This window comes from Desmodus rotundus, chromosome 11 (assembly GCF_022682495.2).
Source record: "Desmodus rotundus isolate HL8 chromosome 11, HLdesRot8A.1, whole genome shotgun sequence".
Taxonomy (NCBI): domain Eukaryota; kingdom Metazoa; phylum Chordata; class Mammalia; order Chiroptera; family Phyllostomidae; genus Desmodus; species Desmodus rotundus.
Window position 1 is genome coordinate 18,182,789 of NC_071397.1, and position 288,358 is coordinate 18,471,146.

Below are 288,358 nucleotides of genomic sequence, written 5' to 3' on the forward strand. Positions count from 1 at the left end.
GGAAAACAGTATGGAATTTCCTCAGAAAACTAAAAATGGAACTGCCCTTTGACCCAGCAATTCTGCTGCTGGGATTATACCCTAAGAGCCTTGAAACACCAATCCAAAAGAACCTATGCACCCCAATGTTCATAGCAGCACAATTTACAATAAACAAGTGCTGGAAGCAACCTAATTGCCCATCAGTAAATGAGTGGATCCAAAAACTATGGTACATTTACACAATGGAATTCTATGCAGCAGAGAGAAAGAAGGAGCTCCTACCCTTTGCAACAGCATGGATGGAACTGGAGAGCATTATGCTAAGTGAAGTAAGCCAGGCGGTGAGGGACAAATACCGTATGATCTCACCTTTAACTGGAACATAATCAACAAAAGAAAAAAGCAAACAAAATATAACCAGAGACATTGAAATTAAAACAATCTAACAATAGCCAGAGGGGAGCGGGGAGGGGACAGTGCAGGGAAGGGCTTTCAGGAACTACTATAAAGGACACATGGACAAAACCAAGGGGGAGGGTGGAAGCAAGGGAGGGAGGTGGGTTTGCCTAGGGTGGGGGAAAAATGCAGACAACTGTAATTGAACAACAATAAAATAAATAAATAAATAAATAAATAAATAAATAAATAAATGTGGGCAGATGTCTAAACTCTCTGAGCCTCGGTATCTTTAAACATGAATGGGGGCAAACTACCTTAAAGGATTCTTTTAGAGCTTAATTGGCGTTGAGTAGGTGGTAGAGTTTTCATGAGATTGATTACATTGCTTCTTATTTATCATTATATTAAACTTCATACATTGCCTTTTCTTTCTGCAGTGAAACCTCCAGGACTAGCCAGTGTCACCAAGGAAGAAGAAGACGGTGGCTGCTGCTGACCTCGGGTGGCCAGCGGGGGCTGCCCTGCAGCTCAGCACTGTGGAGGCTCTGTGGAACCTGGCTTTGCTGTGTGCGGGCTCTTTAAAGGTGGAAAGTCAAGTGGCACACCTTTGTGATCTCTATTTTTTTTTTTTTGTAAAAGCCTGTATATAAATTTTATAAGGCATGTAGACAGCCTTTCCTTTCTCTGATTATTTTCCTGGTCAGTTTGAATTCATAGCTAAAATATGCCTGGAGTAAGTTTTTTAGCCCCATGGTGCAACAAAGCAGAGTTATTCTGTGAGTAGTAGAAAACTGGTATATGTCAGCATTCAGTCCTAAGACTGTAAAACTTGGTAGATTTGAGGAAAGTTGATGCCATCCCAGAGCCATTAAGAGCAGAAAAAGGTAGAAGGGAACTGCTGAAATCACATTTGTACATAGGACTTATAGGAGAGACAGAAAGATTTAAGACCTTCTTAGTGGCTGAATTACAGGAACTCTAGTATGGGGTTGCGATTTGATTTGGAATGCAGTATCCATGGTCCCAATTTACATAGTCAATGCGCTTTAGTGGTGCGAGTGAGTAGTTGTGACAGAGTCTGCACAGAAAACTCTTCACCCTCTGATCCTTCACTGAAATCAGCTGCTGGCCCCTGGTCTAGAGTCTCATGCAGAAGCTCTGAGAAAAAAGGCTAAGATTATTGAGGGCCTAAAATGTCTCAGCACTGCCGTAGACCCTTGCTGATTCATCGTTTCATTCAGTTCCAGTAAGCACGCAGGAAAAAAATTGTTTTTCAAGACTAGGTCACACTTACATGGCTAGTCAATATGGGGCTTGAATTACAGTTCAAGTCAGTCTCACGCCAAAGTTCTTCTTTTATTTCTTTCAGCTACATTTCTTCCTTGTGGGTGTGCTATGTCAAAAAAAAAAAAAAAGAGTCAAATTTCTGTGTTTATGTACAATGAGATGTGTAGCCCAAGCTTAAGAACGTGAAGAGTGAGCATTCAAGCAAAGAGAGCCATGAAGAATTGAAGGCAAGGTCCTGGACTGATGTCAGAAATAGGATTCTAGAATCTTGGAAAGCAGAAGGCAATCAATAGGATGTGAGTCCAGGGGCCCAAGGGTGCATGGGAGGCAGAGGGGGATATAATGGAAGCTCTCCTGGGATACGAACCAGACCAGTCATCAGTATGACCTCTGCAGGCCCAAAGGATCCTTCCGTTAGTCTACTAATCGGGAACTGACATGTCAGGAATTTGATTCTAAACACTGCGTAAGAACATTTTTTGACCATGGCTACCTATTTTTGAATCACTTTTCTTGCTTCCACTCAGATAACAAAAACCAACCAGCTAGACAATATGGGAAGTGGTATCATTGCCACTAACACTGCCGCTGAGACAGGGCAACTGCTCTGTCTTGGCCGCAGTGTGGACCTTTTTTTAACAAACCACTATGAGCCCTGGCTGGTGTGGCTCAGTAGATAGAGTGAGCACGGTTCTGAGAATCAAAGGGTCACTTGTTAGATCCCCAGTCAGGGCACATGTCTGGGTTGCAGGCCAGGTCCCCAGTGGGGGATGCGTGAGAGGCAACCACACGTTGATGTTTCTCTCTCCCTCCTTCTCCCTCCCTTCCCCTCTCTAAAATAAATAAATAAAACCATGACTTTAACAGTTATGTTATACTTTTACATTTTCCTCTCTCAAAATTTGAATACATGAAGTATTGTGAGTATGTCTAATGCTTTTATAAGATAAATTCTCATATAAAAATTATAGCAAAAACTACATATTTTAAAGCTCTCAATAAAACAAACACCCCAAATTATCTTACTGAAGGGATTGCCCTTTTATGCTTTCATTGATAGCAGATAAGTAATGCTCAGACATTATCATGTGATATTAAGTAAAAAGATGTGATCTAAAACTCTGTATAGATTATGACATACATTTCAGATAATATATTTTAATGAGTTCACATGTGTACACAATGGTGAAATTGGTTTTCTTTTGGTGGTAGGAAACTGACTGAATTTTTCTTTTCAGGTTGTGTGTGTGTGTGTGTGTTTATAGGTCAAGCCAGAAAAAATATTTATAATGAAATTTTGTAATATAAAATTGTGAATAGAAAAAAATGTATATTGACCCTATAAATATAATAATAAAATGACTCTACCCCAAAAAATAAAAGATAAAAAAATAAAGTCACTATGAGTGCAAGGTCTGAAACTGAACTTCGGAGTCCGAGGAATGGGATTTTCATGAGTTTACCTAGTGGTGATCACTAGGATTTAATGGGCAGATTCATATTAATGAAAGCCAGCTGACTGATTAATCCTGCTGCAAGTTTATAGCAAAGAGAACAGAACATTCATGCTTATTGATCACAGTCCATATCCTCCTGATGCTCTGGGCATTATTCCTATTTTGCGTCCTTCTAGAATGGGTGTAACTCCCACACTTCTGCAACACATTCACGCTGGGTGTTGTTCTAAATGCCCAATGAATGAGGACTCTGGAGTCAGATCCAGGGTTTGTATTTTGGATTCCTTACTTTCTAGCCCTGTGACCTAGACAAATCACTGCCTGACTTCTTTAAACCTGTCTCCTCTTCTGTAAAACGGGGATAATAATAGTAACTGCTGCACATCGTTGTTACTGTAAGGCTTTTAAATGAGAAGATACCTGAAAACAATGCTTCGTGCAAAGCCTGGCACATACATACTTAAAATGATAGCTGAACATACAGCAGCATGTCAGTATTACCAGCAGCATTAGGTGTTATTTCTTAGGATGGGATCTCTGACGGTGATTGTTTTTGTGCAATATTAATTCCCATAAAACTTTGAAAGTGGAGTTACATTTTTGAATACGTCTTAAAATTAGAAAGTATTTCCTATGTGTCTGAAGGTAAATGCACGGTTGTCTTCCATCTAGATAAGTAATAGCACCTAGGGGCAGTCGTTTCTGTGCAGTATCTCTAATCTCCACGGTAATTCTACAAAATGACTGCTACACACACTATTTCTCATGCCTGGAAACTAAGGTCAGAGGTTAGGAGGCATATACTAAAAACGTTAACAACTTTTGAGGTTTGAGATTTTTTTTCACCATTGTCCATACTTTTCTATATTACCTGAATATTTCATAATGAACATGTATCTTTTTGTGTGATCAACCAAATACACTTTCCCATTCACAAATAAGTATTTTTTCAGATCACACCCAGTAAGAGGAGAAAGTTGGTTTTGAACCTATCTCTGGTAATGAAGCCCATGTTCATTCTTTCTCTCTTGAATTCCACAACTCTATTGGCTGTCTGCACTGCTGCATGCCAGGCACTATCTTAGGAGCAAGGGAAGCAATGAGCAGGACAGGCAATAGTGTCTGCTCTCCTGGAGACCACGTGGGGACAGAAACACAATACGCAGTAAACAAACACATACAATCATATACCAGATGGTGCGCAACACTGTGTAAAAAGAGAAAACAGAGCAAAGGGGCTAAGGAAGCACAAGGCGGGATAGGATTTAATCAGGCCAGTGACTGAGAGAGAATGCTTCACGGAATCAAGCCTGTGGGATGTCGGACAGATTAGTTGTTCGCAAATGCTTGTACAGCTGTCATGCAACTAACAGGAAGTGCGATACTTAGCCCTTTCCCCACTCACCTGCAATGAGCTTAAGCATGCTTTTAAAGAATGTAGTAGATTCTAAATATATATTAAATAAATTGGTTATGCGTGTACTGTCCAAATCTTTTAACCTCCCTTGAATTACAAATAAAATCTAAGTTCCAGCATCAAAATAATAGCCCACCCAACAAATTGACTGTCACACTCACAATAAAAACTACATTCTGAATTAACGTGGATTAAGATGGGCCAAACCAAGAAACCAGTCTTTGAAAGACTTAAGTAGGCACACTCAATAGTCTCAACTCTAGTTATTTTTGCTAAGTATCTCATGCAACTAACTAACTTTTTTACAAGCATTGGTGACTACCTTTTAGTCCACACAAAAGAATATATGTAAGGTAAACAACATATTGGACCTTATGAAAAAGTCCATTTGAAAGGTTCACATTTGAACATGTTGATATACATTATTTTCAAACTTATATTTGCACATACATAATCTGTTAATGTAAAAAACTTTTACACACACATACACAATTTTTATTTATTGAGCATGGTTTGCTTTCCTGCCTTCAACTCAAAACAATTTAAGTGATATCCAAAGCATTTTAGTCCACAGAAATCATGTCGTGAATGTGACTAGCATTTAAGGAATGCAATAAGAATGTGATGGCAGTGACAGGATATTAAAAAATACCAACAGGTAGCCCTGACTGGTGTGGCTCAGTGGGTTGGGTGTCATGCCATAAACTGAAAGGTCACCAGTTCGATTCTTGGTCAGGGCATGTGCCTGGTTGTGGGTTAGGTCCCCGGTTGGGAGCGTGTGAGAGGCAACCGATGTTATCCTCACACATCAATGTTTCTCTCTCTCCCTTCCTTTCTCTCTAAAAATAAATAAATACAATCTTCTTAAAAATACCAACATGTACAAAAAGTTGTATGTATACGGTTGAGTGGTGAAAAAGTTTATGGAAAAGATCTTTTCCAGTAGGACTTGTCTGATTTATAAATGAATGCCAGACATTAAAATTACAGTAGCACAAGGCTGTTGGCCCCTGGATGTTGGATCTGAAAAGCCTACCTTTAAAGTGCAAATTTTAACCCTGGAGCATTTGTAAAGAGTCAGATGAAAAATACTAGATGCTTCACTTCTTTAAACAAAGTATCAAGCTTCAAGAAGTATTTTGTCATGGTAAAATTGATTCCAGTTTCTTGGTAATAAGAAAAAATTGTTACCATCTAGTAATACCTGCCTGTTCCCACATACCAAACCACTGGCAGGGGGAATGGAGATGTTCTTACCTGTGAATTGTCTAAAAATCCTCTCCACTTTCTTTAGTATTTAAATATTTGAACCATGCAATTGAAATATCATTGAGTACTTCCTTTATCCTAGTCACTCTCTACCCTCCTACCTCCCAGACTTCCTAGAGGAAGCCTCATATTCTAATTGTGTTTTCTAGGTCTCAAAACTGAGGCTATTGAGGACGACCCCTGTGGTGATAAAAGGATACCTAGGTGCACTTTCTGATCCTCCACTCCCCGCCCCCTGCCCCAACTGAATGAATATTCTTGTTCTGGATCATGAGAGCCGGAGGACACAGATCTCTCTGAGGAGATGACATTTGAACTGATTAATGAATGACAAGAAGGAGCCTAGTGGAAAGGGGTAGTCCAGGCAGAGGGAGCAGCAATCCCTCGTCCAGCAGGTAGCTCTCTCCTGGGAGGTCTACCAGAAAGACAGTCAGTCCCACCCGTGACCTTCCATGTTGCCTCCCTTTAGGGGATGCTAATGCCAAGTAGTGGGCATCTAGGGTGTTCCTCTATTGACCCCTCTCGGCCTGCCATCTCGCTCAGTTTTCCTTTCCCTGGGTCAGCCTGGGGCAGATCTATTTAAATAGACTAAAAGAGAGACTCCCTTCCTGTCCAGCATTTGAGGAGAAGAGACCACCTTCCCCTCTCCCACCTGGTCATCATCTTAAAATGCCTGGGAGTGGAGTGGGCAGTAGGGAGGCAGCATTGCTGGTTCTTGGATTGGTGCTCCTCCATCGACCCTGTGGGGAGTGGCTGGCTCCAGCTGCTGACTCTGGCAGTGCCTTTCCCCCTCTTCTTTAGGCCTCAGCAGAATCTCCTACAACAGGAAAAAGCATTACCTGATACCTCATCACTCTGGTATAATAGCTATCATCCTGGGAGTATTGCAGGGTGAGATTTAGGGTGTGAGGAAGTGTTGGTGAGTCACTGGAGCTGTAAAAAGTAGATGACTTTCTAGTGTGCCTGCAGTCACTCAAGTGACCGGTGCTGGGAGTGAACCTGGGACACGAGCTTGGGCTTCCCCTCTTGCTTGCTCAAATGGAAATGAGCAGCGATATCTGTAAATGGCAGTTGAAAGTGTTCAAAGTCTAGAGGAGGCTTTTGCCATTTGGTAGTGAGCCAAGCAAGTTCAATGAATGACTTTGTACTTGTTTATCTGAAGAATCTTAAAGTGATAACCCCCAGGGAGCAGAAATATTTATACGCTTGAGTAAGTCAGTATACATGGGTGGAATAAAATAACCAAATGTGTGAGTTTTAGAGCCAATAACGGTCAGGTGTTGGTCAAGGTTTCATTTTGTTTTTCCTTCAAGCCAGTTAAACAGGCTTCATACTTCTTTTGCCTTAGTTATGAAGGGACTCACTTAATTCATTAGCAAAACTCCCTATGACTAGATATTTATTAAGTGGGGATCTCAGTGTCAAGCTTGGACATTTAAAAACACTGTGCGGAGCATACTCAGACCTGTACCCACAAAAACGGCAATGAGGGCAATTATTTCTAAGGTGCTGACCAGACTGAATAAATCTCCAACTTACAGATGCTAGGACAGACACCAGAAGGGTCCTTTGAATGGGGGTGTTTCCTCAAATGAAATTTTCAACTGAGAGAAGCTGAGCAGCGCAGCTGTACAGAGAGACAAGGGCAAGACATTCCCAAGCCTTACCCTGGCAATCTCCTATGAATTTCTAGGATGTTACAAATTGAGAACCCAAACTATTTGCTCACAGTTGTCATGAAGCTACGTTATCTTCATCTGTTGCTAATAGCCTGCCAATGCTAAAAAAATAATTTATTTCATCAGTAGCTTAGATTACCGATTAAGTAGGCTCCAATTTAAGCTGTTTAAAACAACCATACTAAAATTAACCAAATGGTCATGTTACTTTAAAAGTAACATGTAGTAGGCCACCCGTAAGTCTGTGCTGAATGAAAGAACAAAGCTGCACTAACCATGTTTGTAAGGTGAACAGGGACATGTAAGGACAAGATCGGAAGCATTGGATTTAATGCTTATGATTTGAGGGTCTGTTAACAACAGCGCTTGCAATACGGCATCCATTCAGTTTCTCAACCCAAAAACCCAAAGGCGATATGGTATCAGGTGAGTGCTCTTTCTTTCCTGTTGTGGGTGTTTCTGCTTCCCAGCCCATCCACCCTCCTTTCAATCTATCAGCAAGTCTTGCCGGGTCAGCCTCCAAAATATAACCACATTCGTTGCTTTCCCCATTTCCACTGCCCTGGACTGCCCCAGTAGCTCTTAACTGGTCCCCCACGGGCTGCTTCCACTCACACCTCACTTAGCAGCCTCATTAACACTATGTCACTTCTCTGCTTACAACGCTTCAGCAGAGCCCCTCATCAGAGTCCACAAAGCCTTTTACGATCTGACCTCTGAGCCTTTCTCTCGCCTCTTCTTGCGCCCTCTACCGCCTTGCTCAGCACACTTCAGAATAACATCAGCCTGCCTTTTGTTCATCAGACTTGCTTCGTGGCCTGTGTACTTGCTGGTCCCTCTGCCTTGAAGGTTCCTCGCACAGCTCGCTGCTGCTTCTCACTCAGGTCACAGCTCAAACGTCAGCTCCTTCGAGATGCCCTCCCTGGCCTCGTTTGTCACTATTCACTCTGGGTCAAGTTTCCCGTTATAAGAATTATCATAATCTGACATTCTTTGTTTATTTGCTTACTGTCTCCCTCTAACAGAGGCAGTGACCTGACCTGAAGTGTCTTATTGGCCACTGTATCCCTAGCCCCTACACATGTCTCCACTAATTATTATTGAGTGAATGAAATGGATGCCACTTTTGCTGTGCCTTTTTTTTCTATTTGGATTGTGACCAAAAAAAATCACAAAAGTGTAACATGTGGCAGTTGAAAGAAATCTGAGATCATCTACTTCTATTCCTTCACTTTGGGATGAGAAAGTGGCAGCCGGAGTTCCAAGGTGATACGCCCAACAGCACACAGCTTCTCAGGGACAGGGTCCAGAATAAGGCCAGGGCCCTTGATTCAGTCTGGTGCTTTCTGTACAAAAACTGTGCACAGGGCCAGGCTCCAAAACAATTGGATTTTGTGGTTCAGTGAATAGTAAAAAGAATGTATTATCAAAGGTAGAAGGAGAGCTTGGGAAGAAAATATGATAAGACCTTTTAAAATAACAGGGATAGGTAACAAGATCCCATAATAACAAGTAAGGGAAAATATGCGTGGGGGAAGGACAGTCATTAATTTCTGCGGTGGACGTAATGAGTACAGTCTGCTGGGTTCTACACCAGGGGCCCCACGATAGGCAAGGTGTGTGCGGCGGCTGCTCCGAGACAGTGTCGACAGACCAGAGGGCGTTCACACGCAGGCATTCATATGCACTTTTTACACACTGCTCTGGATGAATGGAAACTGGTTATGGGTTTGGATTCAGCCGAGGGGCAGTCAGTTTGAGTTCCCTGACATAAATTCTCACAGTCTGGTTGGTCCTTGGGTTATACCGAATACATAATGAACTTCAATTGTGGTCCAGTGCTAAGCAGAAGATCTACTCTGATGGGAGAAATGATAGAAAAGGCCACTGGGTTGCTTCTACACCTGAGTCATCTCCTTCTCTCTCCTAAACCCACATCCAGGGTTTGACAGATAAGTGACTGTTCAGGCAGAAAATGAGTCAGGAAATAGCGAAGAGAAGAGGGAGTCGGCTTGTTGGCTGGTACTATGCACTCCGCACTCCACACATGCACACACCACTCTTTCTCTACGTGAACTCCGGGCTCTGACAGATTACATATGAGCCATAAGGCTGCCAAGTACTCTGGAAAGAGGTTATTCCTGGTCCCTGGGGTGGGATCCCAGAATTTGTCATTGTGTTAGGGAGGAAGTCCAAGATTGGGCTGGTGGGCGAGGGCAATAAAAGCAATCAGGGGAGGGGTGTGGCATTAATACCAAGAATGGGTGTGGTGAGAGGGCTCAGCAGTAATTAAAGGGAGAGCCCAGATCTAAATGAAAGAATCTTTGGAAGGTGAGACGTCTACTCAGGGATTCACTGATCAGTCAACTTTAATGAAATATAGCTATTCTCCCTCAATAACAGACTATAGACAGTCTTCTGGATAAAAAATAAATCAAAACCAACCAACAAAACACCTTTTCTAGGGACCCACTGAGGGAGTACTTGCTTTCTTGGCAGGTCAGCTTGACCCCAGAGGAATGTTCTGAATAGCAGTACAAGACCCTCAGACCTGGCTTATTTTGAGTGGGAACATGTTTGGAGTACAATAGAACTTCCTCTGACTCATTGCCCCAGTTGACGATGGCCACTGCTGTTAGCGAAATTTCAGTTCAGTTCATGGAAGAAGAATGTCTTTAATAAACTGGGAAGGAAACTGGGAGTTGGACTTATGCTGCTTTATGGCAGGAGGAGCTGCTCGTGCCAACCTTTTGTCTCCCGCTCCACTCGTTTAAAGGATACATAGGCTAGCTTGGTGGTCTTTGTTCCTCCTTTGATTGCCCATTTGACAATGCAGGTAAGAGTGGAGGCTCTCAAGCCCAGCGAGGAGGTTGTCCATGTGAAGGGGTAGCCTGTTGTGGAGTTCATAACCCTGGGACAGCATAAGCTGGGGACTCAGAGCTCAAGTGGAGGGAGGAGAGCATCACGTGGAAGAGCAGGGGGCTCAGGGTATTAGCACCCGAGCTGCATTAGGAGGGCATCCATGCAGTGGGTGGCTCAGGGTAGGCTGTCAAAGCCCAGGTGGAGCAAGGAGAGCTCCCACCCTGCAGTGGGACCTGGCATGAGAGTGGAAGCAAGGGTGGGGTGAAGGGAGCACATGTGGGGGTGATGGCAGCAATCTGAACGTGGTTATAGAGAAGGAGAGTGGGGGGCAGTCACATGCGCCCTGTGGCACCTGGGATTGGGAGATGTGGTGCGGGGTGGGCGTGTTGGCTGTTTTCCTGTCTCCGGCTGGAGGCCATGGTGTGGGGGGGGGGAGTGGGGGGGAGTTGAATAGCTGTGGGTGGCCTGTTGGTGAGATCAGCTTCCTGCCTGTGCCATCCAGTAGGAGCACCTCCTGTTGCTGAAGTGTAAGATCCCTGGGAGTTACCTGTTTGGCAGAGGTTGGGACTACAGGCCAGGACTAAGCACTTGCTTTGATGTCCCCAGATCCCACCCTGGCAGGGCTGTGGGAGGGGGAACCCAGCAGCCACCAAATCCAAGCAAACACTCGCCCCAACTCTAGGATGAAGCCCTTGGGCACCTGGGGGCTTCTGCACTCTGCAAAGTATCTGGGCTCCCGAGAATAGCTCGTGCCTCCAGGAGCCTCTTCTGCTTCTCCCATCCTTCCTGAGTCTGACTTGTATTTGTCTTCTGGCCAGGTTGAGGCACTCTCTGAATAAACCATGAAATTCCAACTGTGTCATTTCGGTGATTCTGCATATGAATTAAATGCTGACATTTGCATTTAAAACTGGCACTGCACAATCTGAAGATGAGGGATAAAATTTATTCTAACATGTAGAATTTAGTTTTTCTTAGCTGAGAAAGCTTTAAATAGCAAATAAAAAAAATACTACCACACATTGAGAGGTGGGGAGCAGTGGGACTGTGGAAGAAAGGAAAGAGCTTTATATGTATCTTTCATGCCACTTTCCCTTAAACAAGGGAGCCTGCAAATTATGTTTCCTATCCTGGCCTGGCCTTTTCTTCTCCAACCCCATAGCTTCTTCCCTGGTTTCAGCCCAAAGTTAACTTCATGGGCAATTTCAACAGCCTCTTCACCATCTCTCTGCTTCTTATCTTGATGTCCTTCCACTTCATGCTTTCTCCACTGTGCAAGGGCAATCTTTAAAAACATAGATTCTACTGTTGTCTTCTCTGCCTTGTGCAAACTACCCGATAAAGTTTTAGCGGCCTCTCCCACCCTCCAGTTTTCAGTGTGCCCCTGCACTGCTCTCACAGAAAATTTCTCAGTGCCTGTGCGTTCTCTTCTGTGCTCCTCCTCGGTGTCCCAGCTCTGCTTCCTCCCATCTCAAGTGCTCACCCCACCTGCCCCTGACTGTTTATTAGCAGCATGCCCTTCACATCTCAGCTCAGGTGACCTTACCCAGGATGCCTCCTTGGATTGCTCCAGATAATGTTAGTCACTTGCCCCTCCTCATTTCTAAACTTAGTGTGTTGATTTCTATTGTAGCATATTTATCACATTATCAATTTTTTGGCATTTCTTTCTCTTTCTGTGTCAATAGCAACTTGAAGGCAAGTTCTATTTACTTCTCAATATTCACTAATTTATTTATTCAAACATTATTTGTTGGATGTCTAGTATGTCCTAGCCACCTTTAGGCTGAGAATACAATGAGTAACAAAAAATTCATGAGTTCGTGGAGCTACAATTTATCGGTGGAGATGCAACCTTAACGAGTGAATTGCATGATAGATTAAATTTCAACAGAAAGGGTGCTTTGAAGGAAACTTCATGGGTGTCTGATCTAGTTAGGGGAAACAGCTGGTATTCATGAGAAAGATGTTTAAACAGATAGCTGAAGGACCAGTATAAGTCCACCAGGCAAAGCCTGGGGAGAAAAATTCCAAGAAGAGGCAACACCACGTGCAAAGATTATATGGTGGGAGACACCGGGGGAAATGCAAGGAGCAGAGAGCATGCCAAGAGTTGAAATGAGATCAGAGTTAGGGGACGGGGCTAGATGTTGTGCAACACAAACCCAAGGAGTAAAGAAAAACAGACTAAGAAGAATTTGAACACACTTTTCAGTGGTAAGATTAAAAAAACATCTGGGTGAGAGTGGGGGACGCTGGGATTCTTCTGTGATGCCGGAGGGCACCTTTCTAGAGGACAATGAGGCAAAGCGTACTATAGGCCTTTCCCTTTGACACAACAGCTCTACTACTAGGAACTTATACTAAGGGAATAGTCAATCAGATAAGGCACAAAGACAATGTTATTTAGACTTTGCATGAAAGAGAATTTCATAAATGGAAGGTTGTTACTTCTATTCTAAAGGAGTTCCTCTTACTTTTTTTTGAGTATGCAAATCAATTTATTTATTTGAATAGATGTGTTTTTTCTGCCCCAATTCATAACAAAGTACTGTTGTCTCACAATTTTTGGGGGGTGGGGGAGGATGGGAGTGGGGCTGGCACATTCCCTTCACTTCATCAAAGACTCATAACCTAATGCCAGTGGAAAGGCAATGCTGACCAGTTCGGTTTCCTTGGGGAAGGTGGTGCCCAAAATAAGACCATTTGTTAAGAATGCACAGGTTTTTAAAAAAAATGAATGTGAGCCACATGTCTCAGTGGATCTCGTTATTTAAGGTGCTGTTCAGGAGTCACAAATCACTGCCTGTCCATGGCAGCCAGTCTAAGTGATGTGACTTTGGACACGGCCACTTGGACACTATACTGCTTATGCCTGCAAGTGACAGGGGCCAGCATTCCTGCCTCATACAATATGGTGCTTTTGGAACATGGATTCTAAGCCTTCGGGTCTACAAACATGACATTTTAAACATGATTAAATGGCCTCCATGCTTTTTGCAATGTTCTGAAGAACTAGGACTAAGAGTAGATATATTTATGTTAACATTAAGCATCGTGGGTCTCAACAGGGTGCTAGCAAACCGTATATGAGCCCTCACTCAACCCTGGGATGGAGCAGCATGGATTCTGCCTGCTTCCAAGACATACCTAACCAAGAGACGAGATAAATTAACTTGTCTGAATCTGTTTTCTTAACTGCAAATTGGAGATAATAATAGTATTCTCCCATCAAGTTATTTACGGAAACTAAATGAGCTAATGCGCCATAGGCCCCAAACAATGCCAACTGTTTCTATCCACAACAGAGAGACACCATAAGAGATGAATTTTTCCAAATTAAAATGTCTCGAATCCACTGGGAGAAAAATGTTGCTATTTAAGAAGAGTGTCTAAGTGTACACTTGAAATCTCTGCTCCAAGCAACCTGATCCTTTTGCTGCTAGCCAGAAAGTGGCAGAAAGAGAATTACTGGCGTTGGGGCATGAGAGGAAGGAGGAAGCCAGGAAGGCATAGGGATGGGAGAGGTGGCCGGGGCTAACAATGTTCTTCTGGTGGGGGGCTATCGGGGGCAGTTTGTGCAGGCACGTTCGAAAGAAGCAAACTTTGACTAGACAGCAACGATAAATGGTTATCTCAGAAGAAGTCGTGTCCAGATAACCCCAGGCTCCATGATTTTCCAGTAAACACAGGCTCCGAAATCCTAGAGTCTACTTTTGAACAGTAGTCCCTCCTTCCCACAAGGAATACTTTTCAGGACCCCCAGTGGATGCCTGAAGTCGCGGATTGTACCCAACCCTGTATATACCATGTTTTTCTATGATAAATTTTAACTTATAAATTAGGCACTGGAAGAGATTAACAACAATAACTAATGATAAAATAAAAGAATTGTAACTGTAGTGTAATAAAATTTAAGTGAATGTGGTCACCCTCTCTCGGAATATCTTATACTGCTGTGCTCCCCCCTCTGGTGGTGCCGTGAGGCGACTCAGAGCCTGCGAGATGGGGTGAACTGAGGGGAACGACGTGGCCATCGCAGCGTTAGGCTGCTGCTGACCTTCTGACGATATGTAAGGAGCCCTTTACCGCTTGTCTTTGCATATCCAAACTACCAGCATCACTGCTCTTGCCCTTCGGGGCCACTGTTAAATGAAACAGGTTGACCTGAACACAAGCACGGGGATACCAGGGCAGTTCACCTGATAGCCAAGGGGGTTGCTAGGTGACTAAGGGGCGGGTAACCCCACCCATCCAGTGTGGAGACTCTGGACAAAGATCCACCCCTCGGGAAGCACGGCACAGGCTTTCATCATGCTTCTCAGAACGGCGTTAAATTTTAAATGTATGGATTTTTAATTTCTGGAATTCTCCATTCAATATTTTGGACCACGGTTGACCTTGGGTAACTAAAACTGTGAAAAGTGAAATCGCAGATAAGGGGAGACTCCTGTATTGGTGGGTCTGTCTTTTCCCTGTTGGTACTTGACATCTTTCAAATGGATGGTTTGTGGGGGTTCGGTGCACAGACCCCGAGGTCGGAGATGCCTAGGCTTGTAGGCTGATTCTGCCATTCTCTTAGCTCTGTGATCTTAGGCAATTTAATTAACCTCTTTGTGTCATGGGTGATATTATAACATCTACCCATTCAGCTGCTGGGAAAGGAGATAATTTACATAAAGCATTTCACCACTGACTAGCACTTACTAGAATGGTAACTATTATTATTCATAAAGTTATTTCTTTCTTTATCCTCCATTACTTAGACCCTTCACTATTTTTATAGATGCTCAGCACCTGTCTGGGTTCTCTTTTCTCCTTGGCAAACTTGGCACTCAGGTTGCGATTTTGCAATAACATCTTCCAACACTCTGGAATCTGCCACCACGATCTAAATGTTAGCTGCTGAAATGGGTGCTGTGATAATTAAACTGAACGTCTACGTTGTCAAATGGGGCATGAACATTTCTGCAATGATGCTAGGCTAACAGTATTTGAGAGTACCAGCTATGGAGTCACGTGGTCCTGGGTTCAAATCATGGCTCTGGTATTTGACAGCTTACATGAACTTACCCAACATAGTCTCTCTATGCCTCAGTTTGCTTGTCTGTCAAATTGGGCAGCAATATCTGCTGTGCTAGACATCTTCTATGTGCTCCAACAGATGTTGCTCTACACTTCGCCATCCTGTTCTGTGCCCCCAAAGTCATCATAAGCACCTTTGCCCTCTGGTTTCCATATGGGAGCACCCAATGGTCAGTTCACACATCTGACACGTGGGGGGCCACACATTGGTTCAGACTTCTTCAAACACAGCAGTGATGTCACTGGTATGCATGAAAACTTGTGCATGGAGGAAGTCTATATTTAGTTCAATATGTAATTGAACATATTTCCTGATCTAATAGGCATGTAAGCTTTATCTGTTATTCCTCTGGATCCTCGTGCTGACGAAACCAAATTACTCACTCGTTATTTCCCAAACACGTCCGTGCAATTCCCTACCTGTCCGTGCATAGCCCTGCTTCTGCTGTTCCCTGCCGGGTCCTGATTGTACCTGACTAAATCCTCCCCTTTGCGAAAGGACTGGCTCAAACGCCTTCAGGGCATTCCCCTCCCTGACTCTCAAACACAGGAAATGAGTTTCTTGCAAGAACTTCCATATCACTTACATGTATCTTTCTCTCTGCACTTTATCACTTCCTGCTTGTATTATAATTTCATGTTTTATTTTCCACATTGTTTTCGAAATTCCGTGGGGAAATGTCTGTGTTTTATTCATCCTGTGCCCCCTACCATTTGCTTGCCCACAGAGGGTACTCAATAACACTTCATGAACATCACGTGTGGGGTTTTTGTGAGTGAAGACCATAAGCTGGTTGAAAGAGTGAATGAGCCCATGTTAAGGAAGTACTTACACAATGGTTTCTAGCAAACACTTCTTTTGGGTGTTCTTCAGCTCTCTGAGTACTGTGCTGTCTTACAGTACTGCTCAGGGAGGAAGAAGCGGATGAATAAATTCATCTCTAGTCTCTCTCTGGATCATTGCTACTTATAGTTCATGACAAACACGGTCTCCCACGGCTCACTAGGGGTAACCCTGCGTGAGTGATGATAGTCCAGGACAGATGGCAGGCGCTGGGGGAGGGGACAGTATGAAGGGAGAGTATAAATGGAAAATCTCACTCTCTGCCAACCAGGAAAATAGAATACATCCTCTATGCTGGTATCTTTGATTCCCCTCTTAGCATGGGACACACTGTGATGAATTAGTGTTTATGCCTTGATAACTTCAGCCAAGATATACTGATGCATTAAATTTGAGCCACATGTCCTGGAACTGCCATGGGCTCTGAGGGATACTGGGGACTGAAGGCAGAGTTTCCACCCCAATTTTATTGCTCCGACATCTGTGATCTAAACATTACCATCCACAACAAGGAGGCATATGGGTGGGTTCATCACTTGACAACTCTCTGACCTAAAGCCTTTCATGAGTTGAAAGTATTTTAATATAATGTGAGTTACATTACGTGAGCCAATTTCTCCATGCCTGAGTTATTCCCTGGGAAGAAATAAGGTTCCTTTAAGGCAGCCAGGGTAAAAATAGCTTACCATGGACTTGAGTTGGGGCCAAATATTTTACCTCTTTTGAAGCAAGTGTCAGTGGCTACCTGCCTTTCTGACTCCAGACTGGCCCCTTTCTTCTGTCCTCATCTCGGAAACTCACACTGGCACTGCTGGTCCAGCCCAGGGGAGGCAAGTGCCGGAACGCTCAGATGCTGTGGGCAGACTGCAGAGACACGAGGGTCCGCTGGAGCTGCCATGGGTGGCAGAGAGGAGCAAGGTCGGTCACCAAACACCCAGAAAGTAGAGCACGTGTCCCCCTTCCTTTGGAGTTTCCATTTAGCTCGTATTTGAAATTGGTTTACATAGTCTATGACTTGGGAACGAAGAAATAAAACTTCACATTTGCAAAAGTCACTTAATTACTTGTAACCTCTTGATTCTCTCTGTCCTTCTTTGTTTTCCCAGCAACCCACTTCACAGGGTGGTTGGGAAGCTGGGCTAAAAGAGGCTAAGTTGCTTAGCAGAGTGGGGGCGCACAGTGAGCGTGCAAAAATATTAGGGTTCACATATGAAACTCATCACTTGCCCCCATGTCTCAGTGCATTAGCTCCTTTAAAGCAGAATATACCATATTTTGCCAAGTATAATGCGCAATTTTTTGCCCAAATTTTTGAGGGAAAATTAAGGATGCGCATTGTACATGGTAGTACTAGTTATGTATCTATATAAATGTTTTAAATTCTTTTATTTATGTTTATGCATTAAAAGTGTAACTTTAGAAAGCACTAAAGACATCTGTATGCAAAATAATACCCTGGAATATGATAATCGTTTTGTTTCTAAATGTAGATAAATAAATAATTGAATTAAAAAATTAAAAAAATATTTTTTTCCTGAAAGTTTGGGCCAGAAACGTGGGTATGCATTATACACGGCAAAATAACAGTACATGTGAATCCTCTTTGATTGCAACCTAGCACAAGACATGAATATAGAACTTTGCTTTTATTAAGCCTTTAATGCTCTCTGATGACATATTCTAAAGAAGCAATTTTTAATAATCACTGCTACAAATTAGTCCTCCTCCTTTTTCTTGTGTGACTAGCCCTCACTCCAGCACCAGTGGATCCAGGACAGGGGACCCTCCCTCCACCTGTCAGGCAGCAGGGCTCAGCTGTGAGCGCGGAATTTGGAGTGGCTGGGGGATGACGCTGGGGCTCCCTCGCTGGTGAAGGTGTTTTAGTCACAGAAGAACAGACATCACTCTTGCAGCTGCTGTCGTGGCCCTGCCCAAAGGGAAGCCATTCTAAAAATAGAACCGAAGGGGACAACAAATGGTGTGTCTGATAGACTGTTCTGAGGGGCAGGAGGTTGGAGGGTTTGAAAATGAAAGTGTGTCATGAGTGAAATGAGAAGCATGTGGAGTTCGAAGAAGTTCGGGGTGTGATATTAACAAAAGGCTCAGTTGGCCGTGTTCATGGCTGTGTAAGAACCGCCTGGAAATATTAGTTTAAACACAATTGTATGTGAGATACAACTCGATGAGGCACATTTATACTAAAAACGATTTGCTGTTGATCTCACTTCAATTTTAACTGGAGTCCTGACTATACCCTACAAACATGTTTCGGTATCTGTGCATTTAGATGTCCCTCCATTGGTCCAAGCTGGCAGCGCTCCATATGCCTAAAGATGGCCTGGCAATATCTCTCGGTTATGGAATTACGGGTAACTTTTCTCTTCTTACTTTTCCTCATTTGTTATTGTCAGAAGTTTATCATTGTAAGTGCCTTATAAAGAGAGTAGGTCCTGCTAGTTGGAAGGCCTCTTCATCTCTACCTTGATTGGCAGGGCCATGGAAGCCTGGGAGTGAGACTGAACAACATCCGATTACTCTGCTTTCTAGAGGGAGAAGACTCCCCGGCAATCCAGAAGGAAGTAGATGAGGAGAAGACCATCCCAGCACCTCAGAGGGTCCCACACTCTGGTGACATTCTCAAAATCTTCTAAGTCATCCTTTAATGCCTGGGTCTGATGGCACTCAGGACTGAAGGCCCTGGGGTTGGCAGGACCTTCTAGGTGGAGTGCCCTGAGCCCAAACCAGGACTTGTATGGAGCCCCAGGGTCCCTATGAGTCCTGACCCCTGTTTCTCCTTTTGGGGACACTCTTCAATCCTCTACACTGGTTCAGTCAGTGCCCTGAGGAGCCTGGGGAACTTCATGCCAGTGGGGCCTTGGGGCCTGGCCCTAGTTCAAGAAAGGCGGCTTGGCAACTGGATCGCCTCCATGGTGCAGCTCAGTTATGTCTGACATGGAATTGCATGGGAATGGGTGGCCAGTGTGGGCCTGACATACTAGTTCTGAGTGATTCAAATTGCTTATATAGACAAGGCCCTGACCAAAAATATTTGCCCTTTTCCACCCACCCATCCACGCTAGGAGTGGCCATGGAGAAAACAAGTGAGAAGAAGGAGAAAGAAATGAGAAAGTTGGAACAAAATAGGGTGCCAAGTGACAAAGGACCTGAAAAGAACTAAGAAACCCAGCTGAGAAGGATTTTGGAGAATGTCTGGTAATAATAATATATAGTTAATGATAGCTAATAAACAGTATCCTTATCATGGCCTGACGTTTGAGAATTTTGTATAGACTAACTTCTTTAATCCACACACCTAGGGAGGTGGTAGGAGCTACGACCATCCCGATGACAAAAGAGAAAGGGGGAAGGAAGAGAGAGAGGGGAGGAAGGGAGGAAAGGAGGAAGGGAGGAAGGGAGGAAGGAAGGAAGGAAGGAAGGGTATCTAGAAAAATTAGGCAACTTAACTAAGATCACACAGTAGCTAAGACGTGGTAGGGCTGCAGTTTGGCCCATAGGGTTGACTCTAGCATCTGTGGTCCACACCACTTGGATATGCGTGTCTAATAAGGGTTTTTAAGTTGTCGACTATATGGTCTGGGATATGACTACTTCCCATTATGCTCATGTTCCAGTAAACTCTACTATACCCATCAATGACTTATTTTTTTTAATTTTGTTTTGTTTAGAAACCAGTAAAGTGGCCGTTTCTTATTTAGCTCTATAAAGGGAAGAAGCAGGAATGCCTGGACAGCAATAAACATGTGACCAAAAGACTTTCTGGAGTCCAAAGAAATCCTTGGGAAGACCAATATATCTGTCAGGATGCTAACAGAGAAAGAAGATATCCTTCAAGGGCTTAACTGAGAGGAGTTTAATTGGGTGAAGGGGACAAATTTAAGGAAAAAAGCCAGAGGAAGTGAAGCCCTCAGGGACCAGCAACAGAGAGGAGCCTTTATACTCCTAGTGCTTAAGGGGCAGAGGGCGAAAACTGTATGACCCGAATGCACAGAGGGCTTGCTGCCTTGGAAGACAGACTGTCTTCCCAGACTGCAGGATGCAGAGCCATGGCAACACAACAAAGAGGCAGAGGAAGTAAACATCTCTTCCTCTTTCTCTTTCTACTCGCTGATGTCCTGCAGGTGCTTCTTTTTTAAAATTGAATTTACTGGGGTGGCACTGGTTAATATAATCATATAGGCTTCAGGTATACAATTCTATAATACATTGTATATTGTACTGTATGTTTACCACCCCAAGTAAAGTCTCCTTTCATCACCATTTATCCCCTCTTTACCCTCTTCAGTCTCCCCATGCCCCCTTCCCTCTGACACCTATGAGTTCATTTTGTTGATTAGATGTTCTATTTGTTTATTTTGTTCATTAGATTCCACATGTAAGTGAAGTATATGCTACTTGTCTTTCTCTGACTGACTTATTTCACTTAGCATAATATCCTTCAGGTCCATCCATGCTGTCACAAAAGATAAGATCTCCTTTTTATGACTGAGTAGTATTCCACGGTGTAAATGTATCACAGCATATTTTATCCACTCATCTATTGATGCTTGGGCTGTTTCCAAATCTTGGTTATTGTAAATAATGCTGCAATGAACATGGGGGTGCATATATTCTTTAGAATTAGTGTTTTGGATTTCTTTGCATATACTCCCAGAAGTGAAATAGCCAGGTCATAAGGCAGTTTTATTTTTAATTTTTTGAGGTGTCTCCATACTGCTTTCCACAGTGGCTGCACCAGACTGCATTCTCACCAACAGTGCACTAGGGTTCCCTTGTCTCCACATCCTCGCCAGCACTTGTTTGTTGATTTATTGATGATAGCCATTCTGACAAGTGTGAAGGATTATCTCATCCTGATTTTAAAATGCTCTTCTCTGATGATTAGTAATGCTGAGCATCTTTTCATATGTCTATTAGCCCTCTGTATGTGCTCCTTGGAGAAGTGTCCATTCAGGTCCTTTGCCAATTTTTTTCAATTGGATTATTTGTTGTGGCGTTGAGATTTATAAGTTCTTTATAAATTTTGGATATTAGCCCCTATCAGATGTATTATTGGCAAATAAGTTCTATCACTCAGTGGATTATCTTTTCATTCAGTTGATGGTTTCCATTGTTGTGCAAAAACTTTTTAGTTGGCTATAGTGCCACTTGCTTATTTTTTCTTTTGTTTCCCTTGCCCAAGGAAACATGTCAGAAAAAATATTGCTATGAGAAATGTCCAAGATTTCACTGCCTATGTTTTTGTCTAGGATTTTTATGGTTTCATGTATAACATGTAAGTCTTTAATCCACTTTGAGTTTATTCTTGTGTGTGGTGTAAGAAGGTGGTCTGGTCTCAGTTTTTTGCATGTATCTGCCCACTTTTCCCAGCATCATTTATTGACTAGACTTGTTGATTTTCTGTTGGGAAAATCTATCCATCAATGTCAATGGGGTGTAAAATCCCCAGCTACGACTCTATTACTGTCAGTCTCTCCCTTTATGTCCGTCAAGATGCGCTTTACATGTTTAGGTGCTCCTGTGTTGGGTGCATGAAAGTTTACAGGGGTTATTTCCTCTTGGTGGCTTGCTTCCGTTATCATTATGTAGTGTCCTCCTGTGTTTCTAATTATAGTCTTTATTTTAGTCTATTTTTGTCAGATAAAAGTATTGCTACTCCAGCATTTTTTCCCCTTCCCGTTTGAATGAAATAACTTTTTCTACCCTTTTACTTTTAGTCTGTGTGTGCCTTTCATTCTGAGGTGTGTCCCTTACAGACAGCATGTATATGATTCTTATTTTCTTATTCATTCAGCTAACCTATGTCTTTTCGATTGGGTCATTTAAGCCATTTACATTTAAAGTGGTTATTGACAGGTGCATATTTATTGCCATTTTATTCTTTTAACTCTGTTCCTCTGGGGAGGGGGGTGTTTCCTTCTTTTTCTTAAAGAATCCTCTTTAACTTTTTCTTATAATACTGCTTTGGTGTTAACAGATTCTTTTAGCTTTTTCTTGTCTGAAAAACTCTTTATTTGTCCTTCAGTTTTAAATGATAGCCTTGCTAGTCTTGGTTGCAGGTCCTTACTTTTTATCATTTTGACTATTTCATGCCACTCCCATCTGGCTTGAAATGTTTCTGTTGAGAAATCAGCTGGGAGCTGATTGGAGTCTTATGGGAGCCCCTTTGTCTTTCTCTTGCTGCTTTTAGGATTCTCTCCTCGTCTTTAACTTTTGCAATTTTAATTTTGATGTGTCTTGATGTGGGTCTCTCTGGATTCCTCTCGTCTGGGGCTCTTTGTGCTTCCTGGACTTGTGTGACATTTTCTTTCACCAGGTTTGTCAAGTTTTCAGTCATTATTTTTTCAAATAGGTTTGATCCCTTGCTTGCTTTCTTCTTTATCTTGTACCCATAGGATGTGAATGTTAGTACGCTTAATGTTGTCCAAAAGGTCTCTTAAACTACCTTCATTTTTTTAACTCTTTTTTTCCCCTGCTCTGATTAGGTATGTTTTTCTACCTTGCCCTCCAAATTGCTTTGATCTTCTGCTTTATCCAACCTACTGTTAATTCTTTCTAGTGTATTCTTCACTTCAGATATTGGATTCTTCACTTCTCACTGGTTCTTTTTTATGGTTCCCATTTCCTTTTTCATGTTACTGTAATTCTCACTGAGTTCCTTGAGCATCCTTATAACCATTCTTTTGAACTTTGTATCTGATAGATTGCTTATCTCTACTTCATTTAATTCTTTTTCTGGGGTTTTGGTCTGTTCATTCATTGGGGATATGTTTTTTGCCTCCCAATTCTGGCGGCCTCTTTGTGTTTGTTTCTATGTATTAGGTAGATCTGCTATGACTCCCAGTCTTGGTAGGGTGGCCTTATGTAGTATGTGTCCTGTGGAACCAAGTAGCGCAGTCTCTTTGATCATCTGAGCTGGGTGCTCCAAGAATGTCCCTTGTGTGGGTTATGTGGGCCTCTTGTTGTAACCGCGTCTTGATTGCTACTGGCCCATTTGTGTATCGGGTCAACTTGCAGGCTGGCTGACTGTGAGGATCAACCCCAACCACAGTGTACACAGCTACTCTGCAGGTGCTGACCACTCAGAGCAGAATTTGCCCCAGGAGGGTCTGGTACATGCTGAAATATCTCTTTGAATATGCTGCTTGTGAAGCTAATTAGATCCAGCTCTGATGTGGTATGAAAGAGGCCACTGGGTAGGTTTGTTCTGGGGTTCTGGTGGACTCTGGTACAAGCCAATGTCAGATGCTGCCTGTGACTAACCAACTTGTTTGAAGTTACAAAGTGATTCATAATCAGTGGCTGCCTCTACTGGGCCGAGGTGTGCATGGGAAGGAGCAAGCTGCACACCACGCTGGCTATTACCAGCACTGGGCCCAGGGCCAGGTCAGCAAAAGTCCCAAGACACCACGAGATCTGCCTCTGCCTGTCTGTGCCTGCCACCTGCCTGTAAGGCTCAGTCACTGAAAGAGTCTCTGGCAATGCCAGAGTTGCAAGAGGTAGGTTCTCAGTGAGTCACCAGTGGGGTTCACGAGATCGATATGGGTTCAAATTCATTGCCAGTGCTGGGTCTGAGGTGACTCAGCGGATGCCCCAGGGTATACCAAGTATACCTGCTACCAGTGGGGTGCTCGCACACCCTGCGGTAGAGTGGGGTCTCAAAGAGTCATCAGGATGAGGCCAGCTGCAGTTGTTTCTATTGGCCAAGCCCACCGAGGAGCCAGAAGGCAAGGACCCTGTAAAGGTCAGCCTCCGAGAACACAGAGCAGTCAGAAGTATGAAGAAGAAGCAGCAAATAAAAATAACTAGTTTGGGAATTGGGACTTGCACAAGTTCTGGAATTGGAGGTTCCAGAAAATATCCCCATGTTCTCGAGGAGGGAGACACCAGCTGACACCTAGGTTATAGCTGTCTTCCTATATCTCTACAGTGAAAGTGTGTTTGTGTGTGCTTCTGTGTGTGTCTGTCTATGTCTCTCTATGTGTTAGTGTGTGTGTGTAGAGAGATGGCCGTCTGGGTGTGAGTTCAGGCTCTGTCTAGGTTGAGCTTCAGACGCTTCTATACTTCACCAGAAGTCCAGATATATATGCCCTAGGGAGACTGATCTCTGTGAGGGCACGTGCTTGGCCAACCGCAGGAGCCTGTGTACATCCTGAGGTCTCTCCGTGACCAAGCACGCAGCCTGTGCCGCCCTAGTCAGGGTGCACATGCCAGGGCTTGGCCCAAACCAACTGGCTTTCCGAGGCCATGGCCACCTCTCTGGGGTCTTGCCATCTCTGGACTGGGCCCACTGTCCGAGGGCACACCCACTCGGATGCTGGCGACACTGGTAAGCAAGGCGCCGCTGACTGTTTCCAGCTGTCAGTCAGAGTTCTCCAGAACGCTGCAGGGCTCATGTAAGGGACACGACTCTACGACTCATTCTTTTACACAAGTACGGAATGACAATTGTAATCTTAACGTCCCATGCAAGTGACACGGGAGCGTCGGTTGGTCTGGTTCTTTTAGGGGAAATCTTCATTGAACATAGTGGTTGCTTTCACAGTTTCACTAATCTTAAGACAGAGAGAACTTTTGGGGGGGTTTCTTTCAGAATAAGTTCCTCTTATACAGGCCTTTATTTATTATCCTAAACATTCAACAAGATCTACTTGTTGGGACTTCAAGCAATGTCATTTCCAATCAGAATGCTGCCTTGCGGAGCAGGGCCAGCATTAAACTGATCACAGTAAGCCAGGGCCGCCACCTTGTGGTTTCTCTCTGCCTTGTAAACTGGAAAATTAAAATCAAGGAAATAGTTACCAGCTTCGAAGCAAAAACTGTTATTAAAGCCACAGCAACTCATTGGCAACAGCCTATTTTACCTGAAAATGTTAGCTATGTGCTGGCCATCTGGTCATTGGAGGCAGAGATGAGGATTCACTCCTTGAGGGTGGAGAAATGAAGGACTTAGATGGGTGAGGGTGACGTGTTGATGTGGATTTTGTTATCAGTAATCACAATAAATGTACACCTAGTTCTTACAAACCTCAGAAATGATGTTCTAATTGTGAAAGTGCTTCTGCCCCCTCTGTGTGTGGCCTTGGAGGAGACCACAGAGGTGGTGACGGTGGCACAAGAGCACTGATTGCTTCCTCACACACCCTGGCCTGTCCCCTGGCAGTCAGTCCCCTGGGACCAGCCGTCCCCCCCAAGGTGTCTGGCCTGAGGCAGCCATGGGCAGAGTCTGAGGTATTCATCTTGGTGGCAGATTACATGGCGGGTGTTCCTCTATTACAGCATCTCTCACAATGCTTGTTCATGAGGCTAAATCTGTATTCAACGTTAAAATAAAACAAAATAAAAACGAAGCAGGCCTCAGAGGGACCAAGGAAGGCTGAGGCATGAAACCTCTGTTTCCAAGGAGATTCTCCAGTCAGGTGAGAGCAACCACCGAACACACAAGGGTGCAAAGAACCCTTCAGAATTTAAGAGCAAATCTCAGTGTGGAGCAGATGATAGAAATGAAGGGGCAGCAGATCTTTAAAAGGTGCAAACGGACTCAATGTTGGCTACCCAGAATATCAAGAAAAAGAAGAAAAATTTAAATAATCCTCTCTTCTAAAAATTTTCTGAACGAGACAACTGATATTTTTTTTAGTGGAGCAACTTAGAAAAATGTTCCCAGAGCTTTTACATGGATTTTAACACAAAGAAAAGCAATGCTTTGCTGATGCTTTCCCCTTTAATTCTTAAGTGGTTGCTTCTAATAAATGGAAAAGGACAGCTTATCCAAGTTTATAGCAGAAATGAGAAGTACAGTCCACACCATTTAAATGAACTCGCTTCGGTTCAGGGAGATTTCAGCGGCCACCCTGCACGTCCCAGCACCGGCCAGAAATGCCTGACGAAGAGCAAGGCTGCCCCCAACTGGTGGACCACGTTCATTCCTCCTCTGTTGTCCTCTTGTGTATTTCTAGTGCTTAATTTTTGGAAATTTCTTCTGTTTTGAAACAAAAGCTCAAGTCTACAATCATACTTTAAACATTCCAACGGACTGCCTGTTACTATTTTCCACCGAATAAATAGGTCTTGGAACTCAGTGGAGGCCATTTCCTACATCTAGTAACGTAGATGACTCGAGGGTCCTTGCAATATAAGGTAAGAAATCCGACTCAAACTGGCTTACATCCAAAATTTGAATTGATTTGCTTCTGCAACTAGAAAGTCAGCTGTGGCATTGGTCTCAAAGACCCCAGCTCTCAAGGGACGCGCAGCCGGACAAATGGGGAGCAGTAACGCCAGGTTCGCTTCGTTGTTCCCTGTCTCGCACTCAGCACTCTCACCGATTCGGAGGCAGCCTTTTCCCGAGGAAGCCTCTGGGCTGTCACAGAAGGAAAGCAAAGAGAAAGAAGCGGTTACTGTTCATCTTTTCAGTGTCTAAATATGTTTGAAAATCTCATGACAGAGGTTGTAAAAGACAGAGCTTTGGGTCTGCAAAAGCAGAGGATTTCTGAGAGGAGAAAGGCTTTTTAGAATCAGAAGAGCTAGCCCCTGAAGGAGCCGGGGTATAGCGTCTGTGTGTTAACCTTTTGCAGGAGAGGAAGAGCTGTTCCTGGCCCCGCAGGCTACGTTAGGATTGTCCAGATGTGGAGTTGGGGGAGGGGTGGTGGGGGGAGGCCTGGATGGACGGTAATCAGGAAGAAGGCGGGTGACCCCTTGGAAGGAGAAGCCCCCCCCCCCGCCCCCCGCAGGGATTTCCCAAGAGAAAATGGGGTCAGCACTGGGGGGTCTGCCCAGGCTTCTGCTCCTGCAGGATTAGAGACTAATTACCTGGATGGAACCTCCCACTGGAAAACAACAACATATGTTTCAAAAGCACCAATTACCTGAAAGAAAGTAGAAGATAATCAGAACAAAAGATACAATAGAAACGTAGAGTGATAAGCACACAGAAGCTGCTCTTATCAAACAAGTAAATGTAAGCTTTGAGTTTTCAGGGACTTGCCAGTTACCGGGTACAAGAGAAAAGGCCCCATAAAATAAGAGACATGACACTATCGAGCTGGGGTCCCTAAAGAGCCATACTCCTTCTAGGACAAGTTCCATAGTTTTTGGGTTCCAGTGCAAAATGAAAATTCCTTGTTCAAAACTAGGAAGAATTTCAAGGTGGCGACAGAAGAGCATTAAACCAAATAAAGGCTCTTCTGAGCTCTTTGCCTTGTGCAGTAAGTACCTCACGAGAGGGCAACCTAGATGCAAGCCTGGTGCCCACAAGCTCCGGCAGACTTCCTCTGTACCCACAAACTCCAGAAGGCTATGCAGCTTTCATGTGTTCTTGCAACTTAAATTCACACTATCTGGGTAAACCAAAGTGCCGCCAGCCAAGAATAGCATCCGGGAGACCTGGGTTGGGAGTGCCTCGAAGGACCAGTCGGTGTGCTCTCACGAAACGTCTCATTGCTGAGTAGTTAGAGTGTTACAGTGACGGTTTTTCTCATCAAAAAGCATTATTTTTCTTGTATGAAGTATTCTATCTTCAAAATTTTTAAATTTAGTTGGAATTAAGTATGCATGTGGAACAATTTTATAAAGTTGCAAAGCCACTTTTTAAGAAAATAGGGTCAAGAAATCTCTTTTTACATGTACAAAGGAGGGAAGGGTGCCATTTCCACGAGAATGCCCTAAGTCATACTCTTGGTCAGTGCTGAAGCACCACAATCAGTCTCCGAGTTCTCCAAGCACGTGGACGTGGCCTCCTAATACAGGCGGCTTCGGCTCAGACACAAGGATCTTTGTTTAGATACTCCGGGAACACTGAATAATTTCAGGGTGGAGGGTGATATGCAAAATTGTTCATTTAATCATGAAATTCTTTTTGCCCTCTTTACCTTTTCTGTTCATTGGAAGTCTATTTGTAGAAAAACCTTGGAGAGCAGCTTCTAGAAGATAGTTTTAAAAATAATGAATATTAATTCAATCCGTCGGAGGAGTTATAAAAATAAACAAAAACACAGACCATGATCTCCCCACCCACATAATTCACTTATAAATTTATTCTGTACAGAACTGTATAAAATGAAGAGTGAAGGGATTCTCCCCAACCTTACCCCTTTCCTTTTGCCAGTATTCCACGATAAAAAAGCATATATTCCTAAAGTAGGTGTCTATTTTTAGACGCATACGGATTTTCGCACAAAAGCTGATACGGTGTTCTGTGCCTTTTTGTATTTAATAGTATACAAGAAAGACTTAATACCAAGCAGTTCTAACTACATGAGTCATGGTTTTAAAAGAATAAAAATTTTAGGGTGGTTACAAAGAATTTTTGTCCCAGCCTGAAAAACTCAGAGAGAAATGGCATTTTTAGATAACTTTTCAGGCCGGCTTGTGGCAAGAAAGATCTCGTTCTCCGTCATGGTCCAGAGTTCATGTTCTGGAGGTAAACTTTTCCATTATTTGAACTGAAGCTATAGAATTTACCTGTTATGCGTCCTTGGGCAAATGGCAGCCTCTCTAAGCCAAACTGTCCTTACCTCACCCCTCCCAAAAGGAGCAGACAGCACCCAGACCACAGGGTTGTCGTGAGAACTAATGACATAATGTCTGTACAGCACTTAGCGCGGTGATCACGTGGTACTCATTCAGGCACTATAGCTATAATAAAGTGTAGGCACCCAGGAAGCCTCCCGCTCCCACACTGGTCTGACATGTTCTAGGAAAACCATCTGTATATTCCGCAGTAACCCCTTCAGACTTTGTGTCAGAACTGAGTGTCCAACAAAATTTTTTGTCCACCATAGAGCAGTTTCCTGTGCACTTTGGCCATGAATAAGTCTTCTGCATTTGCATCTGAATTTCCTTTTTAACTTTCTTTTTACAAGAAGCAATCCCTCTTGCTTGGCAGAGCACTGACTGTTCCCATCAGGATGTCTTCAATGGGTGGCAAGTCACAGAGAAGCCCACCCCCAGCAGGTGTCTGCCTGCACCCGGCCTGGGTCATGCTGACCAGCAATACCCGAGGGAGAGCAGGCTTGGAACGGAAAACATGGATGCAAAGTGCAAGGGAGGTGAGTTTCATCTTCGTGTGTTGAGTTTGATGTGTCAGTGGGGAAATGTATGTGGATTGTGGTCGTTCAGACTAGGGAAAAGACCTGGTTTGGAATGTAAATTGAGGAGTTAGCAATGCACTGAAGAACAAGCCCAGAGAGAGATACCTGGATAAAAACTCTAGATTGAAAAAGACAGGGCAGAGCCTACAAAGCACCTAAGAAGATAAAGTCAGAGAGAGGATGGAGAGCAGTTTAGTTCCCAGAAACCAAGAGAGTTTTGGCAATGAAAAATGGTCAACAATGTCAAATGCCACAAAGAGGCCAAGTAAGTGAAGAATTAGAAGGTGTGAGCTTTTCATCACCTCCCGAGATCCCTCACGCTGGATCATGGTGTGGATGTTCTGATGCCTGCCACCCTAACAAACATTCAGACCTGTAGAGAGTTTCTGGTGAGTTTATTTGAGCCAAACTGATGACAATTGCCAGGAAGCAACATCTTAACAGACTGAGAAATGCCCTGGGGAATGGCAGTTTAGCACCTTATTTTATGCAACAGAACCAAAGGAGGAGCCCTAAGGGGGTTCCATAAAATCCATTGGTGGTAGATGAGGGAGGGAGGAGAAAGCAAAGCGGGGGTGGGGGGTGGGGGTCAGGGAACCTCTGGGACTGGATAAAAGGTAAATGATAGACACATACTTCTTTTTTAAAAAAAGATTTTATTTACTTTTAGAGAGGAAGGCAGGGAGAAAAAGAGGGAAAGAAGCATCAATGTGTGGTTGTCTCTCACACGCCTCCTACTGGGGATCTGGATCGCAACCCAGGCATGTGCTCTGACTGGGAATCGAACCAGCAACCCTTTGGTTCACAGGCTGGCACTCAATCCACTGAGCCACACCAGCCAGGGGACGCATACTCCTTTTTCATAGGTAGGCAAGGGATAGTTAAACAATCAACAATTAACATAACAATAACAATGAGGGGATCTGTGATCTCAGCTTGTGCCCAATGGGTTTGGAGAAAAAGGGAAGTTAGCGTGGCCTCAGACCACAACGGATCCGGGGCCGCTACCGCACATCGTGCCCTCACGTTGACATCCACGCACCCGCACTTTCCCCACGTGCTGCTCTCCCTGAATCTAAAGTAGACTCTGCTTTACGGGTCCCTGAGTTCTCACTGAAGCCAGCACTAGAGCGAAGGGCGGGGGGAGAGGGCAGACAAGCAGAGCAAAATTCCCGCAGGAACTTGTCTGAGATGAGAAATTACAGGATCCCGCTCTCTGCTAACTTCTAAGCTGGTTCCTTTTGCGAGTTTAGGAAAAGATGCAAAGAACAGTCAAGGCCCAGAAGGAGGCAAGAGCAGGACGAGTCTGAAATTTTGTGTCTCCACACCACAGACTCCTGTGTGCAGGGGCCCCTGGGCCTTGTGGGCACATGACAGGCAAAACGCCTCCTGCTGCTGACAGATAGGGGACCCCCAAGAGTGAGACCAGAATTCCTAACAGGAACAGAAACAGTTTCCCTGCTCTAGAGAAACAAAGAAACTGCAAATAAACACCCAGACCCAGGCCTGAGCCTATGCTGACCTGGCCTTACCAGGCCCTCCCTGCTCACAGTCCTGGAGATGTTCTTCATTAGGACAATTTACAAGGCCTTAGGGATGTTTGAGTTCTTGTGACCAGAGGTCCTCTTGGGACAAGGACAAAGGGTCAGAGAGGTGATCCAGCAGAAGAGTGACAACATCAAAGCCCACGGTTCACTGAGTACAGACTGGGCACAGGCTCCCATCATGCTCAGTCCTCACAGGTTCACCTCCCGGCAACAGACCCAGCACAGTCAACACACAGGGTCTGCAAAGTACTTGGTGCTTCCATTTATGTCATCTCAAACTTTAGGATCTTCTTTAATTAACACATCAACCCTTCATGGTAAGAAATGAAAAAACAAGTGCGCATCCATGAAGTAAACACAGGGAAGGGAAGGGCCCAGCTCCCTCTGCTGGACGGGAAAGTGTGCGGAGGGGTCATGGTGGGCAAGGGTAGGCCGATCTCCCACCTCCTCATATTTTGCTGATAGGAACACACACACATTCAGATGCCCTTTGCAGAAAGAGAAGATGTTCTGATGTTCTGAAATCTTATACACAGGATTGGTGTGTGTGTGTGTGTGTGAGAGAGAGAAGAATCTTCCATCACTGATTCCCCGAAGGCAGCTGTCTCACCCTATAGAAGAAAATAATCGTGAACAAATTCAGATCAGTTGCTGTAAGTGGTAACATCCTCAACAGTAAACTTCACGCTCAAAATCTACCAAAGTATCCCCATCACCCAGCTCTGTCCCCTCTGCCCCAACTCCTTCTCACCTTCAGAAGCTATGTGACAGACACGTCAGAGAGGAGGAAGAGCCACGAGGTACTGGAGGGATCCCTAGTCCTGGGCCCTAGAGAAGTGTCCAGAACTGTAACTACAAACCCAAGGCAGGGTGGGGAAACCTGAGGGTACCTGTACAAGGAGTTGACCAACTGCCCTCCTGGAGGTCTGTCCTCACCAGGGACCCTGACCTCTGACCTGACTTGCAAATGAGGTCCCCATCACTGAATTCATCAAGGTAGTAAGTTTACCCATTATTTTCACACCTGCCGAACCCCACACGCAGGACTCCCGCAGACTGGGCAAGTGCATGCATGGAGATGGTACTTCCCTTTTAATGAAGCAGGAGCAGGACACACCTCTACCTGGGCTTGAAACCCCTAGTGGGACAAAAAACTCAGACCCTACCCCTGCCCTACCTGACAGCTTCCTCCTCCACACCACAGCTCCAGCGACCACAGCTCCAGTGACCACAGCTCCAGCGACCACAGCTCCAAGGAGGACCAGGCCAATTTTGGCCTGAGAAGGTGGCTCTAGGAAGGGAAGGGAAGGTGAGGGCCCCAACCCCCAGGCCTCAGCTCCCATGCAGCTGAAGTCCTCCAGAGGCCCCTGCTTCCCTGAGCATAGGCTCTGCACCCATCTCCTCCTCACCCATCTCCTCCTCACCCCATCTCAGGGTCAGGGGCTCGGGAAGCCCCTGGTGCTGCACATGGCATGTGTATCTCTGCTCCTCTCCAGGAGGCACCACCACCGCCGCCCACTTCTGGAAGGTCCCGTCCCCTGCAGGCCTGGTCTCCACAAGCTCCATGTCTTCGGTCTTATCCTCCCCATCACACTGCCAGGTCAGGGTGATCTCCGCAGGGTAGAAGCCCAGGGCCCAGCACTGCAGGGTGACCTCATGCTCAGAGATGGGGTGATGGGTCAAGTGCGTCTTTGGAGGATCTGAGAAGGGTGAGAAAATTCAGGAACTTGGCATCCATCATGGGACACTCCAGCAGCACTCACGTGACCATCCTGAGAATGGACAAAACAACTAGGGTGGGGGACGGGAGCGCACAACCCAGACACTAGCCTGGCCACAGGCATCTGGGATGATCTCCTAGTATTTAGAAAGTTCTAGAATGAAGGTGATACAGCCCAGGGTAGGAGTCAGGTCTCTGTGGGGAAGAAGAGGGATTCTAGTCCAGACCTGGGGGCAGGCCAAAGGACTCCGAAAAGCTGGTGTCAGGTGTCAGACAGACACATTGGGTGAGGGGCAGCGAAGGAGATCTGAGAGCGAAAGTCCCCTATGGGTCCCAAAGCCACTGTAAGGATCAATGGGAACTCGGATCCGTTACTTCAGGGTTGGTCTCCCCCTCTATCCCGCGTGAGACTGCACCTCTAATCGTCCCTGAGAGAAAAAGTGGGGAGTCCCTCTCCAGTATCAGATCTGCAAATCCAAGCGGATTCAATTTTGGAGGGGTATTCTGACACCCATTTTTTGCCTCGTTGTAAGAGCCCCAGCAGAGAGCAGGGAGGCCCGCGGCGCCCGGTACCTGCGCGCTGCAGCCTCTCCAGGTTTCTGCGGAGCCACTGCACGCACTCCCACTCCAGGTAGGCCCTGTAGTGCTCCGCCTCACCCGCCTCCTCCCACTTGCGCCGGGTGATGCGAGCCGCAGCATCGGCCGCGGTCCAGGAGCGCAGGTCCGCGTTCAGAGAGAGGTAGTCGGCGCCGTCGTAGGCGAACTGAGCGTACCCGCGGAGGAAGTTCCCGTCCGCTCCGACGTCGCAGCCGTACAGCCACTGGATGCAGTGAGACCCTGCCCCGCCCCGGGTCAGCCCCCGAGGTCAGCCCCGCCCCCTGCGGCTCCGCCCCGCCGCTGCCCTGCGCCCGCCGAGACCCCGCCGGGACCCCGCCCCCGCCCGGAGCTGGGGGATTAAACGGAAACAAAGGGAAACCTGGTCCGAGTCCCCGCTGGCTCCTCCCGAGTCGCGGGGGAGGGCCGGGCCCCGCAGCCTCGGGGTGAAGCTCGGACCCGGAGCCGCGGGGTGACGTCCGGAGGTCCGTGGGGACGGGGGTCGTGACCGGGCCGGGCCGCGTGGCTCACCGTTGTCGCTCTGGTTGTAGTAGCCGCGCAGGTTGTTCAGGCTCACTCGGAAATTCTGTGCGTTGTCCCTGGCGTTCTGCGTGTACCGGTCCCAATGCTGCTGCTCCTCCGCCGCCCACGGCCGCTGCGCCCACGGCCGCTGCACCCACGGCCGCGCCGGGCTCTGGCTCTTGTCGTAGCTGTCGAACCGCATGAACTGCGTGTCGTCCACGTAGCCGGCGGCGATGTACCGGTATTCCCCGCGGTTGGGCCCGGACACGGCGGTGTCGAAATATCTCAGCGAGTGGCGGCCTGGGGGCGAGAATGGGGGTCTGGGGTGCGGGCCGGAGGTCGTGGAGTCGGGCCTTCCCCGGAGTCGGGCTCCCCCTGTGGGCGCGTCCCTCGCAGTTTCCTCCGGACCCCGCACTCATCCGCCCGGGTCTCGGTCAGCGCCAGGGCCCCCAAGAGCAGTAGGAGGGCTGGGGGCCTCAGGACCGGTCTCCTCCGCGTCTGAAGAGTGTGAGTCCGCTTCGGTCGCGAAGACATTACGAGGCGTATTGACTTTGTGAGTGAGAATTGGGGTCAGTCGAGGGTATCCAGGATGGAGGACCCACCACGGGTCGTGAGAGGTGTCCCTAGCACCCTCAGTACGACCCCTGCAGGCTGTACCTGTCCAGGAGGGTGGCCTTGTAGTCTTTCCTATCAGGCAGGGGCCCTGCCCGAGTCTATTAGGGATGGGGAGAGCGGGGCGCCAGACCGGAGGCGCTCTCTCCAGCCGATTCCTGTCTAGGCCGCAACGGAATAAGTTCAAGCGAGACACTAACACGTATGGTGGAAATGAGATAGCAGTTTTATTCATGAAACGCATACAAGCACAAAGCTGCAAGCAGGCACCCAGCTAGTCTACATGCCCCACACATAATAGAGCAAAGGAAGTTGTTAGTAAGTTGGTTAGTAAGTTAGTGAGTTTTCCCATACACTTGATCCAAGGTTACAAGTGGTCTTAGCTAATCAGGGGTTATATATCTCAGTTGACTTCTAGGTTCCCTCCTGCCCGTTGGGAATACTGTACAGCTACATAGGCTTTCTTTCTCAGTTACTAAAGGCTTTTTTTCTTAGTGAAAATGTTTCAGAGGTCCCCTTTCTCAGCACAGTTTCAAGGACTCTCCCCTCCTCCTGTGCTTTTATTTGTAATGCTCTGGCAATCTTATCGAACTGAGCTGGGGACTGCTGAGTCAATTGGTGAGACAAGTCTTCCTTTTGCTTCTAGCCTCTTGTGTTAAGTTCTTTGTTAGATTATAATGGTGAGGGCCCTGCCTTTATTTTCCCTCTGGCCCCTCATTCCTAGCTGCTACCTAACAAGTCCACACCGGGCAATGGCGAGGAATGAGGCCAGAGCAACAAGAGCTGTTGCTCAGACTCAGCTTTTGTTAAGTGCAGGTCACATGAGGTAGAACATCAACATTGCATTAATATTCTGTCCTCTATAGTACCACACACGGTTAACGCACGGCAATCGATGGGGGATTAACGAACCCGAGTCCCAGAGTCTCGGTCCTGGGTCTGGGAGGCAGCGTCAGTGAGTGGGTGTCTCCATCTGTATGGTAATTCTGGGGCTCCATGGGGCAGAGCCTCTGACAGCACGTGGCCCAGAGTGGCCTGCAGCACCTCTGGTGGTGGGATGTGTGCTGCCTCTGGTGGCTCTGAAGTCCACATCAGTTCCCAGCACTCTTATCAGTAGGTGTGCCCTCTCTGCAGGCATGTCTGTGTGCCGATACCTTGGGCGTGCTGCCCTAGTAGGCATTTGGCAGGGTGCCTGGTGTGACTTAGGTAGTTTCCTTCTTGAACCAAAGTGTTGTGGCTGACCGGCAGCCATCTTGGTTGACATGAGTGATACCATTTTGTTGTACACACTTTATCCTGTCTTGACAGGACCAACACCATTTTATTGGTCCTGCTTCCCACAAGACCAAGAAGTACAACGAGGAGATGGGGAACTCCCCCCACAGAGCTTCAGACTCTGCGCTCAGGCTGAAACCCCAAGACCCTGAGAGCCAGACCCAGGGACCTGGGACTTTGCCCCGACCCCTTCTCCTGCACCACGAGCTCTCTGTCCTGCCCCAGGGGCTGTATGAAGAAGTCATGGAGAAAGACCCCATGCTTGGACCAGCCCTTCTTTCTCCTCTTTCTGGAATCCCTCTCCCTGAAATGGACTTTCTGCCTCCCATCCCTTGTCTCTTCTCCTGGACTTTTCTAGAAGAAAACTCAACTCAGGGAACTTGATGTCAGATAGTGAACTTGCCTTGGGAAAGGAGGTGGAGGGACAGGGTTTTTCTCTTCAATGCTGGAGTTGTGCCTAAAAACATCAGATAGAGATTCTCAAAGACCAGGGAACTACAGTGGGGAACAGAATCTTGGAAACCCTGGATATCAGGGAACTAATCTGCAAAATGAGTGAGTTCAGATGCTTCATATACAGAAGTGGCTGGACAGCACTGCATCAGAGTCACGAAGCTCCTGCATTCCACTCGCCACGCAGTCTGTGTGTGACTCGGGGTTATTACATTGTACAAGGATCTTCGTCCCGGCCCCAAGTTAGTGTGAGTTGCCCACATCCTCAATACAAACAAGCACGGGGAAGCAGGTTATTACTGTGCATTTCAGCAGGAGCTGCACAGCCTCGAAGTCGCACGTGCTCAGTGCAGTCACAATGCCCTTCACCAGCACTGCTGCCTTGCCTGCTTTTATGAATTGTTCACATCTAAGCAGTGTGCATATTTTGTCACAACACCTAAGTTATTAAACTGATTAACATAAGGCGGCAGTTGGTTTCTAGGCAGTTCCACAGAATGTATCAGGTACCAAATGCAAAAGAACACCCTGCTAGGCTCCGTAGGGATATTTTCTATCAATCCACAAACATTGAAATCTGAGAGTGCTGCTGCTTTAGGATCTCACCTCTACTTCTTTTCCTCACCCCTGCTTCCCCAGCCCTTCTCTCTCTCACCCCTCAGGCCTCTTCACCCCTTCATCTCCATCACCCTCTCACTCCTGATTGTGGCATTAGTGCCACCTGGTCACCTGCCACCCAGGGGCTATTCTCTCCACAGAGGTCAGCAGTCCCGCTGAGGTGAGTCACGTTGGGTCATTTCTAAAAATGTCCCAGTGGCTCCGACTCACTCTGGGGAGCCTCTAGAATATCAGACCCGTGAGCACAGGACTTTGGGCCAAAGTTGCATCCCAGCACATGAAGCTCTTTCTGCCACATACTAGACATTAAATTAATTGTTGCTGAATGAATGAATAAGAACTGTATTCAAATTTTAATTGCATTACCTAAAATCATAAAATAGAAAACATAAACATGTTAGGAAAGATTTTATTGTATGTAACTACTGGACATGTCAGATCATAAATTTATTCCAGTGGGAAAAGTGCCATGTGCTTATCTCTGGCGCAGCTGAGCCTGTGCATTAGTCGTCTGTTACTGTATAAAAACCTCCACAGCTTAGTGCTCAAAACAACCCTCATTTACTTGCTCATAGTTCCTTCACGAGAAATCCGGGCGTGGTGTGGACCGGTTCTCTGGTCAGGCGTCACAAAGCTGTGTCCTCGGCCTGAGCTCGGGGTCCTTCTCTAAGCGTATGCAGGGACTGTCAGCAGAATTCACTTGTTTTCCACTTGGGGGTCTGAGGTCCCTATTAACAGCTGTAAGTGAGGAGGAGCCTGGGGAAGGCTGCTCCCAGCACCTGGTGGCCACAGCAGTCTGTACCATGTGGCCCTTCGTTTTCAAAGCCCCCAGTGGAGAGAAGGGCTCCCATTGAATTCTCACACTTGGAAACCTCTTTGCTCAGGAGGAACCCAGTCAGCATTCATCTGATGAGGACAGTCACCCTGCAGGGTAGTCTGAAGGTCAACTGATTTGAGGCCTTAGTTACACCTGCAAAATCCCTTCCCAGCAGCCCTCCATTGGTGTTTGATTGATTAACTGGGGAAGGTGAGTATCCAGGGTAGTTACTGGGGACCATCAGAGAATCGGCATAGCATGATGTGTTTTAGTGTTTATTTGAGTCATGGTTGGAAATGGAAGTTCAAATAGATCGTTGTGAATGGTAATAAAATGCATCCTGCCTATTACCCATTGAAATGTCCCTCTGTCTCTTGTTACCTTTTTTATCTTGAAATCTACTTTGTCAGATGTAAGTATGGCTATTCCTGCTTTTCTCTGGATGCCATTTGCTTGGAGAATCATTTTGCACCCTTTCATTTTAAGTCTGGATTTGTCTTTGCAGCTGAGATGTGTCTCCCAAAGGCAGCATGTTCTTGGGTTTTGTTTTTTGATACAGTCTACTACTCTGTGCCTTTTTGGGGGGAGTTCAGCCCATTTCCATTTGGGGTGATTGTTGATGTCCTGTAGCCACTTTACTGTTTTCTGGTAGCTGTGTCTCCATTGTTTCCTTTCCCTTGTGTTGATTTCTGTTTCAGTTTGGTGGTATTCTATAATTTTTCCTCTGTTTCCTCTTTCTTTAAAGTTACATACCTCAGTTTTGGATTTTTTTGTGGTTACCATGAGGTTTATGCAAAAGAAAATTTCGTATACACAGTAGTCTGTTTTCCTCTGAATGCATCTTATCTCCATTCCCCCTTGCCAGTTCAGACCTTTACCCCTCCCCCTTTTTAAAAATGTTTTGTTGTCACAGACTATACTTACTTATGCTGTGAATTCACTTCTGATTTACAGTAGCTATTTTCTTCTTCTCCCTTTTGTGTTTTTACCTCTTTTAACCTTATGTGATATTTAAGTGCATAGTAAGCACCCTGTTTTGAGGAAAGATGGTAATATTCTGCTTCTGTCTCTCTGTTAGTCATCTTTCTCATAGTTTTATATCCTTTTGTTCTTTGTTTTAGGTAGAATCACCCCCTCCAGTGTCTCCCGTAACGGAGGTCTCCTTGTGGTAGATTCCCTCAGCTTCTGTAAGTCTGGAAAAGTCTTTATTTCTTCTTCATACCTAAAGGAAAACTCTGCTGGATACATTATTATTGGATGGCAATTTTTCTGTTGCAGTAGTTTGAGAATTTGATTCCACTCTCCCCTAGCTTTTAGGGCTTCTGCTGAGAAACCTAATGATAACCTAATGGGGTTTCCTTTACTGTCTTCTTCTCCTTGGCTGCATTGAGAATTGTCTCCAGTCATTAATTTTGGACAGTTTTAATATAATGTCCTTTGAGAAGGGCTTTTTCAGCTGAGATAATTAGGCAAAGAGAGTATCAGTTTACTGGAAGTGAACTGAAGAGACTATACAGGCCACACTTCAAAGAGACAAAATAAATTGAAAACATCACACACAGGTTCATAAAACAAAACGAAAATATCTAACATTGAAATTTCTGAGACTTAGGGAGAAAATATTAGCTAAAAATTTTCCAAAATTCATATGATATGACGTGATATTCCATAGATTCAGGAAGCCCTACAGGCCTCAAATAAATAAAAGGAAATCCTCACAAAGACACATCATAACAAAACTTCAGATTATCAAACATAACTCTGCAACGCAGCAAGGGAAAGGATAGACTACCCACGGAGGACTACACCTAACACGGAGAAGAACTTCTCAATACCATCACTCCTGTGAGGTGACGACGCCCACATGCCAGCCAGCAGCCCTGCCCTGCTCCCCGAGGCACCTCGCACTCACAGCAAGAGTGGCGTTCAAATGCGCATTTCAGGTGAGCGTGACTACATCCAGCTCGTCCAGCTCGGTCGGTATCCTCTCTGGAAGTCCTACTTGAAAGGATTCTGCCAACTGAATCTCTTGCCCTCTGGTTTCCCGTTGGGCTCAGCCAGCGAGGACCCCAAAAGGACCTGGAGGGAGGGAGACAGCAAGGTCAGCATTTTCACAGTCACGCGCTACATAATGACATATTGGTCAATGACAGACGGCACATATGAGGGTGGCCCCATGAGACTGCAGTAGTGCTGAAACATTCCTATCGCCTTGTGACGTTGTAGCTGCCCTCACGTCACAGCGCAACACGTTACTCAGAGTTTGTGGTGATGCTGGGAAGGCAAACCTACTGCGCTGCCAGTGGCAGAAAAGTCTAGCACGTACAGTTATGGACGGGACATGGCACTTGATGATGGATGGCTCTACGGCTGGTGCATGCAGGTACTACACTACGCTTTTTTTTTTTGTTATTTTAGAGGGTACTCTTTCTACTTAGGAAGTGTTACACTGGCGGCAAAAGTGTTACACTGGCGGCAGCCTCATGCATCTCGTATTTACTGCGTCTCTTGGTTGCATTCATTTTGCCTCGGGCTCGATTTAATCTCACGTTGTTTGTACAGTAACATGCTGTACAGGTGGCAGCCTAGGAGCAGTGGGCTGTGCCGTCTAGCCTCGGTGTGCAGTTGGCTGTACCATCTAGGTCTGTGTAAGTGCCCTCTGTGATGTTCACACAACAGTGAAATTGATGGAGGACATTTCTCTCAGTTGCTGTCTCCACAGTTAAGCATGACTGGGTTCCCCTGAGCCCCCTGTGAGTCAGCTGGGGCTGGCTGCAACCCGGGGCGACTGTTCCTCCCAAGGTGGCCTTCGGTCCATGGCTCTCTCTGTCAGTGCTGTTAGTCCTGCATTCAGGGGTAGTGACCGCTCCACTGTGACGGCTCTGTGTTACTTCCTGCACACCTTCCCCACACGTTAGTGAGTAAGCCCTCCGTGAATTACCCTAACCTGAGCACTCCACCTGTTTCCTGTTGAGACCCCGCCTGAAACACTCTCCAGCTCCTCTGGGACTCTGTGGAAACTCTCGGAGAGTGGGAACACACATTTCCTTGCTTTTGATTCTCTTACAAAGCTGTGTGCCCAGGGGAGAAATGGTCAATAAAGGATGGGCTGGTTCCAGTGTGAAACAGACCCTTACGTCTATGGTTCCCTTAGGGTTTGCTGCATGAAATTGGGGCAAGTGTGAGGAATTATTGAGAGTGTTTCAGGGGACCCAGGAAGGCCTGACTTCATTTCCCTAAAGTGGGCATGTGCCATGTCTCTACTAAGGTAAACCACTTTTACCAGTGACCTCGAAATTCCTCTCTCCTTTTCTCTACAGGCATCTACGGTCGTGTTCACTGAAGGAAAGTCAAACGTTGTACAAAGCAAGTGTCACCTTTTACCTTTAGTTTCTACCCTTTTCCTGGTGAAATTCTAAATGAACCTTCCTTGCTGGATACTTTATTTTGTACCAGTCACTGACAGCCACAGCTGCCCAAATAGGGAGCCCTCAGCATCCTGCGCTTGAGCTGCTGCTCTGCCCTGCCCTCTGGTGGCATAAAGGTGTCAGAGCTGCGGTTCCTCTGCCTTTCAGCAGCACGGGGCCACCAGTGACGAAACATTCAGCACTCGCTATTTCTCAGTAGAGCTCTTGCAAGGGTTCTTGCTGGTTGCATCTTTCTTGTCGGCAGCTTTCTTGCCAGAAAAGGATCGACATTAATGGACAGCACCTCTCTTGGACCCTAGTTTCAGTCAAAGTGCCCAGAAATGTAGGAAGTCCTGCTGCTCAGAACATGCCCCTTGGGAGTAACGATGAAGGGATCCAAGCCCTTAGCCAGGAGCCTCCGATTCAGCACACTGGGGGAGGGATCACACGCAGTCAAGAGAGAGGTGGCAGGGCCAGATTTCCCTTCTTCACCACTGCCTGCATCTTTATCCTCACACTCAGTCCTGATGGAAAATGTGTTCGTCAGAGAGAGACAGAGAGAGGGAACACACCCTTCCCCCGCCTTTTTGCTCTACTCGGCAGGTTGGATGATGCCTACCCACGTGGGCAGGACAGTCTCCTTCACTCAGTCCACCAAGTCAAATGCTTATCTCTCCTGGAAACATCCTTACGGACACCCAGAAATACCGTTTAACCAGATTATTTGGGTGTCTCGTGGCCCAGTCAAGTTGACATAAAATTAACCATCACAGGGAAAAATTATTTGAAAGACAAACTACCATGAGAAAACAAAGTTTATTATGTGTTAGTGTATTAATGAGAGGAGGTAAATGGCAGCCAAAGAAAGTCTTGTAGCTGCTCTAAGACGTAGAATTCCACATTGCTGTCACCACCTCCACTTCATAAGAAAGCCCAGTGGGGGGTGCCACCCAAAGGCCAGGATGAAGCCGAGAGGGAGCTTCAGAGGCTGGAGCACCCCCCTCTGCTGTCCAGAGGAGAGGCTGGGCCCTAGAGAGGGGCAGAGTAGCACACAGAGGACACTGGAGGGAGGGCCGTCAGGCGCCCGGTGGAGTGGGAGCTCCAGAAATTAGAAGGCGACTCATGAGAACCGTAAAAAGTATTTTGCAGCATTCTCTACCATATTGATTTTATTGTACTGTTATTTTCTATGTAATAACAGGTTTTACCTGCAAACCACCCCAGGTATGGAAGGTGGACGGGAAAGTTACACAGAAGTGTCAGTTGGTTCCTGGGGCTCAAGAGAAGGAAGTGACAATGCTCATCCCAAATTGGAATGTGTCGTTTCCCCTATGAAATATGATCAGCGTGTAACTCATCAGGATTCCACCCTTACTTCACGTCAGAATAATCTAGAGCATTTTCAAAAATTAAGTCAGAGTGAAGCAAGGGCAGTGGGGCGGACATTGGTTTTTCAGAAGCTCCCCAAGTGGTCTGAAGGTGTAGCCAGGATGGAGAACCCCTGTGTTGGCACGTAGCTCTCCAGGCATGCAGAGGGATGAGGTAAACGGGTGGAGAGGTATCTAAGTGTAGGGTCTACCCAGCATTTAGCCCTTCGTTCCTTATAAATTTCAACTTCACCTTGGAGGCCGCGCTTGAAAACTGAAGTGGTCTGCTCCGCCCTCTAGTGGTAGCCATGTTGCAGAACACCCTCAAAGACTACCTGGCCATTGCTAAGTAAAAGCTCCAGTCTGGTACTGGAATAATAACCTGTGCATTACATATCTAGTTGTTTCCTCAGCCTCCTTTTGCTATATTCTACGAGATTTGTGATCCTTTGGTCCAGGGTCTGTAGTCATGTTCATTAGGAGGACCTCCTTGCAAGGAGTTTGTGTATTTAAGAACAGATTCCTCACCACTCTAAATGTTAGGGTCCTAGCAGCATCCCATAAGCCACTGGAAATGTCTTTGTTCTGCACCCTAGATGTTTTCCCATGCGGTGGAGGGGCACCTGTGCAGATCGAGCCTGGCAAGGCTCCAGCTACTGTAGTCCCTTAGGGTAAGTAATCAAATAAAGTTCTACAATAACAAAACAAAGTAGCACAAAACAGCTGACCCAGTATGCATCTGAGGTGTTTAATCAAGCCTTATCGAGTCCAAGGGAGTTACTTTTGTTTCTGAGGTTGTTTTGTTGTTGATGGTGGTGGCATGGTAACTTTTTATGTGTTGGATTTTTAATTCAGAGAAAGCTGTTGCTGGGGCTTTGGGGCAGAGATCTAGCTTAGTACCGAGGCCTGGAGCTTTGTGGAACCGGCCACATAAACTCTGTTGATAAAGGAAAAGGACATTCTGATTCTGATTTGACTTTTTTAAAACAAAAAGATAGGAGCTATGGAGAAGATGAAGAAGGGAAAGAACATAGTTGTGCAAACGGGGTGAATAGCACTGGTTCCTACAGACTACGTTTTATCAGCTAGTTACCAACACTTTTTCCAAATTACAGGCACATTTTTGAGTCCTGACAATGTGGTTCAGCAAACGATTTGTTGTCACGGTTTCTTTTACACAATGATGATGTTTAAGAACATCTTATAATTAGGTCGAAGGAAAATGGTGTTTAGTCTGTGAGCGGAGGATAGGCTTCAGGTCTGAGTTCTCATCAACCCAGGGGTTGATTTCTTAATGCCAAGAGTCTGTTGTCAATGCGGACGTTAAAGCAGTCCCACAGTATCCTTCTGCAAGGGGCGGCTTTATGGCAGCAGGTCACGCGGGCAAACGATGGTGGTAATCCATGCCCTAATCCAGTCTGATGAAGCGTGTGCCCACTCACTGGAGTCTCCTCACCTAAAACCCACTGGGGGGAAAATAGGGATTTCCTCAATAAATGGGTGCAGTGACGTCCCTGGAGACAGGCAAGCTTTCACGGCTAAAAGTATTAGCTCATGCATTGTAACAAGTACAAACAGCAGGGCTCTAGAAAGGAAGCTGTATTTTCACTGCTAGATCACAATCGACTTCTTCAGAGCCCCAGAGAGCCGGAGTCAGGGCAGGCTGCCCGGGGAACTCTGGTTCCAGGTTATACTTTGTTTTTGCGGAGTTGAGGCTTTGACTGAAATGCTAATTGTGAAAAAGAATCTCCTTGGGAACCATCAGGGTTCCACTTTGCCCCAGCCCCGGGGAGATTAAGATGTTACGACAGTTACGAAGTCACTTTCTGGGAAAACTACAGTCCTGTGAAAAGTGTCAAAGGAGATTAATGAAAAAGAGAGAACTGTACCTTGTACCTCGAAGTTTAAGGCTGGAGTAGAAAATTAACCTTAGTTGCTCCGGTGTGGCAGAAATGCTACCTATTCCTGCTGCCCAGATTACTCCGCCCATCCTCCTTTTTTTCAGTTAACTTTTTGAAGTAATACCCTCTGTCTATTCTTGATAACACATTAAACACATACATGCGCACACTCCTCTTTAGTCTTTCTGGCCGAGTCTATCTCCTTTCTGGTGTTTATGTGGGAGACAGGTCAAGAGGAGAAAGGATTGATGGCTAAGTGAAGGGAATAGGCTGTATTTAAGGACTGGAATCCTTTTGCCAAAGGCATATACCTGCATATAGTGTGGCTGCCTCCGTAATTAATCAGTAAGTTCACACATGAACTCAGACTAAAGCTGTCACCTCGGCACCTCCCTTTCCCTCCTGTCCAGGCTGTCCGCCCTACTTCCTGCCTGCCGCTTGCTGCCTTCCGTTACTGTCCTCCTTTTGAAGGAAAGATGATTTTCCTTCTCTATCTGCTTCTCTTGGGTCTTGACTGATAAGACAGGATGGGGAAAACACTAGATGGCTAGTCTCCCTTTGAGTTTGGGAGATTCTCTCTAATGCAGTTAGTTTTCTGAAGCCCGTCAAAGAATCTCAAGAGATCTTCCACTTCCTCGCCCCCTTTTTAATCTTACTGTGAGATGGGACGGTCAAATATGGTTATTTTCCATTTTAAAATGTAGGTTATTGGGGCTAAAATTCTGAACAGAGCTGGCCCTAAGCAGAACTGTGAAATAGGTATCTGGTGTCTTCCTTCACTTTTTACCTTTTGGTTCTCCTCTTCTCTCCACAATCCTTTCTCAATTATTCAGTGCAGAGCCTCCCAAGAGAAAATTCTCAGCTATCTCTCAGCCCGTCCAACCTTCCACCTTTTTAGCTGATCACCAGTAAGGTCCAAGACACACAATGCATTTTATTGGGTCGGCCAAAAGTTTCATTTGGTTTTTAAGTAAAAATAAAGGACACATTTTTCACTTTCACCAATAACTTTATTGAACATCGTATTCACTGTTTTGTTCCACCACCTTCTGCCATCTTTCAGGTAACCTCATAATTTCTTCTTCCCAAAACTTTTTATCTTTTTAAGCAAAGAACTGTTCCTGGTGCCTTTTGCAGTCTTCCAGGGAATTGACATTTTTTCCATTAAGAGAGTTTTGTAAAGATTGAAATAAATGGAAATCTGAAGATGCAATATCTGGTGAGTATGAGGGATGAGTCAGAACTTCTCAGCCAAGCTGTGACAGTTTTTGCCTGGCCATCAAAGAAACATGTGGTCTTATATTATCCTAATGGGAGATTATGTGATTTTTGTTGACTAATTATGCATGCTTTTCATCGCGTGCTGCTTTCAGTTGGTCTAATTGGGAGCAGTACTTGTTGCAATTAATCCTTTGCTTATTTTCTTCCATCTTCAGTATTAAAATGGCTATACAAAAACTCACCAGTTTTGATGTTTTTTTAAATGCATGCTGATATGACAGTTGTCACAATACAATCTAACAAATTGTTTCTAATGAAGTTAAAGACAACTAAGTGCTACTAAAGCCATTGTACGGAAAACACTGAACGAACTTTTTGGCCAAGCCAATCCCAAAGGGTCTTAGTTCCTAGCAGTGACAAGCCAGAGGGTAGAGAGCCCCTCTGTCCGCTGGGACCATGCCCCTGTCTGAAGAGGCTGCTTTGGGGTGGAGATGGTCACATTCTCCCTGCAAAGTTCAGTCACTCTGAAAACCCGTCCTCGGACTTTACTCCCTCAACGGCATACCTGCAACATGGATTTTCTGTAAACAGGAGATTGGGCTACCAATGTGACATTGTCTAAATTTGCCTTTTGATCTCAGAGGGATTTCTTACTGCTTTATCAAACAGCTAGCCTTTCACAGGACTCAACAGTTTTTTCAGGTACAATTTGGGGGGATTGGTTTAACTTAAGAAGCAAGCCTGGAGATACAAAGATCTGGGTTCCCAATCCTACCTGCCTCTTGATGGCTGAGTGACCTTGAGCAAGTCACAACCATTCATTCTACACAAGTGGGTGGGTCTGCTCTGTGCTGGGCAGCAGGCTGGGCTACCAGGTGAGGGAGGCCCAGGAGATCAGCTGAAGAGACAGGCCATTTCCATTTGCTCTAAAGGAAGTTGGTCCATGACACCCAGGAACAGAAAGGAAAGAGCTTCTGAGTCCGTTGGGAGGGAGGAAGGACCTTTCACAAAACAGGTAGAACTTTGGCGCTAGGGCTGCGAAATGCTTTGTCAACTGCACTAGACCACAGCTTTTTCCGAGTACCTTATCGGTTTGAAAATTGTATGTTTCATTTCTGTTAGTGGTGATAATTACAATTTGATCCCGCTTGTGTGACTTTCTCAGTCTAAAGTTAACAAATGTCTCTACCTCTCAAGTAACAGACTTTAGAACACTCGAAGTCTGTAGTCTCCTCATCTTGTTTATATTCCATTCTATTTTTATAACCACAAATCAGTCCTCATCATGTGTTGCTTTATATGATCAAGGCCTATAGAATTATTTAAGTATTTAGTAATTTGCTTACCATGTTTTTTCTGCATCTCACTACTTCCTACTGAGTTCAGTTTTGTTTTTCCTGAAGTAGTAGGGTCTGTAGGGGTACACTATCCATTATTATTATTGTTGTTATTTTAATGATAGTGGCCATAGAATTTTAGATTGATGGATATCTTTTCTCAGACCTTTTACAACATTAGTGCACTGTCTTTCGTCTCAGAGTTGCTATTGAGAATTCACATTGAGAATTTACACACACACACACACACACGCACACATATATGATATTTCCTTTATACATTCATCCATCGTTGGACACTTTGGTTGCTTCTGTGTATTGGCGATTGTCAATAATTCTGCAATGAACATGAGGTGCATGTATCTTTTTGAATCAGTGTTTTTGTTTCCTTTGGAAACAAAAGTGGAATTGCTGGGTCATTTGACAGCTCTATTTTGAATTTTTTTAGGGTCTTCTGTACTGTTTTCCACAGTGGCTCCACCAGTTTATATTCCCACCAACAGTGCACGAGGGTTCTTTTTTCTCGACTTCCTGAGAATTTTTATATCAATCTATTTATTATTCATTTTATGTAATCTGACTTTTCTTTCTGACTTTTGCCTGGTAAAATCTTTGATACTCTTCTGTTTCATTACAGTATGTTTAGGGACAGATTTAGTTCTATTTATCTTGATTAGAATATCTTGAATTTCCTAAATCTGCCAACTTATGTGTTTCATAAATTTTGGAAAATTCTTAGTCACTGTATCTTCCACTATTGCTTTTTTTCCTATTTTTAAAATATGTTTTCCTTCTAGAAGTCCTTTAGATACCTTTTCATCCTGTGCTCAGTGTTTCTTCGTCTCTTCGCATTTTTTGTCTCAGTCTCTCTGTGGCTCATGCTCAGCTCTACCTTCCAACTCCTCATGCTCTTAGCTCTTTCTAATCTGTCTTTTGAGGTTTTAATTTCAGTGAATGCGTTTTTCATTTCTCAGTATTGTATTTGTTTGCTTTTTGTCATTTTTGAAGTTTTATTTTCTCTCTTTTTTTATTGTTTTATGTCTCTGACTCTTGGGTGTTCAGTCCCGCATTTGGGGCATCTGCTGACTCTGGTCGCCGTGGCTTGTGTTTCATAAGTTTAGGCTGCGAATTTACATCCACTGGGCCTCTATCTGCGCACCCTGTGAGGCCTGGCCTAAGAGGGATGGTGCTTCAGCAGGGTTTTATAGCCGCCTCTGTCAAATGCGCTAGGTTTTTACACGAATTGCTCAGATTACAAGTTCTTCAGTCACAAGTGCGAGCTCCAAACTCATGTGAGGGCAGGTCTTGATTATGAATTCTTAGAATAGACTTTCTTTCTCCTCACTCAGACCCAGACAGAAGTGAAACTTCCTCCTCATCTTCCAGTGAATTGATGGGTTCATTTATGGACCTCTCAGTGACTGAACATCAAGTTCTTCAGGCCCCACTCCAACTCCCAGCCTCGGGTGGGCCGAGTCTCAGCGGCTGTCTCCATCTGATGTTTGCACGCCAGGCCCTGGGCTACTGGGGGGACACCATCGTCCCGTCTCCTGCTGTCTCCCAGGACAACCACCTACTTACCACCTCCGTGCTGCTCTGGTTTTCAGTTTAGCTCCTGAATATTTCCCGTACTTCTCTGTAACCTCAGCTCTGTACTTAGAAGTATGTTTGGTATAATTCCTCCAGCCTTTCTAAGATGTTTATAATTAGAGGTTCTACAATTTTCTATGTTGTCAGAAATGTGCATCCCTATATACTCTAAGGAATAGATCACAAAAAAATTTTAACTGAATAAAATCATTTTGTTATGGGAAAGGGTGACCATATTAGCTGGTTAACATGCTAGAGTGTTAGCCAAGGTTAACATACTCCTACCTAAAAAACTGAGAACGAGGAACTAGTGAATAGAAAACAAAACTAATCCTTCTGAGGGAAGAAATAACCAAACTGAAAATTGTACAACTGAAGGGAGGCTTGAAGATTTATTCATTCATTCATTCATGAATTTACTATGACCCAGAAACTTCTGGGGATGAAATTCCTCCACTTACACATTCTGGTTGGCAACAACAGGACACAGTAGACAGTAAACAAATGATCAAGTAATATAGTTGTAGATAAAGTCAGTGATAAAGGCTGGGAGAAATAGAGATGCAGAAACTGAGAGGTATTAGCTTCGGAGAAGAAGTAACAGTGGAGCTGACTAAACAGTGAGAAGGAGCCCGCCGTGAGAAGAGCTAGGGAAGAGCTCCAGCCTGAAGACATTAAAATGCAGCTAGCAGACGGGGAACCTGAGGGCGAAACCAGGGGAGGAACACAGGAACCGGCTCGGCCACAGTTGGCTCCAGCTGGGGAGAGCTGGAGAGCTGGTCCTACCTTTTCCATTCTCCAATCCCCAGCCTTCCACATGCCTTTAATCCTTTTGCCAGCTGTCCTGTTCAGCCTCATCTTTACGCAAGCTGTCATCTACCACATCAAATAATTACAAGTGCCCACATAATCCATTAGAATACCTAGAGCACCTGCTTCTGGGGTATTTTGGAACTTCTGCTCCAAATACGCAGAGCCTCCGCAATTAATGACTCTGTCTGTTAGTTCTAGCACCTGCTGTTTTATATAACTCTGTCTGTGTTCACTCGAATAACCACTAATTATGTTTTGGTATTATAAATATAAAATTTGCTATTATGGTTGAGAAAACAAAGAAAGTGCTTGACATGTGGACAGAAAAATCCTTAGCTTTAATTATAAAATTCTCATGTACTTTTGTTATGTATAGATTTATACAGCTGTGCTTTAAGTAATAACAAGAGCTAATATATGCACATATGAGCATACATATGTATTTATTAATAGTATTAAAAGGAGAAACAAATTTTATTGTCTTCCTTCTCTTATAATACTACTGATTAATAACTGTATACTCATAGTAGTTTTTAAATTATTGTTTACTTGATTTCCCTTTATTTTCATAATAATCATGTGGGTGAAGTAATATTATTTCCCTTCTTTTATAAGGACTTGAAAACTGAGTCCGCAAAAGGTCAGATTTGTCGATGATGTCTCAACAGAAAATATTACTGAGAAATGAGGACAGGTAAAATGTGCAGTCCACTTGTGTACAAAATGAACATCAACATTTACACCTTAATTAGCTCTGTAATTTCCTACCATTAGGAGGAAGGCTGCTGTGCATGAGTTTTCTTTTAAAATAAGCATTCATTAACCAAGATTCATTACTAACTACATAGCAAAATTAAAATTTCCATTTTTTGAACTTACAAGCAAAATCTAGACAGACTCACAGAGAGCAGGGTGACAGCTGTCGGGGTTGGGGGGCAGCTGCATGGTAGTGGTGGAGGGATTGAGCAAAAAGAAAGGGAAAACTCACGGACACGCACACCAGCGTGGAGGCTGCCGTGGGGAGTGGGGGGTGGGAGAGGCGGAGGGAAGTACAGGGGGGTAGATAGTGATGGACAGAGACCTGACTTGGGGTGTGAACACACAATACAGTGTACAGATGAAGTGTAGAATTGCGCAACAATTGTGCAACAATTCAGGTGTAGAATTATATACCCGAAACCTGTATAATTTTGTCAACCAGTGTCACCCCAATAAATTCAATAGAAAGGAGTTGTTTTCCATTTTTTAATACTTAGACACATATAATTTTCTTTATTTTTTGAAGGCCTTCCTATAGAAAGTCAGGGTCTCCTATGAATTCTAGGATGGGATGTAATTCTGAGACATTAATCACATTAGATGGAGTTATTGTCATTAAACTTTTGTTTATCAACAGACAATGGCCCTAGAGCTGAGTGTTACAAATATTAAGCTTGGAAATGAAAAACATTCCGTGGGAGGAGCAGCCTAACATAGTTATGTTTTCCCAGGGCGCAGTCCTAATTTAATCTTTGCATCAGCGCCGCAAACGAAGCCGCTCTCTGCACTGTTAGCATTTGTCGAGTGATTTTTCTCAGTGAGATGTTGCCTCACTGTTCTCACCGACCCACCCGTCCTGTCAGACTCTTCAGTACGCACTTCAGGGCACGTTCGAACACGGACCAGGAACTGAAACACTTTCTGAGGCACCTACACTGCGTTTTGGGTTTTGCCTTAATTGCTCTAGTTAAGTCTCCGTACTTCCAGACCCTGATGGTAATGCACTCAATTTCATGCTAGGTTTCCATAACCTACACCAACCAGGAAAATAAATTGTTTGGAATCATACACATCTGATTTCTAACCATCCCTTTGAATAGCTAAGCTTTGGGAGGGAAAAAGTGCTTGCAGGGAAAAACAGCTCTTAGAAGTAATGATTAGAAGGTAAGGTCCCCCAATCATCCTTTTCTTAATAAGTTTTAGGTATCATGGAGACAGATCAAAATCCAAGTGGCCACTGCTACATTTTCACTCAATTGGACCAATTTTTGGAAACATAGACAATACTTGTTACAGAAAACTGGAGAAAGCTGTGGATGGGTGTATAATTACTAGGCGAGGTTGGCTGGTAAAAGTCCTCTTCCCACATCCTTACCTTTCCCTGAGGGCAGAATTTTGAATCTTGAATTATGGGGAAACAGTACAGAAATTATGAATTTTCTAAATTAGCAATAACTAAGTGTTACTATGTGGCAGGTACATACCAAGAGCTTTACATGTAATCTCTTGTCTAATTCTCACAACACCCCAGGGGGCCTGGCACCTCTATCTGCCCTGGTTTACAGGAGAGGAAATGGAGGTGGAGAGACGTGGATACCTTGCCCAAGGTCATACAGTAGGAAGAAATGAAGCAGGATCTGAACCCAGACAATCTCACCCGGGGCCTGAGTGTTAATCACCAATAAATGGAATGCTGTCTGCCCATCATGTGCAGGGCATCTTTCTGGGTATATGCTCAGGAATCTTAATCATAGTTGACAGGGAAGTCAAGAGAGGCTACGTCCAAAGTCCTTTGCCTAGCCCTCATGGCCCTTTATTTTGTGATCCAACTTATTTTTCTCACCTAACCGCTACCACATACCATTTTCTGATCTGAACCCTGAACAATGGTGATGTGTCTAGAGAAGCGGCACATCCCCAGTTCCGTGCCTGCTGAACCCTAATGACTCTCCATGGAGCTCTCCTTACACTTGAACTCACAGTCTTCCTTCCCTCCTCCTGTAACTCCTACATGCCAAGTATTACTCATATGCTTCACATCTACTTCTGATGCAAGTCTCAAGAATGCCTAGAAGAAAAGTGTTTTGGGGAGAGGGAGTGAAAAATTCAAAGGCCCCAAGGTAGGAGTGTGTTAAGCATGTTCCAAACCACAAGGAGGCCAATAGCATCTGAAATAGCAGAGCAAAAATGAGCCACATGTGTGCTCAAGGCCAACAACTTTTCCATCATCTCTTCAGGCTCTCCTTGTGAACTCGACACTCAGGCTTGCACAGTGGAGTAGTTCTTTGAAATCTTACGCCCTAATTTTCTAATACCACATTCAACCAAAACTGGCCATGGTGGCCACTTAAAGTAGAGGCAGATTGGCCCCTCTCAGGTTGGTGGAGAAAAGACATTGGAAAATGATTGGTACTCAAAGGAAGAATATAACTGGAAGAGGGGAAAACGACAACTTTACCTATATAAACTCATGGAACAAACATGGACTAATGAGCAGAGTCCTTATGCAGACGTATTAGACATAAAGAATCAGAGAGCCGTGGCTGGGTATCTCAGTTGGTTAGACGTCATCCTGATACGTCAAGGTTGAGGGTTCAGTCCCTGCTCAGGGCGTAGAAAACAAAAACCAATGAATATATAAATAAGTGCAGCAACAAATCCATGTTTCTCTCTCTCAAAAAAAAATCAATAAACAAATTTTAAAATAGAATCAGAGAGGAAAATCTAACAGGAAGACAAAACAATTCTAATTTTGTATAGACCTAATAACATCAAAATACATAAAATAATATTTTCAGAAATAAAAAGTATAATAGACAAATCCATGATCATAGTGAGAGATTTTTAACATACCTCTTTCATTAAAGGATATAGATAAAAATGAGCAGGAAAAATGTGAAAATATGGGAATTTGAATCTGATGATAAAGTTTGATATAATCAATATATACGTAATGAAAAATACACTCAAAAACTGCAGACTACACATTTGTAAGTATGTATAGAACATTATAAAAATTTGACCATATGCTGGATCATAAAGGGAGTCTTAACAAACATCAAAAACTGAAATAATGCAGAGTATGTTCTCTGACATAACATGATTAAGCTACTAATAAATAACAAAGATACCAATACAAGACCCCACAATTAGAAAATTGTAATATATTACTAAATAACCCAGTGGGTCAAACAATCAAATAGAAATTAAAATATAGTTTTAATTAAATATATTGAAAATATGACATACAACTTTGGATGTGGGCTTCATCCGAAGTTATGCTTCTGGGGAAATTTATATGCTTGAATGCTAGAAAAGTAGAAACACTGAAAATGAATGCCTAAGTATCATTTGAAGAAGTTAGGAAAAGAACAGCAAACTTGAAGAAAGTAGAGAAGGTAAATAATAAAGAACAAAATAGAAACTAATAAAACAGAAAATAAACATATGATGAGGTTTAACTAACCCAAAAGTTAGTTCAACCTTTTGTCTTTAAAAAAATACTGCTTTATTAACAAACACCTGATTAAGGAGGGAAAGAGCGGGGGAGTGAGACAGAGAGAGAGGGAGAATTAATGTGCAAATAATTTTAGGAATAAAAATAATTAAAAAATATAATAGGATTTCATGTGAATAGATTGTGTCAATAATTTTGAAAATTTAGAGAAAATGTACAAATTCCTAGAAGATCTGAATGTACCAGAATGAACACAATAAGAAATAGAAGGATCTAAATAGTCCTGTGTCTACTGAGAAGAATTAGCATTTAATTAAAATCTGTTTCACCCTAGATGCTTCCCTAATGAATTCTAGCAAGTATTTAAAGAAGTAGTTACATCAATCTCATACCAGCTTTTCCAGAGAATAGAAACAGCAGTACCTCTTATGATACCCACGTAACGCTGCTACCCAGTACTGACGAGATTATACAAGGAAGGAAATAACAGGCCATTCTCTGTTACGAACATACATGTAAAAATTCTAAAAAATAATAATTAATCAAGTATAGTGATAGATAAAAAGAATAGTACATAATGACCAACCCCCCGTGCTTAGTTCAGACTTGTGAGATTGAGTTTAAGTTCAAAAGTCAATGTAATTTGCCACAGTAGCAGATAAAAGAAAAAAAATCATATAATCATCTGAATAGATGTAGAAAAAGCTTTTAATAAAATTCAATGTCCACTTAAAATAAAAACTCTTGTCTTCCCATAGGTGTGTAGAAAGACCCACAAGAAACATCATACTTAATAGTTGAGCATGGAAAGCTTTTTCCCTCTAATAAGGAACTAGACGAAGGTGGCTACTTCTATCTGACATTATATCAGAGGTTCTAGTCAGTGCAACAAGATGAGAAAAAAGAAAAACCCTATTATAATTGGAAAAGAAAAAATGAATCTGTCATAATTCATATATAGGATGATTTTGTACGTACAAATTCTAAAATATCTACAGATATGCTATTAGAATTAATAGGGAACTTGAACACAGTCACAATGCCGTGGCCGATGAATGAAACCATGTATTTCGTTTCTGTCCATAATTAGATTTCTACAAACCAGCAACAAACATTTAGAAAATAAAATTGTAAGCATAATAACATTTATCAATAGTATTTAAAACTTACATGTTCAAGAACTAATCTAAAAACAATGGGCCTCTTACCCAGAAAACTACAAGAGATCGTTGGGAGGAGCTGAAGATTTAACTAAAGGAGAGGTACAGCATGTTCATGAAACATTGAGAGCACAAAAGCATTGCTTTGTTACCGCTCCAAAAAGTAGTGGCTTAAGTCAGCAACGACTCTATCTCTGCTTGTGGTTCCCTGGGGTGGCCGTGCTGTCTGGGAAGTGCTGCCGGCCTCACTGGGGTCTCTCAGCTGTAGTTAGACAGCAGCTGGGACTGGAGCATGCAGGGAGGCCTGACTCCCATCTGAGACCTTGGGGCTCAGCTGGGATGGCTGGACTCTGCTCTTTCTTTTCATGTAATCCAGGTATTTCCCTCCACATGGCCTTTCTATACGGTCTGTCCAACAGGGTATCTGAATTTATACAGCAGCCCGGGGCCCCCGAAAGTGTACAAGTAGAAGCGACCTGGCCTTGTTAAGGCTTTTGCCCAGAACTGGCCTGATGTTACTTCTGCCATATTCCACTAGTTAAGCAAATCTCAAAGTTAATCCATATTTAATCTGGAAAGGGACCGACTATGTAAGGGCGTGAATACTGGAAGGTGAGGTTCACTGGGAGCCATCTTTAGAGGTTAGCTTCTGCAATGTACTTTCTAGTCTTCAAAGAGTCATATCTCTCACAGGTGAAATACGCTTGTGCCTTCCTCTCTCTGGACCCCCAAAGTCTCATCCCTTTATGGCATCAGCTCAAATCTTGCCATCTAAATCATGTTCAAATTCAGATGGGGGTCCTCAGATGGTTTCCCTCAGGTATTGCTCTTTGGGCGTGTTTCCTTCGGAGCAGATACTGAATTGTGCAGATTGTGGATTAAAAGGACAAGTAGTTTTTGCCCGACCCCACCCCGACTCTCAACACACAGTCACAAGAGTGGGATAGGATAACCAAATAGACCAGCCGCCCTTTTCATTAGAAATGACCCATCTGGCCCTGAGAAACTTCCTTAACCTGCTTCCTTCCCAAAGAAGTTTAATGACCCGGAGAGCTCTCTTCGTTTTGAAGTGTCTCTGCCTAAGCTGACACAATTCTTTAGAAAATTTCGTGGGCTTCCGATGTACCAAATGATAACTTGACTCCCTTCGAAAAGTCTCTCACCACTTTTCCGCTTCCCTTTGTTGCTCTGTAGCAAACTGCCCAAGCTAGGTGGCTTAAAATAGCAGTTTATTTCTTATAACTTTGTGTATTATCTGGAAAATAGTGATAGATTGGACTGGACTACATTAAAGTTATAAGGAACTCCTAAAAAAATCAGTGAGACAGATAACCTTAGAAAAAAGGGGGGAAGATAGAAACAGTTACTTCAGAAACTAGATTTCTAAATGGCCAATAAATATACATTTATTGGGAGAGAAATAGTAATGTTCTATTTCTTGACCAGGGTAATAGTTATAACAGTTGTTCTTTTTGCAATAATCCACCTTGAGCTATGTAACTCGAAGAGAAGTTTATTTTAAAAAAGAAGAAATATTATAAATTTTAACTTAGTAGGGCATACAGCAATCCATTCTCCCTGGGAGAGGCGTCTCGGCCCAGTTATGAGGGAGGAGGAAATGTACACCAGGCCAAGCAGGGGGAAGAAAGTATTCTGGGAAAATGAATTCCTTGAGCCCAGGAATGAAAGTGTGACAGTTTGCCGTAAATTGGGGCTCTGCAAGGAAGCTCATATGATGGGCTAGGAGGAAGGGAAGGTGAGAAGGAAGAGGAAGGAAAGGTCCCTGTGAAGTCACTCAGAGTTTATGATGCTGTTCAGTGGAGATACCGAGAAGCTTTAGTGTGGAAGTGTAGGTTATGATTTGCATTTTTAAAAATCAGGCTGACTTCAGGGTGAATTGGTCGAGTCTGCCTGGTAAGTCGTGTCCACCGCCATACACCTTCTAAGTTCTCCTTTCGCCCAACTGCAAAGGCTGAGTGAATGGCGGGTCAGTTAATAATAGCCCCAGAACGCAAGGATGCTCAGAGAGGCACTCAGCCTCACTCCGGGTCCTTGCTCATTAGCCCTAGAAAATCCCTGGGTGATCTGAAATAGAAGACAGGCACAGAATCCTCTGGGAAAATTGCTCCACTGAAGTGTCTTAGTGGTGATGACTGAGTGTCCCCCAAACCGAAATACCGGGAAAGACACGCAGATACTCAAGTACCTGCCTCTGCATTCATTCCCTACAACTAGCTCCTCCGGTCCTTTGTCAAGTCAAAACTAGCTATTCTTAGGCTTTTCCTCATCAAAACCAGTTATACCTGTTATAATACTTTACCTCCCACAACTAGATTGTTAAAGACATATTTTCCCCACAATTGCAAATTGGGAAAATCTACCTTGTTAAAGTCACGCAAATGGGAACCCAACAAAGCACTATTAATCGGAGAAATGCTAATTAAGAGGAAGTATTTCGCAGCTATCAAAGTGGCCCGAAATTAAAAGGCTACTAATGTAACAATGGGGAAAGGAAACGGCCTCGGGCTCGCGGTGCAGATGAGCTTGGAGATGGGTCTGGCCGTTCTGGAGTGCGGTTGTTCACACTGGAACGCCACTTCTGGGTAGAGACTCTGCGGAGGTTCTCAAACTGTCTGTAATAAAAACCAATTTTTTTTTAATTCCAACCTATCGAGGCTCAATATTTTTGTAAAATAGAGGAAAAATTAATAAATAAATAAAATGTAAAAACAGACATATGGAATAAAAGCCTGAGTACTTTTTCAAGTATGAGATTCAGTAGACATAAAAGTATTTCGTTCAACTGCTTTTAAACTTTCTAAATGCTTATTCTCAGTTTCTGCACTTGCCTCGTCGTGAACTGGAAGTAGTGAGCTGCGTGCGGGGGGGGGGGGGGGGAGCGGCTGGGCTGCAGGTCACTCCAGCCCACGGGTGCCCTTAAGGAAGAGCATTCACTGTAAGACTTTTAAGTACAAAAAGAACTAAATTACTATCATAAGGGAAAAGAAACACTATAGTCATACAATGAAATATAACACAACAATGACAATGAATAAACTAGATTTACGCATATTAACACGGACAAACCTTGAAACCAAACACTGAGTGAAAAAAAATTGTCAGAAGAATATTTCTTGTGTGATGTCATTTATATAAATTTCAAAAACACTGAAAGTGACGTTGTACAAAGGTCTTGTGGGTATTAGCACTGGGAGATTACACACCAACTTCAGGTTAGTGATTCCTCTAGTAAGTGTGGGAACGAATGTGAGCCGAGGGAACTTGGATTTCATCTGTAACGTTTATTCCTATAAAACACTGAGACAGATACTGTATAATATAAATACTTGTTTCATCGAGGTATTAGGTACGTGGGTGCCATGTTATTTCCCTTTTCAAAAATGTTTGAAATATTTCATGATTATTAATTTAAAAAGGCAATGTAAACAGTTGAAGGAAATTCACTACACCTTTGAAAAACGGGAACAGTTTCAAGTGTCAAAGTTTATTTGGCCCGACTGCATGTAGCTTTAGAGACATAAACTTAACTTAGGTTAACCTCCACCTTAATTTAGGCTTTAGGTTCATGGACAAGTTGAGGAGAAAGTGTAGAGGTATCCCATACATGCCCTGCCCTACGTACTCATAGCCCTCTCCCCCCTCCCATGCCCCTCCAGAGTAGCACATCTGTGAAGCTGATGAACCCACACTGACACGTCACCCCAAGTCCATAGTTTAAGGTAGGTTTCACTCTTGGTGTTGTTCATTCTGTGGGCTGGACAAATGATTAATTATGCAGTTTTCGTTCCAAAGTTCTGTCTTAAAACTGGAGTTGTCCGCAGACTTAATGGGATAATAGGAGCAGCGGCTCCCTTTGAACACAGACGCCCTGTGTCCCAGTCCCAGCCCTCCCTGCACCAGTCCATGTGAATATCAGCGTCTCAGAGGACAGAGGGAAACAGGTCGCCGCTCCGCCATCCTCATGAAGAAGGAAGCTGGCTCAGAGACACAGAGACACAGGCCACACGCTGACTGTGGGCGAAACTAAGACCAGAGTGAGACGTTTTCTACATTAGGGAAGCCACAGATCCCTCTGAGACAAACGAAAGTCACGGTGTCGTGACTGCTCCTTGTTTCTACAAGTCCTGGTTTGAAACCCACAGAGCCCAGACTGCTGCTTCGTGAAAACTCAGCTGAAGGATCTCTGGCCTGTCGGGAACAGGGAAGGAGCGCTGGCTTTGAGTCAGTAGGTCCTGGTGTGAATTCCAGCTCTGTCCTTTGCCATGAGCTGTGTGACCTTGGGCCCACGTTTACGCATCTCTAAGCAGGGCGGAGAACAAATTACAAATCCCATGTAGAGTCTCTGGCACATGATGGACACAAAGAGTGTCTAATAAATCCTACTTTCTTTTACCATGCTTGACAACTAAGGCACAGAGCATGCAATGACTCTGTGCTTACCTTGAGGAGGCCACAAACACTTGCAACAGAGTGAGGCAGGCACCATTCCTAATGCATTCTGAGCACTCTGGTAATTGAAAAAGCAGCAAGTACGAGCGCTATGCCGTGCTGCCATTTAACAAATCTGGATTTCAATGTATTCACTTATAAAATAGTTGTCCGCTCACCATTCTTACCCATTCAAAAGTGGCAACATAAAAAATGAAAGTGTTGGCATGTCATAAAGCATTATACTAATTCAGTGCATTGCTCATTCTGCCCTCCCTCCTGCCCCACCCAGGAATCATGTGGTAGGGACGCTAATGGCCTCTCAAGGGTGTTTGCGTCCCTAAGTTGCATGGCAAGGAGAAATTAAGGTTGCAGGTGAAATTGAGGTGACTTGCCACCTGTTCTTAAAGTAAGATCAGCCTGGATTATCTGGATGAGCCCAGTATAAGTACAAGCATCCTTTAAATGTGGGAGAGGGAGGGAGAAGTTCAGACTCAGAGAAAATTCTGAAGATGCTCTACTGCTGGCTTTGAAGATGGAGGAAGGGACCGCAAACCAAAGGAGGGCCCTCAGCCTGTAGAAGCCAACAAAGGCAAGGAAACAGATTCTGTCCTCGAGTTTCCGCAAGGAACACAGCCCTGCCAACAGCTTGGTTTTAGCTGTCAGGTCCATTTCAGACTTCTAACCTCCAGAACTGTCAAAGAGTAAGTTTGTGGTTTTAATAGCCATTAAGTTTGTAGTGATTTGCTTCCTGTGGCAATAGGGAACCAATACAAACTACAACCTCAGTCCTTTGAAGAGAGCAGCGTGAAGAATGGATCAGTGCAGAAGGCAGCGTAGAATGTGAGTCCTATTTTTTTTCTTTTAAATGTCACTGTCATCAAAACGGAGACACTGACTTAAAATGGCCCCTCCCTGGTCTATGAGTAGGATGAGGCCTTTCGTTAAAGCTCTAGGTCTGTCCAGCTCTGGCAGCCAAAGGCCGTGTTCTTCTCGGCACACTCAGGCTCCGGTATATCCCCCGACAGACACTGAGCATGGATTCCCCAGGACAGTCCCAGCTCCTGTCCCTCATTTCTTTTAGGCCAAATACTGTGCACCAACATTCCCTTATTGCTTCTGATTCGTGTTTCAGATGTTTGAATCCACCTGATAAACTTGCAATCATCTCTCAGGATATAGATCAAAGGTTCTCTCCTGTGATAAATTAAATTTTGGGTCCCTTGCCCCAAATCCAACCCCCATCATGGAAAGACAGAGTGTATCTCCCTGTCCACTGACCTTGGGCTTGGCATGTTACTCGCTTTGTTCATTGGAATTAGGGACTGCAGCAAGAGCAAAGACATGAACTAGTTTTGCTCAGTTGGGGTCTCCGGCTCTTGACTGACCCTCCATGAGAACACACTCTGATCCAAGGAGGATGAGAGCCATGTGGAACAAACCTGAACCCAGTCTGCAGCATGGAGCCTGGAGCTCAAAGCCTGGAGTCAAGCACAGCCAGGGAATCGACCACTGTCTTACAGATCATGAGCCTGCAAATTATTGCTTTAAGTCACTATGTCTTCGAGCAATTTGTTGCACAACATTTTTGTAGCAATAGCTGACTGATACACCTTCTTTATGAAAGCTTTTCTAGCTACTCTCCTCCTGTAGAACTGACCACATCCTCCTTTGTGCCCATTTGTACCGTTAAAGGTTTATATATCTATCTCCTCAATTGGATGTAAATTCCTTAAGTTCAGGTACCAAATGTTTGTTGATTCTGTATCTATGACCTCTAGCATGATGCCCAGAATATTGTCAACTCCTAATACTTTTTTCATGAAAAGAAATAATTAAATAAACAAATGAGTGACAACAAGGAACACACTATTCCAGGTGTGTGACCTTGAAGTAGGAGCAGTGAGGGGAAAGGAGAAAAACCCCAATTAATGGGCTGCTGCAAACATCATTATATACATAAGGGGCCAAGCTTTGCTGGTTGCCTGAATATATCGTATTTTCAGGTATCCATAAAAGTTACTGTGGTTAATAAGACAAGAAAATTTATTTCAAAGTAACAAGTGGGCAGTTGCTTGTTATTACATATTTCCTCAAATAAGGTATTCAAAACGAACAAGTCATTTCACGGAAGGACTGAAGAGTTTTGACATTGAAAAGAGGTCTTCCTATTCCATGGTGCTGGGAGCTGCTGCTGTAGACTATTCCTGTGGCAGACGTCCTGGAGAATTCAGCACTGCACTGAGGCTCGCTGGCTTGTTGACGGTAGTCCCTCTAGCAGCCACCTGGTGGGCATATCTGTTGCGTGTTCTCTCCTGACGCTCCACGTTTCTGCACATTTACATGACAAGGGCAGGGCCACCGCCAGACTTCAAGACAGCTCAAAGAAAATTATAAGCTTTCACTCCTTCTCCACCCTTCCTATCACAAAAGCTGTCACATCACTGCATTTTCTAGTTCAGCCTTGGGTTGTAATTATAGTCACTGCCATACGAATTCTTCCGAAGGAGAAGCCTATTTAACACAGGGAAACTCACACAAAAGACTGTCAGTATAGGAGTAATGATTGAACGCTGATAGCTTAAAACGTAAAAACAGCACAGTGAACGTGGCAGAGACTTGATTTAAACCATGTGCCTTTGTCCCGAGTATTTATAGTAGCAAAGAGGTTTCTATGCAACTGCGGAAGCCCCTTCTTTCTCTTTAAATGTGTTTATTTTCTTCCATTCTAATTTACTTAAAGGATGACATCTCCAATATTGGATAGAATACTAGATAAAAATATTTAAGGGTTTAAAGGCATGTTATGGGGACTGAGAGTGGAGGTGGGGAAGAGGGAAGCAATAGACCAGTGGTGACCTCACTTAGAATCTCTATCTACTCACAGGCGACTTCCCAGGTCGAAACTTAAGCCATGAGGCAGACATCTCCCTCTGGGGCTGATAGAACTAACAGGAGACTCTGGAAAGGACATTGACTAAGAATTTGTCAACAAGCATGTGGTGAGTAAATGCATGAATGCTTCAGCCTTTCCCTCCACTCTCACACGCCCTTGGCCACTGTCCCTGGAGCACCCCATACTCCTGCAGCAACGAGCTGCCTGCTATTTCCCAGTCATCATGCTTCCTCTTGCTGTAGCTCCTGGCTGCCTTATCTCCCCATGCAGCCTGGCAAGTTCCTACTCAACCTTCAAGTCCTGACTCAAGCTCCATGCTCTGGCAATACTTTACACATGTATATAATGTTTAATGGCACAAATTGTCTTGCCGTTCTCCCAACTCAAGTGCCTGAACCATGTATTTTAATCACTGCAGCTCAGCAACTGGCTTGGTGCCTGACACATCACAGGTGTTCAGTGAGTGGCCACTGAAGCACCCTAGGCTATTTGATGTTTCCAGTGCTTTCCAAATCAGGTATGTATTATGTCCCCGGAGGATAATCTCTTCTGCAATTCTTCGCTTCTCTGCCTGCCTTCCCGAGAACACACAAGCTCACCCTGGCCCAGAACTGATCAAGCAGCAAGAGGAGTAAGACAGTTCTGGGTACTGGGGTTAAGAGAGGGAGAGAAAACCATTCAAAGAAGTTTGGCTGCGGATGACATCGCCAGGTCTCCCTGTGGGAAAGAAACATCATCAGTTAGAGAGAGCAACGTTTTAAAGTGGAAAGGAAGGTCATTGTGATAGTCCAAAAAATGATCGTAGATTATTGCTGATATTAAGTAGGATTGGGGCAGTGGGAACAGAGAGTTAGAGATACATATTATTTATTTCAGATGGCAATGATAGGATTTGGTGGCTGACTAAAAACGGCACAAAGACTGCGAGAAGTCTAGGACGATTCTAAGGTAGTTAGCTCGGCAAGCTCTGTGTCCGTCAGTACAATGGGGGAACATAGGAAGATTAGGTCCAGCAGAAGGGAAAACGGCCCTGCGTTCAGCGCTGCTTTTATTGTAAATGCGGAACCTGTGGATCATCCAGAAGATACATATCAAATAGTAGACAGTTCTGGGGCTTAGCAGAGCAATCTGGACTGAAGATATACATTTCAGAGTCATTAGCAAGCAAGTGGTAGTTGAAGTTCAGGCTATGACTTATTTTGCCCAAGGATACTGTACAGAGCAGAGGTTCTGTGGAGCTGGGGTAGGAATGGGTTACATGGGAGGTTCCCTACCTGAAAATGTCAGGGAACTGAATTAAATTACATGCTTTCCCTTGCTAAATGTGTGGCAGCAGTTTTAAAGCAGTGAGAATTATTGAGAGTGCAGCATCCTCCCTCTGCGGGTGACTGTGCACCACGTGAAAATATCCGTGTGTGTCTGGTACAACCTCCCATCTTGTGAACCACGGTGGAATATGCAATACTTCTAGAACACTGGACAGCCTATTTACATGTTTGACTTTCCTGATAGATTCTGCTCCATTTGAGGGCAGGGATTTTATCTTGCTCAAATCTACATTTCATGCTTAGCATGGTGCCTGGCACACAGGTATTCAAATGTTTTGAGTCAAATGATCTCATTTATTGTTGCTTTCATGAGGTGTGGCTTGTCGCTGACATTTTAAATGTGAGAAAAGAGGTCTCACAAGATTGAGCAAGCTGATCAAGTCAGGCAGCTAACGAGTGGCTCAGCAGACACCCTGCCCCAGCGTCAACCAGCTTTCTTCCCTACAGCGCATGGCCTCTTCTCATTCCTAAATCGGCTGCCAGCACGGTAGGAAGATAATTTAGCAAGAGCAACGGGCTGTAGCAGTGTGTGGAAGACCTTGCTGAATTAAACTCAAAGGAGTTTCAGCTAAGATTTGTGCAGCTTGCCTTCTCACTTTGGACTTCTTGAAACGTCAAGTGAAAGAGCATGAAGAAAGGGCAATTTCATACTGGACTCACTGAAGAGAAACACTCAGCCTAGATGGGAACATAGATGAAATGACTAACTGAAGGAGAAGTGTGTGTGTCATAACTCTTGATAAGCCTCACCCCTTTTATCTGATTAAAAAAAAAAGAGTTTGTGTTCACATGCTTCTTGAATGAATAATACAATTTTTTTTTCAAACAGGAAATTTAAAACTGCTGCTTTTAAAAATTCTCCTGTATGAAAAATTTGATATGTGGATGCTGTATTTAATATAGAAAATATACGCTAAGAAAAAAAAGAGAGAATGCCAAGGAACCAAGTTGGGGCTAGAGAGGAAATGCTATGATTGAAAAGCCTTGTAAGGAGCAGTACAGAAACTTCCTCCTCTGAATTAACAGTCCCTGACTTGTAAATACCTCGCACCTGCAAGATACCTTTGGTTCTCAGCTGGCCAGAGCCCCTCCAGGAAAGCAGGTAGGGAAAACCGGGCAGCTTCCGGAGAGCCTCTGGGTCTCAGGTGGTGAAAGGAAGACCTTGAAGAGCCACACAAGTGGAGGAGCTATCTCGCTGAGTGTATTCTCATGAACGGTGATTCCAACTGGAGATTTGTCCTTGAGAAATAAGCTTCAGTTAGGAAGAGGTACAAAATACCAGGAGGGGAAAGGGCCAGCAGTTAGTCAAAATTGATTGGAATTAGTACAATCAATCAGTTTGCTTCTATCAAATAGTAGTACCTCCCAAGGCAAGGGGGTTGGTTGGGGAGCGTGACCCACCTACCTGCTACTCCAAGTTAGAGAACATGGGTCCACTTAATGCCACCTAAGGATCTAAAAGACAGAATATGGGGCAGGGCAGGGATACACAAAGACAGATGGGTGCCAAAGATCAAATTGCCAATATAAAAATACGTACTAAGGGGCTGACTGTGCACCAGGAAAGGGGAAGGGATTCTTTCTCTTCTATTACAGACCTGGAAGCCTTCCCTGAGCTTCCTCTACTTGAACTACTCAGGACTTCAGGGCTCTTTGCTGACCTTCTGTCTATAATGGCTATTTTCGTAGCTATCTGTCTTGACTCTTTGATTTAAGCCCATTAGAGGGAAATAACACATTAATCAAACATATTGGCTACCTTAAAATTGTTATTTCATTTCAATCTTATTATAATCCTATATGGCAAGAACGATGATCATGTCCAGGAAACGAAAGCTTAGAGAGTGAAATGTTTCTTGTTCATATTCAAATTCAAATTCAAATCTGTCTAAATCCAAAATCTCCCTCCAGAGACAGCCTGCCTCTCATGAGGCCCAGAATCATGCTTTACACATTGTTTTCCCTCCAGAGTACCTAGCGTGGTATCTTGCATTTGGTAAGTGCTCTACACATCAATTTATTCCACTGATTTTGAGGTTGTCAATCTTTGTCTGAGGATGTCAATATTTATTGAACTGACCTCAGGGTATTAACTGAGAACATAAGCTATTCGGGACCAGATACAAACCCTGTCTTCCTTCTCAGAATCTCCCAACTGCTTCCTAAACACACACACCTACATTCCATTCCACTCCAGGTCTGGATGAAAGGCCACACTTCAGGACATTAGAGCTGGCTTCCTGGGAGAATCTGAAGAGCCGAGGAGGCAACACTGAGATGTGGATTAATTAAGACCCCATGAGATGAAGCTCAATCAAGGGTAAGTGGGAGAGAGGAGGGAGCCAGGCAGATAAACTCAATCCTTTCTCTTTGGAGAAAGTCCTTAACGCCAGAGAATAGAACCGTGCTCAGCAAAGTGCTGCACTTTCTGCGTTAATGGGGAAGTGATTGCCAGCGGGGCAACTCTGCTTCCCACGGCCTCGCACTTTCCCTGTCTCACTTCCTTACATCCTCACCTGCTCTGTCCTGGGCTTGCACTTTCCAAATAAAGGAGAGAAGGAATAAAGAGAGACGTTATCACCATACTAGGACTAATCCAAGAAACTCTAACAAACATGTACTTATATGTACCTAGCAACAGAGACATAAAATACTTACAAAGGAAAAAAAAGGATGCACACGTAGAGATTGGCAAACTAAATCACATGGGAGATTTTAATATACCTCTGAGAAGCTGATAGAAAGATTTCAATAATCCTTCCTTTGAAGGTGATAGGTCAAGAAAAAAAAGAGTCTATACCAGATTTAAGTGAGAAAATGATGCAAAATATCTTTGAAAACCCCAAAGAGCCTGGAATCCTATTAAACAATCTTAACATAATTTCTACAGAAATATAGGGGGGTTAAAAAAAAGACCACACTTTAGGCCATGAGAACTTTCTAAGTAAAGGAGAACTCAGTCCTCAAAGTCAGGGTGTACACTCTGGCACCTCTGCTTCCCTGGCCCCAGGCTCAGGATTCACTCTCCAAGTAAAAATTCCCAAGGAAACAAAACTGCTGGTCAGAGCCCACACGGTGCTGTCAGAGGAGAAGGTGGGCTGTTGAAGACCTGGGGTCTTTGCCCCGGCCTCCCACTCCTTTAACTGTCTCCGTGTGATAAATCTCTACTTTCCAAGCAGAGTTAACTCCAAGTGCCCTGTGAGAAAGTCATCTGATGCTAATGCTTTTCCTGAGTTTTGCATTTGAGATTCTTGGTGGTCTTTTAAGAGTGAGTAAGCAAAAAATTTTACTGTGTCACAATCTCTCTCCTCTACTATATATTTTGTTAGTGATATTCTGAATTCCTTTCTCTCATTGGAAGTTTTCCAATCACATGTTAATTTTAAAATATACTTTATTTTTTCTCATTATAAAAGCAATACCTATTCATTGTAGAAAATTTAATTGAGAAAAGCAGAAAGAAAAAAAATAAAATTCATTCCTAACCTACCATTCATTTTCACATTTTTTTCTTTACCCCTGTGATGACGTTTTAAAGTTTACTGACTAGATTTTCCTGAGGTTCTTAGGCCTGGCCTTTTCCTGCACCCACTGTCCTTTCTTTCTGTCCTTTTCCTCGTGTCCTCCTCCCCCCATTTCTTTTACATATGCCGATTCAGGACTAAATAACAAATAGCATGCCAAAATTCCACATGTAGGTGTAATGGGTCCACAGTGAGGACACACATTTGTCCATCAGATCTGTTATTAAAGATAAATACTAGCACTAGTTGTCTCAGGTGTGAACTGGGTGAGAGGCAGGAAAGAATCAGTTTCTGGAGTTACCCAGAAAGCTCACTTCTCCCCAGCTCCACAGAGTCGATAGTTCAGATCTCTCTAGCAGGGGTGTGCAACCTTTTGGCATCTCTGGGCCACACTGGAAGAAGAGTTGTCATGGGCCACACATTAAATACATTATGACCTGTAATCACACACACAAAAAATCTCATAATGTTGTACGTAAATTTACGATTTTGTGCTGGGCTGCATTCACAGCCATCCTGAGAGGCGAGCAGCCAGCGGGCCGCAGGTTGGACACCTCTGTGAGCAACGGCTATCTCAGTAAAGACAGGGACATTGGAGAAGATGGTTTTTACTGCCAATCACAAATATTTTGGCTTTGTAGGCCAAACCTCATTATGAGTCTTTTCCAGTCTCACTCCCGGACGCAAACATTCACGGAGCATTTGACAGCACGTTTTCCCCCTTCTGCTCCATGTCTCAGGAACAGGAGTAACTGCTGGGGAGGAAGCCCACACAAGTGGTGTTTTCCATTTCTGTTTTAGATTGGTCTGGGTATTTGTGGTAATATGCATGATCCCCTTGCCATGGTCATTCTAGATCAGATATCTACTTAAAGTTAGAAGAATTGCTGACGTCATTCACAATGCAGAGAAAGAAGAAAGCCAACATGCTTGTCATCACACTTCCCTGAGACCAGTGGGTAAAGACCTAACCGAACATCTTTGCCATGTTCTTATAAAGCTCTTTTTGGTTTAGCCTTTTCATTAAACTGTCATAAACTGTCACTTTTATTTATTTTATTTTTAAAAAATTATACTTTTCAATTACAGTTTACATTAAATACTATTTATATTCGTCTCAGGTGTGCGGCATAGAGGTTAGACAATCATATACTCTACATAGTGTTCCCTCTGATATTTCAAGTCCCCACCGGGCACCACACACAGTTATTATAATATTATTGACTCTATTCCCTGTGCTGTACATTACATCCCTGTGACGCTTTTGTAACTACCAGTTAGTCCTTCCTAATCCTTCACCTTTTCCACCCAGCCCCCAACCTCCCTCCCCTCTGGCACCTATCAGTCTGTTCTCTGCAACCACGAGACTGTTCATTAGAGTCCACGCATGAGTGAATGCACGTTATTTGTCTTTCTGTCTGACTTATTTCACTGAGCATAATGCCTGCTAAGTCCATCCATGCTGTTGCAAATAGTAAGATTTTAATCTTTTGAGAAAATATAGGTACTTTCTTCCTTTTTTAAAATTGAATTTATTGGGGTGACACAGGTTCACGAGACCATGCAGGTTTCGAGTGTGCGATGCAACAGAGCACCGCGGCTGAGTAAACTTCCCTCGCACACATGCACTCCTCTGTGCTGGGCCTGGGGGCTGCCTCCATACCTTGGCTCTTGGAATTAATGTCTAAAATGAATATAGCAGTGCATACATCCTTCTGAAGTAGTGTTTTGTGTTTCTTTGAACATGTGCCCCACAGTGGGATCGTTGGGTCATAAGGCAGTTCCATTTTTAGTCTTTTGAGGAAATCTCATACTGTTTTCCCCAGAGGTCGCACCAGACTGCATTCCCACCAACGGCGCAAAAGGGTTCCCCTTTCTCCACATCCTTGCCAACACTTGTTGTTTGTTGATAACAGCCATTTTGAAAGATGTGAGATGATATCTCATTGTGGTTTTAATTTGCATCTCTCTGATGATTAGTGACATTGTGTATCTTTTCATATGTCTATTGGCCATCTGGTATGTCCTCATTGGAGAAGTGTCTATTCAGGTCCATTTTTTAATTGAACTGTTTGTCTGCCTGGGGTTGAGTTGTATGTGTTGAGTTCCTTATCAATTTTGGATGTTAACCCCCTGTAGGATGCATCATTGATGAATATCTTCTCCCATTCAATAGGCTGTCTTTTTGTTGTCATAAGTACTGTTTAAAAACCCTCCTCCACCCTCTGTCCATTTTGAAGATTAAGAGAAGTTGCATGTGCACCTCAAGATTTCAGTGACTACTTTCGACCCAAGTTTTATCTGTCACAGACATAGGGAGCTCATTTGTGGGCTTCCAGGGATCTATGAACCACTTACCGTATACAGAATGTTTAATAATAGAAAAACAGGCCTTAGTTTTCATTAGATCCTCAAAAGTTTGTGACCTAAACATGGACTCGCTCTTAGAAGCAATTTGAGGGAAGTTTACTTTCTCTGCAGTGCTAACAATGCCCGTAGCATCCCATTCTTGGGCATCGGGCCAGCAGCACCCTCACTCCCACCTCGGTTCAGCCAACATTTCTTAATCTTCCTTAATCTTCAAGGCACTATTAGGCTTACTGGAGAAACAAAGAAAGTCCTAGTCTAGTCTAGGTCTGATAGGAGTTACAGTCTGATCAAACCTCAATGTGAAGGAGAATCAAGTGGGGATCTTACTCAATTATAGATTTTGATTTAGTAGTTGTGAAGTGGGGCCCACAATTCTCTCTTTTCTTTATACGGAAACAATAATTATTAGTGGTATCAAGTACTTAACACCTATGTCTGGCTCTAAGTGAACACACTTAGTGTTGGTGAATCTGGATTTACCAAACAGGTAAATCAGGAGCCTATCATTTGTTGTAGTAAGGAATGCACCTTTAGGTACATTGGTTCCTATATTTTGCTGGGCATTGAAATCACCTGGGAATCTTAAAAATCTACTGATCACTGGTCTCCACCCCCAGACACCCTCATTTCATTGGTAAGGGTGCAACATGGGGAAGGCGTGGGGATTTTAACAAGCTCCAAGCAATTCCAATCAGGAACCACTCATCTAGTAGCTATCATCATTTTCTTCACATCTCATAAGGTCCAAAAGTGATTAGCAAACTTACAATAGAGAAAACTTTATGTGCCTGAGCCCTGGGACTTCTCCTGGAAGAGAACTTCTGAGCTTTCAACCTGCTACTAGAAAGGGGCCACCGGGGTTAGGAGCGGGTCTGCCTTGGGCTGGCCTCTAGTGTGTGGGTTCTTGACTTCCTGCAGGAAAGATTTCACCACACGAGTCCAGGTGACTTTGAGAGTATGTTTATTAAAGCTTGGGACAATGAAAGAAGGAAGAGCCTAGGGTAGAAGAAGCACCAACAGCCAGCTTAGGCAATGCTCAGCTTTCACTCTCTAGGAAAGAAAATGAATGATTTGTATATTATAATTGTGAATCCGAGCTGGTTCTAAATTGATTCAGCATCCCATCCTTTGGACCAGCAGCAGAGTGCCGCCTGGGAGCTTGTCAGAAATGCAGAATCTCAGGCCGCATTCCAGAGCTACTGAATCAGAATCTGCATTTTAACCAGCTCCCCGGGGGGTTCCGATACATATTAAAGTTTGAAAAGCCCTGGTACACACCTTAAATTTCCACTGGGGTCTTAGATTAATTCTAGGTCATCTTTAAAATGAAGAAATTAATGGGTAGTTCCAGAGACCCCGGGGGTTCTGGGTTAAAAATTGTCCTGGACCTATGCAGAGCTCCAAAACTGCCCTACGTCAAGGTATGCCCTTGGAGTTTCCCGAGAATCCCTAAGTCTGACAAAACAGCAGAATCTTCAGGCACCGGAACCAGTACTGATTGTCAGAGTGAGAGAAAGTCGGAACCACCCTCTGTGAATTCTCCTCTGGCATTTGGAAAATCCTCCTCCATCTGCACCGGTAACTCACTAGTTACCTGGTAAATATTTATTGAACGCTGACGGTGCTTCAGTCACTGTGATAGAGACACAATGGCAACAATAGAGGATTCTCATATTTAAATAAAACTGCTTTATGGGGATGTAACTTGTTGAACCTGAGTGAAATTGCAAAATCGCGAAGGTAGATCTAGGCATTTTCTTCTCCTCTCATTATCCCTTGTGACGTGAACTCCACCCTCCCTCCAAAGCCGTAGGGTTTTGTTGCTGCTCCCTGGGTTTCTGAGGCAACTAGCATGTTGGCTAGAGTCGCTACATCAGGGCTCAGACCTTTCCTGATGCTGGCACTGCAGGTCCTCAGACTGCGTTCCCACGAGGGGTCTCAGTGTCCCCAGGTGTACGTGAGGAGTTGAGTTGAGGTTGCCTAGCAGACCCCATCAACCTCATTGCGTCTCTTAGGCCCTGCAATAATTGTTTTAGGGGGAACCTTTGAAATAAAGTAGTACAATTGCTATTAAACTTGCAAATGAACAGGTGAAGAGTGGGGCATAATGACACAAGTTACTATTTTTTAAAATCAATTTGTTTCTAGTATTTTTGAAGGTGCCTGGTGTGAATAAATTGGCATTGCTTAGTTGAATAAAAGCACCCCCCCCTGTCCCCCACTAATTGGCTGAATTCATTAGAAACCACTTAGGATAACTCTTCAGAAAAATAAATACAATTAGGAACTTTATTTCCATTGTACATTTATTAGGCAAGGCAGGAATTTTGTGAGGCTTTTAAAGGAAAGAATGAAACAATAAAATACTACCAAACTGAACACAATCAATGCCAACACTTTATCACTGAGAGCAGTGATTCTCAACTAGAGGCAATTCTGCCCCCATGGGACACTTGGTAATATCTGGGGACATTTTTGGTTGTCGCAGTTTGGGAGAGGAGGTGCTATTGGCGGGAAGTGGGTAGAAGCAGAGAGGTGGGTCAACATTTTATAATGCACAGGACACCGTCTACAGCAAAGAGTCACCCAATCCAAAATGTCAGGAGTGCCAAGGTGGAAAACCCCCGATTTCAAGATAAAGATGGGGGAGCTCAAACCTGTCCTTTAGTTTCTAAACTGAAGTGCTCCATGGGTGTATGGACTGAGTTCTCGTTAGAAGCCAACAGAAATAGAAGTCACCGCATGCAACTCCTCTGAATTTCACAGGGACCACGCTGGTGGCATTCAGCTGACGGTAATGTAATCACCACTTATGACTATTTTGGGTCACAGACCTTAATTATATACGACAGCATCCACGGTGAGAAAAGAAAATTGTCAGTGACAGTACAAGAAGAAATAAACACTCCCCAAAGTCCCGGAAAACTTTTAACAACAAAACTAGTAGCCTGTGGAAACCCAAGCAGATAAGTGTCACCCTGTTCCTAAAACAGCTGAACCTCCTGGAGGCGACAGCCATCAGTGTGCTGTGTCCAAAGGACACTGTCAAGTAAAGGCTGTAATTACCGACAGGTCCCGGGGTGTGGGGGAGAGGGAGAACTCAAAATTTTCCATCACTCTGTGAATTGCTCTAACGCAGAGTGCAAAGGAGTGGATGTGACAGATCTGAAGCAGGCGGTTGCTCTGGGTGAGCCGGGAATAGAGCGACCCTGCAGGTGTTCGGTCAGCACAGAGGAAGACGCTTTGCTTTGTTTCACCGGACTGTTGCCACAGGGCGTGGGTAAGAGCTCAGAATGGGGGACATGTGTCTCGTGGGACAAGGTTTGGGAAGAGGTACATACCTGGGTACATACCAAAAGAGGTACAAGAGGTACATACCAAAACCACTACTGGTTTCCAGAGGCTGACTTCCAAGGTCCCAAGGGGAGCAGCCAGAGATTGGGGTACCTATGTCCCAGCCACTAGCCCCAATGCAGCTCTGTCTAAATTGGAAAAGAGGCCCTTCCTTAAGATGCTTTTCTGCTGTCTTCCAGAAAATTGTCATAAACGGATATGGCTACGATGAGTACTATGTCAAGCCTCCCCTTCAGCCCCTTCAGTGTACTGTGAAGCACAATTTGCAAAATCATAAAAAGGAGCCCTGGTAAAGATATCAGTGGTCACCAAAGGCTGACATTTTAAAACTCTGTGGTCCTACTTCATCCTCAGTTCATAAGACACAGCTTTTTCTTCACAAGACAACACCATCTAACAAATTCAGGAAGAAGGACAGAACTAGGAAAAGCATCATTTATGTAGTTCCACCAAAATGCTTGATGAAGCCAACAATCATCAATGAAAACTTAAACTGCTTATTAGGTGAGAGGTCTTCGGAGAATAATATTTACATGGTGTCTAAAGATCATCCTACAAATTACTTTAAAAAAGAAACAAGCCTGTCTTTTTTTTTCCATGTAACTCTCCCAATACATTTTTACTTATACACTGTAATTATATATGAAAGTACTAACATATTTCTAAAACACACACATATACAAACAAATCTAAAAGAGTGAGATAAAAATAATTATAAAAAGTATTTAATGATTTCCTCCTCATATCCCAAATTATTGTCTTTCAAGCACACTATGGAAAGCATCAATTTAATCCATTATTTTGTGCCTGGAGAAGGTGTAAGGGACAAGGCATTTCTCTGAGTGTTGAACTTACTGGCCGAAGCAAAGGCAATGAAAGACATGGTCTAAGGGTTCAAGTCTTCCAAAAGTGTCCCCGTCACACCCCTGAATGGTGAAGGTGAATCTTTCTGACTTGAAGGAAGCCAAGGAAATGTGTTATTTCCCCTGTGTCTCTCCATTTCTAAAGATGTCAGGTGCGGATACGATTCTTACGCCTTTCTCTCCAGCCCACATTTGGAACGTGTTGCTCGTTTTTACCGTTTGCTCTAGGTTTCGTGCCATTCTGTTGCATTTCCCCTGCATTCCCTTTCCGGGGCTTTTACTCCCACCTCACCCCGGTCGTTTCACAGCGTCCTGTTGCATGGCCAGGACAGAGAAAGTGGGCCGCCCTTCGAAGAACAGGATGGAGAGAGGGAACCAGAGAAGGCATCTACAGGCTGTGATACACTTAAGGAGTGAGAGATTAATGTGTTTTTCCAAACATGTCTTTGTAACTGAGGAATCTGATGGTCCCCACCTTAACCAAGGAACCACACTTAACATCACTAATCTCCTAAGGAGTTGTAAAATGAAGAACAAAGCATCGCCTGTGAATGACACTTACCAAAAATGCTTAACTGGAATCTAATCAAGACTTTATACCTATTTTCTTTTTCATAGGAAATATGGCAGACAAAGAAACATAAAATAACACCAAGAAGAAAGAGTAAGATCAATCTAGAAAGCAGATCTGGTCTCTGACAAGGTTGTCAAAAGTAGTAATAATAATACGTTAACCACTTTGTTGCCCCAAATTGGGGAACGTGTTACTGTTTCTGCAGTTGTGATGGGGGAGTGGCAACACCTTTATTGAAAAATCTCCTGGCCGAAGAGCTAGATATCTTTAATGCATTTGTTCATATTTCAGATTATTTTTTCTTTCCTCAACATTAATGAGAGGTTTTATCAAGATATATTTACTTTGTTAAATACGTATATCAAATAATATGAAAGCTTATAATGAAATACAGCCATTCCCGGTTCTCATCAGTACCCATCTCCCAGAAATAGGCACCTTGAACTCTTTTGGCTGTTTTTAAAAATAAGTATTGTCAGGTGAAATAATGTGCTGTTACCACAGTTTCTCCGTTGCTCAATCCGAGGCCTTCTGCTGTGACAAAGGGAGACTAGGAGATGAGGCCCCGTGGATTCCTTGACATTTGAAAGGCATCGATCGCCCTGTTGTTGGGCATTGCCTAATTTTCAGATTCTTTTTTCAGACTGTTGCAAGAGTTTAGAAATACAGCTAATTTTTGCATATTGGTTTTGTATCCTGCAACCTTATTGAACTTGTTTAATAGTTCTACATTTTTTTAGTGGATTCCCTATCATTATCTGTATGTAAGATTGTGTCATCTGCAAATAGGCGCTCTAAACTTGAATAATTTCAATATCCCTTTTTTTTAAATTTTAGAAGGATGTTTTAGGAATCAATATCTTTTTTTTATTACTATATTGTTGTTCAATTACAGTTGTCTGCATTTTCTCCCCACCAATATCTTATGTGTCAAGATACATATACCTGAGGTTCTGTTATTCCTTTAATTTTCCTCAGGCCTTTCTCTGGTTAAGTTAAAACAAAATCAGATCAAACTATATGTTGGCTTAAAAATAATCATGTATAGACCTGGCTGGTGTGGCTCAGTGGTTGAGTGTCAGCCTGCAAGCCAAATGGTCGCTGCTTCGATTCCCAGTCAGGGCACATGCCTGGTTGTTGGCCGGGTCCCCAGTAGGGGGCACATGAGAGGCAACCACACATTGATGTTTCCCTCCCTCCCTCCCCCTCTCTCTAAAAATAAATAAATAAAATCTTTAAAAAATGTATCATGTATAGTATCATCTTACCTTTATAAAATAATTTCTATTTATACGTGCATATTTCCTTGACTATCTACGTTGCTTATAAACTTACCAACCTTCGGTTTCTATATATGCATAGAAACAAGTCTGTAACAATGTTTACCAATTACTAATGATGATAGGAATGGAGGTATTTTAAGACTTCTTTTTAATTTTTTATTGATTGACATTTTAAATAATAAGCATGCATTATTTCTAAAAAGTCAATAAAATGCAAAAGCAAAACTCAACCCACATACAGAGCCCAGCAACCAATCAGGGCTGGGACTACGGTGAAGCAGCAAGGAGCCAACTGTACAAAATTTAGGGAGCCGTTTCTTGCAGGGTCATGCAAGTCCACTCTAGGCTCCTCACTTTGCTCACCCGTAGTGCTGGACAACCCTGCAGACAATATGGGGGAAACTGTCGAGTCGATGTTGGTGAAGAATGGCGTGTTGGTGAAAGATGAGTAAAGCATGCTCTTCTTTTCTTATAGCAAATGATGTTTTAGTATCTTTTAAAACTGTTTGCAAAAGAAATCATAACCTTTACATCTTCGGTGTTTAATTGATCGAATACTTTCAAACTATGCAACACCTAGTCTCCCCATTCCCTTCCTCTCCCTCAGTTCCAGACATGAGCGAGTGTGTGGCAGGCCCTGGCCGTGGGTGGCACTGAGGGGGCTGCGGATGTCCCTGCAGGAGCTGGCTCCTCCTTCATCCAGGACTTGCACAATGACCACCTCAGCTATAGCGGCACAACTCCCTGCTTCGTCTCTTCAGCCCATTCCCCTGCTGTAACATCTCCCCAGCCGTTATCAGACCCCGAATATATTCACACTTTATGTATGTAGTTTTATTCTGTATGTTGTATGTAGATTACCTGTCTTGGCTTATTAGAATATAAGCCCCACAATGCTACCCTCGTGGTAACATGATGGAGCACAATAGGTTTGAGTCAGTGCTTGCTGAGCGGAAGAGTGAATGAGTTCATTCATTTATTGAATGACTGTGGACCTGATGCTTTTATGACAATATGAAGATGAATAAAATGCAGTCTTTGCTCCTGCAGAGAGAGCCCACATGCCAGCCTCCCTCTCTGCCTCTCCTCCCAGAGATGTACATTTGCCTCACACAATCATTTTCTCACAAACACATACCTGTTGTTTTCATCCCACTTCCCTTTCTCATACTCTCTGTCTCTGTTTTTCTTCCTTCAACTCTTGCCCAATTATTGTAGGGAAACATTTTTTCTTCCCTTACAAACACAGTGACTGGTAAGCATAGAAGGTGGTACTGGTAATTATATATTCATTAAGAGAGAGTCAATTTTGAAGAAAAAATAATAATAATATTAATGGTGAACATTTATTAAGTGGTTACTATATACATGACTCTCTGCCAAACAATTTATATGCAATTCCTCATTCTATCAGTACAGATAATGAAACTGTGGCAGCAAGAAGGAACTTGTCCAGGTCACAGAGACAGTAACTGCTCTGAACCCACGTCAGTCTGATTCAGAGCCCAGGCTCTACCAGAGGTAACAGAAAGACCGCCGTTCACTTCTAATGTAACCCCTCTGTGGGGTTTTCCCTCCATCCCTTCCCACACTGCAAGCTCTATTCATGCTCCTACCGCACTCCGCTCACATCCTGCTCTTATCACATAAAATGTTAGGTATGTGTCTGAGAGGTTTAGCTCTGCACATTTTCACTCATTACTAGTGTTATTGAGTATTGTATTTGCTCTCCTTTCTCACTGCAGTTAGGATATACGGGGTCTTGGAGACGCAGGTGTTGCTTGAGTGTGGTTGGGAGGGTGTGTGAGTGTCTCGCACGAGACGGACAGCAATTTAAACATTTCATCTAAAATGTCACATAGTGTGCTTGAGTAGATATTGTTATGTTACAGTATCAGATATTATGATATTTAAACATAGTTAAATGTCTTTAAATTTAAGAAATTTAAATTACGTGCTTATGATTTTTTTAAATAAAAGATTTTGTAATAAAAAAGGGGCATTATTTGTGCCAGACCCTGTGTGTGTGTGTGTGTGTGTGTGTGTGTGTGTGTGTGTGTGTGTATTCCAGAGATCAAAATCTGGTGTTTGCTACCTATTAGTGATATAAAGCGCAGAAAAGTATTTAACCCTTCTGAACCTTAGGTTACTCAAGCATGACATGGGAACAGTGGCACCAGCGTTACGGTGTAATGAGAATTGGTTTGTCTGTAAGGTGCCCAGCACAGCGCCTAGCACAACACAGGCGCTCAGTGAGCACTCTTCCCTTCACCCTCTCCTACTCAGCCCCCGACTGCCTTGATTCTGCCTCTTCGTCTGTATCTTATATGGCACTCCTGTTGTTAGGTGTCACCTGTTACGGCATGCATTAGTTATCTATAATTGTTCAACACATTACCCTAAACTTAGCAGCTTAAAACAACAAACATTTATCATCTCAAAGTATCTATGGCTCATCTATAGTTCAAGGATCCAGTAGGGATCCAGAAAGGATCAGGAGTAAGCTTAGCTGGTTGGTTCTGGTTCAGTCTCTCATGAGATTGCAGCCAAGATGTCAGTCATCTCAAAACTCAATGCAGGGAGAATCTGCTTCCACGTTCACCCATGTGGCTGTTGACATACTTTAGAGGATCTGCTTCCAAGCTTACTCATGTGAGTCCTTCCGTAGGACTGTCACAGGCCATGGCAGCACGCTTCCTCCAGAGCAAGCAACCCAAGACAGGGGGAGAGAGAGCATCCAAGACAGAAGCCAGTCTTTATAATCAAACCTTGGAAGTGACATCACATGACTTTGTTGTACTTTTATTCTTTAAAAGCAGGTTAATGAGTCCAGCCAACACTGAAGAGAGGGACATACTACAAAAGCATGAGTACAAAGATGTGGAGATTACTGGGGCTATGTTAGTCTGCCAACCACATGGTTTAAATAGTCTTGCAAAGCCAGCCTGGGGATTGTGGTAAGTCCAATCGTATTTCATTACTTGTGTAGAAAAGTTAGTCCTGTCTTTATATAAGAAACTTAGACACATTGAGAACATAAAGACTGCTTGGCAAGGTAACTGGGTGTACCATAATAGAGCTTTAACATACTCTACAATACAAAAACAATAATAATAATGCTCACAAAAATGAAAACCTGATAGGATCATTTATTCAGTAAATGGACTTTGTGCCATTTACTTTTGCTAAAAGGCATACTGAGCGGCACATGTCGATGAAGAAAAATCATAGTCCCTTGAGAGTTGTCAGAGAACTTACATACTTTCTTATTCTGTCTGCTCTGGTTAGAGATGAGGGACCGAGGCACAGAAGAGGTGAATATGATGTCATATGTTACTTTGTTGAAGGGCATATCTGAGACTCACTGAATTCCCAATTTAGTGGCTTCTTTATACTTTATGGTTTGGAAGAGAATTGGTTTAAGTTTTCACTTATAAATGTGAAGTTTTTTATTTTCTATATCACTTAAAATATTTAAAAATCTGAAATAAATCCTTAAAGTGAGATTTTCTAATACCCTATATGTATGTGGATTTAAGCAAGTAGTGATTTTAAGGTGAATTTTCCATAATTCTTGTTACACAGTGTATCTTAGAGAGGTTAAAACTCTCTGGTGAGGGTTCATATTCTGATCGGCTTAGGACTTTCAAAGAGTTGTGTCTTCGTAGGTGTTTGTCTGCTTAACTGTTCTCAGGTAACAATATCATATGCAAGGCTAATATAGTTATACTTAGCTTTGTGCATTAGATATGTACCTACAAAATTGTATGAAACAATTTTTTGGTAAGTAGAATTCAATTTCAATGCATGAAAATAACGATCTCTTTATACCCTGCAATAAATCCTTTTGGCAACAAATCCTGAGACAGCAGGAATCATCCCCCCACTGAAATTTGCTGTAAAATTAGGTATCCTCGTGCTTAATTTTCCTAAAGCAGGATATAACTGTAGTGTTTTCTTCCTATAAACTGATTCAACTTATCCCAAAGATATATTTATAATAATATCAGGTGTCAGGAAAACAATGTATGATAAAGTAAATATTGCAACAAAGAGAGAAAATACTAGAAAGTACCCAAAAGAAATCACAGAGCTGAAGAATACAATACTTAAATTGAAAAATTCAATAAAGTGGTTCAACAGAAGACTAGATGAAGTAGAAAAAATGATCAGAGAACTTGAAAACAGGGCAGTAGGATCCATCCAATTAGAGGAGCAAAAAGAAAGTGAAGATAGCTTAGTGGCCTTATGGGAAAACATCAAGTAGACTAAATTTCATATTATAGAGGTCCCACAGGGAGGAGAGAGAGAGAGAGCAGAAAACTTGTTTGAAAAAATAATGGTTGAAAATTTCCCTAACTTGGGGAAGGACATAGACATCCAGATCCAGGAAGCCAGTAAATTCTAAAAAAGGTGAATCCAAAGAGACCCACACCAATAAACATTATACACTTGACCCTAGAACAACACAGGGGTTGGGTTACTGAGCCTCTGCATAGTCGAAAATCTGTGTATAACTTTTGACTTCTCAGAAACTTTACTAATAGTTCACTGTTGACCCAAAGCATTCCTGATAACATAACCAGTCAATTAACACATATTTTCTGTGTTATATGCATTATATACTGTATTCTTACAATAAAGTAAGCTAGAGAAAAGGAAGTGTTATTAAAATCAAAAGAAATGTTATGACAGGAGAGGAAATACATTTACAGTATTTACTGAAAAAAAAATCCATGTATTGGTGGATCCACTCAGTTCAAACTCATGTTGTTCAAGGGTCAATGGCAATTAAATTGTCAAAAGTTGAGACAAGGAAATTCTATTAAAAACAGGAAGAAAAAAACTTCCGTACAAGGGAATCCTCATAAGACTATCATAAGAATTTTCAGCAGGAAGATTGCAGGCCAGAAAAAAGTGGCGCAGTATGTTCAAGGTGATGAGAGAAAAACAAACCCGCCAGCCAAGAGTCCTCCACCCAGTAAGGCTGTCCTTCAGAAAGGGAGGAGAGAGAGAGTTTTATAGACGGGGCAAAGCTGAAGGGCTACATCACCAGCCTTACAAGAAATGCTAAACAGAATTTTAAAGTGAAAAGAAAAAACACTTTTAGTAACAGAAAAACATGGTAAAGGTAAATATATAGTTAAATTTCAAATAATCTAATGTTGTAAGGTGGCATTATAAATTACTTATAGTGTGAAGGTTAAAATAAAAAAAGTATTAAAAATAACTATAACTAGCCCTGGCTGGGTGTCTCGGTTGGTGGGAGCATCATCTCATACACCAACAGTTTGCGGGTTTGATTACCAGTCAGGGCATATACCTAGGTTGTGGGTTCAATCCTTAGTCAGAGCATGTAGGGAGGCAACCGATTGATGTTTCTCTCTCACACTGATGTTTCTTTCTCTCTCCCCCTTCCTCTCTCTCTGAAATTGACAAATATATCCTTGGGTGAGGATTTTAAAAAGTGAAAAAATACTATAACTACATAATTTTTTAACAGATGCACAAGACAAAATATGTACATTGTGACATCAAAAATGAAATATGTGAGGGGTAGAGAATAAAAACATGGAGCTTTAGAATGTGTTCAAAGTTGAGCTGTTATCAGCTAAAAAAGACTGGCAAAAATAGAAAATATTTTATGGAGGCCTTATGGTAACCACAAAGCACAAATCCGTAGTAATTACACAAAAGATAAGGAGGAAAGAATCTAAGCGAATCACTACATAAAATAATCAAATCACAAAGGACAAGAGCAAGATAAGAAAAACAACAAAAGAATTACAAAACAGACAGAAAACAATCAATGGTAAGAAGTCCACACCTATCGATAATTGCTTTAAATGTAAATGGACTAAATTCTCTAATTAAAAGACATAGAGTGGCTTTGTGGATTAAAAAACAAGACCCAACTATATGCTGCCTACCAGAGACTCACTTTAGCTTCAAGGACATACACAGAATTAAAGGGGTAGAAATGAAAAAGATATTTGATGCCAATGAAAACCAAAAACACAGGGTAACTATACTTGTATCAGACAAAATAGACTTTAAGCCAACAACTAGTATAAGAGAAAAAGAGGATCATTACATAATGATAAAAAGGTCAGTCCAACAAGAGGAAATAACATTTATAAATATTTATGCATCTAACAGGGAAACTCCTGAATATATATAGCAACTATTAACAGTCCCAAAGGGAGAAATAGACAGCAACACAATAATAGTAGGAGACTTTAATGCATTTAGCAATCATCCAGACAAACAATAAGGAAACACTGGACTTAAACTACATGTTATACCAGACACATCGGTATAACAGACATATAGAGAACATTTACCCAAGAGTAGCAGAACACAAATTCCCAAGCAAACATGGAATATTTTCCAGTTTTGATCGTATGTTAGGCCACAACACAGATCTTAAGAAACTGAAGAAGATTAAAATGATAGCAGTATCTTTTCCAACTATAATGACATTAAATTTGAAATCAATTATAAAAATAAAACTGGAAAATTCACAAATACATAAACATTAAACAACATGCTACTGAACACATAATGGGTCAAAGAAGAAATCAAAAGAAAATTTAAAAATTACTTGAGACAAATGAAAGTGGACATGAAGTGCACCAAAACATACGGGATACAGCGAAAGCAGTCCTGTGAGGGAAACTCATAGCAATAAACACCTACATTGATTAAAAGAAAGATACCAAATAAACAACCTATGTTTACACCTAAAGGAACTAGAAAAAGAAGAAAAGAAAGCCCAAAGTTAGAAGAAAAGGAATACCAAAGATCAGAACAGAAATAAAAGAAGTGAAGACTAAAAACACAACAGAAAAGATGAATGAAACTAAGCTGGCTTTTTGAAAACATTAAAAAAATAGACAAACTTTTAGCTAGACTTACCAAGAAAGAAGAGGACCCCAAAATAAAATGAGAAACAAAAGAGGAGACACTACAATTGATACCACAGAAATAAAAAGGATCATAGAAGACTACTCTGAACAATTGTATGTTAACAAATTTGACAACCTAGAAGACATGGAGAAACATACAACCTAATAGGACTTAATTATAAAGAAATAGAACATCTGAACAGATCAATTACTAGTAAGGAGACTTAACCAGTATTCAAAAACCTCTCAACAAACAGAAGTCCGAGACCAGGTGGCTTCACTGGTGAATTTCACCAAACATTTAAAGAAGAATTAATACCAATCTGTCTCAAACTCTTCCAAAAAAAAACCAAAAAGAGGTTGCAAGACATTCAATCTCATTTTACAGGACTATCATTACCCTGATACCAAAACCAGACAAGGAAACCATAAGAAAATAAAATTACATATCCCTGGTGAACATAGATATAAAAAAAAACCTCAACAAAATATTAGCAAACTGATTTCAACAACACATTAAAAGAATTATACACCGTGATTAAGTGGGATTTACTCCAGGGATGCAGGGATGGTTCAACAGCCACAAAGCAGTCAATGTGAGATGCTACATTAACAAACAAAGATAAAGAATCATACGGTAATTTTGATAGACATAGAAAAAACATTTGACAAAATTTGACTTTCATTCATGATAAAAGCTCTCCATTAACTGGGTATGGAGGACATGTGCCTCAACGTAATAAAGTCCATATATGAAAAGCCCACAGCTAACATTATTCACATTGGTGAGAATCTGAAAACTTTTCCTCAAAGATGGGGAACATGAACAGGATGCCCACTGTTTTTTTTTTATATTTATGTATTTATTTATATATTTATGTATGTAGGTATGTATGTATGTATTTTTAGAGAGAAGGGAAAGAGAGGGCGAGAAAAATTGCACACCCCAACTGGGAGCCTGGACTGCAACCCAGGCATGTGCTCTGGCTGGGAACTGAACCAGTGACCTTTCAGACTGTGGAGCAAAGACCAATCCAATGAGCCACATCAGTCAGGGCAGGACGCCCACCCTTGACACTTTTATTCCATATAGTCCTGAAAGATCTAGCCAGAGTAATGAGGCAAAGGAGAATAGAAGGGAATAGAACTAAAATTATCCAAATCAGAAAAATGTAAAACTGTCTCTATTTGTAGATAATATGATATTATATGGAGAAAACCTTAAAGAATCCATGAAAAAAACTAGTTGGAACTAATAACAAATTCAGTATGTCATTGAATACAAAATAAATAGACTAAAAGTAATTGTGTTTGTACACACTAATAACGAACTATTAGAAATTTACAATTGCATCAGAAAAGAATAAATTATGAGGTCTGTCCAGAAAAAACTCCACTTATTATTAATATAACGAGAACAGTTTGCGCAACATTGACGTAACCTTGCAGCCAAGGAGAGTGGACTGGAATGCACATGTGTGAACAATGATGGCTCCGCTGTACTAGTCAGTGGGGGCAGTGGATGTCATTGAGTGAGCACGTGTGTTCTGTGGCCGTCACATTCAAAATGACTCAGTGAGTAGAGAATATTCATCAAATTTTGTGTTAAGCTTGAACATTCCTACACAGAAACTATTCAGATGATTCAGAAGGCCACAGCTATGGGCAATTGGTGATTGGCAGCTTCATCACAACACGCCTGCTCATGCATCACACCTCCTGCAGAGTTTTTTAGCAAAACATCAAATCACCCAGGTGACTCAGCCACCTACGACTCAGGGGCACCCATATTTGGCTCCCTGCAACTTCTGGCTTTTCCCCAAACTAAAATCACCTTTGAAAAGGAAGAGATTTCAGATCATTGATGAGATTCAGGAAAATACGATCAAGCAGCTGATGGCAGTTGGGAGAACTGTGTGAGGTCCCACAGTGCCTACTTTGCAGGGGACTGAGTCTGCATTGTCCTATGTACAATGTTTCTTGTATCTTGTATCTTCTTCAATAAATGTCTCTATTTTTCATAGTATATGGCTGGGTACTTTCTGGACAGACCTTGTGTGTAGAAATACATTTAACCACCCTGGCTGGTGTGGCTCAGTGGATTGGGTGCTGGCCTGTGAACCAAGGGCCACTGGTTCAGTTCCCAGTCAGGGCACATGACTGGGTTGTGGCTGGGTCTCTAGTTGGGGGAGAGCAAGAGGCAACCAGTAGGTGTGTCTCTCGTGCATCAGTGTTTCCTGCCCTCTCTTCCTCCCTTCCTCTCTCTCTATAAATAAATAAAATCTTAAAAAAAAATTTTAACCAAGGCAGTGTATACTCAAACCATAAGACACTGATGAAAAAAATTGAAGACACAAATAAATAGATATTACATGTTCATGATTAGATGAAATTATACTGTTAAAATGTATAAACTACCCAAACTGATCAACAGATTCAGTGCAATCCCTATCATAATGTTAGTATCATTTTTCACAGAAACAGAACAAAGAATCTTAAAATTTGCATGGAAGCACAAAAGACCCTGAATAGCCAAAGCAAACCTGAGAAAGAAGTGCAAGATTGGAAGCATCAAGCTCCTAATTCAAACTATATTACAAAGCTATCATGATCAAAACAGTATGATATTGGCATAAAAACAGACACATAGATCAATGAAACAGAATAGAGAGCCTCAAAATAAACACATGCATACATGGCTAATAATTTATGAAAAAGGAGACTAAATATACAATAGGATAAGAGCGACTCCTTGATAAATTGTGTTGAAAATGCTGGGCAGCCACATGCAAAAGAAAACTGGACTCCTGTCTAACACCATGCATAAAAATCAATTCAAAATGAATTAACAACGTATATTTATGACCTGAAGCCATAAAAGTTCTAGAACAAAACATAGAAAGTAAGCTTCTTGACATTGGTCTTGGTGAAGATTTTTTGGATTTACCACCAAGAAGAAAAAGTTAACAAAGCAAAAATAAAGAAGTGGGATTATATTAAACTAAAAAGGTTCTGCACAGCAAAGGAAATCATCAACAAAATGAAAATGCAACCCATGGAATAAAGAAAATATATTCAAACCATATATCTGATAAGGACTTAATATCCAACATATAAATAACTCATACAACTCAACAGCAAAATAGGAAACAATCTGATTTAAAAATGGGCAGAGGAACTAAAGAGACATTTTTCTAAAGAATACATCCAAATCTCCAACAGATCCTGAAAAGGTGCTCAAAAAATAACTATTCATCAGGGAAATTCAAATCAAAGCCACAGTCAGAATCACACCTGCTATAATGGCTGTCACCAAAATGAAACAACAAGTGTCAGCAAGAGTGTATAGAAAAGGGGAGTCTCGTACAGTGCTGGTGGGAATGTAGTTTGGTGTAGGCACTATGGGAAACAGTATGGAGGTTCCTCAAGAAGTTAACAAGAACTACCGTATGACCCAGCAATCCCACCTCTGGGTATATGTATGGAAAGGAAATGAAGACAGGATCTTGAAGAGATATCCATACTCCCATGTTCATTGTAGCATTGTGTATAATAGCCAAAAGACGGAAACAATGTGTCAGTAGATGAAAGGATAAAGAAGATGTGGTGTACATATATATTCAGTTACGAAAAAGAGGAAATGTTGCCATTTGCAACAACTTGGGTAGACCTGGAGGGCATTATGCTAAATGAGCTAAGTCAGACGGAGAAAGCAAATACTGCATTGCATCACTTATATGTGGAATTTTAAAAAAGGTCAAACTCAGAAACAGAGAGCAGAAAAGTGGTTTCCAGGGGCTGGAGCAGGTGGGAGGGGGAATGAATAGGAAGAGGTTGGTGAAAGGGTACAAACTTTCAGTTATGAGTAATTTCTGAGGATCTACTGTAAAACAGGGTGACTAGAGTTGATAACATTGTGCTCTATAACTGAAAGTTGCTGAGAGAGTGGCACTTAAATACTCTCACCAAAAATGGAAATGTGAGTATGGGGAGTGACATATATTGATTCACTAAGTGGAGGAACCCTTTCACAGTGTCACCTCACCACGATGTGATGTACACTTTAAATACCTTATAATTTTATATGTCCACTAGACCTCAGTAAAGCTGAAGTTTTAAAAGAGCGTTTTCACAATAACTTCACAATATTTTATCTGACATAGCTTAAACGGTGTTATTTCCCAATCAAATTGGTACCAATTTTATAGATGGTGCAAACTTAACTGGAGAAATAAGACACCCTTTAGGTTTATTTTATTTCATTAATCAACCTACTTTTATTAGTAGTGGTATTTGAATTGTCTGGATGGTACTGCTCATTATGAGGAGCACAGTTCTGCTTATTAACATCTTTTTCTCTTATTTTTGTGAAGTAGGTCTTGGTGTGAAGACTAAGTGTCCATATTGATTTAATTTATATTATAGGAACCATAATTATTAAATAAGCTGGTCAGTATGATCTTAAATTCTTTGTGGATAAAGATAGAAAATAAATGTGTTTACTGAAACAACTGAAAAGGCATTTTGATCGATTGAGATGATATATGTTAATGGATCTCTTAAACAAGTCATTATATAAATGTAAAGCACTGCCACAACCTGAGAAAGGCTGCTTGGGGGCCTCCTCTGGGATCCACCCCCCGTGTTTCTGTTTCATGGGGGAAGGTCACTGCAAACAGAGAGAGGCCTGGAAAATGATGGATTCGGTGGCAGGTGCTAGTTTGGATTGGGCCCCTCGGGTGTAATCTCTTTCATGTTCAAATACTTTACAGTCTCGTTTCAATGAATCTAATTATTTATATGTTATTTGCCCAAACAGAGCACACACACGCAGGCTTCCTGTTGGCTGGTGACTAAGAAAGAAGAGTTGACAATGCCGAAGGCCTCATGTGTGGTTTTCTGCAGTACTGAAGATCTTTCCACAACACTAATCCCCAACATTTTCAACAGCTTTTCAAGGGTGACATTTTTTCATCTCTTTTGTAGAAAGAAAGAAAATGAATTCTGGAGTTAGTATGATTCACCCAAGATATCATCCCTAGTAGTGGCAGATGCAAAAATTCTATGTAAAATTACGAGTTCTTTACTCCGCCCCCATGTGAGAGATAGGTTTGGCTCAATTCCACCAAGGCAAAATGTTCAATATTTGACTCATCATTCACACATTTATTAAGCAATTGAGAAAAACAGAAAAGCAGATGAAACTCGAATTGCTCATTTATAACTGCTCTGAATGAAGGAGTAGATTAAAATCTTTGTGATATGAAACTTTGGATTGTTCACATACTATTACAATCTGTGGAACTGAGTAAATCAACGATTATAATAAAAAGCAGGAAAGTGTTTTTTTCTTTCAGTAATGACTGAGTGGTTACTATCAAACAAATCTTCCCACGGGTAACAGTTACAATGCTGGAAAAAGTATTTGAAAAACTCTGTGAAGGCACGGGAGAGTGACCCGAAGGAAGCATAAACTGAAGGGAGTCCGTGCTGGAATAAGGACGTACCGGGGGGAGAGTTTTCTGTGTTTATGACGTGGACGTGCAAAGCCACTATTCTCCACTACGTAAAGCAGATGCAATTTAATGTATAAATAAAAACAGTTAATGTTTGGAGCAGCCTGACTGACTGGAGGATCCACAGGTCAGAGTTGGGGTGACCATGGTAGCTGGGAAGTGAGAAGGGACCCCTCAGAATGGATTGAGCGTGTGGAAACTGCGATTTCTGTGTATAAACTCTATCTACATCTCTGGCTGACCCCTCAGTTATGCAGGTGTAGTTCAGCTTCCAAGCAGTTCAGTTAAGAATGAAATAACTGAAAACAAAATTTCAGCTGCCATCCACCACAGAGAAAATAAGATGCTATGAACTAAATATCTGTGGCCCCTACCCCCAAATTTATATGATGAAATGTAATCCCCAGTGTGATGGCATGTGGAGGTAAGGCCTTTATTTTCGTGTTCTCTTGGTTCTATTTTTTAAAAGTTTATTTTATTCTTGCCTGAGGACATGTTTATTGATTTTTAGAGGGAGGGAAAGGGGGAGAGAGACAGAAAGAGAGAAAGACAAACATCAACGTGAGAATCGGTAATTGGTTGCTCTAGCCCGTCTCCCCTAAGCACCGGAACTGGGGATGTAACCTGCCATAGGGATGTATATGCCCTGAGCAGGAATTGAACCCCCAACCTTTTGGTGTATGGGATGATGCTCCAACCAACTGAGCCACAATGGCCAGGGCTCTTGGTTCTATGTTTTCATTTTCTTTTTTTATGAAAATTTATTCTTTCATGGTAATTATTTATTTGTATTTATGTATGCTAAATGCTATACTTCTCTGAATTGTCTATAGATAGTTTCATTCTCTACCAAAATATTAGCACATGTCTCTAATGTAATAATATAATTACACCATATTAACATTTTCAATACAAAAATTTGGTAGATTTTAGAATGTCTTGCATTCTTGAAGTTAACTATCACATCTGTAGAAGGCCTAAGATTACTTTTGTTTTAAGTACACATTAAGTTTTAATTGATGTATTTATATATTTATGCATTGTATATGGGATGATCTTAGTGGTTTTTATTTTATTTTTAATTCCAGTTTACTTTCAAGAGTATATTAGTTTCAAGTGTTCAGCATAGAGGTCAGATAATCATACACTTTACAAAGTGTTCCCCCGATACTTCAAGCACCCACCTGACCCCATATGTAGTTATTACAATATAGTTGTCTCTATTCCTTATGCTTTACTATACATCCCCACGACTATTTTGTAACTACCAGTTAGTAATTCTGAATCCTTTCACCTTTTTACCTGGCTCTCCAACCCTCCTCTCCTATGGCATCTGTCAGTCTGTTCTCTGTATCTCTAAGTCTATTTCTACTTTGTTTGTTTATATGAGGAACCTCTACTGTTTTCCACAATGGTTGCACTAGTCAGCATTTTTATTAGCAGTGCACGAGGGGTCCCTGTCCTCCACGTGATTGCCAGCACTTGTTTGTGGATTTATTGATGATAGATATTCTGACAGGTGTGAGGTGATATTTCATTGTGGTTTTAATTTGCTTTCTCTGATGATTAGTGATGTTGAGTGTCTTCTCATATGTCTGTTGGCCATCTGTACGTCCTCTTTAGAGAGGTGTCTATTCAGGTCCTTTTCTCATTTTTTAATTGAATTTTTTTGTTTCGGTGTTGACTTGTAGGAGTTCTCTCTCTCTCTCTCTCTATACACACACACACACACACACACACATATATAAATCATGTGGTATGTATGTACTCTTTTGTGTGTGGCTTCTTTTGCTCAGCATAATGTTTTCGAGATTCTTCCTAGTTGTTGCACATATCAGTAGTTTGTTCCTTTTTATTGTTGTTATCCTGTTGTGCTGATACAGTATACTTTGTTTGCTCATTCATCTTTTGATAACTATTTGGGTTGTTTCTAGTTTTTGGTTATTACTCACAAAATTGGTATTAAAATTTGTAGACAAGTCTTTGTATAAACATATGTTTTCATTATTTTGTGTATAAATATCTAGGAGTAGAATGACTAGATCATTACAGTAGGTATATGCTTATAAGAAACTTCCAAATTATTTTCTGAAAGGAATTTAGCCATTTTATATTCCCACTAGCAACGAAATGCATGAGTTGCAAGTTGCTCCGTATCTTCAGTAACACTTGAGACTGTTAATCTTCTTTTTAACCATTCTAACGGATAGGTAGGTGGTGGTGTCTCACTTTGAAATTCACACGCTGAAATCTCTGAATCCCCATTCCGTCCCTGTCTTACCAGCTATCACGTTGGACTTTCAATTTAAAAAAGTTAACGACAACAATCATGCTCAACAAAATTAATGATAGAACATTAATTTAGCATTTATCATTCTCCTAACCTCCGAGTATAAGCTTCATAAGGGCAAGGCCTACCTGGTTCATTGTATCTAGCACAACGCGTTGTACACAGTATGCACATTTTTTAGTTATCTGTTGCTGTGTAATAAATTACCCCATATCTTAGCAGCTTAAATGACAAACATTGTTTTCAACAATTTCTGAGGGCTAGGAATCCAGGAGCAGCTCAGTTGAGTAGTGCTGTGTCAGCGTCTCTTATGAGGTTGCAGTTAACTATTGGTTGGTGCTACAGTCATTTGAAGGCTTGACTGGGGCTGAAGGATTGACTTCCAAGATTACCCACTCACACAGCTATTGGCAAGATGTCTCAGTCCCTTGCTGGCTATTATCAGCAGTCCTCAGTTCCTTGCCATGCGAACCTCTCTACTGGGCTTCTCAACACAGAGCTGGTTTCCCAAAAGTGAGTGATCTGAGGGACACAAAGATAGAAGTTGAGTATACAGACCAATCGGGAGATGGCAATGGTTGGGGGCCACCCAGAAGGCTACCTAACAGAGTGAATACTGAATATTTATTGATTGAAACAATCCATGTGTGCCTGATACTCTGCTAAGCATTTTACTTACATCATCTCCTTTAATTCTGATAACCCATGGACCATTGTCCTCCTTTTATAAAAGTTAAGCAATGTGTCCAATTCTACAGAGCCAAATTTCAAAGCTAGACCTCTCTAGCCCCAAAGGCTGTGAAAAATGGTTTGCACTGAACATGAATGAATTGCACTATCCAAAAAGAAACTGATTTAGATGATCTTTTAAATTTTGTTTACATTCTGTAAAAATCTCATTTGTATATGGGAAAGAAACTAGAAATTATATCAACATGGAAAACTTATTCTTCAGAAGGATGAAAAAACTGATTCCCTTTTCTTCAGCTGACAAGGTGTTTTCATTTTTACCCCTCTCTTACCAGACTAATGTTTCAAAGTCTTGGCAGATCCGTGGAAACGAAGGAAGTCAAGAATTCTGCCACTGACTTTCCGTAGAGTCAGCACAGGTTTGCTGATCATATACTGTGCATCTGGCACTGTGGTAGTTGCAGGGATCTACAAAGCAAGTGAGACTGTTCCTGGTTTCCAAGAGGTCACAGTCTCCTTGGGATCAAGGTGATAACATAGCACAAGGAAGTGTAAGCACCATGGAGAGGCACACAGAGAATGCTTAGCGAAATTCTAATTCTAAAAAGACCAGCCACATCTTTAAAACACATTTGGTGTCTATTAAAATAATCTGGTGTGATACTCTCTGGAAGTCAATAGAAGATTAAGATAACAGAGGCTTCCTTTCCCTTTTCTTTCCCTTCCTTCCTTTTGCACTTGAAAAACTTGCAAAGTCAGTGGCTTGCTTACTACAATGGCAGACTCAGACTCTCAGGAGCCACAGCTTTCTGCTAAAGGTGGTACAAAGCAGGTTTCTGGAATGCAAGAATGAAAAAAGAGTGGCTAAGATTTAAAGTCCAGATAACCTTTCCTGAGAATGGAGGAATCACACAAGGACAAGCAAAGGAGAGTGTGAGGGGGTAGGGCAACTGAGTTTAGGGATTGCTTGAGTTTAAAGAGTTCAGGTGATAATGCTTGGGTAGCAATACCTTTCTAGTAGAGTTGAAATGAAGAGTCCTCCTCCTACTCACGGTCGGGTTGCGGGGGCTGCGGGGAGTGGTGGTGGTGGGAACTGTCCTGTGCAAAGTTGGAACTAAGAGGAGAGTCTGTGAAGACACATATGTCTTGCCAAAACAAACAAAAAACAAAAAACAAAAAAAGAAAACGTGTTTCAGACCAAAGTTTACTTTGGCCACTGAGCATGCTCAACTTTCAGTCTCCATCAGAAGTGCAGATTCGGTGGCTGTAGATTTTATCTTTGGCAGCAGGAGGCGGAAATGAGGGTGGCAAAGGTGACAGGTGAAACCTGGTATTTGAGTATACTGGAAGGGGAAAGTCTGAGGACTAGGGGCAGCCAGAAGAAGAGTCACAAATCCATCAATGTGATTGGCTTTGATCTGGTGGGCAACCCCTTTTGAAAGAGCCAGTTTTGTTATTCCGAGATTGCGAGTGTGATACAGAGTTATAGGGGCAGAGGGGCAATTTAAGGTTCTGGCCCTTGTCCTTGAGTATGAATCCGGGTCGAAGAATGGTCGTTATTATCCATTCCCTCTAGGGTCCTCCCAGCTGTTTCTTGGACTGCAAAATACCCTTTGCAAGGGACTGGGTGTCGGTGCAGACAACAGGAGGTGGATGGAGATGCTCACCACGCAGTCCCCGCGTGATCTGCATCACCTCCCACGGCTTCTACCACCACACCAGCACAGACTACACGTCAAGAGCCAAACATCTGGCCAGGCAGAACGGGCTCAGAAACTCACCTTTGCCAGCTCATTTTTACCTTTGAGCCCCTGCTGGGGTACATCCCCACCTATGAGAATCTCTTAGGCTCTCTCCTATGCTTTTGGTGGCATGGGGATTTCCTTTGCTATGTATATAAACAATTATTACTGAAGATGTGCTCCTAGGTTACACAGCCTGCAGGCGGTGCCCGCGGACCAGAGGGCACGGCAGGGCCCGGCCGCCGTGCGGGACCCACACTCTGGGGCTTTGTCAACAGCGATCACACAAGTAGCTAAGAAAGCAGCAGCCAGGGCGGCGGGGACGCCTCTTCACCACGCCGCATTCCGTAGCTCCGGGCGCCCACTGCGCACAAGGTACGCCTCGGGGCGGTCCAGCCTGACCCCGGAAGGGAAAGTTGTTTTGGGGAAGGGGAGCGCGCGAGACAGAGGAGAGCCCGTTAAGTAAAACTAAAAATCAAAGTTGTTCTACTCCTCTCAGGCTGCCTCTCCCCTGCCTCATCTTTGCAGTAGTCTCTTGCGCAGTCTGGCTTCGTCAGAGGGCCAGAGACTCAAGTCCTAGTCTAAGGAGGACAACAGAGGGCCCTGGGGGCCCTGGGTCCTCAGGGATCCACGACCCTCTCCCGGTCCAGGTTGCCAGGAAAACCCGGAGCGGAGCATCCCCGGGTGGGGTAACGCCCTCGGCGCGAGCCCACTAGCGCGCATGCTCAGTCGCGCGGTGCCAGGGAGTAGGAAGCTCCGCGCGGCAGTAGCAGCCGCGGCGCGGAGACTGGAGGGTGGGAGGGGACGCACCGGCTGGCGGGCCGGGGCGCTGGGACGAGGCTGTGGCTCCCGCCGGAGGTTCCTGGGAGCGTTTCGGGCCGCGAAGGTCTGCGCGAGGAGCGAGAGAGCACAGGAGCCAACGAGCGCGGTGTGGGTAGCGGGCGGAGCGCAGCCGCCGGGCGGAGCGGGCTCAGAGCCCGGGTCTCCGCGGCTCGGGACCCGGCGGCGGGGGCGGCGATGTTCCACTGCATCCCCCTGTGGCGGTGCAACCGTCATGTGGAGACCATCGACAAGCGCCACTGCTCGCTGGTCTACGTCCCCGAGGAAATCTACCGCTACGCCCGCAGCCTGGAGGAGCTGTTGTTGGACGCCAACCAGCTCCGCGAACTGCCGGAGGTGAGTGCCCGGCCTCACCTGAGCGCCGCCGTGATGGAGCGCGGCCGAGCCTGACCAGCCCTTGCCTTCTTCTCTCCCTTCTTCTGTCCCCTCCGCTCTCCACTTGTCCTCTTGTCACCTCTAGATCCGGCCGGCAGGTCCCACTGGAACCACCTCTACTTGCATCCACCTGCTTCTTCCTTTTACTCCCTCCCACCCCTCGCCCCGTGAAAGTTTTTTTCATTTTATACAAATCGACTTGGTGTTTTTTAGTTATTAGAGCCTGTGCGATTTGGGAAAGTATTCTGAGCAGATAAGTAGTTTAGGTACACGCCTAGGTACTAACACCTGGCACTTTTGCCCGGGCAGGTAAGGAGCCAGGTGGCTCGGGCTGTTTCCTGCTGGAAGGACCGGAACGCCGCTCCCCGCTCCCAACCACTGGCCCGGGAGTGCCTCCTCTTTGGCCAACGCAGGTCCTGGAGAAGGTGGGCTGGCGCATGGGAGCCGCTCTATCTGTGCATCTTGCGAGGAATGTGCTCCGGGCCTTATTGCGGTGTATAGTGCTTGGGAGACCTGTAGCTTGGCCGGCCTACCTTAGCCCCCCGAGCGGCCGCGAGGTTGAGGGGGTGGGGGTCGGGGGCAGGAGAGCTGCACCTGGAGAGCTGGGGCAGGTGCCCAGTGCCCACCGCTTGGACCTGCCCTGGTGGACCTGTTGTGTGGAAGCAGCCGCCGTGAGCGCCAGCAGGGCTCTTCCCCGCGGGCCCGCGTAGCAGACCCCTCTCCCGCAGCGGCCGCACTCAGCCCGCCGGCTGGTTCCCTAGCAGTGGTGTGCTTTATGTAAATTAACCAGTTTGCTTTAATGGTGGGTCAGGGACCGCAAACTTAACCTTGGAGCTTGCCTCGGGAACTTAGCTTGAGTAACCCTTAAGGAGGAAGGTATCCCGAATCCAGTGATGTACAGGAAGTCAGTGTGCAATAATCCAAAGGTGTGCAGGAAGTAGGGAGGCCTCTGCGAGTCCGGAGAGGACTTGAAGCCCTCAGCGTTGGAACGCACATAACTTGATTGTCCTTTAGTTAACACAAAGCCAAGACGTCACAGAAACACTCAATATTCAAATGTTCTGACTTGTTAGAATGGCCTGGTCTGGTCTCCAGAGCTGACAGAGTTAAGTTTTAAAAAGCAGAACTGGGTGCTTTTCTCAGTATTTCAAGTGTTGTTATTCTTCTTGGATTAATTTTCCTTGGTCCGTGTGGAACTGGTTGGATGCTTTGCTGTGTGTAATCATAGGGATTATCCTCACTAGCATCTCTGCAAAGCCCCCCAGGCTTTATTTAGCTTAGAAGCAGAAAAGCCATCCAGGTCTCTGAAGCTTTTCTTATTTTGCAGGCACTTTCAAACTCAGGGTTCTGTCTGGCCTTTAGCTTTCCTAAATTGAGCTTACTTACTGCCTTGAATTGTAATAAGTTTTAGGTGTGAGTTGCCAGAAATATATTCAATAGAATATGTAATTTAATACTTTTAAGGGCCTCAGAATCAAGTTATTAAAGATCGAGTAAAAAGCTGTTCAACTTGAAATGTTTCAGCGCTCCTTGTGGTGTTTTTGTTTGTTTCCTTTTGTATAACTAGAAAATGTTCTTTGACTAGATTGGCTTTTCACTCCCCTCTGCAAAGGTTGTGGGTTTTCCTGTAACGGTGGGGATTTCACTTGGAACACGAATTATGGGTTTTGGAAATGTCAGTGATTTCTACTAATCCTAAATGGAAACTTCTGAGAACCTCAAAACACAGTCCGATGCACTCTGTAAATACAGTAAATCAACACATTTTTCAAAGGCTAAAGGTGGTCTTATGGGTGGTTATCTCTCTTACAGCTCTTAAATTAGTTTTATAGTTTTCAGGTGGTACGAAATCTCTCTCCCCTTGACTTACTGTCCGCCTGAGGGCCTGGGAGTATGCAAGCCAGATATGAACCACCACCTTGAAAACACAGATAATTCTTTTAAAAACTTTTAAAAATAATTTTTATTTTTAATAGTTCATTTTTAATTGTTTTCCATTACCATTTATCCCCCCTATACCCTCGTCCACCCCCCACCCCTTTGAAATCACTACACTGTTGTCAGAGTCCATGAGTTCTTTTTCTTTTTTCCTTGGTTCCCCCCCAAACATCTGCCTCCCTCCCCCACCCCGCAGCCCCAGCTGTCAGCCTGCTCTCTATTTCATTCGCAGTTCAAGTCTTTCCTCGGACCATCCGATCTTTCACCTCTGATATCTTTATGACTCAGCACTGCTCACTGCTGTCCCTGCCCCCTCCGCCAACCTCTGTCTCCTTACCTGCCACATCACCAGTGGGCCTCTCTTGCTGAAAAATCTCCAAGGTTCTTGTGGTGGTGGCCATACTGGCTGCATGTTCTCTCTGTAATATGTTTGGAAGTACAGCCAAAATGGGGATCCTATAACCCTACCTCAACAGCAAAGATACATACACTCTCCAGGCTTCTGCTTAATGAAAAGCATCTCTTTTCCACTGAAAAGTCTGCAACCTCTGATTTGTTCCAACCCCCTCATTCTACAAATTGAGACTCGGAATTGAAGTGACTTTTTCAGGTCTGTCCAGCTGGTCTGGTACAGATATAGGCTGTTTGTCCTCCTGTACATGGGTCCACCAACTATAACAGCTTTGTCCAGCCTAGTGGGCATCTGGCCTCATACCCATCGAACCGTTTTAGTCATCATTAAAGCTGGGCCTCAATCAAACATTTATTGACCCTTCATTATCTGCTAGAGATGAAAGAAGGTATGTTTCCTATGAGTTGCTCACAGCTTTGTGGGGAGACAGATGGTTTTGGTACAGATGTGGTAACTGCAGGGTGGAGCAGGCACCACAGTTATCAAACTTGATGGTTACTTACATAATCTTCTGACCTTTTCTTGAACCTGCACCAACCATCCTCAGCGGTGGTTCCACCTCATGATAGCTTCTCAGTGCTGCTGTTCTGTAGGCAAGGTTCAGAACACTCGTCCTTAGCCTGCCCCAGTTGGATGATAGTCTCACCATCCCCTTCCCATCCTCCTGCTTCTCTCTGCCTTCCCCAGCTCCATCCCTTCGGGATGTGTATTAGCAGAGATGGTCAGACTTGAACCTGGTAGAGTTGCCCCCATGTTTTTGCTCACCCTTGAGAGCACAGAGCCTAGCACCCTGTAGGTTCTGCTTAATCAACAGGGGGCTGTTTATCTGTTGAATGAATGTTGCTGAGTCTAACACAAATCCTCCTCTGCTTCTTTCTCTTTCCTTAAGCAGAGCACCACTCTAGCATCTATGCTTTTCTGATGTGCTCAGAAAATATTCAAGTTAGACATGACGCCAGAAGTAAAGCTCATCTCGTGGTGGAGTGGTTTTGTCTTCCTCTACAAGACCCTCACCTTCCCTTCTGTACTCCTTCTGTGTATCTGATGTCAGCAGTTCCCCCTCAGTGTGCACTGATTCTTGAACACCTTCGGATATGTGTGCCTAGTGTAGTGGGCCGCAGATATATTGAGTGAATGCTTTCAACCTTTATGGCAAAAACACTGGTTTCATGTCTTTATGTCCTCTTAGAATTCAATTAAAGTCCTTTCCATGATTGCCAAATGATATTATTTCAAACACCTGTGTCTTCCCCATCCTTTCTCATATCCTGCTTTATTACTTTTTTCCTAGCTCTCAGAGTACTCACTGAAACCTAACTCCAGACTATATGCTTGTTTACTTTTTCTTGTGTCCCCGGCTAGAACGTAAGCCCCCTGAGGGCAGGGCCGTTTCGTTCATGGCCCAACCTTGGACAGTATATATCTGGTACATAGCAGGTACTCACATGCCTGTAGCTCGAACGAGTCCTTCCACGGTGTTGTGGGAGGTCTGCAGTCTCTTAGCTATTGTTACTCCCCGTCCCGCAGGCTGACTCCTACTGCACACCAGTCCGTTGAACTTAGTAATGGCGTGAAGTCAGTCAGTGAGTGCAGTGTTCTTCTCTTGCCAGTCTTTGTTCTCTGCCTCTTCTGCGTTTGACACTTTTGACCTCCTTACATTTTTAAAATAATATTTGTGAATCTACCCGACTTGGAATAAGTCCCTTTTGCCTTAAACCCACCATGCCTTGTCTCCTAACCTGGCTTCTGTTCCCACCAGTTTCATTTCTGAAGGATGGGGCAGCCATTCTTCCGGTCTCACAGGTTCATGGACTTAACCTTCTCGCCATTCATCTTGTCACTAAGTCCTGTCGTTTTTCCCTTCAAAATGCTATCTGTCCTCTCTCAGCCTCTCCATCCCACCTGGCTGGTTTCCCCTGGATTCCTGCTGTTCATTGCTGGCCGTCTTCTGCTGAGGCTTTTAGGGCTTGTGAAGCAGCAGAGAGGGCGGGTGCTAGAATCAGTTCCTAGCAGCTCCACCACCAGGATGCTTTCTCGAAGCCTTGGTTTCCTCACCTGCGATGGCAGTGCCCACTTTATCGCGCTCTTCGGGGGATTAAAGAGATAATGCATGCAAAGAACTCACAGTTGGGTCTGAGATGTCTAAGGTCTTTCTGGATATTATGGCAGGACACTTTTATTGTAAAACGTTTCTTTTTCTTAAACTGGAGCTTGAAGACTTTTTTCCCCTGGGAGCTTGTAATTCATTTTTTAAAACCAGAATTAAATTTTTTAATCTTTTAGAAATAATTAAGAAAAGAATAGATTCTGTAATATCTGGATAACTTTACAAATGAGTAGGACTGTAAGATTTTAGTGTCCATGTTTGATTTGGCCCTCCTTTGTAGCGAAGGGGAACAGAATGAATGTGGACTTACTGCAGAAATCACAAGTTTGGGTCAAACGCTGGCTGGAGGTTGTGTGAACAAAGGTTTCACAGAGTGATGACGAGCTGAAGGGCTCACAGAGCCCCTGGTGGGGTAGCCATGCGGAATTTCAGGGACCCTGCCCCGAGGTGGTGGTGTGTTCAGTGCATCGTGAGCAGCCGTGCCGTGCCCATGCCTGTAAAACTGCATCACCGTCATCTGTCAGGTTAAATAAATGTTGAGTTATCTTTTATTGGTTTTTACCAGATTTTTAAATTGCTTCACATTATGGTTTTATAAGAGTTAAGCATAGGGGAGGACCCACCTAGTTTGATGTTTGGACATACTTAAATTACATTGCAATAAAAATAATTTAAGACAGCTTAGGAGGAAGAGAGTCCAAGAGAGTGCTTTCCCTTTATGGTGGTGATCACTCATGTCTCAAGTTAGGGAAAGAGTTCTCACTTCGCAGATACACTGTTGTTATTACACAGTTTAGCACTTAATTGTTTTCTGGCTCTTTTATGACTCTTCTTTTCCTACATGCCTGCCCCCTCCCTTCTCCTTTCCTCTACACTTTACAGGTGAGGAACAGACCTAGAGAAGTTATAAACTTAGGAGTCGCTTTGATTAAGAAACATTTAATGAGTATCTGCTACGTATTAATAATAATTGTAATAGCCATCACTTACTGAAATTTTACTGAGCTCCAAACATTGTATTAAGTGCTCTACATAAATTGTTATTCCCTTAAACTGAATAACCATTCACTTGAGCCATTATATTTTCAGTTTTGCAAATGCAGAAACTCAGACTTATTTAAGAAAGTTATTCAAGAGGCTTGCTTAAGAAGCTTGGTCAAGTACAGCATGGGAAATATAGTCACTTACACTTTAATAACTGTGTAAAATGCCAGTCGGGTACTGGAAGTACGAGGGGGACCACTTTGCAAAGTAGATGGTTGTCTAACCACCATGCTGTGTACTTGAAACTAATGCAAAATAATATTGAATGTAAACTATCATTAAAAAAAGATTAAAAAAAATAAGGCAAAGCAAACAAACAAACAAACAAACTTGGTCAAGGTCAGTTCTGGAGTGAGCCTTTGATTCCAGCTCTGTGTGCATTCAAAACCTGGGAGCCCACCTGGGAGAAAGGTGGCCTGGCAGTGTGACAGCTGAGCAGGGAGCCTCTGCAGGCTCCAGTGACAATATTGAGGCATCTCCCATTCTCTGGGGAGCTGAGGGAAGGCTTTGGAGGTAGTGACATTCACACTAGACTGAAAGGAGGGGGAAAAGCATGTCACTGTTGCTAAAACCAGCTCTTTCCATGTGGCTAAGAAGAGTGTATGTGAGTGGTGGAATTTTGCTAAGGAGATGTTCTGTGGGCAGCGGTGGCCCATGGATGGTGTGTAAGCAGAGGTGCGGTACAGTTAGATGTCTGTGTCAGAGATAGAATTCTGGGTCACAGTAAAGTGTGGTGTCAGGGAGACATGTCAGGAGCCCGCTGCAGTGGTCTAGGCCAGAGGAAAGGGTAACAGCACCTGCAGGATAGCTGGGGGATGGCTTTGTCCAAGGTGCTAACGTAGGGAGTTTTGGGTCCAGTGCTTTCTCTGTGCCATGTTCCGTGTTGTGCTAACCACTTGAGGCACTTTATCAATCCTTGGGCGACACTATGTATGAAGCATTTATCTCATTTTTGTGGACATGTTTTCCTTGATTATGGGGTGTGTCTGTATTCAGTTTGTGAATTGCTCCCTAACCCGTGGCAAGTTTTTTTTTCTTTTTTAAAAAATTGATTTGAGAGAGCGAGTGAGCGACAGGCGCGTTGATTTGTTATTCCACTTATTTTTTTTAAAGATTTTTTTTTTTTTAATTTTTAGACAGGGGAAGGGAGGGAGAAAGAGGGAGAGAAACATCAAAGTGTGGTTGCCTCTCATGCGCCCCCTACTGGGGACCTGGCTCACAACCCAGGCACGTGCCCTGATTGGGAATTGAATAGGTGAGCCTTTGGTTTGTGGTCCGGTGCTCAATCCATTGAGCCAAACCAGCCAGGGTATGTTATTCCACTTCTTTATGCATTCATTGGTTGCTTCTACTATGTGCCCTGACTGGGGATTGAACCTGCAACCTTGGTGTATTGGGATGATGCTGTAACCAACTGAGCTACCGACCAGGGCCAAGCCTGGCAAGTTTTTATGTAGGAGTGACTTGGGTGGCAGATGGACAACCAGATGTGCTGTGGATGGGAAAAGTTTGTTTATTTTTGGTTTCAGATGGATGTGGTCATCAAGTTTATAAAAATGTACTCACAGTAACACTGGTAACCTTGTGGATTCTGTTTTTCTGCGTAACATGATACTGTGTGTACTGTATCATGAACTTTAGTTTTATCTTCTGCTGATGCTTTAAAAGACTAATACTTGGGCCATTTTTGTTGTTTAGAGTAACTTGGAAATCAACTCGTTGCTGGCATGTCTTTTTAAATCAATACCTCAATTCTTTGAGAAAAAGTAAAACTATTCACTTAATAAAGCTTTTCTAGAGTTGAGTCATGCTGGTAAACTAGCAAAGTGAGCCTGCTTCCACAGTTGCCTCCTTCTCCCCAGTGGCTTCTAGCGAGAAGGGGCTATCTCAACCCCTCCTCATAACCTTCCAGTGCCTTATCCTTGCTGCCAGAATTTGCAGCTTCTCTGTACTGTGATAAGTGGGTACTTGGGATTTCCTTAAGGAGGATCCTTTACCACAGACTTGAAATTTTGAGGGTAAAGCATAGCTGATAGTTACACAAGACGGTCAGAAATAGCAGTGTAAACATTTCTTAGCCATGATGACAAAAATCCCAACCATGATCTTCCCATGCCATGGAACAGAGGCATTGTGCTCTTTCGGGTGAGAATCTAGTGTGCACTGCAGTCTTCTCTCTGCTTGGGGAAGGTTTGCTTACTGGAGGACTCTCCTGGGAACTCAGGGCTAGAAGTGTTTGGCCATTACTTCACATGATAGTTAGGAGGGGTGATGAGATCATGGGCCAGATCTTAGTAAATGCATAGAAGAAACTTCTGGATGTCCATTTACTTTTTCATGGGTATTACTTAGTGGACAGGAATGGTAATTTACTGTTGCACGTGTTATTTTAGAAATCTAATGGGGTGTGTGTGTGTGTGTAGTGTAAAATACTTTGATCTGCTTGAAGATGGAATATTTAAAAATTCTTTATTCTCATTATTTTTAAGAATTCCCTTATCTAGGCTGTAACTGATAGATGTAAGAGAAATTGACTCAGTTGGAAGAGACTTGACATTTCTGTTTCCAAGAACTGAAAGGAGTGGATTTGTCGTTTGGTGGGTAGAAGGAGGTGTTACACCTGCTTACAGCGTGCTCCAGGCTGCTTACTGGATAGTACGGCCAGGTGGAGAGGACTCTGTCGCCCCTGACCACTCTAGTCACTTTTCTTTCTGCAGCCCTCACCCACTTCTTGGGAAAAGGTCATCAGGAGGGACCGGCAGCTGACTTGAGGTGGAAACTAGGAGCTCCAGTCTGAAGAACAGTTGTGAAGGCCAGAAAGTAGTTTCTGAACCTCTGAGGGTGTGACCTGGGCACTGACTGCTGTACTTGATTTGGAAGATTCTTGATGTCATTGAGAAGATGCTGGGACCCCTGAGGCTCATGCTGTTAGCGCAAGTGGCCCGGTTTTGGACCATGGTATGGCCTTGTTTTTATCTCATTACTGTGTTGGATGGTTAAAAGAATTCAAACAATTTTTAAAAAGTGACATTCTCCTTGATTCCCATGAACAATTTTAGAATGTATCCTTTTAGATTTTTTTTCTGTTCACACACCACCATACATTTATTATTGTTAAAATTAACAAAGGACCTCGCTGGTGTGGCTCGGTGGATTGAGTGCCAGTCTGTGAACCCAGTGGTCGCCGGTTAGATCTCGGGGCATGTGCCTGGGTTGTGGTTCAGGTCCCCAGTTGGGGCTGTGAGAAAGGCAAACCACACATTGATGTTTCTTTCGCTCTCTTCCTCCCTCCCTCTTTCTAAAAATTAACAAATAAAATATTTAAAAGAAATAAAATTAACAAAGGACTCCTGCTCTAGAAATTGCTTTGCCACGTGCCTTTTTGTTTTACTTCGCACCGTGTCTGGCACAGCTTCCAGTCAGCGTGTATCGATGTCGGTGCTGGTGCTGTAGTGTCGACTGCACCGCAGTTAATTTATCGAACTCTTCTCCTATTGCCGGGCACTTAAGTTGTTTCTAATGTTCTGCAATGATGAACCACACTGGATTAAATGTCCTTGTACATACTACTTTGTACACCTGTGCAAATGGTTCTTCAAGATAAATAAACTTCAAGAAGCATAATTGTTGGATGAAAGGGTATTCATTTTACAAATTTTAACAGGTGTTGGTAGATTGTCAGAGGTTTTTTAGAAAGCAGTTGAATGGAGGCCTAGAGACTGTAGAAACCTACCTACCTTACAGCTAAGGGGACGGGGTCTAAAGTGGTGAAATGGTGTGTCAAGGCAAAATGAAAACACGGGCTGTTACATCTCCAACTCCGGACTCCGAGTCCTGAGAGCTTTCTGGGGGCTGGAAAAATAGGCCTGGAGTCTGGTTCTGTCACCTTTGCTTCCTTTATCCTTGACCGTGACTCTTTCTCATAAGCCTGTTCAAGCTTTCAGTAGGCTTTCATCAGTTAATCAGTTATTTGTTCCAGTCTTTGGAAGTCGGACATCTAATTCTTACCTTCAAGTAGCCTGCACTCTTTAGTTGGGGAGAGGAGTTTAGCATCGTAAAATTCTTCATGTAGCTCAGGGCCATAGGGGTCTACCAACCAAGAGTTGCTGAAGACTCTTGGGGTCGGCTCTTCGGGGGGTCAGGAAAGCAGGTTTTCACTAAAGGTACGTGCTGGTGGGCATGAGTAACGTGGTTGCGACGCGTATGCATGCCGGGGCATGAACTAGGTAGGGGAGGACAGGCACCGCAGACGGGGAGCTTTTGTGAGGTCATATGGTGTTATGGAGCAGAGGCCCTTACTGTGGGTTGACTTGTTCAGTTTCTGGACAGAAGGGCAGGACAGTGTGCAGGATGTGGGGGACATGAGCGTGGGCATTAACTTGTTGTGATGCCTGCGGGGATCATCCCCTCCCTCTGTCCCTTCCAGTGACGTGTTGGTCGAGGCCTGAACGTTTTGCTTGAAGAGAAAGTTTGTTTAATGGTTAGGAGATTAACCTCTAGGTTTTGACTCCTTTGACAAGTAACTCAGCCTCACTGTGCCTCAGTTTGCTCGTTTGCAAAAAGAAGGCAATAATAGTCCCTACCTCATGAAGGTATGTGAAGATTAAATGAGTTACTATGTATAAAATGCTGGGAACAGTGTCTTTTATATGGAGAGTACCCAATAAAATTTGATCATTGTTGTTACCATTCTCGAACATTTTATGGTAGAGGCTCAAACTCCTTCATTCTTGTGCCCTCCAAATCCTTCCTCAATAGTTGGTCAGAGTGATCTTTCTAAAAGACAAATATGATGGCACAGCTTCCTGCTGCACTGGCTTCCCCCACCCGCAGGGTAAAACCTGGTGGCATTTTTGTCCTCTACCATATCTTCCACCATATCTCCACCTCTCTCTCCAGCTTGAACCTTGTGCTTCAGCAACAGTTAGCTGCCCTTAGTTACTGACGTATCGTTTCTTGCTTCTGAGTCTTCATTTTTCTTTGTCTGTTGTCAGTTTCTCTTTCTTTACTTCTTTGCCTGGCACATTGTTCTGTATCCCGTGGGACCCGGGAAGTCTTCCCTTACCTCCTCTCTGGTCTTTGGGGACATCTGTGTCATTACTCTTACTGCTCTGTAATTATCTGCATCCCCCATCAAAGTGAGTTCCTTAAAGCTGCACACCTTTTCTTTGCATTCCTGCTGCCTCCCAGGGCGGCTGGCACAGAGCAGACATTTAATATATATATTGAGCAGCATTCTTGGGCTAGTTTCCAGCCCTGTTGGGGAGTGGATTTAGAAATGGGTTTGAGCCAGACCTATCAGTGAGTGCTTGAAGATGCCTCCAGGAAGAGCTGGGCTTTCTGCCGTGCTTGCAGGTGCGGCTGGCATCATGCTGGAGTGAAGTCAGCCCTGGGTTCTCGTCCCTGTTCCGTCCCACACCAGCATTGTGACCTTGAGCAGATCACACAATCTCCTGAGCCTTAGTTTCCGTATCTGAGTGATGGAGGGATGTTGTCAGTGATGTTCAAGGTTCCTTTGAATTCTGACTTCGGATGGAAATTTTACAAAATTTTTATAACTTGATGCCCAACACTAATCTTAGGAGACTGTTTCTCACTTGTGCACGTACTCTGTGAGGTTGCTTGCTGAGGTTTAGTAGAACTGTAAGTCTGGGCTTAATCATTATAATCAAGGATTAGATAATGAGGAGGAGCTGCTCCAAATACTTAACCTCCTGTGGTCAGTTGTTGATTCCCAGAGCCAATTAAGGGGAAAAGATTAGCAGATTTTCTTTGGTTAATGCAGGACCCGCCCCCCCCCCCCCCCCCCCCCCCCCGTCCCGTCCCCCAACAACCTTTGAACACTGAATTCTTTCCCCTGTGTCCGTTGCATTTTCCTGGCTTTCAGAAGTGAGGTAAAATGAGCAAGTAGCCTCCAAAAAAGGAGACTAGAACTTGTCTCCTTTTTAAATGAATTCAAGCAAATCAGAGGTGACTGTTTGAAATTATCACTGGGTTTATTCAAGTACCTGAGAGACTGTATTTTGGGAAACTTAGCTTGGGGACTGATGATTAAGTATAGGTATGGGTTAGTGGCAGCTTAGGTGGCTTGGGGACCCATGATGAAGACTAGGTATGGGTTAATGGCAGGCTAAGGTGACTTCTCAAGGAGTGTATTAGGATCAGAGGCTACAGCCTTCTGCTGAATAGTTGGCTTCCTGACTAGATGTTGGTGTCAGGCTTCCCAGGCAGCATCATTCAGGATAGGACTGGGGCTAGATGTCTGTGGATCCTCGCAGACCCTCCCTCCTCCCTCCCTGTTCACCTCACGCACTCATAGAGTGCAGGCTGTGACTCAGGAGTGGTTCTGTTTAGCCAGGCAGATGTGTCGCCTTGTCCTTATGGAGCTTCCATTCTAGGTGAGGGAGACAGCCAGTAAATAGATAAGCAAATAAGAATTTCAGGTAGGGATGAAAACTGTGTATAAAAACCAGACCAAATCAGGGACGTGCAATAGGGAGTGACACGGGGAGGTTTTGGTTGGACTCTGGGAGGGCCTGTCTGAGAAGGCGACATTTCCTCTGATGGTGGCCGGGCTGCTGTGTGACTGTGGAGGGGTCCTTGTAAAGGCTTAGGGGGGACTTGGCGAGTATGCAGGCAGAAAGAAGGCCAGTGTGGCTGGAGCACTTGGTATGACAGGGAAGGAGTCGGAAGTCAAGGGGAAGATGTTGGTGGGGCTCACGTATGCAGGGCTTGGTGACCCCGTGGGGAGTTTGGATTTTTTTTTTGGTCAGTTGAAGTAAGGGGGCAGGTCATAAGCTCATAAGGTATCTGATTTGTGCTTTAGAAAGTTCACTATGCCTGCTGGCTAGAGACTAGTCTGCAGAGAGGAAGAGAAGGAAGTGGGGAGACCTGGAGAGGAGGCTTTATCGAAAGGTTCTAGAGAAGGAAGAGCTGATGGTGACTTGGGCTGGGATGGTGGCAGTGGGTAATGAGATATGTCTTGGGGGTAAAGTCAACAAGATGATGTATTGGATGTAGGTTTTTGGTTTTATCAACTTTGGGGATGGCAGAGCCATTTACCTGGTTAAGGAGGACTGGCAAAGGAGAATATGACAGTGTAGGAACTGGTAAGCACTAGAGTTGGGGCGTGGTGAACGTTTTCATGAGACCTAGAACTGAGGGTAGGAAGCCTGGGTGATGATAATTACAGCAAAGACAGCAGACGTTGTTCGAGCAGCGCGCCTGGTGCTGTTCTTCCCACGGTTAGCTCAGGTTAGCTCAGGTTAGCTCAGGTTAGCTCATGTAACCCTCACAGCAGTCGTAGCTTCGTTTCACATAAACAGCTTTATTTTACCATTGAGGATACTGCTGGGACCCAGAGACAAATTAATTAGCTAAGGTCACACAGCTAGTAAGTAGCAGAGTTAGGGGTCAATCTAATGTGGTTTGGTTCAAGAGCCATTATTCCTAACCACAGGTCACACTTGGGGAGACCATGCTGTCTGTTCCGAAAGCCACCTGATGAGCCAGGGGCGTGTCTGCTCTGTGAAAGGGAATAGAGAGACACCCAAGACGCCTGGGTTAGTTTTGCATCATTAAGGAGAAGACTGCTGAGCTGAAATATTATTTTAAGAGTTGGGTTACCAAATAAATATTAATGTGCTCATTCAAGCATAATCTGTCAAAGAAGATTAGTGGCACCCATTTTTTCGTGCTGGATTTTTTACCTTTAGAAAGTAGCTTATAGCTGTATCCTTGTACACTCTTAGAAGGAGTTTGGGAAAAGGAGGAAAGTCTTACTGAATATAATGAGCACTGGTTTTATCATAGCAGGGCCCCCATTATAATCCTGCTTATAATTATTCAGCTAGTACAGTGTCTCTTTTGTCAGAGCATGGTATCACAGAATTAGCTGATGAGACGGTTATTAGTCCTGACTAAATGTCAGTATTATAAAGACGTTCTCATGTACTTTCTGGAACTATGCATATGCCAATACCTTTGCAAATGAATGCTAACAAGATTAAGTGAATAGAAAATAAGCAATTTAAAATAGATTCACCTTACCTAGTATCATGTTATGGTTATTCCCATACCTGACTCTCAATATAACTAACTTCATTCTGAAATGCAGGGGGAGGAACGGGGGAAGTGTTATGCCCTGCATCTCTGGTACAGGAACTCGTGGTTCACTGAAGATACCCAGGGGCCAGGAGAAAAGTTAATCCAGCCCCTACTCTTCAGCCTTACCCGTCTGCACCCCTCTTTAATAATTTACTGTTTAAAAAGAAAAGGTATGTAAAGACATTTTGTAAGATAAATAGAGCAGAGGGTTATTGAGTGTGGTGTGCAGTTGTTGCAGTCTTTTAAGATTTATATGTTCTAAAATGCTTTATTTCAATTTTCAGGTGTAGGTTCCAAGTAAACTTGGTTGGAGAGCAGTGTCAGGTAACTTCTGTGGTTTCAGTTCACTGGGGGTTTGGAGTACTCTCGACTGCAGATAACACACATCTCAACCTAAACTGTCTTCAATGAAAGAGGTGTCTAGTGGTCTCCCAGGTCAGGAAGCCTGGGTTTAGGAGAGTGTGCTTTTAGGGTTGGCTTAGCAGGTTGGCAGTGGGCACTGGTGTGACTTCTGTGGGACTTCCTGGGCCTCTCTCCTGCTGCTCCTCACGGGGGGCATCCTAAGGAAAAGCATAGACAGAGTCCCAGGGCCAGCCCTAGTTTCCACCTCCCCCTCTCCCCCCCAATGGTGGGAGGCAGGTAGGCAAGAAAGGCAAGGACTAGGAATGAGGGAGTTGGGAGTAGGTGTGGGGTGCAGTGTCTGCTGCAAGAAGAAGGGGGAGAGACATACAGTGTGAGCCTGCCTGGTTCTTGCAGACACCCTTCTCTCCCGTCAGCAAGTAGTACGTAGTTGTTGTGTCTCTCTCTAGTGAACCCTCTGTCCTCTGCCAAAATCACAGAGACCATCTGCTCAGGAAAAGTCTGCTGCAGGAATCATTTCTCTCTCAGAGTTTTCTTTGGGAACAAAAAAAGCTTGTGCATGTACACATTTTTCCTAGATTTTGTTCTCACTACGTGTGAGAAATTTTTATGAGAGAAGAAAAACATAAGCATATAGGGTATTATAAAGATTAAATTGCCACATATGCTTATTTCCTAAATGGTTAAATTCTGAGGTACTTTTTAATAGTTAAATTTCTATGACTTGGTGGTCTCATGTGTTCCAGACCTCTGTGGCTTTATCCGTGCTGTGTGCCCTGCTGGAAGTGCTCTTCTTTACTGCCAATGCTGCCTCCTCTGTGAAGCCCTCCCAGATCTACAGTCATGGCCCAGTCTTAGTGCTTCTCTAGCCCCTTGCAGTTCACAACTCTCATGCTGTTTATTAGGGTCTGACTTAGCCGTGTATCTGTTTGTTTCCCATATTTTGTCATCAGAGGCTTACTTTATATGTCTCTGTTCCAGGCATTAAGGAATTTGGGGCCTTATACATTGGAAATCCTTAAAAAATTTGTTGCATTGAAAAAAATATATATATATTTGTATCTTGATAAATTTTTTTTCATTTTTTGTGCAGTAGTTTAGATGCATAAACCCTCAAATATTTCTCCTTGCACCGTGTCGTAGTGAGTTATCCTGAGGGTCTGCCCATGCCAGCAGTATCGATAGCTGCAGGCTAGTTGAGTCTGAGCCTGGCGCCTCCTGCCCAGAGGGACTGGGTGGCTACAGACTCAGAACTGGCTTCCCAGGCGTACTGCGTTTGTTTAGTGTCCACCTGAGAGGGAGGGGCAGGGCTGTGCTGTCTGAGTCAGCCTGTCCTGCTGGCAGAGGGTCAACAGTAGCCCAGAAAGATAACACACCATTAGTCATGTTGACGGAAGGAGGGCTGCTCTCCCTCTGGCCTCTCAGTAGAGGTGTTAATGAGGAGTAAAATGGCCAAAAGGCAGAAAGTGTTTCCGAAGCCTTGGGCCTGGGCTGCCCACACTCTGGATAACCTACCCTCCCCTTGGAAGAGCGGAATGAACTCTTAGCTATTATTTTGAAAAAACTAGCAGGAGCTTTTCACTGACTGCCTGTGGTATTCCAGCTGGACCATGGGGCACTTAAATAGAATTCGTTTGGTCCTCATGTAAGCCTTATATGGGAGGGTTTTTAAAAGTCCTGTTTTACAGATGAGAAAACTGACTGAGGCTGAGTTCTTTATTACTAAGGTCAGTCAGATGGGAAATGACTTGGCTGGTTGGCTCAGATTTGATAGGCTGATGCTTTTTCATGCCATATGCTAATTTGGTAGACCCACTCTGGTGGCGGGCTTGAGCTCCTCCTGCAGCTAACATGCATTGAAGTCCTGCTGTGTTTTTCGGTACTGGTGATGCAAGAGTGAGTGACAGACCCTGACTTTAGGTGTCAGAGTTTGGTGATGGCACCAGATACCTGAGCAGATGTGATGAGGCTTCGGTTGTGGAGCTGACAGCACAAGCGTCCTGGAGGTGGAGGGCAGGGGGCACCACACAGCAAAGTGCTGTTGGAAGCCTGGGGTTTAAGGAGAGGCTGTCAAGGGCAGCATGAACGTCAGGTTAAGGAGCTTGGCCTTTATTTTGTAGGTGGCAGTGTGTCATCAACAGAGTTGAAATCCAGAAGTATCTTGTCAGGCTTGAATTTGGAGAGCTGAGCCTGGTGGCAGCTCGTGGATGGATTTAAAGGGAACCAGGTCGGAGATGGAGAGGCAAACTAGGAGCAGGCTTTGATGGTTGACTGAATTGGAAATGGAGAGTCTGGTGGCTTCAGGGGTCAAGGTTAACAGTTGAGTGTTCAGTTCGAGTGACTGGGTTCCACTGTCAGAATTTGAGGAGCGAGGGAAAGGATGCATGTGGATAAATAAAAGAGCAAGCCTGGTGGCTTCAGCTGTTTTCAGCGAAGGATGAGATAGGGCAGTCTGCTAGGAAAGGAGGGGGAGGGTGAACAGGGGTGCTTCTGGGGTGGTGAAGGTGGAGAGGGAGCTATGGGGCATTGCCAGGGTAGGTGTGAATTTTGGGTGCTGCAACCCTCCATTTTTTTTCTCTGGAGTCCTCAATCCTACAGGCCTAGGACAGAGAAAGGTGGACTGTAGAGCTGGTTCCATCTACAGAATAGAGGGGAGCAGGACAAGAGGCTATGAGTCAGCTGAAGTTTCTGATGAGCAAGTATTTGGGATGCTATTTAGGCAGAGAAAGAAGGGAGTTCCAGCCAGGGGTAGGTGGTCACAGAAAAAAGACTGGGGATAAGGCCATGGGAGAGGTCATGGCTAGATCCGGAACATTGGAGTTGAACACGCGTGAAAGGAAGCAGCGCTGGGTGTGGTCCATATTCCAGGGTGGACCTGGGAGTGGATGGTGACACACAGTAGGTGTGGACGTCATCAGTTTCAGGATGCCCTGTAGCTGTGAGCCTTGTGTATTGGATGGATCAGTGCATCAGGAGCCACAAAGTCAGGCACACGGGTGGCACAGGCAGGTGCGCAGTATGACACGAGGAGGTCTAGTTATGGACAAACTTGTGGCAAACCGAAGGGCACATGCCACATCTGAAGAGGACAGCCGCCACCTGCTGCAGGCCCCACCCTGTCAGGTGGGGGTGTGGCTTGCTCTTACTGCCTCACTCAGTTTTTTTCCCCTGGAAATGAAGATTTTTATGTGAAGTCTCCCTTTTGTTAAGTGTTGGCACCTTATTCAGTTATTTAAGAAATGGGCTGTGGGCTATGGAATCAAGTGTGTAGATTGAATTTGGCTGTGTGAGCCGCCCATTTTCACTTTCTGCTGTACAAACGCTGTGGGAGTTCCTAGGACTGTGGCAAGAGGTAGGAGTTGGATCCCAGCGTCTTGGTAACACCTTACCTTCCTGGTCATCCCATTCATCTTGGAGGATGGAGGTTTTAAAGATAAAGAGCTAACTAGCTAATTAGTTTTTCTGTGGCAGCTAATAGGAGATGATAGTAATCTGAAGCCTGTGGCTCAAATGAACCGCAGATTGAGATAAAACATTTGCCAGCTCCTTCTAAAACTCCTGCATCCTTACTCCTTTTTGCTATACACAGAGCCCATCTTTTGTTTCTTTCATTTCTTCTTGATTTGTGCTTCCTCTTTTGCTTATTTACAGCATTTTCTTTCCTTAGGCTTCTTTCTCATCTCTTCTTTCTGTATTTACTTGTCTTTGTTCAGTTCATTTTTTTCTTTTTTTTTACAATTTTTCATTTTTAATCACAGTTGACGTATAATATTATATTAGTTTCAGGTGTATAACCCAGTTATTAGAGGCATTCTGGATATCCATCTGAAGAAACCCAAAACACTAATTTGAAAAGACATCCTCACCCATGTGTTTATTGCAGCATTATGTACAATAGCTAAGGTGTGGAAGCAGCTGAAGTGCCCCTCAATAGATGAGTGGATAAAGAAAATGCAGTGTATATACGCAGTGGACTGTTACTCTGCCCTAAAGAAGAATGAAATCTTACCATTTGCAGCAACATGAATGGGCCTGGAGGGTATTGTGCTAAGTGAAATAAGTGAGACGAAGACATGCAGATTCTAAAGAACAAAATAAACAAAATAAACAGAAACAGACTCATAGGTACAGAGAATACTTCTGTGGTTGTCAGGGGGAAAGGGGGGAGTGGGTGAAAATTGAAGGGATTAGGAAGTACAAATTGGTAGTTAGAAAGTAGTCACAGGCACGCGAACTACAGTGTAGGGAATACAGTCAATAATACTGTAATAACTATGGTGCCAGGTGGGTACTGGAAATGATCACTTCAGTTCATGTTTCAGCTCGAGTTAGCTGGTTAAAGCAATGTAGGTCAGGTTCTTTTTTGGGTATAGAGTCAGTAAAATTTTATATTCTCTTTGATTTCAAGTTCAGTGAATTGACTGAATTGTGATTACAAGTTGTGAAGCTTAGGCGTTTGCACATCTAAAGACATGGTTGACCTTCAAATTAATAACTTAGTGGGTTTTACTCACATTTCAAAATGCTGTTTATCTTCAGGGCACCTACACATAACTTATGTTGACCATCGCATGTGTCTGCAAATCTTTGTTCCTTTGGAAAGGTACACTTGATGTTTGGGACAGGCTGAGAACTACGTGTGAAGGGTAAGGTTAGGGATCAGTCTGGGAAATACCACAGTCCTGTGCACAAAGGAGGTGAGGCACTGGCACCCTCTGTTGTAGGGAGCCTCCGAGCTAGCTCCAGACAGGAGGCGCCCACTCGTTCGAACACCACGGCCTGCGTGGGTGTGTGTCACACTTGTCCCCACACGTTTTCAGCGTGGCTTTAAATAAACACTTTGCTTCCAGACACACTGTATATGCTAAGTGGCTAACAGTTAAATTTTTCCTTTTCAAAAGACATTTTACTTCAACCTTTATTTAGTCTTTTAGAGATAAATGTACAATTTCTATTGGCCTTTGAAAGACTAAAATAGACTTCGAGATCTGCATGATTATCTTTCTGGGCTTACTGAGTTCTGGAAACTTCAGGCTAGGAACCGCTGGAGTACAGGTTCCCTAGAGGTGCTTTTGAGGAGCGATGTGCGAGGTTGAATGCTGGCACGAGTGCAGAGCAGCACATACACACGTCACGCCGTTGCCCAGCTCGTGTGTGTGTGTGTGTACCTGTTGTCTGTCTGTCAGAGGCCAGGCTGCCTTTCTCTGGCCAGTCACTAGTGGGGGCACTACGGTGGTTTAAACTAGATTCTTGATCAGATGTATCTGGCGAGCTCTTTTAAAACATAAGGATCCTGGAGCTCCATCTCCAGAGATTCTGAGTTATTACGTGGGGGTGGTGGTGGGGCCAGGAATCTGTAGTTTTAGTGGGTGCCCAGGTGAGTGATGCTGGTGGTCCCAGGGCCATACTGTGAAAAATACTGTGTAGTGGGCTTTGGGGTTCACCAGACTTAGGGCCATGTCCTAACTCCACCTGCAATTGATTAAGGTAATTGATTAGTGATCTTTCAGAGTTACTTAACATCTCTGAGGCTAAGTTTTCTTGTCCTTTAAGTCAGGGATTTTCAACTGTGGTGCTGCAAGAATTTTTAAAACATGCAATAACTGACTGTTTAGTTAGGGGCACTGATCTCTTTCCCTTAGATTGTCAGATAAAAAAAATGATAACCGCCCACACAACAATAGCTGTCTGGTGTGAATGCCCTGTTTTGAACTGTAAATATAAATATATAGGTCCTATAATAGAGATGCATCTTATTGGTCATACTGCATAATAAGGTTGCATCTCATTGATTAATTTTTGGTATCAGAAATTGTTATATACAAATATAGGCACTTGATTTTTTAAAAACTCCCTTTGGAGCAAAAAAGATAGATACTTGTGCCATTATTATTATTATTATTATTATTATTATTATTATTATTATTAATCAATCAAAATTATACCTATTTTTGTTGGATCACCAAAAAATAGATATTTTTTGGTGTCTTGCAGAATTTTAGGAACTAGTTTATGTATGCCATGAGAGGAGAAAGGTTGAAAATCGCTGATTTAAGTGCGTCTGGTGAAACCCTCGAGGGATGGTGGTTATGAGGACTGCCCCTGCTATACACAAAGCACCCAGCTCTGTTTGCACATATCATTGTGTTAATGCCTGTGTGTGGAAAGTAGGGGTCCCCAAGCCTACTGTGGCTTTCTGGCATATTTGTCAAGAAGGAGAATATAACTAACCCCTGAGGATAAGACTCACATTTATACTTTTTCCTATGCTCTAGAGCAGTGATTTTCAACCTTTTTCTTGTCATACACTCCTAAACTAATTACCAAACTTCTATGGCACATCCAAAAAAAATATTATTTGCCAATCTGACAAAAAAATAGGTATAATTTTGATTCATTTACATTGGATGGCTGTTGTTGTGTTGTCTCTTGTCATTTTTTTTTATTTGACCATCTAAGGGAAAGAGGTCAGTGCCTCTGACCACTGACGAAACAGTTAGGTAGTGCATGTCTTAAAAATTCCTGTGGCACAGCAGCGTGTCTGGCGCAGCGCACAGGTTGCAAATCACTGCTCTAGAGTCCAGTGCTATCTGGAGTGCAGGGATGAAGGCAACCCCTTTGTTCTCTTTGATGCTGGTGTTTATGATGTAGCGTGTAGTTTCAAATTAGTCTACCGGGGGCCCCTGCATGGGCTGCAGCCTGAGATTTGCCTTTCTCTCGTTCTCTGTGCCTCCTCTCGTGTACTTGCGTGTGAGTGTGTGCATACACACACACACACACAGCTGAGCTTGTTTGGAGGAGCTGTGTGTTGAGGCCTAGCTCAGGTTCGGTCCTCCTCAGGTCATTGGACTGCGGTGACAGTTGTGCCTAGAGCTGGCCTGCCAAGGCTGCAGAACCCTGCAGACTGTGACTTGGCCTCTGCTCATTGTGCCTGTATGGAAATTAGGGCTCAGTTTCAGTGGGCAAACCTGGGTAAAGTTCTCCTTCCCCTGGGTCCACAGACACACGAGACAAGGTCTATTGTGCAGACAGTCCTCCCCGTGAAACTTTTTGTTTCGGCCAAGGTACTCTAGATCTTCCTGGAAGACAGGCCGGGTTTTGTAAAATGTTTTATTTTTGTTTTTAACGCTAGCACTGAAAAATAATGCCTTGGTTTTGGCCCATGGTTCTGTCAAAACAAAACACTTCCTGTATCCAGGATATAAGCAGGTTTAACGAGTACCCAAGCATGTTGCTGCTTTTAGTTTTTATCTCCCCTTTGTAACTTTTGAAGTGGAATAACTCTGCATTCTTTTCTTGCTAATCATTGAAAATTTTAATTGAGAGTTTTGCTTTTATAATGTGAGCTCCTTTGGCAAATGCACGAAGGTGTGTCTAATGCAATTCTAGTTTCAGAAGCTGTTTTTCATTGAAAGAGGCTTTAATTTTGGCTTAGTAATTACATTCAGGGTAGTTCAGGCTTGGACTACAAAGTAGATGTTGGGTCTATGTTCTCTCATTATTATACAGTAATCCGTGTTTATTACATGATTGAACATATAGTGATATGTTCTGTAAATCAACTCCCTTGATATCTCTCCCAACAGGCCCTTTAATTTTATACTACAGAAACATGGAGGGGGGATGGAAATTCTAAGTGCCTAGTGACTGTAAATATCAGGGAAAAGCCTTTTTGTGATCATTTTAATTTACCAAAATCAAAATGGAGCTAACTTTGTGGTCATTGCTCTTGAATATAGCTTTTTTATAATACATATAAATAGCATCTAAAGTATGTTATTCAAGATTTTAACTTTTTTTTAGGATATACTGTAACGTAACTATTTCTTTGAAAGTAACCTCATAAGGACCAAAGAGTAAGATAATGGACATGGGGAACCCACCCCCACCCCCATCTTTCCTGTTCTTTCTGATTCCTTTACTACTTCTTGTGAATGCTTTTGTATATGCTGAACAATCTGAAACAGTTTGAATGCCCTCTAAAAATCCAGCTCTCTTCCCCTTTAAATTATTTCAGGATGTTAGTTTTGTGTTCATTGATTAAGATAAAAGAGGTAGCCAGAATTTGAATGAATGCCTCAACTTTTAAGTTTAAAAATTCATTTGAGTTGATAGTTTTGATACTGACAATCAATTTTGGGGGGTAGTTTTTTTATTTTTTATTTTTTATTTTGTGTCCCTGACTACCTCAATGCCCATTTTGGAAGGAGGCAGAAGAAAAAAAAGTCACCTCATAATCCCACCTAAGGTTTCCGCTCCTAATTTCAGTCACAGGTAGTGAATGACTAATGGCTCACCTGCAGTACCAACTCCTGGGTGAGCTCAGAGGGCATCCTCACCCTGCGCATCCTAGCTGCCACCTGGCATGGTGAATATCTGGCACACGGGTCTTTTTCTCTACTGGACTCAGAGCTCCTTGAGGGAAGGTACTGCCTTCATTTTTGTATTTCTAGAATCTACAGTAAGGTAGGTTTAGGCTAAATTCTATGCATTTAAACTTCACATCGTTTAATGGGGTTACATCCTAATAAATCCATCATGTAAGTTGAAAATATCGAGTCGAAAGTATATTTAATACACCTAGCCTACTGAACACCATGGCTTAGCCTAGCCCACTTTAAACGTACTCAACAGACTTACGTTAGCCTAAAGTTGGGTAAAATCATCTAAAACAAAGCCTATTTCATAATAAAGTGTTGGATCTCTCATGAAATTTATTTTGTGTATAGCTTTTGTACCACCATAAAGTTGAAAAATCCGAAGTTGAACCACTGTAAGTAAGGGGCTATCTATACTTATTTTTTGGAAGTGTCTACAGATATTTTGAAGAGCATTTTATATTTCAAATGTATAAGATATGGATATGGTAAAACATTAAGACAACACAAAAAGTGTACAGTGAAAAGTAGGCTTCTCCTTTTTCTCTTTCTAGGCCTGTACTTTTTCCTTAGAGGAAAAAGCTGTTTTATTACTTTTGTTACTGTGTATCTTTCCTAAGAAAGCCTGTGGATATATAAGCATTAATGCAATTATCTTTTTAAACACATGCCTTTGAGATGTAGGGCAGTGGTGGACATGTGAGTGATATGGCCCTTTTGGAATCCATTCTAGCCGTATCTATTAAAATTGAAAATCTAGCCCAGCAATTCCAGTCTGGCATTTGGCTTTAAAAATAGAAACACCAGTGTTTCAAGATATATTGGGATGGCCAAAAAGTTCATTCAGTTTAAAATAAGCTAAAAGACAGTTTTTCATTTTCGCCAGTAACTTTATTGAACAACATATTCCCTGTTTTGTTCCACCACCTTCTGCCATCTTTCAGATGACTTCATGATTCCTTCTTCCCAACACTCTATCTTTTTGAGCAAAGAACTGTTCCCGGTGCCTTTTGCAGTCTTCCAGGGAATTGACATTTTTTTTCCATTAAGAGAATTTTGTAAAGATTGAAATAAATGGAAATCTGAAGATGCAGTGTCTGGTGAGTATGAGGGATGAATCAGAACTTCCCAGCCAAGCTGTGACAGTTTTTGCCTGGTCATCAAAGAAACATGTGGTCTTATATTATCCTAATGGAAGATTATGTGTTTTCTGTTGACTAATTCTGGATGCTTTTTGTTTGATACTGCTTTCGTTTGGTCTAATTGGGAGCAGTACTTGTCGGAATGAATCCTTTGGTTTTCTGGAAGGAGCCCAGAATAGAGGTCTCCCTTCCAATCCCACCATATACACAACATCACCTTCTTTGGATGAAGTCCAACCTTTGGTGTGTTGGTGGTGGTTCATTTTGCTTGCCCCATGATCTCTTCTGTTCCATGTTATTGTGAAGTATCCACTTTTCATCTCCTGTCACAGCATGTTTTAAAAACAGAACGTTTTCATTATGTTTAAGAGAGAATCACATGCGGAAATACGGTCAAGGAGGTTTTTTTGCTTTACTTATGTGGAACTCAGACATCAAAGTGATTAACATAACCGAGCTGGTGCAGATGATTTTCAGCACTTGATTTGGATATTTTGAGTATGTCAGCTATCTCCTGTGTGGCATAATGCTGATTGTTCTCAATTAATGTCTGAATTTGATCGCTACCAACTTCAACTGGTCTACCTGACTATGGAGCATCGTTCAGTGAGAAATCTCCAGCATGAAACTTTACAAACTACTTTGATATGCTCCATCAGTCACAGCACCTTCTCCACACACTATACAGATCTTTTTTTGCGTTTCAGTTGCATTTTTGCCTTTTTTTGAAATAATAAAGCATAGTATGCCAAGCATGTTGCTTATTTTCTTCCCTCTTCAATACTGAAATAGCTACACAAAAATTTGCTAATTTGGATAAGTTTTTAAAAAAATGCACGCTGATATGACAGCTGTCACAATTCAGTCTAACAAAATTGTTTCAAATGAAGTTAAGGACAACTGTGCGCCACCAGATCCATCTTACGGAAAAACCGATTGAAGTTTTTGGTCAACCAATAAGTGGAGGATTTTTATTAATGCATATTTGTGGTTAGCAGAAAAAAGGAACAGGAGAAAAAAGCAAGTGAAGTGAATGCCTGTCAGGGAAATGGTTGAATGAATTGCATGCCGTGGCTACTGGTTGTCATGGAGGAACTTTCTTGATGTATTTTTAATGTAAGAAAAGAAAGTTGCAGATAATACTGTACATTACCTTTTTACAACAGTGATGCACTCTGTATGTGACTGTGTGTGTGTGTGTGTGTGTGACGGTATGAGCATGGAGAAAGATGTAGGAGGGAGTAGTTAAGGCAAAAATGCTTTCTAAACTAAGGATTTTTTTTCTGTTAAAATATGCCCATGATTCTTTCCTGAGATAAGCAATCATGGTAATTGAAGTGATTTGCCAAATTCACTTCCTGCCCATTGTGGGAAATGGCAGTGGATACTTAAATCCTCATTTAATCTCAATTTCATAAATGCTTTTATCTTTCGGGGTATAAGTTATCCACGACAGCATAGGAACTCAGGTAGAGCAGCCAAATGCTTTGGTGTAGGACACCTGACTTGGGTTTGGAGTTGTCGGGAGAACACTGACCCTGCCAGTGGCTGTGAGTGCGGGAGCCCGGAGTAACTGCCCTGCAGGCTGAGAGGCTGGGAAAGTGGCAGCAGTTACTGCATGGGGGATGATCAGAGCCTGCACTAAAGTTCTGTAGGGTCCAAAAGGAAAAAAAAAAGGGGATTGCTGAGAGCCATGGGAGAGAGAGACAAAGGGTCAGATGGGAACTGGGATGGCTTGCTGATAAGGTGAGGTAAGTGGCAGAGTTAAGTGGCAGGAGATGGTGAAGGTTAAAAGTGGAAATGCAGTTCGGAGCAGTGGTGTTCAGATAATCTTTTCCAGCTTTATATCTCAAAACATGTCTTTGTTGCAATTCTCATTTAGCTTCTTATTCTTCCCTGGACTTATGCTTCTGGAAGAAAGAACTAGGAAGGAGTGGGAGGTAGATGTCCTTCAACGGAGCCTTGAAAAGTACTTGAAAAATACATTATGCACCTGCCCTCCCTCTTGTAATGTGCACCCGTGTTTCTGGACCAGACTTTCAGGAAAACAAGTCTTTAAATTTTTTAATTCAATTTTTATTTATTTATATTTGTTACAAGTATAGATACTTGTTTTTAGTATTATAAAGGAATTTTAGCTTTTATTTTTGAACATTTTGTGGCACAAGAAATTTTATGTAACAAATAATTACAAATCATAAGAACAGATACAAGCTATTTCAGGCACTACCTATGTATCATGTGCATCCTTATTTTTCCCTCAAAAATTTGGGCAAAAAAGTGCGTGTTATACACGGCAAAATACATACTTAACCTCTTTGAACTTTCACACTCTTTTTTTTAGGTATAATATGTAAAAATCTCTATCTCACAGGCTTGTTATAAAGTGAATAAACAGAGTGGGACAAAAATAGGCTGGCAGTTGTGAATAATACAAGATTAAACACAGCTTATTCTTGTGTTATTACTGGTTAATTATTGTACTATTGTCCATATGAACACTGTAAACTTACTTTTGCCCCACCCTGTATGCATATAAAGCATCTAGTACGGAGCTTTGCACATAGTAAGTAGACACACTGCTGATGAGTATCAGTCACTATCATTAAAGTATTGAACAGTGGGGAGCCCTGCGTCATACCCTCATTGTCATTCCAGCAGGCAGTGAAGGAGTCTGCGTGTCAGCATTCTTGGAGTTGATTTGATCAACCAGCTTTGAACCATCTCGTTTTATCCTTCAGCCCATGTCTCTCCATTTTGTCCAGGAATCCATATCACATACCTTGGCGAATTCTAGATGCTCTAAGAACAAAGGAAATTATTCATGATTTATTAGTAACATTGCATGAAAAAGGCAACACATTGAAGTGTACATGCAGTGAAATCACAGCTTGGTAAAAAGAAATTTTTTAAAGTGCAGTAGATATGACCAGGGTAGAAAACAAGGCAACACGCTCGAATGTCAGCAGTGTCATTACAGGGGCAGCGTGGGCTGCCACTCACTGTGCCCCACAGTGGCGGCCACATAGAGGATCTCCTTGAGCAGCAGTTCCCAACCTTGTGGGCACCAGGGACTGGTTTTGTGAAAGACAATTTTTCCACGGACCCGGTTTGGGTCAGGGGTGGGGGGTGGGGGGATTCAGGGGGATTCAAGCGTGTTACATTCAAGCTTATCTCCTGCTGTGGGGCTGGGTTCCTAACAGGCACAGACCGGTCTGGGACCACTGTCCTTAAGGATCTGCTGACTAAACCTTTTCCAGCTGCCAGAGCTCATTTCCTCTTTATCCTCTGAGAGAGGATTTAAGAATCTGTCACCTGCACCAAGCTTTCTTTGAACAACTGAAAGCAAGCATTGTTTTTTTTTCTTTATTACATGCCTGTTGTGATATGCAGAATTCACTGTTCAGCTTGCACTGCAGAAAATCGTTTGTGTTAATGCTGCGCATCATTTGAATGCTCTGTGGCTTTTCGTGTGTCCGCCTTGAACCCTGAGCAATTTGTCTTGCTGGCATCTGTTTCTTCTCTATGGACAGAGACAACTATGACTCTCCTGGGCCCCAGTATAGGCACTTCACCTCCACAGGCCCCTTTCTTCATAAAAATATTACTAATTATATTTTATGATGGTGATAGACAAACATAATCCAGGCTGACTTCATTATTACATTTATTTTCTTCTTTTGCTCTTAAATGAAAACATTTTTGATGGCCTCCTCAAAGTATCCTGGATGCTCAGCACCGTGCCTCCTATGCCTAAAGACGGTCCTGTAGTCCATCCGCCCGTCCCTGAGAGCCCCTGTTGTACTTGGCTGGAGGTGATGTGATATATGACGACGGTGCTTCCTCATTTTGTCCTCGTTTACTCTGAGAACATTGATGGTCCCAAATATTGTCTGAGAAGTAATCACTTACTCTTCTTTTTTTTAATACGTCCTCTCTGCTTTTTCCCAGATTATTGTGCCTTGAGAGCCTTTCACAAATTCTCTGCAAATTCCTGCACTGTTAAAACGAGGGCTGCAGAAGGGGCATTTTTTTCAGTAGCTGCTCTGGCCCATGTTATCAGTGCTGCATTGTGAGACTGACTTTGGAAAGATATCAAGGTTAATACTTTGCTTTCTAGTGCTACGCTTTAATTTTTTTTAATGTTGTGAGATTGTTCTGTTTTTCTCCTTTTTTGAATGGGTCCAGTCAAGGTATTTAGGCTTTGTCAATGACTATTTTGAAATAAAACTTGTTAGAGAAAATATGATTACTGCACTTGTCATGAATTGAGAGACTGGTTTCTCTTTGTTCTTACCCCAGCTGGATATTTCGTAGGTTCTGTAAGAACAGCTCATTCATTGTTAAGGTGTCAGGTGGCTAGGAAGGAGTACAGATCCTTGACAAGAAGAACATAGCAATCGAGGGAGGAAAATTGCAGAGGAGTTGGGGAGGATACAGCAATAGCATAGGCTCAGATGCCAGAGAGACCGAGGAATGCAGTTTAAACTTGCCTCTTGAGTGTTTAAACAGATGGGCAACACTAAAATAAAGGCCCACAAAAAGCAAGAGAAAGTACACTTGAATGAAGTCTATACCCTTGGAATGAAAGAGGTCAAGGAGAAGTCAGATGAGATTTGTTCCATCCGGCTTGCTGTAGTCTAACCAGGAAGGTAGTTTGGACATTTTGAGAGCCAGGAACATTGTTGGCATTTCCATTATCCTTGTAAGTAAGTGACTGTGAGCAACGAGAACATGTCTTGCTAGAGGCTGCCAGGTAGGGCAAGCATCCAGTGCCTGTGTGGTTGCCTGGCAGTTGTCCAGGTCCTACTAGACCTGTGGGCAGTGAGTGGTTGGTTCACATTTGGCTGTGGTTCACTCAGGATTATCAGACAAATGGCCACGTCATTTGTCACTGGCGAAGTACTGAAATCTCATTGACTGTAACTAAATGCTCTGTCATCCCATTTATCCATTCTAGGCCCTGGTGGAATATGCTTCTTTAAAATGCGAGGGGAGACTGAATAGCTGTCCAGAGACTTCATTTTCTGTGACTTCCTGCTCTTGCAGACGTTTACCCTGCCTCTGCTCTTGGGAGTTGCGAGCCTGTTCCCATGGGCGGGCAGGCTGAGCGCAGTTGAGGTGTGAGCCTCCCATGTGCTAGATGGAGGGTTTGAGCAAACCCTGTTGGATGCTGCGTCCCGGAGGCTCTCCCAGCTCATCCATCACAAATGCACAGAAATAGGTTGAATGCTAGGATGTATCTCGCACATTCAAACTTTGAGGTTTTCTGAATTCTCCATTTCCCCTGACCTTCACGTGATCATGCCAGAGTTAAGGCTGCGGCTAGGATGCTCGTGGTCTGAGGCATCACAGGACTTCCCTCTAACGTGGAATTCCTGCTCATAATGCTGTTCTCATCTGTGGGGGCTTGTTTTTTAGATTAAAAATAGAGCAAGAGACCTCTTTTAACATGGAAAATATTGATAGGAATCAGTTAAAATTCCATATTTAAAAGTTGATTGTAATTCATGAGGGAGGGCATGAGTCCGTTCATAAAGAACTTACTACGCTGCAGCATGTATCCTCATGCAGAAGCCGAGTTGGTGATGTTGTCTTGCCAAACCCTTTCTCCTTCCTCTTAGGACCCATGAAAAGTAGTGCTATGTTTTTACTGCCTCACTTGGTCAGTGCTTCCTTTTTCTTCTAAGTCACCAGGGGATGTGACATCATGTTTTAACTTCCTGGATGCCATCTTCTGACCCCATGTAACCTGTGGATTGCTTTGCTGCTTCTTGCAAATACTGTACTTGGTACTGGTTAATTATAGACCAAAGTGCATATCACAAGGCGTTATCCAAGAACCTTGGTAGATTTTGAGTGGGAGGAGAAGAATGCAGGGAAATTGAGCTTGCAGAATCTTAGGGTCAAGAAGACACTTCCGCCCTGACAGGCGTGGCTCAATTGGTCGGGTGTCATTCCACGAAGTGAAAGGTCACTTGTTTGATTCCCAGGGAGGGCACATGCCTGGGTTGTGGGTTCAGTCCCCAGTCAGGGTGCATACAAGAGGCAACTGATTGATGTTTCTTTCTTATATCATTGTTTCTCTTCCTGTTTTTCTGCCTCCCTTCCCCTCTCTCTTAAAAATAAAGGCACTTTCTAGATGAACCTCCCATCTGATTCACCAGTTAAGACCCACAAAAGTCCATATCCAAGTATATTCCATGCTAAGTAGTCATCTGGCCTGTGATTGGACAGAGAATCCACTGTGTGCCCAGGAGACGCTGTCACAGTTTGGTTCCTTAGATAGAGGAGCGATTTTCTTCCAATAGTTTCTTGTTACCAGGCTGTACTGAGCAAGTCTTAATTCTTTCACCTGTGACAGGCCTTCAGGTGTTCAGAGGCCATTTGACATTCTGCAGATCGTCTGCTCCCTTTCAGTTCGTCATGGGATATGACAAATGTCTTCACTAACCAGCCTTGCTGTCCCGCCGCTCTGTACCAGTGTACCGCCGTTCCGGTATCCTGTGCAGGACTCATTTTTGCCTGGCAGCCCTACGTGGGGCAGAGGTGAAGTCTTTCGTTGATATTTGAATAGTTCTTAAGCACACTTCATAATGGCACTTGGTTCCAAATCTTGAATAGTTAGTGGAGGAGGAATATACTTGGATGTCGAGTTTTGTGGGTCTATGTAGAGGAAGAAATCTTTGAAAAGTGGTTCTAAAATTTGGCTGCCTTACCTTAAGAATATAACTACATAGAAGTCAGCTAATTTGGTTAGCCAGTCAGTCTTTTTTAGGTTGAGGAGCCTGGATGCCGTGTTAGCCTCTCCCTCTCTCTACTGGTTAGTGAGCTCTCTCTACTGACACTGTTTTGTAAATTAGCACTGGGAATTGGCAGAGAGTCATTTGTGTGGAAATTAGGAAGTGTGATAAACATTATAGATGTGCTTTCTTCTCTGGTGGTGTAGAAACAGGGTAGGTGGCACTCCAATGTTGTAGTGGCTTCGGAAAAACAGAATTTGTCGACCAGTAGCGCTGGCAATTGTAGTTGTCAGGTTCGGAAAAAGAGAGAGTGGCAGTCAGTGAGGAGCTGGGAGACCTTCCTATGGTGAGGAAGAGAGCTGGGTTCTCCTGCCAGTGCTCTCCTCTAACCGGCTGGTTACCATAGTTCCAAAACCATCTCTACAGCCGTGTCCCTCAGACTTGGCTGCGCATCAGAGTCACCTGGGGAACTTCATAAACCCGCACGCGTGGGCCCACTGCCGGCCTCCTGGATCCAGCTCTCTGGGGGTGAATGCCGGGAACCTGATGCTTATGCAGCAGACAAGGAACCGGTTTACAGGGGAAGTGGGGGCAGGAGGTGGGCCAGCTTTTAGGGCCGTATAAACAAGATAATCTTTAAGCCATTCTCCAGCTCAAAAGTATGATTTTTAATATTCTTTTGATGCTATTTTCTGTCCTATTATGTATGGTATGTGCTTTTATTGCATTCCTCTTCTATCGCTGTGTTCTTTCTCTTTCCTTTTCTGCTATTGCTGGCTGCTACTCACTTGAATACCTCACTGGCTCAGTGTCCTGACGGATTTTGCAAGCAGAGGAAGAGCACGATCATAGTTGTCTTTCCCATCCTTGCTCACCGGTGATGACCACTTTCTCCATCAGTGTCAGAAGAGCACTCTGCATCATGGGCATCCTTTCCCAGAGACGCTGGAGCTGCCACCGCCTGTGGCCAGCCGTCTGCCTGCACATGAGCTTGGTCAGGCATGCCCTTTGTTTCTCTGGATTACACATCCCCATCACCACAGCTGGCCAGTCTGTGTGCCTTGGGAGAGGCCCGCTGGTGACACGCATCTGGAATTTTTATTTCGATCTATAAATGCCACACCTTCTTCCAACCTAGAGCCTCATTTTGATTTATGTTAAGAATACAGGAATCTTTCCTGTCCTTTAAGCAGCTTGAAATAAAAAGGGATATCCCTCCACACTTCGGCAAAAGGAGAATAAAGGACCCCCAACAGTCTCCAGGAGTACCATATGAAAAGCTTGTGTTTGATAACGTGCATCGTTCTGAAGGTGCCGATGTCATGTTTGCACCTGTTCCGCAGTTAGCAGATCTGTAGTCAGTTCACAGCACCTGTAGGACAAGGGTTGGGGTGTGGGGGACATCTTTTATTCAAATGTCAAGTTACTCTCTTTGTTTACCACTTTAATACAGTGCTCCTCAACCTTACTTTAATTGTCACCCTCTTGTGCTGCCCCAGCCTCTTTAGGCATGTTCTTCCTAACGGTGCCTTCTGTTATGGAAATTTAATACCACAGATGTGCTGTGGACCACAGACAATTGTGATGGCTGAGACTCTTAAAATACCCCTCTATCACCCGCCTTGGGCTCTGTGTAACGCCTTGCTGATTCTGATGTGCAGCCGGGATTAAGACCCAGTGATCAAACCCAATGTTTCCAAAACTTGCTTGATAAAAGGAATTAGCTGGGACCACTTTTTAAGCCATCAGATTCCCAGGCCCTTCTCCCTGGAGATTATGCATTCACAGGTCTGCGGTGGAGGCCTAGGAAGCCACATGCTTAACAATTGCCCTGGTAATTCTTCAGATTTGGTGGGTTTGGTTCTCTGTGTTCTGACACAAATGCTGCTCCTCCCCACCCCCCCATTTTCCTGACTAAGGGTTGTAGAGGTGGAGATGGGGTTGCTTACAAAGCACAGATGTGCTCTAAAGATCTTGAATTGGAACTTAGAACTCATATAAGTGTTTTAATAAAAAATAGTCAAAATAGTGGCACGCTACTTCCTTGGACATCTGCCTGTTGAGTATCTGTTGTGTAGCAGAATTGTGTTAGGTGTTCTGAGGGGCACGATGGTGTGTATAATGTGTTTTATTGCCACAGGGGGCTTATTAATCTAGTGAAGGAGCAGAGAGGAAATGCTGCGGAGAAGCAATTATAATTTTGCCCGGGTGATTGGGTAAAGGTTGTGGCATTTGAGGATGAGGAAGATGTTGATCGCTGGAGAAGGGTGTTGGGGACAGTAAAGGCTTGGTGCCTGACAGGTGGTTCACTGGGGCTGGGATGTGGGGCCTTGGACCTGTGGGTGTGGACACTGAAGTTAGAAAGGCCACTAGGGTGGTGTGGGGCGGAGATTAGACAGGACCCAGGGCTTGAAGCCAGAGGGACTGGGTTTAAGGTGTGGTTCCGTGGCTTTATGTGCTGGGCTGCCTTTCTAAAGTTCACTTCTTAATGACAGCACCGGACAGTTGTGTTGGTGCAGGAGATAGGAGAAAGCACCTACAAAGGTGCTGATGATGTTACTAGAATATGCTGAGGTTAGGAGACCCCTGAATATGAGGCTAAAGAGTATGTACTTTGTTCCATAACCAGTGCTCAGCCATCAGAAGGCCTTGAGAAGACATTTATACTGCTAGGGGTAGAGGGGACTCTAGTAGACTTACGTGAAGATTTAATCACAACATGTAATGTTCCTGTGCATGCGAAATACATTCTGAGTTTCCAACTCTGACCTGTAACTGAATGTTTGGAACATAACCCATTGGAGAGTTGGAGGCTTTCAGTTCAAAGACCAAGGAAAAGAAAACATGGGTAATTTGTCTCATTTGCTTTCCTTCCTTTTTCACAATTAGAATCTCAGGCTGTTGGTGCTGGAAGGGAGCCCAGAGGTCTGGTTGAGTCCATTTGCCATCTTGAGCACTCAAGGCTTTGCTACTTGTTATTTACAGGGCCAGGACCAGAGGACCCTGCCGCAAGGCAGCAGCCTGTAGTTCTGAGCCAGGCAGGCCATCACCTGGGGGGCTGGCTACCCAGAATGGTCTCCATCTTCCCTTGTGCACAGCTGTCTCCTCCACCCTAAGTTTCTTTTTGTGCCCATGTCTTGCCCGCCCCCTAAGTCTTGACTTCTTCTTCACTCTCTGGGTTTTGATTATGAAATACTTGTTTAAAAAATTTATTTGCTGTGTCATGATAGTAGCTTGAGTGCTTGGTATGTTGTCACTGAACTTTCTAATTAGTCTTTGGGTCTCGAAGCATTTGGCACCAGCACTTCGTTCATTTATGTCCAGTGTTGTTTGTTTGTTTGTTGTCCCTCTCTGCTTTTGAAGATGAAAGGAGACTTAAAATTCTTGTTTAGTAGCTAGCTCCATCAAAACAGTATATTCCAAGGACAGTAAGGTGTTACAGTTGGATCTGAGTATTTTACACTTGAAGAGTTTTTGTAGCTTGGATATATAGGAGTGTGTATTATGTGGTGACGTAATAGTAATAATTTTAGCTAACATTTATTAAGCATTTTTCATACGTCAAGGACTTCTAAATTCTTTACCTGTATTCACTCATGTAATTATTGCTGCTCTTCTGTGAGGGATAGATGCTGTTATTACCCCTCTTTTGCAGATGAGGAAACTGAGGCCCAGAGAGGTTGAAGAACTCGCATGAGGTCACATAGCTAGTCCGTAAGTTGGAGAGCTTGGGTTACAGACTTTGGACTCCGCAGTGCTGCTTTGCCTTGCTCTTTACAGCAGGCGGATGGGATTCTGGGCGCAAGTCTGAGTCCTGGCCTGACACATCTGTGTAACCGGGCCCCCCTTTCATTATCTGTGACATTAGAGTAGCTGCCTGGCTCGGGATGTTTTTAAGATTAAATGAGATAATAAATGCAGAGTTCCTAGCCTAATACCTTGTACATTATAGAAACATTTATTATTATTTTAGAACTGATTTTATAAAAAGTAAAGTGTTGGAAAGTCTTGTAAATTAGACTTTCAAAGTCTACTCTGGTAATGCAGCATTTTAATTTTGAATTGCTTTCACCCAGGCATAGAAGATATTCTTTCTTAAAAGAAGCCTTTGATGAGTTGTTGGCTGGAATACTAGTCTGTTTCAGGTGCTTTCCCGAGGGAAGAGTTTTTAGTGGTACCAGGTCAGGGTCAGCCCCTATTGGTGATGATATATTTTAGTGAGCCATGACATGGATGAATGCATTACACACATCTGGGTGAAAAGCTGGACTCTCAGCTACGAGGAGGATGCCAGGGAAATGGTATACAGAAGCTATCAGGACCTCAGAGCTACCTCAGAAAATTGCTCTGGGAATTGTTCATGCCATTTTGTCTGAATAGTTGGGAGCTGTTGCTTGTTCCCTGGAAGTCCAGCAGCTGAAGAAGTGCTGTTGTCTCTCATTCTTTACTTGGAGATTCATGAGGTTTGGAAGTATGAGGTCTGTCCGGAAAAAGTCCAGCCACTGTTAATGTAATGAGAACGGTTTGTGTGACATTGATGTAACCTGGCAGCCAAGGAGAGTGGACTTGAGTGCCCATGCTTGAACAATGACAACTTCACTGTCCTAGTCAGTGGGGGCAGTAGACACCATTGAGTGAGCATGTGTACTGTGTGGCTGTTGCATTCAAAATGACTGAATGAGTAGAGCAATGAGTCTGCATCAGATTTTGCATTAAGCTTGAACATTCCTCCTCGGAAACTGTTTGGATGATTTAGAAGCCTTTCAGGAATAATGCAATGAGTGCAGCGCAAATAAAAGTGTGGCACAAATGCTTCAAAGATGGTCGAGATTCTTTTGGAAGTGATCCACATTCTGAAAAGTCTGCACCAAGCAGACCACCTGAGAATGTTGAACGTGTATGGGCTGCAATCAACAAAGATCTATGTGAGGTCCCAAGGTAGCTACTTTGAAGGGGACTGAGGCATCACTGTCCTATGAACAATGTTTCTTGTATCTTGTATCTTGCATCTTCTTCAATAAATGTCTCTTTTTCATATTACATGGCTGGATACTTTCTTGTTGCATCCCATAGGATTCCTACATTACCTTTTTCTTGCATTTTCTTTTTGATCACGTGTCACTAAGAGAGATTTCCAACTGAGAACTCTCAAGGTAAAACACTGAATACGTACTTAGTATTTTGTCTTTAACCTGGGGAACCAGCTGGTCAGCAGCACACGCACACTACCAGCACTTTGAAGAGCTTAGTCGCAATGAAAGAATCATGTCCTTAGATGCTGTGGTTGGTGAGTGGAGCGGCTTGTTGTGTGGCCACTGTGCGGCATTGCTGTACATTCGTGTATGAAATGAATGCTAGGAATGTCAGTTTGGCCTCTTATCTTGGTTGCTGGTAAATAGTAGAAATAAAATTTAAAGAATGTCAAAAAGAGCAGCTTCAAGAAGTGGCTCTGACAGTCCTTTGCCTGTCCTCTTAATAAAGAATGCAGACTTGTTGGACTTTAGCACTTAATCAGACCTAACTGCAGACCACGGAAGCTGAGCTTTTTCTCCTAGGCACCTAATGGTTTCTCTTTTTCCTTAAACAGTAGGGCAATTCAGAAAGTTTTCAAAATTAGGCCCTGTGTTTGTGGTTCTTCATTTGGATTAATACTAGAATTTAATATTAGTTCAGTTTGTGGAGCTAAACTGTGGTGATCAGCATGAGCTGTTTTGGTTTTGTAGAACTGTTTGTGAGTTGCTAGGGATTCTACTCAGTTTTTTCCATCTTGCTTTTCACTTAACTGTTTTGGTCGGCCAGTAGGACACAGTGTGAATTTAGTATGTGCGAGACATTTAAATATGAGAGAAGATTTATTTTGAAGATTCAAGGCTGCTCTTACAGGAGCTATAAACACTTGGAATACAAGCCTGTCTGGGTGGAAAGACACTCTTCTCCTAAAGTTATTCAATTGCATAATTTTAATCTTAAATTGTGACTGTAGAAGGGTGAAAATATATATTGTGGCTAATGTGTATTTAGAATATATTGGAAAATGTTTGGGTGGGTAAGTTAAACCCTTCTCCACTGTTGAACTCTACAGTGATCATTATATTTTTAAATGCCTTAAATCTGGTTAGGGCCTAACAGTGACTTCTTAGTCTAGGCGAAGACTAAGTTACATATTGAAATTGTTTGGAGTCTTGTGGGCCCTCAGAAAGTGTGCATCTGATGCTTGGATTATTTGTTTTGTTAGTGTTTGCTCTATTTTACTGCTTGACCATGCTTTCCCTCCTCTTCTGGAACAGTACTTTTGCTATCCCTTGAAAGGGATTCTCCAAAATAAATAAAGTAGCATCTTGACTACCACTGCGGCACTTAACCCATGCAGCGCTTAGTGTTAGAGCTGGAGTCTTGTCTGAGTGTGTTGTGTTCATCAGTCAGACTCCTTCCTGCCCTTCAAGGTCTCTTGATAAATGGTTTACAACAGTTTGGTCATCTTCAGCATTATTGAGAAAAAGAGACAGGTTTTTTTTTTTCTTCTTTTTACTTATGATTAGTATGCACTAAAAGTACCATTAAATGTTGCCTTAGAAAATTATGGACCACCCTTGAATGGTTGTAATCTGTTAACTCAGATTAATTTTGTAGGTACTCTGTCGGTGACTGAGTGCTTCCATTTCTTGCTTGCTATCCACAAAGAGCAAACCTTGGCTAGGGGTATTCATTCATTACTTTAGGATAGGAAAAACATTAACTAATAGGCAGTCCAGTGTATTCTGTGTATCCAACTGTTACCCAGATCTTTTTTTTCTTTTTAGCTGAGCCTGTTACTTCAGAACACTTAGAGTGTTGATCCAGATGTTGGCGTATTTCCTATGAAAATGCGGAAGCAGTCTTCCTAACACTTGGAATAATCCATTCGTATTTGACGTCTCAGAGGAATCTTCCTGGTGTGGCGTGACTGACCGTGAAACCACCTAACTGGCTTTTTTCCCCTGAAGGAGCATAACAGATGTAGTTTATGACAAGAGACATTTATTCTCCTTTCATAGCATTTTGTGCCTCGTTTATTATGATTCACTTTCTCCCTCATATATATTGTAACTTCTGATCCACCTCTCGTGTCATCAGCTCCAGGATGCCCCTTGAACGTAAAGATTGCATCTTATTTGAACATTTTTTCCTCCACTTTAAAACCCTGAATATAGTAGGCCATATACACACACACATATACACACACGAGCTGTGTGTGTGTGTGTACTACTGCTGTTAGCTTGGGTAAACTGTATTGAATCCAAGACAGAATGCCCACTAAACAAACTTTTATTTTATTTGAGTCATGTGGTGCTTTCCTGAGTACAATGTATGAGAAATTTAACCATATTGAAAATTCTGTGTCAAAATAGAAGACCAGTATAATAAAGTTAATTGAGTGTCTGATTTTTTATTGGAAGAACTTTCTGTGTGTAAGCTGGTTATTCCCCCCTCCTTCATGTTTGCTTGAAGATACAGTTGCTTCAAGTTTGAAGGAAAAACATTTCTTTAATGAGATAAATAAAATCTGGTTTTCTGTGGTACAAAAACACAGTGAAATAATCTTCAATCATTAGGCTTAAGTTCTTTTTTCTCACCAGATTTGCCTTTTTAAAAGGAGTTCTTTTCCTAAAATTCCTATTATATTTTTAAAAGCAAAATAAGGATTATAGTGCCTATGCAGTTTTACATTTTTCATAACCCTAGAACACATATGTGTGTCATCTCATTAAATATTCTCAAGAAATATGATTTTTAATGCCAATATGTTTATTGCCTGCATTTACCATCCTGTGTTTAATCCTTCTTGTATTTTTTTTAGTGTTTCAGGTTGCTATCTTTCTCGTCACTTGGTCATATGTGACCCTTCCCTGTGCCAAGCGAATCCTGCTCGCTCTGAGTCTTGTAGCTCTCCACCTGTGTCCTCAGCCTGTTCTCCCGTGTCCACGGCTTACCCCACATTCAGGTCCTCAGTGATGCTGTCCTGACCCATCTCACTGTTAATGAAAGCTTCTCTTCTCCAAACCCTCGTAAATACCACTACCAGCCTTATCCACTGTCTGATCATAGCATAGTAAATAAATCCTTCTTGGTTTTATGATTTTCAAAGTGATTCACCCTGAGATATTTTAATTTTGGGGGTTGATGATATTCCTGGGTCAATAATATCTTTGTTAGGGTTTATTAATGATGACAGCTTGATAATGTATAAAAGTACCTTGAAAATGTGAAAATATATTAGCCAGTGAGAGAGGATGAAACTTTATTTAGCGGAGGCCAGAAGATAGAAAAATTGTAAAGGGAAATATTTCAAGGAAAGTAAACTGTAAATATCTGTATTTTGAATGCTCAAGTATACGTGCTAACTTCAGTGGGAACTAGTTTGCTTCTCTGAAATTTGATTTCTCTGCGACTTTCTAGGGCCATGTAAGGAAGAGAGTCAGTACCCTCCTCTTTGTTGCGTAAAGAAAGGGCGCCTGTGCCACTGCATCATGAGTGGATTAGAAAATCATATGTTAGAACAGGAGACTTATTCCTGTGATCTGTTTAATTTTTTATTACGTCTTATGGGCAAATAAATAGTCAAGGAAATGTATTTCTCCCTGTTTCACATTTTAGAAGTGGTTAGTTTTACGGAGGGGTTGGACCTTTTTGCATCTTGCACGTTGTGTTACCTGCCCATGCAGTGTGTGCGGATATAAGCTTTCTATTTTGCAAGTCAGTGTTTCTGATTCTTAAGTATTTGTAAGTCTCTTGAATTCCATTCTGTGTCTGTCTGGAGATAAAAATTTGCGTAGCCACTTGAATGGGCAGTGTAACTAGTCTTTTTTGAATTTTCACCAGCACTGCCCTGCTGCTGGGTGATATCTCCTCTTTTGCTTCCAAAACTAGACCAAGGCTTTTTTTTTCCTTTATATGCCTTTTTGTTAGATCATATTATAAACTTAGATCAAATTTTTGTCTACTGCTCCTATGTCTATTTCAGCCTTCCCTTTGCTTAAGGCTTTATCTGGAGGTAGGTCTCCATGCCCATGATCCCCTAGAAGTGCGATTTTCAACCTTTTTCATTGCGTGGCACATTATACACCAATTGCCAAAATTCTTCGGCACACCAAAAAAATATATTTTTTGCCAATCTGACAGAAAAAAATAGGTATAATTTTGATACATTCACAGTGGATGGCTGTTGCTGTATTGGCTATTCTGTTTTTTTAATTAAAAAAATTTTTTTTATTTGACAGTCTAAGGGAAAAGAGGTGAGTGCCCCTGACTGAGTAGTCAGGTATTGCATATTTTAAACATTCTTGGGGCACACTGGTTGAAAATCGCTAAGAGTTGATTCACTCCCTTGTCTGTGTAGACGTTTGTCCTTTCACGTCTGCCGTCTCTGCTTGGGTGGAATTGGCAGCACCACTGCGAGTGTGCTTGTGCGTGCATGCTTCGTAGCTCGCTGTTCTCTCCTTCTCGACTCACTAAGCAGGATGGAATACAGCCTTGGCGCAATTTTAGCACTTATTCTTTTTCTAGCCTAATTCCCCCCTTCCCCGCGACTTTGTTTTTACTCCTCTTATTAGAATATAGTTTTACTAATGTGTTTTGTTTGCCAGGTAGTTACCTGAAAATGTGGTACTCTGTGATCCTCCAGCATGGTTATGCTTTAGGAATTTTCCTTAAAGAATTTTATTAACTAGAACCAGTGTCAGGGAATCCACTAAATGTTGCTCAATCTCAGTTTTTTTCCCACTTATTAATTGGAGAGAAAAAACTTTACCTCATTGGTGCATATAGGGATCCAATAAAATAAAAGTATTCAGTATTCCTAGCTTAGTTTTTTATTATCAAAAGGTGTTCTTTCTTCATTAGATGCCTACCAGTTCTATACATGATCTGACATCTGTGAGATATAACTCACATACCATACAGTTCACCCATTTTAAGTGCTTAATTCAGTGGTTTTTAGTATACTGGAAGAGTTGTGCAGCCACCACCGCAATCAGTTCTAGAATGTTTTCATCACCCCAAAAGAAACCCCATCCCCATCAGCAGTCATTCCCTATTTCCTAGGCAACCACTAATCTGCTTTCTGTAATTTTGAGCATTTTTAACCCCATACTTAATATGTTGTGTACTAATAGGATTTTCTTTTTTCTTAATGGTATATTGAAGGTATTTTGAAATGCAATCCTATAATTTTTGGAAGTAAAAAGAGCCCGTTGCTCATTTCATGTTTATTTAATGTATCCTGTGTAAAAAGGGAAACAGAGGAGTGGAAAAGTCAAGTGATTCACTCAGGGACATGCCCATTGCACACCTCTTTACCAAAACACACTAAAAATGTCTTAGTAACACCTATTTCATCAGTACTTTTTATTTTTGAGTGTTTGCTAAAACCTTTCAAATTCAAATTCTGGATGTGAGATATATGATGGGTCTCTGTTACCCAAGTGATTAGTCCAATATTCTGTGAATATTTCTTAAGCTTTTCCCTTTATCTATAACCTTCTCATGTATCAAAAATCATATATTAGCCAAAGTTTATTTGGTGTATTATATTTTCTGTTAAAATTTCCTTTAGAAAAGTCATTACTCTGTGATCAACCATAGAATTTCCTAGGATATTCTGTCTCATTTTGTGATAAACAGTTAACCTGCCAGATTTTTTCCATCCCATGCCTCTTTCAGTGTGATTTCTGCTGCTTCTTTTGTCTACCAGTAGAGACCAGTCCTCTACTTCCCTAAATGTGACAGAAATAACATTATGCAGATTTCAAGACCTAGGTCCCAATCATCCTTGCAGCCTCTTTCTTTGCCCCTTTGAATGCTCCTCAGAGGGCAGCATCTAGGGAAGCTGCTCCATTATTTTAAGGGAGAGGACAAGAGGCCTTGTGGAGAACAGAGGATCGTCGGCTGACAGCTGGCACTAATTGCCAGACCATAAATAAGAGTGAGGCCCGGCTGGATCTTTCAGCCCTTGTGCCCCTCTGTCTGTATGTAGTTACATGAGTGAGCACAGGTAACAGCAGCAGAGGAGCCCAGCCAGCCCACGGAAATGTGCGAAATAAAATAGGTATGTCTTTTTGAGTTACTCAGTTTGGGACAGTTTGTTATGCATCAAAAGCTAACTGATACTGGGTTGGCCAAAAGGTTCATTTAGTTTTTTTCCAAAGAATGGCTCTAGGAGTGCTTAGTTGTCTTTAACTTCATTTGAAACAATTTTGTTACATAATATTGTGACAGCTGTCATGTCAGTGTGCATTAAAAAAAAAACATCGAAATTTACAATAGCCAAGTGCTGGAAGCAGCCTAAGTGCCCATCAGTAAATGAATGAATCAAAAAAGCTATGGTACATTTACATGACGGAATACTACGCAACAGAGAGAAAGAAGGAGCTCCTACCCTTGTGACAGCATGGATGGAACTGGAGAGCATTATGCTAAGTGAAATAAGCCAGGCAGTGAAAGACAAATACCATATGATCTCACCCATAAGTGGAACCTAATCAACAAACAAGCAAGCAAAATATAACCAGAGACATTGAAAAGAACAAACTGACAGTAACCAGAGGGGAGGTGGGAGGGGAGAATGGGGGGAAAAGGGGGAAGGGTTTTCGGGAACATGTATGAAGGACACATGGACAAAACCATGGGGTGGGGGTAGGATCAAGGGTGGGAAGTGGGAGTGGCTGGGGTCAGGGGGACTGGTGGGGAGAAAATGGAGACAACTGTACTTGAATAACAATAAAAAATAAATAATAACCACAAATCCATCCAAAAAAAAACGCGTTGACACTGATGAATTTTTGTGCAGCCATTTTAATATTGAAGATGGAGGAAAATATGTAACATTTTCAGCATTTTTATGCTTTATTATTTCAAGAAAGGTAAAAATGCAACTGAAATGCAGAAAAAAAGGATTTCTGCAGTGTATGGATAAGGTGCTGTGACTGCTCAAATGTGTCAAAAGTGGTTTGTGAAGTTTCTTGGTACTATTGACATTTCGGCCAAATAATTCTTCGCTGTGGGGCTGTCTTAGGCATTGGAAGATGTTTAGCAGCACTCTGGCCTCTACCCACTAGAAGCCAATAGCGGGAGATAGCCGGCATACTCAAAATATCCAAATCAATAAAGTTATTGGTGAAAATGAAAAGTGTGTCTTTTATGGAAAAAACTAAACGGACTTTTTGGCCGACCCAGTACATGTAGGTATCAGCATTGTGGCAATGTTGAGGTGATCGAAGAATGTGATCCATGTAAAGTCCTTGGTTTGCTGCAGTTAAGGAATGTAATCCATGTGAAGTCTTCAGTTCACTGCCGAGCATAGAAAGCTCCTCAATAAAGGTTGATGGCTACGTCATCATAATGGCATTATCATAATGGCAATACCATTATCATTATTGTTACTGTTTTAGTTACTATGGTCACTCTCCTCCTCCTCTTCCAGATATTGTATGGTGCCAGTGTTTTCATTGTAATGAACTCTGATAGGTTAAAGCAGTGATTTTTAACCTATTTCATCTCATGGCACACATAAACTAATTACTAAAATTCCATGGCACAGCAAAAAGTACAGTTTTCTGCAGATATGACAAAAATAGGTATAATTTTGATTCATTCATACCGGAACATCTATTGTAGTAAGACGGAATAAGTGGAATAATGTATGTATTCTTTTGTGTCTGGCTTCATTTGCTGAATATTTTTTCTAAAATTCCTGCATATTATAACTGTTAGTAATCTTTCATTTTCATTGCTGTTTAGAACTTCATTGTTAAGAATATTCCTTTGTCAGTTCTACTGTTGATGAGAATTTGGGTTATTTATAGCTTTGGGCTATTACGAATAATTCTATCAAGCACATTTTTGTATATATTCTGGAATAACATGTGAGGGATTTTTTTTTAAAGTATATACACAGGATTTCTGGGTAATGAAGTCACAGTCACTTTTTATAAGTCTTATAGCAAAGGCCATTGTCAAATGATAAACACTGTAAGAAGTGTTAATCTTACCCCCTGGTTAGAACCGTTGGGTGGCCATATCTTTACCAAGGGGGTTGCCCAAAAGGGCAGTTCAGGTCGCTGGGGACAGGAGTAGGACGTGATGAGAGTTAGGTAGGATGGGAAGGGGTCAATATTTAGGTGAAGGGTTAGAATGTTTCCAGCAGGGAAATCTGTGAGTATATTTAGTGTCATTTATGGCTTGGAGTCAAACAGTTTCCCGAGGTTTACTAATACTGTTCACACTGCTGTCCTCTAGGTGAATCCACCACAGTGGTTTGTGTTTTCTCTATATTATGGAGGAGACATTTGGGCGAATAGGGGAACAGTTGACTGGTCCTTGGCCATATAGTCATAAAAAAATAAACAGCTCTTGTAGGACAGATTTCCTTATGTCCCATTCTAAGGAGAAGGGTGGTATTAACACTTTATCAAAAGAGAGGGAAAAAGAATCTTGTTAAAAATGGAGATTGGGGAAAAGAAACATTTTGTTCAGCCAAATTAAAGACTCTACATCGGCTACAAACAATGTGGCTATAAGAAGACTGTGGTGTGGCCTAACAAGCCAAGGCAATTTGGGTTTCTTTGCATATAATTGTACAAAATGTGCTCTAGGGGGCCAGTGCGCTGTAATCAAACGTGGATAGTCGAAGAATGGTGTCTGTGTGTGCCGTCACATGACCCCTGCGCGGAGGCCCTGTGCCAGGACAGCTACGGGAATTGTTCTCCATGTGCCCTGGCTAATCTCAGAGAGAAAGCAGGAGGGTTTATAGCTTGCTGTGTGTGTGTGTGTGTGTGTGTGTTTCCCTGTCTGAGAAAGCTGAAAACTTGAAGATTAAATGTTAGTGGCATTTTGTCAATCTTATAAGAAAATAGTTATTTTAAAGTATTTGGATACCAAATTAAGATCCCATCAGGGTAATGAGGGAAGGATTGAGGAATTACTATTTTCATTTGGGGATCCTGCAGATAGGGTTGTTTTTACATCTGGCATGTGCTTTCCAAAGAATAAAGTAGTATTTGTGACAAACTCTATTTAAGGATGCTTTTAACATGCAGAGCAAAAATTAAATTTGCTTGCTATTATGATTTCTGCTGGATGTGGGGATTTGTACACTGTCATTTCCATAGACCTAAAACTAATTTGTTATTCACTGTAGATGTAAGTACCTTATTGACTTGATTTCTCAAATTATTTCTGAATGGTCCCCGAATGTATGGAATTGGTGATGGTTTTTGTGCTGTTGCTACTATGCCTTTCCTGGAAAACAAAGTGAGCTTTTCATGCTTGAGTAAACACATTGAGGCATTATGAAACTGTCAGACTCTTTGAACAATTGGCATAAGCTTAATTATTCAAATATGTGGCTCTTTTGAATGGCTTTTGTGCCAGCTAATGCTTTAGTACAACCAGCATAAAGACATTTCAGTACCTTTCCTTAAGAAATTAAATCTCAACTGTATGATTAAAGAAACCCAAAGGATTAGTCCTTTTGTGAGCACCTTAATTATAATATACAGCTAATTGGTAGCATTCATTTTCGAAGATTCATAGTTCATTTTATTTTAAAATATCTTTCTAAATAAAAATTTAAGTTATTTATGCATTTTCCTTATCACCTAGCATAACTTTTTCCCTATGTGTTCTTCCTGTTCTGTTAACGTGCACACATGCTTTTTTACGTGGTGTACCTGCAGTCTCGTTTTTATATACAGTCTTGAAAAACTGTATTTGCATTGCAAATCTTTTTCAAGTACTGTGGTCTTTATAGTAACTATTTTTATTGCTTGCTTAATATCAAATTATTACCATGCTAGTTATTTCCCTTATTTGACATGCATGTTTTCCATTTTTTACTCATAATATGAAGACATATCATGCATTGTAGCTTATTTTCAGTTATATTAGGGCAGTGTTCAAAAGTATTGTTATGTCAGTGGATGTGAAAAATTACGATTTACGTTGCCCAGTTCCTTTCCAGATGATGGAGCCTTTAACAGACTGATAGTTGCCAGAGGGGAGGGAGGTCGGAGGACTGGGTGGCAAAGGTGAGGGCATTCAGAAGTACAGATTGGTAGTTACAGAACGGTCAAGGGGATGTAAAGTGCGGCGCAGGGAATATAGTGAGTAATGTTGTAATCGCTCTCTGTGGTGCCAGGGGGGTCCTGGAAACGATCAGGGGGATCCCTGCGTAAACTAAGTGATGGTCTGACCACTGTGCTGTCCACCTAAAACTAATACAAAACAATATTGAATGGAAACTGTAATTTAAACATCAAAAAATTGAATAAAACACTAGAAAAACACCAAAGTACTTCCACAAAAGGTGGTGCTTTCTTTCTGATCATGGAGGTATACAATTCCTTTTACCAAATAAATTAATTAAAAAATAATGTGAAATATAAGCATCCTTCAGAATTATCATTCAGAGTACCCTGTTATCTTAGAGACTTTTTCCTGTATAAATTCAGTTTCTATTTTTTGGCAAAGTAGTGGACACAAATAATTCTTAACAACCCAACAAGCCGTGAGTGTGACAGTGAAAATAGTAGCCTCTTGCCCTCCCCGTCTCCACTCTGGTTTCTGGCTTTGCGAGCCCTCATCTCTCAACGGTTTCTACTGACATTGGCCTTCGCTTGCTAAACGGCTTGCGTTTACAGTTTATATTATTTTTCTCACTTCAAAGTTTTCTGTTGATTCCCTTCTACGGAAGATGAGATTTAGCATTTAGTTTCCTTCCCATCCTTCAATATTGACATAAAATAAATTTTGATTTTACCAATATATAGATAGTAAAGTATAATGACTAAGTATTCACGACCAGATCTTATGTTAGGATTATATGTCTTTATACTTTATATTTTTTCCAGAAATTAAAAACTTGTTTTTCCCCTTGCTTTGTTTTCTCTATTCCTGTTTCTAATAAATTACCAACAAATCATCTCACTACTTCCAGCCACATCGATAATTCATCAGATGTGTTTTTATTTTTATTTTATGTTCAAAACTTTCTTCTGGGAGCCTCCATATTTTCTCCATTGTGGACTGGTTGCTATTAGGGCCTTTTGGCTGACATCTTGGAATTTCCTTTGGTATTTTATCCTGGGCATGTCCTTTGTCTCTCCGTTTTGTTGACTCTCTGATTTTGTCAGATTTCTGGGTCTCAGATCTTAGTCCTTTAAATTTCCTTGCACATTTTGGTGGATTCCTGAGAAAGGTATAAGGAAGATACATTTTTAGAGACAGGCACATCTGAAAATGTCTTTATTCTGTCATCATATTTGATTGGTAGTTTAGCTGAGTATGTAGTTCTAGGTTAGGCATTTTTAAATTTTTTTTAATTTTGAAGGCATTGCTCCATTGCCTTCTCACTTTCAAGGTTGCTCTTGAGTCCAGTGCCACTCTGATTCCCCGTTCTTTGCTATGATTCCCCACCTCTCATCCCCAGACCTCTGGAAACAGAATCTTCTTCTTTCTGGAGTTCTGAAACTCTGCATTCCTTGGCACCTGCTTTCGTTAGTTTCATTGACCATGTTGTGGGCTCTTTCAGACTGGACCTGTGTCTTCTGCAGTGGCCTGTGTTCTTTGCCTTTGGATACCTGTGAGTTGAGTATAGCACCTTGTAGACTGACCCTCCGATTTCCCCTTTTTTTTTTCTCTCCCATTTCATCATCTCTGTCTTTTTGTTAACTTTATATTTTGTTAACTTTAATTTTTCACTTCTTTTATTGGAATCTTTTATTGATGCTACAATAATTTATAATTTCTAAGGGCTTATTGTTTCTTATGGCATTATGCTGCTTCATTTGTTATTTCTCTGGGAGTATTATTAATGTTTTGGGTTGATGAAGTTTTCTCTGCTTTCTACATCACATTTGTTTCTTTTGAGGTGTGTGTGCTTGCACACTTTCCTTTTTACATGTTAGGGGCCTTCACGTGGGTGGAGAGATGGCTCTTTTTAAATGAGAGAGGCAGGCACTTGAAGGGAACAAGAAAGCTTGGAAACTGTGCACATGGGAGGGGCGTACAACGAGGGGCATCTCTATAGCACAATCTGCATCTATCTGTCCTCCTGTCTGGGAGCCTGGCTGCGGTGAAGGGGGTGGGATTTCACTGAGCAGGCTTTGACTCAGTCTCGTTGTTTTCAGTTGGGCGCCTCACCCCTGCTCTGAGCTGTGCTTAGAGTCAACTCTTCCAGAAGGGAAATTTCCAGTCTCCTGCCTTGGTATAAATGGTAGAGAAGAGAATATGGGGACCTAACTATTCTTTAAATATATTTTTTTCAACCAGTTCCTTTTCCTTCAGAGGTACCTGGACCTAATTTTTCATTGTCTCCTCCACAGACTTAAATTTCAGCTTTGCTTTGTTTCTTTCATCAGTTACCATCTGTTCATTTGTTTTCTAGCTGCAAGGATTTTATTGCATATCTAGTTTGCATTGCCCTCTTGCTTTTACTTGTATTTGAGTTTATTACATATTTTTATGTCTGTGTAAATTATTTTAGTGTCATTTTTGTACAGTTTTTAAAGAGTGTGGGGGAGAAAAGGAATGTGCTCTGTCTGCCATGGTTAATGGAAATATTAGTGTGGGCTCTTTTTTAGATTAGTCAAAATAATTTTTTTCCCATGACACATTTGTGGGATTTTTGTATATTTTGTGATACACAGTAATTCCTTTAAAAAATGTCTTTAAAATATTTTATTCTGACTTTTGCATATGTTTATTTAACATGCAGATTTTAAAAAATTCTCATTTGAGAGAGAGGTGATGGTAGAGAGAGAGAGAATCATTGATGTGGGAGGGAAACATTGATTGGTTGCCTTCTGTATGTGCCCTGACTGGGGATGAACCTGCAACTAGGAATGTGGCCTGATCAGGAATTGAACTGGCGGCCTTTTGGTGTATGGGGCAATGCTCCAACCCACTCCAACCAACTGAGCCACATGAGCCAGAGCCACATTGCAGATTTATTGGGTTGGCCAAAAAGTCTGTATGATTCTTTCTGTAAAATAAAAGACACATTGTTCATTTTCACCAATAACTTTATTGATTTGGACATTTTGAGTATGTCAGCTATCTCCTGCGTGGTATAACATTTATGCTCAATTAATGTCTCAGTTTGATCGCTGTCAACTTCAACTGGTCTACCCAATCATGGACCATCATCCAGCGAGAAATCTCCAGCATGAAACTTCCCAAACCACTTTTGACACATTCAATCAGTCACAGCACCTTCTCTGTTTTTGCACAAATCTTTTTTTGCATTTCAGTTATGTTTTTACCTTTTTTGAAATAATGAAACATAAATATGTCAAAAATGTGTATTTTTTTCCATCTTCAATATTAAAATGGTTGCATACCAATTCAGCAATCTTGATTTTTTGTTAAATGCACGCTGATATGACAGCTCTCACATACAATCTAACAAAATTGTTTTGAATGAAGTTAAAAGACAGCTAAGCGCTGGTAGAGCCATCTTACAGAGAAAACCAAATGAACTTTTTGGCCAACCCAATAACAGTTTTCATAAATAGAAAATGTGACCACCTACTAGTTAGCTTATATTCTCATTAAGTTACTTATTCATTTTTAAAATTTTTAGATGTTGAGATGATTATAGGTTAATAAGGGAGTTGCAAAAATAGAACAGAGACCTTTTTTGTACCCAATTTATCCCAGTGGTAACATCTTCATATGACTATAGTACAGTATCAGAATCAGGAAATTGACGTTGGGGCCATTCTCACTAATTTTTAAAAGACATACTGTTTTAAATTTCATATTAGACAAAACATTTATGTTGCAAATATATGTGAGACCTTTGTGAAACTGTTTTATCTTACAGCAATTTTTCCAGCTAGTCAAATTACGAAAGCTTGGACTCAGTGATAATGAAATTCAGCGGCTCCCTCCAGAAATAGCAAACTTCATGCAGCTGGTGGAACTGGATGTCTCTCGAAATGGTAAGAAAAAGATTCCAGTTTGAATTGTCCATTTGTCTCTTCTGATGCCGGGGGAGATTTTTAATATATGTAACTGGGTAAATGTTATTGGAGGTACTTTTCCTGATGGTTATGGGGAAGCTATGTATAAATTTTGGGATGAAATTAATGCCATTATCAAGTAGTTTAGTCAATTTACAGGTATTTACCAAAAACTTTTCATAGTACACATTTTTTAAATGAGTGCTTTTTCAAAGTAGGTTCAGGCTGACTCATAGAGGTAGAGTGTTATCTGAGAATGTTGTTATCTAGGCCCCTCATTTACCGAATGTGACATTGAGGGCTGGTGGTGCGGTCATTTGTCCCGTACTTAGGGGCTGCTCAGGGGAGCGGAAACTGCCCTGGGCAACAGCTCGCTTCTCTGCCGGTGGCTCGGTGGCTCGGTGCCTGGCGTGCTCCTGTGAGAATCTGTCTCCTACAGTGAACAGGCCTGCTTGCTGTTCAGGCATCTTCTGCCAGTTTAATTTCTTTCTAATTGGGCCGCTGGTGGGCCTGCCCCCTGGAGTTCATGGTATATTTGTGAGTTTTTTTGATTTCCAGATTTCACTATAATGTTGCTTTGATTTTATCGAACATTCTAATAGGGTATTTGTGTCCTGTTCAACCCTTCACTTGTAAATGAGTTCCCTGGTTTAACCTCGGGTCTGCTCCCAGCATGGGTTGGTAACCGCTTGGTACCACATATGTGATTAATTACTTTCAGTTAAAGTGGCAGATCCCAGTGGTCCTGTCTTCAATGATGGGATTCAGTTCTTGCAAGGGCTAGGGGATAATTCCCTCTGGAATCATTTATAAAAATGATAATCCTTGTCTTTCTCTCATATCACATACCTGCTTCGTTTTTGCTTTCCTATAAAAATCTCTGCATTTCTTCTCAGTGAACATTGGGTCAGGGTCTTTCAGTCTCATGTCTCCCACAGAAACTTCAAGGCCCAGATACAGTATTTGTTGGTGGTCATTGTTAGAAGGCAGCAGTGATAATCAGTACTTGATTGAAAACATGATGAGATAAAAAGGATTGTATATCCCACTTTCAACAGGTTTTAAATTGCTGTCATCCGTAACTTTCCATAAATTGGAAACTGTCTTCAGGCTAAGCTATGTGTTTCTTGACATAGGATCTACTTTTATTTTTCATGAGAATTATTTCCTACCTTGAGCTACTGGAAAAAGTGAAAAAATACTTGTTTTGGGGGGCAGGTTTTACAGAGGTTTATTGGGTTGCAGAGGACCCACCTCTGCTCAGGTTGAGGGGATTCGATGGTAAGGGTGGGGTTGGAGCTGCATTCAGAAGGCGCTGATGTGCAGCTCGCATCTGACATCGCCTTAGGGGTTCCGTGGCCTCTCGGCTGTAGTGTGTCTGTTTCTGTGGTGGGTGCTCCTTCCTCCCCTGCTGACCTGCTTGGAACTGGCCTCCCCAAAACCACTTTGTTGTGGTCTTTTTCCATGTACATTTTGGCTTCTGTGCCCGCTTTGGCATCTGTTTGACAAATTTCTTGGTGAGGAATTTGTCAAACAGATTATCTTTTTAAGCCAATCGTTAACTATAAGCCACAGGTTGCTGGACACCCTAAAGAGTGGCTGTCCTGGGACAGGGGTGGCAGGCAGTGCAAAGCCTGGCTCCACCCCTCAGCACAGACTTGGCTGATGAGCAGTTTCCCTTAACACTGGAGTGCATATTTGGAGTGGGCATGGAGGCCAGAATTGCCCCTAGGGCTATTCTGTATTGCGTGTTTCTAAGGAATACATAACTCAAACTGTTCTTTCTTGCCTTAGCCATTATCTCAGTTATAAAGGGTGGCTGGCTTTGCAAGGAAGCTGTGACTTTGTAAAATGGTCACTGAAATCATATAATCTGAAGAAATAAAATAGCAATTTGGAAATTGGCATGAGAAAAGAAAATAAGCAGGTGTCCAGAAATACTTGAGAAAGAGACGTGTTGGCTTTAATTGTTTGCGGGGAGAGAAGACACAGAGCTGGAAGGTTTCCAGTTGCATTATTAACTCTAATGGGACGGGATGCTCTGTAGAAGGTCGGCCTTGTCAGTCGCCACTTTTACCAGTTCCCATACCAACTGTTTCTCTTCAAACATTCATACCTAGAAAGAAGGACTGCCTGCCTCTGGGTGCAGTTACACCTTCCAGCACGTTGGTAAGAGAAGCTAAGCTTCCACCGAAGTCAGTGTCAGGACACAAAAAAGTGTTCTGTCCCTGGGACCCTGTCCCCTTTTCCATCCGTCCCCATTTTCCGCCACTCCTTCTGCACGTGGTAGAGTTCTGCGAGGGCTCCTGCAGGCTTGCACCTTTTCTCTCAGGCCCGTTTGGAAATGCTGAGGGGGAGTTGGCTGCGCCTTTCCATTGCTGGCAGAACCTTGCTCCGGCTCAGTAGCACGAAGATGTATGTGTGTGTGTGAGGGGTGGTGAAGGGCGCAGTGGGCAGCACTGAAGAGCATTGCAGTTCGGGGCTTTCTTGAGGTGGTGGAAAAACTGCAGAGGTGACAGAGTAGAACAAGATCACTGTTTATTCTAACTAACAGGAACACAGGTCTTGGGCTATTTCCAGGTCAGGCAAATCTTACTGTGCTTTCTCTCATTTTTTTTTTTAACAGATAAAAAAATTGACATGGATTTCCTAGGCAACTGAGTAGGTAAATGAAAGTCACAGAGTCTGAAGTCCAAGAGTCAGTGTGAGAACCCCTGTTTTGTGTGGTTGCAGGCACTGGCCAGGGTTTGGAGCCTGGGTCTGGAGGCCTGTATGAGCCTGGAGTCTCCTCTTGTAGCAGTCGAGCTGCCCGCTCCATGATCAGAGGTGGTTTCTTTGCGTCCCTGCCCAGGGCCATCGCCAGGCTGGCTTTTGCATGGTAGGACTTTTATTTCCTGATGTAGGAATTAAGCGTTGCTTGACCATGGAGGAGGAAGGCAGGATGCTGGTGTCATATCACTCAAGTCCATTGCATCAGTGGTTGTTAATTTGAACATGCAATGAATTATCATAGGGTGTTGTTAAAATGCGATTCTGATGCAGTAGCCCTGGAGGGAGGCTTGAGATTCTCTGCGTTGTTGAGAATCTCCCAGAGGATGCTGACCCTGCTGGTCCACTGAACACACTGAGTAGCAAGATGTTAGATACCATCACCCACAGGTCCCCTCCGTGTGGTTGTGAGCACAGACTCACTCCGCTCCTGGCACCCCGTACCTTCCAGCTCTACAGCTTCCCACGTCCCTGGAACGTGGGAAGCTGTAGAGCTGACCTAAGCTCAAGTTGGCTGTGATTCTAGGAGCAAAATTAGATCTTTTTTGATGTCCCTCGCTCAAGTGAAGGGAAAAGACAAGTTTGTGTCCTTCCCACCCACCTCCCATTCCCCACAATCTGTGAATGAGGAGGAGAGAATTTTTTACAGGCTCATTTCCTAGGCCAAGAAGAGTTGCCAAGACCTCCAAACCCTGACTTTTGTAGCTTTGTTTTCTGATTTTTCAGGCACAAAGTCAAGGGAACTGTGCATTGTGTTAAAAAAAGAGAAGAGTGCCCTTTGGGAGAGAGAGGGTAGTGCTTACTGGTTATATATAGGCTGTGGGGGCCTTTTCTGAGATAAAAGTAGGCCTGGGATGAGCACAGTGTGTACAGTTTTGCTCCCACAATGGCCAGATGTGCTCTGCAGAGAGGACTCTTGTGGGAGCCGGGGCTGTGCCACTCACCACTCGCTGATTTTAGACGGGCCCCACCTGGCAGAGCTGGGCCTTGCTCTGTGGACAAAGTCCTGCTTCCTCACAAGCCAGTAAGAGGCGATGAATGTGACAAATTTCTTATGCAAATAGCTAAAATATATATGTAATGAAAGAGACTAAGTGTTTTGCTTGGATACAGATTGAAGGATGGAGTATTCGTATGTGAATATGCTGTTAAAATATCTAAAAAAGCCCGCAGGTTTGCATCAGGGTCTGAGCTGCATGTGCCTGAAAGCCTGGACTTTGTCTTTCTCTGCTTGCCAATTCGTGGCTGTGTGAGGAAAACGATTCTGGGTGTGTGAGAAGAGTTAATACCCCATAGTGCTATCTCGTTATCCAAAAATCTAGGGCAGACTTCCTTAATGCATAATTAATCCTGCGCAAAGGCTTAGTAATTTGAATTTTATAGTCTATGCTGTAATTTGACTTACGTCATAGTACTGTATCATTATCCATTTAGTTCAGTTTTTCCCAAAGTGTAAGGCACACACCACTGGTACTGCTGGAGATGATTTTAAATGACACTGCAAAACAGCAGTTTTTAATATAGAACCCTAGTGAGAAAGGTACCCTTTAAAAAATTATTCCTTCTGGTTGCCTTCTGTAAAATTTGAAAATACTATATTGTATGTATTGTTACATTTATCTTCTGTATATTGGGGTGATAGTTCTTTTCTTTATAATGGAAATTTGCTTCCTTTAAAAATAAATCTCACTCCAAATTTATAAAGATGGTTTAAAAGAATGAGGCAAATGATACAGAATACACATGCTATACCACGAGTGTGGCAAAAATTGTGAAGTGGAACAGGGATGGCTGAAGTTAGGGAAGCACTGATGGGTAATTGCATATCACGCCAATGAGGTCATGAGTTTATTTCACGCGTGGCGCAAGTAGTATTGCATTCAGAAAACCGTGGCCAGAGTCTGTGCACTCTGGCTAATTATTTTGCAAATTTGCATTAACAAGAAACTAAAAGATAGTTTTAGTACAAGTCATCCCCAAGCACCAGGCCAACCCTTCAGAGTTAGTGGATGAACAGCCTGTCTACCAGTAGGACCATCGTCCTGCAAAGTCTAGAGGCTAGACTTTGATTAAGACCTGGGTCAGTTGGTTTCTGTCCACCGGTGGTCTGTAGCCGTGGGTTGTTTAATGAAATCTGAAGCCAATTTTGAAGGCCGCCAAAATGACCTTGTGTAAGCTCGCTTGGTATTTATGAGTATGCCCTGGAAAAAAAAAAGAAAACTCTTTTCTAGCAGGCAGTAAGTAAATACAGTGTAAATTAGAAGTCTTCCTACCAGTTATGAACAGCTTAGCTTTTTTGTTTTTTTAAATCGCTACATATACCCATGCCACAAGTGGGGCAGAAGCCAGTTTTACCCATGCAAACTTCTTACTGGCCACAGGCCAGCCATTGTTCTCTCCTTTCTCACTGCCTAATCTGAGCCCGAGTTTAGTGCTCTGTTTAGCACGCTGCTTCGGTGACTAGACTGAACGTTGTAGGAGGTGGGTCCGTGACTGTTAAAACATTACAGGAGACATTCACTAAGCAAAGCCCCACTGTGCCACTCTACCTTCTGGTTGGAGAGCTAGACGGTTTCCAACCCAGAATTTGCTTTCTTGCCTTTGCAAGTACTGCTTCTTCCCTGTTATGAGCCCCTTTTCTGTCTTAATTTTTACCTTTTCTTTTGTCAGGAAGAGGGGTTAATATAGGAAAAAATAGTACCTTCTACTCACATTTTAATTTCAGGTAATGTTAATTATGTTTAAAGTGGAGATGGAAAGAGAGTGGGGCTGCTGTGATATTTTCTAATCACCTTTCTGTGTTACAATTTTTCCAGGGAGCATTGGTTTGTATACATCTGCGCATCTATACATTGCGAGCACTGAACACTGAAAAGGGTGGAAAAATCTTTACAAATACATCCCTCCTCACCTTTCTTTTGAACTGTGTAAAGAAGCATTAGTGATATTTTAGCAAATAAACCTGAAAATCCATACAACTTAATGTTGTAAATTGTTAAATCAACAGGGAAATTCTTACAACAATGTCTCTACTCAAAATGTTTTTGGAACTCTTTCCGACTTGTAGTGTATTATTTTGCTTTTCTTCAGACTGGTAGTTTCACTTGCTAGAGTAGACTTGTTTAAAAAACAAGCAAACATTATTTAATGCCAACTTAGATAAATAAACCAGGACACTGAAAATCTTATGTTACTCAAACTCTGTCGCAGCAAGTTCAGAAAAATGTAAGTAAACTATGACTTTTTAAATTTGAATATGGTTAATTTTATCAGAACAATCATGACTCTGCTGAGTAAGTTGTAGGTTTATATAACTTTCTTTCTCTCCTGCCTTTTTTTTTTTAATTAGCAGTTTTGTAATAGAGACGGTAACCTCTGAGTTTGAGAACAACACCTCTGAATATATTTTTTAGGTCAACAAACTCTTCAGTTAGTCCCAGGGTCTCTAAAAGCTTTCTCTATTTTAAGTAGCCCCTTATCTTCCTCTCCCCACCTCATTCGTTCACTTAGTCTTTACATGTTATGGTCTTTGTTAGATGCTGAATTTTCCAAAATAGTGGTGGTTTTGCACCGAATAAGGTAAGTTAGAGAAACAAGAATAACTGCAGTGGCTTCTCCTGAAATAAAACAAAACCCCAACATGTGGGCTGACATACTCCTTTTTTAATTGGGCATTTCAGGTGGGTATTGGTTTGACAGTTTCCAACTCTGAAAGTGATTGAGAATGAGCAGCCACATTGCTTCATTTTGATTTTGAGGTCACCTGCTTTGTCATGTGAATCCGGCTTGAGCCGAGTGATGCTGAGCCTCGTGGCCGAGGCCTGATGGCATCTCTCGGTCAGGAGGGTGACCACGGCATGCTGCTCCGACTGCAGGCAGTGCTCTGAGCTTATTAAGCTAGAAAAGACACTGCAGAAAAGGGACCAAGGAGCCGAGAAGGAAAGAGTGAATGGGGACAGTGCTAAGACCTATAACCTGAGTGTTACATACAGAAGTGATTTGATTTTTAAATTAGTTTCATAACTATTGAATAAATCCTCGATCTCTCCTATCTACTCAAAGCTAATGAATTATGATACTGAATTCTTATTCATTTTGAAAAAGTCTCAGATCCTTGCCTTTAAAAAAAAGCTTCATTATCAACAGAATTATTATTTTTTACTTAAAGCAAAATTTATTGAGCAGTTACAATATTTGTGTGAGGCTCGTTGCTGAACTCTTCTGTCCTTCAAGGGCGTAAATCTGCAGGCACAACAGACACGTGTAAGGACCCGCACAGTGACACCTGTTGTGCGTCATACAAGTAAAGCGCTCAGGGCGTGAAGGGAGGTGTCAGGAACTGTGACTGATTGGGAATAGGCTTGAAGAAGGAGTTGGGCACTTTTGGTTTGAGGTTGAAATCAGCTAGTCTTTAAAAATTCTCATACTTTAGTTGCAAATTTGGAGGGAGTTAACGAGTAGAATCCTTAACTGTCAATAACAACCCTTCCAATTGTTATTGGAAAATTTTCTTCAAATATTTGTAATAGATTTCCAGAGTCAACAGTGTCATTAAAATGCAGATATCTCAATGCTTGTTTGAGATATTCACTGAAAATTTTAAGATTCATCAAAAAACCAAAGAAGCACCCAACACACACAATAAGAACTAAAATTATATGAATTGTCATAGGATTTTCTTTCTTTTTTTCTTGTACAGCTGATTATTACTGTGTTATAAAGGATTTGCTGTGATGGGTGAAATACTGAACTATTTGCTTTAGTCAAGATAGAGTCTTGATTTTTAAAAATGCATAAATCTGACGGGCTCAACACAACGAGGAACTTTATTGTTGCTCATCTTATAGTCCAGGGTGTGTGTGCATGTGTGCGTGTGTGTGTGTAGGGCAGGGAATGTAGAATGCGAAGGTGGTTGTTGAGAGGCTGTGCTCTATACAGCCAAGAATCCAGGCTTCTTTCCTTCTTGTGATGCCACATTCTCCTTCTGTGATGGACTCCAAGGTCCTTGTGGGAGGGGGAGAAATAGGGGGTTGTGTACAGGTGATTTTTATGGGCCGTGGCAGAAGTGGTGTACATCATATCCACCCATGTTCGTCTGGTGAATTTTATGTCCTCAGCTTAAGTCAAAGGGCCTGGGAAATGCAGTTAAGTATTTGTGCTTGAAGAAGGGAACCTGGCTCTTGGTGAGGCACTAGCATCATCTCTTGCAGCTGGCATGAAATTGAATGCTGGAGTTGTGTGACTTTGTGTCACTGATCACACATAGGCTTAGTAAACACACACACACACACACAGAATTCCATTGCACTATAAAAATCTTCCAGTGAGTGACCCATTTATAGGAAATATAGATGCCTTTCCAAAGAGGACAGAGTAGCCTTTTTTTGCCACATCTGCACGAGAATGTATAAACCCAGACATAGATTACCATGATTGATGGGCACCTGTTTGCAAATAGCATAAAGCCTATGTAAGCATGCATGATTTTTTTTGAATATTTAGAAACTGGTTTAAAGGATGCTTTGAATATTAAAGCTTTATGTCTGAGGAATGGCTGTTGAAGCACTTGCCTAGGAGACAGCATGGCATCATTAAAGGTTTTCAGGGAAGAATCACCATCTGACAAGTTATTTAACTTCTCTGTGCCTTCTGTAAAATGGTGATTAGAATAAGCACCTACTTCAAAGAATTATTGTGACTCTTAAAGGAGGCTGTGTATGTCAAGTACTTAGAACAGTGTCTTGTACTTAATGAACAGCTCCTGTAGTTAATCCTATTATTGTCTTTCATTTTGGGTTATGAAGATCTTAATAGGAATCAGAGTAAGAATACAGGGTGGGGATGCAGACACAAGCAGGTTTGAAGGCATGAGTGGTACAGGTGAGGGAGGTTGCTACCTGAGGCAATGTCTAGACAGTGAGTACCGTACTCCAGGCTTTGTGCTGTTTCATTACATCTCTGTTTTGTCTAATCTATGTACTAATCCTTTGGGGTGGGTAGAAGCATCTCAGGAGGACTGATAAGGAAGCTGAGGCTTGAAGAAGTTGTCATGTGCCCCCAAATCCTACTTCTAGACTGGGGTGGACCTGAAATAAGAAACCCAGAGGAGTGGCACTTTTAATTATTTTTGGAGCATGTTAAAGAAGATAAAGTTAGGGCTGATGGTTTTACTCTATGTTAGAGAAAGGATAGAGACAATATTATGACTAGGTACTCTTTGAATCTGGGGATAAATACTGGGAAAAGTCATTCTAAGACACTTAAAATTATAGAAGTGTACATAGTTAGTAAATTGAATCACCAGTGGAAGAGGCCCATCCTAAGATGTGGTTTGCAAATCTCATGGCCAGAAATGAAATATCATCTAATGAGAGAAGGTAGAGCTTTCTCAGCAAGCTCCAGTGTAATACTTCTGAGGTCATTGTGCCATCTTGGCAAAAGATAGGTGAGTTGCCAGAAGTGTAGAACAAGGGAAGTCAAAAACAAAGATTGTGTCGGGTTTTACCTTCGAAAGAAGAGTAAAGAGATTAGACAACACGAACGTCCCAGGTCCCTGGAAGCAGGGGTACTCCCTTATGGACATGACTCTGTCACCTCTAATTGCTAATGATTAAGATCACCCCACATTCTTTTCTTTGGGTGTGAATATTTCCAAGTACTGTGGTGGGGGTAGTTCATTCTCCATATGGACATTGAGGAGAGGTGATATGCTGACAGGATGACATCAGTAACCAGTTCCCCTGGCATTCAGATTGGTCACTTGAATTTTCTTAGTGTCACACGTGTTTTTATATCCTTCTCTGAACAGACTTGTACCTGGCAACTTGATGACTCTCACCCGATTAACCCACCAAGGTTCATCTTACCAGTGAGGCTCTGTCTGGAGCAGCCAGCAATTCCCATCCTTGAACTGCTACTTTGTAACATTAAGTAGCACCAATTTAGCAGGTTTCTTTTTTCTTGATGCAGATAAAGTGAATTACATTTGACTTATCCTGAGAAGACTAGGAAGATATTAAGAGCACCTTGAGAAGGGTAGAGAAATGAATTATTAGGATCATTTTCTTTCCCACTTACTGTATTTTCCAGACTATAAGATGCACTTTCCCCCTGAAATTTGGGAGGAAAATGGGGGTGAGTCTTATAGTCCGAATGTAGCTTACGTGGCTCGTGGGGGTGGGTGGGTGGTGGTTGTTTATGTTATTAAATATTTTAGCACATTTGTTGCTTCAAAAATTTTTTTCCTACTTTCCTCCTCTAAAACTTAGTTGCGTTTTATGGTCTGAAAAATATGGTATGTTTTTTAAAGCACATGCTTATTGTTGAAAATTAATAATAGTGAAACATAAAGAAACACTGTCGAAAAACCAAGAGAACTATGTAAATCTTCATCATTAGAATATTTACAGGATGCTTACTCTGTACCACCTATGAGGCCAAACACTCCCTGTGTATTATCTCATTTAATCATTAAACCATCTCTGAGAAGTAAGCTTGTGTTGTTATAGGTGAGAAAACTCAGTCTCAGGTTAAACACTTTGTCTTCGGCTGCACGGCTAGTGAGCCATGGAGCTGGCATTTGATCCCAGGGTTGTAGGACTCCAAAATCACAATTCTGTCTTTCCAATATAAAAATTTGTATCCTACTACTTAGAAATAATCATCATTAATGTTTTGTGTGTTTTGTCTTTTTTATTTTCATTAACTTAGTCACAAAATTGGAAGTATACACTACATAAATCTCTCTAAATTTTAATCACTGAGGTTGTGAACATTTCCCACACTGTTAAATACTTTTCCCATTACTGTTAAATACTTAAATGTTTAAAAAAGGCATATTAATCACTAATTGTTACATTTTGTCTTTCTGGCAAATATACAAATTGATTTATGATGTTAACACAACTGGGAAGCTATAGGTTTTGAAGGTAGGATTTGTAAAGATAACTAACCAACAAGATGGGCATTTCCAGAAGGATGTGATAAGTTAAAAGTCAACCAGTCAGAGTGAAAAAAGAGGTGAGAGTAAGCAGTTTAGGAGTCTCTGTCTGATTTAGGGTTCTCGTGTTGAAATAAATTAGGGAGGTACAATTAGCCCCTTGGGCCATGTAGTTATAGAGGTACATTTGGAAAGAATGTGGACAGAAGCAGGCCGAGCATAAATGCGCAGTTGCTGTTAAAGTACTCTGAAACAGTCAGGTCATTGTTTACCTAACATGTATTTTGTTCGTGAAGGTGCTTGGTAAAGGTACCATTACGCACGAGTAGTGGGTATCTTGAAGTATTTTACTTCGTTGTTCAACCTATGTTTGATGGTATTGTAAAATGTTAAAGAACAGGCCTTCCGTTCAGCAAGGCTGATGAGTGGTGGGCAAGATGAGCAGGAGGGTCTCAGCAAATTAGACAAAAGTGGGAGGACCAAGTGCCAATAACTTGACATATGTCCCCAACAAAAGGCAGCCCAGAGCTGGGGGGAAACTGGAGTAATGCCAGAGGGGCCGAGGGGACAGATCTTTCGGCAGAGGCCTAAACTAAGGCAGAGGCAGCAAGACTTCATTAAGGGAACTGAATGAGTCATTGGCGCTCCTCAGTTCTTCATCTAATTGGACTGTACTATGTACTCCATGGTCTGTCTGTCTGACTGGCTGGAAGCTGATGGTGCACAGCATGGCGAGGACCTCGGCCACTTCGAGGTTCGCCTTAGGTTGAATCAGAAGTCATGGGCATGTGCTTTGTCACAATTACAAGGGAGCACCTTGTTTCAAGAAGTGCCTACGTGCCCCGTGCTTCCCCCACAACACACACACACACTCTTTTTCTAGGTCCTCACTCTATCCAGGGGGCTTTGTACGTTGGTAACTAGAGAGAAAAGGTAACTATGGCTGTTCCTCTACATCAAGGTCATGGACTGGTCAGCCTTTAGGTTTGACCAGTTGGAGCATGGCAAAGAGACCTCCTTGTAGGTCTCTGGCATTTTCTGAGCAGATGCTTTAGTCTTCAGAAGAGCCTTTTCCTACTGCCAGTTGTATTTATTCTTATCTCCAAAATCCCTCTTTGCTGTGCTAGCAACTGTTCTGACCTTTTTTAAGGGTTCCAAATGCTAAGAGATAACTGAAATGTTCTAAATGAAGGCAGCATTTTTCATTATGAAAAGTACAACAAAAGCACTAGTGAAATCTTGGCTGAATGTATGTTTCACTGAGGTAGGGAGATAAGAGCAGGCACAGATTTTTAGAACGAGTTGTATTCATTTCTCGAATATTTAACCAGCACCAGGCATTTGATGGCTGTGCTAGGAACCAGAGAGAGCAAGTCAGTTTAGTGGCTGACTAAAGGGATTTAGATGATTGTCAAGGGATTTAGAGTACAAGGGTGGAAGGACCAAATCCATCTGCGATGCCACGGTGGTGGGGACTCCTGTCACAGAGGTATAACTGGGGGAGACCGAGGGCAGGGGTGTCTTGATCATTCCTGGGTAAAAGAGGAGTATTAGGACTTCCTGGAAAAGATGACATTTACTCAAGCTCCGAGGAACTGGTAGCAGGTAGAGAAGTGTGGGAAGGACATTTCTGGGCAGATGAAATGACACGGATATATGTCTGAAGGTTTGAAATAGAGTGGCGAATTTGGGAAATACAAGATATTGCTGGAGTACATGGCAGGAGATGGAGTTAGAGGGCAGTGAGATCATGGAGGGCCCGTGTGCTCAGCTAAGGAATGTTTTCTTGAAGGCTGTGGGCTGCCATGAAAGACTTTCCAGAGGGGCAGTGGCTAGCATGCCACCCTGGCACTAGCAGGGAGCCTGGAGTTGGTTGAAGGCTGGATGCAGGACGCCAGGTATCCATGTTGAGGGTGGGAGGAGTAGAGAGGAGAGCAGGAGAAAAGGAGATGCCGAACCAGGCATGAGGTGACAACTGAGTGGAGGGGGAGGGGAGTGAGAGGTCTGGGTCTGGAATAAACTTCTACCAACCACAGGAGAGATAGGAGACACTGAAGAACGTATCACACATGAGGGGGAAGGATGAGTTTATTTGTGGGTGCCTCGAAGGTGAGATGCCTTTGGGGTATGCAGGTAGAGACGTTTGGTAGGCAGCTGGAATATAGGGGTCTGAGGCTCAGGGAGACATGTTAGCAGGAGATAAAGTTTTTGGAGTTATCCTTGTGAGGGTGATGGTGGAAGATGTGGTTATGAATGAGGTCACTCCTGGAGAATGAGAGGCTGTGGAGTTGGAAGGCAGGTGAGCATGCAGAATACCATCATTTAAGGGGAAGCAGAGGGAGTGGGGCCCTTGTAAGATTCTGAGAAGGAACAGCAGTGTTGCCTAGTAGTGTGGAAAAGGGCCAGCGGGCAGATGGCTGAGCAGTGTCATCATGTTAAACATCAGAGGTGATTGATCCCATTTTCTAAAGCTTGCAGATTAATGGGTGAAGTTATCATGCATGAAACTGCTCGGGCACTGGCTGTAGAAAGCCAGGACCTTGGGAAGCAGTGTCATTAAAGGACTGATGAAAAGACACTTGAAAGAGACTGGAAAGGGACAAGTAGAGAAACAGAATCACAAGAACTTCACTATGGAACTTAAGGCAGGGAAGCACATTGAGGAAGGCTGCAGTGTAAAATGGGCAGAATGGTCAATAAGTGTGGACCTAAAAGTTTCCATTGGGTTTGTTTGGCATCAGAGAGGTCATTTGTGTCAGCAAAAGCAATGTCAGAAGTGGTTTGTAGCACATACTGCTTTTTTTTTTTTTTTTTTAAATGCTTTCCCTTTGACTCTGAGAGATCAGAGGAAAGCTTGAAAAACACCAGCAATCACCATTTCCTGGAGGAAACAAGAGCAGTGAGTTTCCGGCTGGATCTGCCAGTTCTGTGGGATGTGAGTAATTATGGTAATGGTGTATATCTTGGATAGCTGCGATATAATTAATGGAGGAATTTCATAACTCTCCAGTCATAATGTGTTTGATTGGTGTCTGTTGTGGAAATGAGCCATCCAGGCATTGCTGCTGCCACTGAGGCAGACCAAGAAGGCAAAAGGTAGGGGTAGCCAGTCACCAGTATTCGTTTTCTGGAGTCTGGTCATTGGCTATGGTGGGACCAGAGTAGACTCTGGGTGTGTTACGCCTTGTTATTCCATGTTAAGGACGACACACAGATAATGTTCCTTCCCCCAGACCCTTTAGTAATTGTGTTTTACCCACTGTGTCTCCAAGTTTATTTCGCCTTGAGATTTTTTTAAGTTACAAAAGCAGTAAGTGTGTGGTCATTATAAAAAGTCAGTGGAGGCAAGTAAAGGAAACGTCAGCAACCTGCCCTTCCCGCTTCCAGACTCTCCCCGCTCTGGCTGAGGTGCCGGTGTCGGGTATCACACAGTATAGTGATAATTAATAATAAATCAATACTAATGTTAAAATATTAAATATTCTAAGTATAAATTAATATTAAAATTTTAGTGTTAACATTATATATAAATTAATATTAGTATTAAAATTAAATTAATATTAAAAATAAGACACTCTTCCTCTTCCGGAAAGCCACCAGAGGTGACCTCTGAAGATGGTTCGCTATTCACTTGACCCAGAGAACCCCACAAAATCATGTAAATCAAGAGGTTCAGATCTTCGTGTTCACTTTAAGAACACCCATGAAACTGCCCAGGCCATCAAGGGTATGCGTATTTGAAAAGCCACCAAGTACCTAAAAGATGTCACTTTAAAGAAGTGGTCTGTCCCATTCCGTTGGTACAATGGTGGAGTTGGTAGGTGTGCCCAGGCCAAACAGTGGGGCTGAACACAGGGTCAGTGGCCCAAAAAGAGTGCTGAGTTTTTGCTGCACATGCTTAAAAACGCAGAGAGTAATGCTGAACTTAAGGGTTTAGATGTGGATTCTCTGGTCATTGAGCACATCCAGGTGAACAAAGCTCCCAAGATGCCGTGCCGAACTTACAGAGCCCAAGGCCGGATCAACCCGTACAGGAGCTCTCCCTGCCACATCGAGGTGATCCTCGCTGAGAAAGAGCAGGTTGTTCCTAAACCAGAGGAGGAGGTTGCACAGAAGAAAAAGATATCCCAGAAGAAACTGAAGAAACAAAAGCTTATGGTTCGGGAGTAAATTCAGCATAAAATAAATACTAATAAAAGTAAAAAAAGACTAAATGTAGGGCTTTTTTAATGATATATCCCTCTCCCACTGGATTATAAGATTAGATCACAGCAGGCAAACACTGTTATGTACTTATTAAACGGAGGGTGCTGTGTGGCAAGTATAGGGTCTGCTGCTCCTTCATCCAGCCTAGAGGTGCAGATTTCTTGAATTATGTGAATAAAGTTAATTCAGAAACTGGTGGATGACAGGCACAGAATAAATCAGAGATGATAGGCCTAGCACTTCCATGGAATTATAAGATGTGATATATGTAGTGCACCTTAAGTTTTTAAAAAGAAGCACATTGGGACGTCTATGTTAAACAGACTAAACAGACCAAAAACAGTTTAAACAGACTAAAAACTTTTCCTGTGTGTTCTTGGCATGTTAGAGCTGGGATGTTATCACAAGTATAGCAGAAGGAAGAATGCTATCCAAGAGATGACAAGAGACAGTCTCCTCCCCGAGATGGTTAAACCATGTGAGCAAAACCATGTTTGTGGATTTAAAAGGGAAGATGGAGAAAGAGAAAAGGGTGACAAAGTTCAGTAAATCAGAGTGCCCTGCTGATCATCAGACCACAGAAAGAGGGGCTTCCAGGTACGATGAAATTTAGACTTTGGATTGTGGTCTTTCTTCCTGCGCTTGGAACACATTTCTCCAGGTGGGCAGGACCATGTACGTCAGAATCCTCGTTAAAATTGCTTATTCCCATTTTACCCAAGGACTGCTCAATCAAAATATGATGATCAGCATCCTTGAAGCCTGCATTTTACTGGAGTTTTATCTCCAGTAAAACTCAAAGTTAGAATTGGAGCGAGGAGCCACTCATACAGGAACGTAAACAGCCCCTGATCCGGGTCAAGACCCTAACCAGCACTTAGGCCCGAGGATGTCTTTACAGGCTGGCCTTCCTGCTCTTAGGCTGACTCCACGGAATAATGGCTTAAAGTACAGAAAATGACTTTTGCCCAGTTAAAAATTCATGCATCTATTATGATAACCTGGATCACCCCCCAGCAAAATCTAACCTTTCACCTCCTCTCTATTTTTACCCTAAAGTGGGATGGGAGGCGGGCTGTGAGGATTGCTTTAGGACATGAGGAAATGGAACCAAACTTGCCACAATATTGGGTTGTCCAAAAAAGTTCGTTTGTTTTTTCCGTAAGATGGCTCTAGTAGTGGTTAGTTGTCTTTAACTTCATTGGAAATAATTTTGTTAGATTGTGTTGTGACAGCTGTCATATCAGTGTGCATTTAAAAAAACTTATCAAAACTGGCGAATTTTTATGTAGCCATTTTAATATTGAAGATGAAAGAAAAGCAACATTTTTAGCATATTATGTTTTATTTCAAGAAAGGTAAAAAGTGAACTAAAATGCAAAAAAAGATTTGTGCAGTGTATGGAGAAGGTGCTGTGTCTGACTGATAGAACGTGTCAGGAGTGGTTTGCGGAGTTCCGTGCTGGAGATGTCGCACTGGATGATACTCCATAGTCAGGTAGACCAGTTGAAGTTGCTAGCGATCAAATCAAGACATTAATTGGGAACAATCAAAGTTATACCACAAGGGAGATAGCGGGTGCATCCTCAAAATGTCTCAATCAATGAAGCTATAGGTGAAAATGAACAACATGCCTTTTATTTTATGGAAAAAATCATACGAACTTTTTGGCCTACCCACTATATCATCTTCAGAGGGAGATTCAGCTAAAATCCAGGGTATATTTTTATACTGGTTCCTAGTCTTGAATTTTCTATAACGCACAGAGACAATTTGTTATGCAAGATTTTCTCGAAACATTATTTGGAGAAATACTCATTGTAATTCTAAGAAAGATCTCCAAAATATTCATCCTGTGGCAATGCTAGAATATGTATGCATGCTTCATATGATGAATACGAGATCTGTCCAGAAGGTTTCCAGCCATGTGATATGAAAAACAGATACTTATTGAAGAAGATGCAGGATACAAGAAACATCGTACGTAGGACAATGATGCCTTGGTCCCCTTCAAAGTAGGCACTGTGGGACCTCACACCGTTCTCTCGATTGTCATCAGCTGCCCCATAATATTTTCCTGAATCTTATTGATGGTCTGAAATCTCTTCCCTTTCAAAGGTGATTTTAGTTTTGGGAAAAGCCAGAAGTCTCAGGTCGCCAAATATAGGGGCACTGAGTCACCTCGGTGAGTTGAGGTTTTGCCAAAGAACTCTGCACAAGATGTGATGCACTGGTGGGTGCATTGTTGTGATGAAGCTGCCAATCACCAGTTGCCCATATCTGCAGCCTTCTGAATCATCTGAATAGTTTCCGTGGAGGAATGTTCAGGCTTATCGCAAAATTGGATGCAGATTTATTTCTTTACTCAGTCATTTTGAATGTGATGACCACACAGTACACACGCTCACTCAAAGGCGTCTACCTCCCCCACTGACTAGTATGGTGAAGTCGTCATTGTTCACACATGTGCATTCCAGTCCACTCTCGTTGGCTGCCAGGTCATATTGTTTGGCAAACTGTTCTTGTTATATTAACAATGGTTGGACTTTTTCCAGCCAGACCTTGTATTTTAAGGGAATAATACACGTTTTAATGTATAAGGTCTGCTGTATTTCTTTTTAAGAAGTTAAATGTATTATAAATATCATACCTTTTCATCTTTCAGGTGACAACTTATAACTTTTAAGCCCTTAAGCTCTTTTTCTACATTATTATTTGATTAATATAACCATGTTTTTGAGGTCTTTTTAGAATACCATATTTTGTTGTGTGTAATGAGCTCCCATGTATATTGTGCACCCACATTTTTGCCCCAAACTCAGAGAAAAAATTGTTCATTTTAATTTTTTAAATCAGTTTTAAATGTTCAACCAAACCAGTTATTGTATTCCAGGGTGTTATGTTGCATATGGATATCGTTGTTGCTTTCTAGAGTTACACTTTAATACACAAGCATAGAATTAGGAGAAATAATGTTTTTAAAGAATTAAAAAACATTTATATAGATATGGAATTAGTACTACCCATGTACAATGCACATACTTGTTTTTCCCTCAAAAATTCAGGCAAAAAGGTGCGCATTATACATGACATAATACGGTACCTTTGCACTTTGTTTTCCTAATATAACCTCTTTCTTTTTAAGGGTTACTTTTGAAAAAGTGTACTGTGTTATAGGTAGAGTGATTTCTTAAAATACTGATTTTATTTAAAAATGGGAAGGAGGCAGTTAAGTTCCCCTTTTCCCACCCTTTTCCCCACTCCTTTCATGATCCTGGAAACAACAAAGTAGCTTTCCCTCGTTACCTCCTTTGAGGTGGTCTAGCAAAGCCTCAGCACAGGCAGCCTTTAAGTGTTGGCTTTGCTGCAGCCTAAGAGCAGACATATGTTGTGGAGGTAAAATGTGGACGGGAGTCAGATGCATTAAAATGACTGGAGCCTCATTAACATCGGTTCTTAACCTGGCAGCACAGCAGATTCCCCTGAGGTAGTTAAAGAGAAAAACACTGTCCAAATCCCGCCCCTAGCAGACTTACTGGAGATCTCAGGTGATGATGGGCCCAGATGATTCTGATGTGTGGCCAGGTCTGACTGAGGACCAGTTAAGTTAAATGCCTCACTGTTTCTCAGAGGCAGTCGGTCTTAAGACCCTCTATCCGAACCTCCCAAGATTGCTGGGTTAAAATGCAGCTTCCTTCTCTGGACACTAGACCTGGTGAATCAGTTGCTAGGAGCGGGGCCAGCCCTTTCATCAGGTAAATGCCCTAGGTGATTCCTCTGTACTCTGAAATTTGGGGATCCCCAGTCTCTGGGATATTCCGTGGTTTTACTAGACCTGGGTTAGAATGGATGTGCTTTGGAAAAAGCTGGTGAGAACTGTTGAGAATCAGTGTTCTGGCTAGTTTATCTGGGCCAGATGGCTTCTCCCTGTACCTCTGGCGAACTGTATTGTTCACTTCTGACCCTGCACCCTCTCATCTATTCTGTGCTTTGCCCAGAAAGTGTTTTTAGGAATCTGAATGACTCATTCTATCCTGTGGTTGAGTCTTAGTCGACAAACACTGTGCATGGTGTGGGAATGTGAGGCGAACACCCAAGTTTAGTAGGATGTTTATCCCAGCTGACAAGAATTACAGATTCTGTTTGGAAAGATAAGATATACTTAAAAAGGTAACACAAGACAGCATGGAATCAGTCCCCTAGACTTCATGCAGAGGAGCGGGCCTGACCACATAGGCTAATTTGCAGTTCCGAGAAGGGAAGGATTCTTGTGCTCCATGGAGGGTGGAGGAGGCTCGGGGGAGAGTTGAAGACTTAATTTCAGGGTTATAGCATTCAACCATTGAAGGCTTCATTTTTCAAGAGGATATTGAAACATAAACCAGTAGTTGTAATTTTGTCCATACTATATGGGGATAATTAAAATAAGCTGTAATTTTGAGTGAATGAAGTAGCTGATGAATACAAATATTGCTTTTCAGTTTTTGGTATTTAGTCGCTATTATCTTGAGTTTTAGGTAGACATTATTGAGAATCATATATATTATGTTTGCAGAGAAGGGTAGGTAAAAAGAATGCCAAACTGTTCATGGGTTTTTTCCTCCTCCTTCATATTATCTGATATGAAACCTAACATTAAATGTTCTCTGATTTTTTTTTTCATTTTTCTGGTTAATTTTTTTTTGGAATCAGGATCTTGCACCCCAAGACATATTTGTGTATATTTAGCAAACTCTGCTGGGGAGGAAAAGCTGAGGCATAAAGACTATTTTGGTAGTTGTGGTTGGATTAGGTGAAAACCTTCTGAACTAGGAAAGATTTTTGCTGGCACATGTGCCAAGACTGTAAAATACGACTTCGACAAAGGGTCCCTCTGTCCCTTCTTCCATTCTGCACTGTGCCTGTGCCCATCTTCCCTTAATAGGCCCTGGAAAAGCTGCTTGGGCAGGACTTAGGCCTTTGTTTGCGAGGCTGGCTGCCTTCTGGGTGAGTATGTGGTGGTTAGAATAATATGATAAATGGGATGATGCCTTTGAAAAAAATATCCATTTAGCTATTTTTCCCTCCTGCACACCCAGAGGAACAGCTGTGGCAGCAAATGCAGACTTGGATCATGCACTCATATTTAGACTTGTTTGACAATCCCAGATATTTTTAAGTGGGATTGAGTCAGGCAACCAGCAGCATAGCATTCAGACTGTCTTAATCAGTCAGCCCGTTTGGCACACAAGGACCTTGTTTTACCCGAGTAGTAAATAGTTCTAAATGAAGCAGTCTGATGTACTGAGTATGCCCCAAGTCTCAACATTCAATATTTTACTACAGGCTGTCAGCATCTCTTTTTGTATGCTTGTTCTGTTCACTGCTAGTTTATTTCTTGTAGCCGTTGAGTTCTGTCTTTGGCCAGGTCTCTGTTCATGCTTTTTATACATAATGGGATCCTACATTTCATGCCAATGTGACCCTCCCAACCTCCCTGCAGCATTGCCTAAAAGATGCAGTGTTTGTTTGTTCGTTTTCCCCTCCCCTCCCTTCCCCACCCCTCCCCTCCCTTCCCCACCCCTCCCCTCCCCTTTCTTCTTCTTTCTTCTTTCTTCCTTCCTCTTTCTTTTTTCTTTCTTCTGGGAATGTTTCATATTGTAGCAACTCATTTCCTTCCTAAAACTGGGATTTTGCTGTTTGCCTCCGCTGTGGATTGGTGGAACTCATCATCCTCTGAGCCCCTTCTCAGGTTAGGGCCTTCTTACTCTGTCTGCAGCCTGCTGCGACCAGCCTCCTCTCTGTCCCTTCCACGTAGCCAGGGTTCTGAAGTCGTTGCTCTCCAGTCCTCCCCTCACGTGTGCGCTGCCCTCCTTGTTGCTTTCTGAGCAAAAATGAGAATGAGCTTCCACAACTTTCTTCCGTCCCACTTCTAACTGCCTCTCTGTTCACTCTGCAGGTATTCCAAACAAATCAGCCCCAAACACAATGACCGTATTCTCCTCAAGCTAGAAACCACTGTTCTCTCCCTCTAATTGCCGGACAGACTCTACCCCAGGTTCTCAGGCTTTTAGATTTAATGGAGCAGTATAATTGTTTAAAAATGGGATTGTGACACAGGATTGCTAACTCTTTATTTTGCTAAGAAAGACTATCATTGTCACTTTTATAATAAAAGACAAAGAGATTTCAACCACCCAGTGAGAATATACTCTCTGATTAAACAACAGTTCTTTTAAATAAATAAATTGGGCTTCATGGTCAGAAAACTATATCACCTTCTTTCCATTTTCCTTGCCTTGCCGGCCATGAATACAATGTCTCAGGCTAGACTTCGGCAGCTACCGTTCTGTACTCCCTTCCCCTTTACCCACCAGCTTCTCAGCCTTTGTGATTTGTCGTCCCCCCATACCGCTCTGTTTGTGTCCTCTGGAAGGTGACAGCACATTCCGAATAGTGGAGTCCACATCACCCTTACCTGTTGGTTGGAAGTAACACATGGACCAATCCTCTTGATGACTTTGTTCCCTTGTCGTCTTGTCTCTGCTCCCTCAGTTCTCTTTTCCTTTGAATGTTGGGTGCCCCCGTCCCCGTAACAGGAGATTCACTTGCTCCCTCTCCCCTCAGACTGCGCCTCCACACGGCCTGTCAGAACCTCACGCTTGTGTTTCTACGTCCTCTGTCTCCATGTGCATTTCCTCTGGCATTTCTTATTCTTGTAGCATATCTGGAGCGGATCGAATCTGCCTGTCCAGATCCTCAACCGTTACTTCACAGTCTCCCTCAGCTGTGAGGCAGGTAGACGGGAAGTTCAAAGCTTTGCTCCTCCACATGTCAGCAGAGTGACTGCTGGAGAATTGGGTTTGTGTTTCTGAGCCTGATTCGCATTTGTTAGTGGGACCACCGCTGTCTGTCGCAGTATCTGTGTTAAGGGTTAGTGAGGATGTGTGCAAAGTGCCAGTCCCAATACCTGGTACGTGACAGGCCCTCAAGATGCCAGTTCCTGTTACTTGCGGCCCCACAGTTGAGTGGTGTAGCCGGGCTTGGAGAGAAGTGGTTCCTCTTTCCACAGCCATTCCTGCCCCTTTTCCTGATCTTGAGTCTGTCCCATGCTAACCTCTCAGTGCCCGAGACTTTCCACGGTGTCTAAGGTAAGTGACAGCAGCTCTCAGGGGACTAATTTCAAAAGAGGCTTCTTAGAGGGAGCAACAGGCAGTCAGGTAGCGATTTCAGTCTTCCTCTAAAGTAGAAGTGTTGTGCTAAAAAGCATAAAGTGCTTATGTGGTTGAAAGGTGTGTGTGTGTGTGTGTGTGTGCACAGCTTGCACACGTACATGCACCCTCGGTGCCGTGGTGGCCGGCTGGAACATAAGTGCCACTTCAGCACTGGGCAGGGCGAGGCACGGCGCACTTTTTCTTACCAGGAGTTGCTGTAACGTGGGGAGATTCAGTGGGCAATTCACCCACCAAGTTAATGCCCCTCTAATACGAGGGGACAGTGTTAGGAGAAGAAGATCGAGTTCTTTATAATCTTGTATTTTGCTCTTGTGTCATCCACAGCATTTTCACCTTGTGAAATATAGAAGAAGGTTCTTAATATAAATGTTGATTGTTTCCATGAGAAGGAAAACCCAAATGGGCTTACTTCTAGGTCACGTCTTAAGTATTTTCTCTTTATGGACCAGAAATACAAATGTAATGAAACTCTAATTGGGAAATTGTTCATCTCGAACAAGTCTGAAAGTGACGTTTTGAATGCCAGTGCAGAGTTTAGGCACACTTATGTCCACGTGCACACTTGCCAGCTGCTGGGTTTCTTCCTGTTAGTCATCTCTGCCCTTGGGTCTCTTTGCAGAGCAGTTCATGGGGTGTTTTTTCTCTTTTTTGTGTTTGTTTATATTGTGTTTGTCTTTGATTTGGTTTAACATCAGTGGTGTGGTATTGAGGTACTGTCCTCAAGTTCTTCACTGTTCACGCAGTTACACATTTCTTTGTCTAAGACTGGGTACTAGTAACAAGAGACTTATTTAAAGACCCAGTCCTTTCTGCATTGACAGAGCTCTTTCGTTTTTTTTCCTTTAAATTTTTTTTGGGGAAAGGGACACCACAACTCTACACAATTAAGAGAAACGTGTTTATCAGTACAGAAGTCTTTTATTTTTTTTCACACTTATCATGCCATGGACTCATGGGGAATGGGTTCCAGCAACTCAGGCTCCTTTCTGTTGGTTTCACACCATGTGCTGCTTTGGGTGGAGCAGGCTGACACTTCAGATGAACCCAGGTACCTTTCTCTTTGGCTTCCTTCTTTTCTGATCACTCTCCTTCACACGTTTCAGGAAGCTGTCTCTGCTCTTAGAGTGTTCAATATGCTCAAAATGTACATTAATTCTCTTGGTAAGAATCTTGCCCTTAACTTGTTTACAACAATGCCCACCGCTGGGTGACGTTTTAGGCTCTTCTACTTTTGTGATGGTACCATTTGTGGGGCATTCCTTTTTGAACAGTGCCCATTCCCTTGGTGTCTACGATATCACCTTTTTGGTAGATTCTCAAGTATACGGCCAAAAGAACAACTCCATGTTTTCTAAAAGGCTAGCGAACATACAGCGGGCACCTCTCCTCTTTCCCTTTGTGTCTGTCATTTTGGTGAATTACTAGAAGATGGTGCTTCCGGCTGAAAAGCCGTTGGCAGAGTCCTTGATGATATTTACCCCTGTGGTCTGAGTATATGTTGGAGACGAGACGAGGGCAGGGAAACGTGCCCCCGACTCCACATGTTGACGTAAAAAGTGACCCACACTCAACAAAACCAATCTGTACCAACTGGGAGTTTTGCCTTTTCCTCCGTTTTAGTTCTTTTCATTTGTGTACTTCACCGAGTTATCATGTACATTACTTTGTTCTACCTGTCAGTAGCCCTGGTTGGTGGATGAAGCAGAGATGCCAGACACCCCTTTCATGAGGAAGTGGAGGCTCAGAGCAGTTGAAGTTTACCTACGTTGGTGAGGGTGCTGGCTCTGGAATCTCTCTTCTGATTCCAGGCCCAGAGTGGTGTGGAAGTGTTGCCGAACTTCCGCCAAGGGCCTGCACTCTGCTAAATGCTGGGGAGACTTTGGGGGACAATATAGATCTGATCCCTGAGCTAGTGGAGGATTTACATCTAGTGAGGAAGAAAGGCACTGAGTAAATTTTATATACTTTAGAGCAAAGCGCTTCAAAGAAGTGTTGGGCATGTGGAAGGCCTAATCCGTTTGCGGGGATTCAGGGAATAAATTGAAACTTTAGGACGCCATGCTGCCTTTTCGTTGGTTATGCTAATTAAATTCCTTCTATTCTCTTGTAGGAGCTGCATTAAGCAAGAAATAATTATGCACATTTTAATATTATATACTTAAATAGCATACCTAATTTCAATATTAATCCATAATAAAAAGTTGATAAAGATTAGTCATACCACAGAAAAAAATTTTAGTTTCTTCTGTTACTTCGATATTTATAAGGTATATTGTGTTATCTTTTTTATTGTATTTTTTTCCATTACCATTTGTCCCCCTTACACCCCTCTCCCGACAGTCCCCTGCAGTCACCACCCTGTTGTCCCTGTCTTTGAGTCCTTCCCCTTTTTACTCGATCCCTCCACCCTTCTCCCCTCCCCGATAGCTGTTACCCTGCTCTCTATGTGTCTGTCTCTCTCTTGTGTGCCCGTTCAGTTCGTTCATTAGATTCCACATATGAGTGAGATCATATGGTATTTGTCTTTCTCTGACTGCCTCATTTCACTTAGCATAACATTCTCCAGGTCCATCCATGCTGTTGCAAAGGGTAAAATTTTCTTTTTTTATGGCTAAATGGTATTCCATTGTATAAATGCCCCATAGTTGTTTTATCTACTCACCTACTGATGTACATTTGGGCTGCTTCCATTTCTTGGCGATTGTAAATAATGCTGCAGTGAACATAGAGGTGCTTATGTCTTTATTGTGTTATCTTGAAAAGAATGATTAGTTTGGCTTTGTTTAATTAGACTTAGTAAAGGAGAAGATTAAATCTGTTGTAAGAGGTCAGATGGAATGGAGCATTTCCCCTGTGTCTCCCTTCTACTGAGCTTCTGAAGACTCAGAGACAGCATTATCCTTGGCTTTCACAAGTGGCACCTGTCAGTGCCTTGTAGCAGTAGGGTACTTGGGTTGACTTTTGTGGTTTCTTTTGACCTCACTCATTCTTTATAGAGACAACATAACTTTATGGCAGAGAGCGCAGGCTCTGAGGTGAGCAGGCCTAGGTTCAGGTTCTGGCCTTCCTACTTAGTGGCTGTGTAAACTCAGCTCGGTCCTACCATTCGAGCCCTCAGCTCCTCATTCAGAAAATGGAAATGATAACAGTAACTTTCTTAGAGTTGTGAAGATTTAAATGAGTTAATTTGTGTAAAGTGCTTGGAATCATGCCTGAGACTCAGTACATGTTCAGTAAGGATCAGCTGTTGGCTGTTTTCCAAGCACAAGTTTTTAGGCAAAGGCTCCCCTGAGTGCAGTGAGGTTGGAACCAGGGGAAAGAAACTGGTCTGTGTTTGGACTGCATCCAGGACCCTGACCTCGTTAGCACCTTGTACTAATTATGTTAACGCAGTCACTCTGCTGTGGGGCTAACAGTGCTGCTGCAATAAGTGTAGACGATTGCCTTTGCCTTGTGCTTAATAGTAAAACTTCTGCATTCTACACTGTCCATATTATATGTCCTGGGGTCTCAAATGGTATTCTTTGCAGCTTTACAGAAAGACAGATTAATAGGTGGAGGTAATGATTTGCTCTCTTTAAGGATTTCTAGGTACCTTTAACTTTCTATTTCTAATGGTGTCAAAAGGAGTTAGATAATGGTAGAGAATAGCCGTAAAAGTATCTAAGATTTAGACAATGATATACTTTACAAAGTGGTTTTCCTGGTATATGACTGTCTAACCACTGTGCTGTACACTGGAAACTAATACAGAATAATGTTGAATGTAAACTGTAATTGAAAAGTAAAAAAAATGTAATACTTGTTTTCTTAGCATTTCATGGTGCTCTCAGTGAAGAGAACCTGCTATTATAACTTACTGACGTCAGATAGGTCTTGACCCAGGAGAAGAGATGCTATTTTACAGAACAAGAACAAATGCCGGAGAGTAATTAATTTATTCAGAAAGGACATTGCACTGTTCATGGAGCCACGATCATAAACAAGCCGTGTGCACACCTGTGCGAAAGTGCCCTGGAGGCCCGAGCATGCACACATCCTTGGAAGAAGCTGAGAGGTCACTTGTTCCGATCTGTCTTCATCACCAGCACAAGAAGGGCCTTCCAATGGCAGTAGCTTTTCAGGAGAAGGCATGGTCCATCTTGAGGAAGAGAGCCCTGATTCCTTAAAGAAGAATCTAGACTAAGCCTATGTTACTTGTGTGAGGGTACCGTAGGTGAAGGTGGAATCTCAGCTTGATGTTTTAAAAGTGGGTGCCAAGAAAAGAATGTGAATGCCAGGAAGGGCAGAGAATGTTTTTTTTAAAAGATATTATTTATGCATTTTCAGAGAGAGAGGAAGAGAAGGAGAAAGAGAAATATCAATGTGTGGTTACCTCTCATGCACCCTCTACTAGGGACCTGGCCCACAACCCAGGCATGTGCCCTGACTGGGGATCAAACCGGTGACCCTTTGGTTCTCAGCCTGCTCTCAATCCACTGAGCTACACCAGCCAGGGCAGAGAATGTTTTTTTAAATCACTTTTCAGTTATAGTATCTGTGGTGAAAGCAATATTCTTGGGCTAATGGAGTCAGGATTATTATCTCTCTGGTGGTGTTGAAAAAGATTTTTGACCTGGTAGAGTTTAGGGCTGCTTATCTATTTTCCTGTATGCCAGCTGTATTAATGGTCATATTGGTAAACTACAGATATGGTACTTTCATTTTTAATATATACTATGCTATATTTTAGTATTTTAAAAATATGCTATATTTTAAAAATATAACTACATCTCACTCATTTAAACCAATTTGATTCAAAATAATGATAGCTTAGAGTGGATCTGAATTAAAGGCTATCTTAAGAAAGTTATAGGGAAAGCATTACTTAATTTTACAGTCATTCTCAGACATTTTATAAATCTCAAATTTCTTGCTTTTATTCTTGTACGTACATGACACAAAGCCAGTTTGAATTAATGAAAAATATGATTATTTTTTTTGTTTTGCCTTATATAGAAGCTTTGAGGCAGGAGAGTAAGAAGCTAGGAACTTTCCTTGGCAAGAGGAATGGGGAAACTGAGACAGAGAGCTGAACAGACTGGCCAGGCCATTTACAGCCAGATACAGAAGGTCACCGGGTGGAAAGCCCCAGGGCCCTAGCGGTGGGTTAAAGTGGTGCCAGTCCTCACCCCCCGGTGGCCTTTCCTCCCCTGCATCTCGCTGGCCATGCAGTTTAGACCCCTCTACCTTTCCTCCCTAGGGAGAACATCTAGGCCTCAGTTGTATTTCGGGTCCAGGCCCAGAAAAGCAGCAAAACCAGGCAGGGACACCAGGACCAGCTGCAGTGACTAATGATCCCCTGCCCTGGCACTGACCAGTCAGTGGAGACCAGGACCCTGAAAGGAGACACTTGGAAAACTGATGAATATTCTATTGAGATATTCCTCTAAGACTGCTCCCACCCCCCAAACTCCCAGCCTGTAAAAGCCTTAAAAAAACAAAACAAAACAAAACACAAAAGAACAAAATCGAAAGTCCCAGTACACATTCTCCCTCCCGGGAGCATGCATGAGGCTTTCCCTTCCCCCTCTTCTTCTCTCACAGCTGTGCATCTCCTAAACTCTGAGGGACCCCACTTGACTTGCAACCAGGGCAGCAGTGGGCAGTGGCAGCTGACCCCGGGCTAACCCCCTGAACTTGCCTCCAAGGCCTTTATTTCTCTGGCTTTTCAGTGAGCTGACAGCAACCCTGTCTTGATTCACTTCTTTCCTGTAACTTTTCTAGAGTCAAAGCTGCCTGGTCTAGTCTGTTGTGTAGCAGATTAATTATAAACAACTGAGTCTGGCTTTTGGTAATTGGCTGTGTTTCCAGCCTTCTCTCCAGATACTCCCATATTTATATCCTAAAGTTCAGGCAAACCCTCTCCTCACTTTGTATGTCATATTCATGCCTATACTCCCCTGCTCTTACTTACTTGGTTCAAAGCATACCTGCCCTTTGGCTAATTTATTCCCTTCTCTGAACTTGTTAAGCACTTAAGATATGATATGCTGGAGTTACAGAAAAATGTCTATCAATGATCCATTTGTCAGATAAGGAAATTAAGGCGTAAGTAAGTTACGTCATTTGCCCAAGATCACAAACCTAATAGAAAAGTGATTGCTCTTACGGATGTTTGGATTTGGTGCAGGTCGGATCAGATACAGGAAGAGACCATGCAAGAGGACACTAGTCATCCTGGTGATTGGGTCCTGAACTGGGTTGGTAATAGTAAGTGGAAAGAAGAAGATGGCTAGGAAAAACAGAGAACATGAAAAGGAGTTGGAAATTGGGTAGGAGGCTGCAGAAGAAAGGATTCAAATTACACATTTTTTAAATGAGATAGTGGTCAACTTAGGCTTCATTGAGAATGTGATATATATATATGTGTAAATAAATTATACATATATAAAACATGTAAATTGTACGTATATAAAATGTATATAAGTATATATAAATTATGGATATATGTGTAATTTTTTCATCTCTTTAGTCTTAATTCTCAATTTGTCCTGAGCTAAACATTTGGAAGTCAGTTAAAAGGGATTTCAGCTGTCAATAATGTATAAGCTTTATACTTTCTCTTGTAAGAGATCTTAGACTGAGGAGTTTTCTTACTAGTAAAATAGACATAATACCTACCCTGTAAGGATATTTTATGAGGGACTGTCTTTGCAGAGGCTTGGAAATGTTAGTTTCCCATTCATTCATTCATTCATTCATTCCCTATGGACTGCTTATACTTAATACTATGTCAGCTTTGGGGAAGTAGCCAGAGACCAGAACAGCGTAGTCTTTCTTCCCAGTGAGCCTAGAGCTCAGTAAGGGAGATTGACCATCACCAGATAGTTATTTAATGAAAACTGTAATCGATCTCACAAAGGTGAAGCCCAAGGAACTCGAGAGCAGCAGATCCAACTTAATCTTGGGCCCCCACGAAGGAATGCTTGAGGATGTGATATTTTAGCTGTGTGATTAAGGACGAATAGCTATTCCTCTTCATTAGCTGTCTATGCTGATGTCTTTAGTAGCCTAAAGCAAACCAGTAATCAGGACTCTTTAAACCACACTATTACCTTTCTTGTCTAAACCTCTTATTTTTCACAGGCAAATGCATTTTTGGAGGGTCAAGTTAGGAACATGCATACGGTGGAAAGAAATGGTCTTTGTTCAGGAGACCTACCTTCTGTTCGCTGATCCGCTCGTTTTTCTATGTATGTAAACAGATTGGGCTAAGGAGGGAATGCCTTCCTTTCCTGTCAGACCAAACCTCTTGGTCAGCTCTGTCTGGACTGAGTGTTCTCTGGGAGTTGCTTTTGTTATCCCCCGATCCCCAAATGCCAGACCATCCCTGGCCAGTTTCTTACGACCAACATTCATGTGTTCCCTTGACAGGGCCTTGTTCTTAAGTTTCAGTGATGTTTCTGATGCTATGAGAAATATTAAAGACTTCTTCTACCTGACTGGTGTACCTGTCTTCTTTCTTTGTTTCCTTGATCTTTTTCTTGGCTAGAGCAGGAAGCTGCTGTAAAATTTGTATTTTAATGTCCCGCTTGCTCTTCTTCCTTGGTACTTGCGAGGTGACTGGTACAGCACTTACTCCTCTTTTCTCAGTCTCAACAAAAAACTGCTCATCAGGGCCTGAAGTAGTGGCGGAAGAGGGACTGTCACGGAGTGCACAGGCCAGCCAGCACCGTTCAGACGGAGGCAAGCCATGGCGTGTTGTTGCCTCACTTGCCCGGGTAGGTAGCAGTGCTAATCCTGGAATGGCTTCATGTATGTTCACTCATTCTTCAGCGGGGCAGGGCCGTGACCTCTGTGGGAAGGCCAGCACTCAGGGAAATAGGCCTGTAATGAAGGGCAAGTCGCTTCATCTTTCTGAGCCTCAGTGTCCATTTTGTACAGCTATTTATAAATTAAAATAATTTATGGTGAGATTAAATAAGGAAATGTGTGTAAAAGGATCTGCCATTGTATTTGTACCTCGGGGCCCACAAATGTTTGTGTCTGAAAGCTCTCTTCCAGACTCAGCCGTGGATATGCTGTATAGATGTGTCTCCCGAGCTTACGGAACTAGGGTCACGGAGTTCGCTCTGCACTGCCGTGTGTGACCGCGCGAGGAGAGAACAGTGTGAGGAGAGTGCTGCCACACAGAGACGTTTTTGGCTTTTAAATTTGAACTAAAAGCTTTTATGCAGCTTCTGATTAATTTGTGGTTTTTGGACCAAGGTTTCCATTTTTCCTTTTATTTCTCCCTTCTCCCTGCCACCCCCAATTTAGAAATTTTAGGTATGTTTTGGCTTAGCTTGCATTTGTCAAACTGGTGGAAGAAAGAGCATGGGACTAGGAGAACCTTTTCTATTTTAGCCCTTCTTAATGTTAATGTGCCCAAAATAAATGTATTATTGAAATTAAATGCAATGAACTAACCTTTTAAAGCCCTAAAAACTATTGACCTTAGGTTTTGTACCAAGAGAAAGTGGAATTAAAATGAACAATTTTGGTCATTTCAAAATCCATATTTAGTTACTATTAAACATGGGGGAAAAAACTCAACCTCATTAATAATAAAAGGAATATAAAACAAAATAAAATGTTGCCAGAGCATTTTACCAATAATGTTGGCAGTTTTTAAAATGTAAGAGAAAGAGAGGAGGGAGAGAGATGTTGAATTGGGTACTTTGTACAAGCTGATAGAATTATAAATATACTTAACTTGCCCCCCCCAAAGGAATTTAAGAATATTTATCAAGTGCCATAGAGATGTTAATGCCTTTGACATAGTAATTACACTTCTGGGAGCTTAGCCTAAAGAAATAATCAGAAGTGGACATAATACAATTATAATATCAGGAACTTGGAAACAACATACATGTTTACTTAATACTTAAATGAAGTATGAAATTGTATGCAGTGGGCTTTTCTGTTGTTAAGAATGGTAAACTATTTGGAAAAATGACAGGGAGCCAGTTTGTAGAATAATGTAAAGTGAAAAGGACAAGTAAGTACAAAGCTAGTGTTTTGAAATATAACTTGTTTATACACACACACTATGCGCATGTGTGTGTTTGAATGACAACTAAAGCAGTACGTCAGAATAAAGTGTCTCTGGGTGCTGGGAATGTGGTAGATTTTATTTTCTTCTTTGGACGTTTCTTCATTTTCCAAATCACGTTTAAAACCAGAAGACAGTCGATTAATTTTAAAATGCCTTCTTTAGAATCCTTTCTACTGATACAGTCATATAAAAAGGGAAAAATGCTAATGGAAATTAGACAGAATGCCATCAGCGATACTTGATAGGGTGATGGGACTTGGTGTTTGGTGGTGTTTTTACTATTTTCTTTAATGCAGTCATTGTCTTCTACTAGGAAAGCAAATATAAAATAAATGTAGAAAAACACTAGAAATTAATGTCACGTTTGAATAGAGGTCATAATTTTCAGATTTTCTTTTATGACTGTGGTCCATTTTGAGGATAATGAAAACTGTTAGCAATGGTGGTAAATGGTAACTTTTTTTTTTAACTCCTACAGATATTCCTGAAATTCCAGAAAGCATCTCATTCTGTAAAGCACTACAGATAGCTGATTTCAGCGGAAACCCACTGACTAGGTAAACTTTCTGTTTGCTTTTCTGTCTGTTGTATGAAGGATGCCTTTTTGAGAACCAAGCAAAAAGCATAACCAGGTTATCTGTCTTAGAGGTACCTAGCTGGACTACTGTCTTTAAGGATGGTCGACCTTCACAGATATTTACTTGTAAATAGCACTCTACAGTGAGAGCCACATTGCGCCGTTGACGGAACATTGAAAGGATGTTGGAGGATTGGGGAGGCACACTGGAATGTGCAAACCAGAAGCGAGGAGCGCATTTCTGAAGCCAGGTGAAGCATGGGAGTAGTTTATGAATCCCCTTTTGATCCCTTCTGTCTGTGGGATGAGACTGGATTCTAAACTCCCATAGAACTTACTCTAACATAGGTATCTGAGGAGAAGTCTTGTTAGAGATATTTTTTCCATTCCAGGAATGAAGCATATTTAGTATCTCATCTTTCCTCCAACTCATTAAAAAAAAAAAGTAAAGAAAACAACTCTACTGACACCATTAGTTTCCTACTTTAGCAATAGCTGTGAGGGTTTCTTTCGGTTTATTTCTCCAAATAAAGCCGCCTGCCACTCTCTCACTACTGAGTCCGCCTTTGCCCTCCTCTTCCCCTTCCGCCTTCCCTTCTCTCCTCTCCTTTTTTTTTTTTAAGGATATAGTAATATCCAGATTTCAAGATTAAATTAAAATTTGGGATTTGCCTCACCCACTTCAAAATTGCTTGGGACTTTTTAGGGTATGGAGTGTTGGGAAATGTCCTGTTTTATTTTTTTTTTTCCATTTCTGCTTATTTTTAAGAAGTAAATATGTTTTTAAAAATATTTCTGGCTTTCCCCTTTTGAATCCAGTGATTAACTTACTAATAGCATTTATTTTTATGAAAAATAATCACCTAGTAAGCTCTAACCTAATAGCTTTCTAACTCATCACTGTCCCCAAGTCTTGTCCTCTTCCTTAGTCATCTTCCGTGAAGTTTTTCCTCCTCTTCAAACATTGCGGTGGCTTCTGCTCCTAGAACACAAAGCCTGAGCCCCTTGGTGTGCTGGGCCGTCTCCCCCACGCCCTCTCCGACCCTGCTCTGCTGTCCCCCTTCATTGCGCTCAGTGGCCTGTGGCAGACATCGCTCTCCGCTGTAACACAGTGCCCATGGGTCATTCATTCCCCACTTCTCTCTTTTTGGCGATGCCGACCCTTTTACCCTCTCTGAGGTGCAGCTCGAGCATCACCTGTCTTGATCGATCTGTGGTGCCCCCCTCCTCTGGTCTTCCGTAGTCTTCCGTGCACACTTGTTTCATACACTCGACATTTACATTTACCTGCTTTCTTTGACCAAGGCTCCTGGACGAGACTGAGGAAGCTGCCTTGTAGCCCTGTGTTATTTGTTGGTGTGTCTCCAGCCCTACTATAATTTCTGGAATGGAGTAAGCATTCAGTAAATGTTTGTTGAACTCAACTAAGCTGTTTATCCTTAAGGCAGTTAGTAGAGTTAGGCAGCTGGGAAATATTCACTATGCTTCCCTTGAGTTTGTTTTAACCGTTCCGTTGCTTAGCCCCCTTTTCTACATCTCTAGTTGTCCTTTTCTAACGTGTGCTGACGTGGGACTCTGCCATTACCTGGAGACTGTCTCGTGGAGCGCCCACATCGGAGGGGGTTACTGGGCTTACCCCGGCCTCACGTTGGGCAGGGTTTGGCAGGTGTGCTGTTTTAACAATGAAGACAATATTTGTGAGTTGAAAAGATTTAAAAAATTACTTAGCTTGTCTACATATCTTACGGCTGAAGAAACTGAGGCTCAGATAATTTGAATGGCCTTTTGAGATCACGTGGCCTCTGAGCGGCGTCTCGTCCAGAACTCCTTTCTCCTGAACTTAGGTCTGCTTCCTCAGCACCCCATACCAGTTTGGCTTCTGATGTTCACAGCCAGTAAAAAGCAAATCATCCATTTAAAAATACATTTTCTTATGTTCATGGCCATTTCAGTTATTTTTAACATTGTAAAATGGTGTGTAGTTCCTGGTAAAAACTCAGGCAAAAAAGATAAGTTGTGTCATTTTAACTGAAATAAATACCATTTTTAAATAAAAAATCTTACCGCTGTTATACTATGGAAGAGGATTCAGCTTTGTAAAAGCCATTGCTAAGACTGTAGTTCAATGATTATGAAAATTCAGTTAAAACTTTCATTTTGCAGGGCCTGGGGTGGGTTTTGATGTTTGGAATTAATCTATATTAAATGTCAAATAGTAATTTAGTTTTTATTTTTTCAAAAAAGTAAGGTGGAAGGAGGGGAAAGAATGGAAGATTCTAATCTAGATACTATCACTGAAGCAAGAAGCCCTCCGCCTGCCCACCGCCACCATAAGTGACGTGTCTGCTGTCTGCATTAGATTCACCTGTAGCCCACCGCCACCATAAGTGATGTGTCTGTTGTCTGCATTAGATTCACCTGTAGCCCACCGCCACCATAAGTGACGTGTCTGCTGTCTGTATTAGATTCACCTGTAGCCCACCGCCACCATAAGTGACGTGTCTGCTGTCTGCATTAGATTCACCTGTAGCCCACCGCCACCATAAGTGACGTGTCTGCTGTCTGCATTAGATTCACGTGTAGCCCACCGCCACCATAAGTGACGTGTCTGCTGTCTGCATTAGATTCACCTGTAGCCCACCGCCACCATAAGTGACGTGTCTGCTGTCTGTATTAGATTCACGTGTAGCCCACCGCCACCATAAGTGATGTGTCTGTTGTCTGTATTAGATTTACGTGTAAGGGCCTCCAGCATTTTAGGTGCAATGAGATCTTTTTGCCTTCAGTTAGGTTTTTTTCCTTCCTAAATTCTGGTAACCATGGAAGTATTTAAAGTAAACTTTCTTTGTAAGTTTTTAAATAATTTATTTTGAAACCTTGCTACTCAGTAGAGTTTAAGGGAAGTGTGAAAAAATTCTTTTGTGTAGAACACAGTGAAACATATAATTATCTCCAGTGCATGACATCTTGAGTCAAATTAAAAGAAAACTGACAAAGTAGCATTTGGCTATCAGCTGATCATTTCTGAGGAATTCATAGCTTTGCTCTGGGTGTTATAAACTACATGAGAAAACATATTGAGCAGCTGTCATGTGTTTTATTATGATTGTGTGGGCTGAAATTCCTCTTTATTTTCTGCTAATCAATAAAGGCTTCACTTTTAGCTGCAGTGAGTATCGTTTTCTTTCGTGGAGCAGTCAGTAGTCATACATTTCCCCCCTTATTCTTAAAGCGTGCGTATTCCTCCTCTTTAATTATTTCTGGATCTCTGTCGGCAAGTGTTCGTCGTGCTCTGTACCGGTGCTGGTTTCCCTGCACGTGTCTCACGTACAGAGGGCGAGGCGGACGTGCCGTGTGTAATGCAGTTTTTAGGAGGTTATTTCAACGAGCATATGGACGAGGTCACTATAATTATGTTTAGTATACACTGAGTGTACATTTTATTTTTCAATTAACCACAGTTTTTGTTTGTTTTAGATTACCAGAAAGCTTTCCTGAACTACAGAACTTGACGTGTCTGTCTGTAAATGACATCTCGTTGCAGTCCCTACCTGAAAACATTGGCAAGTAAGTTTGGGTACGTCAGGGCAGAAGGGTGCCGTATCATCCATTACACCCTGCCTCCCTTTCAGATTCTTACTTTTCTACTCAGAAGGCCATTTGCGCAATCTTTACCATCGCCCTTAAAAAAGATCATAGCCAGCCCCCTGTGTTTTTACAACTAATTGCCCCTACATTTTAATGGTTAAAAAGGATGCTGCTACTTGTTACTAGTGAAAACCCTAATTTGTTTGGAAGTTCTCTTCATACGGATGGGTTCCAAAGTACTTACGCAAAGTACCATGTGTTGTGTAGGTGGTGAGTAAATACTGTTAGAAACCACCACTGTGGATAATTTTAAGCCATGTCAGGGAAGGGAGCGATGAAACTCCACTGAGCACGCAGGGGACGTGCCCCTAAACAACGGCTGTGTCTGCTGTGTCCGCGTGCTGTCGGCCTGAGGCCAGGGAGTGAGAGTGGTGTGTTTGCAGAGCAGGCGTGGAATTGGGAGGGGTGGACTGTGGCAGGCATGTTTCCACGGTGCCGGCTTGGAGGTCGGAGAGGACACAGCCACGGCAAGAAATAAAATCCTTTGAGGAAAATATATACATGCTGCTGAGTAAGTGTTGTGCTCTGTGTTTCCAGAGATGAATTAATTGAATTATCTTAGCCGATCTTCTCCATGCCTCTAGGACATACAGTGGGTTAAATCAGGCTGGTGGCTCATGCTTACCCACGCAAGGTGAAAGCCCAGGTGGCCCACCTGAGCTGGTGGGCCCATGTTCCCTCATGTCGTAAAGGCTTTCCTTTGTGTTAACCTGTCCTGCATGAATTCTAAGACAAAGTAGAAGCTTGGTTTTTGAGGACTACAGTGTATCTGACAGATGTCTGTTCTGCAAAGTTTCTCTTTTTAGAGCTGTACGGGAGTTCTGAACAGTCAGCTTTGCCCCCTCCTTTCTCCTCTGTGTAGAGAGAAGACACCTGGCTAACCGTGTTTCAGCCAGCATGTCCCTGGTTTTCTGCGGCGCACATTGATGCTTTACCGATGTAATGGTAGTCGTGCTGATTAAAAATTGGGCTCTTTAGCTGTCAGGAGGGGAAGGAGATACGCCCCAAGTACTCCTCAGTTTATGGTATCAGCTGCAGAGGAAACAACAGTGTTTTATTGGGATGTCATGCACTTACACTTTGTTTTTCCTGTGTCAGGTTTCATATGTTTCTAATGTATGAGGGGGACCCCCTAAAAACTAGAATTATCCTCTGGAGGGCAGGCCCCTTGTACTACAGGCTCCCCCTGCTAGGTTGGGTTCCTAGAGTGGCCTAGGAACCCATCTGTATTGGTGTACCAGCTGGCATTGTTGTGAGAGGCTGAGTGTGGCTTCAGTGAATTTTTTTGTTTTTGAAGACTCTTTCAATGCGTTTGCCCATTTCACGATGGATGATTTACTAGTGCACCTGCCCCACCCTCCCTATTCACCCAATCTTGATCTCGCCCCAAGCGACTTTTTTTTTTGTTTCCCTGGATGAAAAAGTCCTCAAAAGGAAACATTGTGCTGATGTGGAAGAGGTGAAACCAAAATGGCAGAAGCACTAAAAGACATCAAAATTGATGAGTTCAAAAATGGTTTTGAGCAGTGGGAAAAAACATCTCGATAGGTGTATTGTATCAAATGGAGAGGACTTTGAAGGTTACTGAAGTTAAAACATGTAAGAATAAATAGCTAATTTTTTATAAATAAATTCTGTTTTTTGGGGGGTCCTCCTTCATCCAGGGTAGGGCAAAGGTAGGTTTACAGTTATTTGTATGGAAAATAATACAATACTTAATACATAACAATACAAGAATAAACTCTGTTTCATGTACTCACAACTGTAAACCCACTTTTGACCCACCCTGTCTAGTCATTTAAATACCCAAACTGCCACGGCCCTCGTCCTGCCCCGCAGGCTCTCGGGAACGCAACTCCCTGCACCTTCCCTCCCATTCTCTCGTGGCCTATCACTGCCCTTCTTTCCCGGTTCGTGTCTTTTGTAACAGGTTTAATGTTTTGAGAGAAAATACGTTCTTATTAAATCAGGGTGCTCCTTTCATTCCCCACTGCATTATTCTAGTGGAAAATATTACTTAATAATCATTTAACAATAAATTATAATATTTTTATCCAATTTTAGCCTCATCTTTTCTGATGATACCTGCACTTGTTTTTGTCCGTCCAGGACTTCTCCTGTATCTGCATTTGCCACCAGTAATAAGGGTAGTGGGTTTTTGTTTCTTTTGTTTTGATTTGAGACTTAATCTACCTGCTTTACTGTCACATCCTTTTGTATACTGATTGTTTCCAAAATGAAATTCTAGTTTGAGCTTGGACCATGTGGTGAACAGTCACCCAGGAAGTAAGAATATGGGGTGGCCCTGGCTGGGTGGCTAAGTTGGTTGGAGCATTGTCCCATACACCAAAAGGTTGTGGGTTCAATTCCTGGTCAAGGCACATACCTGGGTTGTGGGCTCGGTCCCCAGTTGGGGTGCGTATGGGAAGCAACTGATGTTTCTCTCTCACATTGATGTTTTCTCTCCCTGTCTCTCGCTCCCCACCTTCCTCACTCTAAAATCAATAAATAGACACTCAGGTGAGGATTTAATAAAAAAGAATATGGATGGCAAGGGAAGGTCAGATACAATTGAATCAACTGATTTTTATTAGGGTAATTTGTGAAATTAAATGGGAAATAGTTTTCTATTCCTGGTTTTTAATAATTTTTGTTGCCATGGCAAAATACTTTATGATTACTATCTGTTGGATTCAAGATTTTTCATGTTAAAGTTAACGGCCTGTTTGCATAGGTGGGAGGGGGTGTGCAAGGTGGAGGGCAATACAGTGGGGAAAATGGGACAACTGTAATAGCATAATCAGTAAAATGTGTTTTTTAGAAAAGAAACAATCAAAGAACAGCCTCTTCTTTGGAGAAGATTGGGCACCTCTGGTTTCCTAGATCATGTTGATGAAAAGATACTTGAATCTTGAAGTGGTGAATTGTTGAGAAAAATCTCAAGTATGCTGCACTTTAAGCAAATCATTATTTGAAGATTTTTCAGTTTCCCAAAGGATTCCCAAATGGTTTCTTAGAGCTATTATTAACCACACCAAACAACATCTCACAGATAGTGTGGTTTTGTGAGCAAGGCACCAGTATTTGATATTCCCCCAAATTAAAAAAGACAGTTGAGGGGGCCGAATGAAAGAAGGTGAAGGGACTGAGCAAAAAATCATACATACGTAAAACCTAGACACCGACAACAGTGCGGTGATGGCCAGAGAGGAAGGAGGGTGGGGGCGGGTGGAGGTGGACAAAGGTGGTAGGAGTGGGAACAGAAAGGGGCTTTGCTTGGGGCCATGGGCATGTGTTGTAGTGTGCAGAGTTCTGTTGTATTGAGTTGTGCACTTGAAACCTCTATGGTTTTGTGGACCAGTGTCACCCCAATAAATTCACTAAGAAAAAAGAGGGCTCTAAGTGGTGTGGCTCAGTGGATTGAGTGCTGGCTGGCGAACCAAAGGGTTGCTGGTTCGATTCCCAGTCATACCTGGGACATACCCAGGCACATACCTGGGTTTCATGGCCAGGTTCCCAGTAGGGGGCAGCCCCGCATGGATGTTTTTCTCCTTCTCTTCCTCCCTCCCTTCCCCTCTCTAAAAATAAATAAAACCTTAAAAAAAAAGATAAATACATAATAAAAAAGAAAAAGACAAGAAATGACCACTTAAGTGATTGGTACTTGCTGTTATCTTTGTGGATTCTGGAGCGGAGGTTTTTGCATAAATTAGCCCTGCTTATTGGGTCAAGCGAGTCAGCCACCTCAGTGTAGATCTTTTGAGCAGCAGTGAAACCAGGACCTCTGTTTCTTTTTTTGCCACTTAGCAGAGTACGTGGCATTAACCAGGCAAGTGTGGATTTCTGAGGGGCTTGGGCTCCCTCAGGATGGGCAGGAGTGCAGCCTGGAGAGGAGAGGCCCGCCTTAATGTAGGACAGACTGGCAGCGCCTGGAAGCCGGGGCGCCTGCAAGCATACGTCCCATTGTGTGTTTGATTTGCCCACAGTCGTTTAATCTGAAGAGTGTTTGATGGCAGAATTGGAACTGGAGTACGGCCCTCCTGGCTCTAGTCCTGTGTTTTCCCATTACTTCACCTGACACTACCATAGAACAGTTGGTTGCTAGGGCCCTTTGGGGTTCAGTAACTTTTTCTTACTGCCCCTAGCAATACCTAGTAGTTCCGCTTATTAAGTAGTTAGATCCAAACAACTTGATAAGTATTTTTGTCCCAACAGCCAGGTGGCTGTTTGAAAAAGTAATACACCCAAATTGAAAGAGTGTGTTTATTTCATTCTTAGAGATCCCCAATTATTTACTATGGGATGTTGGTACTGTTGGGCACTGCTTAGTGTCTCAAACTAGAACTCATTTCCTGTTCTGCATTGACTTTTCCCCTGGTAACTGTCTTTTATCTCAGCAGTTGCTGAAAACCCAGCTTGTAAAGATAGGGTGTCCTCGAAAGGAATGTAGTGCTTATCAGTGTGAACCTGAACTACCTGAGCTAGTTACTTCCCCTGGTGTCAGACAGCCCTTGCCTATGCCGTCTCTCTCAAGTGTAAAATTCTCTGCGGGGCTGGATCAGCTTCCGCAGCTTCCCTGGGTGCGTTCCTGCACAGCAGCCGTACTGGTTGCTGTCCCAGTGCACTACTGTGAATACTTGGGCGTGCACGGCATCAATTCGTGTGTGGGGAGTAACCTGGTGTCACACTCGTTGCTCTGCTTTCATTCCACCGCAAAGCACGTGTTCACGTCCTTTGCCACGTGGCTGCATGATGGGTAACCACTAGTATGGTTACTTCGATGAGGCAGATCTTTCAAATAGTGGAATATCTGTAATGACACGAGGGTTGGTCATGGAAACCTTTTGAAGCACACAGAGGTATACTGGCTACTTCATGCAAAACCTCGCGTTTTTCTTTTACTAAGATAAAAGTGCCCCAAATTTGCTTACCCGTTTTTGTGTGTGTGATGGCACCTTAACGCTTTACTCAGTCCTTCAAAGTAAAGGTGATGTTTAACATTGAGTGAGAAACTTACTCATGTTCAGTAGATTTTAAAATTATTTTAAAGATTTTTATTTATTTATTTTTGGAGAGAAGGGTAGAGAGGGAGAAAAACATCGATATGAGAGAGAGAAACATCAATCAATCATTTGGTTGCCTCTTGTACATGCCCTGACCTGGGGACCGAACCTGCAACCTAGGCATGTGCCCTGACTGAGAATCAAACCAGCAACTTGTTGGTTTTCAGGATGATGCCCAACCAACAGAGCCATACCAGTCAGGGCTATTTTTAAAACAAATAAAAGGATTTGAAGGTATTCTCTTAAATGCATAGGGACCACCATTCTAGAATAGAACATTTGGGAGACAGTGAAGCTCCCAGCCAATGGTTCTCAGCTCAATGGTTCAAAGCTCTGCCTTGTTGGGCCCCAGGGAGTCCATTGAAGTCCCTCCAGGGCACTGTAGGGAGTGAGAACTAGTGCTCTGGTGGGTGGTCCCTGCCGAATCCTGTTTGCATCAGCATAGCTCTATTATTAGCTTAACACTTCCTTTTGGTTTGGTGTTGCATATAATACTTGCTTAAAATGAGTCTGTTGCAAATATTTTTCAAGTTAAGTTTTGAGACTACTGTTTCAGACACTTAATAGTACTGGGTAGCCCAGAAAGTCTGTTACGTTTTTTTCTGTACAATGGCTGTAGTGGTGCTTAGTTGTCTTTAACTTCATTTGAAACAATTTTGTTAGATTGTATTGTGACAGCTGTCATAACTGTGTGCATTAAAAAATGCTTACCAAATTTGGTGAATTTCTGTGCAGCCCTTTTAAAACTGAAGATGGGAGAAAATAATGCAACATTTTCAGCATATTATGCTCTATTATTTCAAGAAAGGTAAAAATTCAACTGAAATGCAAAAAAAGATTTGTGTGGTGAATGGAGGACTGATCGAACATGTCAAAAGTGGTTTGCGAAGCTTTCTGGTACTACTGACATTTTGCCCAAATGATTCTTAGCTGTGGGGCTGTCTTATGCGTTGGAAGATGTTTAGCAGCACCCATGCCTCTACCCACTAGAAGCTGATAGCGGGGGAGATAGGAGATAGCCGACAGACTCAGAATATCCAAATCAATAAAGTTTTTGGTGGAAATGAAAAATGTGTCTTTCGTTTTATGGAAAAAATGTAAGAGACTCTTGGCCAACCTAATACTTGTTTATTGTAGCAGATGCATTATGGGGTTTTTACTGAGATGCGGATTCCACTGAGCTCTGCCCAAACCCAGCAGAAAGATTCAGATCCTTTCATGAAAGTGAATTAAAAATTTTTTTACCTGCCTTCTCTTTCCAAACTGACAGGTATTTTTCTCACTTAATGATTGAAAAGTCTACCTCTTTTGTCAGTCCTTCTCCAGTGATTGGAAGAGGTGAAATAGATCACAGATTCGCAGGTTCCCTGACTGTATACCCTTTACTTCCCACATAATAAGCACCTTAGTCCTTTGTACACAGGAGTCTCGTGGTTCAGTGCTTGCGCATATGTATAATTAGTGTCTGCATCGGGATCACCTTGTACCCTGAAACTGGGGGGGTCTCAGTTGTTAAACTCCCTTTGTGTTTGTACTGAACCCGGTGTTGCTCTGACACACTGAGCCAATACGTATGACAAAGCACACTGTGCTGCCTCCTACACCCCACTGACTTCTAACCCGCCAGCATAAGTAACCCAGGCAGGTTCTGGAAGCTTTTTACTAGGACTACGTCAGCCTGTTCCTGCACAGTCGCTTTTCTGTGTCAGTGCTGTACACTCGATTTGTGTCAAAAGTTCACAAAGAAACAACCATGAAATAAAACTGCTTTTGTTTGCTGTAAAACCTCCAAATGAAGAATAATTACTGTCTGTTAATATTGGTTAATTTCCCCTAACATGAGGAGCGATTAGGGAGAGATTTTAAAAGTATGTATCTTTAGGGAAAAATAGCTCACTTTTTAACGTTTAACATTTATCACACTTCCTTTTCTGCTTATGTTGCGGAAAGCTCAAAGCTAACTTCGCTGCTCAGGGAGAGCAGCTGTATCAATTCTGTGTGGTGAAGGGAAGTAAGGAATTGGGGGCAGAGACGTTCCTGGCATTGACAGTGGGGCGGGGTGTTCTGTTAGGCACATACAGTCCCATCACAACACCCGTACTCATAAGGTTAGCATTAACCACCCTGAGCTCTGTTAGCTTCGTCTGTGAAAGGACGGTAAGTAATCTGCCCTGGTCTGTGTCCCTGGTGGGTGGTAGAGCTTGAATTTAAACTTCGCTTTTTCCTTGAAGAAACTGCATTTTCTTTGCTTCATGTTGTCTCACAGTGGGCACAATAGTTTCTTCCTCCCTCCCATGTCCTTAGTTTTCTATTTCATGAAATGACTTACATATTCGTACTCTTGAAAAGACTTCTTTGAATCTCTTTTAGAAAAAGTTGGGAGACAGATATGGTTTGTCCAGAAAGTATCCAGCCACATAGTATGAAAAATAGAGACATTTATTGAAGAAGATACAAGAAACATTGTACATGGGAAGATGATGCCTCCATCCCTGTCAAAGTAGGCACTGTGGGACCTCACACAGTTCTGCTCACCATCAGCTGCCCTATTGTATTTTCCTGAATCTCATTGATGGTCTGTCTGAAATCTCTTCCAAAGGTGATTTTAGTTTTGGGAAAAGTTAGAAGTCACAGGACACCAAATCTGGAGTGTAGAGGGGCTGAGTCACCTGGGTGATTTGATGTTTTGCCAAAAAACTCTGCATGAGACATGATGCATAAGCAGGTGTGTTATTGTGATGAAGCTGCCAGTCACCAGCTGCCCATAGCTGCGGCCTTCAAAATTATCAAGTAGTTTCTGCAGAGGAATGTTAAGCTTAACACAAAATTTGATGCAGATTCGTTATTCTACTTGCTCAGTCTTTTTGAATGTGATGGCCACACAGTACACATGCTCACTCAACGGCATCTACTGCCCCCACTGACTAGTACAGTGAAGTCGTCATTGTTCACACATGTGCATTCCAGTCCACTCTCCTTGGCTGCCAGATTACATCAATGTTGCACAAACCTTTTCTGTTACATTAACAATGGTTGGACTTTTTCTGGACAGACATCATATATATATCTCACTGAATGGCAGTTAGCATGGAAGGGCAGCAGTTGAGGAGGAGAAGCATTCAGTAGGGTCTTAGAGAATCGAATTCCAAGTCTTGATAGGCTCTAGGAAAACTCTGAATACACCAGATTTTTCAGATATGCCCTTGGAAACAGTGCCTAGTGAGCAATGACTTTTTACTGCACAGTCACTAAAAATACTTGGAAGATTTCATTTAAAGCCAGGAAGGAAAATTTTAGTTTGAGAAGTTTTCAGATGTTGACAAAATTTGCGAAAAATTTGTCTTCCGAACAACATTTTAATACTGAAAATACTTTTCTTGAGGTCAGCTGTATCAATTTCTATTCAAGTAAATCACATGCAGCAATTTTTTTACTTTTTAAAAATGAGTTGGCCTACAGATGGATATGATCTGTATTAGAGAATTTTAAAGAATCCACAAAAACTATTAGAGCTAATAAATGAATTCAGCAAGGTTACAGTATATAGGTTCAGAGACTTAGGGCCAAGATGGAGGTGTAGGTAGATACACTTTGCATCCTGGCACAACCAAAAGAAGGACAACAACAAATTTAAAAACAAAAAACAACCAGAACTGCCAGAAAATGGAACTGTATGGAAGTCCGACAACCAAGGAGTTAAAGAAGAAACATTCATCCAGACTGGTAGGAGGGGCAGAGACGGGCAGCCAGGGTGGAGAGGACGCGCAGGACGGCTGTGGCCAGATGGGGCGGTCCTACATTTGTATGTGGATAAACTAGGAGAAACAACTGGGGAGCGAGACAGACCATGCAACCTAGGGTTCCAGCACAGGGAGATAAAGCATCAAAACCTCTGACTGTAAAAACTTGTGGGGGTTGCGGCGGTGGGAGAAACTGTGAGAGTCACAGGAGAGTTGGTTGGAGAGACCCACAGGGTCCAGCAACGGACAAGAGCGCCGCCCCCCCCCCCCCCCCCCCCCGCCCCAGGAATCAGAACCAGAAGGACCCAATGTGCTTATGGATAGCAGGGGAAGTGACTGAAAGCTGGCCAAGAGCTGAGCAAGCAGCATTGTTCCCTCTCTGATTCCTCCCTCACATACAGCACCACAACATAGTGACCTGGGTTGTCCCACCTGGGGAATACCTAAGGCTCCACCCCTTACAATGTAACAGGTGCACTGAGAAAAAGAAATATGGCCCAAATGAAAAAACACATCTAAGCTCCAAAAATAGAACTAAGTGATGAAGAGATAGCCAACCTATCAGATGAAGGGTTCAAAACATTAATAATCAGGATGCTCACAGAAATGGTTGAGTATGGTTGCAAATAGAGTAAAACATGAAGGCTGTGCAAAGTGAAATAAAGGAAAATAAACAGAGAACCATCAGTGAAGGGAAGGAAACCAGGACTCAAATCAACGGTTTGGAACAGAAGGAAGAAAGAAACTTCAACCAGAACAGAATGGAGAAACAAGAATTCAAAAAAAAATGAGAGGCTTAGGAACCTCCAGGACAACTTTAAACATTCCAACATCCGAATCATAAGGGTGCCAGAAAGATAAGAGGAAGAGCAAGAAATCGAAAACTTAGTTGAAAACATAAGGAGAATTTTCCTGATCTGGAAAAGGAAATAGACTTCCAGGACGTCCAGGAAGCTTAGAGTGTCCCAAAGAGGTTGGGCCCAAGGAAGCACACACTAAGGCACATCATAATTAAATTAGCCAAGATTAAAGATAAGCAGAGAATCTTAAAAGTAGCAAGAGAAAAGGAGACAATTACCTACAAAGGAGTTTTCATAAGACTGTCAGCTGATTTCTCAAAAGAAACCTTACAGGCAAGAAGGAGCTGGAAAGAAGTATTCAAAGTCATGAAAGGCAAGGACCTACATCTAAGATTACTCTACCCAGCAAAGCTATGTTTTGGAATGGAAGGGCAGATAAAGTGCTTCCTGGATATGGTCAAGTTAAAAGACTTCATCATTACCAAGACCTTATTATATGAAATGTTAAAGGGATTTATCTAAGAAAAAGAAGGTAAAAATCTGAACAGTAAAATGATAAACTCATAACTATCAACAACTGAACCTAAACAAAACAAAAACACACTAAGCAAGCAAGTGTAACAGGAAGAGAATCACAGAAATGGAGATCACATAGAGGGTTATCAGCGAGGGTGGGGGGAGAATGGGGGAAAAGGTACAGGGAATAAGAAGCATAAATGGTAGGTACAAAATAGACAGGGGGAGGTTAAGAATAGTATAGGAAGTGGAGAAGCCAAGGAACTTAAATGTACTATCCATGGACATGAACCAAGTGGGGCAGGGATGCTGGTGGGACAGGGGGCGCAGGGTGGAGGAGAATAAAGGGGAGAAAAAAATGAGAGAACTCATAATCAATAAAATTTTTTTAAGATTACAGTATATGAGATTAATATACAAAAATCAGTTGTATTTCTATATACTACCTTTGAACAATCAAGCAATTAAATAAAAAATTTAATTTACGAAGCCCCAAAAATAATAAAATACTTAGGAATAAATTGAATAGAAATGTATAATAGATACACTGCAAACTACAAAACATTGTAGAAGTTAGAGAAGACCTTAATAAATGGAAAGACACATTTTGTTTACAGGTTGGAGGACTTTTTATTATTGAGATAACAGTACTTCCCAAGTTGATCTACAGAATCAACTCAACCCTATTAAAATCCTATTGGGCTTTTTCGCAGGAATTCATGAGTTGATCTTAAAATTCGTATTGAAATATCACAGATCCAGAATTGCCAATGCAATCTTAAGGAAGAACAACAAAGTTGGAGGATTCACACTTTCAAATTTTAAAACTTAACTACAAAGCTACAATAATCAAGACTGTGTGGTTCTGGCATAAGGGCAGATGCACAGATCAGTGGAATAGAATTGGAAATTTAGACATAAACCCTTGCATTTATGGTGAACTAATTTAAATAAGAGTACTAAATAAAACAATTCAGTGAGGAAAACCTTCTTTTTAAATGCTATTGGGGCGACTGAATATCCATCTGCATATAGAAGAATGAATTACACTCCTACTTAACACTACATACAAAAAATAAATCTACCTGGAACAAAGACCAAGATGTAAGAGCTAAAGCTCTCAGGAGAAAACAGGGGTAAGTCTTTATGATATTGAATTAGGCCTTGGTTTCTTATATAAAACACTAAAAGCCCAGAAAAATGGATAAATTGGACGTTAGGAAAATTTAAGACTTCTGTGCATGAGAGGACACTATGAGGAAAGTGAAAAGACAGCCTACAGGTGGGAGAACATATTTGAGAATCGTATCTCATAAGGGCACAATCACAGTCAAATACCACTTTACACGCACTGGGTGACTGCAGTCACAGCGATGAATGAAAACAGACGTTGGTGAGGACGTAGAGAAACCGAAGCCCTGAAACACTGTTGGTGGGAACATACGATGACACATTCCCACATTTGAGGGAGCAGAGCTTCCTCAGAACGTTGAGCACAGTGACCTCAGGACCCAGCGTTTTCACTCCTAGTTAAATATGCACCCGAGAGGACTGGAAACGCGTCTACGCAAAAGCTTACTCACACGTGTTCTAGTAGCAATGTTAATAATACCCAAAAGGTGAAAACAACCCAGATTTTTGTCAGTCGATGAGCTGATGAACAGGATGTGGTACGGCATTTCCACGTAATGGACTGTTACTCAGCCATGGAAAGTAATGAGGTACCGACACATGCCACAACACTGATGAACCTTGAAAACATGCTAAGGAAAGGAAGCCAGGCAGAAAAGGGCACATATGTCCGATTCCATCTGTATGACACGTCCAATGTAAGCAAATCCTTAGAGACAGAATTTAGACTAGTGGTTGGCAGCAGCTGGGGAGGGGTGGAGGGGCTGTATAAAGAGTGACTTCTGAGAGGCACGAAGTTTATTTTCGGATGATGAAAATTTTCTGGAATTTGGTAGTGGTGCTGTTTGCACAGTCTTAGGCATGTACTAAAAACCATTGAATTGTACACATTAAAAGGTGAATTTTATACTGTGTGACATAGAGCCCAGTGAGTAAAAGAAAAGGATGGGCCTCAGGCAAATGTGAAGCCTGCTGCTGCTGCTGGAGAACTGGCCTTGTTTATTCTCACCAGGAAAACGGTAACGTGGCCTTACGAGTAATGCTTTGCAGTCATTTTGTTTCAGTTACATGTGATGACCAGGCAGGCACGCATAGCCAGGGCCTCCGAAACGTTCAGGCGATGTGGAGTGGGAGTAAAGGTTGGGGGGGTACAAAGCTCCGTGGGAATGAACACGTGGGGAGTTTGGAGGGTCAGGGAAGCCTCGGCTTTACTCTGGGAGCACGCTGCTTTGTCTGTACTTTGCGTGTCTGTCTCCATGAGATTCCAGGTCCTTGGCAATAAAAGAAACTAATATCTTCAAAAAAAACCATGTTAACCTAAATATATCTAAACATCTTTACTCTGTTTAATTGAAAATTTTTTCTTAAAAAAATAGTGTTTTTTAAAGGAGAAGAAGTATACGTAACGGACTGGCATAGTACCCAAAACCTAATTGTCAGTCACTAAATGGTTGTTTTCAATAAGCATTTAATTCTGACAGTTTGCTAATGGAAGGAGAGCCGGTGGATAGCCCTGGGTTCCCTGGCAGAGTGAAGTAGAACATGTGGGTCTGACTTTGTGACTGCTACCCCAGGGGATGGTGACCTTAATTTTGGTGGGCTTGAACTCAGTGAGCCACGTGGCTCCTGCTCAGAAGGCCTCCTGCCAGGCCGCTTACCCGTAATGTATTAGTGCGTGCTGCTTAAGAGGAGTAAATCTATTTGGAAACTGTTACACATTTAATGCTCTTCTGCGAGGCCTTGGAGTTTCTATAAAACGTGTACTGTTTCAAAAACAAATAAAAATTTTTAGAAAAATATCTGGAACAAAGGCACCATAAGGAAATATGTTAGCTGAGATTTCTTAAATAATAATTTCATTTCTAGAAAGCAGAAATCAGTGTGTGCTTAAGCAGTTCCCCCTATATCCATCCATCAATATTGTCTTCCCCAAATATCACTGCCATAAATTGTGTAGAGTTTATGTTTTAATGGCTTTAATAGTGTACTGCCGTTTGTTTTCTTGGGCTACCTTCATTTGTTTTATTTTTTTACTTTCTTAATGATTTTGGCCACCAAAATGGAAAAAAAAATCCAAGTGGATTAAAAAGTGTTGTTTTTTTTAAATAGTAGAGAACAGATGTAAATTCTTTAAAGTAGCCACTCACCCAGTCCCTGAAATAGAACCCTAAAAATACAGTTGACCTGCATTCTGACTTCCAAAAGTGCCACTTTGGTCGCTGCTCTCATGAGCTGGAAAACCCCACCCGTTAGTGTGCTCAGCAGACAGGCTCCGACACTTCCTGCAGGGCTTGTCAGTCTTTGTTTTAACCCCACTTGGTGGGAGAGGAGGTGGCCGTGACGGTGAGAAGAGAGAATCATGTCTTTTTGTGGGAGGAGGGTGAGGTTATGCCAGTAACATTGCATAGACATTTAATTGGCCAGAAATTAAAACCAAAGGGTAAAATAGCTGTTAATAGAAGAGTGTTTAAAAACATTCAGGTGTGTGTAGATGGTGAGATTTTATGCAATTTTAGGAAAAATACTGGTATGTACAGGTGAGACAAAAATCTGTGAAGGGTGGAAAGCAAAGTGTCAGGTGTATATAGGATGCTACCTTTCATGTGAAGAGGAGGAGAACGAGACTATATATTCATGCCTGCTTCTCTTTACACCAAAAAAACTCTTGGGTGAGTGCAGATGTAACTAACAAAAATGGGGTTTCCCGTGAGAAGTGTCTCGGTGGTGGGAAACCAGATAAATGGGGGACAAAGATGGGAGGAAAACTTATTACTGAATACTTTGTTTTGTATATATATTAGATGTATTACCTACCTAATCACAAAGTTGACTTAGAGATTGCAGAAGATGTGATTAAAAATGCAGATTCCTTTCCTGGCCCACGTGGCTCAGTTGGTTGGAGTGTCGTCTCGCAGACCAAAGGGACATGGGCACATACCCAGGTTGCAGGTCTGCTCCCCGGTTGGGGCGCATACGAGAAGCAGCCAGTCGGTGTTTCTTTCACATTGATGTTTCTCTCTGTCTCTGTCTCCCTTTTTCTCTCCCTCTCTTTCTCTCCTGCCCTCCCATTTTCTTTAAAAGCAATGAAAAGAAATGTCCTCGGGTGAAGATAAAAAATAAAAATAAAAATGCAGATTCCCTAGTGAGTCCTGGCTTTGCCACTCACCAGTTGTGAGGCCTTGTTCAAGTTCCCTCTCTCTGCTTTAGTTTTCTTGTCCATAAAGTTAATTCTTGTGAAGCACCTACAACAATGTGTCAAGTAGTAAGCTGCTGATACCGTTATTAGTAGGAATATTAAAGATCAGTAATTCTCATATTATACCTCAAGTGTCTGATTTTTTTCACACTTGTAAAAGTGTTAGAAACACCTATTACTTTTCTCTTGTCCGTATGATGTCATGTTGTCACTGAAGTGGCTGCTAAATATATGTGCAGTTTGGGTGTTCTGGTTTCTCTGGGCCTCTGAAATAGACAGAATTGGGTTCACATCCCCACTCCAACAGCTCTCAGCACTGTGTTCTGTTTCAGGTTCTCTAAGAGGTGCAAAGATACTTGTATTGAATCGACCGGGTTGCTTCGTTTGGCGAGGGAGGGGGACACTGTACTGAAGTCTCCGTTGAAGACGCTGTATTCTGAAAGACTAGGAAGGGAGAGCATGCATTCATTCATTTATTGATTCATTTTTTAATTTATGTCTCTGGTCTAAACCTGCATTCAGGCAGATTCCATTTTATGTTAGCTGGATCTAGACCAATCTGGAGAACCATTTTGGAATGGGCTGGTAGAATTCTGCATTTGTTCTGAAACTATCCTAAGCAAGAACGGATGAGCACTGAACCCTTGCTTTTATTTTAGAATCAGTTAAAATGATTCTCTGGACTGTGAATGCCTAGTCCATACTATACCTGAGGTTTGGGCTGTATGGGAGGTGGGCATCTGTAGTCAAAGCTGTTCCTTTGCTTTCTCTTCCTTGTCCCTCCCATCAGTCACCAGTTATGGACAGTATATGGTTAGTTAACAGCTGGCCAGTGCCAGTGGCTCACCATCTGTAGGGCCTGTTCTTCGAGAAGTTTTTTGTAGTGGGGATGACTTCTGTGATTAATAGTATCTTTTAGCAATCTTTTAGAAGACCCTAACTCAAGTACCTGCACTTGTAAGGTACCTGACTGCTTGGGAACAGAGGCTGTCTCAAGGAAATAAGGCACAAAGCCAGCTTTGTAAACGTGACTGGAAAATATGTGTGCCCTACTTGCCATGGTAGATTTGATTATATTCGTTCTAGGGGAGATTGAGATATAGTGGTGAAGCAACTCAGCTGAGCAAATCCAGCTGGTTAGTGAGGGACAGCCCAGGGTTTGAGCGCAAGCATCTGGCATCTCACCTCTGAGAAGCAACATGCTTTTTTCAGAGTGGCACTTTTTATATGTGGGTCCCTGGTGTGTGATTATGATGTTCTAATTCTTCGTTTCAAATAGTTTAAAATTATGGGGAAGCGTTGTCTCAGAAAGGCTATTATTTTATATATGTTAATTTTTGAGTTTTGAAAGGTTACCAAAATGATTCTTGTTGTAACACCTGTACATTCACCTTTTTCCTACTATCTGAAAACAGTAGAAACCAAGAGGTTTTGTAGTCAGACGCTTTTTACTGAAGAGGATGTTATATTTGTATGTTAACGTGTAGGAGTGGGAACTATGCATTTAATCTAACATGACGTTATTATTGAGTTACATACATCCACAAATGTGTTGGCATCTTTGGAGTACTTTTACTCAAGCGCTATTTGCTTTTAGTTAACTGTGGTCTATGCCCGTTACCTTCCAGGCAATATTTAAAGGTAATTTTAAAATGTGTATTGTATTCTTAAAATGACATAAACCAACAGAAATTCCCCTGTCCCGTGCAGTGGTTAAGAAGGTAGGACGGATTCCGAGAGTCCCAGAGAATAGAGTGCCCCCAGCTGCCTCAGGGCAGTGAAGCAGGAGGCCGCAGTTTTGACTTTCATCCAGGTTTGAACTGTGGCTTTGCCACTTTCTAATGGACCTCACACAAAGCCTCACATTCCTAATCCCGTTATCCTAGTGCTGGATTGTTGCTAATTAAGAGCGGTGTGTGTGAGGAGCCCTGCTCAGCACCTCCTGCCAGAGGTAGCAGGTAGCTGTCTCCCCGGCTGCAGTCTGTGTTTCAGGCAGGAGGCTCATTCCGCACCCTCGGCAGCAAGGCCTGTAAAACTGCTTTTTAACATGCCTTTGATGAGGCCCAGTGAGTAAAGGAGAACTTTCCTCCTTGTTTGAAGCAAAGGAGAACTTCTTCCTCCTTGTACTAGTGGATGTCTTTAGTGTGTCGAAATAGGTGTGAAAATGAGGAATGTATAAAATGACAGTTCTACCAGTGAGTTTTAAAATACCGTTGGGAAACTAGCCAAATGAGTACTACCTCCCAATAAAATTGGCTATGGGTTACATGAAGACTTAAAACTGAAAATGAAGCCCTCTGTTTTGAAATCTTTACTTTTACAATGACTTTTAAAGATATTACTTATTACCCTTATCTGCTTATGCTTATACTGCTTATACTTACTACCCTTATACTGATTGCTTTTGGAAGCAGTTGTTACTTCTTTTGTGTAAAAACTTGGCCTAGAGAAAGTAGACTTGGTAGCTCCAGCTTTCCACCTGGTTACATTTCCCTTGGAGAACGTTATTAAAATCGTAATTACTTATTAGCAGGGATTTTTATTTTTCAGAAATAATACATTCTAAAGAGTTTCATTTGTTTGCTTTAATTGTCAAAACTATTTTTCAGTTTTCTAAAATTGGAGGAGATGCAGAATTTGCGCATGTCATAGTATAGTTAAAATATATTTTTAAGCAAATGGGCTTTAAGTATGTAAATACAGTGTTCATGCAATCAGGCTTACATTTTCCAATGTTTGGAAACCAGCTCTGTTAGTACCCGTGATTCTGGCTTGTACATTGGAAGGAGAATAGAGGGTTAAGGGCGATTGTTAGTACCCGTGATTCTGGCTTGTGCGTTGGAGGGAGAAGAGAGGGTTAAGGGCAATTAGAGTGTTGGGATAATGCCCGATTCCTGTGTTCTGTGCGCTGACACACACAGATCCTCCAAATCGGGATGTTACTATGGTGATACTAGCAAAAACTTGAGTTTTCAATGGGTATAGAGCTTAGCACACTGCCTGTTGGAGTAACGGACAAATCGGTCATCTTCTCTGTGCCAGTGCTGACATCACTCAGGATGCTGAGGTTTCTGGTGATGCAGAATTGCCACCCAGATAATCATGTCTGGGGAGGGCATCTGTCTCCTTTCACGGTCCTCCTAATAGGCGTAGGTTACACTGAAGAGGCAATAGAATCTGCTGAAGAGAGTGCCATTCAGGGGGTTAATAGAAATAAGGGCAGCATCACTGTAGCTACATTTACTGAGTCAGGCTTGTGATCCAGGCATCACGTGAGGTACGTTACTGCATTTTCCCTAATGCATTTAAATGGCAGTTATTTCCATAGAGCTCCTGGCACGTGCTCTGTGAGTTTGTGATCTAAGTAGAGCACTTGGGCTCTGGGTTGAGGTGCCCACTACTTTCAAACAGGAATGGTCTCTGGGAGCAGAGCTCTGTGCTCTGTGTCATTAAAGGCGTTACTGTTTTTTTATGGTAACAGTAAATTTTTCACGCTGTGAAGTCTAGGAGCACATATACTGCTTCTATCCTGGTCCTGGGAGCCATACTCTTTCAGTGACTACTAGTGAGTTATTTTCCCATATCAAATGAACACGGTAATTTGAATGAGGGTGCCTTACAGTGATGCCACTACTCTTTTTCTTTTAAAATTAATATCTGGGAGGTGAAGATTATGTTGCTTTTAATGGGAGTAGGGGTGGGATGGTGGTGAGAGTTTTCCCCTGGGAAGTGATATACAGGCTTTATTAAGAATTGCACTTTAGAGTACCTGTTATGGGGAGGGGGAGTAGGACGAATCTCAGGAATTTTCCTTATACCTTTTTCTTCTGTTCATTCCTAGTCTTTATAACCTGGCTTCACTGGAACTGAGAGAGAATCTTCTTACATATCTTCCTGAGTGAGTCTCTGGGGAAAATAAGAGGGGATTTTGTACTGAATGAATTTCTTCTAGGATTAAAAAAAAGTACTACAATATTTTGTCAAAAAGAGATTCTGTGTCTCAGGGAAAGTTTGGGAGATGCCAGCCTTCTCTTAATGGTTCTTCCTATGCAGTATTAGTAACGTCCAAATGAATCTTATTTTTGGAAACTAGTTTTAAGTGAGGAATACACATTGCTTAGCATTTCTAAGTATTCTCTAAGACCACTTTTTTTTTTTTAAAACAGCTCTCTTACTCAGCTACGGAGACTAGAAGAACTTGATTTAGGAAACAATGAAATATATAATTTGGTAAGTCCATATTGAAGAATGATTTGAATTTAACTTTTTCCTTAGGTTATGAACACAAAATACCTGGAGGGAAGTCAGTAGGGATGCTTACAAACCAGTATTTCCATACGTGTAGCTTGTCATCATTAAAGAATGTGCTCCAGTTCACATGGATTAAGAGTTGTGGCTCGGGGTGTGGAGGGTCGGGAGCAGAGATGATGAGCATAAGTGGAAATGACTGGCATTCTCCAAGGCTGTTGGTGCTTTTAGGAAGGGGGCTCGGTATTGGAGAAATTCTAAGAAACATCCTCTATTATACCCAATAATTAACTGTTGAAATAGGATTCTTTCTTTCTTAATGGAAGACTACAAGTTGGATTTCTGTTACCATAACATTATTATTTTTGGTTGGTTTGTTGTAGCCAGAATCAATCGGAGCTCTCTTACATCTGAAGGATCTCTGGTTGGATGGAAATCAGCTGTCAGAATTACCTCAGGTACGTAGTGATTTCCCGTTCTCTCTCCCCAAACATAAAACAATAGACATCATCACCCTCATGTGTCTGTCTCCTGCTTCTACATGAGATTTTCTATAAAGTGGATCTTGTCACCCATAAACTTCGGTTGAAAAAGCACATTTGCAAAAATATATTGAGCATCCATCATGCTGAGTGGCCATAGAAAAACCGAAAGCCTCAACTCACTATTTCTAAAGGTAGTAAATATGTTCTTTAGTTTGTGAAGTCTTAACCTTGCTACCCATGTGGTTTACTTCAAGACCAGCAAATTTATAAGTTACCCGGACCCCAATTCTTTTTTTAAGTGTATTTTATTGATTATGCTATGAAAGTTGTCCCAATTTTTCCCCCTTTGCCCTGCCCTGCACCCCCTTCCCTCCAGCAATGCTCCCCACCTTAGTCCATGTCCATGTCTCATGCATATAAGTTCTTTGGCTTCTCCATTTCCTATACTATTCTTAATATCCCCTTGTCTATTTTGTACCTACCAGTTATACTTCTTATTCCCTGTACCTTTTCCCCCTTTCTCCTTCCTCCCCCTTCCCACCGATAACCATTCATTTGATCTCCATATCTATGATTCTGTTCCTGTTCTAGTTGTTTGCTTAGTTTGTTCCTGTTTTTACTTTTGTTTTTTAGACTCAGTTGTTGATAGTTGTGTTTATTGTCATTTTAATGTTCATACTTTTGATCTTCTTCTTTTTCTTAAGTAAGTCCCTTTAACATTTCATGTAATAATGTCTTGGTGATGATGAACTCTTTTAGCTTTGCCTTGTCTGGGAAGCACTTTATCTGCCCTTCCATTCCAAATGATAGCTTTGCTGGATAGAGTAATGTAGATTATATGTCCTTGATTTTCATCACTTTGAATACTTCTTGCCAATCCTTTCCAACCTGTAAAGTTTCAAATCAGCTGACAGTCTTCTGGGAACTCCTTTGTGAGTAACTGTCTCATTTTCTGTTGCTGCTTTTAAGATTCTCTCTTTATATGTAACCTTTGGCATTTTCATTACGATGTCTCTTGGTGTGGTCCCCTTTGGATCCAACTTGTTTGAGGCTCTGAGCTTCCTGGACTTGTATGTCTTTTTCCTTTGCCAGATTGGGGACGTTTTCCTTCATTATTTTTTCAAATAAGTTTTCAATTTCTTGCTCTTCCACTTCTCCTTCTGGCATCCATATGATTCAGATGTTGGCATTTTTAGAGATATCCCATAGTCTTCTTATTCTCTCCTTGTTTATTTGAATTCTGATTTCTTCATTCTGTTCTCATTGACTGTTTGTTTCTTCTTTTTGTTCCCAGCTTCCTTCCCTTCACTGTTGGTTCCCTGTGGATTTTTCTGTATTTCACTTACTGTAGCCTCCATTTCTTCTTTTATGCTTTTCAGTACTCAGTGAGTTCTCTGAGCATCCTGATCACAAGTGTTTTGAACTCTGTATCTGATAGGTTGGCTATCTCCATTTCGTTTAGTTCTTTTTCTAGGGTTTTGTTCTCTTCTTCCACTTGGACCATAATTCTTCGTTTCCTCGATTCGGCAGCCTCCCTGTGTTTGTTTCTGTGTATGAAGTAGAGTTGCTTTGACTCCCCTGTTTTAGCGCACCAGTTAAGTTGCATGCGGTGGGACCTTAGGTATTTGGCAGGTCAAGGCAACCCGCTTCACTGCCTTGTGGCTCTGTGTGTAGGGTGGGGTTGGAGAGGGGACAGTGCTGCTGCCTGGCTGCTGGAGGCTCGCTTGGCACTCACCCTATTTCCAGTCACTTTGCCCACTTCCTGTGTGTGACTGGTGTCCCCCTAGCTGTTGTCCTGGTGTTGGTTCCCAGAGTGGGTGGGTTTGTGTCCATTCTAGGACCACACAGCCCCTTTAAACAGACTCTCCTGAGAGACCGGCAGTTTCTTCTGCCCCCCAACCCTCACTGGTTTTTACAGCCAGATGTTAAGAAGCTTTGTTTTCCTGGTGATGGAACCCTGGGCCGTGTGGTCTGGCCTGGAGCTGGGATCACTCGCTCCCCAGGTATCCTTCCCAGTTTTTATCTATCACACGTGAATGTGGTACTGCCCCTTTCTTGCTGCCAGGGCACCATGTTCTCTCTGCCCTGGCTTCCTGTCTCTTCTTTCTACCCATCTGGTTGAATAAGGCTTCTTTGAATCATTCGTTGTTGGACTTCCACAGAGTTTGATTTTCTGGCACTTCTGGGTGTTTTTTGTTTTGACGTTATTTGTGATTCTTCTTAGCTTTGTTCAGGGAGGTTAAGTGTGTCTACCTACACCTCCCTCTTGACCAGAATTCCCCCCAGGACCCCTGATTCTGATGGTACACATTTCTACCTCATTTTGTGACGTGCCTTTTTGGCATAATTTTGATTGCATTTTACCTTGTAACAGTTGCTGTAGCTGGAACGTCATGGTGTTCAGGTGTTTTCTACTGTTATCAAGTATGAGAACGGTGTTCCAAATAAAATGAAGTCGCATACAGACTTCTGAATACATTGTCGTCTGGTGGCATCCCAGTAAGCAGGCCTGCCTCCTGATTACTTGAGAGAGAAAAACTCAAGCAGGCAAACAAATAAACAACAAGTGGGCATTTCCCTCTTATTTTTTTTCTAACTGCTACTGGATTTTATTCTTTGGTGTGTAGTACAGCCAGTCTCAAAAATCAGGGTGGGTTGCATGATGGTGCAGGTGCTATTTGAAGGTAATTCTGACGCTGCCTCGCTTAGCAGTGAGAGCCAGCTGTGACGGGCTGTGCACTCTGGGAGGGGCACACCAGACGAACACAGGAGAGTCTTGACACTAGAAGGAAGTTCCCCAGGAAAAGTTTAACTGTTGTCGTGATAGCACTGGGATTTCCATGGCATCACTTGAACTAAGGGAGCTGAGTAGGAACTGAATTGATTCTGTCTGAGGTCATGGCTGAGTCTGTGAAAAGGAAAGGGCAGATCAGCAACTGATATGGGTGAGGACTTGATTAATACTTAGATTTCTCTAGAAAAATACAAGAAATCCTGAGTGGGAGAATTCTAGTTACTTCAGGGACAAAGGATGATGGTAAAAAATCCCCCAGGAAGTTGTCAGGAAAGTAATAAAATACCAGCTATTAGACATGATAGGGAGAGAGTATATTTGAAAAAATAACAGAGAACTTCCTCAATCTGGCAAAAGAAACAGACTTCCAGGAAGTCCAGGAAACTCAGTCCCAAAGCAGTTGGGCCCAAGGAAGCACACACTAAGGCACATAATAATTACACTACCCAAGATTAAAGAGAAGGAGACAATCTTAAAAGTAGCAAGAGAAAAGGAGACGAGACAGTTACCTACAAAGGAGTACCCTTAAGGCTGTCAGCTGATTTCTCAAAAGAAACTTAGCAGGCAAGAAGAGACTGGAAAGAAGTATTCAAAGTCATGAAAGGCAAGGACCTCCATCCAAGATCACTCTATCCAGCAAAGCTATCATTTAGAATGGAAGGGCAGATAAAGTGCTTCCCAGAAAAGGTCAAGTTAAAGGAGTTCATCATCACCAAGCCCTTATTATATGAAATGTTAAAGGGACTTATCTAAGAAAAAGAAGATGATCAAAACTATGAATAGTAAAATGATAGCAAAACTCACAACTGTCAACAACTGAGTCTAAAAAACAAAAATAAAAACAGGAACAAACTAAGCAACTAGAACAGGAACAGAATCACAGAAATAGAGATCACATAGAGGGTTTTCAGCAGGGAGGGGGAGGAGGGAGAATGGGAGAAAAGGTGCGAGGAATAAGAAGCATAATTGGTAGGTACAAAATAGACAAGGGGATGTTAAGGATAGTATAGGAAATGCAGAAGCCAAGTTACTTATATGTACAACCCATGGACATGAACTAAAGGAGGGAAATGCTGGTGGGAGGGAGGATGCAGGGTGGAGGGGAATAAAGGAGAGGGAAAAAATGATACAGCTGTAATAGCATAATCAATAAAATATACTTTAACCAAGTAAATATCTTCTTTCTTTCTTTGTAGAAATGTCTATTAAATCAGGACTAACCATATCAGACAGTCTCAAGTAGTCAGAATTATTTTTGTGTTTATTGATGACAGAAAGAAAAGGATACAATGGCATATTAAAAGAAATTAATAAAAATGGTAGAACAACCCCAGGGGTCTGGCATGAAATTAGTAGGAATGTAGTCTGATTCTTCTGGCTTCCTCAGGGGCAGGTCATAAGATGAATTTTTGCTAAGAGATAATCTGGACAAAATGTTTAAATTAGAGTAAATTAAATATAGATTGAGGAATTTGTACTTATGTAGACATTGACGAGGCACTAGACTTTGTTTTGAGTATAAGGGTGGTCTGATTACATTACTAGAACTAGCTATGTTTCCGGGAGGGAAATATGGAAGCAAAGTTTGCAGAACAGACCTGGGTAGAGAGAGGCCAAGAGGCAGAGCTAACAGTCCAGGTGAGAGGGTAATGAGAATGGGAATTTGATTGAGTGGCAGTGGAATGGAAAAGTGGAAGCAGTTGTAGGGGAGAAAATACGCATTTTTGTGAATGGAAGGTGAGCTAGCTCTTGAATAGACTGGTAGACTCATTCAGGTACTTGTCCCACTCCTGGGTAGACTGTTTTCCTTAAAAACAGTGTGCTTCTCTTGTCTTGTGATGTTAAATGTGCCATTGTGTCCGTATGCCCCAGTTTTTTCTGGGAAGCAGCTGCATTGCTGTTTGTTTTAACAAGTACTGTCTGTCACAGGAGATAAAAAGTAGATGATTTCTCAGCGGAGAAAATCTCCAGGTCACCCTGAAGTGTTAGATGGTTGCTAAGTGATGGAGTCCAAACTTGGAGAACTGGCTTCCAGCCTTTCCCCCGCAATTGTGTTACTTTAAAGTCATTTGCCCTCTCTCGGTGCCAATCTCTTCATCTGTTAAGTTGACGATTCCTTGCCTGCCTGAAGTCGGAGGGCTTGGCATCCCACCCAACTCCGTGTCCGTGATTCATGTAGCGTCCCCTTTGCACTGGAAGGGGTCTGGAAATGTACTCTGGCCTTCACATCCAGAAGAAGCATCCTTAGGACGGCTTCAGGACTTGACCGTGAACTGTCACTGTAGCAAATTCCTCTGTGCTGTGCCAGGTTTAAGCATGAGTTTCTTTTCTGTGTCACTGATGTAGGAAATCGGAAATCTGCAGAACCTGCTGTGCTTAGATGTCTCCGAAAACAAGTTGGAAAGACTTCCTGAGGAAATCAGTGGCCTGACTTCGTTAACAGATTTAGTCATTTCCCAGAACTTGCTAGAAACCATTCCGGACGGCATTGGTAAGTGCTGAAAAGAACTGCTAAGGTCCTCGCTGTTGGCTCGCGCATTTGGAGGACACTGTGGTCCTTTGGTCACCACCACTCAGGGGCTGGGGATGTGGTTCCTTTAGTTTGCTTGTTGCTTGGTTTTTGTTTTTTTTAAAGAAGGAATGCAAAAACTAGTACAATTTATATACGCAGGTATTTCCTTCACCCTGGTTTGGTAGAAATTATAGGTATCATTACTTACAATTATTGACTCATATCCCTTTCGTGCGCTCCTTGTCTCAATGATTTCAGTAGGGATTAGCTCAAAGAACAGAATGGGTTTCAGGCATATGAGCAATCACTAAGAATTTTCTAACTGAGCATTCTAAATAGTTTAGGAGAAGTAGCTTTGACCTTATTGCATAACCTGGGGAAGTGCTGTTAAAGGTAGCATGGTGTTCTGGAGTTGAGCCCTTTGAGAATAATCTTTTTTAACCATTCTATTCGAGACATTTCCTTTACCATAAGGATATTCAGTCTAGTTTGAGAAAATAAACACAGAGAGGGTATAAACAGACTGGACTGGCAGCTCCGCCGTAACAAAGCTGCTTAGAAATTCTAAGAAGCTATATTTAACCATATAGTTGTCATAGGATTGCTGTCTTTGACCTTTGTCTAGCCTATATTCAAAACATCAAAGGAAGTTTTTTGAGAGATTTTCAGCAGCCAGAGAAGCTGTAGACAGAGGACCACTGCCTTTCTGGTGCTCGGTCAGCTGAGAGTGCAACTGACAACAGCAGCTCGGCAGCGGGGTAGTCATGCCTTTTGGTTAAGGCCGGTTGGAAAATTGACGGGGATTTTGACTTGACGTAGAAATATTCCCAGAGAATCAGCTCCCTGAAAGCAGTTGTAGGAACTGGGGGTGTTTTCTTGCTTGTAATGGGAAGAAATAGGAGGCATCAGATGGCTGACTTCAAGCATGTGAAGATTTATTTCATCTTCCGGTACAAGTGGTGAAACGAAAGGATTGCAGATCTCACCATGATTTAAGAAAGAGCTTTAAAAGAAGTATTTGTTATGAATTAGTTTGGGCTGCTTGGTGAAGAAAAGGGCACCTTGTCACTAAAAGTGCTCCAGGCGAGCCTGCAGGACCACTTGCCACTAACGATGGTGATGGAGACCCCTCTGTTGGGTGAGATGCGACAGGGGTGCAACTCCTTGTGCCCTGCGGAGAATGCTAGTGTGTCTCCTGCCAGGAGAGGTGGAAACCCTCTGGGGACCGTGGTAGTAGGTTATTGATTATGCTACATAAAGACTTGAGAAGGTTAGTTCTGCTTTGCCCTGTAGGGGCACACAAGGCAAGTTAAGCGTTTCCACATTTGCCTTTCTCCTGCTTTATGTCTCTTTAAGATAGAGGCTGCTTTCGGGTTACCCCGGAGAAGATGTTAATAGTGCCAGCAGTCTGAGTAGATAACAGAGGGCGTCTGCTCTGTGGGCCGAGCCCCTGAGCTGTAGTGGAAAATGAGAATCTGAAAGATTTAGGACTCTCTTCACTCAGTGGGGACGCGGAGGAGGCCGCAGTAAACAGATTCTTCCTTCCCGGGGCCCGAAGGCGTCACCAGTAAGTCCATCTTCCTGCCCTGAGTGTAGCAGACCCCCTCCATGCTGGGACTTGTCAGAGATTCCCATCTTGTTCTGAGTGTGTAGAAATGCTTCAGCGTAGGGGTCTTCACCAAGTCGTTTTCATTTGTAAGTGACAGAAGAGACTGCACGCTACTGTGTGGTTTTTAGTAAGGAGAATTCTTGGACTAAGATACAAGTCTGTCTTCTCTGTACACAAAAATCCCTTTTTTAAAAGATTCGTTAAGAGCCAGCTCTTTGTTTTTCTTTAAATTTGCTGGTTTTGATATGATATTTTTAGGTAGTGACTTTTTAAGTGATTTGCTTCTAATTCCTGGCTATTTTTGATGTTCTGAACAAATTTTTAACTCTGAACCTTTAGTGTTGGAAATGAGAATGATACAGTTTCATTATGAACAGCTGTGTAAGGAAAAAATGAATAACTATTTAAAACAAGAAAGAACAGCAGATAGGAAATAACAAAGTTATAATTAGGAAAACGATTGTAACTAATGAGTTAAAATAATGCTTTTACAGGAAAACTAAAGAAACTGTCAATCCTGAAAGTGGATCAGAACAGACTAACACAGTTGCCTGAAACAGTTGGGGACTGTGAAAGCCTCACTGAATTGGTTCTTACGGAAAACCGACTCCCGGTGAGTGTGGTTTGCCCATTCAAATGAATACTGATAATGTGATTTCTAGATTATAAAGACTTAGTAGGGTAGATTCTACTTACTTGCGATGTGGGTGGACTAAATGGAAATTTCCTTATGTTAATCTGAAAAGGGGACTTGGGAAGCAAGTACATGTCATAAAGGTGAAGAAGGTGGTGTTTAAGCCCCCTGTCGGAGTGCGTGCCAGTTGTTGGTGCTCACAGTGGGGGGACTGCGCTGACACCTGACAGGGTCACCAGGGAGGCGCTGATGTCTCTGCTGTGGCGTCTGAGGACCTCCAGAGGAACTGCTGTTCTCTCTGGGTTCTTTGGCAAACGGGAAGAGTGGGAGAGAAGGGGAAGAAATGACGGTTGGCCAGGGAAAGCCTGGGTGGGACTTGGGGGAGGAATGGTCTTTTGGGGGAGCCAGAGAGTGGTGTCTGCTGGGCTTGGGTCTGTGATCTCACCCCACCCTAGAAATTGAGGGTGGGGTGACACAGGCTCCTGTCTTTCCTGGGGTAAAGGCCTTGGCATGTACCACCTGCCGGGGTAGGTCAGCAGGGCGACCAGGAGCCCCAGTTGCCTTCTTACTGCCTGCCGCTCTCCTCTGTTACCACTTCATCTTCTCCTTTCTCTGCTCTTCAGTGGTCTTGTAGCCACTGTATTTTTCCAGTTTACTTTCCTTTTCGCTGTCTTTATTTTGTCACTTTATTTTTTACCCAACCTTTCCTTATCCTTGTTCCTATTTTTTTTCCTTTTCTTTCTTTATCAAAGGAATAAGTAATGCTCTTTAGGTGAAAAAGCAGAAAAAGACAGAGTTCGTTCAGAGACAGAATCAGCAGGGGAGGTCTGGCAGCGTCCCCCATCGGGCAGCTCAAACTCCTCAGGCTGATGTGGTCGAAGCGACCAAGTTTCTGCCCTAGTTTGTGGTGTTGGGTTTACAATTAGTAATCATAACAATTTTTAAAGTAACATTCACCCTCGGATTCCTCGAGAGTGTTGAGACCCCCCTGTCAGCACTGGCCTTGTTCCTGTAGGACCCTGTGCTCCACACCCCGGCCCGTGCAGTCCCCTCTCTTCCCCTGGTGTCACAGCGCCCTGCTGAGAGTTTGAGCCCCTGCCCCAGCACTGTGGCTTCCACAGTCAGCCAAGCAATCATGGCAGTGTGGTTCTCGAAGGTGTAAGCAGGGAAGGGGGAATCTTAAATTAAATTCTCACTTGAGTTGAAGGACCTGCATAACCTCTTTACTAGGTGTTTCTCTGTTCCCAGCGAAATGCAAAATATTTAATCCCACATCCCCCAAGTGAAATTTACAAATATCTGATATTCAGAAAGAACTGTTACTTCTGTTACTGGATGAGATTATATTCTTTATGTTTTTGAGAAGATCTGTTGTACTGTGTTGTGTTAAAAGTTAATAATAAAAATGTTATTTTAACAGGCCTTACCTAAAAGCATTGGAAAACTTAAGAAGTTGAGCAACTTGAATGCAGACAGAAATAAATTAGTGTCTTTACCCAAAGAGGTATGTGCTTTAAAAAAATAATAAAGGAATAATTATCAAGAAATAACACAGAAGGGATCAGAAATGTCAAATACTTTTAAAAGACTCATGTGGAATCTTTTAAAGGCATGCACTCTCATCTGTGAGTAGAGAGATGGTTGGAGGAAGTATATCAAAGAGTGATCATCTGTAACGTTGAAGACGGTAGGTGGGTGTCTTTCCTTTAGGAAAGAGAGAGATTGATGTTTTGGGCTCGACCTACAGAAAACAGTGACACCATCGATGGAGATGGGTGGTTCGGGGTTTGGCAGAGGAAGTGGATGACTTCAGATTTGATAGAATTTAATGTGAAACTGAACTACCCCTTAGCCATTGAGATTATAAAAGTAGGTCTTGATGCAACCCTGTTCCTGGGCAGAGACAGACCCCGGGCGGCGTCCACGTCCTGGAGAGTGAAGGAACTCTTCACAAAAGCGTCCACCTAGAGGAAGGCAAATGGGAAGCACAGCCGGATTTTTAGGATTCTTTTCTTGTCAGCACTTCAAGCAGGAGAAATGAGACAGCCACTGTCCATTGTGGAGAATAGCTTTGTGGGCTAGAGGCTAAGTTCTGGCAGGCAGCTTAAAATGCTGAAAACAAGAAGTCCGTTGCGTATTAAACAAGGAGTTGTGTAGTATGTTGTTTAAAAAGAAGGCCTACCTTCTGCTAGGAACTAGGAGAACTTGATTGGAGTTGGGTAGTGTTGAGCTTTTATTAGCAATAAAAGTTCATTATTAGTGAATTTTTCTCAGCAACATAGCCTAAAAGTAAGTTTAAGCCACCGTTTTTCCCTCCGTCAAATGTTGGTGAGTCCACTCCCCATCATTAGGGCCTCGCATAAAAAGGTGTGGGATTGTGTGATGTAAGCACTGGCCAGGTGCAGTTGCCTTTGTAGTTCTCTGTTTCGACACTTGCCAATATCTATCTTGGAATAATGTCAAAGCTACCACCTAACCCGCCAGAACTTCAGGGTTCTTATTTTGCTGGGATACTTCTCAGGATGTCTGAACTTGGCCTGATTTTTTCTTTCGTTTCCGCATCGTGGTGCTCCGCCCTCTGTGCTTCAGTCTGCTCCCTGCGTGGACGGCAAGCGTTCCTGAATGGAGGCAGGAGGGCGTTTATTACGTTAGGTCGGCCAAAAAGCCCATTTAATTGTTTCTGTAAGATAAGACACATTTTTCATTTTCACCATAACTGTATTGATTTGAATATTTTGAGTATGTTGGCTGTCTCCTATATCCTGCCGTTGGCTTCCAGTGGGTAGAGGCCACGGGAAACGCCTTCCAATGCGTAAGACAGCCCCAAGCAAAGATGTGGCCAGAATGTCAGTAGTACCAAGAAACTTCACAAACCACTTTTGACACATTCGGTCAGTCACAGACCTTCTCCATATATTGCACCAATCTTTTTTTTGCATTTCAGTTGCGTTTTTAACTTTCCTGAAACAATCAAGCATAATACTCTGAATGTTGTGTATCTTCTTCTGTCTTCAGTGTTAAAATGGCTGCACAAAAATTCAACAATTTTGATAAGTTTTTTAAAAGATTTTATTTATGTATTTTTAGACAGAGAGGAAGGGAGGGAGAAAGAGAGGGGGAGAAGCATCAATGAATGGTTGCCTCTCATGCGCCCCCTACTGGGGACCTGGCCCGCAACCCAGGCATGTGCCCTGATTGGGAATCGAACCACCGACCCTTTGGTTTGCAGGCCAGCACTCAATTCACTGAGCCACACCAGCCAGGCCTGTAAGTTTTTTTTTTTTTTTTTTTAATGCAAGCTGATATGACAGCTGTCACCATACAGTCTAACAAAATTGTTTCGAATGAAGTTAAAGACAACTAAATACACCTAGAGCCATCATATGGGAAAAAAAGTAATGGACTTTTTGGCCACCCTAATAAATGTGATCATATTCCGACACATCCTTAATCTGAACACTGGCCTCTAAATAAAACTGTTCCCACCTCTTTTCAGTCTACATCTCGACATAATTGGGACACAACTAAGAGATTCTGCTAATTAAAACATTTTGGTTCCAGGCTCTAGGTGATAAACCAGAACACAGCTGAACATTATTCTCAACGTTGATTTTACTCTTGTTGAGTAGTACACATAGATGGGTAATAGATTGGACACAAACACACTCAGAGAAGTAGAAAAGATTTGTTACTTTCTGCTTCAGCACCATGTGCTGACTGGGTGCTTTCATGTATGTTAACTCATTGAATCCTCACAGCAGCTTTGAAGGTCAAGGGGATTTCCTCATTTCACAGACGGGGAAACTGAGGCCAACGAGGAGCCTTCCTTACTTGGGCTCCTATAGCTAGGAGTGTATAGAACTGGGCTGCAAAGATGTGTCTCCCCACAGCCAGCTCACTGCCCTTTCACTGGCCAGGAACAGCGTGGCCACTCAGCTAATACTGATTCAGCCCAGCCTTTCCATCTGTGTGACCTTGCAGTGTGGCAGGACCATAATTTGGTTCAAAAAAAAAAAAGCCAAATTATTTTTAGTTTGGACATTTTAGAAAATTAATACATTTTAGGGATATTTCAAGGAAAATACCGAAGAGAGCAGTTTTAAGTATGGTGTTAACAATCCCCACTTTCCCCACCCACCCCCAACCTCCCTCCCTCTCTTTTTTGGTTGTCTCTTTGAAAGGAACACATACATTCCAGACAGGAACCTCAGAACTTTATTTTTGCAAGACTATCACCATCACTGCAGGGTCAGTCCTCTGTTCACTTTAAGAGACTGAAACCCGTACTTCGTGTTTCTTTGTAGAGGGTCATGTCTAGTGCGTGCTGTGTGTCTGCATAAAGTTCCTAGGAACAGCTTTTCATGATGTGAAAAGTGTAAGTATTTCTAGCTTCAAAGCATTTTAGTTAGCTATCCCATTTTATTCATTTTCTGAGAAATTATGATTGGTTTTCTGGCATCCAGAGTTTGATAAAGGAATGAAGTCTGCGCCTGCTGTGTCAGCGGCCTGATAAAGTGGAGAATGTTCAGGCTTCTAGGAACTGGATCTTGTCTAGTGCACCTCCACTCCTACTCCCATGCACGGGCTCCCAGAGTGGGAGTGCACTGGGCGTATATCTCCAACTCTGCTGTGGGTCACAGCTTGGTAACCCAGCAGAAATAGTTGAATGCGTGCCTCTGACCGTCGGGGCTGCGCAGCCAAGTCCCCCAGGGCCTCCTGACCTCAAACTGCGTCATGTTGGTCTGGGCTGCACCATCATGCCATGGGTCTGTGCGGTGAATGTGGTAGACCCTCCAGCCCTGTGCGTGTGTGTGTGTGCACGCGTGCCCAGTGACCGTGTGTGTGTGTGTGTATGTGTGCTCGCTCTGTCTCCAACCTTGATACAGTTTGATCAAATTCTGCACTTTCCTGATTGGATTCTTTTCTTTCAAAACTTTACTACTTTCTCATGTTAAGTTGCATGCATGACAAACCTAAACAGAAATGCTGACCAATTTAATTTACATGCCAAAAATCCTTAGTTGTATTAATTGCCATTGGCCTGGTGTGCTGTGTAGTTCTTCGTAGTTTTTGTCTTTTTAAAAATTTGATAGTATTGTGTATTATCAATTTTATAGCACAGCTTCTCCGTGTATAGCAGCATTTATTTGCATTTTTTCCCAAATGACTGAGGGGAAAATGTTTGTACTGTGTGGGTCACAATAATAGACTGTTTGTGTTTTGTGGTGTTATTTGTAGTAAACATTTGCAAATCAATGAATGTCTCTTGTTTTCTTAATTGTTAGCTGCTTGGAAATTTAGAAAAGTCAGGTAAACTTGTTATCTTGTAAGTATCGTTCAGACCACAGTTGCATCTCTGACTGCCATTTGCTTCATAAATGCATGAAGATCCAAATCGGCTGACTGCTTTGTGTGTATTTCATTGTAAAATATTGGGCATTTTCCTCTAAGCTCAGTTTTGTTTTGTTGTAAATGACTGCATGGCCTGGAAGCTTTTCTGTTATGTCAGTTTGTTCAGATTATTTTCTCAAGAGAATGCTTTTCTATGAATTACATTTTGAGTTACTCAGAAACTCTCAAAGGCATAACTTGGCAGCTCGTCTGTCTTCACTGAATCCGTTTGTTGGCACCATTCTGTCTCTGATGGAAAGGCTAGATTGGCTTGATTTGCTACGTGTGGCATGCTTCTGATTTTTCAAGCAACTTGTTTGTATCTTCTTTTTTTCATCTTGTCGCTTAAGTACATGTACTTCTGGGAAAAGGAGGTTCCCTGAAACTCTCATAATTTTGGCAGAGGGAGGAACGAAGAGACGGTGTTGTCGTGTGACTCATGGGTAGACAGGGTGTTGGTATATGTGTGATCGTGGGTATGATGAAAGACAGCCAGCGGCTTCATAATATTCCCCCAAACAGATCTTCACTTTAAATAGCCTGGACCTTAAAGAGTTTCTGACTGGAAGAAATTGAGTATATTTCCAAGTTTAGACCCCAGCCTTTTGTCTGCATTAAGTCAAAATGGTAATGTCCCTAACTACATCACACCTATCCAGAAAAATGAGACAAATAGGATTTGGAGATCATTCATCAAAGCTTTTCTTTATCCAGTGATCTGTCAGCATTAATTACCCATAAATATTAGTGTGGTATTCAGAAATGTCTCTAGCGATCAAGTATGCATTTTATGGATGGCTTTCTGCCTTCTTACTATAATTTAAAATTATTTTAGTGAATAATTTAGACTCTTCCCATTATATTTTAAATGATATATTGTTAAATAAAAGATGTAAAATCTAGAAATACTAGAATGAAATATACTTGACCATTGGATTTCAAGATGGAGAAAGCATTCCTAAACTTGAAAGAGGAAACAAGTCATAAAAGAGGTAGTCGATGCATCTGTCAGTATAAAAATGAGATCGCTGGTCTTTACGAAGGTACAGACAGCCTGGAGCGGGGCATTTGCAGCATTGCAAACGAATGCGAAACGATTGTGCTCTCTTCTTACTCTGCTAGAAACTCTTTCACACCATCGAGAAAAAGATGTTCCCACTGTAGAAAAGTGGACAAAAGTGAAAGCAAAGAACTCCCCTTCCCAGGAATCAGTAAGTGATTCTTAGAAGAAAAAACAGAAATGGTTATAAATAAGAAAAAGTTTTAGCCCTATAGTATTCACAGAAATGTTAATGGAAGCGTTTTGACCTATCAGGTTATCAAGATTTAAAAAACGGTAATAATAATGATACCAAATTTTGGCAAGGCTACAGGGAAGTGCATACTATTATGGAAGTATAGATTATTATGGCTTCTCTGGTAGGGAATATGATAATAGTGTTAAAAACCTACAAAATGTGCACACCCCTTGATTCTGCAGTTCTGCTTCTAGCGCCTTTATCCTAAGGACACAGTTGCGGATATGCACGAAGAATGATGCACAAGACTGTTTCTTTCTCACAGTGCATATAGGAGCAGCTGATGTCTGCCAGCACCGTGCAAGCATATACTGGGGCAGCTGACACATGCCAGGCACTGTTAGCTTTCATGCTTTTTCTTGTCTAATTTTTGCAACAGTTGTGTGGAGTGTAGGTAAATCATTTTCAGTATCTAACAAGTTGTGAAACTAAGGGCTTAAGTAACTTGACCATTGTATGTGTGTATGTGTACAAGATTTTATTCTCCAGTCAACATAAGTTACTTTTTTATAATTAAAAAAGAAGAATGTCATAGCTATTACTGGATATTTTGATGTCAGTGGCCCAACAGTTCAGAGTCCCAAAGCCATGTGGTTTCCAAAATATTTATGATGTAGGGAACATTTGAATAGTGTGCCACGGATCGTGATGATTTTGAAAAGGCCAAAAATAGTGTTTGGTTTCTAAAATTACACATCATAATATTTGTTTAAATTGTATTTTCACCAGATTTTTGCTTATTGTACATTTTCCCTTTTGCCACTGAAATGTGGGTTTAGTTCTGTTACAAATGATCTCGAAGGGAGGATGCTGAGGGAAATGGAAGCTCCTTTGTACTTAAGACAGGCGTTTGCTCCGTGGAATATAGGCAGACAAAGGTAGGCTTTGTCTTTGAATCGTTGACTCTGTCTGATTATCTTCTTTAGGGCAAAGTAACCTGCAGGCGATTAATACTTAGTGAAAGGTGACCTAACTAAAGGTTTGCCTAATGCCTGCTGGTCCCTTCTCGTTGAGATGGATTAGATCAGTAACAGACAGGTGAGGACAGTATCATCTTGACTTAAGAGACACAAAACAGCTCAACAAGGATTCTCAGCTATATTCTGTATTTCTCAGAGGACCCGAGTCCACCCCCTTGGGTCCTGGGAAAGTGCTATTATGTGGTTTAGGGGAGGTTTAAAAATACCAGCTTCCTACATTACTGGTAATAAGTTGTTTAAACAGTGACTCTGCTTCCCTGAATTTCTAAGTGATACAGACATTTTATCCCAATGGCCTCTTTCAGGAGCCTGTAAACTCTCGCTTCCTGAACCCAAAAGAGAGAGTGAAAACACACGTGAATACTGTAAATAACACAATACTAAACTCATCTCAACTCTCCACGGGTGTTAACACAAAATGCCATTGTCAAGGAGACAGTGTTTTATTTATTTATTTATGGCTTTTTTTTTGACTTTTTATAGAGCATTATGTAACATTATAACTTAAATGACAGTGAATACACCATAATATCTATAAAATAAGCCTTGTTTAATTTTCTGCCTCTAAATTTTAAGTAATCAAATAAATGGGGAGAATCCCTGCAAGCCTTGCCTCACATGCTTTATCTTTTTTAGTCCTTCTCAGAGAGAATAGGATTTTCATCCGTTACCAGGCTGACACTTGGATTACTTCTTTGACAAGTACTTTTTTTGCCTTTAGAAATTTGTGTACTTCTCTTATCTCACATTTAGATTATTTGTCCTGTAAGGGTTTTTTTTTTCAGTATTTAAAAAAAAAATATTTTTTAAGCAGCCCAAGTGCCATCAGTAGATGAGTGGATAAAACAATTATGCGACATTTACACAGTGGAATACCACTTGGCTGTAAGAAAAGAGAAAATTTTACCCTTTGCGACAGCATGGATGGACCTGGAGAATGTTATGCTGAGTGAAAAAAGCCAGTTAGAGGAAGACAAATAGCATATGATTTCACTCATATGTGGAATCTAATGAAGACTGAACTAACAAGCAAAATAGAGACTCATAGGTGGAGAGCAGGGTAACAGCTCTGTGGGTGGGGGGAGTTGAGGGGGTGGAAGGATTGAGCAAAAAGAGAAAGGACTCATGGACATGGCCAGTGGAGTGGTGATTGCGGGGGAGGGGGCCGAAGGGGCACAGGTGGTCATGCGAGAGGATGTTTTAAAGAGTTCAGGTGGGTTCAGGGAAGAGCTCACAGGATCAGCGCCACTCCAGCATAGTAGTCTGTAGCCACTCAAGTGGTGACTGAGCTTTTCATTTGGATAAGGAATTTTCACTTCTCTGAAAAAGAATAGCTACCACATTTCTTCGGCAACAGCAACAGACCAGTTCTATGATGGGCGCTAAATTATTGGGTTGGCCAAAAAGTCCATGTAGTTTTTTCTGTAAAATGAAAGAATTTTTCATTTTCACCAATAACTTTTATCGATTTGGATATTCTGAGTATGCCGGCTGTCTCCTGCTATTGGCTTCTAGTGGGAAGAGGCCAGGGGTGCTGCCAGACTTCTTCCAGTGCGTGAGACAGCCCCACAGCCAAGAACTATTTGGCCAAATTGGCAGTAGTACCAAGAAACTTCGCAAACCACTTTTGACAAGTTCGATCAGTCACGGCATCTTCTGCATACACTACACAAATCTTTTTTCGTTTTTTTTTGCATTTCAATTGCAGTTTTTTTTTCTTGAAATAACCAAGCATAATACTCCAAAAATGTTGCGTATGTCTTTCCATCTACAATATTAAAATGGCTGCATAGAAATCACCAATTTTGATAACTTTAAAAAAATGCATGCTGATGAGACAGCTGTCACAATACCATCTAACAAAATTGTTTTGAATGAAGTTAAAGACAGCTAAGTACTGCTAGAGCCATTGTACAGAAAAAAACAAACAATTTGGCTAACCCAATATATTTGTGGTTTCATTTAATTCAATCCTTACTGTTATTTTTGGTTAAAGTAATGTATTCACTCCCATAAAACATGATCAAGCCTAAAATCTCATCCAGGTGCCTGTGATCTCAAGCACAAACTCCCTCCTTCGTACCGCGCTCCTCCGACGTCTGTAAAGAACTGTATCTTTTGAGTTATGATTTTGACCGCCTAACAATCTTTTCTAAAAGCCAAGGTTCATGCCATCCCTTCTTGGCTGATTTGGTAAGAGGGCGCTGTTTGAGTGATGTGTGGCCTTGGCGGGTAACAACACTGACTCTTCGTTGGCATTGTTTTCCAAAAACCGTGGACAATAGAGATCCGAGGTCACTCTGCTTTGACCACCTAGAGTGCTTAGGAGGCTCGGGATACAATTGCTTTCCATCCTTTTACATCGCAAATGTGTGAGATCAGAGAGAGAAAGGAAAAAGAAAAAAGTGAAACTATAAGCACAGTAGACAGCTCACACACTCCACTGGGAGTTTACATGATTTAGAGAGTGATCATTTGTCCACAACTTTTAGAGCCCTTTCTGATAAAGTTTAATTAGTTAATTAATTAATTTTAAAAATATATAGTATATACACATGATACAAATTGAAAATCTTCACATGGAATAGTAGAAGGGCCCCAAAACAGGTATCCTACAGGGGCTGGGGCAGTGGGTAACTTCAGGACAAAGTGCCCAGAATCACACTAGAGTCTTGTGTCTGTCCACCTTCCAGGAGCTTGTTGTCCCATCAGGAGGGTCACGTGTGAGAGTAACTGACGCTGGCTTCATCCTCCCCGAAGGAGGATGGCAGGGCCGAGTCTGGTCCACCGCTCCCCCTCTGAGCCCAGGCCCTAGTGCAGGTACCCCTCTCCACAGGAAGCGGAGTCAGGATCCTCTCCACAAAGACCTCGAGTTTTCCTTCCCATGAGTAGTTTTTTGTTGGGACCGTGTAAATGTCTCAGAGATAATCTGATCGTGTCAATGCTCCAAAGATTCAGCGTTTTGGTTTCTTTCCTTCTATAATCCCTGGCACCCGGTAGAACTTGACGATTGCCTTTGTCAAGGGAGGGAAGAATGCCTGGCCCCACACAAGATCCTTTCAGGACACGGTATTAGGGCCCTATATTTATAAAATGTGAGGGAGGCCACTTAAGTGATTCTTTCTAGGAAGAAAAAACACTATATACAGCTTCAGATAATAACTTTAAGTAGCAGCCTTTCACTAGGAAGTAAATTAATAAATATAAACATACCTAAATTAGAAAGGTTGGCAGGTAGAAAGCCTTCACAGGTGAGTAGATAGAATGGTACTGTACTCGCCAGGCATCCTGATTATATCTAAATGCACGAATTAGACAGTAGCTCAGTCGGAGGGTCTGTCAGAGGTTTGGATGGACCAGAATTGTGAAGGAAGCTCGGAGAGAGATGTGTCAGTGCAGACCAGGGGGTTCTGGAAACACTTTGTGAAATAGAGGGTGTGCAGCTAATTTGGGATAATTGGTGAGATTTAGAGAGACAGAATAGAAGGGTATTTCTATAAGAAAGAGCTGAACCAGAAGTGTAAGACGTATGTTAAGAGGACAGTGAATAAGCCCGTTTTGCTGGGATGGGACCTGTGAATCCTGAGAAATGGGGACAGTCCAAAAGCCTTTCTGCATATCTGGGTGTTTTCCCGGGGACAAGAGACGAATGTTAGTCTGTGTTTTCTTCTGCTTATTTTTCTTTTATATCCATTATGATTAAATACTGTGGTTAGAAATATTATTTCAAAATCTTGACATTAACTCCAAAAGGAAGACAAAGAAGATTTTGCATGAAGGAAATTCTGTAGCAGTTTCATAAGTGTGCATTCTGCTTTTTAAGATCTATCCATATACTGACCAGAATCGTAAATAGAAAAGGTCAGAAGCTACATTCAGACATCATTGAAGATTCCATCAGGTCGTTTGCCCTCAGCAAGGGGAAGGCTGCGGAGTACTTTTCCACGTGTCACAGAGACATCAAAAGGTCCCTTCAGGAGCCTTTTCTAGCAGTTGCTCCTCGGTGGCGAGCACAGGAAGAACGCAGGCCCCGGGTGGAGTGCTGCAGGGTGTCGTGTCTGGGATGAGTTACTGTTTGCACCCCGCGGTGTAGCTTGCCCGACTGTAGAAACCACAGCCAACTTGTTCAGGAGGGTCATTGATTTCTTTTGTGTTTATGTATTTGGTTGAAGACCAGATTTACATGAAGCTCAGTTACCTTTGGATTGCTTGCTTAACAAAAAAAAAAAAAGGAAGTGATAATTAAATTTGGTGTGGATGGAGGTATTAACATATGCTTTTACCAGCAGATCATAGCTGGGAAGATTAATGTCCGCACTTACCAAATTCACTGTCAGCTAAAATTTTGTTGATTTTGCTGATTTTGCATTGGTCGAAGGGAAAGGAATTTACCAGATTGAGTGGTGAATGGAAGCTGTTAAAAGTTGTGTGGTGGAAATTAATGTACTGTATCATCTATCAGATAATCCCCCCCCCCCCCCGCTTTTTTTTTTAATAAACTGAAACACTGAGAACACGGAAGTTAGTGTAATGGACAGGTCTTCAAGGGTGTGGCTTTTGATCTTTGGCCTAACTTTTGAAACCTAGAATTCTTAAACCTCCGTATGGCCCAATAACATTTGTCTGGACCTGTGTGCTCGGTTAATGCATTTAAGAGATGTAGTTGTACGGCGGCAGTGGAAAATAACTCCTTTCCAGAATGAAATTTTTGAACTGTTTGTTTATTTTCTTGATTTAATTTAGAACACGTGTGTTTATTGTTTTACAGGGATTTTTATAAGCCCATTGCACTACTCAGTGTTTTGTATAATTTAAATTAATTATAGTTGATCATCAGTGAGACTTAAAATCATGGGGCATAATCTTATGCATCATTTCTTGCCATTTGATAAGCAAGCCCACCACCATTTTCCCCCCAAAACCTGGAAACAAGGTGTGTTTTCCTCCCTGTTGCAGATCGGTGGGTGCTGCAGCCTCACTGTGTTCTGTGTGCGTGACAACAGACTAACTCGGATACCTGCTGAGGTGTCACAGGCCACGGAGCTTCACGTCCTGGATGTGGCAGGGAACAGGTAAGCATAATCTGTTTGCTTTGCCTCAGAGAAAGAAACAAGTATTCACGTGCCTCAGCCTGGGCCATGTGGCCTTGCCATCTTGCCTCGCTCCGTCTGATGGAATAACGTGCCAGGGAGTCGAACGACCCAGGCCTCAGAAGTCTCCAGTGTAGGTGCTGCAGTGACCGAGCCCCATGGGGCAGAGAGGGCCAGGGACAGCCTGAGCGTGGGGTACTTCGTAGTTCAAGTGGACGTTTCTGTAGACGTGCGTCCCAGAACAGCAGGACAGTGATGTCAGGGAGGGAGCATTGCCCGAGAACTGAGAGACGTAGGTTTCACCCCTGCTTTTGTAAGTCACACGGGCCTCACAGTTTCCTCATCTAAAAAATGAGCTTGAATGACTCTCAGTCAGGGGTCTTGAGATGCTCTCTGCCAGTGACTCTGAACCCTCTGAAATTGTAAACAAGGTTGCATTCAGGGACACTTCCCTGGCGAGAGGACCCACAACTCATGTCAGAATCGCCAAGTGATTCATAATCCAAAAAAAGTGAAGAGCCACTAGACTAGTGTCTTCAAGGCCGGAGCAGCACCGTTTCTCAAGGTCTGGGGTCAGAGGTCATGTTTGACCAGTCACCCACCAGTTTCCAGAATATATCTTCCCTTTACCTTTGTAGAATGTTGATTTGTCTTACCCATTCTGAACTAATTTCCTCACCTTAAATATCACATGCACTTTCTTTCCCCTGAGCCTACACAAGCTATTCTGTCTGGCTGGGACCCTCTTCTCTCTTTCTCTACTTTTATTCTTGGTCACTTATGCTTTTGTTTTCTCCAGAAAGCATTCCTGTCTCTGAACCTGCGTTTTTAATTACCCCTGACGTAGCACTGTTAGTTGTCTGTCTCCACGTATGTAATCCTCCTAAACCTAAAGTTGGATGTGACGGTTAGTGTGCCCATGTATCATGTCCCTTCCCAGCACCTGGCACATGGTAGATAACCTGGGAAAACGTTACAAGTGTTAGTTTTGCGGCATGAATAGCAGGCCCCTTTGAAAGCCCTGTGTCACAGGCGGACCTGCCAGGAGTAATTAAAAACTGCTTTTGAGTATTATATAGTTAGATGGGAGACAGAGTGCGGAAGCAGGGGAGAGTGATCCCCAGTGTTTGGGGGATTGTGTCCTAAGTGCGGATTAGCTGGTCACTGAGGTCAGGCTCACCTGCCATTTTTCGTTCTCGCTAATGGATTGTAGACAGTGGTGCTGAGTAAACAGCAGCACTCAGCAGGAGCCTGGAGATGAGTTATGGCCTCAAGAGTGCTCACCCTTTTAAAGTTAATGCTCTCAGGACATCTTGATAGATTCATAAGACCACTAACTAGTGCCTGAAAACTCTGGATTAATGAGTCGAACGTTGCATTTGTGTTGGACCTAAGCCTGATACGCAATTTAAAGCTTGAGAAGGGTGGTTTCCTGACCTCTCACCTCCAGCACTAGAAACTCAGTGACTCCCACCCTCCCTGGTTCCTGCCTTACTGATGAGCATGAATTCGCACCACTAATTCTTGAGTGGGAAGATGGCTCTAATGTCTGAAAACTGATTTTCTCTGGACTGAAGGTTTCATTCTCCAGTTCCCCAAAGAAGGGAAAGTTAAATTTTTATTATGCTTGAGCCAGGGTGGAGAAAAGCCAATTAAAAAGTTACATTACATAGGTGTCATCTGAGTCAGTTAAGTGTGTCATTTAGTCCATGTATATATAGATTAATGACCAAATTTTAAGCTTATTAATATATTTAATTACTACTTATTTTAAAGTATAGAAACTAATAAAAACATAGGACTACCATGTCAGCTTTTGAGCTTGCGGAAATGTCACACCGTGAGAAATCACACCGAGTATGAGAGAAGTTTCTGCCCTTCGCTGGGGCGTATAAAAATAGCAAATGACACAAGGAGACTACGCCTTAGTTTCCAAAAATTGTCTTTGATAAATTTGGTGCAGCAAGTTACAGCAAGGATAACTATAAAATGCCACTTGGAAACAAAGTATCAAACTTCTGGTATAGTAATGGAGGAGATGTGTCATAGCATCAGCTACTGCAGATACAGAACATACATTTCTTTATTTCTTAGACTCTTTCCCATAGGGTTATCCACCAAATACACAAACTTGGGTATTTGAGGATCTTCCTTGCAGTGTTAGTATACCAAATACTAGAAGCAATGGCTGTCAATGGGAAAATAGTTTACACCTTTGAATTTTAAATTAATTTTAAATTATTAAAAGATATTATGCCACAAGTATTGAAAAAGACAAGAAATAACACAGAAGTGGAGAAAAGGGAACCCTGATGCACGGTTAGTTGGGAAGGTGGACTTGTGTAGCCACTATAAAAACCAGTATAGAGGTTCCTCAAGAGCTTAAAATTAGAAGTAGCATAAGATCCAGCTGTTCCACTTCTGGGTATACAAGCTCTGTCCACAAAGTATCCACCCTGTACCGTGAAGAGTAGAGACCTTTATTGAAGAAGATCCAAGAAACACTGCACCTAGGTCAAGGAAGCCTCAGTCCCCTTCAAAGTAGGCACCTTGGGGCCTCACACAGTTCTCCAGTCACCATCAGCTGCCCTGTTCTATTTTCCTGAATCTCATTGACAGTCTGAAATCTCCTCCCTTTCAAAGGTGATTTTAGTTTTGGGAAAAGCCAGAGGTCACAGGGTGCCAAATCTGGGTGCCCCCCAGTTGTCGGAGGCTGAGTCACCTGGGTGATTTGATGTTCCTCCAAAAAACTCTGCAGGAGACGTGATGCATGAGCAGGCGTGTTGTATAAAGCTGTAAATCACCATTTGCCCCCAGCTGCGGCCTTCTGAATCATCTGAATAGTTTCTGCAGAGGAATGTTCAAGCTTAATGCAAAATCTGATGCAGATTAGTTACTGTACTCACTCAGTCATTTTGAATTCCATGACCACACAGTACACATGCTTACTCAGTGGGATCTACTGCCCCCATTGCCTAGTACAGTGAAGTCATCATTGTTCACACATGTGCATTCCAGTCCGCTGTCCTTAGTTGCCAGGCTTCCTGTATGTTGTGCAAACCTTTCTCGTTATATTAACAGTGGTTGGACTTTTTCTGGACAGACCTTATATATCCAAAAGAAATGAAAACACAGTATTTAAGAGATATCTGGACTCCTTATCCTTATCTGGTGTGTGTGTGTTTGTGTTTGTATGTATAAGACGTATATATGATATATACAATGGAATATTTTTCAGCCATTAGAAAGAAGGAAATCTTGCCATTTATGACAACACTGGTGGACCTTGGCATTGAAATAAGTCAGATGGAGAAAGACAAATATTGTATGATCTTACTTGCATGTGGAATCTAAAAGAGTTGAACTCATCAAAACAGAGAGTAGAATGTGGTTGCCAGGGCCTGGGGGAGGGGTTGGCCAAAGGGTGCACCTCCAAATGTGAGATGAGTGAGTTCTGGGGACCCAGCGTGCAGCGTGGTGACTCCAGTTAACGCACGTATTACGTATTTGCGAGTTGCCGTGACAGTAGATCTTAAGTGTTTTTGCTACATACCTGCATGCAAAATGGTGATTGTGTGAGGTAGTGGGGGTGGTGAGCCTTCTGTGGTAATCATTTCAGAATATATAAGTGTATCAAATCATCGTGTTACACATCTTACTTACACAGTGCTGTATGTCAATCATATCTCAGTAAAGTTGGGAAAATAAAGAATAGTAAAAGACAAAACACAATACAATAGAGTAGCTCTATTATAAAATACCAAGCAATTGAAGAGTGATATATTTCTCTGTGGTGACCCAGAAGGCCCATGATACGGAATAGTGAGCAAGTGTAGTAAGTGTTCTCTTTTTTGTTCATGTTTTTTAAGAAGCTTATCAATGCAGTTCACCAAAATATCAATAGTAGTGCCACTGGAGGAAAGGTGGAGACTTGGAGTTATAGGGGGCTTTCACTTTAGATATTTTGGTATTGCTTAATTTTTTTTCACTGATTATTTCCTCTGTATATACCGTGAAACATTTAACTGTAGAAAGTATGCAACCGTCAGGAAACTTAGTATTTCATTAGTTAGTAGGCCCTGTTTAGTTCTTAAATAAATCTGACACGCAGTTGCTGTAGTGGTTCAGGTCGGGTCCGTCATGGCCATAACTGGAAATGAGAGGCTCAGGGTTTGCTCATTCATTTGCTTTCCTCCTCGTACCATTGACGTAAGTAGTAAGTCTGGGCTTTTTCTTTTGGGGTGGGGGGCATGTGGTCCTACATAGAATGCAGAGATGTGTGCACATGGAGCTATGGTTTATTGCTATAGTGGACAGAAGGTACCAGAACAAACCAAAAATGTATTATTAACTCGTCTGGAAAGCAGGGATGTATAAGATCTCTGTTTTCCACTTGTGTCTGGGATGGCTCACCGAAGAGAAACAGAGGAGTGTGTGTGTCTTCTTCCCCAGACCACAGACGGTCAGTGAGAGGCTCAGCCCAGCCCGCACAGTCTGTGTGCAGACTGGGCAGGAGGCGGGGTCTTTTTCTCTTTAACGTCACAGGACGCCTCTGTCCACAAGTCACTTGTGAACAGGCCTGTGCGTTGGGTGGGCTCGGCCAGCAGCAGCCGTACTGCAGCTGGCACTTTGATTCTTTGCAGGAAAACTGGCATTTGGACAAATGAATCTTCCATGGATCTGTTAGTGTAGAGCCCATTGACCTATTTTAGATGTTACTATATGATTTTGTTATCCTTAGAGGCTGTTATTTATTACTGATGCTCTCTCTTTGGCCTTTTTATTTACTTTATTGTTTTTAGATTTTATTTATTTTTAGAGAGGAGGTGAGGGAGAGAGAAAGAGAGGGAGAAAAACATCAATGTGTGGTTGCCTCTCATGCACGCCCTCCCTCTGGGGACCCGGCCCACAACACAGGCATGTGCCCTGAGTGGGAATTGAACCAGCAACCCTTTGGTTTGCAGGCTGGTACTCAGTCCACTGAGCCACACCAGCCAGGGTTATACCTTTGCTTTGGCATTTAGCTATGAAGCCAGTTGTTAGTCTGAGAAAGTATAGTGACCGTATTTGAGTATCTGTGTTTTGTGTCAGTGTTCAAATTTCAATTTTTTTCTTTATGTTCTCATGATTAAGAATGCTAGAGATGCTAGTGTAGATTTCTTGTCCACCTTGAAACTTTAAATATTCTGGAAAATATTAGCTTAACTCCTTTTTTAAAAGAAATAGGGACACACTTCAAAGAAATTATCCTTTTGTTCAGTAAAATGAAAAATATAATGTATTTTAAGCTTTCAGTGTATTAGCATTCTTTTTAAAAATCCTGTCACAGTGCCCGGCAAACACACGCGTCTCCTGTCTTTAACTTCTTGCCTTTGGGTGTGTGTATAACAGCCTTTGGGCAGAGGGAGAGAGAATCGCTTGTGTGAGCCCCAGCAGTTTGCTGGCACCTCAGGGCGAGGGGAAGTGGAGCAGGGACTCTGCTGCGCCTTCAGACCCCCGGGGCATGCTTGTCCCAGTCTGAGCAAGTGTTTCTCTGCACTGGGCGGATTTGAGGATTTTAAAAATACGCGTTTCTCCCCCGATTTGGTGCTCGTTCGTGAATACCGTAATGTGTAACACACAGAGACTTTGCAAGGGTGCTTTAACATAAGCAGTGATGGATGCCTCGACTCCAAACCTAAGTCCCACGTAAGATAGAATTCCACCGTACTTTCCACCCAATATATACGCGTGGACGGATCAGTCTTCACTGGACTCATGGTTAAAGAAAGAGTGTTTTCTCATCTTTATAATTTGTTACATTGGAAATCTTTTGCAAAACGTATTGTTCTTATGAAAAGCTTATAGATAGTGCATTTGTTATTCTCTATGCATTCTGAGAATTTTTTACTTCATTTGTTAAAGTAGCTTAACGAGTTTGCACTTACAGCTTCCTTAGATTAGTTTTGTGATATTGGAGTACAGTTTCTCTTCATATCGCTACAAGAGTTATAGTTCATTTCCCATAACTTAATTGAAACTGAAATACAGGCAGACCTGGAGATAGTGGTGGGCTTGGTTCCAGCCCACCTCGTTACGATGAATACTGCAGTGGAGCAAGTCCTAATGTTTTGTCTGCCTTCGTTTTATAGAAGACAACCTCCATGAAGCACAATAAAGCAAAGTGCAGTAAAACAGGGTACGCTTTTGCGTGTCTAATAATGCAATATTAATCTGTTGGTAAGATGCACTTACATAGGTCGCTATCCCTCATATGTTAGCTGGAGATGGGTGTACAGTTTTAGCAAAGAAGGAACCCCAGAAACAATGCTGTCCTATTATTCTTTATGGGATTAATGGGTGAGAGATTTCTTTTAAGAAAATATGCCTCTATAGTAGTTAACAGAATGTGAATAGCTTATTATTATCAAGCTTATGAAGTCACCTCTAAGACTGATTCATAATGTAGTACATGGAGCCATCCTTAGAGTGAAGATACTTTATGAAATATATCCTTGTCCGGTTGTTTTCAAAGTGAGTTAGTAGAGTTGCATAAAACATTGGTTTTTCACCAAAGCAGCGTTTTCCCCCTCTGCACTGTTAGCATTTGGGGCTGGGTAGTTCTTTGGTGTGGGGGCTGTCCTATCCATTGTAGGATGTTTGGCAGCACCCCCTGGGTTCTACCTGCTAGAGGCCCCAGCATCCCCCCCCCCTTGTCTACAGACACAGCCGTATGTCCCCTCAGGGCAGAGTCCCTCCTGGGTGAGGACCACTGCATGAAGGTCGTCTTTGACAAGTGCCAAACACGTGGTTGTGGTTTCTGGTGGTGGTCTTTACTGAGTAGATCTGACTGGGTGCAGCCAAGCTGTGAATTATTTGTGAAAACATATGAATAAATATGGAACTAATTTTTAGGTGTCCCATTACAACTTTTAAAGTGCTTTATATATTCTATCCCGTTTGGAACTGAAACAGTCTGATGTGGATATTAATTATCGCCCAGGAATCTAAGAAGTGGGAGCTTCTAGAAGCTGAAAGATAAAGGTTTAAGATGGAATGCCTGAAATAATCTCCCTAGAGAAAGTAAATGGAGTCCATGAAAAAAAATTTTTTTAGCCTTTATTTTAAATGCAGCTTAAATTCTTCAGCACCCGACGCATCTCCTTTCTCTTCTCCTGATTTGCCAGGTGCTACTGGCGACAGGTAAGCCACAGGCTCTACCAGCCCAGCCGGCGACCAAGTAACCATTGGCTGCGTGAGCGCTGCGCTTTCACAGTTACGCTGACTTTGCTTTTCTCTTTACATGGAAACCTCCTAGCACAGGCCTGAAAAATGTGTCCGTAAGTTCCTCGTTTTTGCCCTGTGGCCTAGAGGTGCTGATGACAAGGGGGAGCACAGTCACCTAATGCAGAGTCCGCCTGCAAGGAGTAAATCAGTATCTTAGGACAAACATAACATCTTTTGAAATATTGAACCTAGTCCCAGGAGGTGGTTTTTCATTGTTTTCTGTTGTTATTGGCAGAAATTGATTTGATTACAACATTTGAGGTCCTGATGTGTTCTTTTGTTTTAAATTAGGTTGTTGCATCTGCCCTTGTCTCTGACGGCCTTGAAGTTGAAGGCTCTGTGGTTGTCTGACAACCAGTCCCAGCCTCTGCTCACGTTCCAGACAGACACAGACCTCACCACGGGGGAGAAGGTTTTAACCTGTGTCTTACTTCCTCAGGTGCCTTCTGAACCGACTTGCCAAGGTGAATTCTGGGCCCTATTCCCTTGGCCACAAGAATTCTTGAGTTACTCTCTCTCTCTCAGACCTCTCACCCTCACATGTGACTGTACTGTGTCCAGTTCAGCCAGTCCAGGTGCGGTCACTATGGGTCTCCTCTGGGCAGGTTCCCCTGCACCCTTGTAGAAAAAGTGCCCCTCGCACCTATTTAGCACATCTGACACTCCTTCAACACCCTTTTGGTTGTGCATGGTAGCGCAGGGTGGAACTACAAACACTCCTTAAAAAGGTGTCAGTCACTTAAACTCCACACTGATGGTTTGGAGGGTTAGTACAGAACACCGCTGGCAAAGTGTTTTTAGGCCAGTGAGTTGTTCTGAGTTATTTTATCTTCGATTTGTAAATTATGTATAGTTTTTAAAAATATGCCCACTAACATCAAATTGATATTATAAATCCTTTGCTGAGAGCTGGTTTTGATGGAAGAGAAGTAGAGTGCTCTGGGAGAACGGGCGTCACCTAAGTGGAAGGCCCTCAAAGCCACCTTGCCCATCTCGCCCACGGACCCCAAGGGAAACATGCGCTAGTGTGTCGCTAAGGCAAGTACTGGTCTCCGACACCTGCAGCCTCATGACTCTCGTGAGAAAGTTTTTGAAGTCAGTGTGTAGAAAAGAAGCATGAAAAAGGACTCTGAATTATTACGCCATTCTGTAATGAAATAGTAAACATTAATTTAGCGGGTATTTTATATAATCTCAAGTAGAATCATGCATCACTGTAAAGAAAGGGCAACTCTGCCCCAGGCCTTTTTGTTTTTGATTTTTCAAATGACTACGTGGTGGTTTCCATGAACCCGAGCGCCCTGCTGACTGGTCTTTGTCACGACAGAGAACCTGCCCCGCTGCGGGGCCCTGGAGAGCTTGGTGAACGCAGTCTCCGACGAGGCCTGGAATGAGCGCGCCGTGAACAGAGTCAGCGCCATCCGGTTTCTGGAAGATGAGAAAGATGAGGACGACAATGAAACGGTTTGTACATGGACATTCTGGGCCCCCGTGGAAGTTCAAAACGTGAAGGCCTTCCCAGATTAAGAATGGCACCTAGCAAGGGTTTCTTGTGTTTTCAGCTCGTCCGATTGCTGTTTTGCCTTTAGCATTTTAGAATTTTTAGAAGACAAAACAAGGCACTTCTAGGTATGGATTTACCAAATGTGTTTCAGGCAGACGGGACTTTGGTGGGTGTTTTATTTGATTGATTAGTTTATGGTGCTTCTTTTTCTTTATTTGCTATAGTTGCCCCTCCTGCCCCACTGTTTTCTTAAAATTGATTTTTATTTGTTGTTGTTCCCAGTGAATTAAGTCTCTTCCCACCTTCCACCCCCATTTATAAAAGTACATCGTGTTGACTCCATTCACGCTTCATGACGTGCCGTAGCTTCTCTCTCTTTCCCATGTTACCCTTCTGCTCTTCACCTTCGTGCAGAACGCCTGGGATCTCAGTTGGATTACTAAATGAGTCTTCATTCAGAAATCAGGGATAGATTTGAGAGTACCTCTCAGCCTTTTATCCGTACTTCAAAGTGCTCGTCAGCCATCCGGCATGTCCAAGAGTCAGCGACAACTCTTGAAGTGTTCCTACAAGTTGACTTTGGCTTCTTAAATTCCTTCCTAATTGAGATTTTCATAAGCAGAGCTTTGAGGGAGTACTCGCAGCCTTCAAAACAAAGGCTGGATTTTAAATTATTATCTCTTAGTCTCTGTTATTTCAGCTGTCACGAAATGGGATTTTATCTACTTAAGATTTTGCTCCTACCCTATTACTTCCCTTCTAGCTCTGTGGTCTCTATTAGAAGAATGTGGTCTCTATTAGTAGGTCACATAAATAGCACACACAGCAGCCAAATGAGAAAAAAATGTCCTTTTCTCTTGCTTCCCTTGTTCTTTAATTCCTATGCCTCCAGGGTTGAAGGAAGCCAGAGCCACTCTGGGAAACAGAGCTTATTGTGATTTTTAACTTAGAATTTTTTAACCCTTCATCTTTTTTTTTTTTTTCCCTTCACACCACAGTTACATCTTGTATGTTATTTTTTTCTCATGGTTCATAGAACTTTATTGTTATCGTGTAGTAATGTCATATTTTAAAAAGTACTCTTTTATTCTGAAAGCAATCCTGTATCTTGACTAGATAAGTTATAGGCGATACTTTCATCTTCCATTAACTGCTAGCAGGCGGTTGGGAAATGCTCAGAGCTCCAAAGAAAGCTTTTCCACCCCCTCCAACTCATTGTCTGTAAGAGGCTGAGATTTGTGTTGGGATGCTACCACCTGGAAGCTGCGTGTTTGGGAGTAATGCAGTAAACCCAGAACGCTCACTGCACCGTTTGTTTGTAGAGAACACTCCTGAGGCGAGCCACTCCCCACCCCGGGGAACTGAAGACCATGAAAAAGACAGTGGAGAATTTACGGAATGACATGAATGCTGCTAAAGGGCTGGATTCGAACAAAAACGAGGTCAACCATGCCCTTGACCGAGTGACCACTTCTGTGTAGGATTTCACCTCCTGGTGTTACCTCGAGTGTCTTCCCCTGCTGTGGAGATGTTCCTGCCTGCGAGGAGCCTCCTGCGGTCCTTCGTCTGCCCCAGAACCCCGCGCATCCTCTCCCTACGTCGCGTGTCGGGATGCTGCTCTCGGCAAGGAAGTGCCTTACTCTACCCCGCCAGCCAGTGGTCTCCCCGTGTGATTTTTTTCTTTTCCTAAACTTCAGTTGTTTGTGCTAAGTAGAATACACTACTGTAAACCTCTGCCTTTGTTTTTGTCTTGTATTGGGGTAAGGGAGAGCGAGAAGGGGGATTCTTATCCTCCTCCCTCCACAAAGTGCCGGGACATTTTGAACCCAAGTTCTCTTGGACCTACTGATGAGAGATAGTTTTATGTACGGGGAAAAATCAATACTTTTTTAAACCTTTTTGGCAGCTCAGATGGTGTAAATTTTAAAATTTTGTATAGGTATTTCATAACAAAAATATGTATTTCCTTTTTGTTATTTTATCTTGGAAACGGTACGTATTTTAGTATTTGTGCAGAAAACAAATCCTGAAGTGTCTGTTTTTATTTGTACCATACACCGTGCCTTACTGTATCCTGTGTTGTGTCAGACCGGCGTGCACAGTGGCGTCCGTGCGCAGGGAGACGGGACCAGGAATGTGGTACTTTTTAAAGCAGTGTTGGATTTGCATTACTGCTCTGCCCGGTGAATTTGTTTTTAACCAAAAAGAAGAGGTACCACTGATTTGTAAATTATATTGGATGATTTTTTAGATGATAAACCAAAGGATTTAGGCCGCTATGTTTCATTTCTTTAACTTTTCATAAGTGAGTCTCTTACAATGAGTGGAGTGTCTGGTTGTTCCTACTCGGAAGGTATGTGCCATTTGTAAAATAAAGTAGAACAGAAAAGCACAAAAAGAGAAAACTGGTTTTGAAATTCAGTGGGTAAATAAACTATGTACTGCAAAAGTATGATTTTTACTGAAGAAAGCTTTAGAAGTTTTATATTGAGATATAAAACCACAATAAAAAAATAACCTACATTATATTAGAAATGTTGCTGTCTTTCTAAGTGCAATTTAATTTGTAAATAGAGTTTAAATCAAAGTGTACAAAATACTGCTTCAAGCTTTAATTTTAATTCTGCTAATTTAAGGAGTGTGGGGTATATATCAGTGTGTTTCCATTGAGGGTTTTTTTTTCCGGTATGTTGTGATAAAAGAGGAACGAAAAGTGCCAGTCACTATGTGGTATCTAGGAAAATCATGTTGTTCTTGTTTTTTTGTTTTCTCTCCATGAAATAAAGTCACCTGTACATTAGCCATAGAGCTTTTTAAAATTAATTAGCGCCTTGCATATTCCAATGAGAGTAGGTGGCTGAGGCTTTTTGACAGTGCGCTCCCTCCCATGAAATACCTACTCCCCTGCTCGCTGCCGTGGGACCTGCATCCCCTGGTCCTCCCGCACAGGACAGGACCCAGGTGCCTTCAGCTCTGGCTCATAACTGGGTTGCGGCATCCAGCCAACGGGAGTCCTCAGAAACCTGCTTCCAATCAGCCAGATTCAATACCTTCTTTCACTACGATGCATCTACTTACTGCATTCACTTTACTTCTTAGGTTGTTTGTGTGCGTGTGTCTCTTTTTGATTTATTCATTGTGTTGAAAGTACATGGCACATAAGTGGATTTTGATTTCTCGGTTTTATACCTTGCTCCCTAATCTGAGTACCCATTTTCTTTTCTCCATTTTAAGATTTTGGCCTAGTCGGTCTTGTTCTATGAAGATGATGCCACTGCTCCTGGGCTGATAGATAAGCCCCATGGTTTTATTTGGGGAGAGCCACCTTGACCCTGAAGAACAAACAGAACCTCCATAGTGTTTCTTTTCATATAAATCCCACACTTTACTACTCAGTTTATCATGGGTCTGGTGGATTAGAGGTGCACAGAATAGTGTGTGTTTAAATTTTTCTAGAAACTTTTATGTGCCTAATTACTTGTTTCCTTTGGCCTGTCTCTTGTTCTTCACCTTCACCTGGGTTATTTTGTTTTGCTTTCAGTTTCTGAGATTCAGTTTCCCCCCTTCCTTGAGAGGGAAAAGTTACTTTCCACTATTTGTTCTGGGCGGCCCTGCAGTGCTCTTTACCCTCAGGGTGCGGGGGCCTGGCTCTCAGCTTCACCGTGGAAACAGCACCAACCTGGCAGACCCAGCTGGAGAACGGGCCAGCCTTTTCCAAGGAGCCCTCTCTTGCTGTTATGAGGAAAACTTAATGACGTGAAAGGTTCCCTTTCGCTTGTGAGGCTGGTGCCTGACCTCCCCCAAGCAGTGTGTGACGCAGCAGCTGAGCCCCCACCCCTGCGGGCCCTCCCTGTGGCAAAGGGAGGAGGCTGACACACGGCCTGTTTGTGTTGTGGGAGTGACAGGTAAAAGTAGGAAAGATTAGTAAGACCTGTTCACCCACTTTTTTCGTAGCCCCTTATTCCCTCTTCTTAGTAAGGAAGTTACACCCCAGCAGATAAAATAGTCAAGATTTAGAGGGGGTAAAATAATGTCATCGATGAAGGAAAGAGGGACAGGTCAGGAAACTTGAACTAGTATTTGGGTGTTTTGTTATCTTTCTGGCAAGGCGGGAGGAGTGGCCCAGGCCACCTCTGTCTGTGTCTCCCAGAGCTTCCTGGTTGGACACCTACCCCGCCCCCCCCCCCCCCCCCCCCCCCCCCCGGGAGAACGCAGGTGGAGTCGCTCGTAGGGCCATTCGGAGCAGTCCTGCCCTCCTGTGCGACAGCCACACCCCAGAGGACACACTTAATGGACCGGGTGGAGGCTGGGGAAAAGTTCCTTCTCCATCAGAAAGTTACTCCTTGTGAAAATGACTGCAGCCCCTGCCCCAGGCGCGGGTGCAGGGGATGCCACGTGGCAAGGCCACAGGAAGCTGCCTGACCAGGGATGCACTGGGGCGGCTGGGGCGGCCGGTGGACGGGAGGTGATGGGGACACTGCAGCTCCGCGACATCCCTAGAGAGCTGAAATCTCCCTGCAGCAGTTAGTGTTGACTTAACCCGACTTTCCAAAGAGCCAATGAAAACATTTTTAGGAACCCAAAGCTTTGTTACGAGTAATGAAAAAATACGAAAGTTGAGTTACATAATGGATCCCATGCCTGTCATCCAGCTTGAACAATTACCAAAACAAGACTAGTGTGAAGCCACTTTAGAGGAACCAAATTATACTTTAAAATACATTCATGAGAACACTGCACAATGAAATAATTTTCAAAAGCAGAGAGCAAACGCGCCCTTTAAAGTAGCACTGGGTTAAAGTCAGCAGAGCCCTCCCCGTTGGAGGGAGGCCTGTGGACCTGGATTTAAAGCCCAGTCCTGCCTGTGGCTTTGGATAAGCTCCACCCTCACTAGCCTCAGGCCCTCATCTCCGAAGTGGGGTCCTCAGACCTCCCAGGCGTAGAGCGAGGATTCCTTGGGATGCATTAAACAAGGTCTCGGGAGGAGGGTGGCCGCTGTTACTGCAGGCCTGGGTCGTGTTACTAGAAGCTGTGCAGTTCCTGCCTTAGGGCCCGCAGTGTTTGGTCACAAGGGTGGTGCCCATCAGGAGTGAGGACACGCGCTGGCTCTCCGGCGGATACTGAAAGCTTTCTCACCTGCGCCACTGATGTTCACCCGTGAGTTACGCAGTGGGTGGGGTGTTTTAACTTGTGAGGTCGGCTCACTTGGCAGTAAGGTGAGCAATGGTCTCACGGGAGCCCCCTTATTGTAACCGGACTCACCAGCTAGCTGTCCTCAAGGTAAAGCTAGTTTCTACAAAGAAACTCTTAAACTCCTCACTGGCAGAAAGGCCTTGTGATTTCCACACACTGCCTCCCTCTTTGCCATGCCCTCAGTTTTTGAGGATTTGGTCTATTGCACTCATTTACTATCTTATCTCCATTTTGCCTTTGATTGTTGTAACTCCTTCCTTTTTTGCCTCTTGCTGTGCTCTGTCTCCTCTCAACGGGAGACCTCTGAGGCTTTTATGTATCAGGAGAGGCAAGTATGGTTAAGAAATGGGTCACTCACGGAGAAGAACCTACTGGGTAAAATAAATAAATGCAGTCCAACTTGGGGAGTGTAGAGGCCACGCCCGTCTTTCTGCCTTTTTTCTTTTTTAAAGGCTGACAGCTGGCGGGAAAGGGAAACCGACCAGAAGAACCTGATCTGGTTGCTTTTGTTCAGCAGGCTGTGTGCAGCTTTGCACCTCACAATTGGCCAGAAGGACAGTGTAATTTTATGCCGTGAGAGTGAGCAGTCACTGGGCCAGGACAAGCTGTATCTAGATTTTTGGCCAAGGGCTCTTGTTCTGATGGGGCAAGAATCAGATTGAGTTGATCTTCCAAGGTCACCATGTGAGGCACCAGCATTTAATTTCTAAACAGGTACAGTTGACCCTTGAACAGTGAGGGTGAGGGGCTCCGATCCATGTGCAGTGGAAGGGTCGTCTAGCTTTTGACTACAGTCTGCTCTTTGCATCTGTGGATTCAACCAACCAGGTTCTGAAACAGTATGCAGTTTGGATCTGCGGCTGGGAGTGCAAACACACTGATTTTGGTCGCGGGTCGTTGAATCTGTGGATGCGAAACCCACAAGTAACCCATAAGTAACCTGTGAATACGACGGGGAAGGGCTGACGGTATTTACTGAATAATAACGTTCTCCTAAGTGGACCCACGCAGTCCTACCTAATTCATGGTGTTCGAGGGTCAGCTGTAATGAGCTGCCCCTTGGAAGAGTGAAATAGTAGTTGTAATGGCTGCTGTTTGCTGAGTACCTACTATGTGCCACACACTGAGCTAGCTGAACACAGTCTTGATTTTCTGGAACAACCAGAAAAGGTAGGTGCTTGCATTTGATCTTTGCAAAGGAAAGAATTAAGACACAATTAGTTTTAATAACTTTTCTAAGCTCAAACAGTAAAATGACAAGGTTGGAATTCAGATTTACATCTCTGTTAACTGGAGTCCGTGATCTCAGTTGCTCCTCATACGCCTTACCCCGCCCTCAGCTAAAATACGGTGAACCTGTGATTACACCGAGTTGTATTTATCGTAGTGGTGATGGTTCTAATTCAAAGGCTGGCACGGAACTCGGTGCAGTGTCACCGTATGTGCAGACGCGGGCCTTCCTGTGTGTCCAGCTGTGGTAGCGGAAGCCATGATGAGTCTGCCCACCCCAACCCTCCCACCGACCCCTCCCTGCCCGCCCCATACCATGTCCTGTGGTAAGTGTGAAAATGTTCCCGCGGCCTTTGTTCCACCATCTCAAACTGCGTGCAGATCTCAAGAAACTTGGGAGATAAAATTACGGTTATTAGTGACCAGGAAAAAAAAAACCAATGTTTTTTAACATTGACTGCAATGGCAGTTTGGTAACTGGCTCTCTGAGAGAGCTGTAACTTGTTCCAGGAATTGGCAGTTGGCTCTAGCATGAGCTAATTAGTTAGGAATGATTTTTATCCTCTACCTTTGATAGCCTGCCCTCCGAGGGAGGACAGATAGTGAACACTTGGAAATGAATACTGCTGCAACACGACCTGAATGCCGTTTGGGGGGAGTGAGAAAGGTGACTCGTGGTTTAGTGTTTAAGATTCTCCTTTCCAGAAGCATTCTTGTGAAAGATGTGACAGTGATGATTGCTCGAATCGGAGAAGCAGAGAACAGAAAGAATAGGAGACTTGTGTGACTAAGCAGTGTTTAAATTTTTGAAACTGGCTCTACCGCCCTGGTGATAGAGAGAGAAGGCCTTCCTGCATTTTTCACACGGCCACAATAGCCTGACACCCTACACCTGGTGCCATGCAAATAGACTCTGTAAACGTTTCTCTTTGGGCACTTTCTCAAGGTAAGTCATAGATGAAGTCTTACAGCTTTGCAAAGTGTTGCCCGAGAGCCCGCGGGCAGCACTGACTGAGCACCTAAAAACCGTGGGATCTTCCTGGAGATGGGTCGTTCCTGTCTGGACCCCAGTTGTCCAGCGTTCGAGTTCTCACACGTGGCCCTGCTCTCTGCCCTTCCTCGGCTGTAGGTGTGAGTGCTTGGAAAAAAGACACACTTACTTGTCTGGGCAATAAGTGTTCTTCCTGAATTTTTGTCCTGCCCATTGTCCCGGAGGCATAATGGGTGGGGTGAGTTTCGGTGTGGGTTTGGAAATTTCGAGAACAGGCTGTGGGCTGGGTCTGTTAGGTTGGGGTTGCTCTGGGTTTTTAATGGTTTTGAAAGTCTGGGATCAGGGAGCATTGCCATGGATGACTACGGGGTTATGTTCTGGCTCAGCCTGTTTCTCGCAGGAGGGCAGACACGCTGGGAGAGGCATTTTCTGGGGCCCTGACAGGCGTTAGGGAACTCCTCCATGTTGTGTTCTCACCTGGGCACCTAAAAGATGACAGTGTGAAAAAATCGCCAGTTAGATGCGATGAGTAGATGAGATACCTGTTTGATGTCGACTCCCTCCACAGCAGTGGCTGCTGGTCTTCACCCCCCCATTGATGCCCACCCTCAGCAAGGTTGTGCCCCCCGATCCCGTCCCCAGGTTGTGTGGCTAGAAGCAGTCCTTTGGAGACCCAGGGTTTGTCGACTGTGGTAACTTGACCCTGGGCAATTACCTAACCTATTCGCCATCTCGGAATAGCGATTTCATGTCACCCGTATGTAGGCCATTAGAGGAAATGATGTCAGCAAAACATGATGAAGCTCCTGTATGGTTCTTTGCTCTATTCACAGCTATTTGTGATAGGATTGCTTTGCTCCTCAAAGAGCTGGATGTTGGGTCACTGGAAAAATCAGTGTGCCGGACTGCCCTGTCTCCTTTCTTAGCGCTTTGGGTTAGTTCAGGGCTGCTCAGTGGGGCTGAGCATATTCTTGCCCACCACCCTATAACCTGACATCTACGACAGTATAGCAGTCACTCCATTCAGTGGCATTGCATTGTTACATTGATGAGATGCCATGGAACTTAACTCTTGTTTATATCAATTAGCCTTTGGTCAAAGGGCTTTTGTTACACTTATATGTGGTTTTGCTTAAAGTCATAGAACCTATCGAGGTGTTAAGTGAGGACTTACTGGAGTCGCTCTTTCCTGGAGGCAGCGTCTGCAGTGGTTTTCAACTTCAGTGTGCACAGGAGCCCCAGTAGCTGCGGTCAAGCAGGGTGCTGGGCCCCACCCCCCACCTCTCAGATCAGGAGGTCCGGTTCCTGTGAGGGAATTAGCATTTCTATCACGTGCTGCTGTGCCTGGTCCCCGACTGTACACGAGAACCCCTGCTCCAGTGTGTTAGAAGGAGCAGAAGCTTTAGAGTTAACCTGAGCTGCATTTAATCAGCTATGGCATTTACTTAATTTTGTGACCTGGAGAGAGTCTTCTTAATTTCCCCAAGTCTCAGTTAATTCATCTCGCAACTGGGAATAAATCGACTCCAAGAATTTTTAGAGAATTAGGTGACCAAGATGGCACATGGTAGGCTTTCGGTAATTACCAGCTTTTTTTTAATCCTGATATGTGTGCATAGTTGCTCCACATGTAGGCAGAGAGCCCCTTAGGATCCTCTTACTAACATATATGAGGGGGCACCCCAAAAAACCCAGAATTATCTTCTGGAGGAGGGCCCCTTGTAGTCCAGGCCTCCCCCACTACGTGAGTGTTCTAGGAACCCATCTGTATCAGTGCACCAGCTGGAGATGTTGTGAGAGGCTGCGTTCAGCTTCAGTGAATTTATTTTTGAAGACTCAGCGCGTTTGCCCGTCTCATGATGGGTGACTTATGAGTGCACCTGCCCTCTCTGTGCTGAGTGTTCAGCGGTTTTTGACCCAAAACACCATGACCCCCCACGCCTCACCCTCCCTATTCACCTGAGGTTGCCCTGAGGGACTTTTCTTTTGTTTCCCTGGATGAAAATAGTCCTGTAAAGAGAAACGACTTGCCCGCGTGGGAGAGGTGAGACAAAATGGCAGAAGCAGTAAAAGGCATAAAAATCATTGAGTTCAAAGACTGTTCTGAGCAGGGGAAAAATGTCTCAAAAGGTGTATTGCATCAAATGGAGAGTATTTTGAAGGTGACTGAAGCTTAAACATGTAAGAACAAATACACAATTTTTATAAATAAATTACATTTGGGGGTCCCCCCACTTCATATAAGCTCGTAGAAGTAGAAGAAGTGATAGCAGAACTGGAGCTGTGCTTACCCGTGGGCGAGTGCCGTGGGGGGGGGGGGCAGCGGGGGGGAGGGAGGCTGGACACGCTGCGGGCCAGGCATGGTCAGCACACAGCAGCGCTTCCTCACTTGCCCGATGGCAGGAACCGTGTGTCTGTGTCTGACACTCAAGCCAAAAGTCTCCAGACTCAAAATCTGCTGTTAGAACCGGGCTGTGGAAGGAAAGCTCTCGACCGTGGTGACTCAAAGAATCCCGGGGTCCCGAACGTCGTCCTTCACGCAGACCAGCCATCCTGTCGGGGTCATGAGAAACCGAAGCCAGTCTCCGGCGTTCCAGGTTTCGCTCCGGCGTTCCAGGTTTCCATCACCCTCCCCTAATCCACTGCGCCCTCCTCGTCACCTCCAACATGCTCCTCAAATGGGTGACTGGTGTGGGGATATATAGTAACGTGTAGGTCAACACATGAATTTTAAATTGTTTCTTTTTAACATCTAAAGGCAAATTATGTACACCGAAAAACTACTTTCCTAGAGATCTGAATGGTAGTGCCAACCATTTACCATATAATTTCCAAATAAGTTGTGTGTTTTTAAGATTTTCTTAATGTAGTTAATTATTATTAATAATAATTTCTTAATTATTATATAAATGATGCCTTTTTCTGAGCCATGCTTTTATGTGGAAACATTATAAAATGTTTTGATAATATTTCTATTAAAGTGCTCAAGTAAAGGGGTCCTTGAACTATGGCTCACCGCCTGTTTTGTAAGTTCCACTTTGTCGGCACACAGCCATGCTTATTTCTGTACGGAGACTGAATGCCCTCAAAGCCGAAAATACTATATTTGGTCCCTTACAGAAAATGTTCATAGGGGTTTCTGTTTCTAGTCAATAGGGCCCACGTGGTACTTTTTGCCACCAGAGGGCGCCAGATGTACTGCCTGCTTATCACACTCAGACACCATCTGGACACCCTGGCTCCCCACAAGGGCTGAACTCACGGCTCCTGCACCTTGGTTCCCGTCACCAACAGCATAACCTGTCCTGCTACTTGCTCTGCCAGCCACATGCTCAGGGCCACTCCTTCTCAGACTGCTCAGGGGCTGCAGCACGCCCTCGACACCCCTTTCGGGCCCCATTACTATTCTAGGCCAGGCTGAGCAATATCATCACATGACTTGTAGTCTCCGTCATTGAAATCATTTAGCATCTTGTAGATAACGCTACAATGTTTTAAAAATTGTTAAGGTGGCATATTTGGATACGGTCTGAATGTCAGCCCTATTTTATGGAGGAAACTCAGGCTTTCACAAGTGAACCGCCAGGCTCCAATCCCCAGTATGTGCTTGCATACGGCGTCAATGCCGGACCCTCCTGTCCGGCTCGGAGCTAGCCAGACCCCACTCCGTGGTCACAGCTAGCTCTTCCATCCACTGTGCTGACCCTTTCTCTCCTAGAGCCTGCTCCATCAAGGAATCAACGATCCATTTTGCCCTGCGTCTCCAGCTGCTTCTATAAACTTGTTTAAAACTGATCTTAAATAAGCAGTAAGCCTTGATCTTAATTCCCCCTCTCCATAGCTACCTGTTTCCCCTTTTCTCTGCCAACATTCTTGAAAAGAGGTCTATTATTTTTCTCTCCCTTTCTAAATTCCCACACACCTCTCCACACAGTACCATGGACTCTCTTACTCCATTACAGGTGGAAACTACACTGGCCAGGTCACAAGACTTCTGCTATATCTAATGGAGACTTTTTCCCCAGCTTTATTGAGATATAATTGACATACAACGTTATGTGAGTCTAAGGTGTACGATGTGTTGGTTTGATACATTTATATATCACAAACTGATTCTTTCTACCTACTGTAGCATTAGCTCAGGATGGACCTTTTGATGCAGCTCTTGGCTGCTCCTGGAAAAGAGGCATAAACCTGGGCAGGGCAGCTCCCTTCGGCTGAGGTCACTCCTGGGTGGGGTGGGGGAAGGACACGGCTCAGGTGAGCAATCAGCGGCCACCTCACACTGGACAGTGGGGCCTTGGGCACCGTAGTTCCGAAAGGGGCTTCTGGGCCGTGCGCTGCAGCACCCACGGCAGGCGTGGTCTCTGCTCCAGTGATCTTTGACGTTCTGGTTGTTTCTGAGTAGTTGCTCGATTTTAAATCATTTTTCTTCTAGAACTCAGATTTTTCTTTTTTCTCATTCCCAGGACTTAATCATAACTGAAAGTTGGTTACAACTTACTTTATATTAGCATTTATTGTATCTCATGACAGATTAGGAATCCCTGGTCTATTAAATCACACTGCATCCTGACTGCACGTGCCCTAAACTGGATTCTCAGCCTGAGGCATATAGATCATATTTTCCCTCCTTTTTCTGGCTCTTACACAGTCTAATTTGTAACCCAGTGAAGGCCTTCACTGTCTTCCATCTCTTACATCAAGACTAAACCACTGATGATACATTTTATTGGTGATTTTAGCTAATCAAAGGGCTAAATGAGAGGTCAGATTATTTCCCTTTTTCCTAGAGAATATTTAAAAAGTAATTTAAAAAGTTGCTCAACCTACTATTTCCTCGATTTCCAACAGTATCTATTTCTACACCATCAACTTAAAAAATACAAAGTCAGTGCGTGCTTTTCAGGATTCAGCTGGACACAGGCCAGCAAATAAAGAAATGATCCTTTTGCTCTGCTAAAATGTTTTCAGTCGCATGGTCCCTTTGCTTTTCATCAAGTATATATGGTTGTATTTCATGTGCATTTCAAACAATGCCATGTAAATTTCTCTCATTTTGTGCCCAGAAGAATCACACAATTCTGATCATCCTTAGCCCCATCCAAAAAGGCTTGCTAGCAGAACAAATTTCAGATTAGATTTGTGCTATTTTCATTTCCTAGCAAAAGTTATCTTGTAAACAGAAATAGCTGCCGTCCTCATTACGATCACATGGGCAACGCTGTTTACGAGCATCGGTACCTCTGCAAAGAATTATCCTGTGAGAAAAGCTCAACATCTTTTTTTTCCCATCCTGTAAACAATGTCACGCAACCATTTCCCATACGCTGGTGCAGGTGCTGGAAAATGTGCCTCCAGGGCGAAATGTGGAACAGAAGACAGGCGAAGGCATTGTACAGGGTGCCAACAACTGTCGTCACTGAGGAGAAAATTCTCTGCAAAATATTAGCTCTGATGCTTAGAAAATACACGGCGACAGCAAAACAGGTTCCCTCTTCACTTACAAAACATGATTGGAAAGGGATGATGGGAAATGTTGGTGATGTGGCTATACTATCAGTCCCACCCTAATGAGCCCCTGGCAGTGCAACGCCTGTAGGTTTACAGACACAATTCTGGGAACATCTCCAGAACTGAAATGTATTTCTATGGAAAACGGAAACTGGAATCATGTGAGTTTTGAAGCATATGAGTCTTTGGGAATACATCTCTCAAAACAAATGAACAGCCTTTATTTTGAAGGCGCTAGCATTTTTGTTGTATTTTGTGTTGATGTTTCAGTTTTTTTGACGGTGCTAAGTTACTCCATTTGTAATTGCTGTTAGGCCATTTGTAAAAGGATAAGACACAGTAGATCACGAAAGGGCTACAGAATTGAGGAAGAAGGGTGGGAGGAGAAGGGAAAGAAGTGAAGGAAAGGACAGAGGCACTGGGTGGGGGGGTCCTCAGTGACATCTGGAGACAGGAAGAGGAGCAGTGCTAGACAATAGGAGCCGTGTGCCCAGTGAGGTGGTCTGGTTGGCCGAGAGGAGTCTGACCCAGGGTCAAATCAGGCTTAGCTCCTCTGCATCCAGCTGAAGTGTCAGTCAACTGACATGTGCTGAGTGCATTTTATGTGCCGGGCACTGGTAGACACTGGAAATAACAGTGGACAAGGCAGATGGGATTCCTGCCCTTGTGGAGCCTGCTAGTCTTGTTGTTAGAAAAAAATAATGTTGAGAATAACAAAACAAACTTCAAGGGAGAATTGGAGGGTGCTATGGGAGAATCAGAGAAGGCTTCCTTGGCTAAGTGACAGCGTGAGACCTGCAGAGTGTCCTTGACTCCTTCAAGGCTTGGCATCTGCGTCGTGAACTTGACAGTGCCCTAAGGTCTAGGAATGACAGATGTAGGTTTGGGTGAAATTTTATTTACAAAACAGGCAGCTGCCCAGATTGGCCCACAGGTCGTGCTCTGCCGACCTGGATGTCAGAGGCCTGTGTCCGGTCAGTTACTGTCAGTTTCCTCACGTGGGTGTGCTGTTTGTATCCAAACACCAGAGGGACTGCACATCAGGGAAAGGACCTCGCCTTTCTTCCATCTGTTCCCAGTTGATTTTGAATGGCCTTCAAAATGTAAAGAAAAGCTGTTTTCTTGAGCATGGTTAGGGTGTTTATTTTCTGGCCCCTTTTCTTCATTTTCCTGTTGAATGAGCAGATACCCCAAATATAATACCCCAAAGAGTCAAGTGTTTCTCCACACCCCACTCTGAAAAGTCTGTGTGTGTATTTTCTGTTCAGTTAATGACACTGCCGCACACTGAGTTATCCCAGCCAGAAACCAGGGTGACCTCAGTGCTGCCCAGCAATTCTACCCGCCTAACCTGCTCCGCTCTCCACTCTCGCCGCTGCATCCTGGTTGTGCTCTCACACCTCGCACTCAAGATCGTGCTGAGACACGCGGCCAGAATGAGCAGTCGAAATGTTTGGAGAGCCTTATCTCACTGATATTTTACTTTTCTGTTCAGATTCTTCAGAGTATGGAAGAAGGTGGGGCGGGGGGAGGAGGGCTGCTGGCATGCATGGCTTTTGTAGAATCTGGAGCAATTCCATGCCGCCCCTCCCTTCCAGACCACTTAGCACAATGAACAGCCAGCAATAAAGTCAAAACACCCCCCTCGTATATCCTGAGAAGGCAGTTTAGTAGTTCAAGTGTACACCGCAGGGATCTCACTGCAAGGCAGCTCTCAAAACACTTGTTCCAACTTCGCTTAATCCTCTCACTGAGAAGAGTTTAGGTTACAATTTGTTTTCTCCATCTTTTAAAATTCTAGTGGATTGGCCCTGGCCTGGTAGTTTATTCAGTTGGTTAGAGCGTCATCCCAATACACCAAGGTTGTGGGTTCAATTCTTGGTCAGGGCACACACAAGAATCAACCAATGAATGCATAAATAAATGGCAAAACAAATCAATATTTCTCTACCCCTCTCTAAAAAAAATTAAATTCTAGTGGATGTCTTAACCTATGAAGCAGACTGCTAATTTGTTTACTAGTATGCATTCTCCTTTTTTATTTTCTTTTTAAAAGATTTTATTTACTTATTTTTAGAGAGAGAGGAAGGATGGGAGAGAGAGAGAGGGACACCGGAGAGAAACATTGATGAGAGAGAGAAACATTGATGGGTTGCCTCTTGTTTGTGCCCCGCCCAGGAACTGAACCTGCAACACGGGCGTGTGCCCTGATCAGATGAGTGGTGATGACCTTTGATCAGAATTCAAACCAGTGACCTTTCACTTTGTGGGACGACATCCAATCAACTGAGCCATACAGGTCAGGGCTCCTTTTTAAATTCTTGTTCCATGTTTCATACAATCTAAGACATCATCAGTATAAGATGCACCATATTTTATCTTACCACTAAGAAAGAAAAGGTACCCATTAGTGGGGAGTCTAAGAGGTAACCCCCAAACTAAGGTGAGATAGCAAAGCGCTACACCTCAGAGAACAGGAAATGAGAGGTGCACCTCGCTTGCACCCGGGGTGTGATGAGATCCAGGTGCAGGGAACATGTCCCCCACTGGTGGAGATAGAAAAGAACTTGAGGACTTGAACTGGGAGCTGTTATTCACATTGATTTGTGGTCTGAATTCATACTGAGTTTTAAAACAAACTCAAGCAGAGAATGTAATTGAAAGTCGTCTCGTGTTGAGAATGCCCTTAGATTCCTGGAAGAGTCGATGCAGATCAACTCTGACAAAAATGGAAGTTCCAAGCAGGCTGACAGAGGTGGTCAGATGAGTGCTGACCTCAGAGTGTGAAAATGTGAGCGTCCATGTGTCAAAGGGTAGATGGAGTGAGGTAGTGATGGATTTCAACTGGCCCCGTGGCCAAGTGTCTAGAGACTGCATTTCCCAGTATCCTCTGCAGCTAGAGACCATCAGGTGACTTACTGGCGAGATCAGGCTGAGCTTCTTTCCTACCTGTTTCCCTACTGGGAAATGGTGACAGTTGCCGTAACTTTCCTAGACCCAGTGGGAAGGTCCATGCTGGAGACAACTGATCTCGCCCCCATCCCCCATCTTGGGTCCTGGGGTGACTTGAAACTCAGAGACATCTATTCGCCCTCAACCAGAGGTTGGTTAGATAGTAAAGGGTCAGGTAGTAAGTATTTCAGGCTCTTTTGCAACCATTTGACTTGGCTGTTGCAGAGGGAAAGCGGGTATGGACCATACGTCAATGAATGGGTATGGCTGGTTTTGATAAAACTTCATTTACAAAACAGACAGCAGTCAGCTGACCCCTGCCCTAGACCGTCCACAAGTTTGTGGCGCTGTGCAACACACTGAAACATCTATATTGATTAAGCCACGGTGTTTTGGGTGGCCTTATTGTAGCATCTTAGTCTGCACACTAATTCATGCAGCTTTCAATATGGGTGAACTCGAGAAGCAGTTTTTCCACTAGCCCAGTCCTTAATCAGGCTCTCCCGTTACCCAGACTCGCAAGGGTCTTCCCTTGGCGTTCCACTCCAGTCTTGAAACCCGGTGTGTCATTCTCCAACCTGCCACCAAGATGGATTTTTTAAAAACAAACATCTCATTTGGCTTTTGCCCCCTTAAAATGCTCCATGCTCACTCATTGCAAAGGGTGAAATCCCACCTCAGCATAGGAGACCCTGCTGTAACTGCCCCTGCCCAAGGCTTCAGCATCTGCTGCAGGTGCTGTTGACCTTTTGTCACAGGTGGGCACAGGTAACTGGTTCTTGGTGATGGAGGACAAAGAATGGAACCGAACACACAGAGAGTTTACAGCTGAAAGAGAGAGCGCAGATTTACTAAGTGACAGCACACTCCACAGAACATGGGAGTGGGCCACCTCTGAGCAGAGACTGACCTCAGGGGCTGGAGGGATTCTATTCTTATAGGGTGGATATTTCCTGGCTAGTTTTAGGCAGGGTTTTATTGGGCACATACAAGTAGTTGTAGTACTTTAAAGCTACTGTGCAGGTGGTCTCCCATGATTTTCCTTGATCGGCCACCAGAGAAGGGGGTCACACAACGTTAGTTTATTGTAACACTATTATAATGAGGCAGGGGTCATGTAGCATCTTCTGCGCAGGTGCATTCGTGAGTCACCATGATTCAGCACTTTTCCAGAAAGCGGGAACAACCAGTCTTAGAACAGGGTCTCTGTCCTTTATCTTAGCCCTGGGGCACCTCCTGAGTTTCTTCCTTCCTGACTGTCACGGAGCTTTGTGTCTGAGCCCCGGGTCCGCCACGGATGAAGAATAAGTCTACCAAGACAGGATCTGCTTGGGGAGGAGAGGTGGCCGATCTCTCAAAGATGAAGGGCCCCAAGCCTTTTCCTCTGTGGGCTTTTATTATGTTCATTTGCACAGGAATACAGATAAGGCTCATCAATCATTGTCAGCCAGTAAGGGTTAAACAATATTTAACTTACAGAGAACTTTGAGGGCTTATTCTGAGCTACGATCAATTAGTGAAAGGGCTATGAAACCTTGGGCACCAGACTCATCTCAGGTCTGGACCCTTATCTTTTAAGCTGAGGGTATAAATTAAGTAGGTTTCACAGGATTGTATGCATTATTTCTTAGGTTCCATTCCCCAGGGAATCTGCCCCTCCCAGCACAGGACTGCACTGCCCTCTGTTATTGCTTCAGGCTTAAGTCAGGCAAGGGAAGTAAGGCAGCCAAGGGATTAGGAGACTTCTTGCAGACAGAATGAGGACTCAGGCTATTTCAAAGCCGAGGGGCGAGGGTCCATCACCCACTTTTTCTATAGCCCCCCAAGTCCTTCCCTGTGGGCCTCTTCCGTGACCATGCCTGTCTTAGGTTGATCCTCCCTTGAGGAATCTTACCCGTCATTGGCTAACTGGTCAAGCTCAGGGCCAAGCAGGGTGAAGTGGGCACCCCTGCCAGGGAGATAAGCCTTGTCTCCTTAGTGGCTTATGGTCCCACTTCTGACTCAGCCTTCACCATGGAGGGTTATAGCTTCTGAACCCAGGCAGGGCGGTTCCCAACACCTGACTATCTTCTTCATTTCCAAGAGGTTTCTCTTGGTGCAGCTCCCTCTGGCTGGAATGGCCTTGCCAACATAGTTCCCCTAGTGCACCCATCCTCTGTCACGGCTGGGGCCGGGGGCTCCTTTCCTATCTAGCCCTGCTAGGCCCCCCCCATGCCCTCGATTAAGAAATGAACTGCTTGTGAGCAGAGACTGTATGTGGTTGATGTTTATTCCTCCAGGATCAGGCGTGGGGCAGCCTCACTGCGTGCTTGGCTGTGTGAGTCACTCTTTCCTCTACTGTCACTTCTGGTAATTAAACTGATCTCTTTAGTTATGAAACATAATATTTACAAAATCAGAGTGGAATAGACCACTTCTTTTAGCAATGATAAAAGGAGCACTGTGGACTAAGTCTATTGCTCAAGGTTTATCTATAGTTCAGTTATTCATCTTCACATCCCAACGGTTGTGAAACCCTATCTTTCTGGATCAACTGACCCCTCTACCTGTATCTGCAGTTAAAATCCTTTCCTGCATCTCAGCTCGGTTTTGCCTGGACCCCTGGCAGTGCTGTCCTTGAAACGCTGCTGCCCAGGTCGCCTCTGGCTTTTATTCGATGCCTCTGCCGTTTCTTTTCCTGTATTACTTGCCTGGCTACCCTGCACACGTGTCTAGTTTCTTCACTCTTTACTTGGTGAAATGGATATTAAGTGAAACTTTTGCCCAAGATCCTAAGACAATCAACATGAAAGTGAGTTGTGAAAGAGAGCATCCTGTTTTGCAGACCTTGTGAAGAGTCAGTGGTTCAGAGCTGGCCTGATCATTTGAGAACCTCATTTGTTCGGCACCAAGGTTATGAAATGCTGGGAGACCAGAGAATGGGGGGGGGGTAGGGGAATATGTAGGAAGAGTTGCAAGTGTTCTGTGAATCACCCCTCCCTCCCACCAGCACCCACCAAGGAGGATAGGTGAGGGGTGCCTGCCCCTTTTTCAAGTCCTGCAAGAGGGGCTTCAACCGTACCACACCGGGGAGCTGGACAAGTAGGTGTGTGCCTCTTAGAGTTATAGGACCAGCCAGGACTGAAGATGGATGACCCCCATGTAGAGGAAAGTAATGGTCCAGCTTTGCAGCTGAGTGAAGCAGGGCTGCCCCCCAGGTCTGGGATGGACCAGACCTTCCAGAGTTTGTCATGAGTCCTCTCCGGATGAGATCCAGGTGCAGGTGAGAGCTGCAACCTGGAGTCATCTCAAGCCAGGTGCTAGGGAACCACCTGGAGCGGCTCATACAGCTCGTCAGAGACAAGCTGAAGATAGGACTAGATTTCTAGGAGCTTCAAGCAGCACCCAGGATGGAGATGCACACACCTGCCTGGGTCAAGGGAACTGGAGGGGAAGGTCCCGGATCACTAAAACACCCACAAAAGCACCAGTGAGAGAACCAGCTTTAGCCAATCACCAGGCCCAGGGCATGATGGTGCCAAAAGGCACAGCACTTTCCTTTCCTCTCACCTCTACCTCTTCCTCTTCCTCTCACAGGTCTGTCTTTAGTACCAGGGGCCACTCCAGCACAGGTGAGCACACTGGCTGGGGAGCAGGAGACAGCTGGGTGGGGCAGGAGGGGGCTGCTTTCTGCATCCGGCTGGTGGCTTATGGGTGAGGTGTGGGGAGGGGCAAGGCCCTTCACATTTCTGTATTGAAGATATTTGCATTAGCTGTGGGTGACCAGGAAAATCATAAGGGACTATCGTAAGGACTGCGGATTTTTCAAGGCCTGGAAGGAGAGGGGGAAAAAAATTGTTCTCTGCTCTGTCTCCCCATGTCGGGCTTGTTTAATAAATCAATTAAAATTTTCCTGCCTGCATTTTTAACTGGTAAAGATTGTGGAACACTTATTATTATAGGTAAATAATAGTAATAATAACCCTATTATTTTAACTAGAAAAGACTGGAATATTTAATTTTTGCCAAAATTAAAGGAAGGAATATTGAGAGGAAAATGACATGCTTTTTGAACTGGGGAACGAGGGTGTATTTGCGGAAAGGGAGAAACTATAACACAGGGCCTATCTTCTTGTGAACTTCAAGCCTATTTTCCTGTTAACTACATTCTCACACGCTGTCATAGCATTTCACAAGAGTATCTCTCACACCTCAGCGATCTCTGGGATTAGGAATCTGCTTTATTCGCCACCCCTGCTCTGCAGCCCTTGGGAAAGGAAAGCAAACAGAATCACTGGGACTCTATTCAGTTGTGAAGCCCCTGTGGATGCAGAGAAGACCTCTAGTTAAGATCAAAATCTCCTGAGGAGGCGGGCTGTAAATTCCAGATTCTCCCCAGGGAGAGTACCCTGATTTGAAATCCTTTTTTAAGCCCAAGTGCCACAGGGGATAAAGTATCTTCACACTTCCCTCTAGCTGGGCTGCTGGAAGGAGCCAAGTGGAAGGAAATGGGCCTCTGGCACAGCAGCTGCGGTCTGCAGCCCCACAGGTGTGGGAGGGACGGGTACAGGGTGGCTGTGGCGTCACCTTCGTTTTGCCACAAATTATTTGCAGAACGGCTTCCTTTCACAACAAGCTGTGTGTGGAATAAATCCTCCCATTGCGATGGAATTAGGAAAGGGGAAGCCTTGGTTTTGGGGACAGTGGCCTTGATTTTAGAGGGGCGGCTCTGTGGCCCAGAGACAGGAGGACAGGCTTTGTGAGAGGCTCCTCACTGGCACCGTGACTAGAGGGCCACCCCACACACCGGCCTCCGGGAGGCGGCGGGAGGCCTGGCCTCTCTCTAGCGCCTTCCTGCTGCGACCGGCCAACACCCGCCCTTCGTAAAGCAACTCTTCTCCCTTGAAAATTATTTTTATCTCAATAAATGTATAGCACACAAAGAGGTTACATATGTGTATCTTTAAAAGAATAATAAAAATAAAATGAGCACTCATGCATACTTTCCAGCTTAAGAAACAGAACATTGCTGATGTTTTTGATCCTGTTGAATTCCTCTGTGTGCCCTCACCGATCACGTTCTTCCCCTCTCCACACTGCAGGGGGAGCCCTCTCCAGCATTTGCATCAATCCCTTGCTTCTATAACATTGTCCCACGCATGCCTACATCACTCACCACCACATTCAGTTTTGCCTGGTTTTGAGCTTTTATATGAATGGAACTGTGGTCTGTATGCTTTTGTGTCGTCCTCTCACACAATTATATATTTGAGATTCCTCCTGGTTGATGTGTGTAGCTGTGTAGTGTCCCATGGTCCGACTATGTCAAAGTTTACGTGTTAGTTCTATTCCTGATTGATATCAAGATACTGACTTTGTTCTAATATGAGTACTGCTACTGTGATCGTCCTTCAACATGGATCCTTCAGCACATCTACAATAGTTTCTGTGTGGTCACGATTCCTGGAATGGGATTACTGAATGGTAAAGTATATACGGGGTCTGTCCAGAAGGTATCCAGCCACGTAATATGAAAAATGGAGACATTTATTTAAGAAGGTATAAGATACAAGAACTATTGTACATAGGACAATGATGCCTTGGTCCCCTTCAAAGCAGGCACCTTGGGACCTCACACAGTTCTCCCAGTCATCTTCAGCTGCCCCATTGGATTTTCCTGAATCTCATCAATGATCTGAAATCTCTTCCTTTCAAAGGCGATTTTAGTTTTGGGAAAAGCCAGAAGTCCCAGGGGCCAAATCTGGGCTGTAGGGCAGCTGAGTCACCTGGGTGATTTGATGTTTCACCAAAAAACTCTGCATGAGACGTGATGCGTGAGGGGGCACGTTGTCATGATGAAGCTGCCAATCACCAGCTGCCCACAGCTGCGGCCTCTGAATCATCCGAATAGTTTCCACAGAGGAATGTTCAAGCTTCACACAAAATCTGATGCAGATTCATTGCTCTATTCAGTCATTTTGAATGTGACGGCCACACAGTACACATGCTCACTCAAAGGTGTCTACCACCCCCACTGACTAGTGCAGTGAAGTTGTCATTGTTCACGCATGCACATTCCAGTCCAGTCTCCTTGGCTGCCAGGTTGTTACATCGATGTCGTGCAAACAGTTCTCGTTATATTAACAATGGCTAGACTTTTTCCAGACAGACTTCACATACATCTAATTTTACTAGGTGGCACCAAAATGTTTTCAAAAGTAGTTGTTCCAATTTATAATCACACTGGCAGTGTGTAGGAGTTCCCACTTTTGCACGTTCCTGGTACCATAAAACTTTACAATTTTATTTTTTTATCTTCACCAAGGACATGCTCATTGATTTTAGAGAGAGAGGAAGAGAATAGGAGAAACATCGATGTGAAAGAAACATCAGTCGGTTGCTTCCTGTACGTACCCAGACCCAGGACCAAACCCACAACCTGGGCATGTGCCCTGATCAGGAATAAACCTATGACCTTTCGGTTTATGAGACAACACTCCAGCCAACAGAGTCACACCATCCAAGACAAACTTCAAATTTGTTATTAATCTGGGGGGTGTGAAATGATATCTAATATTGCATTTGCATTTTCCTGGCTAATGCAATCTCTGATCTAATAAGGTTGAGCATCTTTTCAGGAATTATAGGTATTCTTTTTCCTCTTCTGTGCAATTCCTGCTCCCATCTTTTCTCTCCTTTATAGAGTTCATTTTTCTTAATGTATCACAAGGGTTATTTTTTTGCAAACTTTTGTTAAGTGTATTGCAAATGTTGCCTCTCAGTTTGTGTCTTACCTTTTCAGTTTATGGTGTCATTCATGAATAGGATGAACAAAGTTTTAAAAATTTAATGTAGTCGATTATACCAATGCATTCCTTCATGATGTGCATGAAGATATCCTTCCTTACTCTGAGGTCATAAGTAGGTCCTCTTCATGTGCCTTTAGCCAATCAATTTCTTAATCCACGTGGAGTGTGTGTCTACATTATGCCTGACCAGCCAGACACTTCATACCTGAACAGATGCGCCGGCACCAGGACTCGGAACAGGAAGCAGAGCACGTCGCGGCAGCTCTTCAGCGGGAGCCCACCCAGCACCCCAGTGGACGCTCTTTAGCCCTAGGGGGACAGTTTGGATAGGAGGAAGGACATCACTCCGCTTAGAAGCCCCAACCTCAGTGAGGACCGATAACTCTTCGAACTATGAGTGAAACTCCAGGTCCTGGAAACGGAAATGCCTCGTTTTAAGTTATGTAGCGCCAGGGAGGTTCCCACACTATCTTTACGGTTCATTTACGGTCTACCAGGACAAATACAGTTGATCAATCAGGGACCATTTTTGTCATAAGCACTGCTGCCTGGCAACACAGCTGAAATTCTGCCTTTATCAGTTTTCAAGGTAAACAGAAGAGAAGAGGTAACGCAAGGCCAATTTCTTATGTTAAAGGAGAGAAAGTTGTGTCGGGTTGAGCTTTCCCTTCCCTCACGGTGGGCGTATGTGGGTGTGTAGAGTATGAACAGGGATCTACTTTCATTATTTCACTTTTAAAGTTATTTTTCAACTACAGTTAACATTCAATATTATTTTCTATTAACTTCAAGTGTATAGCATAGTGGTTAGACAATTCTACAATTTGTAAAGCCCTGCTCCCAGTAAGTCTAGTACCCACCTGGCACTGTGCATAGCTGCTATAATGTTATTGATTATGTCTCCTATGCTGTACTTCGTTATTTCCTCTGTGGATAACAGGTTCTTCCAGCACCATGTGGTGAGTAATTCGTCTCTTCCGTGCTGATTTGCGATGCCAGATAGAGCATTATTTTTCAGGTTTCACTGCATGTGTGAGTCTGTTTTATTAGCTCTCTGTTCTCTTCCAATACTACCCTGTGCTACGCATACCACATGCTCCTAATTAATGCAGTGCTATCATAAGCCTCCATAGCTGGGGAGTCAGGTCTGCCTATTTCTGCAGCTAAGTTTGTTTATTCGTGATGGCTTTTTTGATCTGTCAGTTTAGCAAGGCTACAGCCCCTGTTATGTAATCAAACACTAATCTAGGTGTTACTGTGAGTAAAGCTGCAGATGTAATTAAAGCCCCAAATCGGTTGGCTTTCAGGAAGATTATCTTGGATTATCGGGATGGGCAGGATTGAATCTGTTGGAAAGCCTTACGTGTAGGGCCAAGTTTTCTCCAGGAGGGAGGAGAACCCCGCCCCGCCCCGCCCATGGATGACCGCATTGGCTGGTGCTGTGGAGTTGCGCTGTGCTTATGACCGCCCCCTCCGTGGGTTTTGAACTTGCTTAGCCAGCTCCCGATTCCTTATAATCAGTCTTTCTCTCATATAGATAGGTCGATAGATTCTGCTTCTCTGTTTGAACCTTAACTTGTATATTCTTCCCTCTTCTTTGTTTCATTTAAGTCCCAAAAATCAACTTGTCAAATTGCACAAAAATACATTTGGGTTTTGATTTGTATTACAGTGAACCCATATGCTAGTTTGAGTGGAATTTGTATCTTTGTAAAATTGAGTCTTCCTATCCATGGTTTTCCACTCATTTAGATCCCTTAAAATGTTTTTCCAGAAAGATTTATAATTCTTAAAAAAATCTTATTGTTGTAGTAATTATGAATCCTATTTTTAAACACCTTTCTTATTAAGTAATACATATATAAAAATTATACACCTGAACAAATTATTATAAAGTTAATCCTAAGTTATTAATTACTTAGGTTGAGAAATATAACATTGTCTGTGGCTGGCTGAGTACCTCTTCCTTTTCAACACCCCCCTTCCTCATTCTGACCTTCCTTTCTTCCTTCCGACCTTCCTTCCTTTCATAGTTTTGCCACTTCTGTAAGAATTTCCAAATCATCTGGTTTAGAATCTCATATAAATGAGTCAAGCAGTAGGTATGGTTTTGTGGATGCTGATTTATGAGCCAGTGTGAGGCCATGTTATTATTTAGCCTTCGCCTCTTCCTGGTGAAATAAATATTTTATCCTTATGAAGTGTCCTTTATTTCTTAAAGTCTTTTTTTGCTTTAAAGTCTACTTTGTGTAATATTAATACACCACACTAGCTTCTCCCACTTAAAATTTTTAAACTTACTGAATTCCTCCTATGTGTGGTGATCTCTCTGGCTTGCTGTCTTTTCTTACATCCTTGCCTAGAATCCTTTACTAATTAATTTATTGTGCTCCAATCCAGAAAACATTAGATATTTTGTGTAGATTTCCAGTTGTCTTCAGTAGGAGGGTTAGTGTGGCTTCACCTCATCTGCCAACCTCAGAAGTAGAGTCTTCTTTGTGGCCGGCTGGTAAAATTCAATAGTGTTGTGTATTGGTCTTACATCCTCTCGGACTTGCTAAACTCTTATTATTTCTAGTATTTCATGTATAAATACTTTTGGGCTTCTGTATAGATAATTATAGTATCTGCAAATAATGGGAAATCTCATTCTTTTCAATCCTTAAAACTTGAGGTTCTTTTCCTCGTCTTCCACTGGCAAGTGCCATTACTATAATAAATAGAAAATTGTAATCTGGGCATCTTTTCCAGTTATCGATTTTAAAGGGAATCAATTTAATATTTTACTATTAAGCAAGATATTCACTAGCATTTTTGAATAAACTTATTCAGATCAAGCAGGTTCCCTTGTATTCCCAGTTTGCTAAGGGTTTTTCAATTTTTAAGTCATAAGTGGTTATTGGATTTTTTAAAATGTTATTCTGCAACAATTATGAAGATCATATGGTTTCTGTCTTTGAATCTGTTATGATAGTGAATTACTTGATTTTTTCAATTGTATTACTTGATTTTTTCTAATGTTTAACCAGTTCTGCACCCTTGAATAATTCCAACTTGATCATAATGTATTGTTATGCATTTCTTGATTTGATTTGCTAATGTTTTGTTTAGGATTTTTGCATCTATGCTCCTAAGTGAACTGGAATTTAACTTTGTTACAATGTTTATGTCTAGTTTTGGTATCAAGTTTATAGATGCCTCAGAAAACAAGCTGGGCCTTGGCTGGTGTGACTCAGTGGATTGAGCGCCGACCTGGGAAGAGAAAGGCCTCTGGTTCTCTTCTTGCTCTGGGCACATGCCTGGGTTGTGGGCCAGGCTGGGGGTGTGCGAGAGGCAACCTGTTGATGTTTCTCTTCTTCTCTTTCTCCTTCTCTTCCCCTCTCTCTAACAATAAATAAATAAAATCTTTAAAAAATGAGTTGGAATGTCCCCTGTTGGCCTTTCTTTGAAAGAACTATGATGAACTTAGAATTATGAGTGTTAGAATTCTCAGACACTCAGGAGAGCTCATTTCTCAGCCATCCAGGCCTTGTGTGTTCTCTGGGGGAAGTCTGTAGCTGTTGGCTTAATTTACAGGCTGGATCGCCAATCTTTAAAGACGCCAGGGTTGTGCCTGGTGTGCTAGCAGAGCATGAGCTGCCTGACCGCGGGCAGGCTCCTGTTCCCTGGCTGTCCAATCTGGCCCTCCCCAGCTTGTTCAGAGGTGAAATCCACGTGGGCTGCAGCTCCCCTAGTGGCCACAGATGGGTCAGTCTGAAGGAGAATTTGGTGGTGGTGGGCAGCCACAGCTGGGGAGCCAGCTAGGCACTGGCCAATTGCTCGCATTCCAGCACTACTTCAGGGGTGTCATCTTCCCCAAAGAGCTGCTGGCATGCTCTGGCCAGAGGAAAATGAGAGGACAGGGAGTGACAAGAAAGAGCCAAGGAGGGCTGGCTGGTGGGGTGTGGGGGTGGGGGGCCCCTGATGGGTTGGTTCCCGGGGAAGGCTGGCAGCATGAGGGGAGTCAGTGGTATATTGGTCCCCGAGGCCCACCACAGTGCCACACAGTGACATTTAGTGGCTATTTTAGGGGCTACCCCAGGAAAGAGGCAGTGGAAGCAGGCCGTGTGGAGGGTTCCCTGGGCAGGGTGTGGAGTTCAGTGTAGCAGCTATTTATCAACAAGGAAGGACATGTTCCTAAATTTTAAGTCTGTAACAGCTGCTCTGTGCACCAGCTCTGATGGGCACATCTGTGTTTCTGTATTTTCTTTCAGCTCTTTGAAGATATTATATCAGAGGCTTCTGGTTTCATTATTCTGCAAGAAATTAGCTATTAGTTAAACTGTAAATTCTTTGTGGATAATTTGTCTTTTCCCTTTAACAGTGTTGAAGACCCTTCTCTTCTGGTGTTTTGTAGTTTCATAACAATCGTATCTAAGTGTTATTTCTTTTTATTTATTCTGCTTGGGTTTCCAATCTGAGTATTGGAATCTTTCATCAGTATTAGGAAGTTGTCAGCGATTATCTCTTAAATATTTTCCTCCCCATTTTTTCAATTGCCTTCTTCTGGATTATACCCTCTTGCTTTTCCCTCATTTTTTTTTAACACTTCATTTCTCTGATGTCTTCTGGGTAATTTCTTCAGGTTTAAATTCTATCTCATTGATTCGCTCATCAACCACATCTAATGTGATACTTAACCTACATATCAAATTTCATTTCTTTTCCATTCTTTTTCACAACTGTCTGGTCAACTTTGATAATTGATTGTTTCTTCACCATATTTTCAACAATCTTTTATTTCTTTTAAATTTTAAACATGCCTATTTTAATTTGTCTATGCTATTTCCAACCTTTGAAGTACTTACGGATCTGCTTCTGTGATTTATTATTTTGATGGTAAAGGCAGCTTATTGCCGCTGTGTATACTGATTTTTGACTGTACGGTCTGATTCTTTATAACTTTTTCTGTGGAAAATCTTTGAGATTCTGAGTTTGAAGTCCTTGGACCAGACACCTGACCTCTTTAAGCAAAATTTTCATACTGGGGCTTGGACGTAATATACAAGTAGTATGAATTCCGTACCCAACCTCATTTAATTGTGAGTGTGAGCTTGTAGTTAACAATTCTCAGGAAAAGGGTACCTCCACTCCTACCAGTGCACCCAGGGACAAGGCAGAAAGAGCCGAGAAAGTTAGTGCCTGCTCTCTCTGGCGGAGAGCCAGGGGGGGCTCTGTTTTATCTGCGGTCGATGTCGCCCTTGGAGAGACTAAGTGTTGGGAGCCACGGTTCTCCTGTCCAGCCTCCTAGACTGCCCACCTGACTGGGGCTTGACACTCTCCAAAAACAATGAATTTGCACAAGTTAATTTGGTTCTTGGCCAAATTAACCAGACTTTTCTATGTGCTATACCAGGTAAGGTTTCACCTCCTGTCTGGCAGTCATATTGCTGGGAATGGGTGTATACCTCATATTTTTAAAAAACTTTCTTTATTCTCTCCTCTCCTCCTCCCTTTGCCTGACCCCACCCTTATCTGGCAGGTCATGGGGCTCAGCGAGAGTGCTGACTCTCCTCCCACCCACCAGGCCTTGATCCAAGTAGCCAAAATTGAAAGGGCAGCTAATCACGGATGTAATTATTTAAATCTAACAGACTCCAGAGATCCTGTTCAGGACAATTTATTATAAAACACATAATTTATATAAAACACATACATAAACATACATGTATTACACAATGTGCTACGTGCTTTATAAACATTAACTCCTTCGATACGTGTAATAACCCTGTGACCTATTTTGAAGGCTCCCATAATTGTGCCTGAAATGGACCAATGTGAGCAGAATCTTCACTAAATTTGCCAGTGAAAGAATTCGAGGTAGGTCAGTAGCTGATGGGCATTCAGCTGCCTGGAGATGCACAAGTTTTAGGGAAACAACTTTTTGATCATGTGGGTAAAAAATATTTTGAACTATATGATCTTTATTTGCTATGACTCTTTTCATTAACTTTTTATTATTCCCAAAGAATTTCTCTCTGACTGAAGACACCTGTTTGTGATTTGATGATGGTTAAGAGTCCAGACTGTTAGGATTTGACATGAACTGTAAGTATTCCATTCTTTGAAGCTGCGAGAAGTATAATCATATTGGCCAATGTGTAACGTGACACCGCAGTCTAATTCCTGTTTTTAGGAATTCATGTCCTCCCAGGAAGCTGAGATGCAAATTATGTGATTAGCAACCCGTTCACTTAGTGTACAATGTAAGGGAAATAGTTTTTAAAAAGTAGCTGGAGTTTTACATGGGTGTGTGTGTTTGTTAAAACGGATCAAATGGTAAGCTTAGAATTTGTGCACGTCACCGTATGTGAATCTTACCAAAAACACTGTAAACAAGTATTGCATTCTCGTGGATGGTATAAACAGGGAAGCATTTAAGGTCACGTATACCCATGTTTATAAACGACTTTGAAATATATTGAAAGAAATCACATGGATCTGTGATAAAGCAAACAAACAACTGGAGAAACTAGGCGGTGGGTATTTGGTGCTCATTGTGTAATTCTTTCAACTTTTTAACATGTTTCAACATTTCCATAATTAAATGTAGCCAACAGGGGGAGAAAAGCAGCCATGGGTAGGCCCCTACATCGTTGTGCATTCTCTTTGAGAGTTGCACTTCTCCTTTTGTCAGTAAACACACTGAATAGGGTATTCTTTACACACAGCTGGCCCACAAAACTCAGAAAACCAACACGCAGGAGCAACAGGAGTTCCCCCAGTTACCAGAAATGGAACTGAAGCTGTGAGCCTGGAATACCCTAAGAAAAGGTGCAGCTATTCATTCGATGTTTGTATGTGGTAAGCTTTGCCCTAAACGCTTTTGAATGTCATTCATTTTAATCCTTATAACAATGTTCTAGCTGGGGGAAGATAGAAGGCATTGTTTTCCTATCACAGATGAAGAAACTGAAGCTAGGGGAGGGCAGTTCGCTCCTGGGATTTAGGAAGCCAACATGATGAGGGAAGACCTAACCAGAAATTAAGTAGCAGCAAGAGCCCAGATTTCATCAACACTTTACAAGGCTTTAACATCTAGCTCGTGACTATTTTTCAAGGAAATCAAACAAAAAAGAGCGAAAGGCCACAAATTTTCAGAGCCTGGACTTTGAAGCTTTCTAAGGTGGCCAAAGGAAGCAGTCATTGATTCATTCATTCAGTAAATATTTATTGAGCATCATTCCAAGTATTGTTCTAGCCATAAGGAACACAGCAGTAACCAAAACAGATTAAGTCCTTTGCATCGTGGACATCCTAGTGGGCATCTCAAAGTTGATGATGGACAACTTCCGTAGCAGGAGAGAACTTTCCTGGATGTCAGTTAGGAAAACACCTTTCTTGTCCCTGAGGTTGTCTTTTTATCTTTAGAACCTATCACTGAGCCCACCTATGGTGGTGTATAGAGTGAGATCAAGGCCTTTAAAGGATCTAGCCATCTAAAAGTTCATAGTGCTCTCTCTCCCCATCTGCCACATGTAATTCAAAGTAAAACAATACAAAATTGAAAATTCTAGGTGAAAACTCGGTCAAGTTTAGGTTCTCCCTGTGATATTTGCATTTCTATGAAATATGAAATCCCTCTCTACCGCGGCCAGGGTGGTGTGCGTTCTGTGCGTGTCCTTGCTTCGCTGGTTCTCGGAGCACGGGCTCACTGTGCCCACTGGGTGGTCCAGCACTGGTGGCACTCGGACACGTGTGTTCGTTACAGAAAACGTAGTTTTAGAAGGGACTGGAATGCGCAAGCCCTGGGAGGGGTAGCCACTTAATTTCATCTCCATCCACAATATATTTTATTGTTTCAAATCTCATGAAAGCCCATCTTTGCCTGAAATACTGGTTACCTTCCATATGTTCAATCATTTTAATATTTTGAGATAGATATATTTTTAAAGATTTTATTTATTTATTTCTAGAGAGGGGAAGGGATGGAGAAAGAGAGGGAGAGAAACATCAATGTGTGGTTGCCTCTTGTGTGCCCCCCCACTGGGGACCCGGCCCACAACCCAGGCATGTGTCCTGACTGGGAATTGAACCAGCAACCCTTTGGTTTGCAGACCCGCACTCAATCCACTGAGCTACACCAACCAGGGCCATTTTAGTATTTTGTATGTTTATTGCTTTGTGCCGTTTACCCCAATCCTTTAGTAAAATTAATCTCGGAAAATCTCAAGTGGCTTGTTGGTTTCCCAGGGGAAGAGGCAAGTCTTTCCATCACATGAAAAGAAGGAAGCGTCTTTCCTTTCTTTCTCAGTCTCGTATCTAGTCTAGCTGCCACTTCAAGCTGTCAGCCGTGTTCTAAAAGGCTATATTTCAGTTTGGGTATTTTACTTTCCTTATTAGTTTTTTTGTGTTCCTATTTTATCAGAATGCTGTTTCAGTGTTTGATTGCTGTTGCTTCAGTGTGATTTCAGTAGGTATGCGGTCCAACATGGAGAGCAGGCCTTCTCCTCCCCTCCCTCTCCCTTCCTGCTAACTACCTTCCTCCCATCCTCTCAATCCAGTGACTTTGCAATAGGAGGAGCAGCGCTTTTTCACAGGGCTCCTGTCACCCAGCTGGAACTCAGTGAGGCCAATCACAGAAGGAACTGAAAGACGCAGGGATCAGCAGGCCTGAGGTTTTGAATGCCTGAGACACAAACCCAGGGTGGGGGCTGGGGAGTAGAAGCCTGACTGCTCTTCGCCGTGAGACGTGTTCCTGCTGGAAGCGTGTGTGGATCCCTTCTGTGAATCACACCTTAAAATCACAGCGGGATTGCAGGTGGGCCCGTGACTGGTTTAGTTTGAGAGGTGTCCAGGGATGAAACTGCCTGAAGAATCCCTAGTTATCAATGTCATCCCGAGTTATCTTCCAACCATGCCGTCTTTGATAGGCAAATCACATTGCTTCCCCAGAAACTAGAATACGCCATCCTTGTCATACAGCGTGTGAGGTGTTTAGGCTAAGCAATATCTGGGAAAAGATTTCTTAAAACTTGAGTAGTGTAAGAAATTCTGAAAAAATTTCCATGCGCCCATGATGACTAAACAATTTTTATTTAAATGTGATTAATAAATAAAAATAAAACTGGTTACATATTCCTTATGTTTATGTGTTATACGGCTATCATACCAAATTCCTAAGTTAAATAAATAATGTTGTGTGAAATGAATAATAATCACACTTATGAAGCTTTCCCTGTGTGGGAGGTGTAGTCTAGGTGCTTTATGTCTACTTAGCTCATCTCACTGTCACAGAAGCAGGTATTGCTCTGATCTCCCCTGACTTACAGATGAGAAACTGAGGCACACCGGCTACTCAACCATTACATGTTGGAATTTTACTTTGAACCCAGGCGGTTTGGCTTTAGAAAGTGCACTTCACAGTTCTGCCAGGCTGCCTCTCTAAGAGCTTGTGAACCACATCGAAGTGATAGATAGTGCTGATCAGTTAACATTAATTTGCAGGTAGTTGTTTTACCTGGGGAGAGATATATGTGTGTGTCAACTTGACTCTTTTCATTTAGAGCACGATGGGCCGTTATCTGAGTCATCATCATGACTCCTGACACTCTTTCCTTTTTTTCAAAATAATGAATGTTTCAGCCCTGGCTGATGTGGCTCAGTGGATTGAGTGCAGGCCTGTGAACCAAAGGGTCGCTGGTTCGATTCCCAGTCAGGGCGCATGCCTGGGTTGTGGGCCAGGTCCCCAGCTGGGGGTGCATGAGGCAACCACACATTGATGTTTCTCTCCTTCTCTTTCTCCCTCCCTCGCCCTCTCTCTAAAAGTAAATAAATAGAATCTAAAATAAATTAATAAATAAAAATAATGAATGCTTTAAGCACACACCTGTTATTTACATGAGCCAATTTAACAGTGTACTACAAAATACAATTTGGTAAAACTAAAAAATATTATTTCATTGAATACTTGCTTGATAAACTGATTGTTAATGAACTTTTGCAAAGTGGTATGAAAAATACATGGTCCAAGGGATACATTCCAGACAACTGCTGTGGTTCCTTCGATTTTAGAGGCTTAGACAAACCTGTCATAGGACGGCTCACTTATCCTATCACTTTTCCCCTCGTTGAACTGGAAGAGAAACCTTCATTCGCGCTGTTGTTTGGTTTTCCTTGGGCACTGCACGATCGGTAAGATGACTGCAGGGGTGGGACAGCTGGGGGCATTTGGGGTTAGTAGGTTGCCATGTGGGTTCTACAGAATGTGCTTTTGATAAAAAGTTTTAATTATCTTTGAGATAAAGACTCAACTTTAAATTTCTTTAGAAGTTGTGATCACTCAGAAATGTATTCACAGTGGTCTAGGGTCTTCAGTTGAAGAACCCTTGGTCTGGGTTATGTCTTACAGACTGGAATCAATCTTAGGCTGGAAGGAATGTGGGCGAGTAGAGGTGGCTGCCTGGTGGAGACCAGAAGCTTTGCACACTCTCGGTGGGGTGACCACTCCAGAACTAATGTGAGATGTGGAACACTTGAGTGTGAACTGCTAAGGGCCTTTTGCTTCAATCTCTTAACAGTAATGGTGTCTCTGGGTCTGTGTTTTGGGGATGTTCTTGCTTTGCTAAAGATTGCCAGAGTGTTGTTGCTGAAGGCCTGGCTTCAGCTGTGTTAGTACTTTAATGGATGTGTGGGTGCAACTCTGCCTGAGTGTTCACCATTGGAACCCCGGCTTCATGTTTCACGTAAAAGGAGAGGTGCTGCTGGTTACAATGCCCTGACGTGGGATTGCTGAGGACACTGGCCCCCATGGTGTTCCCAGTTTGCCTTGTCACTGCCGCGTCACCCGGTCTTGGCTGAACTTTGCACACAGTTAGTGCTCAATGACTCCGTGTTGAGGGATGAAATGCCATCATTCCTTTTAAGGTCTGGAGAGACATTTTTAGTTCCTCTATGGCAAACATAATACCAGGTGTTTTATAAATATGACCAAGTGATTTGATCAAATGATTTCTAAAAGATGGCCTCTGAAAAATGACAGAATGAGATTTTTTGTTGTTGGACAGCTGCACTTCTATTTACTGGACACCTCCTTTTAAAGTGTTCTGAGCTTGTGCGGCTGCAGCCTCAGCTGTCACTGCCTGCCACGTAGGACGGTTTCATGAGGATTTCAATCTCCCAGGGCTGTCTTTCCTCCCAGGGTGTGGGTGAGGGGCCTCTGAACTTGCCACGTTCCCACTGGGGCTCATTACAAGGAGAGGGACATATTCATGGTGGTGTTTGGACAAGCTCAGTTTAGCTAATAAAAAATGGAAGGAAGAGTCACTCTAGAGCAAGAAGCTGAGGACATAGAACTCCCACATGAGAAAGTAGGAGTATATTTCCTTCAAAATACAATGTAATAGATTTTTTTAAATTCTAGTTTTAGGCCTTCTTTTTGCAGCTATAAAATTAAATATTAACTAAAGAAATGTGCTTCTCGTCCTTGTCCAAAAGAGCATGCCTTGATGATAATAGTGCATAGCGATTACTTGGCGTTATTTTTCCCCCGCCGAGGGCTTGGTGGCATTGACTTTCTCTGTCCTCTCAGGACTGGCCCCTTCTGTGTTTGATTGCATGTTGCCATGGAGTCATGGAGAAGTGCTTTCTTGCTGATAGACCTGTTAATGCACTTTTCTGTTCTCCGTGTCAGGAAGGGAGTGGAGAGGAAAAATCTAATTAAATTACTCAAATTGATTAGATAAGTCCCAGGAATGTCAGTGAAATAATGACGAAAATATTTGTATGCAGAAGAGTTTTAAATAATCCCTTGATAACATGGTATTCATGTACAGTGTGCTACTCTTTGTGCATTTAAATTTATTTATTTTTAAAATTTGGGTTTAAAATGTCCAATGCTCTAATACTGGAGTTTTCCTTAGAGAATTTTGTCAGAAGATTATCGTCATATTAGATTTTATACAGTCAGTTGACATAGCGCTGTTTCTCATAGGATATCACTTTTGCATATAAAGGTGCTGCCTTTATAGTAATTAAAAAAAAATTTTAAATTACTACATCCTAAGAACATTTTTTTTTTTTTGCTGTGATTATTCCTTATTGTCAGCATTGCCTAACTTTTAAAACTGTTTCCTGATTGTTTTAGTAGATTGCCTCTCATTCGGTAACTCTAGGTTTTAAAATTTTACTGGACAAGGTTCAGCAAAATCCCCCTAAATCACTGTCTTCTTGAATGGATTAATGGAACAATTAGTTCTATTTCTCAGCAGTGTACCTTTTCTTTTTGCTTCTATAGTCTACATTAAAATAACAGTTAGGCTTTTAAACTCAAATGTACTAAAGAAATAACTGGGCCTACGTAGCTTTCTTTAAGACAGGGTGAAGTTATGGGAAGGAGGACCATTTCTGAGGGTTACGGTGCTAGCAACTTTAGAATGTCTGAGGAGAAGGCAAGAAAAAAACATGGCAAAAAGTGGAAAGAATCATCAAAGACATTCTCCATGCCTTGGAGTGTTGTTCACGAGCAGATGGATGCCATCACTCTGCCTCGTCATCACTTTAGAGGCTATCACCTATTCTTTCCCCTAAAACCCAAAGCACGGGCCCGTACCTCCGTGATCCCTTGGCTGTCGGAGTCATGAGAAGTGACCGAAGGAATCCCTGGAAAGTTCTTCCTCAAAATGCTCCAGGCAAAGGGGACACTAGGCTCCAGCCACATGTTTGAAGACACTCAAGGTTACTAACATCCCACAAGCGACAAGCAAGTGCAGCAATCCCTAAAGGTAAAGGAACCCATTCAGGGATATGGTGACATCTTGCCCCTTATAAGCATCCTTGGAGATGGCAAATGGCCTCGGTGGGTATTGGTGTGTATGCGTGTGTGTGTGTACACACATGCATGTGCTGTGGTGCGTGAGTGTAAATACACAGTTCATCCATTACAGTTGATTTCTCTGAACCCACATGTTTAGAAAGTACTAACTGTTCTCAGTCTTCAACAATGAGATGTTCCTAGTGATAGTGTAATATAGAGAGGTTTGTCTTGCACGCTGACATTTGAAGTGAGGTTATCGGAGTCTTGGCTCCGTTTATGCACAGAAGTAAACACAACTTTACTCGTCTATCACTAGGCACGCATCTGGGTAACACGGAGGTGGCAAGCGCAGAGCTAGCTCGGGAGATGGTGGCTACATCTTTGCTGAGACCTATTACTGACCGGCTGCCTATTACTAAGGCGGGTGGCTGAACTGCTCTGAACTTCAGTTTCTAAATCTTTAGAAGATGTAGATCCATATGGTGCCCAAGTTATCTCGTCATCCTCCAGTTTTGTAGATCGTTACAGAATCTCTCAATGAGCTCTAGAAGTGCCGGTCATTTAGAGGAATGACATGTAAACAGAAAACATCACTGTATTAATGAATTTTATAAAATCTTTTCAGAAATCCACGCATGGCTGACTTAATAGTCATTTCATTTCTATCATGGTTGTCTAGAGAAATAAGCTCTGGACATAAGGACCTCTGAAAAGCTTTTTAGGTCTCTTAGAATAATGCTGACTTACCTAGAATGGGGAGAAGAGACAGCATAACCGTTTGTAACTTCTTCATGAAATTCTTAGTGGCCAGAGATTAGGGACAGAGAGGGAGACCGTTTTTGCTGCTGGAATAAAACTAAATGTTTTTTGTTGGTGTTAGACTTTTTCAAAAAAACTCACATTTAAGTTTTCTTTTCAATGAAGTATACAGTTATTTCATGAATTTTGAATTGCAACATAATCACTCACTGTGAAGAGGTTAATTTATACTGAATGAAAACTAACACAGTCAAGAGAAGAACGCACAGGTAGGAGACTCAGATAAGGACAGGAGTACTTGCTCAGTTTTAGAGAGAACAAAAGATTTAATACCAATCAAAGCTTTTTTGTATATTACAGTGAAACTGGCTACAGTTTTTCTGAGACAGGCAGTGACATACTTCACGCATCAGTTGAAATGGCGTAAACATTTTGGAAAGCAACTTGGCAGCATGCGTCAGTAACTTGAAAACTTCATACCGTTTGACCTAACAATTATACTTTCAGAAATCTATGGAAAAAGCTACTAAAATAGAGAAAGATTTATGTTTAAAATGTTTATTGTTAGGCAGTTTTGAATATCAATCAGTCTCCTGACGTTTTGACTTTCCTTTCTAGGCTAGATTCCATAGCGTAGTATTATAATCATTCTTTTGCAAATATGGTACTTCTTGTCTGCTCTTTTTAAAAAAGATATTATTAATTTCTTTAGAGAGAGGAAAAGGGAGGGAGAAAGAGAGGGTGAGAAACATTGATGTGTGAGAGAAACATGGATTGGTTGCCTCTTGCACTCCCCCTACTAGGACCTGGCCCATAACCCAGGCATGTGCCCTGGCTGGGAATCAACACCCGAACTTTCGTTTCACAGGTGGGCCCTCAGTCCACTGACCCACTCCAGCCAGGGCTGCCCCATTTTTAATGACTCATTTGGCAAACCCTGACACTGAAGGAACTCAACTCTTTACTCTCTATCTGTACCTACCCCTGTGGGAGAGTGTCAGACCAGGCGGAAGAGTAGCTCTGTAAATTGATGATTACCAACCCCAACACCGCACATGTTTGTCTCCAGCCCACCCCTCTCCCCAGAGCCTCCGATCCAAAAGTTCAAAAACCTGCTTGTCAGAGCCACTTGGCCATTCTCTAGTGTTCAGACTTGACATCCTCTTCCCATCTGCTCTTCTTTTACAAAGTGCCATTCCACACAAAGAAAATAACTTTCTTAATATTTTGGTGAATTTTGTTCTAGGTAAATCATAGCTGTTTGTGAAGAAAAATCACGTTAGAAAATGAAACAAAACAAGCTATAGAAATAGTCCCTGAAAGTATAGTCTTGGCTCAGTTGGTTTAGCCCATCATCCTGTACAACAAAGTTGCAGGTTCGATCCTGGGTCAGGGCACATTCAAGCATCAACCAATGAATGCATAAATAAGGGGAACAATACATCACTGTTTCTCTCCCTCCCTCTCCCTCTTCCTTTTTCGCTAAACTCAATCAATAAAAATCAAAACAAATAAAACAAACAACTTGGAACAACCACCCTCCCCCGCAAATAAACCCAAGAACGTTCTTATTTAAATCCATGACTTGGATTGCTTGCAGAGTTTATGAAGCTTCTAGTTTAATAAATGCATATGTTAGAAATTATAAAACATGGAACACTTACTAAGAGCTAGTAGTATACCTAATGATAATTCGAATATTACTTAAAACAATAAAAAACAAACCCTTACCCATTTCCTAGGCTTTGCATCTGTGATTTAGACAAGTAGAAAGCACACCAAATGTGAAAACGGCTTTTTCTCAGAGGAACAGATTCACAGATATTCTCATTTGCAGAAATTCACCCGGGATCAGTAACATTAGCACAGACATTGCACTTACGTGTATATATATTTTAAAAACATCCTAAGGCTGATGGGAAAAATAGCTGCCTCTATTTTGTATGCTTGTCCTCAGGGAGAAGCAGAGCCGATATATGAACATTAACAACACAGATTCTCTTTTGAAAAGTAGATCAGCTCAAAACTGTGAGTCAGAAACAATGTTCTAGCTCAGTGGTTCCCAGCTTTTCAAAGTAGGAGAATACCTTTCTAACATCTAAAAAGAGTTACAGACATCTCCTTCCTGTCAAACAAAGCAAAGTTTAGCTGATGCCTCTTACGGAATCATGGTAGCTGTTATGTTTTCATTGCTTTCAATCGAGGAAATAAAGTGACAAAAAGTTTCCATGAATTTGGTAGTTCTTCAAGAAACTTGTATTTTGTATTCCTTTCCCTTACTTTTCTTCTACATTGATATTTACCTTTCAGTTTCATATATATAAGCATATATAAATACACATGTAAAGTATGTAACGATATAAAAATATAAATATATATTTATAAATATATATATAATATATAAATATATAAATCTATGCCACCTCAAAGTGGGAGGAGTGTGCATGTTAAAAAAAGAAATTAATTTAGTAATTTTTTATTTGGTAATGTATTTTTAAAAGTTATGAAATAGCTTTTCATAATAATTTAAATATATTTAAATTATTTAAAGCTACACATGCAAATAGTTTAAGTCAGACAATTCTATAGGGCTGGTGATAAAAAATATCATTCCACTGGACACTACCCACCCTCCCAAATTTTCACTCCTCAGCAATAACAACTTTTAAGTAATTGAGCTGTTTTTTGATATTTATTTCCATACCTCTATATAGATTTATGTTGTCATTTTTTTGCTGCAACTTATTAATACTAAAGCTTGTACTTTTTGTCATAATGTACTGACGGATTCCCTTGCTTGATTCATTTTCTTTTGAACTTCCTGCTTGACACCTTCCTAGTACAGCTATAGCAGGATTTCGCTTAGATCAATATTTTGACCATAAAAATGTTTTTTTACAGTTACTTTTTCTCTATTGTACATGCTTTTCCCCCTTTGGAGCTGATAATTGTTTTCTCCATTATTTTCTATCACAAATTCAATGCCAAACTCTGTCAGTTGTGCAAATTTAATCAGCTACATTACGTTCTGTCCGGTTATCTTCTTGAAAAAAGGCCCTCTCGGTGCTTGCCAACTTGCTTTAAACTCTCCTAGTTGAGCTCAAGACCTTCTTCCGAATCATCTTCTTGGGAGCGCTCTGTCGCATTGGCCTAGGAATTTTTTTCACTCGTGTGTTGGATTACCTACTTTTTGGTTCCCGTCTTCCCATTTCTTGGTCTCCTTCCTTGTTCTGGTGGAACATGTCATTTGAGAGTTTTCTGAGAAAAGGTTTTCAGACTTACATTACCAGAAGATATTTTTTTACTCTAAATTCTAATCAATAGTTTGGGTATATAATTCTAGGTTGAAACCCTTTTCCCTCATAATTTTGACTTCTAGTTTCCAGAGTTTCTCTTGGGCTGTCCAGTGTCATTCTGATTCTTGATCTTTTGTGAGAAAAAAAATTATTGAAGCTTTTAGGGTTTCCTCTACATTCCTGTTGATCTGAAATTTCACAGTGATATGGCTCATGTAGGCATTTATTCATCTATATACATTAGAACTTTGTGCACTTTTCAGTGTGAAACTGATTTCCTTCAATCATGGGAAATTGAAAAATATCTTGATTATTTACTCTCATTTTTATTTTTTTTCTTTATGGATTTTCTATTTGTACGTTTGGCCTACTGGACTTTGCTAATTTTCTATTTTCCATTTTTTTTGGTCTTTTTGAGCTTTTTCAGAGCTCCTTTTTGTTCTCCACATACTATATTTTATAGTGTTCTGTTCTTACTTTGTGGACACACTGTGTTCTCTTATCTTTTTAAAGATATTAATTATATTTTTGAATGTTTAAAAAAAATTTCTACATTGTATTTGTCTCCTGTCAGTTACTTTTTTCTTCTTATCTGCCTTGGCCTCTGTCTTCCATATGAGATACTTTCCTCTGATGTCTGGTCCCTGTTTGCTGCCCATTTTCAAGGGGTTGGAAGGTTTCTGCCTGTGAAGGGGGCTGGTGGCCGTGGTCTGTCCTGTGAAGCAGACTGGGCATGTCAGCATCTTTAAAACTTTTCTCTTGGGCTGATATGTATTTCTAGAGTAGTCACCTCTAATTTTCTTCCTGGAATGTCGGTACCCAGTTTTCAGTAGCCTGGGAAGGGAGTGTCTCAAATTTTGCATGTAAGCTTTTACTTAATTCTACCCATATGGTTGATTAGGATAAATTTTCTTAGGTTCTATTAGTGTAAAGAGGAAAGGCAAAAAACCTCCAAACCCTGAGGGAATTGCTATGGTTACCTGCAAAAGTAGGAGGAACCCCGACTCCAAGTTTGGTCTCAATGGTGCCATACACACACCAAAGGGATGTACGAAGGCCCAATAGGTACTAAATGGGGATTTCGGGGAGGGGAGTGGCAAGGCAGGCCTCTAAAGCAGGTTCAAAGTGTCTTGAGAAAGCAAGGAAAAAGACGGGCTGGGTTTTTCTTGTGGTTCCGGGGTGGGCTGGGCGAGGGTGCACGTGGAAAAGGGGATCAGTGGTGGACTCCCCCACCTCTGCCCCTGCGGGGAGCACCCAGGCTCGGATGATGCACCTGGCGAAGGGTGGAGTGAGGTCTGAGAGATGCTCACGGACTGACCCACTAAATAAAGGGAGGGTCTGAATATTTTTGAAATTTATGAAACAAACAGGCATTTTTTTTAAAAGAAATAATCTATTGCATTAGGCATCTTATATAGTAAAAATAGAAAGGGAAAATAATTAGTATGCATTTAATTTTTCTTCTTAAAAATGGTACATAATTTCTTTATAATAGATATACCTATATCTGTAAATATCTGTGTAAATTACCCATAGTATCTACATTTTCCTTGAAAAATTGTTAAATGAAGTTTTATCCTGTAGACAGTTGTCATGACTTTCTAGAACATTTTTTCATGTATTTTTAAAAAGTTAAACATTATTATTAGGGAACACTGTGAAATAAAAATAATACAACAAGGATGACTATTGTTATCCATAATACCGCATCCAGATCACACACCCCCACTTCCCAGAGCTCCCTGCTCTCCTGACTTAGCTCGGGGCTTTCCCTGCTCACATTTGCTTGTCGATTTAGACCAAAGCTTCAGCGTCAGTTGTCATCCTTCATCATACTGCATGCTTCTCTACGATGGCCACTGTGACAGGAAAAAAAGTCAAAACTACTTCCTTCAAGAATCCATGCTCTCTCTTCTAAGTGTGCGTGTTTTCTTAGCATCCATTAATACTTAGTATCTTCATCCAGCTTGGGGAATCCACCTGTTCTTCCCACTTCCACGGTCTGAGAATCCCCTACCTATTTTTAGAGCTCAGGTCTTTTTTCTGTAACAATTTCTTATCTCCGTCTGCCCTTAGGAGATTTCTTTTTAGATGTTTTCTGTTACCTCAACGTCTTTAGGTACAGGATGGAATTCTTGTTTTCCCCTCCTCACTCCAAAATAAGGTCAGCTCTCCTAAGCTACCTATTTGTGTCATTAGCACCATCATTCTTAAAAACAGATTTCACTGTATTTTTTCCCATTACCATTTATCCCCTTTACCTCCCCCTGCCCCCACAATCGCCACACTGTTGTCCACCTCCATGAGTCCTTTTCCCTTTTTTCTCCAGCCCGAAACCCCCAAAACCCCCGAAGCCCCACCTCCCACCCAGAGCTGTTAGCCTGCTCTCTATGAGTCTGTCTCATCATTCTTTTTGTCACTCACGCTATCAACCAGCTCCTCTCCCATCGCTAATCTATCACCAAGGCCAGCTGACAGTTGTCTAATGAAAGCCCCTGTGCTGAGTCTGTCCTTTTTTTTATTCCTCATCCCCTTGCACCTGGATTATTGCAATAGTTCCATGAATGGTTTCCTTGCCTTGAGTCTCTCCTTCCCCCCAAGCCTCACTTCTAAGTGCTGCAGAACTAACCTTGGGAAAGACTCTAGTCTTATTCTGTCATCTCCTGTTCAGGCATCCTCAGGGGCTTCCCATTGTCCAAAGGGGACACTGTCCCCTGTGCTGGTGCCTTCCCCTTTCACAATGGGCTGTCCACCCTTCAACCGCAGATCCCCTATTTTGCAATGGAAAAAAATGCCACTCTAACTAGGTCATCCTATGTCTGGTCCTCTGAATTTTCCTCTTCCTCTGGCAGCCATCTTCTTCTTCAAGTCTTACTTCAGATGCTAATATTATATATCCTCCACATAACTTTTTTTTCATCAAGCAGCCCAAACTGATTTCTCACTTGTCTGAACTTAGAAATCACCTTCTGTCCTGTGTATTTAGAACCCAGTTACATAGTAATGGCTACTCTCAGTGAAGCAGAGTGCGTCCTATGCGCCCAGCACTGTTCTAAGTTCTTCTTAATTCATTTATTCATCACACAATCAAGTGAAGTCAGTACAGTTATTAGGGAAAACAGAGGCATGGAAGGTTAAGTAACTTATACAAGGTCACAGGGCAGTAGGACCTGGATTTGAATCCAAGGGGCCTGGCCCAGAATCCGCCCTTCCCCCACTCTCTCCTGCCTCTCAGCGTGCGCTGCTCAGACTGCTGTGCCCGCTGTCTGTGTGCACACCCTCCCATGAGTGTTGTCTTCCCAACTGGACTGTGTGCCCCTTGCGGGCGGGGACCATAACCGACAAGCATGCTCCCAAAGGACTGGCAGAAAGCTGTGTGCCCACATAAACACTGAATGTTTGAGTTGAGTGGATTATGGGGCTTCTTCTTCTCTTCCTTAGATGATAGCTAATTTTCATTAACTAAAGAGATAATCTCAAAATCAGATTTGACTAAGTCATGACCAAGTGAAAGGCAAAAATTAAGGGGTAAGCCAGTGTCTGGCCTCATTGTCTCAGGTTCAGCAGAGTCTGATCATTTCAAAAATCACGCCATGTCAAAGTCAGAAAAATAACGAGGACTAATGAGTTCCAATGCCTGTCCCTGTTCTTTGTAGTGGAGAGTGAACTTGGGTGAGGCCCTCGTGTCAGAGACAAGAATTAACTGGCCTTGCAGCTGAATGACCCACATGGAAATGCAGTCACTCTCTTTGCACAGTTTCCCCCCCTCTGAAGCCAAGTGTGGTTTGTGGGAGGGAAGGTTTGATAAAACTTTTGTGTGCTCTCAGCGGGCCGTCACTGACAGGCTGTTCCAGGAAAATTCCACAGCAGTGCCTGGCGTACCAGGAAGAGGCGAGCGGCCACAGGTACGGCAGCGAGGACTCGTTTTTAACCCACCCAGTCGCATTGTGTTGCACACTTACTCAGACCTGTGTCACCAGTTGTAGCTCTTGACACTTTTCTCTTCCTAAAAGGAAACATCTCCAGAGGTATTTTTTCAGATTACTTTAAATTATTTATAAGGCTAAATGGTCTTTCTTAGGAGCCATTCACTTTTAAAAAGTGGATATGGGTCTCAACTTACATGCCGACTAAGTGTTCCATAGCATTTTCTGGTATTTTTCAAGTACTTTATAAGTGTACTTTATACTTGTATTTATTTTATCATTATTAATCTGCATAAAATATGTCTTTGGCAAAGGTCTTAGGGATGCACACGCACACTTTCAAAGAAATACACGATCTTTTATTTCAGGTCATGAACTAGGCCTACTGGGCCCAGTGCTGGGTGTGAAACAACCTGGGCCGCTATCACTTAGAATGGAAGAGCAGATAAAGTGCTTCCTGGACAAGGCCAAGTTAGAGGAGTTCATCATCACCAAGCCCTTATTACATGAAATGTTAAAGGGACTCATGTAAGAAAAGGAAGATGATCAAAAGTATGAACAGTAAAATGACAACAAACTCAAAACTATCAACAACTGAACCTAAAAAACAAAAACAAAAACAAACTAAGCAAACAACTAGAACAGAAACAGATTCACAGAAATGGAGATCACATGGAGGGTTATCAGTGGGGAGGGGGAGAATGGGGGAAAAGGTACAGGGAATAAGAAACATAAATGGTAGGTACAAAATAGACAGGGGAGGTTAAGAATAGTATGGGAAATGGAGAAGCCAAAGAACTTACATGTACAACCCATGGATATGAACTAAGGGGGGGAATTGAGGTGGGAGGGGGTGTGCAGGGTGGAGGGGAATAAAGGAGAGAAAATTATGGGACAACTGTCATAGCATAATCAATAAAATATATTTTAAAAAAGCCCAACCTGGGCCTGGTTCCTGCCCTGAGGGCATTTATCCTCAGACGTGAAGGCCAGATAGGGGTCCAGGCTCACCTCCTTCAGCTGTATGTTCTTGCAGATGTCTCAGCACCCTTGATAATATTCAGCTGTTGTTTATATTCTATCAGACAGGATTTGATTTCTGGCATTATTTTCCCTGTCTTGACCCAGGAAGTAAGCAGCCCCAAGGCTGCCAGTTATGGTTTGCCAGTGTGCACCCAACTGGCGCTTTGCAAGGCTGCACCTTGCTCAGCCTGGGCTCAGCACGTGGTGCTCTGACCCTGTGTCTAGCTGATTTTTACAGGTCGCCAATCTCATTGATTCTGTATTGGTGTCACAGGTTTGATACCCAGAGTTCTGGAGGGGGCTGCCTTCCTGCTATCACGATGTACTAATCACATAAGATACAAATAAAAGAAAACCAGAACCAGACCTTTCAAATGCAAGAATATAATAAAGATTAGGTGACTAGAAAAATACATCCTCTAACTTCAGAGATAGAGCCACAATGTGAAAATATGTTGTAGCGTCAGAACATTTGGTTTTGCATGACTGTGCCCGTTACTTGTTACTATTTTGACACCTGTGGGCTATTGAACTTTTAGGAGCCTGTAGGAAGTGGAACCACCTCTTTTCCCCGGTTGTTACAAAGCTCGCAAGAATGTGCAAGGAGAGTGAGGTAGACAGAAATGCTGTGCATGTGTTTGATGCCAAGTTGTCAGCATGGACACAGGGCATTGGAGTGGTCTGGGAAGGAGAGTCCTGAGCTGGGATTAAATCTGAAATTTTTTTTGTGCATTAGACTGAAGGCAGGAGCCATATTTTGTAGCAATCTCTGCCCCAAAGACTTACACATACTCATGAACTCCATGGTTTTGAAATGAATGAAAAAATAGATAAAAATGTAATATAGAGAGAACAATTAGAGAAAAATGTATTGATCCAAGATCTCAAATTTTTCACATCAACAGCTATATTCTTAGAATGCTTACTATGTGCCAGCCCTGAAGACAGGTACCGTGTATACCCCAATAAACAAGACAGAGCGGTCTTTGCCTTTAAAGAGTGTACTCTGCCGGCAGGGCAAGGAGACATTTAAAAATTGATTAAAAAATGTATTGGGTACGATGAAGAGATGTCCAGGTGCATAATTAGGAGTCCGACGATTGCTCACTTTAAGACTATTGTTGAAACACATTCAAATACATGTGCAAAACAGCTACCTCTACAAGGAGCTTGTAGAACAGACATTGGTAGTTGGTATGATTTGCCAGACTTCTTATTTTATTCTAAGGGCAGACTTGCGTGTCGACTCTTTATGGTATGTTTTCTACAGAGGCCTAACGCACGGCAGCTTTCCCTAGCAAACATCTAGCGGCCTTGTCAGCTAAAGTGACTTATGTCTGCAGAATTTGTTAAGCACTTACTAAGCGCAAGGAGACACCAGGCCCTGCCTTTTGCAATGCCCTGTGCCACACAGTCTGCTAGACACGTGCAGCTGTCGTGTGCTGCACGTGGGACGAGCCTGAATGCAGACGCGCTGTAAATACAAAACACAGCCTGGATCCTGAAGACTTAATATGAAAATAAGAATGTATCTCACTAGTAATATTTTTACATGGGTTGTATTTTGAAATGCTATTTTTGATATATGCTCATTTAAATATATTATTAACATAGATTTTTCTTGTTACTTTTTACTGTTTTACATAGAGTTACTAGAAAATTTAAAATTCTATGGGGGACTCACATTTGTGGCTTATATTAGCTTTCTACTGTCCGTGCTGCTTTAGAAGTTAATGTGACAGGGAGACAGACACAGAGTCAATCACTGGGAGTCAGTGGGACAAGGGCTTTACAGGAGATACAGGTGAGGTGCAGCCAGCTTGCTGGCGTGGTCAGGGAATGATTCAAAGAGGCAGGCCATGAAATGAGTTTTAAGTAAGTAATATGATTTTTAAAAGGAAGCTGGAAGGGAGGGCAGGCAGGAGAGAACAGTGCATAAGGCAGGGAAGAGACTGGGACTCTATTAAGGCATCTACCTTTAAGGGGGGCAGAGAAAAAGAGCCTAGAAGAAGCCACAGGGAACTACAGAATACCATTTTCATAGCATCCCATGATATAATTAAAATTGTGTGTAACTTATTTAGAACATTATTTATTTGTCCCGTGAGCTCAATGAAGAGAATATTTTCCTCACACAAATGACTCAAATATCGCAAGTGTATTATCGGAGGCACCACCAGATGGCACTGTGCGCTAGGACTGAAAAGCAGGCAGGCAGGAAAAAGTGGCAATTGCTTGGCTCAGGAGTGGCCTAAATTTTTCAAGAGTACTGTTGTCATTTTTGAGCGTGACAAGTCAATCTGTGTGTGTCTGTTTACTTGTAAGTTATGTACCGGAGGCTGTGCTAACATATTATGTCAATTTAAGGCATACACATAGGAAAATGGACATGTAAAAGGCTATGATCAAAATTTAACTGCAGTTCTAATGTCTTTCGGTGGGTTATATGTGTGTGTGCCTTCCCTGGGGCGGGCGCCTCACACGTGGGAGAACACTAGTCTATTTCGTGAACTTTACAAAGATAAAAGTAACAACCGAAAGTCTAAAACAAAACATTTTTACTACCCATGGGATTACAATATGCCTTAGAGTTACACGCCAGTTTATTTACAAGCACAGAGCTGAAGCCTGAAAGGAAAAAAAAAGTCAAGACTTAGTGGCTTGAGGATCTTTATATTTTTCCATTTTAAACCAGATATGGTTTAATGTATATTTTTGTTTAAAAATCAGAGGCCACGTCTTCTAAAGAGTAACAGTAAACAAAACAAAACAAAGAGTGGCTATAAATGATATAAATAGATTAATAGAGGAGTGGTGTGCCCCATGCCAAATAAATATGTAGAACTGAGTTAAAAAACAAAACAAAGCAAAACCAAAAACCCACAGCACAGAGGAATACTTGGCTTTGTTAGAGGAATACAATGAATAACTTTTGCCTTGATTTCATAGAACCGTCTCTATGGGAGGTTTTTGCTTTTTTAAATATCATGGACTTTAGGATTTTGGATTTTGGAGAGCAGGGGATCCCCACTGTGTTGCTGCTCCCCCCAGTGCTCCCTGCCAGTCCCATCGGCTATGGCGGAGGCAGGCTGGGTCGCAGGGAGATAAACATAAACCCATCCTGTGATTTCACAGAGCAAGGGTTATGAAGTAGGCAGAAACCCCAATAGATATCATCCAGAGAAGGATAATTCCTGGTAATTACACTTGCACAATATGTTACATCTTTTTTGTAAGACATAGTATGGTCTTGATTAAGAAGCTGGATTTAGGAGTTAGTAACCTCCATGATCACTGTGATACTCTGCCAGTCAGTTTATTCATCAGCTAAACGCACTGAGATTCAAACACAGCACAGCGTTCTTTCTCTCCCGGCACTGACGCCCACCACGCTCTCAGGCTCACATGCTGCCTGTTCATGACTTTGAACAGGTAGTTGTGCTAAATTTGCAGACATTCTTAGGGTACTTAAAAGTCTCAGCTCAGTACAATTTAAATTCTAATTTCCTATCCATCTGAAGTCTCCTCACTCCACCCACTGACCAGGCTGGTGTCAGGCAACTTGGAGTGGGGCCGTGGGTGACTGCCTCCTGAGGCCTCCTCCCTCCTCTGTTTAGGTCTCCGGGTCTCCTGGTGTGTTGAGGCTTCTAGGAGGGAGGAGGAAAGGGGCACATGCTTTTCTTCACAGTGCTTCTACAGTCTGTTCTGGTGGGGGTGTTGCTTCTCTCTGTACGGCAGTTACCAAGACTAGCTCTCTCTCCGGGTGCATCTGGAAGCATCACGTCACTGAGGGCCCCGGGCTATGAGATTGCTCAATTCTCCATCACAGATCTGGCTCCACTTCTTGCTCTATTAACACTCCTTGGCTCACATTCCCAGAACTCAACTCATAGTCCGCCTGCCCAGTTGGCAACTGTCTTGGGGGAAGCACCAAGAATGCTCAAGTTCAGCTACCTTCCAGGGTGAGCCCTTAGCTCTCAGGAAACTCAACATCTGTGCTTCGACAAACCACGTGCATGCCACTTGTCCCTTTCCCATTTGCTATTTTTGTCCAATTTACTTCTTCCTGTCCAGATAATTGCGGAGGAACTAAGCGGACATCCAAATGTGAGACATGCCCGCTCCTCTTCCTAAGGTGCCCACAGTTTCTTCCAAGGATTCTCTTGAAGTCTTTATTGCTGGACTGCATTCAGGAGAAGGGACGACTCTCTTCCTCCCTCCAAAGGGAAGGGCGGGAAAACCCTAGCGTGCTCCCAAACCTCCTGTCTTGGGCTATTCCACCCCTTGCTCTCTCCCCAGCCCACACAGTCATTACTATTGAGTTCTGAGCTCCTCTACCCTTATTACTCACTTAATCCTCACACCAGTACGATAAGTTACTTTTTTAACAGATGAGGAAACTGAGGCACCAAGAGGTTAAAAAGCTTGTGAAGGGCTCTCCTGGGCAGCTCAGCTGGTGGGAGAGTCATCCCGAAGTGCCGCGGTTGCGGGTTTGATCCCTGGTCAGGGCTCCCATAGGAGACAACCCGTGAATGCATCAGTCAGTGGAACAACAGGTAGATGTTTCTCAATCTCTCTCCCTTCCATTCTCTCTTTAAAATCAACAATTAAAAAAATTAAAAAGAAAAGCTTGTGAAAGTCACATAGCAAGTGAGAAAGCTAGGATTTGGAATTAGATGGTTTAAATTTGGGTCCTGTGCTCTTGGTCGCTGAGTTTTTTGAGGTGTGTTTAGGGGGTTCAGGATAGCCGAGCGCTGTGGGTGGGGCTGGGCTTGGGCTGCAGGGGCCGAGGCCGAGTGGCTGTGTCTTAATAAGCTCCTGGGAGTGTGTGGCCCTCAGGTGTCAATGGCTGTTGTGAGAATGTGAAGTTTATTTAGTTTTGAGTATTTTCTACTGTAAAGACAAGAAGAAAATAATGCCTATACGATCCCTAAAGGCACTTGTTACTTTAAGAGGTTTTTTAAAAAAGATTCTGCACGTGGTAATACTTTAAAGGAGATTGGCCATGACTTTGTGTATTTATTGATTTTAGAGAGAGAGAGAGAGGAAGAGGGAGAGAGAGACAGAGAGAGAGAGAAATATCAATTTGTTGTTCTATTTATTTATGCATTCAGTGGTTTTTCTTGTATGTGCCCTGATCTGGGATTGAACCCACAACCTTGGCGTATCAGGATGACACTCTAATCACCTGAGCTACCCAGCCAGGGCCTGGCCATAGTTCCTTGACACGAGGAGCCCTTCATTTCCAAGACTGCTCGAGTACATTTGACACCCGGCTTTCCTCGACGTCCAATGGGTTAGACTTTGAATGGACAGATTGATTGATTGATTGATTAATTTTATGGTGGGGGTATTTTGCATAAGCATAGTTGTTAAAGAACAAAATTCAACCCAGTAAATTTGAAGATCTAATTGGCCTTATGAAGTGATTTATGAATTGGGCAGCATCCCATCTAGCTCCTAGAAGGATACGTGAGGGGTTTTACAAAATGCAAGGTCTAGAAATTTTTTTGAATATAAGTGTAGTTGATATACAATCTTATATTGGTTATATTAGTTTCAAGTGAACAATATAGTGACTTGACATCAAAATGCAAGGTTTCTGTAGGAAGAGGGGGATCATGGGAGCTATTCGCAGTAGAAAAGAATTATGTTTAGACCAGGACATCTTTTTCTGGGGAGGAGAATGGCCAGGAGTTTAATTACGCAGATTGCTTCTTCTTTCTCTGTTGGGATGGAGAGGACCCACGTGACGGATTAACTTATAGGTGTTAACCAGAAAAATTCCAGACTTGTTGATTAAGATTATATTTCTGGGAGAGGTTGAAACAGCAGTTAGGACATGTATTAAATCTACGTTTTGTATCATGGGCTTTAGCACCACCGATGCCATTTTGGGCCTCTGGTTTTCTCCTTAACATGGTTTATCAAAACCAGGAAAAGAATTTAGGGGAAAAAGGTAAGCTGAGGACTTACTAAGGCCAATAAACCCTCTGTTTTTCTCTCCACTACACACCTGTGTTAGGTAATTAAGCTGATAAGTTGCAATAATTTCTTGTTCACAATTTTGAAAACCTTTTGCAATTTACCTTTGCAAGGTACTTTTAGTTTTGGTTTGCTTTGGTGCTTGCAAGTAGCCGAGGCGTTGAATTCACAGCTGTCCTCGTTAGCACTTACCAAGTGAGACACACCCAGGCGGCTGGGGTCTCCCAGTTGTAACGAATCTGGAGCAAGTCCACATTTTCAAGGCTTTGGGGATGGGAGTCTGCCATACGAGGCAAATGGAGGATTGTGTAGATAATTTTCATTTATTTAAAATTCAAAGCAAGAGACAATGAAATAAAAGGGACTTGAGGAGTTAATTTTTGTCCCACAGGAAGGCACTGTCTCAGAACCTGGCTCACCTAATTCTGCAGATGACTCAGCTCCCAAGGGCACCTCATTCCGGAAAGTGAATCACGCAATGACAGTAACCAGCACGTGGAACAGGGAGCGACCCTGTGGTGCTGCACTGAGGCAGTGCTTCACCTCCTTTTCTGTCTCTAATTCCTCAGGTGTGTCAGATTCGGTCAATGTAGAGAGCTGTGCCTTTCTGATGAGGACTTGGTCACCTGCCCTTGGCTGGGTTATTATGAAGATCAAATTCTTGAATTTCCCAGACTTTGGATTAAAGAAAAACTCAAATGCAGGTTAGCTTTGTTAAAAAAAGAAAATTCATCCAAGTAAAATTTGAACATTTTTATTGGCTTTATTAAAGGCTTCATGGATTGGGCAGCATCCTACCTAGCAAATAGAAAGGAGCTCCATGGAGATGCAGAAAGTGAAACTTTTTAAAGACGGGGTGAGAGTGGGGTGGCAAAGGATGGAGGAAATTATTAGCAAAGGATGCGTTATTTCAGGCAAGGACACCCTTTTAAGGGGAATGAAAGAGGTCTCTCAGGGCTTTACCTCCAAGTTCCAGACTGGCTGGTTAAAGGTTACACGTCTGGGGAAGGTTAAAACTGTAATTAGATTAGGTATTAAGTCTTGATTTACTGATGTGGGTCCTTAACACAGTGACTTCATCATGGACCTGTTTTTCTCTCTCTTTTTTAAAAACAGCCTCAAGGGGCTACCGTGCTGCGGCAGGACTTCCAGTGAGAAGTAGAAACACAACACCGTTATGCGTGTGACAGTGTTTTCATGGTTTAGTGTGCGGGTTATATGCCTGTTATTTACCGATGTTTGTGATGCCACTAGCACACACTCCACTAGCTTTGCTTTTAGTCATGATTGATTGGTCTTAATGCATTTTTATTGTCTCACTGGTCTCACGTAGGATGAAAGTTCTAGAATTTCAGCATGTCTGCTTGGTGTAGAACTGAGCTTTTGGGATCAGGCAACTTACTAGGCATCACACAATTTTCTGTATGACAGTATTTAACAGTATATTCTCTAAATATTCTTTATGTATTTCTGTGTTCTGCAAACATTTTGGGGGATAAAGCACTGGTATTGATGAATAATTTTATTTAAATATCATGCACATCTATAAATTATTTAAGTAAATCTTGGTATTATTTTATTATGCCATAAAATATATACAAAATAGTAATTTCTAAAAGGATGAGGTAAAAAAGAAATATAAATTGAAGCTCTGGCCTTTTCTTCTTGCCTCTCCCTGGGTCTGTGTTCTCTGCTTGGACCCTGCTGAGGTTAACATACCTTCCACATGGCTGTGCAAACCCAAACCACAACCAGCACCACTGTTCTGGAAGGAACTTTTCAGAGGCCGCTTGCCCAACTGCTTGTTTTATAGGCATAATTATGAGATTATTTCTAAGGTGAAAATTAATTCTATGTGATTCTCAAAGTTATGAATTTTAAAAGTCCTTGTATTAATTGTCCACTAATTGCTCAATTATGCATAGGAGTTGGGTTATCCCCAATAACTGGAAAAACCTAAAGTGCTGACATCACTCTGTGATTCATGCCCCACTGTGTGGCCCTCTGTCTCCATGGAATCAATCGAGTGTTTGCTTGAGAGCTGGTGATGCCCAGGACCTGGGAAGAACGTGTCTTTGTCCAGGAGCCCTGTTCTGTAGCCTGAGTCACAGGCACAGAAAACCAGGGAGTGGTGAGGGGCACACCTAAGAGCGAAGAGGGAACCTACTCATAGAAGCAGCTTCATTGGGTCACTCTCTGGCAGCCCCGATAGCCACTCCTAATTCACAATTGGACTGATTGGGAGGGTACATTCATTTATTTTTTTTCCACGAAAATTTGAAACTAACCTGAGCACAGCTTGTTCAAATGAGGAACAGATAGAGCACTTATTTAAATCAACATTGCAAGCCATAGAGGAAACTTGTGTGCCTGACATTTCCATTTGCTAATGATGCATCTAGGCCTCGTTGCCATGGCTTCTGAGAGCTTCCCCCGCCACTAGGCGGGCTGGGCCCTGTAGGGATGTTTTCTCTGCTTGCAGGCGGCCCTTGTTCAGCCTCTTTCTCTTTGCCAAGGCTGTTCACTCCTCACTTGCCCAGGGAAAATTTTTGTTTTTTCATTTCACATTTTTTAGTATAGCTCACAGAGTTTTACAGTGTTTTCACAGACATCACTTCCTTCGATCTTCGTAATCCTCCCAGGTAGATAGAATATGTTGTTGGTGTCTCTGTTTTGTGGATAAAGGCACAGAGCCTCAGAGAAGTTAAACGATCTCAACAAGCTGCAGAGCTAGGAGAACACTGGTCCTCTAACTTCTCCCCAAAGAACCAGAAAAATCATAGTGCGGAAAGTACTTTTTGTTACAGCAGTAAGTCTATTCAGATTGATTCTAGTTTATTTTTTATTTAAGCTGAATGTGTTGTAGTTCATCTCTTGCTGTCCCGGAGTTCATTCAGGTGGAGTCTCCTACTCCCAGAGTAAATGCTGAGGCTGCGTTCGTAGCCCTCCCCCCAGGAGACGGATTACCCCAGTGCCAGGAGACTGATCACAAGAACGTGAAGTGTGCAGTGACATCTTACGAAGTGCCCTTTTAACTACAGCTATGGACTTAGTATCGCCTTGAAAGTGTGTCCTTCACTACGGCGAACGTTCAGCTGCCTGGTGGGGGGATGGCAGGACTGTACACCCCCTCTTGCCACTGGCTGTCACAAAGATAAAGTTGACAGCTTAAGAGACCAGCCAGCAAAGTGAGATATTTAAGCCAATAACAGCTTCAGCACTCTTGGGTCATTTTGCCCTACTTTATGTGGCAGTTTTGTTCGAGGAGAGTGAGTGATTTCCCTCTTGCTTCTTGAATCCAGATGCCTCTGACTCTTTTCTCGTTCGTATTTGTCTCTTTGTGCCTGGATGTGCCCCCCCAACCCATATCTACTCCCAGATTTTTGTCTTCATTTCTTTTTCTCTCCTGATATTTTCCTTTGTTGTTTCTCTCTCACTTTCTTTTATATTATGTGTCACTTGATTTTCTATAAACGCATGGTTATCACTAACAGATTAAAGAATCATATACATGATGAGGAAAATTTAGAACAATTGCCTTTAAGAATTTTTAATCATTCTATGTGCGTGAGACTGAAATTTATTTTTTGACATGTTATATCCTTCACCCGAACCCTGAAATGTATAACTGAAATATACTTGTGTCTTGCTCACGGTACCTCTCCTGCATAAATATCCTAATGTATTTCTTGCCAAATAACTCTGCAATTCCAGATCACATATATTTGCAAATAGAATCCTGCAAAAAAAATACAGGGTCTGGCACAAATAACGCCCTTTTATTACATAAAAGTCTTTTATTACAAATTCATAAGCATGTGATTCTGTAACATAAAAATATCACAGTCAAGCACACCATATGATATTTTAGGTGAAATGTTCAAATTGCCGCCCATCTCGTGCGCGACATTCATATACCCTACCAGCCACACTCAATGGTGTTACTTCTGCGGACCCTGTATGTACGCTCATTTCCCCAAGTGTGGCTGCATAGGAGGACGAGGCCAGCAGGTGTCAGCCTCACTCAGTAGAAGAGCTGAGAATGGCTTCATTGCAGTATTTCTTTAAGACGGTTTGCTTTTTTTGAATGAACTTTTGAAGAAGCATAGTTAGGTTCCTGTTTGTTTTAAGCAAACTCTGGGTTGGTTTAAAGAGAAAGTAGATAATCTTAACCCTGTTCCACTACACACCCAAAGTGGTACACTTATGGCTCTCTGGTTAAAAACACAGCTATTGGATTGAGATGTGACCTCATTATTGTCTGGGCATTTGAGCCTCAGTAAACAGGTGATTTAAACTTTATTTTTACTTGCAGGGTGATTGATTCACGATAGAAAACAGAACTTCAGCAGTATTTCCCCTTGGCTATGTGCAGCAGTATTCCCCCCCCCCCCGCCCCGAATTTTGAATTTAGTCATCAGTGCATCAGCCCCTGCTCCCCCCCCCCCCCACCATTTTCAGATGAGAAAGCAGAAATCTAGAGATTTGTTCAAAGACTCACAACTGTGGGGAAGGGGATCAGACTTAGAGCTGAAATCAAGAACTGGAGCAGCTGGGTCTTCAGCGGGCCTGAGTGATAAAGCTGTTAATTGAGTCTAAAACTAGTGGTGACGCTGCTGACCTTGGGGATTCTCTGGTGTCCACGCTCTGTTCCCTTCGGTGTCGCCTTGTGCAGCTGGAGAGGGCAAAGCAACATGAGACTGGAGTGGGCTGTCAAAACGGTGCCTGTTCACAAGTGATTATCTTCAGTGAAATCCCCATAGCAACGTAGCCAAGTGCTGGCCCATGGCTGGATGAGAAGGATGATTATGCTAGAGAAGGAGAGAAAATCCTAGGACAGCTTGATTGAGGAGGGGTTGTTTTGCACATCAGCTCACAGCATCGCTTCTCCTTAGGCAGCCTCAGCAGCCCTGGGTGAGAGGGGGCTGTCGAGCTTGTTGTTTACATAATCAACCGGAAAGCATTTATCCTTGTCGGTCAGAAACTGACTAGCACACTAGAAGTCACCCTGGCCCATTTTTTCCTAGCTCCTGAAGGTGTTGGAAGATAAAGGACACCCTGTGAGCCAATCCCTAACGTTTGCTATGGGGTTCAGGAAAGTGGAGCGAGCTGCACTGGCCCAGGAACAGATGCTACAGGTAGTTTTTATGGAGAAGCATGCTTGCCAACCTTGCCGGGGGAAGTAGGCTTAACGACCAGGGGACAAACTCAAGGCAGGCCTCCCTGAGAATGAGTTTCCCTGTGTTTTTAAAAGTGGTTTATGAATGTTAAATTTTTTTTGTTTAAATGCTTTTAGTTAAATGGTGTGTCTCCATAAAGCAGACGATGCAGGTGCCTTTGATAGAGGCAATTAGGGAGCACCCTAGTCTGGCCAGTTAACATGGGCGAGAGACATGGAGGCATGTTGCCCGGGTCTTAAGGAAGAGCGTGCTGGCCAGCTGTGAGGAGTGCTGTCAGCGGACAGCCCATGGTTGTCACATCCTTCTGTGTCTGCCTCAGCTGCGCGGAGCGTCTCCCTTTGCCCATGCAGCTCAGCTGCAGTGGCTGAGAAGTGGAGGGGTCAAAGCCTTGCCATCCATTTCCACCCAACGTGGGCCATGTCTGATGGGCCCTACTCATCACCCTCCCAGCTGGGTTGGCCAGGGCTTGTGGGGCATCAAAGTTCCTTTTTTTTTTCCTTTGCCCAGTCCAGCTTTGTCCCCTACTCTTCACAGGTATTGATCCCAAATCCACACCAGCACCTGTTTCCGGGAAATCCAGCCTGCAACAACCAACCCACCCACGTCTTCTGCTTGGGGGACTTTATGGCCCCATAAGGTAAATGCCTAAAAGCCTTTTGTGATCATTTGACTTTTCAGTAACAATTACAAAAGAAAGGAGTATTTACAAGTTGCAGAAAAGGGAAAAAATAGTTTTCTAGAACTAATACTATAAAATGGTCAGTTATAAATTGACTCTCAACACAGCACACTTAACACTTTCTGCAATACAACCAGAAAGTTCTTGAATTCTTGATTTATGACACTTCTAGAATCCCACTCTGAAGGTTTTCACACCCAGTTCCTCACTGATGAATGGCCCCCAATTTTTCCACATATTTCTAGTTGTGCTCTGTGGCTCCATCACCCTTCCTAGGTAGTCTCAAAATACCGAAGCATTGCCTTGCTCTTGCTGGGGGTGGGGTCAGGGTTCCTCCTTAGTGATTTCCTGTGGAGGGGCTGGGGGAGCAGGGGAAAGCAGGATCTCTAGGGCCCCAGGCTCCACTCTAGTGCCCTGGCAATGTTGTTCCCAGAGATTGCGGGGTCTGTACTTGAGCTTGTAATGACCTAATTGGGTAGTTTAGAATCTGCTAGACTGGATCAGGAAAAGAAAAAGATCCAAAGGCATAAGGAAGCTCATGTTGAAGGTGCTGCGCAGGTGATGAGCAGAGATGTTGAGCAACTGCTTCATGGTATCGATGAACTTATTTTTGAGTTGATGACAAAACTACATGTAATCTTAATGCAATAAATTGGGTTACATGAAATCTGAAAAATTTATAATTTAAAAGGTACAGAGATTTAAAGCAAGAATTCAGCCCAAATCGGAATTAGAACTGTCTTTAATATGATACCTTGGGGTGATGCCTTGGATCCCACAGGGGCTGGATTGTGTGTGTTTGTTAGGACTAAGATAACATCTTATTCTTATCTATATTTCAGGAAGCATTCTTATTAGAACCATCTCCTAGAAGAAAGCAAGTTATATTAAAAATATTGAAACGTGTCAGTTTTCAGTATTGCAGAATGATGAAAAAGCAAACATATAAATCCCGAAAAATTTAGTGAGAGTAGACACAAGAAAAAAAAGAAAGAAAACTAATGACCAAAATGTGTTGATTTTTATTTCTGCAATTTTCATAATAATATAGATAGACATATTTCTAATAGTATAGATATATTTCTATCACAAAAATGTGGTTTAGGTTTTACTCAGTAAGTTGTTAAAGCTATTTGGCTTTCTCTAACATGATTCTCTTAAATTTCATCTGAGAAGTAAAAAGAAAAAAGTTACAAGCTTCTTACAAAGTGAAACTGTTCTTTTTCTCAGTAATGATTTAAAACATTCAAAAATATTGTCTCATAATGCCACTGATGTAAGTCTCAGATGATGCGTTTTAAATTCTGGTACATTTCCAGCATGTTTAACCCCCCAAATGGGAGGTATATGTTTAAACTGAGTGATGGTGCTTTAGGCGTGCTGGGGTTGGCAATGCAAACATTTCCTTTGTGGGATTTGAGAGTCTTATAGCATCTCCTAAACAAAAGATACTGGATTTAAAATGAGTGGCTGTCACCATTTGTGGGCTTGGCTTCTTTGCTGTAAAAGTCAGAGAGCATTTAGTCTCAGCTGATCTGCCGAGAACAAATACCTTCCCCCACTTTTCTTTTCACTCTCTGACCTTTGAAAGAGTTTCAGCTAGGCTTCCTCATGGTTTCTTCTTTGTTCTACCCTTAGTGTTGGTCTCTGCTGGTTGATTTTTTCTTGTTGTTGTTTCATCCTATCATTTACAGGGTTTATTTGTGTGAATGTTCCTTTTTTGTTTTTTAAAATCTATTGGAAAGAATTCTTACCATGCTCACTTAAAAGTGATAGTGACACTTTTTCAAGGTCTTGATTAGACTTAATTCACACTTCAACTGCCAGTATTTTACTTAAAATAAATGCTATTGTTCAGCTTCATCCTCCCTAAAAAGACAGTGGGGATGGGAGAGGAAGGACAAAATTTCCAAATCACAGGAGAGGGTTCATCCCGGGTCACCTGGAGATGCCCAGGACAGTCAGGAGAAGTTGTTCTGCTCATCGTTTTTCTTTGGTTTAGACGATGATCATTTAGACGAATATCATTGGCTCAGAAGTTTTCAGTGCTCATCAGAGAGTTTCTCATTTTACCACAAAACTTCAATTCAGTTTATTAATTTTTTTCCTTGAACTATCATGCTAATGTCCAGAGGAGACATGAAGAAACTGGAAGGAGACCTCAGTCCTCTGTACCTGCCATCTTCTTTAGAATGCACTTATAAGAAATTTGTGACTCTCTTCGCAGCAGTAAAATATTGGTGTTAGGAAAGAGAAAATATCACCTGATGGCGCACAGGGGCAGCATCATCTCGGGGCTGCATTGCCCACAGTTTGAAACGGAAGGACGAGAACTGAACCTATGAATGCTGTACGTGGGAAAGGCGACTGCTTCCTGGGGAGCTTGGTCCGCTGGGGTTTGAGGGAAGAGCTCCGAATGCTCCAGAGATACAGGCACTTTCTCTGAATTGTTGGGACAGCTCATTCCATTGACTGTGATTTCTGCCACCTATCATGGTCTGGCCTTTAGCTTCTATCTAAGTGAACATTCCAATCTCTTTCCTTCTGTTCATTTCATCTACGTTTTGGTGACCCTACGGAGAGAGCAACGTCTTTAATACGTAAATGTTTCTTTCACCATATAGGAGGGCAAAGGGGGAAAAATTTGGACAACTGTAATAGAATAACAATAACAAAAAAAAACCTAAAAATGTCCTTTGTAATAAATCAGCAAAATAGTAAATAAAATGTTTTCCTGGATTCTGTGAGCTGCTTTAGCGAACTATCAATTCTGAGGAGAGAACTTGGTTTATAGGCAAGTAAGGCAGAATTTGAAAACCTACTACTTGCGATTGGTGTCTGGAGGGGGGAGTAGTCTTGTGGGACTGAGCACTTAGTTTGCGAGGTTTGCACAGGCAGTTAGTGTCAGAACTGTTTGGTGTGGAAGCCCGTACATCTGGTGCCAAAAGTATTGTGTGTGTGGTAGTAATGTGAGAGTTGAGAGCAGAAAAACAGTTTTCTCTATTAATTTCCCTTGGTCGTTTGGAATTTATTCTTATGTATGGTGTGAGGAATAGTGGAATAGTTTAATTTTCTCTTTTTCCAAATGGCTGATCAGCTGTCCAGCATCAGTAATAAAAAGACCACCTTTGTTCCAGTGACTTAATATACCACGTATATCATGTGCTAGATTCTGCATGTGGTTAAGCCGTGTCCTTTTGCGGGCACTACATAGATGGCAATGAAAATTTGGATTAAGTAAGCTGTCTCAATTAAGTCAATAGCTACTCTATGAAAAAGGAATTTTAAAATTAAAATATCATTTACAGGTTTTGATATTAACCTCAGTAGAGTGTCTGAATTGATGTCACAATTAGAGCGGTAGAGGGTCCTGTGTCTTAGCCCCAGTTCTCAAGCTTTGTTAAAATGCAGATTTCTGAGCTCTACTATAAAAATTCTTATGTAGAAGTCAAGGGTGGGGCTTGGCTATTTTATCTCCCTAATAGCCAATGTGGGTGGATGGGGTAGGGGTCACGGGCTCACTGTTTGAAAGTAGGCTTAGGGGAAAGGGACCGCCTACGTGGAAGAACTATCCAGTGCAGTGGCGTGTGGGAAAAGTAATAGTTACATTATTTCAACGGTGAAGAAAGGAAAGTCAGGCTTTCCATCACACTACATATACATGGGCGTTACCCAAAGAGCTAGATGTTTACTACTGAAGTCCTTAGAAGTAAGTTCACACTTGGCAATCTTTTCATTCTTTCGATTCCATTCTCCATTGTCTGGACACGGGATTGGGACCGGTGATTCCCGGACCTGTTTAATGTCACGTGTTGTTCAGGGAGGTCTGGGCTCGGAATGACTTGCTTTGTGCTGAAGCCTCAGTTGGGCCACAGTGATAGGAACGTTTTATAAAATAAAACGATTATTTATTTTATAAAGTTAGGAATGAGATTAAATAGATAAGTACTCTTACAGTTTAATATTATGCACTTTATGATGGAAATATTAAGATCGCTCCATAAACCACCTCCTACCATCTGGAAAATTAGTAATTTGGAAATGAGCGTTCCAAAGCAGGGGCCCCACTGGTGGCACATGGAAACAATAGCTGGTACAGCTCTAGCAGCTCTGGCTCTGCAGATTTGGCCATATTGTGTGTTTACGAGAAACACTTGCTTCCATTTTCTGGGGCTGATTCACTGAATCTTTTCATCCAGATTCACTTTTATCTGTCCCTTCCCTTGTCTCACAGAATAGAGTCCATCGTGGCTCTAATCTGTGTTATGCATGTTCTTTATGAATAAAAATCCCACTCACAGGTGCACATTTTACCACAAGACAGTCAAATCTCAGTGTGCAGGCGCCTCCTTCCCAGTGTGACCTTATGGTTCACACTCTCTGCAGTTTCAGAATTTGCTGTTAACCTGGCATTATGAGCCAGGATTTTTCTTCTTTACTCTGAGTCACAGGAGGATGTAACAGCCATAGAATTGCTAAACGTGGAAAGGCAGTTTGGCAGTTTTTAAATGTCTGTCCTTTGGCTTTTCCTGGTTCTCATCTGTATTTCATAACACAAAGCCGGAGGATTTTGCTTTGGTAAAATCTGACTACTAAATGATGTTTGCGAATAAGATGTTTAGCAATTAGCATTTGGGATTTTGATTAAACCATTTTGCAAGTAACTTCACATAAGTGGCTGTTAAAGAGTATATTTTGAAAGGAAAATTATGTTTTGCTGTTGAGTTCTTTGAGGTTTCTCTTCAGTTGATAAAAGTCTATGAAAATTGTAATGAGACTTTTACATGTACAGGTGAGCCCTTTGGGTGCCAGCAATCATGTGATACACAAATAACGCACATCTCAGACATGTCAATAAAATCCTAGAGTCACACCCACACTCCCTAAGAATTGAACACTGTTTTTGTCTTGCTGGCCCTAACTGGATATGTTGCCTCCTTTTTTCCATTCCATTGCTTAGAACATTCGCCCCATTGTTATTCATGCTGTTGCCACATTTGTTGGAAATTACCCATCTTCTATGGTGATTCCTGGCATTTGGCTCAACGGTCTTTTCTTTAGCCTCCTTATTTTACTTTTGAAATCCCTACATCTGAATATCTTAAAGTTACCTCTGGTTGTCCTGACTCATACTTCAACTTCAGATGAGGACCCTGACCTGGAGTCTGGAGACCTAGGGACTCCAGGACAGAAGATACAGCTGGTGGCGATGTCCTCCTCTACATGCAGTTTGATTAATGCTTTTTCACCCATCGTACCACTCTCCAGGAGACCTCTTCAGTATGTTTGCCGTTTCGGTTGTTCTAGAATTACACCTGAGTCATATTTCCTCAGTCACAGTCTAACAGGCTGTGTAAACAGAACTAAGAAAATCCAACTCCACTTACTGATCTTTCATTTGCAGGTATGATTTGCAATTCAAGTTAAAGTTGTATAATTTGGAATGAAGCAGTCTTAATAAAATGAAATTGTTGAAATATTAAAAATTTCCTACTTTTTAAGTGTTATTTCATAAAAACTGTAGTTGATGACTAAAATAATCAGGGAACTATTTTCATTTACAGTATCCC

The 288,358-nt window shown here is 42.8% G+C and overlaps 2 protein-coding genes and 4 long non-coding RNA genes across 10 annotated transcripts in view; 5 read left to right on the forward strand and 1 right to left on the reverse strand.

The window, feature by feature from the left end:
* Positions 1-30,049: 30,049 nt before the first annotated feature.
* LOC112302393 (patr class I histocompatibility antigen, A-2 alpha chain) lies at positions 30,050-35,467 on the reverse strand. Its single transcript, XM_053914002.1, has 7 exons — positions 35,298-35,467; positions 34,193-34,322; positions 33,783-34,073; positions 33,231-33,494; positions 32,362-32,637; positions 32,115-32,228; positions 30,050-31,548 (listed from the first exon to the last, which is right to left on the reverse strand). The coding sequence occupies exons 2-7, from the start codon at positions 34,305-34,307 to the stop codon at positions 31,544-31,546; spliced, it is 1,065 nt and encodes a 354-aa protein (XP_053769977.1). The 5' UTR covers positions 34,308-34,322; positions 35,298-35,467; the 3' UTR covers positions 30,050-31,543.
* Positions 33,593-49,641, forward strand: LOC123479479 (uncharacterized). Of its 3 annotated transcripts, XR_008425568.1 has the most exons (4): positions 33,593-33,736; positions 38,670-39,931; positions 45,332-45,442; positions 48,131-49,641. It is a non-coding gene; the product is annotated as an uncharacterized lncRNA (long non-coding RNA). The 3 variants fall into 3 exon arrangements; XR_006655110.2 differs by lacking the exon at positions 45,332-45,442; XR_006655109.2 differs by lacking the exons at positions 33,593-33,736; positions 45,332-45,442 and adding an exon at positions 37,259-37,758.
* A 12,261-nt stretch (positions 49,642-61,902) lies between these two features.
* Positions 61,903-65,546, forward strand: LOC123479480 (uncharacterized). Its single transcript, XR_006655111.3, has 3 exons — positions 61,903-62,011; positions 62,324-62,422; positions 65,431-65,546. It is a non-coding gene; the product is annotated as an uncharacterized lncRNA (long non-coding RNA).
* A 12,515-nt stretch (positions 65,547-78,061) lies between these two features.
* On the forward strand, positions 78,062-87,441 carry LOC123479496 (uncharacterized). The gene is made up of 2 exons (XR_006655136.2): positions 78,062-78,158; positions 86,929-87,441. It is a non-coding gene; the product is annotated as an uncharacterized lncRNA (long non-coding RNA).
* Positions 87,442-92,625: 5,184 nt separating this feature from the next.
* On the forward strand, positions 92,626-229,279 carry LRRC1 (leucine rich repeat containing 1). Of its 3 annotated transcripts, XM_024558050.4 has the most exons (15): positions 93,449-93,523; positions 101,781-102,021; positions 142,652-142,769; positions 174,476-174,554; positions 178,052-178,141; positions 196,510-196,566; positions 196,835-196,898; positions 197,300-197,374; positions 202,542-202,686; positions 204,811-204,929; positions 206,371-206,454; positions 217,576-217,691; positions 225,267-225,439; positions 226,303-226,439; positions 227,802-229,279. In XM_024558050.4, the coding sequence occupies exons 2-15, from the start codon at positions 101,965-101,967 to the stop codon at positions 227,958-227,960; spliced, it is 1,473 nt and encodes a 490-aa protein (XP_024413818.1). In that variant the 5' UTR covers positions 93,449-93,523; positions 101,781-101,964; the 3' UTR covers positions 227,961-229,279. The 3 variants fall into 3 exon arrangements, with proteins under 3 accessions (XP_045048948.1, XP_024413817.1, XP_024413818.1); XM_045193013.2 differs by lacking the exons at positions 93,449-93,523; positions 101,781-102,021 and adding an exon at positions 92,626-92,722; XM_024558049.4 differs by lacking the exon at positions 101,781-102,021 and having other exon boundaries at positions 93,060-93,523.
* Positions 229,280-281,923: 52,644 nt separating this feature from the next.
* LOC123479482 (uncharacterized) overlaps positions 281,924-288,358 on the forward strand; it is a 13,925-nt gene continuing 7,490 nt past the window's right edge. Inside the window, exons 1-2 of the long non-coding RNA XR_006655115.2 lie at positions 281,924-282,067; positions 282,644-282,746. This is a non-coding gene — a long non-coding RNA (uncharacterized lncRNA). The remainder of the gene's footprint in view (positions 282,068-282,643; positions 282,747-288,358) is intronic.

Coding starts and splice junctions, on each gene's coding strand:
- LOC112302393 (XM_053914002.1), bottom strand. CDS start 34,307: ATGTCTTCGCGACCGAAGCGGACTCACACTCTTCAGACGCGGAGGAGA. Junction 34,074..34,192: donor GCTGACCGAGACCCGGGCGG/ATGAGTGCGGGG, acceptor TCTCGCCCCCAG/GCCGCCACTCGCTGAGATAT. Junction 33,495..33,782: donor CTACAACCAGAGCGACAACG/GTGAGCCACGCG, acceptor GGGGCGGGGCAG/GGTCTCACTGCATCCAGTGG.
- LRRC1 (XM_024558049.4), top strand. CDS start 93,365: ATGTTCCACTGCATCCCCCTGTGGCGGTGCAACCGTCATGTGGAGACC. Junction 202,687..204,810: donor AACCATTCCGGACGGCATTG/GTAAGTGCTGAA, acceptor ATGCTTTTACAG/GAAAACTAAAGAAACTGTCA. Junction 225,440..226,302: donor TTCTGAACCGACTTGCCAAG/GTGAATTCTGGG, acceptor TTGTCACGACAG/AGAACCTGCCCCGCTGCGGG.